General features: G+C 45.1%; 7 protein-coding genes and 1 pseudogene across 9 annotated transcripts; 4 read left to right on the forward strand and 4 right to left on the reverse strand.

Annotated features, from left to right (window-relative positions):
• Positions 1–233: 233 nt before the first annotated feature.
• Positions 234–45232, reverse strand: Zcchc24 (zinc finger CCHC-type containing 24). The gene is made up of 4 exons (XM_051176695.1): positions 44828–45232; positions 34038–34235; positions 4955–5119; positions 234–511 (listed from the first exon to the last, which is right to left on the reverse strand). Exons 1-4 carry the CDS (start codon positions 45071–45073, stop codon positions 398–400), a joined length of 723 nt encoding a protein of 240 aa, XP_051032652.1. The 5' UTR covers positions 45074–45232; the 3' UTR covers positions 234–397.
• A 37311-nt stretch (positions 45233–82543) lies between these two features.
• LOC127216171 (uncharacterized) lies at positions 82544–112184 on the forward strand. The gene is given in 8 exon segments (XM_051176764.1): positions 82544–82624; positions 85780–85875; positions 86662–87137; positions 87139–87884; positions 87887–87912; positions 91202–91394; positions 107284–107350; positions 111914–112184. Coding segments are annotated over 8 exon segments (1956 nt in total).
• A 21944-nt stretch (positions 112185–134128) lies between these two features.
• Anxa11 (annexin A11) lies at positions 134129–177773 on the forward strand. Of its 2 annotated transcripts, none has more exons than XM_051176692.1 (15): positions 134129–134193; positions 161577–161639; positions 162667–162779; positions 164759–165145; positions 165971–166058; positions 166469–166563; positions 167006–167119; positions 168779–168869; positions 169265–169344; positions 169489–169545; positions 171108–171201; positions 174218–174313; positions 175276–175334; positions 175507–175629; positions 177025–177773. In XM_051176692.1, exons 2-15 carry the CDS (start codon positions 161585–161587, stop codon positions 177082–177084), a joined length of 1512 nt encoding a protein of 503 aa, XP_051032649.1. In that variant the 5' UTR covers positions 134129–134193; positions 161577–161584; the 3' UTR covers positions 177085–177773. The 2 variants fall into 2 exon arrangements, with proteins under 2 accessions (XP_051032649.1, XP_051032648.1); XM_051176691.1 differs by lacking the exon at positions 134129–134193 and adding an exon at positions 136356–136413.
• Positions 177774–179255: 1482 nt separating this feature from the next.
• Positions 179256–195710, reverse strand: Plac9 (placenta associated 9). The gene is made up of 4 exons (XM_051176705.1): positions 195592–195710; positions 181982–182079; positions 179716–179839; positions 179256–179377 (listed from the first exon to the last, which is right to left on the reverse strand). The coding sequence occupies exons 1-4, from the start codon at positions 195686–195688 to the stop codon at positions 179367–179369; spliced, it is 330 nt and encodes a 109-aa protein (XP_051032662.1). The 5' UTR covers positions 195689–195710; the 3' UTR covers positions 179256–179366.
• Positions 195711–219082: 23372 nt separating this feature from the next.
• Positions 219083–221838, reverse strand: Tmem254 (transmembrane protein 254). 2 transcript variants are annotated; one of them, XM_051176698.1, is made up of 4 exons: positions 221687–221838; positions 220108–220211; positions 219840–219899; positions 219083–219236 (listed from the first exon to the last, which is right to left on the reverse strand). In XM_051176698.1, the coding sequence occupies exons 1-4, from the start codon at positions 221771–221773 to the stop codon at positions 219116–219118; spliced, it is 372 nt and encodes a 123-aa protein (XP_051032655.1). In that variant the 5' UTR covers positions 221774–221838; the 3' UTR covers positions 219083–219115. The 2 variants fall into 2 exon arrangements, with proteins under 2 accessions (XP_051032655.1, XP_051032654.1); XM_051176697.1 differs by lacking the exon at positions 221687–221838 and adding an exon at positions 221435–221554.
• A 13725-nt stretch (positions 221839–235563) lies between these two features.
• Positions 235564–246519, forward strand: LOC127216172 (uncharacterized). The gene is made up of 5 exons (XM_051176765.1): positions 235564–235693; positions 243052–243236; positions 245226–245342; positions 245388–245765; positions 246394–246519. The coding sequence occupies exons 1-5, from the start codon at positions 235564–235566 to the stop codon at positions 246517–246519; spliced, it is 936 nt and encodes a 311-aa protein (XP_051032722.1).
• Positions 246520–257110: 10591 nt separating this feature from the next.
• On the forward strand, positions 257111–262658 carry LOC127216173 (double homeobox protein B). Its single transcript, XM_051176766.1, has 4 exons — positions 257111–257332; positions 259633–259726; positions 260386–260531; positions 261975–262658. Exons 1-4 carry the CDS (start codon positions 257111–257113, stop codon positions 262656–262658), a joined length of 1146 nt encoding a protein of 381 aa, XP_051032723.1.
• Positions 262659–281018: 18360 nt separating this feature from the next.
• Positions 281019–282308, reverse strand: LOC127216174 (stress-induced-phosphoprotein 1-like; annotated as a pseudogene).
• Positions 282309–288358: the final 6050 nt, after the last annotated feature.

The raw sequence follows: 288358 nt of genomic DNA on the forward strand, positions 1-288358 counted from the left end.
ATTAAGAATGGAACAGGACTTCCCCAGAGTGGCTTTTCATAGGAGGCAAAAGCTGCAAGGTTCTGGGAGGGATAAGACCCCGCTGGTCTTGGAGGGAAGACGTCCCATAGGCCTCAGAATTCACAGTTCATTTAGTGTACTTGTGGCAGATACGAAGCCATTTGGCTCCAAAGAAACTCAGGGAGAGAGCCTACGGGGACACCAAGGCCTCTGGTGGCCTCTGTCCCTGAGCCTCCTGTCTCTGCACCTTGTTGGGAGCATGTCAGCCACACTGTCAGCACATGAGACAAGGACATGGGCCGGCCTGTGAGGGTCTCCTCAAGTATGAGGCCATTCAGCCCTTTGGGCAGCACAGGGAGGTGGCAGCTGAGGGTGGCAGCTGAGGTGGTTGCCAAGGTCACTGCACACGGCGACAGTAGTAACCCAGGACCTTGCACTTTTCGCAGAGGTGCTGCGGGTGCTCCTTGCTCTGGTCAGACACATCCAGGCCATCAGGCTTCTCCAGGGGTCTCTGCAAAGAGAAGAAGGAAGGGGCAGAGGGGAGAGAACCTGCGGTTACAGAGGTAACTCAGCCAATGTTTTGGCACCTTAACCTTTTGTCCATTTGCAGACATATGTGTTCAGAAAGCTCAGCTGAAATTCCTGGGCTGGCTAGAGCCAAGGCAGGGGTCTTAGACCCAGAATCATGGATTATATTGTCGATATTCAGTCCTCTCTGGGCCACTGTCCCCTGAATGAAGCTCAGAGAGCTCCCAAATCCAGCCCAGAATCAGTGCAGGACAGGGATGCAAAGACATCTCTCCCCCTATCACTCCAGTGGTCTCGGGAGTCAAAAGATTATCCTGGAAATAGGTACAACATGTTAGCCTGAGGGGCAACAGTCTGGGGTCTGGGGTCATCCTCAACCTAGCTCCTGGCCCGATGCCTGCCCATTTATTGAGTAACTACATAAACAGAGCCCCATTGTTTTCTAAGGGGAAACTGAGGCCTAGAAAAAGGTGGCAACTTACCAGCCCATTGGGCCATGTGTACACCTCCTCCCCATCTATAAAGCAGATTGTCACAGTGCTCATTTGCAAAGTTTGGAAGGACCCTGACAGAGACTAGCTATTGGTAATCTGGGCTGCATTTAAGCACACACAAGCACCCTTCTAAAAAAAACTACATTTATTTTCTTGTGTATGTGTTAAGCGTGCATGTGTGTGTGTTCACATGTGTGCATGTGTGTCACAGCCTGCGTGTGGAGGTCAGAGGACAACTTGTAGAGGTCTGTTTTCGTCTCCCACCATGTGGGACCTGGGGATTGAACTCAGGTCATCAGTCTTGGTGGCAAGGGTCTTCTCAGCAGTGTTCAAGGCTTTTTGTGTGTGTGCGTGTGTGCGTGCATGCGTGCGTGCGTGCGTGCCTGTGTGTGTGTGTGTGTGTGCTTTAGACAGCCTGGGTTTCCCTGTCTGCTGTCCTTCCTTACCCTACCTACAACAGCCAGCAAAGACCCGTAAACACTGCAGAGATCACTAGGGGTGGCTCCAAAGTGGACAGCATTTCAGTTGGCCACAAAGACTCTATTTTCCTTCCAACCCCAGAATGACAGCTGTCTGTGGAAGGGTCCTCTGCACAGACGTGGGGGCTCAGAGGAAGCTCAGGGCCAGCTGGGAGTCATCTGGCAAGAAGAGGGGAGCAGAAACTATAGGCTCACATGGGGGTATAGGGCAAAGACCCTTGGATACCAGTGACATGCCCAGGATGGTCAGAGGAGGGCAGCTCAGATGAATGCTACCCACTGGGTAGACTGTTAGTCAACCAGCTGTTTTGCCACCCAGTCCAGGCCTTGACCCAGGCTGACACTCAGAGCAGATGGAATATAGGAATTAGGGTTTAGGCTGCAAATGGACAGGATTCTGCGTTTTAGCTGCCTTGGAAGCAGGTGCCATACAACTCAGTTCTTTTCAGCTTTAGCTACAAAGGAAAGAGCTGGAAGGAGGAGAGCCTGGGCTTGGAACTGAGTGCCTTCCAGAGGACTGGCCTCATCCCTCCTATTCTATTCCAGTAGGGGAGAGGAGAAAGTTTCTCTTCCTTGCATACCAGCTCCAAGATGGCCACCAAACACTAGCTGTGTGGCCTTAGCTTGGCCACCTGACCCCTCTGAGATACAATCTTATTCCCTTCAGTCAAGTGAATGGCTGGTTTTTTTCTCAGCAAACCTAGAGAAGACAAAGACTAGATAAAGGAATGGTCCTTCAAGGTATGAGTGTTGTTTATTTTTAATATTGATGGGAGGGTCATTCAGAATAAGAGGTAGGTGAACCTCCTGCTGTTCCAGATGTCCCAAAGAATGTGAGCCAACACTAACCTCTCTTTATAGGCTTGCATGCCCCCAGGGTCTCTGTGGCTGAGCACAGTCCCAGGTCATTGAATGCTCTGTAAGAAGGATCATCTTGAGCTGGAATCTGGGTCCCTATGCCTTCATCTTAGAGGTCCTAGGCACCCAGAGCACTCTGTGCTCTCTGTTCAGTCCCCAAAGAATGGTCTGGCTGTGGAGTCCTGACATGTTACCTACTCCAGATCAAACCCAAGCTTATGTCTAGTCATTTTCTATTGCTCCCCACAGTCCACTACCCATGACCTCCACGAACCAGCCTTTTAGTAGGGAGACAGGGACAGGAGTGATCGAGCCAGCTTCTACTGCCTTGGAACCTGCCGATTTGGGCTTTGTGTGGCCAGGCCACATAACTCAAAGTACTTCAAGGACACAGCTTCCACGGGAGTGGTGGGTTAGTTACCACATTAAGCAATGTAAAAGTCTTGTCCAGTTCAACAGTGGGAGTGCATGCCTTTAATCCCAGCACTAGGGAGGCAGAGGCAGGCAGATCTCTGTAAGTTCTAGGCCAACCTGGCCTACAAAGTGAGTTCCAGGACAGGCTCCAAAACTATCTCAGAAAAAAAAAAAAAAAAAAAAAAAAAAAGTCTTGCCCAGAGGTCTCCAGGGAGAAAATGGTGGTTCTCAAGCCCCACACTGTTGGGAATGCTGCCTGTTCTCATCCTGGGGCTCAGGGCTAGCTCTAGATCTCATGCACTCTTCTAACATGTTCAGATCCCTGGCTTTCTGTCCCCAAGGTAGCATCCTCCTGTGAGGCTGCTCCTACTCCTGTGATCCTGGCCCCTGAGAACTCACCAGGGCCTGCCCTGCTCTGGCTGCCCTGCTGGGCACTGCTGTGTGTGTGTGTGTGTGTGTGTGTGTGTGTGTGTGTGTGTTCGTACCAGGTGTTGACAGAGGTCCCAGGGATAAGGGCAGAGCCAATGAGAAGAGCTGAGAGGCTTGAAGACTATTCTGAGAAACTGTTCTGCCTATATCTCTGCAGTATACCCACTTCTCTGCACTGTGTCAATGGCCCGAGATACCACAAGTCGGCCTTGAACACCACCTCTGCCATCTATCGAGTGACAGCTGCAACCTCAGCTTGCCTTTCATAGCCTGGGCTAGAGGTTAGTGACAGGTGCTGTCTTTGCTTAGTTCTGTGTGTGTGTGTGTGTGTGTGTGTGTGTGTGTGTGTGTGTGTGTGTGTGAGAGAGAGAGAGAGAGAGAGAGAGAGAGAGAGAGAGAGAGAGAGAGAGAGAGAGAATGACTGTCTTAAAAGGACTCTATAACCACAGAGTTCCACAAAGACTTCGTAATATCTGTGTGGACAGTCATCAAGGCATTTAACCTTGCTGCTTGCTTTTCTCCTCCGTGATATGTATTTAACAGTCTGTCTGATAGGGCTGTAGTGAAGAGAGTTGTTAGAATGGCACCTGGCTCACGGGGAGCCTTCCATGCATGGGCCAGTAGTAATGTTGCATGTTACCAGTAATGTTTTGAAGGGGCGGGATCACCAGCTGACTCCTTGGGATACACTCTCACCTGACTGTCCTAGCCAGCCCTAGCTCTGGGTTCCTTTGAACTGCTCTTCTCCTTGGCCTTGGTGCTCAGCCTGCAGCTGCAGGCAGGCTGCCAGTGGGGTGCTTGGGGGAGCTGTCAGGATGACTCCCCTCTGTGGAAGGAAACACCCAACAGCTGGGACTGATCAGTGAGGCCCCTGCCCCCAGCAGGGAGGCAAAGCCCATTAGCGTTTTCTTCTCTTCTGGGGGGGGGGGGGCTGGGTCGTCTGGGGAGACACAGTTGGATCCTGACAGGAAACAAATGTAGTGGGGGCAGGGCTTCTCAGAGGGATGAGATGGCCCAGGTCAGCACTGGGGGAGGGGCAAGAGCTCTTCTCCATCCCCATGCTCCACTGCCTCTTCAGGGGAAGCAGATTCAAGCCAGGGACAGAAGCACAAAAGCCCAGGAATCCAAAACTTGGCCTGGAGCGGGGGTAGGGTTGGGGGGGGGGCGCTACCACAGTCTTCCCAATGCACACAGTAGGTGCTCAACCAACTGGTGAGTGGGGAAAATGAAAACTCAAGGCCTTGCAAGATTCTTTTAGATTGGTCCCCTCTGTGTACAGCCAGACTGGCAGGTCAGCAGGCTACACTTAGGCTATGTTGGTAGGATGTGGGGAGGGGGAAGGCAGGGAGAGCCATCAATGACCAAGGGATATCCTGGAAAGATAGAGGGGACCCAGTAAGTAGTAGCCTGCCCTGCCACCCACTGGGGCACACCAGAACACTAACATCGGATTCCCCTGGCCCTGAGTGTGTGAGTTGGTTCTGCCTCTCCGCCTAGGTCGAAAGGCAGTTATCTGAGCCCTCCAGACCTGCAGCCCAGATCCTCGGGACTCTGATACGGAGCACCTTGTAGAAACTAGGCTGTCCTGATTCCATGTTCTAGCCAGTCACCAAGGCCTACCGGGTTTGCCTACCCCACCCAGAGAATGCCCTGCCCCCTTCCCTGGTCCCAGCCCCACCCACTGCAGGCTGCCCAACCTCATCCTCAGTCCCACACCTAGCTCCGCCCCACCCAGAGGTCCCGCCTACCCACCTGCTTGTGCGGGTACACGTTGATGTGGCACTTGATGCACTCCTGCCCCATGTTGGCCCAGGAGTTCCCGCTCATCCATTTTCTCTTGCACTTGGGACATTTGTACTCTCCAAAGCAGCGTTTCTTCCCTTGGTACGGTGTCAGACCCTCACCTTTGGGGCGTGCCTGCAGGACAGGAAGTAAACACAAGGAGATGGGGCCTCTGCCCTCAGCTCCCATAGCCTGCATCCTTTCCCCACATGCTAGCCCTTTTGTTACCAATCCTAAGAATAGGAGCTCCCAAGTTACCCCAGGACAGAGACAGTGGGGTGCAGAGTTTCTTTCTTTTTCTTTTTTGGGGTGGTTTTCGAGACAGGATCAGGACAGAGACAGTGGGGTGCAGAGTTTCTTTCTTTTTCTTTTTTTGGGGTGGTTTTCGAGACAGGATTTCTCTGTGGCTTTGGAGCCTGTCCTGGAATTGGAACTAGAACTGTAGACCATGCTGGCCTTGAACTCACAGAGATGGGGCTGCCTCTGCCGAGTGCTGGGACTAAAGGTGTACACCACTAATGCCCGATGGGGTACAGGGTTTCTAAAGAGTTACTTCTTCATCTCAGATGTTGCAAGGGCAGCTGGGTGGGTATAGGTGCTTTGTCCCACCAAGGATATGACAGCATAAGAACAGAAACTAGTGCCTGATGGAAGGGATCGCTCCAGCTGCCACTGTTCCCCTACCTGGAGGAAATATTTTTCTAAGCTGGCTTTGCACTCAAACCTCCTGTCTCAGCTCCCAGGGTTTGGGGAAGATAGAAAAACAACTTCTTGTAGAGTCCCTGAGGCATCTCTACATCCTCTATGTCAGCCCAAAGGCAGTTCCACATTGATGAACACATCAGTGTATATGTCTAGAATCCCCATCACTCACCAGACAGAAACAGATGACACAAGCCTCATCCCCTTGCTTTTTCTTTTGAAATACAATGTCTCACTATGTAGACAAAGGTAATCTTGGATTTCTAATACTCCAGCCCTGCTTTGCAATGCTGGGATTTCAGGCATGTACCACCATGCCTGCTTTATGGTATGCTGGGACTCCAATCCAGGGCTTTGTGCATGCTGGACAAGCCCTCTACCAACAGAGCTACATCTCCAACCCAAATAACCTTGGTGTGTCCTTCATGTCGGTATCAGTAACTACCACATTCTGCTTCATGGCTGAATGGTAGCAGATTTCATGAGAGCTCATATGTGCCTCCATGAATGTTTGCCACACGTGTCAACTTACGTGCCTTTGTAGAGTGAATTTCCAGAAGTAAAAATTCTGGAGCAAAGGGTATGGGCACTATTTTGCTGCTTCCTCCCCTCCCACAATGCTTCAGCAGCTTCATATTCCAGATCCCTAGGAGCAGAGTTGTAGCTAATGCTCCCATTTGTTTGAAGCTCCACTTTTCACATACTTGTCCTCCTCAGTGTAGTTGTCTGTGCTCAATCTATCTGAAAGGATTCCAACGGAGACTCTCAGAAATAATCAGCTCGCAGCTTTTAAACTGTGCAGTTCTGAGGAACAAGATGAGAGCTCTCTCCATGTGCCAGGGATATCAGGTATCATTGGCACATGTATCCACACTATATATGCTACTAGTTACTCAGTACTAAGGCTTCTCAGATAAGGTCTCACAAACATCTTTCATAATGAGCAAGACACATTTATGATGTACTTACCAATGGTTTGTTTATATTTTATGGATTGTTTTCTTTAGGAGGTTAACTTAAAAAGTGTGTGTGAATGTATATGTGTGTATATGTGTGCATATGTGTGTATATGTGTGTGTGTGTGTGTGTGTGTGTGTGTTGTGTACTCATGTGGGCACCTCCCATAGTGAGCCACACATTATGGGTGATAGGAGCTGTAGTCCAGTCCAATGCTCTGCAACAGCAGCAGACACTCTGACCATTGAGCAATCCTTTCAACCCTGACCCTTTTTCTTGTTGATTTGCAACAAGAAAATTGATTTGTGTTTTATATATGAAAGAAGCTGGTGCTCTCCTGCACAGCTTGATACCTTTATTGAAATATTGATAATGCACACCGCACTTGTTGAAGATGGTCAGTGCAATGTTCTTAGTATATTCAGGGTTGTACAGCCATCAGCACAACCTAACTTACGGACATACTTGCCCCCTGCACTCATTCATGCTCACCCCTTTTCCTCCTCATTTGCTCCTGTGGGTTTCCCTAGCTTATAGTCTTCCTTTTTGTGTGGCTTTTTTTTCTTTATGTAATGTTTCTGAGGCTCAGCCACACTGAAGCTCCCATCTGTACTACACCCTCTCTTGCTGCCAAATAATACCCACTGCATGCCAGTGCCATGGCACAGGGCACACTGGGCTACTACTTCTTAGTCGGGTATTCATGAATAAAGCTGCCATGAGCCTACACGTGCACACAGAGGATGGTTTTTAAAAGTTAGATTTGTTTTATTTTTTTAAGATTTATTTATTTTATGTATGTGAGTGTTCTATCTGCATGTACACCTTTATGCCAGAAAAGGGCATCAGTCAGACTATTACAGATAGTTGTGAGCTGCTGGGAATTGAACTCAGGACCTCTGGAAAAGCAGCCATTGATCTTAACCACAGAGCCATTTCACCAGCCCTAAAAGCTGGGTTTGTTACCACAGGATTTTAAGCTGGGAGACTGACTACCCATAGCTATGGACCCACACTAGCCTTGCGGTCTCCATAGCTGAGGCATGGCCAGCCAGTAGAGCCAGTGTTCATTCTCTCCAAGTCATCTCTTCTTGCCCTAGCTCTCCCCATATATCTCACTTGCTTGGCTCATGTGGGCCTTGGGTTTGAGGGTGCCTTGAACCTGACTCTGAGTGTCATCATTAAAATGTGGTGCCCTGCCTGGCAGTGACAGGGTTGTCTGGCAACATGCTAGAGAGGAAGGATCTTGAGCCCCACCTTAGATTCAGCAAATCAGAACCTGTGTTCGTGTGTGTCAGGGGTGGGGTGTGCAGGCATCTCTGTACACATGCACGTGGAGGTTAAAGGTCAAACAAGAGGGTCTTCCTTAATTGTGCTCCTTTTTTTTTTTTTTTTTAAGATAGTTCCTTGATGAACCTGGAGCTGTCCAATTTGGATTGGTTGGCTATCCAGAAAACTCCAGGAGTCCTCCTGTCTCCATCTGCCCGATGCTAGGTTACAGACAGCTGCCACCATACCCCGCTTTTTCTGTGGGTACTGGAAATTAAACTCAGGTCCTTATGCTTGAGCAGCAAGCATTTTCCCCATTGAGCCATCTCCCCATTCCAGAACCTGCATTCTGATAAGATCCCCCTAAGAATTCCTCCTCTACCAGATTCAGGGAACTATGGTACCCACATAGGAAAAGGGGTATAGACCCACATGATAAAGAGAACTGATTACCACAAGTTGTCTTTGACCCCCACATGCATGCCATGGCATGCATGCACATAGACATAAACAATTAATATCTGCAATAAAAACCTTTAAAAGAGTATTCTGAGCATTAAGTGAGATGATACAGGTAAACCTGGAGGACAATAGGGTTATTGGTACTACTATTATTTACTGATCTGAAGTGATATTAGTCATTACATAATAGTTTCTGTTAATTATGTATGTATGTTTGTTGTTGTTGTTTTCCAGAAGACATTCATATCACTAAGTGATAAGAACTAGAGTTCTGGGCAAAACAATAAAAAGAGAGAGATGTGCCGAGAGTAAAAATAAAACTTGAAAAGCAAACACAACACAGTTCTGAATTTTGGGTCTCCAGCTTGGTATCACTAGACTTGCTAGTAATGGTGATGTCTCAGGAGCAGGTTCGGTATGAGCCCTGGCAAGGCCTGAGAGAGGGCAGTGTTGTGAGAGATGCATCCCACACAGTCATGACCTGGCTACTCACTTGGGACAAGAGGCTGCCTGAGGCTGAGCTCTTTGGGTATCCAGTTTGTAGGTTTTCTGAGCCCTCCTGAAGCCAGTTTTCCCATTGCCACCCAGCACCTAGAACCATGGCTCTGAGCAGCCTGTATCCATATCCCTCTTGGTTCTGTCATCCCGAAGTAAGGCACCATACACATGTGCCCGCCCTCCTGCCTCCATTTCCAAAGGTGTCTGCCTATGCTGACAGCGGTGATGAGTGAAATGCTTGCTCTGTAAACATGCAGACCTGAGGACATGTAAATTAGTCCAGTGTGGTAGTGTATATTTGTAATCCCAGGGATGGTGAGATGACAGGCAAAGCCTGGAGAGTCTCAAAAGAAAGGTACATGACACCTGGGCTATTCTCTGACTTCCACATGCATATGCTCACCACATATGCATGCATAGTCACACATACATGCATGCATGCAAGCACACACACATACATACAAATAGGTGGGTATCTTGCCATAGAGGTTCTGTTTAGCTGATGGAGGGATTTAGGGCCTGTTCTCAGAAGGCTGACTCTGGAATCTGGTTCTGCAGACCTTTTCTTGCTCAATTCATCCTAGCAGATTTGGAGCAAAACATGGGTCCTAGTCAGGATTAGAAATAAACTGAATTTATGTCCTGGAGTGTCTGACTCAGGATTATGGGAGATGGAAGCTCATATGTAATGAGGTATAGATTGTAACAAAAGAGAAACTCAAGCAGTTGGATAAGAAGTGAGGAGCAGAGCCGTTATCAGAATTAGAATATGGCCCTTTTTGGAGTTGTATGCCAGATACCCTGGGCTGGGGCGTCTGACTTCCTATAGGCCCAGATGTCCCAGCATGCCAATGCCACAGTGACAGGCAAGATGGACTGTCAGCTCCCTGACAAGCTCAGACTCTGGACTCCAGGGTCAGGTTCCCAAGTCACAAGACAGCGCTGCCTGCTGCTATCCAGGACCCTCAACAAGTTCGTCAGTATCTCTGTTTGTTTCCGCATCTGGACACCAGATGCTGATCAAGGGCCTGAGCTGCGGACCTAATACCCTCGCAGGTGCTTTAGCCCAGTCTGGGCACAAGCAGCATTCCTCACTGGGTGAACACTGATATTCGGGGCATAGCTCTTCCCTTGCTGAGAGGGCAACCAAGGTGCTGCAGATAACATAGAAGGAGGGGCTGAGGCCCAGGCAAAACCTGAAGCAGAGTGTTTTTAGAGATGAGATGGACATGCAGCAGCACTGTAGTTTGCTACCTCAAGCTGTGTGTGTGCTGGAAGACTAGCAAGCCTAAGAAGAAAGGGCATTAGGTGTCTTCACCTAACAGGTGGTGAAACTGAGGATGGGGGAGGGGTAGGATGCCTGAGAGCATCCATGTTTGAGGGGCTGAAAGTGAGGCTCAGCAGGCTGTTCTGCTTGCTCTACAGAGGAGACAGACCCCCCTCAGCAGAGACTCCATGAGAAAATTCTTTGGGCCTCCTGGTGGCAGTGGTATACAGGACAAATTTAAGTCTTAGCAGAGAGAAGAAGGGACATGGGCCAGCAGGCGGGCAGCTTCAAGGAGCCACTTCCTGGAAGGCTCTGTCCTGACATTGTTTATACTGACCAGCAAGGGAGGGCCCAGAGCCCATAGAGAAGGCGGATTAGCAGAACTCCTTCCTCTTGTCTCCTCCCTGCAAAGACCTGAACTCTTCTCATAAAAGTCAACAGACAGCTCAGCGGGGGTTACCACTCAGCCAAGCAGGCTGCCAGGCCCCAGCAGGTTTTCCTGACCCAGGCTACCTATCCTTTCCACCCCACACTTACAGGGGAATGGCATCTACCAGGAGACCAGACATGGCTTAGTGGGTGATAGAAGCTACTCCTGGTAGCACAGACAGGCTCTCCAAGTACCACAGAAGCCAGAGATTTGATAGGTAACACAGAGGGCATCCAGGACAGAGCTGGGGAAGGAAGGGCTCTCAGACTTGAAGGCTGTCGTTAGAACAGTAGTAGGAAGGTAGCCTGAGAAGTGGGAGGCTTCACTGATGTGGGCTGGGAAGGAGAAGGCAAAGCTGGAGGGGAGAGGAGCTTCCACCTCTGGATATGCTTCAGAAGAAGGTTGCATTGGCTCTCCATCAGTTCATGAGATCTCTTGAGGTTGGCCGGGAGTAGTGAATCCCCTGTCACTAAGGCTATGTAAGCAGAGGCTGTGTAAAACAACCACCAGGAAACCTGCCACAGGGATCTTTGCCCTGGTCAGGAAGTTGAGCCTGGGGACGATGAGAGTACTTCCAGCTTTATAGTCCTCTGGACCCTGAGAGCTAGTGAAGGCCGCTGAGGCAGGTGTGAAGAGAAACCCTGTATCAGTTGCTGCCAGGAGCAGGGACTGGACAGGTATCTCTTACTACATTCCTACAGGTCTTCCTGCAGTAAGTCGTCAGACTCTTTTAAAAAATGGCCTTACAATGGCCTTAAGAAAATAATCAGAAATATGAACCAAAAGCATTTGCAAGGATCTTACTGCCACATTATTTAGGAGAATGAAAAACTGGAAACGGGACAATCCACTGAAACAGTTATTATGACAGTTACAATGTCTCAGGAGACAGCTCTGTGCAGCCTGGGGAGTTTGACCCCTGGAGCAGGACAGAACTGATTCCTCAAAGTAGTCCTCTGGCCTCCACACACGCAGCACATGCACACACACATAAATAAATGTAATTTTTTAAAACTTACAATGAGTTTTGTTAGACATTTGGGAAAGTGCTCAAGAGAAGGGAGGATGTGAGATGGAATACTGTGTAAAGGAAATCATATGAAAAACATCTCAAGGGAGTAGGCTAGGTTTCAGAATGTGCCTGTAGGGGATGGGTCTGTGTATGGATTTATTTCTGTTCAGGCTCAGTCTTAATGAATGCATGTTCTACCTGAGCAAGCTTGGAAAGCAACAGCCACTAGCTCACTTCCCGACTTGCAGGGCTCTTCCTGTCCACCAGGAGGCGCCTGGGCTTTGAAACCAAAGGCAGCTTCCTCTTTCGTCCCTGTTACTGTCTCTGCAGGTATGAACAATGGAGAGGGCACTGGGAAGCTCTGGGTGCTGGTTCTGTTGGCTCATGATCTGCTCCACTTCATCAGGCAGGATATCATCTTTACATTATTACCCGAGACTCCATGGGTCCCCTATCTTAAGAGGCCAGGAGTAAGCCTTCACTTGTCACAGCCCCAGCTGGTCACCTTGTCCTGGTACCCGAGTGAGGCATTCTTTGAGTGAAGCTTGGGCCCCTCACGGCCCTGTCTTTGCAGACATGTCAGTCATAGTAGCCACTGGCAGCTTCAGGTGGAACACAGCAAAGATGTTGATGGCAGGAGGGAGCAGCAGGGTAGAATGTCTATTCTGACTCCAGGCTGGATTCTTGTCTGAATAAAGGATTCTCTAGCTGATGGTCTCATTTCCTCCTAGAAGGACAGATCCAGCCCTGCCAAGCCTGGGGTAGGGATGCAGCCTTTACTCTTGTGTCCTTGCAGCTCCCAAACCACTGTGAGCAAGATATGATAAATCCAGGGTTTCAAATGGGAATGGTGTCTGAGACCACATTGACCAAGTGGTTGTCTAGCTGTCTGTCAGGATGCACTTTCTGAACCTCATTGAAATGGGCCAGAACAGCACAAAGAACACATCATGTCAGGATGATGAGAGACAGGAAATGACTACCACTGTCACAGGTATCTCTGGGCCTCACTTTCCCTGTTTCCAGAGTGGAGGGTGTAACCAGACAGAGTCACTCACCTCCCTGGAGACCCATCATTACACTCAGTGTGTGCTTGGCGGCCCCTGAGAACCCTCCTCATGAAACCCTGGGTTGGCCCCATGCAACCAGCTGAGAAGCTCTGGCCAGAGCCAGAGGGGCAGGGAGAGGAAATGAAGAGCAGATGGGCTTCTAGCTGGCTCCATCCTGCCCTGTCTGTGTGCTCTCCTGCAACCTGGCCACTGAGGCGACCCTGGTCTTTGGGGAACCAGCCCTAGATCTCAGGATCTGACATGGGCTTCCCATGGTCATGTCGAAGAGGCATGGGGATGACCAAGGACTCACCCTGCTGGGGGTCCTGTGAGGGTTGATGGCTCTCCCAGGAGGAGGACAGAACTCCCATAAGTTCTTCCTCTCCCTCTCCCTGTCCCTGTCACCTCTCCTGAGCCCTTCAGCTTCAAGTAAACAAGCTTTGGGAAGCAGATGTGATGTTAGGCCCTAGCTCTTCCAGGCCCTTCTTAGAAACCAGTTCTTTGTCTGCTAAGTGTGTGTGTGTGTGTAAGGGGTGGTGGTGACTCTAGAAGAGCTAGGGACCCTAACTTTCAATGCATTACTATGTGCCAGAAATTCCTAACTTGCCTCTCCAAAGCCCCTTCCCGTAGGAAGAGAGCAGACAGATGCCAGGGGCAGCCCAGGCACCTGCACAGAGCCCCACTGCTGTGAAACGCAGACTTGAATCCTACTGGTTGACTCCAGTGTGACACTTTCCACCCAGTGCCTGGCCTTTTCCTGAAATGGCTGTGAGAAAACAAGAGAACAATCCTGCTCTGAGGAACATAACCCCTCTGACCTGTGACCCGAGACTGACATATCAACATTCATTCATTCAACTAACATCTATCGTACATTCACTCTGATCATGCTTTGTGGAAAATTCCAGGAACGTGGAAATAAACAAGACAGGGTATGCTATGCCTTCACAGAGCTCACAGTCTAGGGTCTTCTAAAGAGGGCCCTTTCTGGGGTCAAGGCCCACACCTGGCCACAGTCCCCAGGGTAAAGCCCAAGTAAGATTCATCTCTGTGGGACAGCTGAACCTCTAAGCCTGCAGGCAGAGGCCACCCTGGCTTCCTAGTTCACAATCTCTAACTGATGCAACAGCCCCCTCAAAATCAACATTTGACCCTGGTGGCAGAGAAAGAAACTGAGGCTTAGGGCAGGGTAAAGCGCCATCTATTTTCGCAGGGTCACACCTGAGGTCAATCTCTGTCCAGTGCTCAGGCCTGTATTTTCCTTCCTCTGTACCTCAAGAACCCTCCAACTCTTGGCCCCCAACTCATATGTCCACATAGCACACCCAGCAGACAGGAGGTCCTGAGGCTCTGCAGCCCACTCCTGCTTGGCAGCTGCAGGCTTCCAGGAGCCCTAGAGGAAGCAGTCTGTGGAGGAACAGGTGGGCTGGGCACATGCAGCCTGCAGGATGCTGGGACAGAGGCTACTGAGAGAAGCCAGCCTGGCTTCCTCTGAGCCTCAAGGGCCTCCTTGTCTGAGTTCAATGTCTGTCCATGTCCCCTTGCCAGCCCCCTCCCTTTTCTGGGTTCCTGCCACAGCCCCACATGGGCCCAGAAGGCCTAGCCCCGGGGGCACCCTTCCCACCCCACAAAAATGCCATCCCTAGCCCACAACACTAGGGTCTCTAAGAGTCCAGGGAACAATGGAAGCTTTCACAGAGACAGGAAAAGGCCTCAGGAAAACCCTGGGGAGGGGGTTGGGAAGTAAGATAGAGAGGAGAAGACAGGGAGGAGCAGGAGTCCCAGGAGAACCCAGGGAGAAAAGGTTATGCCTCTGCAGGGTGACAAGGAAGGGTGGGACATGGAGAAGGAAGAAGATACACTTGGAAATGATAAAGCCCAAGAAAGACCACAAAGCTCCCCGGGGCCCAGTGGTTCAGAGACACCCCTGCACCTCAAATGCCTTCAGGCTGCACGTCATGTACCATGGAAGCAGATCTCTCTCTTTCTGCAAATCCCCACACCAGGGGGAAGTAATCTTGGGCAAAGCTCTCTGGAAAGCCATGAGCACAGCCACTCCCTGGCTATCTGTTTCCTGCCTCTGGCTTCCCTCCACTGGCCTCAGGGATGAGATTGGGGCTGAGGGTAGGGAGGGGAAGAGGAGCCTGTGCAGAGGGCAGAATCCCAGGCATTGCAAAAGCTTCCTCCCTGCTGTGACTTCAGACTTTAGGCTGCCTGCAGTAGTGCCAGGAGGGGTGGGTGAGAGACTTGCAGTCACTCTGTGGTTTGCTGGTGACTGCAGGCCAGTCCCAGTGAGAGTCCAGGTCCCTGTGTACACCTCTGTGTCCTTTCTCTTAATGATTCCCTTCCCTCCTGCTGTAACAATGAACCCAGTTCTGCTAGGCAGTCCCCTACTCTTGATGGGCACTTCAATCTTGAAGTGCCCGATAATATTACAGCTCAGAAATGATGTGCACAAGACAATCAGGCCCCTCCCACCTTGCCCCAGATGACCTAGCCCCAGCTTTTACTAACTTAAAATTTAAAAACAAAATCAATGTCTTGCCAGTTTGGTGTCCTAGAGAGCTAATGCTTTTCCACTATCCTTCAAGAGCAAGGCTCAAAGGCCACCCTCCCAGTCACCCTGGGGCTAAGTGGCCCTCAAGTATTCTCACTCCATTCTTCCATGTTAGTGGCTAGCTGAGAACCTTCTAGAGAAGGCTGGACTCCAAGGGACCCAGTGGTCTGGGTCATGCCCTTCCCTAACCCCTCTCTAGCATGCCAGACTCAGAGTTAGTCTAGAATTTAAAGGTAGTTTGCAAACTTCCCTGGCTCACCTGTGTGTGTGTGTGTGTGTGTGTGTGTGTGTGTGTGTGTGTGTATGCACCCATGCAAGGGCCCTTCTGCTTCTCCCATGAATGGCTGGAGGGACCGTAGGCATGAACAGAGTTTTAAAAGGCACACAGATCTCTCAGACAGGAGACCTGGAGCGAGGCTAGCCAGGGCCTGGGCAGGACACTGCCCACTCCTAAGATGTTTCCTTTGTTTATGCTTCTCTTGAAGTCTTCTCTGGAAGGCAAGCTTGAATGTGGCCAGGAAGAGCCTGCCCACCTGACTGGAGGGAGGCCTTACCCAGTCCTGGGGGCAGGCAAGTGTCTGTGTGTAAGAAGTGGAAAGGCCACACACTACAGTGAGACTCTGGGTATGAGGGCTACCACCAGCTGTAGGAGGAGGGGACAATGAGCTCAGCTCAAAATAGCAATGGGGGAAGGGTGTGGAGGTGGCCCAGTGCCAAAAAAGAGATCTGCTCCACCCTGGATGTGGATGGGGAACGCTGAAGTCAGCTGTTTGGGGCAGCTCTGGCTGTCTGCTGCCTGGCTTGCCTTTCCATCTTCATTTCTACTCTCCTGTCAATCACCTCCTCACCTGGACAGCTGGCAGAAACAAGCTTTTTGCCTCACAACTGTGAGCACTGGAGTTCTGGGCCTGCAGGAGATCCAAGAGCCATAGGCAACTGATGGTACTGAATCCAGCCAAGGCTAGCTACACACTAGATTTGTAGCTTCACAGTGACTGTTTCCAGGTATGGAAACAAAGGCCCAGAGAGGTGTCACTTGTGTTGTTAGGTCACTAAGGAAAGGAGAGGATGGCCTTCGACTCTGGACCTTTAACTACTGTTTGACTCCATCACTGGGGTGTGAGGTATACTTGTGGTGATGCAAATGGGCAGAGTAGGAGTTAAGAGGCCCTTGTAGCCAGCCCTTGCAGCTCCAGCTCTTCCCATGATTCCTGGGTATCAGCTGGTGTTGGAAATATGTGCAAGGTGCCACACCTCATTGTGTCCCACCCCTTTGGGGAGAGTGCCCTGCAGGTGAAGAGCTCTGCTCCAGCCTGCTGACCAGGAGGCCTCAGCTGGAAGCAAGGCTGGCTACCCCCACCCACACCCTGCTTCTGTATCTGAGGGCTGGACCATGGCTGTTCTCATGTTCAAAGTGCTTGCTGCAGGTAGCTCTGCAGATCAAAGGATGGAACACCCTACAAATGATCAGCTTTCGGTTCTGGGGCCAGCTCCTCCCCAGCAGCTGGTCCTTACCTCTCATAGATGAGGAACCTGAGGCACACACACACACACACACACACAGAGTGGCAGATCCACTCAAGGTCACACAGCCAAAAGGTAGCAGCAGAGCTGGAATCCAAACCCACGCTGGACTTCTCCCATTGTGTCGCATGTTTCTTGGCACGGTTTCATTTTCCCACTAGTCTCCTAGCCTTTGTCTGTGGGCAGCCTCACCCCACGAGAATCCAGGGGAGGAAGGAGGAGAACCCATCTGCAGAGGTCAGGGCTGGTGGGTGACTGGTCACTCTTACACTCAGCGCTCACCTCAGTCCCATAATCTGGCATGTTTCTCCCAACCAAATCTAGTAGAAGCTGTACTTTCTCCTAGAAGCTTCTATGACTGCTTTGTATGTCCAGAACATGCTGGTCTCTCCCCTCCTATAGAGCCCCTCATGCAGAGCCAGGTGTCCTGCAGGCTGCTGAGTCATAGGGGTGCACACATCTCCTTTGCCCTTCTGTCCAGCAGCAGGCATGCAGGCATAGGCCTGCTCTCATGTAGTGCCTGTCCCAGAAGACCTTTGGAGTTGTCATCTCCCCAGGGCTAGGTGCTGGCCATCACACTGAACCAGCATGGCCATCCTGCCACACACTGAGGTAAGCATTTTAAACCCCCTTTCCTAATCTAAGTCAAGCCTCTTTTCTTCCACTCAGCTCTGAAGTCAGCTCTTGTCTTTCTGGCTCCAGGGGCCATACCTCAGGGTCTGGAGAATGAGCTGTTCTTATTCATGCCCAACCTGCACCCAGGCACCATGGTAACAGTGCAGGCCCCACCCCTACAGACCCTGAATATTCATCTCCAGTTCATCCCTGGGGACTACTGCTGGTCTGTGGTCCCACTCTGGTGAGGGTCCAGACCACAGTGAGAAGAAGTAGGAACATCAATCATCTTCTGTCCTTTTGCTGCCCTAGATGCCCATTCTATAGCCCAGGAAAAAAGGATCAGAGAAGACAAGCAACCTCAAGCCACATGGGAAGTTAAGAGTGAGAGCCAGGAATGGAGCTTGAGCTCCTCAGCCCAAGAGTTGGGCAGGCTGCAGACTTGAAGGTGACAGCCTAGGGCTGGCTGGCTGGCCCAGCTCTGTAGTACCAGACTGGCAGGGGTGGTGAGGGAGGGAGGAGGGAGAGCTGGCTCCCTGGCCAAGGCCCAAACCTGTGAGTCCACAGCATCTGGAAGCAATCATAGGAACAATGATTGCAGTGCAGACCTGGCTGCTAGGCTTTGCAGCGGTCTGTTCAGAAAGCAGAGGAATGGGGGCAGCCGCACCTCCTGCCCCCACCTCCCCACCAGTGTTTGCCTTGGCACCATCGTCTGTGGCTCCTGATGGACTCAGCTGTTGGGAACAGTCAGCCTGAGCAACAGACATGGAGGCTGACAGCCAGAGCGGGTGCTCCAGAGGCTGGACAGAAGCCAGGCCACCCCAGCCCAACTCCTTGTCCTGCCTGCCACCTGTATGGCCTGTGACTTAGTTTCCAGGGACCTCAGTTTCTCTGCAGGGTCTGTCAAAGCTGACCTGGCTTCCTATATAGTGGCATGTGTCTGGCTACCAAATTGTCCCCAGCTTGTCTTCTGAAGGTCAGTGCTGACCAAACAAGCACCCGGAAAGTGCTAGGCTACAGTCACACAGTATCTGGGTGTGTTTTTCCCACCTGCTCCACGACACTGCACTGCATTCATACTCTCAGTCAGAATGTGCAGGGGAGCACTGTACATAGGGGAGCACTGTACATGAGGCCCTGGAGCAGGACATCACCCCAGCCCTGTGAACTTACAGCCAGTGTACAAGGACACAGAGCATATATCTTATTCAAATAACTCTGGCTGCTGGAAAGGAATAGGGTGCTAGAATGAAGCCCCACAGGGGTCTGACTGAGTAGAAGCGTCAATGTAAGGTATTTAGGGACAATTCAGACCCTCCCCTGAATCTGATATTTCACAACTTGGTCTGATTATGTAGATGTCCCTAACCTCCTTTTTGATTCCAACACACTCACCACCATGCTCTGTGGCCCAGGGCTGTTTCCCCATCTCTCAGCAAGTGTAGGGGCTGGAGGTCAGGAAGGTCAATGCTGTGCCTGGGTGCTTACCCCAAGCACTTTCTACCAGGGGTTTACCTAGGATATACAGTTTCTGAGCATGGAAGGGAAGTGTGGCAGGATGCCAGCAGAGATCCTTCTGGAATAAATGACCCACTATAGACAACACTCAGGCTTGAGCAACAGACCATGGCTTCTCTCTACCTCCTCCTCCTGGCCTGTCACTCATACCAGCTAGCTCTGCTGATGCCTCGTGGGTGCTGTGCCTTCAAGGCTGGACCCTGGCTATAGACATGCTTTAGAACCATGATTCTTCCTCCTGGAGGCCCTCCTGTCCAGCCCTCAGGGTGCACACCCACTCCCCAACGGCCCCCTCCAGTCCTTGCACCTGTGCCTATCTGTAGGCAGTATGCCCAGGATCCTGTACTTCTCCCTCTTTGGGGACAGCATGGGTCTGGCACAAAGCAGGCAGTACCAGTGCAAAGTGGCCACTGGCATCCACTATCCCTACACTGAGAAGCCAGAGAGAGGGCTGGGGGGGGTAGGGTGGCACAGAAGGGGGCGGTAGTGGCCTGGCAACTTCCTGGACAAGCGTACTGGCCGATGTTCCTAGTTCTCAGTGTGGCTATTGTCCCTGCTGGCCCAGAGAGCTGGCTCAATAGGGCCTCTGTCCCTTCCCAAGCAGGCCATCCTGGCTCAGTGGCATTCCACCAGGCAGCTGGGAGGCGAGGTCCGACACTTCCTGTCCCCCCAAACATGCCCCCCCGCCCATGTGGGGTGGTGGGGGAAGGGGGCTCTCAGACAAGCACCCATCTGTGTTCCGTAGAGTAGAGCAGCCCAGCTCAAGGCAGAGGGAGTAAGAGGACAGACAGTGGCACTGGGGACATTCTTAATTGTGGGCCTCAGCCTCTCCCAAGCAGCCTGAGCTCCTGCTGAGCTGGAGCCATCAGGCTAAGAGCCTCCTTGCCTGGGTATCCCTAGGGCCTCTGCTTTCATTCTTCCTCTGCCAAGAATGATCTTGCCCCAGGTCACCAACCGTTTTCTCCCTGATTAATTTGTCTCTCCTCAAGTTGTCACATCCCCAGAGAGATGGTCCCTGATAACACTGTTGTTTGAACATGACTTACATCATGGTGTCCCTAACTAGTCCTTTACTGTCACCCCACAGGAATGTGAACCGCTCTCTCCTTGTCCTTGTTTTCTGTGGTTCATGCCAGGCACACAGTAGGAGCTTAATGAATATACAGTGAGTGAACAGAGACGAGAAACCACTCGAGCACTGACTTGCCCATCTAGGGACATGCTGGGGAAGAGCAGGAGCCTGGGTGTTGGGGTGGTGATGAAGGGGGACCCAGAGGAAGTCACAGTGAAAAGGGCTCAATGCAATTGGAGCAGATCTGGGTGTTGGGAAGCATGAGGGTGAAGGCCTTAGAGAGACAAAGGTCAGGCATCAGAGGTTGCAGGAATCCATCACAAGGCTGGATTTTAAGCCCAGGAGCCACAGGTAACTACAGAGGGTTTAAGATTGGCATGGACATAGCTGAGGTGGTGGTGGTGCACACTTTTAATTCCAGCACTCAGGAGACAGAGGCAGGCAGATCTCTGTGAGTTCGAGGCCAGCCTGATCTATAGAGTGAGTTACAGGAGAGCCAGAACTGTTTCACAGAGGAGCAACTATCTCAAAAACAAAAAAAAAAAAAAAGAAAAGATTGGTATGCACATGTCCCTAACTCTCTGGTCATATGTGGCACACAGATGGTGGTAGGCAGGGAGAGACAGTAAAGCTTTTGTGCCAGTGATGGGGGTAGAGCCTGTCCATGGCTATGTCTTCCTCCAATAGAGACGGATGGAAAAGATGGGGCCAAGGGTGGATGAAGAACATCGCATGAGATGGCCATATGGTGACAGGACTGATGGGTCTACCCCAAAGCTGGTTCTACAGACAGTTGGACACTCTGGTGCTGTGCTATAATCACACAGAGGCAGACTCATTGCCCTGAAGGTGAGCCAGAAGAGTGTGTGCAGCACCCTAAGGCAGGCCTCAGAATTCCCCAGGGTGATTTCGCAGGGCCAGGAAGAAGGATGGATGAGGAAGAGGCTGAGCACACAGAAGCAGCCTGCCTCTTGGGGGCAGACTGGGGAGAGGTGGGGGGCGGTGAGAGTCAGAAGGACAGAAAGCTCAGTATTCCAGCACCTAGTGGACACAAGGTACAGATACCCACAGGCAGTATTACTTCCCACTGGCTCTCCATACATCAGAGGTGCTGTGGCCAGAGGCCTGGCTCCCCCAGCAGCTCTGAACCCTGAGAAACAAGATGACACTCAGGCACTCAGTGCTGGGGAGACAGTGAAAGCCAGAGACCGCTGGCTTCCCCTGCATTTCCAAGGGTCATGCTTCAAGGAGGCTTGCTGTACTGGGATTCTGCCACAGCCCCTGAGGCTCCAGCCTCCAGAGGCCTGCTTTCAAACCCCCATGAAGGTTTCCTGAAGTACTTATGCTTTCCTAGGGCTAGGGCTAATGCAGAGACCATGAGTAAGTCCCCAGAAGGTCTTGTGTCCCCAGTTCCTACAACTTGCCCACATGTGCCATGACTGGTCCCCATTTTGGCAGGGTTCTCGGTGGCCCAAAAAGCAAGAATCTCAGGAGTTGATATGCCACCTGGGGATCTTGGTGAGCAGATCAGTTGGGCAGTGTAGGGGTGGGCAGACAGGTGCTTCAGGTATGTTCAGACAGGTCTGAATCTGTGTGCAGGCCAGGCTGGGCAGCACGGAACACAGGGAGCAAAGCATGAGAAAGTTTGTCCCTTACACCTCATAATGACCAGGCTCCTCCTGTTAATGACAGGAAATGAGTGGCTGAGAGTGGCCAAGAAAAGGGCAGTAGCTCAAGCCAACTGCAGGATTGTGAGGCAGCCAGTTAGTGAAGCTTACACCTCACTTCCAGCTCCTGTAGGCAGCAGGCACACAGCACAGCCCTAACCCTGTTGTAATTTGCACAGGCCTGGCATGAGGAGCATGCAACCACTCCCTCTGCACCACCCACCTCAGGAGCTCTGTGCAAAGGTGGGCTAGGGATGGGTCCACAGCCACAGGCAGCTCTGGATTTCTAAAAATGGCAAAAAGACCCCCCTTGGGAAATAAGGAGACTTGTGCAGAAGGAGGAAAGAAACCACAGTTATCCCATCTCTCTTGGAAAAAATAAAATATGCCTTATGTTACCCTGCCATGAGCTGTAAGTGCCCCACAAAGAAGTGGCCACTACTCATCTAGTGGCTTGCAATCTCTCAACCAGGGATGGCAAATGAAAACAGACCTCTTAGTGCACAGCCCCAGAGACCTGGGTTTGAATGTTGATGCCACTGGGCAACAGCAAGAGAGTGTAGAGAAATTTTTGCATCTCTACGAGTCTTAGGTTGCCATCATCCAAGTGGGGAGGCCAATAATTGGATTCATTGAAAGCAAATGCTTGATATATAGTTGGAATTCAGTTATAGTAGCCATCGTCACAGTCACTACCAACACCATCATCTCCATATCACCACCATAATCATCACCACCATCAACATCACCATCCATCACGACAGTCATTATTGTCGTTATTATCATTACTATAACTGGTATCACCACCACTACCATCAGTACCATATACCAACACCATCATTACCACTATGACCTCATCACTATCTTTATCATCATCACCATCACTACCATCATCATCACCATCATAATCATCCTCACCATTACCAATGTGCCTAGTACTTCACATTTCCTTAGACTCTTCTTCCTGTACTTTAATAGACTTAAAAAAATTTTTTTGAAAAGCATAATTTCACTCCTAAAGTGACTATAAAGGTAGCCACCCAGACAGTCTCCTTCCACAAGCACAAGCTCTCACCAAGGCAGGCATATGGGCAACCTCTATCCCTTCTCAATGTGCCAGGTTTGTTCTTATAAGATCTTGCTGAATCTTCATGGTCATTCTGTGAGTCACATTCCACTGTCCCTCAGCAGGGAAGAAACCAGAGAGGTTCAGGGATGTTTTCAATGTCACACAGAGGGTGAGGGACCTGAGTGAGGTATGACTCTTTGCAGCCCACCTTCTATGTCATGGCTCCAGGCTTGATGTTCTACCATAGCAGAGGTAGGGCTAAGGGGTGTGGAGCAGGATACCAGTCCTTATGCAGTGTGGTGTAGCCGATCTGCAAATGGCCTGGGGTTAGGGTCACATGGGGCTAAGAGAGTCCTCCTGGGCTTGGTGCAGTCACCAGACTACAGGTGGTAAGTGTATAACCCTGGGATTCAGGGATAATCTCTGCTACCTTAGAGAGACAACAGGTCATCTGGGTCGTATAGAACCAGGATGGTTCATCTCCTCCTGGATCTCTGCTGGCCATCTGGAGTCAGGTGTGTTTGTCAGGGCAGAGTGAGAGGTTTTGTCTGTTACAGCCCCTCATTTTGCAGCCTGACCTGTTACTCTAGGCACCGAAAGCACATGAAAAGTGCTGATTATCATCAAGAGGCACTGCCACATACCTGTACCACTGTGTCCTTGCTGCATGTTAGAAGGTGCCCTCACATTTGCTCTATCTTTCACTACTCCTCTGTGTTGGGGGTGGAGCCAGAGTACAGGAGTTCTATAGGGTCTCTGCTCTCCCTACTTTCACTGTCCTCCAAGGCAGGATGGAGTGGCCTGTGTCCATGCTCATACAACCACTACCTTGTCTCAAGAAGACAAAGGCCAGACCCTGGGCTCCAGTAGCCATTGGCCCAGATGGACTGGCAGATCATTGCAGAGTCATTGAGTTTAGACTCTGACATGTTAAGGCCACAACAGCACCATATCTCAGATTCTAGAATTTGGGATGTTAATGGACTACATTCAGACAGGAGACTTCTTCCCCAGAAGGAGATCTTATGGGAACCCAGGCACCTATATGAGGGTTAGAATGCTGGCCAAGACCTCAAGAACAACAGCAAAGCTCATGAAAGCGCCTGCACACCAAGTGCTAGAGGAGGCCAAGCAAGGGAGGCAGCGTGGAGCACACATTCCACTGCACCCTGCGAGGTGAGAGAACCCACTCCTCGCCGAGGCTATAAGGTGGGCAAGCACAAGACTGAGGTCTCAGTCCAGTTCAACAGCCCCAAGATAAACATGCCAAGAACCAGGCACTGAGGACCCTCTCATGGTTGAGCTGGGCACTGAGGACCCCCCTCATGGTTTATCCCCCCTTCTAGTGTTTATCAGGCACAGCAGGAGGAATCAGAGGAGGCTGACTGGAGGAGGTGACCCAGCTCAAGAATGCTGCTGTGATTTGGATATAGTTTAAATTTCCCCTGGTGGTCCTCCTGGGTTGGGAATTCAGTCCCAGAGGCTGAGGCAGTAGGAGGTAGTACAAGCCAGGAAGAGGTCTCTAGCTCATTGGGATGTACTTTAGTGAGGCATCACTGTGGTTTTCATGTGACTCCTTGGTGCTTGTAAAAGGCTGTTCTGTATTATATCACTCACATGCTCTCCAGTGTGTTCCTGCCACCAGCCGTGTAGCCAGGCAGCTAACGGGTGGCCACAACCTGAGCCTGAGCCTGAGCTACACCATTCAGTGGAAGCTCCAGGCTCTATTAATAAAGCCCTTTGAAAGTCAGCTTGTGTCAGGATAGTGACAACACGCTGACTGACACCAATGGTCGTGCTCTGCTTTCTGTGTTCTGCTTCCCAGGCCTTGCTAGTTGCTCAAGGCTGGAGGTGAGTCCTCCTTCCAGGCTCTGCCCTCATCCCTATCCCTCGGGATCTAGGACCCCTTCCTGCAGTATATGATGCTTAAAAAGAGAACCAGCATCAGCTCCTTCTTGTCACGTGTCCTGCACCACACCCCCTCTTCCTTCACTCTCATGCCACCTCCATAGCTGCCCTTTTTGTCCTTTTTTGCGGGGTGAGACCTGGCAAATCCATCCCTCCACTGGAGCCAGCAGGAGCTGACAGCCATGCTTCCACCAGCCCTCCTCCTGGACTACCACTCAGGGTAGACCAGATCCTACAGTGTCATCCAGGAATCTCCCCTGCATAGTCCTAATATGTGGAACTGTCCCCCTGCTCTTCCCAAACCCCTGAGGAAACACAGATTTATCTGTCACCTGGCCCCCTACAGACCATCCCAGAAGTAGCCCTTTCTGTTCTGTGGGCAAAGGGTGGGAGGGGAAGCCCAGAGCCCTCTGGGGACCCCATATATCTGAGACACACTCCAGACTTTGGGATGCTTCCCAACCAGTTTAAAAGAGCTGAACTGCAACCTAAAAATAACGACAGCCACTAAGAGACTTAGTGTAAGTGCCCCGAGAATACAGGAGGTGCTTCCAGTAAACAGCAGCCTCCCAGCATGCTCTGAAGCTGGACTTTTCAGTATCCTTACTAGAAATAGGAGGCAACAAGACCTGGGAAGACTGGCTCAGTTTCCCAGAGCTCACAGCTGGTAAGAGGCCACACTGGGGTGGTTATGAGGCAGCATGGGGTCTTGGAAGGAAGGGAGGGAAGGCTGGGATACAACCTGAGTCCTGGCCTTCCAGGACAACCTTCCAACACCAGGGCCCATGAGATCCTGGGCCAAGCGCAGTCACAAGCCCCCAGCAATGTCCCTGAGAACATTTCTGAGCACTCATGGCATTCCAGGTACTGTGCCAGGAGCTACAACATCACAGGCCAGATCCCCACGGGCAGCCACCCTGAGTTCTAGAGGAGTCATTCCTACCCACCCCCAGCCCAGGACTCCTCGGGGGAATCACAAAATGATGCTGTTAGCCTCCCTCCTCCTTTTCTCTCCCCTTCTCCTCCCTTTCCTGCTTCTAGCTCTTGGCCTTTTTCCCTCTGCAGATTTTTCTATGACCTCATTCTAGCTCAGGTTCTTCAGGAGAGCCCTTGGTTTCCCCAGCATCTCAATCTTGAGGTTTTTGTTACTATAATAAAATACCTGAAGCACACACTTCATGAAGAAAATGGGTTTATTTAGCCCACAGTTTTGGCTAAAAGTCCTTTCAAGCTCCCATGGAGAAGGGCACCAATGCTAGAAAGACCAAGCGGTCATCTGACAAAGGGAGAAACCTGCTCTTTCATAATAACCCTGTCCCAAGACATAACCAGGTCCTGGGAGAGTTACCACCTTTCGTTCCCATGATTTAACCACCTCCCACCAGGCCCTGCCTCTTAAAGACCCACCACCTCTTGCTTAGTCCATCAACACAGTAGGAGCCACACTCCTTACTTACCCATGAGCCCTTGAGAGGCACACTCAAACCAAGTCTAAGCCATAGCAGCTCTGGACTGGCCAAAGGCTTTAAACCTTTCAGCCTGAGAACTTTCCCTATCTGTTCCCTCCTATGCAAAGTGCTCACAAGTAGAGGCAGGAGGCTGGGCTCAATGAGAAGGCTAACCTCTTTCTGCTTTCCATGTCACTCAGCTCAGAGGCTCTAAAAAAACTTCTAGTCCCTGGCCTGAGTTCTGCTAGGGAAACCACACAGATCCTCTCGGTCTGTCCCCTGGGCAGCTCCACCCAGACTGACCCTAGGAAATACCCAAACCTGCTTCGAAGTTAGGACTGGAATGAGGGGTTGACAACCCAGGCTGGTGTCAGACATGGCTAGTCAGCCCTGCTTATTGCCTTTGAACACCCAAGCCCTCAGGGACTGGCTCCTCTGTCCTGTGGTGAGGGGCAAGGCTGGGGCCCAAGGGCAGCAGAAGCAGGGGAAGCAGAAAGGCCAACACCCCTCTCCTAGCAAGACCCTGAAACTATTTACATCCTGGGGTTTCAGCTCTGCTGGGATCTGACCATCTCTCTGCTCTATTTTTCTTTTTCTTTTGCAATCTCCAAGAAACCCGAGCTGCCAGCTGGGTGGGGGAGATGGTTTTGCTTGTCTGACATCTGGATAACATTAGCAGTCAGGCGTGCTGACTCAGGGCCATGTTCCCCTGGGCTCCAACCCTTAGTTGGACATGGAGGCACAGGTGACAACACCCCCCTCAAGATACAGACCACAGCTCATCATGGTCTTGGGAGTAGGGGAGAATTTCTGCTTCTAGGGTTAGGGCTTGCAGGGTGGCTGCCAGGCTTGGCACGGCTGGGAGAAGGGGGGAGGGGTCTTAGAGAAAGGCAGTGGGTCTTGAGTATACTGTCCTGACTCCTAAAAGCCTACAAGTCAACAGAAGTGCAAGGCCAAACTGCAGACGTGGAGAAGTATCCCAGAAAGATTGGGCAATACATCCAACATAGAGGGCAACACACAGAATGATGACTTGAACTTGGCCTTTTAGCTCATGAATACAAGCTCTTTCCTGTTTCCTAATGGAACCCCTGACTGGCATCAGAACCTTTACTGACGGCATGCAGACCCTGTTTGCTTTGCTGTAATCAGCAAGACCATCCCCCATTGCCAGCAGCCACCAGTCCCTCTAGGGCTACCTGATGATTTCATGTCCATAGGTACTTGTTCTTTTGTGTGGCCCTTCCTTTATACATTAATACAAATTATTATTTTCTAACTGTGTTAGTGTAGACACCCAGGCTAGACTCTAATTACATACTTATTGTGTATATTATATCTACTTCCATTCATAGTCTTAAAACACAGAAGAGCCATTTCTGTGGACCCTTAAAAAGACCATGGGTCTGTGCTGTGGAGAGGTAGCCAGGAGGGGTACCTCAAGGGTAATGTTTTCCTGATTCGGGCTTTCATTCCCACTATGTTGCAAGTGTATTGAGCATCTGAGTCCCAAATGGGCCTTTCCTCTTTCATTCCCTGTGGTGCTCCAGGCTGCCTCACCTTCCTCCTCTGCTCCCCCTGATTTTTCTCTGATCTCCTCACCTTCTACCCATACTTACAGGCTGTCTTCTGTAGCAGCCAGGCCTCCTCCCACTCAGCCTCCAGAATGATCTTGCATACTGTTAACATGAGCCATTACCTAAACCTACATGGCTTCCTTGCCCTCAACACTAAGCCCAGGGTTACAGCCTGGCATGCAGGCCCTTGCCACTTGCTCTGACCATATCTCCCGCCTCTCCTCTGGGAGTGCCAGCAGTGAACAAGGGCATGCAGTGCCCAGTAAGGCCTGGGATGCCTTCTGTCCCTGGCCTAGCTCCTCTGAAATCTCCTTCAGAGTCGCAGACAGAGCAGGACAAACTTCAGCCATACCACCCTGGGCTGTGCTTATCCCAGAAGTATACATGCACCCAAGAGACACTTAGAAAGGTTGCATTCATAGCCCCCATCACAGACACACAGGCCAAGCTGGAAGGACTGGGGGCTCAGGTCCTCATGGCCCTGCCCCATTAGGCTGCAAATGTCAACACCAGGCACCTGGGGGACCCTGCAGGCAGCTAGCAGGTACTACCTAGGCCTCCCCTGCAGACAACAGGAGTCTACTGCCACCAGAGCTGGCAGTTCAATGCTGCCCTGACCCCTCTGCTTTATGAGGCAGAAGACCCTAAGGCTGGACCCATGAATCATGGAGCACACCAACTTGGTCAGAATGGGTAGACACGGCTTTTTGTCCTCTATTTCCAGCAGCCCCTGACATTGCCAGATGTGGTGGATTCGGGAGGCAGAGGCAGATGGATCTCTTGAGTTACAGGCCAGCCTGATCTACAAAGTGAGTTCTAAGACAGCCCGGGCTACACAGAGAAATCCTGTCTCAAACGAACAAATAAACAAAAATCCAAAACCTCTGATCTTAAAAAGAGTGGATGTAGGGCATAAACAAAATGTCTGGGCCCTAGACCCAGAGGACCTGAGTTCCAGTTCACATAGTTACCAGCTGTGAGACCAGGGGCAAGTCACTGACCTTCCCTGGGCCTCGGTTTTGTGAAATAGAACCGGAGGAGCATTATCCTACCCACCAAGAATGTGTGAGGCTTCCGGCTATTGGACGGTCACCTTACTATTTACCTTCAGACTTCATAACTGTCATATCATGTACACACCCAAACAAGGCTGTTTGTTTTGTTTTCCCAGCACCACTCTTGGCTCCTAAGTTTTCCTGGACACATGCTGACATCTAGTAGAGACCGGCCCTGGCATAGCCTCTCCCACAAGGAGTGATGCTGCCCCTTGAGCAGTTGATCTCCATCACCTTCTATCTGTACTTTGGGGGCTGAAGACTTCTTGTAGTACTCAGTACCCCTCACAATGCACCACAGCCATGTGAACAGGGCCTTGGAAACTGCTATCCTGTTCTTTCCCCTGTGTTTTCTTCTTTGTATTTGTTTTTTTGTTTGTTTGTTTGCTTGCTTGCTTGCTTTTCCAAGACAGAGTTTCTCTATATAATATCTCTGGCTGTCCTGAAACTACATTTGTAGACCAGGCTGGTCTTGAACTCACAGAGATCCACCTGCCTCTGCCTCCCATGTGCTGGGATTAAAGACATGTGCTACCACCACTGCTCTGCTGTGTCCTCTTCTTTAAAATGAGATTTCATATATTCCCAAGCTGTCCTTGAACTTGATATGTAGCAGAGGGAGACACAGAACTTCTGATCCTCCTGCCTCCCTGTCCTGAGTGCTTAGATTACAGATGTGAGCTACTAGCCCTGACCTATGAAGTTCTGGAGACTGGACTCAGAGCTTTGTGCCTTAGGCAAGCATTCTAACATCCGAGCTACATGCCCAGCTCCTCTACACTTTTCTTAAGTTGAAAAATAATCAAGTCATGTGCTACCAGACCAGGGCCACTGTCAGTGAAGGTGTTAGTTGTATACTCCTTGCTGCCTATGTGAAATGCCAAGGCTCATGGGCAACCTTGGGACCTGGCAAGGTATAGTCTACCCCAGTTAAACTATGGAGAATTTTAGACACATTTGGATCATTTAGGAATTCTTCTGTAGAACAAAAGATAAAGAACAGAAAAAAATATAGCCTAAAACTTTCAAGATCTAATGAGAGCTTTATTAATACATCCAACTGGCCAACAGACTCTGTGAAGGATGGACACAGAAACATATCCAGCACAACTGAACATCTGAAGGCCAAACCAGCAGCTCACAGAGCTGTGCAGGAATGGTACTTCCATGCACGGTGCTAGTGAATTAAAACATATGACAGAAACCACAATGAACAAGTAGATTGGTTGTACAAAATAGCATTATAATAATTAGAGAAATTAAAATGTTACATTAAAAAATGAACACAAAGAACAGAAATAAGAATGAAATAGAGAAATAAAAAGACAAGTAATGTTTAAAATAAAAACTTATGGTAGAAATAAATTAAACTACACCAATAATACTAAAGGTGAATGGATTAAAGAACCCAATCAAAAAAAAAATTGCAGGGATTTTTCAGGTTGGGCAGAAGACTCAAGATCCCATCAATCATTGCTATCTTCAGGAGACTCACTTAAGATTCAAATATCTGAATAGATTAAAAGCAACCACTAGAAAGCCAGGTATACCACTGTCAGAAAAAAAAAATGATTTCATGGATTTTGTTTCAAAAATCAGGTATTAAACCCAAGATCTTGCATGGATTTGACAAGTGCCCTATCACTGAACTATATTTCTATCCCTAGCATAGGTCTTAAAACAAAAATGAATGTTACTAGAGGGGAAAAAAACCCCAGTATCTTATAATGGCAAAAGGATCAATTCATCAGAAAGCTATAGCCATTAGAAAGATAGGGCATACCTAATAAGAGAACATCAAAACTCATGAAGAAAAACAGACAACTGAAGACAAAGGAATAATTCAGTCATAATGGTTGGAGACACTGGTATCTGCACTTAACGGATAGAGAACTGGGCAGAACATCAACAAAGCAACAGGAGACATAAACAGCACTGTAAGCCAGCATGCCTAACAGACATCCCCACAACACCCCACCCAACCTTCTCACAGGACAGTCTCCAGGCCAGCCACATGCTAAGCTCCACAACAACCACAATGCATCTGGAAGGAATGGAACAATACAAAGCATGTCCTCTGACCACAGTGGAATAAATTCTGAAATCATCAAAAGCTATTTGGAAAACTCACAAATATGTGGCTATTAAACAACACACTGCTAAATAACCAGTGGGTCCAAAAGGAAAACTCAAGAAAATACTAGGTGGCATATAAAAGACATGACACACTGAAACATGGGATGTGGGTTACAGAAAAAGTCATAACTATAAACATTTACAATAATGAAGGAATATGTATGGGCCTTGGGAGGTAGCCCAGTGGTTCAAGTGCTTGCCATGCAAGAATGAAGACCTTAGTTTGGATCCTTAGAACCCATGTAAAAACCTGCTGTGCCTATATTCTCCACATGGGTAGGCAGAGGTAGGAGGATCCCTAGAGCTTTTTGGCCAGTCAATCAAGCTGAACTGGTTAATTCCAATGAGAGACCCAGCTTAAAAAGTAGTTGGAGAAGTGACTGAGAAAGATACCAGATGTTCCTGGCCTCACATAGGAGCTCACACATACATATACATATCACACACACACACACACACACACACACACACACACACACACACACACACACACACGAAGATGTGCAAGCAGTGCAAGCAGCAGATGTACTGGCACAAGTCCGACATTTGGGAAGTAGAAGAAGGAGGACCAAGAGTTCAAAGCCAGATTAGCAATTTTGGGGCCAGCCTGAGCTACATAAGATCCTGTCTCCAAACCAAGCAAGGACAAAACAAAAATGAAGACTTGGCCAAGTATGGTAGCTTGTACATACTCAGCACAAGGGTGGCTGAGGCACCATGGTCACAAGTTTGAGGCTGACCTGGACTATGGAGAGAGAATATCTCATAACAAAAATAAATAAATGATAACAGTGAAAAGGTGCACAGACAGAAAACAAGGCTTTGCCCCCACACCAAGAATTGAGAATAAAGATAAACTAAGCAAATCCACAGAAGGAAACAATTAATTTCAGAATGCAAAATCGAAATCAAGGATTTTCTGGGATACTTACAAGCCCACACCCCCAGCAGCACTATCCATGGTCGTGGGTGGAAGCAGCCAGCTATCCACTGAAGACTGAAAAGGGTATCAGTTCCGTGGGATGCCACAAAGTCTTAAAAAGAAATTATGACCCATGATATGACATTGATGAGCCATGGTGATCTTCCTGTCTCGGACTCCCCAGTACAGAGGTGGTCATTCAAATCACAGGTTTATAAAAGTTCAATTGCCCCTTTTCTCTCTTCAGGAAGACTTGTGCTAAACACCCAATAACATAAGAATCTCAGCTAGCTTGGGAGTCATAGGGTGAAGGTTCAGGGAGGAATGTGGCCCAGTGGCTGCTCGTGGTCAGCAGAGGGTGGATAGCTCATCCAAATCTCCACCATCTAGCACCCAGCTGAGGGGTGTTCTCTTCATGGTGGTGCCGGAGCTAAGAGAGTACTGCCTGAAAGCCTATAGCAAGCGTGTCCATTGTGTCTCCCCCCTGCCAGGTACTTCCCCTACCTTGTGTCGCTGCACCCATGTGCTAGTTAGGGTTCTCCTTTGCCTTATCCTAACTCTGCCTCCACCACCAAAGCAGGCAGGGAGATTCCCTGGGCCTCCAGCAGTCCTGAATAGAATCAGGTTTGAAAATAACCAAGATAGGACACTCTCAGCCAGCTGGTCTAGGCTGCACAGAGCACAGGTCTCAGGTAAGGGGTGGCCTGGTGAACTCACAGAGCACCAAGTAGCAATGTCGTGTTTTCCCAGCTCTATAGCATTCAGAGACTCATCTGTCCCACTGCCGGTTGGATCCTCCTCCCTCACCTGCCATGGTGCTAAGACAGAATGATCTGTGTGAAGGGAAGCTAGTATTAGCACTGTGCTGGGAAAAGGCCCCTCTAGCCTAGTGTTCAGAAGACTCTCACCTGCCTGGGTTAAAATCCTGGCTCCTCCCCTGACCAGCTCAACTTCTGCATGAGTTCCTTCCTTGCTCAAGTACTAAACCTGGCCTCTCAGAATGAGGCTCATTCAAGCCTGAAAGACAGGCAGTCACCAGCACTGCATGACAGCCTATCAGGGTACATTTGGCATAGGGTCTGACTTCTCCTCAATGTGAGTAGATCTTACTCACCCATTCCCAAGCTGGCCACAGTGAGTGGTTCTTAGGGTGTCCTGAATGGCTTGCATGTGGGAGCATTTAGATGGGAAGGAGTTGCCAGGTAGTAGGTGGTGGGCAGACTTTAAATCCTTATCAATTGCCTGATCAGAGTTCTACCCAGAGCCCTGGAGGAATGGAGCTCAGTCTCCAGTGAAGTTACATGATCCCATGGAAGGATGGGGTGTGGAGTGTGGGGCACACTATCAGTGTCCTGTGGGACAAATGAGTCTAGGGTGGGTGTGGTGTTCTGCTTTTCTACCAAGTTACCCAGAACCGTTAACAGCTGTGTTGGAGCTATACCTGAAGCATCAAGGGTCCGAAGCCTGGCACAGCCCTTCCTGAGAACTACCTGGGATGCATGAGTGGCAAGTCCATCCTGGCTCCCCACCCAGCTGCACTCTGGTTTCCAGCATCTGGAGGGTCATATTCTATGGCTTTTCAGAGCTGATTGCATTCCATTTCCATTACATATGTAAAATAAAGCCAGCACCACATTATGAAACAGAAAATGAAAACAAACAAACAACAAAAATAGTAGGGGGAAAGGATCACTGACTAATAAGCTCAATCAAACTGCACTGAAAAAGATGGCTGCTCTCTTTGCTCCTGGGGATCTGTCTCTATCGGGGAGTCTGTCATCCAGAGAATGGGACCAGCCACAGCTGCTTGGCTCCATCACCCAAAGCACAGGGGACAGAGTGGGGCTGCCCCCAACACCCTCCATCTCCCCATCCTGCACACCAAGAGGGATGCCAAATAGGCCAGGACCCCAATCCTTCCTTGCTCTAGGCAGAGGAGTCTGTGCTGGATCTAAGGGAGGGGGTACACATCTGGATTCCTGGCCAGGAGCCCACATTCCTTCCTGGTGAATGTGAGCAGATGGGGCCTCTGGAGAGTTATGAAGAGGTTGTTGGCTGCCTCCTGCCCCACTATAATGGGACCCACCCTGCAGGAACACTCGTGGGACCCGAAGGGTCAGAGCCTTATGGGGGGTTCTGGTTTGGGTCCAGAATTCCCCATGCAGATTGCTGAGCAAGCAAATGGACCCAAGTAGGGTCTGTATCCCTCCACCCCAGACAGCTTATCTCACTCAATGGTATCAGGGAAACAGAGGGCCAGGGGAAACCATGGCACCCACTTGCCCATAGACCCAGGCAGGAACGAAGCTCAGAGAGTCCAGCTGGCAAAGCTAGCTTACCTGAGGGCAATCCTTAATGTAGTGTCCTTTGTTGAAACACAGGTGGCATAGGTAGTTTGGTGGAGGTCTCTTGCTGGGCTTGCGGGCCTCAGAGGTAAGGGTCAGATCTGAGAAGTGCTCAGTGAGGGAGCTGAGGCCATCAGCGATGTTGTTGAGGGAGCCATAGGGGGAAGTATTCCTGTATACACCACTCAGCGCCTGTGGGAACAGAGGCTGTTCAGGGCTGTGGTGAAGGAGGATTTCACTCACCACCCACATCAGTTCACACAGAATCTTCAGCTAGCCTCAAAGCCTAAGCTCAAATCCTAACTCTAGTGGTGGGTTTGGCCTCAGGGGCCCTGCCTATACTGTGGGAACATGGGAGTGACCTCCTAAGGCTTCCATAGGGTAAAGTGAGGTCACAAGTGCTTTGTCACATGTCTAGGCCCTAGGACCCCTGGGTACATGGTGATGATGTTAACAGCTGTGACTGTTGTTATTATCAGTTCTTGACACACTGCACCAGATGTGGGGGTTAATACCATCAACTTGACTGGATCTAGAATCATTAGGAGATAAATCTCTCAGCATGTCTTGTGAGGGAGTTTCCAGATTGGGTTAAGCAATTTGGGAAGACCCACCCTAAATGTGGGAGGCATTATTCCATGGGCTGGGAGTCCTGGACTCAATAAAAAGGCAGGTGAATCAGGTCTGCATCAATGTGACCATCAGCCCCAGGCCCCTGATGGCATGACTTGCCTGTCATGATGGACAGTACCTTAAGCTGCTCTTGCCTGCTATTTTGACACAGAAACAAGAAAAGTGACTAATACATATGGCATCATGGGCAGCCACTTGTCAGGTATGGAGGGACTTCAGACCCATCTCTGTTTACTAAATTTCCTATCAAGTAAGGAAGAGACTTGGGAGCTTGCAGTAATGGCTACCATTTTGAAGAACCGGAGGCCAATGCACAGAGATGCCTGGCCAGCCTGAGCCACCTAGTGAGGGAAGTGGCTACCTCTCCTACCTCCACATGACAGGAACCAGACACCCCATTGAGCTCCCAAGCATACATGGCTCAGGCCCTCCTGGTATATACAGCCTCTATTTACAGGCATCATGGGCTCCATGGCATAGAATTTAGTGAAGGTGGGGCCTGTGGTGGGGCCCCTTTCCTCATGAAGGGCCAAGGCTAGAAAGCAGCAGCTTCCCCAAGGAAGTCATTATGAACCTAGGCACAATGGCTGCAGTCCTCTGAGCCCACTACAGATGCCCCAAGTGGCAGAGATGAGCTCTGGCCTTGGGCTGATATGGATGAGACCCTGTTTTTAGGAGTCCTTAGACTTGTCCTTAGACAAGGTCTCTGAAACGAAAAACTTAGACTCCTTTACAAAGCAGGGAGGGGGCAGGCAGTGGCCTAGGGTACTCCTCTGTCTCCCCAGTATGGAAAGACAGATGAGAACTAACAGTAGTCTAGAGCATGGGAGACACCCTGCCATAACCTAATCTCATGTTTCCATCTTCAGAAACTGGTCACTCAGCCTCATCTTCCAAGTAAGATGGCATCTGGAGCCCCTGCTGGGTGGCTCTGAACTGGCCTTTTCTGTTTCTGGGTCTTTACTCCCTCTTACATTATTTACACCAGAGTCTGGCCATAGAAGAACACAAATATGCCATCCTGGAGCTGCCCAAGGCTAGCACCCAGCTTTCCTGCATAGAAGGAATCACATGGGACCTGATGACCCTCTACTTAGCCACCTGGCACATCAAGAAACCCAGGACAGAGTACTCCAGCACCAGCCAACATGTGGTCTGGGTCAACTCTTTAGCTCTTGGGTAAGCCCAGAATGGAGTGGCTCCCTAAAAGGCAACAGCCCCAATCCTGGAGGCAGTGGGCCTACAGGCTCACTTTCTAAAGTATAGGAGAACAGCTCTGGTAGAAATCAGATGAGGGGGCCATAGTGACAGCACTATGCACTAATGGAGTTAGCTGGTTCTCATCATACCCGGGTGAGTCACCCCCCCTTTCACATATGAAACGAGTATTCCAAACTTGTATTGAATGACTTGGAAACTAGTAACAAAAACAGTTTTCTGGGCCCTACCTCAGAGTCACCACAGCTGTGGCATGGGACCAACGGCATATTTTGGGGTGTGATCAGATATCCATAATGAGTTACCAGTTTAACAATTTTAAAGTATTCAGTTCCATGGCCCTAAGCATATTTTCACTAAAATACAACCACCACCACCATTCACTCCCAGACTCCCCCACCTCCCTAAGCCAAAACTCTAAACCCATTGGACAGTAATTCCTGACCTCCTTCCTGAACTGAATCTGCTTTCCAAGCCCCCCTTGAAAACTTGGGCAGTGGCAGTCACTTCTCTGTCCTTAGAGCATCAACTCCCGGGTTACTTTATATCTTGACTGGGAGATCTGTCCCATGCCAGGAGGCTATTGGCTCTATCATCCCAAAGTGGCCTGAGTTGGAGCAACATAGCCCCAGCCGCTTGGAGAAAAGTTCATCCAAACAAGAAATTTGAAGCTTCAAACCCTGTGACTCACACTCACAGCTGGGAAATGCAATTTCACAAAATAGCAACCCTCTTCTCTTTCCTCCTTTTCTTTCTTTCATTTTTGCTGGATAGGATCTTAACAAGTCCACAGTCTTCAAAACTGTTTTAAGAGGAAGGGGAAGTTTGGTGGATGCCAAAAGCAAACTAATTACACCCTAACTAGTCCTTTCCCAGGCTTGTGGCCACACTCTTAGACTCACAACAGCCCCTAGGGTATCCCCAAACAGCCAAAGACCTCTGGCAATCCACCCCTTTCCCTGGCAGCTCAATAGTCCCAGATGCCACCAGGGGTCACAGATATGCCTTCCCTAGAAGCATCATGGACAGAGCAAGAATAGAATCCCCCTCCCAGAATCCTGGCCTTCACTCCCACACACCCACCCACAGCCTGTCTATGTAACTGCTGCAGCTCTCTTCCCCAAGCCCCAACCCAAGATAAGTACCACTTGGGACTAAGAATCCAGAGAGTAGTCAATTGGTTCAACCACATTCCCATGTTATTAGTAGAGAAAACAGAGGTTCTGAGTGCTATAGGGACTCAGACCCATTTGGAACCAAGAGCCAACAGTCCAACTTTGTCTGGTCAGAACAGGATTGGCATGTCAGAAAGTGGTCTCCTCTGCAAAGCCCTATTTGAGCTCTGGCCAGAGGTGAGGCCTAGCTGTTTTTCTGGTCTGCAGGGACTGGGCAGAGCATAACATTGGGCCTGCCCTCTGGGAACAAAAGGGAGGGAGGGCAAACCTGACTGTCTCACAGGTGCACCATCGACACTGAAAAGTACACAGCACCCAGCATGTAAAAGGTGATCAGCCATTCACCTATGCTGCAGGGCCAGCAAGCAGAGCACGGATGCATGAGTTCCCAAGGCCCTGCTGTTCAAGGAGGGCAGGCCCACTTACGTGATAGATGTAAGCTTCTGGACTACATCATCCTGAGTCAGTGGCTGCAGAAGCTGGCAGGAAGCATGGGCCCCTTCCATCATACGTGGGGATTCACGGCATCAGACTCATGGTCATTGCTAGAACCTTCAAGGTTCTTGATGGGCTAATAGGGAAAAGTATAATCTGGTATAATCTACAGAATCTTTTCTTTTTCTTAGTTCCCCTTGACTGCTATGACACTATTCATCTGACCATTGATCTCATTTTTTGTAGACCTGGAAAATGAGACTCAAAGAGACTTAGTAACTTGCCTGTGGCCCCACAGGCAAAATGTGTTGGCTAGTTAAGATTCTAGCCACACACAGCCTCCATGCCTCCACCTATAAAAAGGTAGTCAGAGGATGATGTCAGGTGTGATGTACAGCCCCTTGGTGCTGAGCAAGATGTGGTACCTGATTATTTGGGATCTGTGAGAGGGCTGAAAGCTGGAGAAGGTAGTTCTGTTTGTAAACTATGGAGGACAGAGGCAGAGGGGAGGGGAACACTGTGTTCCCCTCTCCCCAGAGAAGCCTGCCCAGCTGGACTCTCCTGCAGGGAGGAACTGGCAGGCACTGCATAGGTAGACAGAGACTTCTAAGAGTGGAATGCTCTCAGATGGGGTGGGAGATGGAGGGCCTCTGCCAGGAAAGACACAGCCATGGGCAAGGCCAATGGTGAAAGCAATGTTCATGGCTGGGCCATAGGCAGGCTACCCTGAGGAGATCAGTCAAACACAGATGCTCTATGTCCCACTCTCACCCAAGACAAGCCCAAAGGAGCCTGATTCTAGCCCCCTAATTCTATGGGGTTCCTTTAATCAGTCAGACAGCTATATTCTCATCTCCTAAAGTCACCAACCCCTCACCTCTGCACCCAAAGCCACTCAGCCCTCCCTTGCCTGTTGTGAAATATTAGTTTAACTATGTAAAGGTGTGTTGCATTTGTTTGAGGCACCTGATTGGCCCAATTAAAAGCTAAATGGCCAATAGCTAGGCAGGAGGTATAGGCAGGACTTCTGGGCAGAAAGAGTAAGTAGGAGGAGGGATCTAGTCTTGAGAGAGACAGAGAGAGAGAGGGAGATGCCAGGGGCCAGACAGGCAGACAGACACGGAGGAAGCAGGAAAGCAGAATGAAAGTTAAAAAGCCCGAGGCAAAATGTAGATGAATAGAAACAGGTTAAATTAAGTTAAAAGAGCTAGTGGGACAAGCCTAAGCTAAGGCTGAGCATTCATAATAATAAGTTTCCAAGTCATGATTTGGGAGCTAGTTGGCAACACACACACACACACACACACACACACACACACACACACTGCAATAAGAAACAATCCACACCAACAATGACTGTACCTTCTTCCAAGAGATCTGTACTTTTGTTCCTAGGTCCTACCTGGAATGGTGCATGTATCCGTCCTCTACACAGACAGGTGGGCATGTCTGGGGTCGGGTGTGGGAGACAGTACACAGGTGAGAAGTGAGCCATAGGAAAATGAAGTACACCATAACTGAGGGCTTTCCTACCACACTTGGCTCTGCCCACATTCTTGTTTCCAAGGCCAGGCACATAATGAACTGGACAAGAGATCACGACCCTTTACCTATATGGGCATTGGCTCACACTTCACCTGTAAAATAGTTCTCTCCTACACTGCAGGTGCTCAATCAAAGATCCTAGATTAAGGTCAAGCATAATTCTTTTAGATGATGGAAATGGGCAGAGAGAAATGGAGACCTGTGCTTGGGGAATAGACAGTGGATGGAGAACAGAGCCTAGCAGACCTAAGACAAAGTGAAGACTTTCTCCTACTCACTGGATGATACTCACAGGCCATGGCTCCTTTCCCTCTGCCCAGCTAGCACACAAGCACTGGGCACTTGTGAAGCACACTTGTCAAGCAAGAGCAGAAAGCATGAGTCTGAAAAACCAAGGACTGGGGAGGGTATAACTGAGGCTATGTCCTCTATAGCAGAGGTGTGGGCCTGGAGTCACTGTGAAGTGAGGTTGTCCATGAACTGTGAAGTCATGGGCAGACCAAGGAAGATATGTTAACTCTCTCTTTGTCTCTCTCTCTCTCTCTCTCTCTCTCTCTCTCTCTCTCTCTCTCTCTCTCTCTCTCTCACACACACACACACACACACACACACACACACCAGGGTTGAGAAACAGATCCAATGACACATGCTTGATTCTGTCCCTAGCTCTCTAGATGCAACCTCTTCCTCTGGACAATAGGGTTATTGCCCCAGACAGAGACGTGGGAAGAAAATAGAATTTTTCTCCTCTGTGTCCCCTAAACCAGAACAATCAGAGTAGGAACACATCAGGAAACCTAGTACCTACACAAGTGCCCATGACTCTTCAAAAGGGTTGGGACCAAGGGTTGAGGATGTGGCTGTGGGAGAGTGCTTTCCTAGCATGCATAAAGCCCTGAATTTGGTCACCAGCACTACCTAAACTGGACATGATGGCATACCCCGGTAATCCAAGTACTTGTGGAATGGACACAAAGAGATCAGAACTCCATGGTCACCCTTAGCTACATAGAAAGCCTGAGGCCAGCCTGGTCTATGTAAAACAAACAAACAAACAAACAAACAAAAAACAAAAACATAGACCAAACGTCATAGGTACTGTTCAGACAAAACATGAGAGGTACTGTGGCTTGATAGGAAATCTCAGGTGAGGAGCTTGACATGCACAGAGCCTGGAGGAGGGTGCAGGTAGGAGCTAACCCAGCCTATAGAGATAGCTCCAGGCTGGGATACAGATTTGACCTACTCTACTGATGTCTCAAGTCACACAGGCTTCTGTTTTGTTCTCTATACAATAGAAGTGATGAGTTGATAGCTCAAGCCCTAAGCACTTGTGAGACTAAAGCAGGAGAACTGTCCTGTCCTGGGTTCAAGGCCAGCCTAGGCTAAGGTGAAGCCTTGTCTCAAAATTACAAACAGGGCTGCTTGCTGCTTGCTGCTTGCACTAGACTTCATGTATGTATGCCACCTTGGGTCCTGATGGCACTAGTCACTCAAGACTAGTCCCTTGCCCTCACACCATTTGACTTACCTGGCTCTTCCTCTTATATGATCTCCCTCTGAGCCTAGTATGTAGTCAATTTAGCTTGACAGAGGAGAGCCAGGCTGCTTGTGCCAACCCCTCTCAAGGGGCAGTATCCTTGCCTGAGTCACCATTCAGCATCCTGACAGGAGCGGCCAGACATTTGGGAACTCCTCCCTAGTCATACCTCTAGGACATTCTTCCCATATCAGGGCTGCCTACCTCCCATCTCCACCAAACCACACAGTTTGTGGGAGTCAAGTTCAGCCCTTGCTAGGGGGGAGAGTGGTTTTGCCCCAAACTGGGAGCCTCTGGGCACCCTACAGGCACATATGGTGTTTCAACCAAACTCCCAACAGCTGTCTAGGCTGGGGACTTTTGTTTGTTTGGTTTTAATGTCTACACTTAGTTATTTATCTGTGTGTTTGTGGGCACACACCACAGCATGCACATAGAGGTCAGAAGACAACCTTCAAGAGTTGGTTCCCTCATTCTAACATTGGGACACAGGGATTAAACTCAGGTGTCAGGCTTGGTGGCAGGAACCTTCACCACAGATCCCTCTCACCAGCCCTACTTTGTTTTCTGAGACAGGGTTTTACTCTAGACCAGGCTAGCCTTGTACTCATGGCAGTCCTCCTGTGCTAGGAATATAGATATGAGCCACCTCCTCCAGCTGGAACCCTGTACAAGACCCTATATTTGTTCCGCTGTTTGTTCTCACTGCCATCTCTGTGCAGAAGGGCTGAAGACCCTTGGTGACACTAACAAATCTGCAATAGGTGGGCCACAGAGGAAAAGAATAGGCTCTGCAGCACCGTGGAAAGTGATGTGAGGACTCAGGGGTCTCCCCACCTTAGGTCACCAAGAAGAGCTTCCTGCAGTTTAGAGCTATGCAGCCCAGGAGACTGTATAGCTGATTCAGGGGAATTCCCTGTCTGACTCGGTGAAGCATCACCAGACCTGAAGATGGCTGGAAGAACACTGGCAGGTGTCCTGAGTCAAAACCATTCTCTGGTTGAATTAGCTATAAGAAATGTTGGGATGAGGAACTGTTAACACATCTTGAATTGCAGAACTTCTCCGAGCCTATTACTGTGTTAGCAGGCACTGTGTGAACAGTAAGCACGCTATGCTTCCCAAGCCTATTTGAGCCCTCACCCCCCCCCCCCCAAGCTCACAAAGGAGGTGGTCATCTGGCAGTGGGGCTGCACTTTCTGGCTACTTCTATTCTCAGAGAAAAGGGAAAAGCTGTCCTAAGAATATGAATTAAATGACATGAGGCAGAATTGTCTCCCTGGTGTGCAGGGAGTGGGGTACAAAGACTGCCAGGACTGGCTCTGAGAAAACCCCGCCAAGGATCCAAGAGGTAATGCTTAACTCTACTTTTCCAGAAATGGAATTTGTGATGGTTAGACTGCTGGGAATTTAAATTCCAAGCAGAATTTGGCAAGGAAGATCCATGCAGTTCAACCCCCTCCTGAGCCCTGCCTCCTCCTGCAGCACCTGGACAGAGGGGTTCAGCCAAGGAGTCTCTCTCTCTGAAGACCACAGATGCCATTTCTGAAAGTCAGATTTATCAGGTCTCATTTCAGAACCCAGAAGTGTTTTAAGACACTACAAAGTGTTCATGTCCCACCTGAAAGCCACCTCCTGGAATGTGTCCTGCCCTTGTATGTAAATCCTTCTACCTTCCTCTCTGCTCCCAGAGCCAGAGGGCCACTCAGGACCCTTGGCTTATCTTCAGCTCCCAGGGCTGAGGTTTCAGGGCCACAATAGGGTTCTGTGCCCCTGTATCCTCACCTCCCCCAATGCCAGCTGCATTCATGGTGTTTTGCTATTGTGGAGGCAGCAGCCTGGGGGCGGTACAGGAGGGGGTGGGCTCTTGGCACAGGGGCTGGTGCAGGCAGGCTACGGTCAGCAGTCAGCATGCAAGTCACATCCGCAGGCACTGCCACCGGGCCTGCCAGGCCTCGAACAGAATGGCAATGCTTGTGGACCAGGGGTCCCTTCCTAAAGTCCCCTTTGTGGCATGGAACTTTTGCACCCAGCCTCTTGGTGGTGGCATTGACTTGGGGAGAAGGTCCTCACCTTCTCAGCTACATAACAAATCACCAACTAAGCCCAGAGCTCAGGAAAGGCCCATGCCCGAGAATAGAGCTTTGAAAGGGTTTAAGAGGTCAAGGACTGGAAGGTGAGAACGAGGAAGGCAGAACCCAGGAGCACACAGCTCTTCAGCCCCCAAGGAAAACATAAGTCTTCAAGTGTGAAAATTCTCCCTGATCTCCTTGGTCCAGGCTGTCTGCTGGCAGGTATTCTCTTGTTTATGTATGCCTCCAACCTGGAACACACCACCTTGGGTGACCACAGAGATTAAATCTATCAATGGGAAAGCTGAGGCAGGAGAGATGGGAACTCTCTGGACTCAGATTACAAGACACTTCCCCCACCATGGCTTCAGCTCCTCCCACACCAGGCCCCTTCTTAAGGGAAACTGAGGAACACAACAACAAAGTGGCAGGGGACAGGTCTGACTGCACCAGAGCTGGGATCCTGGAGGCTAAAATTTCCCAAGAGGATCATTGACTGATGGGCAGCAGAGAAGGGACCACATGTGAGAGACAAGGCAGGAGGGTTGGAGGACAGGGAGTCTACTAAAAGCTCATTGTGTCTCTGTGGACCCCTGGGTCAAGTCATCTTCTGCCTGGATGAAGAACCATCACTTGAGTACATTTCCATGCATCCACGATCACTGACAGAGAACCCTGTCCACTCTCCTGCCTTTCCTACAAGTATTATCTGTGTCACTCCTTACCTAGATATGATTATTAGAGAACTAATAATGGAAAAGACCCAGGTCCTAAAGAAACACTCCACAAACAGTTCTCCAAAGTCATTGATCACCTGAAGCCAGCTCCTCATGAGACAACAAATTGTCATAAGGAAGGAAGACCCCAGCCAGGAACCATTCATTCCTCGGGGCAGAGAACATGTGTTGGGATTTATGAAGAGCTTGGCGTATGAATGCTACTCCCCTGGCTCTGCTTGCCACCACATCCAGCCCCCTTGCACCACTTCTACCCACACAGGTCAGCAGGGCAGCATGGGAGGTGCTGGCCTTGACCACAGTTTTACATGTCCCTGAGTCCCCCAGTAAACCTGAGGCCAGAAAGGATGATTTTCTGGCTCCACAACTCACCCCCGACACACCCGGAATACACAGGTCCTATTCCCAGACCACCTCTAGGCCAGAAGATGAGGGAAAGTGTGTGCCCCTCTACCTCTGGCACTTTAGCAGAGGAAAACCATGAAGGGGCAAGTGAGCAAGGCACAGAAGGTATCAGCAATCCCCAAACTGGAGTAAATGGGGGGGATTATGGTAGAGTCTGGTCAGACTCTGGATAAGACCCCACAAAAGGGGCTGAGGAGGTCATGGCTACCTGTGTGTTTATCTATCTGGGAGCAAGCATTGGACAGTAGACTTTGTAACCGAATCCATTGAACAGGCAGGATTTGCAACACATCCAGGGTTTTGGGAGAAGGCAATAGGCAGCTGGAGCTCTCTCTCCCATCGCCACAGCCTCACCCCCCCCCCCCCAAAGGATTTCCCTTTCATTTCCTTCCAGCCTGGGAAGGCAGGGGACAGAGCAGTCTTCTAGGTCAAGCCCTCAAAAACCACTTCCTATGTGGTCAGGGGAGAGCAAGCAGCTGCAGGGTGGATTTAGGGGTCCTTGAGTGTTGGGAACAGGAGGAAAAGGACCCGAGTCACTGCTTTCCAAGGACCCCTCCAAGCGAAGAACCATGGAGGTCGGGGGACAATGCTTTTAGGCCCTTCCAGAAGAGTTCAGAGCCGGCTCTGCAACCATTGGTCCCAGCTGCCGGCAGCTAAAAAAGTTGATAGCGTTGGGCAAAGGAAAGACTAGGAAGGGGCTCCCTGCCCTAGCCGCACCCGGGCAGTCTGACGAGAATCCGGAGACACCCCTAAGCCTGCTTACTAGGAGTAGACCTACTGGCTGGGAGAGGGGGCGGGAGGGCCCTGCCCAGGCCTGAGCTGCTCCGAGCAGTTCTGCCGGGAGGTGACGCGCTCCGGGCGCCCCAGGGACTTCAGGCGGCAAGTTTGGCAAAGCTGATCTAAGCTGATCCAAGCCGAACTGGGCAATGTGGGGCCAACCCGGGCCAGGCCAGGCCAGGAAGAGCGGAACAGACGGGAAAGGGGTCTGGAGCAGCGGCCGCGGGGCTGGCGCTGGGGCACCCACCTCTCCGCGCTGCAGCTGGAAGACGCTGTTAAGATAGCTGGAGTGCAGGGGAGAGCCCAGCTGCTCCGGGCGACCCTTGCCGAAGGCCAGCTCCGGGGGCGCTGCGCCGGCAGGCGGCTCGGGCCGGAAGGCATCGAAGGCACTAGCTTGGTGTGTGTCCTGAAGCGACAGGTAGACCCAGTTGAGCAGCTGGGCCGGCTGGTACACCGAGGCGGCGCTCGTGTCGATGGCAGACAGCAGGCTCATTTTGCTGTGGCGGTGCCGGCCCCTCCCCGGCCGCCCGCTCGCGCCCCCCTCCCGGCGGAGGGGCGGGCACCGGGGAGCTTGTGCCCACTGCCAGCCGCCCCGGCCCCGACGACTATCGCCCAGCGCCCCGTGCCCCGCGCGCTGCCCGCCGCCGCCACCGCCGCCGCCGCCTCCTCGGACTGCAGCAGTGGGCGCGCGCGGGCTGAGGAAGGAGGCAGAGAAAGTTGGGCAGGAAACTTTTGGCCCCGCCCGCTGCCCGCTGCTCGCCCCGCCCCGCCCCGCCCCACCCCACCCCACCCCGACCGGGGATCCGCTATCTGCCTCTGCGCTGACCCCTCGGGAGACCGCTTCTAGGGAGGGGTCTTCTGAGACCCCGCCCCACCCCGTCTGCCCCCGCCCTCACCCCCATTGGCTGAATATGGATTAGGGGAGGGGCAAGAAAGAAGGCGGGGCCGCACATGCAGCATTCCGCCGGCCCCCATACCAGGAGTGGCCCCTTCCGAGCCTCTTCCCGCTCCCATCCAGCTTCTTAGCCTGAGCTCAGAACCAACTGGGCCCAAACACGCAGCTAGCCCCCCAGTAAGCTGGCTCCCATCACTTCCCAGGCACTCTCCAGTTAAGTCGTTTTCACACCTTCCCCCCCCCACTCTTCCCTCTTCTTGCTGTGTTAGTCTGATTGCATTTCTGTGACTGTCTTGGTGTTCTCCAACACCTCTTTAAGTGTCTGTTTTGAAGTTTTTCTTCTCTCTCTCTCTCCTTTCCTTCCTCCCTTCCTCCCTCCCTCCCTCTCTCTCTTTCTCCTCTCGCTATCACTGTGGGAACCTCCTCCTCCCGCTTAATTCCTTCCATCTGCAGAACCGCTTTGCTGCCGGCCTGAGCTGAGGGGGGGGGCGGGTTTCTGCTTAAGGAAGGGCTCCCCTTTTCCCGTCACCCCTTGCACTTCTGTTCCTGTTCCAGGCTGGCCTAGGCTTTTCTCCTCTCTTCTGTTCCCTGGCTCCATCCTCAGCCCTCCCTGGTCTCTTGTAGGGGTTCCAACCTGTCCTAGAAGATCTCAGAAACCCCTGTCTGACAGGAGAAGCCTGCACTAGCCTCTGGCTTCTCAGATCCGGATGCCTTAACCTCAGGGTTCCAGAATGGTGTGTGCTGCCCTGTACCCTGGCATCTAATAGCCAAGGCCCAGCCTCTCAGTGCCCACTCAAAGGAACTGACTGCCCTGTGGTGACTCAAGTCACCTCTATCTCCAGTTTGACCCTGTAGCCATTCAGCCTGGAGTTAAAGTGACAGAAAAGGGACTTCTGAATAGACACCTCACCTCTACCAACTAGCCCGTGTTCTTGGTATTTGTTGGGTGGGAGCTTGGATTTGGTAAGTATAAGCTGTTTCAGGAAAGCCACTTCTCTCCCACCATGCACCATGCCCGGGCACCTCAGCACATTTGTAGGTGCTTGGACCAGGCAGTGATGACCAAGACCTGTCAAAGACATACCTGTAAGATGGATGTAGAGGTGCACATCTGTAATCCCAGCATCAGGGAGGTAGAGGCAGGAGGATCAGAAGTTCAAGGTCGTCCTTGCTACACAGTCAAGTTTGAGGCCAGCTTGGGCTACTTGAGATCCTGCCACAAGGAGATCAAAACAAAACACCTCAGCATTTCTACAATTTTGTGAGAGACTTTGAGCTTCTAAAAATATGAATTAGGATTTGATAAACCCTATCTGGAAAAATTAAAAAGAAAAAATGAATTAAGATTTGAAATCACCTTCCACAGACTTTACAAAAAATAAGTGATAAGGGCTGGAGAGAGAAGGGTTTAGCAAATAAGAGCAAGTACTGCCTTGCAGAGGACCGGAGCCTAATTCCCAATGTCCCTGTCTGGTGGTTCACAACCACCAGTAACTCTAGCTCCAAGGACTCTGGCACCCTCTTCTGATCTCTTTGAGCACCTGCACTCAACATGCCCATACGCCAGATCCCCACCCCACCCCACATTTTTTTTTTTTTTTTTTTTTTTTTTTTTACAAAGGTGGGTGACATTATCCAGCCACACATTGGGGAGTTGGGAAGCCCAGAGGAGAGCCTGAAATACCCAGCAACTCAGCTCTACTAATCTCCCTAGCTTTCTGGGAAGTATCCTTATGTTGACATTTCCCCCCAGTAATTAATTGCAGACCCAGACTCCTTTAAAGGCCAGACAGGTAACCACCATACAGAAGTAGAAAGGTGGTGCTAGCCAAACAGGACACTTCTGTCCTGTTCCCACCTTGAGACTTGTCTGACACTTGCTTAGAAAGAGACACTGGTCTCTTCCTGACCTCCAGAATGATTTGAGGTCAAGAGGGTGCTTGTCTAACTGGTAACCTCTGCTTCTTTCTCCCCTCCCTCTCCTTGCAGTTCCTACCCAGAGCCTGGTGCATGACTAGGGAGGGGTTGATAGGGAAATATTTGATGGGTTAAGAGACAAGCACATGAAAGGGTGGCAAGATTGGGCTCCTTGGAATCCTGGGTGGCCTCTGTGGGGTTGCATGTCTCTCCTTCCTTCCGTTCTTAGCATATTTGCTCAACATGTGGGCTCTATACCCAATAAGTGAACAATAAATGTGAACGGCCTATGGGTAGTTTGTTTGGCTAGCAGCCAGCTGGCCTGAGGCCAGTCCCCAGATAGCTGCTGGAGACCAATACTACAAATTTCCTGAGATAACATGGACTGTGGGTGGGGTTGTGGATAGAAATGACAGGTAGACATCAGAGGACTGGTACTAAGTAATAGGCTGGGACAGACCCATCCCCGTGCCTTCCTGCCCAGACACACACTTTAACAAGAGGTGGTAGCACTGTGGCCCAGGCAAGGAAAGGGACTTTCCAGGGTCACATAGTAATCCTGATATCACAGTTATCTGTTCCTAGCAATACTCTGAGTTCCCTTACTGGTCCCAGGCAGCTTTGTCCCTGCTGGTAATCTTGGAACTGGAGGTAGAAGAGAGAATGCTCATGTGAGGCTCCTGGGGATCCTATCTAGTCTATGGTCCACATGATGGGACAAAAGAAAGAAATCAGGGTTTACAGAACCTTGAGCAGTTTCCTACTTTCTCTTTAAACCATGAGGGTGGCTAGTCCATCCCTATCCACTTCTCCAGGGACTGCTGAAGCTAAAAAAGGGTGTGACTGGAACATGCTTTGCTAGCTGTTAGCAGCCATGTGGCAGAGAAGGGTGGCACTGGCCATCTCGATAACAATAATACTCATGCTGTTTAGGAAGACGACAGAAGGACATCTCTGTCCTGAAGTCACCCAGGAAATGGGTCTTAGAAGTCCTAATGGAGTTTTAGACAAGAACTCTGATGTCAAAGGAATAGGAGAAATGGAGGAAGGAGAGGGAGTTGGGCCCTGGGGAGGGACTAGGTCTTTACTTGGGGCCAGTAAGGCAAAGGAAATGCTTGGGGAAGATGGACTTTACTATTCTGTACAAACCATACTGCTTATCTCTCTGCAAAACAGTGTGGTGATTTATCACACAGAGGAATTCAGGAGTCTACAGATCTGTTGGTGTTCCCAAACAGTATCAGGATTACAATGAAGTGCCCACTGGACAGGCCTGAGGTTCTTCTCCCCAGGGCCAGGGCACTTGGGTGCTTTTAGACTGTGTTGACACAGAAGGTGTCAGTTTACAGCAGAGAGGGAAAAATGACAAATGCTTTCCTTACTCCTGTTCCTATCCCATCCCCCAGCAGGATAGTTCTCTCCAGGGCAGACAGAACTTCCCAGACCTGACTTCAGGTCCCCTTTAATGCAACACTCCACATCCCCATTCATAATAAGCTGGCACTGACCCACAAAACAAAAATTCCTTTGCACCCAGCTTTCTGTTCTTCTTCCTTGCATATGTACACTGAAGGACATAGCCCCTTGTCATTAAGGCACACAGCTTACTAGACACCGCCTAGATTTTGCCCCTCCTGACCCCAGATGTCCTGCTGCAGTGAGCAGATGGTTAAGTCATTAGAGCAGCCCGGCCACACTAGAGCCCTCACACAGGCTCTTGACCAGCTTTTAAGAGAGCAGCAAGAGACTAGGGATGGAGTTCAGTTGAAGACGGTTTGTCTATCATGTGTGAGGCCTTGTATTCCATAACCAACCCTGAGGGGGGTGGAGTAGAAGAAGAGGGGTAAGAGAGAGGGGCAAAGGGTGAACACATTCACCAACCTTGGGCTCAGTTTTCTTTAGGCGCAGGTTCTGAGTGGTGGGAAGAGCTTGCTCCCTTAAACATCAAATTCTTCCCAGCTGAGTGTCCCACCTGAACAGTATCCTGATTGGAAAAACAAAAACAAAAACAAAAAACCTCCTGCTGTAATCCCAGGACCACACAGGGAGGAATGGGTGGTCTGGGGGCTTGCTACTGAAAGGCCTCAGTTAGTTGGTGCCTGCTTACACTCAGGGCTGCAGGACAGTGAGAGATGAACTTGAGAGGGGCAACCTGTGGGCAAGAGGCCTGGACAACTTGCTACACCGTCCAGGCAACATGGCAGGCAGAGTTCCCTAAATTTCTGGTACCTGGAAGTCACAGAGACAGGCCGAGGGGCTTCCGCCAAAAAGGAGTGGGAGGGCAGCAGCCACTCAGCTCCCACCTTCTGATTTCACATCTACTTTCATGAAAAGAAAAAGAGGTAAGGTGATGTGCATTTCATTAACCGTCTGTCAGCAAGTTCCACCTCTGGAGGGACCCCAGGTCTACAGTGGGTACTGGTCACTCCAGAGATGCCTGGTCACGCATGGTCAGTGATCCAAACAAGAATATAGGCTTCTGCACAACACAGCGGTTGGGAAGCAGTCTGGAATCCTTCCATGTTTTGACTAATGGGACATCTGTTTGGAAGATGGGATTAAGATACCCACCCTGAAGCTCAGTGAGCAGAACTCTTCATGCTACTTTGAGAAAATCCTTGTCTGTATCAAAGGGCAAAGGTACAGCTGATGTTAATTTGAGAAGCCCCTCTCTAGTCACCTAATATCCTTTTTTCATACACAGATTCTTTTTGTAGTAGTTATCTGCATAAAAATCCAAATACTTGGGCTGGAGAGATGGTTCAGTGGTTAAGAGCATTGACTGCTCTTCCAAAGGACCTGTTCAATTCCCAGCACTCACATAACAGCTAACAACTGTCTGTAACTACAAGAATGATACCCTCACATAGATATACATGCCTGAAAAACACCAATGCAAATAAAATAAAAACAAATTATATTCAGTGGGCATGGCATTCAGGAACTTCAGGGACTTGTCCATATCTGATTCCTGACCTCACCCCCTTCTACCTAAATTGTTTTCCAGCTCTAACATATGCAGATGCCATCCTCCAGATGAGCGAGCCAGACAACTGGCCTTTCCCATGCCTCTAGAACAGCCTCCTAAGGGAGTCTTTCTGCAGTATTTCACTCTTCAAGCTTAGCTGAAAACCGGCTTTGTGTGATCATAGCCCCCACCCTCACTCCAGCCACTAAACAGCTCCCCTCTATTCCTGACTCTTTTGTGTTCCCATGGCATGACAGGTGTAAAACCCACCCTCCTCTTGTTTCCCACCCAGCCCACTGGACTATGAGCACTTGGCAGCTACGCGTTCCTGTACTCACTCAGTTCTGCCCCAGAGCCAGCCCTCTATTTACTTAAGGGATAACTTAACAAACTCAGTGCATCCTTCTGGTTTACAGGCTCAGAAATGGAAACTATTGGGCATGCTGTGGAACAGCTCAGAGACACAAAGAAATTGAACAATGGCAAGGAGCTACAGCAGAGACTGCCAGCATGTGCTGGCCATCTGTATCCTCTGTTACATTTGAATGTACCCCAAGGATCCTGTCCTGGACATGCAGTCCTTGTAGTGTCAGTGTGGAGAGGTGGGGCCTTCAAGAGGTGATTGGATGCTGGGCATGTGGCTCAAGAGTAGAGTGTCTGCCTAGCATGTGTGAGGTCCTGGGTTCGATCCCCCACATCTCAAGAAAGGATGGTTAGGTCATGAGGGCTCTGCTTCATGAGTGCATTAATACTGTGAAGGGATGGGGCTTATCACAAATGCCAACTGTCCTAGTTAGTGATAGTGCACTATGACCAAAAGCAAGTTGGAGAGGAAAGGGTTTACTTGACTTACACTTCTACATCATAGCCCATCACTGAAGGAAGTCAAGACAGGAACTCAAACAGGACTGGAACTCAGAATCAAAAGTTGATGCAGAGGCCATGGAGGAGAGCTACTTAATGGCTTGCTCCTCATGGCCTATTCAATCTGCTTTTTTAGAGAACCCAGGAACACCAGCCTAGGGATGGCATCACCCACAATGGGCTGGGCCAGCCTCCATCAATCATTAATTAAGAAAATGCACTACAGTCAGATCTTATGGAGACATTTTCTCAATTGAAGTTTCTTCCTTTCAGGCACCTCTAGCTTATGTAGTTAGCTAGCCAGCATACCAGTTTTCTGCCTCCCTTTTGTACAAGTGTGTGTGTGTGTGTGTGTGTGTGTGTGTGTGAATGCATATGTAATTATATGTGGCTGTGTATGCATGTGGGTATACTTGCATGTGAAGTGTGTGTCTCACTCAGTCACACTCTACCTTATTTTTTTGAGACAAGGGCTCTTACTGGACATGGAAATCATGGAAATGGAGGCAGAGGGAAATTGAGGACAACCTCTGCTTCACAAGGAGTTTCAGGCTGGGCTAAGAGTAAGACCCTGCTTCAATGTCCCCTCAAAAAACAAAACAAAACAAAAACCTACTTAGAGGTGGAGTCTGCCATTTGAGTCCCCAGTACCCCAGGGTCAAGTTCAGACATGAGCCCATCTCCTCTCAAGATGTTAGCTGTCTCATCATAAATGTCCATAAACAGTAATCTCCCCAACCCCCAGCACTAGACTTTCTGCAATTCTAGTTCTCACATCAGCATTGCTGGAGATCCAACTCTGAGGTAACACTCCTAGGGAGACACATTGAAAGCAGAATGGAAGGCTACGAAGGAAGAACCTCACTCTCTATAGCAGAAGGGGATGCATCTGTGGGTCTTGGGATGAAGATGGCTAAGGAGCAGTCTTTCTGGTGATGGAGGATTCCTTCAGCCTTGGGGCTCCATATAGAGGATAGTTTGTTCATGTCCCAAATCTCAAGGAGAGATCTTGTCTGTGTTGTTCTTCATTGCATGTGTACAGATATGTGCATGTATGTCTCTATGTGTGCATGCATACATGCACACATACATGTGCTTTTGTCTTCATAGAGTTAGATGGAGTAGACAGACATGACCTGATGACAGATGGCCAGAGCCAGGGTTGTGGAAAGTCCCTAAAGGAGGAAGTGTGATCCATGTACTCCTGTCAGGGCACTGGATGCTGTGTGAGCTTGGTCTAGAAAGAAGAGGAGTTACTCATTCATCCAAATTCATGGAGTCTCTGCTTTGTATGATAAATGGCATGTTAAAGGATACTGGTGAGGTCCATTGCTGAACACAACATACTTTGGTTGCAAGACAGAAATCAAGCTCGAACTGACTGAGAACAGCCTTCCTGCTGGCTAAATGTCATAGTCCTGAAATGTGCTATGCACATCATTGGGGAAAAAAGACATCAATGATATCACCCAGTAGCAAACCCGGCATGCTCTAATATGAACCCATCAGGAAAGATGTACCCATTGGTGCAATAGTCACATGAAGGTTACTAGGGTAAACAACTGGTTTTAATTGGATTTGAGCCAGAAAAGGAACTCAAACCTGGTAACATAGATGTTGTCACATGCCTATGACTAGGACAGTCATAGACCCAAGGCAGTACCTACAATTGTTATCTTGCTAAGTGTATATGTTGTTAAACATTTATGTTTAGATAGATAGATAGATAGATAGACAGACAGACAGACAGACAGACAGACATGTAGATGGAGGTTTCTGTCCCACCTGGTCCCACAGTCAATTAGCCCCAAATAAACACACATAGACTTATAATAATTTATAAAGTGTTGGCTGATGGCTAGGGCTTCTTTCTGGCTATCTCTGTCTTAATTATTAACCCATTCCTATTAATGTATTATTGCCATGAAACTGTGGCCTACCTGTAATCTGTCATGTTACTCCTCTGGCTGCATGACATCTCTTAGAGGCCTCTCTCTGCCTTCTCTCCTTAGTTTTCTCCTGGTCTGGTAGCCCCACCTATTCTTTCTGCCTGTCTATTAGCCAATCAGTGTTTTATTCATCAATCAGTAAGAGAAACATATATACAGAAGAGCATTCCCCCATCATAGATAGACAGACAGATAGATAGAATGCTGGCCTCAACCTCAAACCAAAAAAGTTTCTTTCTTCTTTCTTCAGTGGCTATCACTTAATGCAAAGACCCATTAAGTTGCGAAAGTGCTAAGAACAATGAATATTGAGTGCTAAATGGGGCTCTCTATCAGTCCTTCCCCTAAAGCTCAGGAAACATTAGGGAAGAGAGGGTGGAAAGAATGTAAGAGCTGGAGAGTGAGGAGGAGGGCCATGAAATGCTGTCTCCTGGACATGACATGGCCATCACACACAGGAATTCATTGCAGCTATGGCTACCTGTCAAGATCAACTCAACAGGATTAGTCAAAATCCCAACAGGCAGCACTGATTCACCTCAGTGTGTCACAAGAAAGAAAGAAAGAAAGAAAGAAAGAAAGAAAGAAAGAAAGAAAGAGAAGAAAGAAAGAAGAAAAAAGAGAGAAACAAACTTACTGTCTTATTTAAAAACAAAAAGAAAAAGCATGAAATGGGGAGGGAATCATGTACCTGGGTGGGGGAGAGAGTTGGGATGGATAAGATGGAGATACATTATTACATTGTTTACATGTATGAAAGTGTCAAAGAACAAATAAAAGATACTAGATTAAGAAGAACTAAAAGAAAACAGAGTAACAAAGCAAGAATATGGTAAAGAAAAGCCCAAGTTTGTGAATTGAATTTGTGAATTGAAAGGCAGTTAGTGGAATACCTGCCCAGCATCCCTAAGGCCCTAGATACAATCCCTAGAAATCAAGCATGGAGACAGAGGTCTATAATCCTTTTATTATTATTATTATTATTATTATTATTATTATTATTATTATGTACACAGAATTCTGCCTATATGTATGCCTGCAGGCCAGAAGAGGGTATTAGATCTCATTACAGATGGTTGTGAGCCACCATGTGGTGCTGGGAATTGAACTCAAGACCTCAGGAAGAGCAGCCAGTGCTCTTAACCTCTGAGCCATTTTTCCAGCCCATCAGGTCTGTAATCCTAACACTTGATGAAGGCAGAAGGATAAGAAGTTCAAGGTCAACTGGGTGGTGGTGGCACATGCCTTCAATCCCAGCACTTGGGAAGCAGAGGCAGGAGGATCTCTGCAAGTTTGAGGCCAGCCTAGTCTATAGATCAAGTTCCAAGACAGCCTCCAAAGCTACACACACAAAAAACCCTGTCTCAAAGAAGAAGGAGAAGGAGAAGGAGGAGGAGGAGAAGAAATTCAAGGTCATCTTTAGCCACATAGTGAGTTTGAGGAAAGACTGTGGTGCCTGAAATCGTGCCTCTAAAAGAAGAGGAGGAGAAAAAAGAGAATGAGAAAGAAAAAGAAAAATCCACCTGAACAAGATGACCCTTACCTTAATCCTAGTTTCTTGGAAGGCTGAGATAAGAGGATCACAAAACCAAAGCCAAACCAGGCATAGTGGTGCATGCCTTTAAGCCTACCACTCAGGAGGCAGAGGCAGACAGGTTTCTTGTTTTTTTGTTTGTTTGTTTGTTTGTTTTTGTTCGTAGTCTGTCCTGGAACTCACCCTGTAGACCAGGCTGACCTCAGACTCACAGAGATCTGCCTGCCTCTGCCTCTGGCAGACAGGTTTCTAAGTTTGAGGCCAGCCAGATCTATAGACAGAGTTCCAGAACAGCCAGGGGAGTCATATAGAGAAACCCTATCTCAAAAAACAAAACACACACACACAAATAAAAAAGTTCAAGGCTGGCCTGCCTGAGCTAAATAGGGAATCACTGTCTCAGAAAAAAAAAAAAAAAAAAGTCAAATCAAGAATTGTTTTGATAAAGCCACTGGGAAGAAGAACCACTCTGAGAATCAGCTAATGGAGAGCTGAACAAGGGGATGAAACAAAGCCTGGAAACAACAGGAGAAAGGTGTTCCATGGCCAGAGACTGGGAAGTTAGGGGTTGCAAGGTAGAACTGTGTTTAGTATCCAGGGGACATAAAGCAGAACAGAGGAGCCCAGGGGAGGGCAGAAGGTGGCAGAGGAGACTGAAAACAACGCAGAGAGAGCTTCATGAGTCACTTACCAGGAGTGTGGTGGAGAGATTCCCCAGGGTTCTGAGTGCAGTGGCATGATCTGAGCTAGACTAGAAGCCGGCAAGGAAGGTGAGCTGCTGCAGAAATCCAGGTGAGGGATGTGGGACCTGCTGAGAAGAACTGCTGAGAGATTGCATGGTAAACTGAGGCAATTCTGGCTATGGTCTTGAATCAGAGAAGATAAGACTAAGACAAGTAGAGCTTTGGATTCTCAGGCCTTGGACTGAGGCTGAGGGTGGCATCTTGGGCTGCTGGTATGCCATGTGAATCCTTAGCCTCCAGAATCATGAGCTCTAAACTCCCCTCCTCCATCTGCATTTGTTTTCTACCCAGTCAGCTGTTTCTGTGGAGCATCTGGCTGGCTGCTGCATGTCTTACCTCATGAGCTCATACCACCATCGGTGATGCTGCTGTCACCTCATTTTATCCGTTGCATAAGATTTTTTTTTCTCTCTGTATCACCTTAGTTAAGTGGCAATCCAGCATGGCAGGCTTCGACTCTTCCCATGGCCTCACAGTCAAACAGGTATGGTGGCCTGGACAGAAGCAAGGGCAGAACTTACCATGAAATACTGTCCAGACACACAGTGAGCCTCTTAGGGTAGAAGACCCGAAAGCTGAGGCTGGCATGCTGTGGGCCCCTGTGCTCTGGCAAAGGCTCTTTACTGATCTGGGAATATCCCTATAGGGACAGGCTCCAATTTCCAGCAGGCAGAGGAACATCTGAGACCAGGAGCTAAGCAGTGCCTTCCTGAGTCCCCCACCTCTCAAGCCTGGGTTCAGAGTACTGGGCCCTGATCCTGCACAGGCACCACATTTTTTTTTTCTTGGAGCAGGAGCCCACACTATTATCCCAGCAAAAGCGTTGTTCTGAGCTTGACAGGAATCCAGGATGGATGGTAGTCTTGTTTCAAGTAGGATAGTATCTTTGGATTCCCCTCTACTGTATGCCAGGGTGTCCTCTATCTCAGGGTCGGCTTCTGTGAAAATAAAATGGATTTATTCTGCAGGGGAGACCTTGGTGACCCTTGGTCATCATCAACAGTCATCATTAAAAGCTTTAATTAATTGCATACTGTTTGGTTGTTTTTTCAGGACTGGTCACTACCCCTGGGGAATTTGTTATCTGAGACAGATAAACTTGTTCAAGATGCATGCATTAGAAGCAAGGCTTGCAAACTCGAGGAAGGATTTAGAACTCAGCAGATGGAAAGGATCTGAACAGAGGAGAAAAGACTTATGTCCTGGACATGACACCAAAGGCTCATGTGGCCACCCAGTCGATAAGTGAGACTATGAGAATGAGAATATTTTGTGTTCCTAGGCATGCTATCAAGGCAGTGAGAGGGCAGCCCACAGGACAAGGGAGACATTTTGCAGTTCGTGGACTTCCAGAGGCACTTGCATCCACCATAGAAAAAAGAACAATTTCAGCTCTTTAATAAAAGGCAAGGTAGGTGCTGAAGAGATGGCTCCATGGAGAAAGTGCTGGCTGTGCAAGCGTGAGGACATAAATGTGGACCCCTACACTCAATGCTGGGTGTGCTGGCTGTGGCAGAGGAAATAGGAAAGCTGGGGACTCCATAGCCAGCCAGGCTAGCTGAGAAGGTTCATTGAGAAACCTTGTCTCAGGAAATAAAGCGAGGGGCTGGAGAGAATGTTCGGCAGGTCAAGGTACCTGCTGCCAACCTGACATTGACTTCTGGGCCTCTATGTGTCCACAGGTGAATATAGCAGCATACATATGTACACATAGAAGTAGACCACACCCCTCAACACACACACACACACACACACACACACAATGTAGCTTAGTTTTTAGAATGCTTGCCTGATATCTAACTACAGAACCTCATAAACCAAATATGGTGGCATGCACTTATAACCCCAACCCTCAGGAGGATTAGAAGTTCCAGGTCATCCTTAGCTACAACATGAGGAGTTTGAGGCAAACTTAGGCAAGGCATGTGACACCCTGTCTCCTCCCCCAAAAAGAACACTAATTCTGTTTTTAATGAGCAAATAATCCAATTAGACATTTTTCCCAAGAAGATGGATGAACCACCCCAAAGCACCCAAAACATACTGAACCTCATTAGTTATCAGAGAAATAAAAATCAAAACCACGGTGATATGCCTCATTATATCTATGAGGACTAGAGAGGATTTTGAAAAGATGGAGCCTGCACACTGTCCTTGGAAATGATGCAACCATTACACACATTTTGGAGGTTGCTTAGCAAATGAGACAGAAGCTGGGCAGTGATGACGCACACCTTTAATACCAGTGCTCAGGAGTCAGAAGAAGGCCAGTCTCTGGACTACAGAATGGGTTCCAGGATGATCTGTACTACACAGAGAAACCCTGTCTCAAACACAAAACAAACAAACAAAAAGAGTGAGGCAGAATTATGACATGACCCAGGAATAAGGATCTACCCAGAAGCACCAAAATCGGGACTTGGATGTACACAGATGCTCATGATACAAAAGGCAGTGACCACAAACTCCATGACCTGGTGGATGTATAGAGTGTTTATCCCGGAAAAGGAAGAAATTGCTGGTAATGGTACAGCACGGACAAGCCTTGAAAACATTAGGGTGAGTGCAAAAGCCATACGGAAGTTTTTGTTTTTTGATTGTTTGTTTGTTTTGTTTTGTTTTTCAAGACAGGGTTTCTCTTTATTGTTTTGGAGTCTGTCCTGGAACTTGCTCTATAGACCAGACTGGCCTCGAACTCACAGAGATCTGCCTGCCTCTGCCTCCCGAGTGTTGGGATTAAAGGCATGTGCCACCAGTGCTGGGTTGGTCAATATTTGTTTTAGGATTTTACTTAAATGAATGTCTGAAATTGGCAAGTTCACCAACCCAGAGGGCAACCCTTGAATTCAAGAGTGGAGAGCTGTGGGGCAATGGCAACTGACTGCTTAACGGGCATGGATTTTCATTTGGAGCTGAAAATGATCTGGAATTTAATAGTTCTAATGGTTGCCCAACTCAGGACTACACACTTTAAAGGGCCACTCTTCTGCATGGGAATCCTATACCAAAAAAGAAAGAAAGAAAGAAAGAAAGAAAGAAAGAAAGAAAGAAAGGAAAAAGAAAGCCAAGGAACCCCCAGGGTCACACAGGAAGTGTCTCTATTGGTTGGTATGGGCTTTTTTTTTTTTTTTTTTTTTTTTTTTTTTCATCTTGGGTGGGTGTTTAACCATCCCCGGGTGGTTGCACTAGAGCAACCTGCCACAGCATCTTGAGCAAAAGAGAACAACTGCTACAAGTCTGGGTACAATGGTGCCCATGGAGGCATGACATTCAAGGGAGAGGAAGATGAAGGGGAAGCCGCTTGGAGGCATAGCACCCTTTTCCATTCAAATTTCCCTCAGTGTGGCTGCTGCTGTCCTTCAACTGTGTCACGTTCTCAAGCCAGCCTGTAATCTTTTCTTTGCTCACCTACAAGCTGAGCATCACCAGACAACTAAATTTGACTTAATTTCAATGCTAGGAGTCCCTAAACCAACTAGGCTTCTGAAATTATTCCCCTTGGTCAACCATCCACCCCAAACAGCTGGACCTCTAAAGGGGTGGAGAAGGGCTTCTCTTTTGGTTGTACCATCAGGCTGTGGGAAAGCCAAAGCTTAACATAAGTTGAATCTGTTTTCTGCTTCCCCGGAGGTCTTGATGCAAACTGAAGAATGTGAAAAGAGAACTCTGTCCTAATCAGTTTAGGCGGTGAGATCTATGGAGACCCACAGGACAGAGAAAGAGAGTTAACTATTGACAATTTCCAGTATAGCCTCCAACTGTATGCTAAATATTTACCCTTATACCCTTAGGTAGTTTAGCTTTCACCCTTCATTAGTTTCTTTTTTGCAGCAAATCTACAACTGGTCAGGAGGCAGAGAATAAGTGAACAAACATTGGGTGACCTAACCCAATCTCAACATCTACACAGAACAACCCCTATTTCCAAAGGCTTGGGGAACATCTTAGAAAAGGGGACAGAAAGACTGTAAAAAGCCAGAGGACCAGGGTGATTGCTTCCAGATGGTATCTTCTAGAAATGGCAGGGATTCTCATACAAGATCATACCAGTTGACGTGCCAACATAGATGGGGAAAATTTATCAAACTACACACTTAAATGAAGAGGTCCAGTATAATCCTAGCAGTTGGGAGGCAGAGGCAGGGCTATCTCTGTGAGGTCAAAGCCATTCTGGTCTATAAAGTAAGTTCCAGGACAGGCTCCAAAGCTACAGAGAGACAGTCTCAAGAAAACAAAAACAAATGAAGAGCTACAGGCAATCAGTGACTACTGAGGGAGAGATAACCAGTTGTCTGTATAAATGGACTTCTGATGAATTTCCCAATCCTAAGTGATCAGTTCTAAATACATGTATATATGATAATGAATTTGAGAGGGGATGAGAGGGCATGGAAAGAAATGAAGTGGGGAAGGAAGAATAAAAATGATGTAAATACAGTATGCTTGTGTATGAAATTCTCAAAAAAAATTTTTAAAAGAGAAAGATGAAGAGAGGGCCCGAAGGGAGGGCACGATGCTGAGAGAGTTACAAGTGGTGGCATGGAGTTTCAGAATTGGAAGAATCAATCAATGGATTCCAACTTCAGAAGAGCATCAGGGACACCTTCCTGGGGAAGCTCTGCAGCCCCCTCAGACTGCTGCAGGCTTGTGTTTCCAGTGCACCCTACAGTGCATGCGGCCAGATTGGGGCAACTTCAATTCAGCAAGGGATGCCACAGAACACATGGCCACCCCAAGCACTGGAGGTCCTGTAGGAGTTGGTGTAGGAGGTGACTTAGAGGTCACACTCTCCAAATCAGCACAGACATGAGAGAACTGGGGCGCCTCCCCGTGACGGAGGCCATTTGTCTGAGTAGTAAACTGCAACTGACCTGGAGCGTGGCCAGTGCCTGAGAGGTTGAAACTCGCCCATTAGCCCTCTAGGTCCTTGTAGACTAGGCAACAGCAGCTCCGGAGCTGCGGAAGAGAACAGCTGGACCCCAGAGGAAGGCTGTTCCAGGAAGTGAGGCAGGAAGGATGCAACTAACCTCAGCGGATCCCAGACTGCTCTGCATGTGTCCGATTGAACTCCCCCAAACTCCATGAATCAGGCACTCTGACTGTTGCCTCCCATCCACTTTACAGGAATGGAAACTGAGGCACAGAGTAAAGTTGCTTGTGTGACATCTCAGAATAACTGCATGGTAGACTCTGACTATGACCCAGCCACAATCCCCACTCCTAAACTCATTTCATAGACTCTTTGCAGCCAGAGAAAAGATTAATGTGCAAATTGTGGGTAGCTGTTATCCCAGGAGGAGGCCTGTGTGCTATGAGCTGAGAATTTGCTGCCACAGGCTTGAGGATAGTGGAAATATTGTCTAAACCCCAGTAATTGGTTAAATAACTATGGAGTCATCCTAGGGACCAGATTTTCATCCCATCCTTCCCATGGGAACAAAATCCCTAGCATGTTTTCCAGAGAAGGAAATAAAACAACTGAGAGACTGTTGACCCCAGCAGAAAACAATGGTTAAATAAACCCCAAGAATCCATGGAGCCCTCAACTAATGCCTGTTGGAAACAGGAACAAACACCCATACATACATAAACACTGAGTCAAACTAGAACCCAGATGCAGATGGAGAGGACAAGACCAGGCAGCAGAAACACCTAGAGATAGCTTACCTGAACAAGGAGGAGCTAACGGGCCACCAGACTGATAGCTGGGAAGCCAGCATGGGACTGACTCAGGCCCCCCTGAATATGGGTCTCAGCCAGAAGGCCTGAGCAGTCTAAGAGACCTCAGACAGTGGAGCCAGGAGTATCCCTAGTGCACAAAAGGACCTTGCGAACACATCCCCCATGGAGGGATAACTGCCTTAATCTAGAGACAGGAGAGAAGCCCTAGTCTCTACTTCACATGACTTGTCAGATCTACATGACCCCAACTGGATGGCATTCCCCTACATATGGAATTGGGGTGGGGGGATGGGAAGGGAGGGTGGTTAGGGTGCATGTGAGAGGGCAGAGAGGGTAAAAGGGATGGAGGGAGAGGGAACTGGGATCGACATGTAAAATAATAAATTAAATAAAAAAGATGCTTTGACTCCAAAATTTAAGTTCAAGGACAAGTTACTGGGGAAAAGGATTTCTATTTTTGTTTCCACAGAAAATGAAAAGCTGTGGATTCCTTCCAGACTAATGTGGTTTGATCAAGCCAGACTGCCTGAAACAGAGTACCAGGTGATCCTACATTCAAAACAGCTGGACAAAGCAGCCTTAACAGATTACAGCCAGGATTTCTGCATCTTCTTAGAATCCCCCATGGCAGCGCCCTTACCAGCAGGAATTAGTTTGGAAAGAACAACACCCAAATTCCCAAATATTGTCTATAAATGTTTGTTTTCATTTAAATGGACTTGGTTATATAAAATAAATAAATAAATAAAGAAAGAAAGAAAGAAATAAAGAAAGAAAGAAAGAAAAAAAGAAACCCCAAGAAAAGCATTTACAGGCTGAAAGAACCCAATTGCACTCTGAAGAGCAGTTAGCAATCATTTTTTCCCTATAGAAGATAGTACTGGACTTGTTCAAAAGGTGTTTCAATTGGAAATCTCAGCATTCAAAAGGCTGAGGCAGGAGGATCACTGCAAGTCTGAGGCCAATTTGGTCTGCATAGTCAGTTCTAAACCAGCCAGGGATACATACTGAGTTTCTGACTTTTGCTTGTTTGTTTTGGTTTTCTTTTTTGTTTGTTTGTTTTTTGAGTCAGGGTTTCTTTGTGTAACAGGCCTGGCTGTCCTGGAACTCACTTTGTGGACCAAGCTGGCCTTGAACTCACAGAGATTCACCTGTCTATGCCTCCCAAGTGCTAGGATTAAAGGTGTGTGCCACCAGTATAAGGTGAGTTTCTGTTTTAAAAACAAAACACCAAGCCACACATGGTGGCACATAGTTTTAGTCCCAGCATTCAGAAGGCAGAGGCAGGTGGATTTATGCGAGTTCAAGGACAGTCTGGTCTGCATAATGAAACTACCTTAAAAACAACCAAAACACCAAAAAGGATTTGGGCTGAAGGGAAGTCACAGGGCCCTTCAAGTCTGAATCCTAGGATCAAGGCATGTTGGCTCATAACAGTAATCCCAGTCCTAGAGAATCAGAGTCAGGAAGATTTTCAAGAGGTCAAAGTCAGCCTAGGCTACAGATCTTATGTCAAAAGGGAGGTAGTAGGGGGAGGAGGAGGACTAGTAAGAGGAGGGGAGCTAGGAGAGGAAGAGAAAGAGGAAGTGGATAGGGAAGAGGAGAGGGAAGAGGAGGAGGAGGAAGACGATGAAGATGAAGAAGAGGAACAGCACCAGTCCTGGAAAGGAGAGATGCCTCTTTCTTACAGCCCTGAGTTGTCCACCTGTCTTGCCTTCACACAAATTTTCTAAAATATTCTAACAAAGATGTTTGAATGCTACCAAAACAAATACATAACAGTTCTAAGGAACAAGAGTAGATGTATAAGTGAACTAAATGTGCCAAGGGACCCTCAAGAAACCCTAAACAGACAGAAATAAATTAAAGAGGGGCTAGCCTGAAATATACATTACTGGGACTACCGTGGTACACCGTCTTCACCAGCAAGTCCTTAGGAAAGGAATTGTGGCTGGAGATGTCACTAAGACCATCTGAAGGATGAGACTGCAGGTGAAGATGCTGTGTGGCTGGCACCCTCCAGGGGAAGCTGTCATGGTGGAGAGAAGATGCAAGAGAAAAGAGCAGAGATTAGAATAAATGTGAGCAGGGAGGTGGCTCCTCTCAATGGTTGATTCTTCATTAGCTACTTGACTCTACCCCACACCAAAAAAAAAAAAAAAATCTCTGTTGCTTCCCCAGAAGACTGGCCATACATAGTGTACATAGTGTATCAAACAGAGAGGTTGAGTGCCATTGGTCTATTGATCTATCCATGGGTTCTTTTTTTTTTTTTTTTTTTTTTTTTGATTGGTTGGTTGCTTTTTGTTGTTTTGTTTTGTGTGTGTATGTGTGCTTAGGATGGAACCCTAGGACTTAGGATGCTCCCAAATCCATTCAAGGCGCTCCTGCTGCATGCATCATCCCTTCCTACATCCTCATTTGCACCCATTCCCTAGGCTGAGCCTTATCCAGGCAAGACCACACCCTGAGACCTCCAGCTCAGAATGCTGAGGCATGCTCCCTCCAGAGGTCTGGGCCAACAAAGCCCTAAGTTTGGGCAAAGGTTTGGACCTTGAACCCGGCAGGGACAAGGGGTGGAGACAGGTAGGCATAAAGTATTCTAATATGCCTGGGGTCAAAGAAGACATGACCTCACTAATATACTGTCTGCTAGCTATGGTTAGGATGGGTGACCACTTGCCTCCAAAGGATTTGCATGCTTGAAGCACGATCCCCAGTGTGGCAGTCCCCAGTGTGGTGGCACTGAGGGAGTGTGGAACCTTTAAGACATGGGGCATGATTACAAGCGAGGTACATTCTGGAAAGGGATTAGTGCTGGCTCCTTGGCACTGGTTTATTTACTTTTTTTTAGGATTCAAAGTATTTTATTTTTAAACTTCTAAAGTTTGAACACAAGAGAACCTAGTTTAGATGAGTTTCCAAGATGAATGTGCTTGCACGGAGCTCAGTTTCTAGCTGACAAATAGTTCCTAACACCGCAGGTGGGATCTGTGAATGGTAAGCTGACCAGTGTCTGTTGGTAACGTCCCTTTTTTACCCTGATAACAGCTTAACATACATTAGGCATTGTTCTAGTCTTACACAGCCAATGCTGTTCCGAATGTCTCCTGGGAGGCATACACCATGTAAAGAAAGCCATCTTCATCCTTCTGGCTCTTGTACACTTCAGAGATTGGCGTGAACACGTTCACCATGCTGCATGGAGCAAGAAAGCTTGACTGGCATTAAGCTGTAAGAGCCTTCTAATTATCCTGATGAGCTCACTCATGTTCACATGATTTGGTACAAGGAACCTGGTTTTGTCCAGGACAGGCAATTGCTTCTCACCCTTGTATCACTCTGTTATCACTGGGATCTTTGTGGGGTGCTGCTCCCGATGAGCCAGACATCTGCCGCTCTTTGTTCGAAGCTGTGGAGCTGCTGGAAGGTCTTTTTGGATGGCATGGCATAGGAGTCTGGAGTCGGAGGCTCTAGCTCCCAAAACGGCCACTTCCCTCGTCGGTGTTAGTTTATTATTAAGACGCCCTATGCAACTGGCCTCTTACGCGTGTAAGTGACCCCTCTCTATTTTCAAACAGGTTGCAACCCAGCCAAAGAGGCCCTTTCCCATGGGCTGGACAGATAGGGCTGCCCAATCTTGAACTCTTAACCTTCAAAGCACTCAGCTAAGGAAGTTTTCCTTTTCTTTTATAATTAAACTTTTAGGTTACCATACAAAGTGGTAGGTTTTATCGTAGTGTCTTTGTAACATATTGTGCCTTAGTTATTTTGTTGTAGCTACAGTGTGTGTGTGTGGGGGGGTGGTTAGAGACTTCTTTATGCCTGGGGAACTCAAATGTGAGCCTTAGGGGCTATCACTAACTGAGGTTAGTTCTTTGGAAGCTGATACTTACTTCCACTCCATCACTCTGTCCCATCTAAAATGACAGTAAGAGGCATGAAAACACGGAAAACTCAATGGAATAGTGAGAATGTGGGGGGGGGGGTTGATGCTAAACTGATGGAAGATTATAACTGAACTAGTGAACTAAAGGAAACTAGCTGGTGATAAGCAGGCTTTGAAGCTGTAAAGCGGACTGACTTACGTTACAGACTCAGCAACAGGCTTTCTTTCTGATAGCGATAAACATGTAGAGGTGGGACCAGAAAGAGAAGTGATAGGCCAACTGTCTGCTTCGTTTCCCAAATGCTTGTACGCACACAAAATCTGGTCCACAAATTGCCCATAACTGCCCATAACTGAAATCCACCAATGCTTCCTGCATTATGTGAAGGACAGGAGGACTGCAATACCTCCATATGTTTGAACAGACCCAACACACCTGAAGGCACACAAATCTTTAACACATATTGCTAAAAAAAAAAAAAAAAAAGCCAAATTTGAAAAGGCTGTGAACTATATGACCCCTGACTTATAACATTCTGAAAAAAGCAAAACTGCAGAGAAAGAAACAAGGTCAGTGATTACAAGTAGGGAGGCAAAGATGGGTAAACACAGGGACATCTTAGAGCTTGGAACTATTTTGCATGATAATTTTATGATGCATTTGTCAAAATCCATAGGCCTTTACTACACAAAAAAATGAACCTAAATGTATGCAATTTTTTTAATCATTTAGGATATTAGCAGATCTCAGGGTGTAAATGAAAATGTGACAAAATAATAATCTATTTCAATACTGGAAACTTACAGGCCAGGCAGAGATACATAGTGAGACTCGGTTTCAAAATTAAACCAAACAGGGTCTGGTGGGATGACTCAGTTGGTGAGGGAGCTTACCATGCCACTAAGCATGATGACCTGAGTTTGATCCCTGGAATCCACCTGGTAGAAGAGAACAAACTACTGTGGCATGTACACATACACAAACACACACACACATACACACACACACACACACACACACACATACACACAGCACACACACACACACACACTCACTCAATACACACACAGTACACAAACACATAAATAAAAGCAGTAGGCTGGTGAGATGGCTTAGCAGTTTGTAACCAAGCCTGAAAACTTGAGTTCAATATCAGGCTTCCCTCAATAATGAACAGAAACCCATAAGACAAACAAACCCTTTCTTCCCCTAAGGTGATCTTGGCTAGTATTTTATCACAGTAACAGAAAACAAACTAGAATCTCAGTCTTCCAAGGACCTGGGTTTGGTTCCCAGCACTCACGTGGCTGTTTACAACCATCTGAAACCATCAGTTCCAGAGGATCTGATGACCTCTTCTGGCTTCCATAGGCACTAAGCACATATGTGGCACACACACACACACACACACACACACACACACACACACACACACGTACACAAAACACTCATATATATAAAAATAAATATGTGGGAACAATAAATGCTCAAGAATGCTATCTTCAATTTGAACTTTCCTGATATCTTAATCAAAAGCTATTAGGTGGACATGCTGGTGCATGCCTTTATTGGCAGTACTTGGGAGAACAGAGGAAGGGAGGTCTCTGTGAGTTTAAAGCCATCCTGGTTTATATAGCAAGCTCCAGGACAACCAGGGCTACATAGAGAGACCCTGTCTCAGAAAGCAAAACAGAAGCTACTGAAATAGCTACTGGTAGTAATATTCCTTCAAAATCACTCATTGATTGAACAGACTTCAAGTTAAAAGGCTGGATCTCCAATGACAAAGAAGTGCAGGGTTTTTTTTTTTTTTTTTTTTTTTTCTTCTTTTTTTTATATTTGCTTTTTCTTTAAGACAGAGTCTTGCTATATAGCCCAGGTTGGCCTAGAATTCATGATCCTCTTCCCTCTGCTTCCCCAGTGCTAGGATTAAAAGCTTCGAGCTAACATACAAGACTTTGAAGGTCTTTTTTTAGTAGAATCTTATTTTAAGGTAACAAAAATATATACCATTGCTTTCAAGACCTATTTTTTTGAGACAGGGTTTCTCTGCATTGCTTTGGAGCCTGTCCTGGAACTAGCTCTGTAGATCAGGCTGGTCTCAAACTCACAGAGATCTGCCTGCCTCTACCTTCTGAGTGCTGGAATTAGAGGTGTGTGTTACCAAGGTCTGGCTATACCATCACATTTTTATTATAAGAGGGTTATTAAGAACAGAGGATGTGCTGGGAAGTGGTAATGCACTTAGGAGGCACTTGGGAGGCAGAGGTAGGCAGATCTCTGAGTTCCGGGCCAACCTTGTCAACATAGGGAGTCCTAGTTCAGCCAGGGCAACACAGAGAAACACTCCCCTCACAAAAAAAAAAAAAAAAAAAAAAAAAAAAAAAGTCCAGGATGTGGTTCAGTTGGGCCCATCCCATCACGCATGAAGCCCTAGGTTTGATCTCTAGCACCAAATAAAGCCAGGATACAGCCAGGAATTGTATCATATGCTTGTAATCCCTATTGATCCTTGATTTTGTTTTCCAAAGTTTGTTGTCTTTCATCAGCCACCCTCTAAATATATTAAATAAAAATTCTAGAATAAATAGTTGAAAATTTTGGAATAACTTGTATTATATATAGTATTCCGCTAAAACTTGTGGGTTGGCTGTGAGTCATTGTTCATCTTATGCAGATCTAATAGAAATTCAACTTTTTCCCAGGTCAGTGAGTGTGATGGGAACTTGCGTCCCATTGAAGCTGCTGAGACTTATTTCCAAAGATATGGTAGGCCAAACTACCAGATAGCAAATAGAGGAGATAAGCAGATACAGAGGTGTTCAGTCCACAAATTAAAATGACAATGGCCCACTACCATAACTCTCCTAGAACAGCAAAAAACCCAAACACCAGAGCACCAAATACTGCTAAGCATGTGTAGGGACAGGAGCCCCCACTCCCTGCAAGTGACAGAGCACAGTGGCACTTTAGAGGATGCACCCACGATTCCACATTAAGTTAAACCAAGTGACTTGAAAATTATGTCAATAGAAAAACCTGCACACAAGTGTTTATAGCTACTTTATTCATGATTGTTCCATGCTGGAGGCAGCCAAGATTCCTTTCACTGGTGACTAGATAAACTGTGGTACATCCCAGACCATGAAATGTTTTACAATAAGTTAAGAACTGTACTGGGCTGGAGAGATGGCTCAGAGGTTAAGAGCATTGACTGTTCTTACAGAGATCCTGAGTTCAATTCTCAGCAACTACATATGACTCATAACCATCCTTGACGAGATATGATGTCCTATTCTGATGTGCAGTCAAACATGCAGATAGAACCCTGTATACGTAATAAATAAATAAATCTTAAAAAATAAACAATGAAAAGAATTGCACTATCAAACTACACAGAAGCATGGAAGAACCCTAAATACCTCTTGAGCCATTGCATCAGTCCCTGTTATGAGTGTTTCCATATTGTCCTGGCTAACCTAAAAATACATGATCTTCCTGCTTCAGTCTCCTGAGCTTGAGCCACCATGCATAGCTTAAAAAAAAAAAAAAGAAAGAAAGAAAGAAAGAGAAATGAAAAGAAGAGAGGAAGGAAGGGAGAGTAGACAGAATAATTATCTAGGAGAAATGAAAACAAAAATACAGATATGGAAATCAGGGTGAAAAATCTGAGGCAGAGGATGCTCACTCAGGGTCCACTATCTGGGTAATCATAGCACCAGAAAACAGAGGTCATAAAGAACAACAGAAAGAAAATCACCCCCAAAATAACTCAAGATCATCTCATAGACCCAAATGCTGTGTGTTCTCGGGTCAACAAGTCTTGGCAAAGGCTGTGCCTAGAAGATGACAGGATGGAATTTTGGGGACACATGGAATGTTGGAAACACGACCCTGGATAGAAACAGAAGCAGCCAGCAGCACAGCTCCAGCACTCAGTAAGCTTGATGAAAGTGCTGGAGTGCAGGGTTTAAAAGGTAATCATTCCCAAGCATTCTAGGATTTTACTCCATGCTCAGCTAAGCCATCAATCAAGTTTGAGTGTAGAAAAATAATCTTTGGATATCTACCTCATTGACTGCTTTTTTTTTTTTTTTAAACACTAGTAAGGAATATGTCCCACTGAAAGTGAGGGTATAAATTGAGAAAGAAGGGATTGAGGTCAAGAAAGCAGGAGCTCAAACAGAAGAGAGAGAGGGGATGAAAACGAAAGAGGAACCCTGCGGCTGACTGGCTGACCAACTGTGCAGAGAGCAGGACAGATGCTGGCTGGAAGGAGGGGAGGGACTACACAGGAGAGGGCTGGATTCCCAGATGCCTCTGAGAGACCACAGATTACACAATGTGTGTGTATGGCGGTGGGGTGGATGACAAACTTCACCAAGCAATCCAAAACCCAATAGGACAAAATCATAGTTACTAATTCAACAAGGAAAAAAACTGCTGCTTAGGGGAGAAGTAACTGTGGTGAAACTTATGTCTAAGCAGTAGATATTGTTTACACAATCATAATAGATGCAAATCCTGAAAGTGATTCTCAGCAGTGTTAGGACACAGTCACAACAGGGGGCAAGCACAGGAAGTATGGTGTGTGTGTGTGTGTGTGTGTGTGTACATGTAAGTGAATGTGTAAGAGACAGACAGAGAGACAGAGGATAAGGATGGAGGATGTATATGAGAGATTAATTCTTCACCTCACATGGAAAAAAAAATAAAGTCAATTGGAAAGTGGAAACTTTAAAAGCATTAATGTAAACAAGTTATTTCAGTAGAGACTCAGAGATAAAACCCAAAAGAATTGTTTTAGAAATGATTGAGAGTGGTTGCCTTCAGTGGAGGTACAGGTGGGGCACAGGGTAGGGAGTTGGGTTTGCTGTCAAAAATAATGGCTTGTCAGTTCAGTCGTCCACACACACCCTCTCATTGGCCTCACCCAATCTCTACCACAAAGCATAAGCCACTATCCATCCATACTGCCCAGGTGAGAACAGAGGCCTCAAGACTCAGAACCTCCAGAGCTAGCAAACACCCCACCATCATTCATTCCCCACATTCCCTGCCCCTTTGGATTGCTCTTGCCAGTTCATTGTTTTTCTTTTGAGTTAGTTCTCTGAGGAGGAAGGTCAGATTTCTTTCTGAAAGTCTTCCTCCAGTCCTGCTGACTCCAGGACATAAGTCTTTAATTCAACCCAGATGAAAGGCTCTTGAGCACGCCTTGGGGAGCGCTGATTTGTAGATAAGCTTTGGGGTGAGGGAGGAAACTGAGGGTGGCAAAGTACATGGGCCAGGGATAGGGGAGCCCCTTAAGGATGAGTCTGAACCTGATGAAGCAGCCTCCTCTGAAGCTGTCAGGCCTATGGTCAGGATTTGGTTCTTAGGCCACCAACCAGCATCCTAGCATCCTCAAAAGAGTGCACACTGTTCACACACTGCCCAATGCCTGCTGGCTGGTGCTAGGGTGACCACATGCAGACTTTCTTCGAGGAGGTCAGTCTGGCAAATGAGTCAGTAAGATGGATAGACAGATGGACAACCAATGTCAGTGATACTGTGGGTGAGACATAGTCATGGAGGACTTGGTTCCAAGCTTTTTCATTAAAAAAAAAAATATGGGTAGCCCAGGCTACCCACTGGACAGAGAAAATAGCAGTTGTCAAGGTACAGTGGTCTGAGTGAGTGACTGGAGTGGGATGGAGTGGGAGAAGGATCCTTAAGGTTGTGTAGGACATCACCTGCCCTTTCTACCTCACGTTTTGTGACCTCAGTCAGGAGAGGTCAGCGTCTTTGACTATTTGATAGGGATGGATAATCAAATCTAAAAACAAACAAAAAGCCATGAAAACAGTATATTACAATGTATTTCGTTTTTGTATATGTATGTATTCAAGTGTGTGTGTGAAGGCCAGTGGTTGACACATTAGTCTCTTCCAGAATCAATTTTCACCTTTATTTGTTGATACAGGATGTCTTATTTGTCTCATCAGAGAGAGATAATTCAGCTAGTCTAGCTAGACAGCTTGTTTTGGAAATTCTGTCTCTGCTTCCTGAGCACAGGGATTAAAGGCAGGCTGCCACATCTTCCTGGCATTTAAATGGGTGCTGGAGGTCTAGATTCCAGTCCCTAGGCTTGCTTGCACAGTTTTACTCACTGTGTGATCATCTCCCCCAGACTCTTTTTTAAATTTTATTATTTTATATAACAAAGTCCAATTAAATGAAAACAAACATTTATACACAATATTTGGGAATTTAGGCATCATTCTTTCCAAACTACTTCCTGCTGGTAAAGGGTGCTGTCATGGGGGATTCGAAGAAGATTCAGAAATCCTGGCTGTAGTCTGTAGGGCTGCTTTGTCCAGCTCTTTTGAATGTAGGATCACCTTGTACTCTGTTTCAGGTGGTCTGGCGTGATCAAACCACATTAGTCTGGAAGGAATCCACATCTTTTCATTTTCTGTGGAAACAAAAATAGAAATCCTTTTCCCCAGTAACTTGTCCTTCGACTTAAATTTTGGAGTCAAAGCATTTTTTTAAATTTAATTTATTATTTTACATGTCGATCCCAGTTCCCTCTCCTTCCCTCCCTCCCTCCATCCATCCATCCTTCCCTCCCTCCTTCCCTCCCTTTTACCCTCTCTGCCCTCTCACATGCACTCTAACCACCCTCCCCTCCCATCCCCCCACCCCAATTCCATATGTAGGGGAATGCCATCCAGTTTCCCCCAGACTCTTCTGATATTAAATGAATTCATTATATTGACATGGATTTTAGTTTATTGATACAAATTTAAGGTCGATTTTGTTATAATGTATATATTTCTACTCTTGTTTATGGTATTGTGTTTATGCAGCTCATTTTTAAAAAGTAGTGTATAGGGCTAGAGAGATGGCTCAGTGGTTAAGAGCATTGGCTGCTCTTCCAGAGGACCTGAGTTCAAATCCTAGCAACCACATGGTGGCTCATAATCATCTATAGTGGGGTCTGATGCCCTCTTCTGGTGTGCAGGCATAAATGCAGATAGAACACTCATTAAAAATGCAATGTATAATTAAGAAAAATAGATTAACAGTCATCTACAATAATCAAACTTATAGTCATGTTAGGTTTTCTAGATATACAGAGATATAGTTCAGATGGATAAGTAATCTTCAAACACTTCAAAGACCTACAGAATATGGCATTTAAAATGTTTAAGAACTTAGACTTTTCTCGACAGCGAGACATGTCTGCTTCTGGCAGCACCAATTACTTCAGAGGGAATGATGGTCATTGCTGAAACTCGTTATGGAGTTTGCCTTCAGTGTGGCAGGGCTAGCCATTTGGGCAAGAAACTGCTCTTTTCCAGACTTCTTGACAGTGTGCTGTATAAAGTGGATATGCAAGACCCACATGAGAGTGACTGCTAACCTTGCCAAGACAAGATGAGATGGTCCTTCAGGGTTCCTTCTTCACAGAGGAAATTGCCAGACATTCTACAGAACACAGAAGAAAGCAATTGACAAGCTTTGCCAGTATAAGGCAGAACAAATCTTCATATTTTCTGCTTCACTGAAAAGCCTACCAGACATTAGGTCAATAGGCTGAAGATGGATGCCCCAACATTGCAGAGAAACTTTGGGTGACTGTCCAGCCAGCCGGATGTTCCTGTCATTTCTAGAATTTTGGAAGTTGCTTACAATCCACTTCCAGTTTATTTAAATAGTATTATATATTCTTGGGGTCTTTGATGGAGTTGAAGACTAGATACTTAATAATTATAGTTTCCCTTAGTTGTGATAAAAGATAAATTAAATATAAAACTCTAGACTCACAAAGATAGGCTAGATGATAGAGTGTTTTAATTTTGCCAAATACCAATAGACTAAATATTGTAACTATAATTCTTGCTTGACAACTGTTTTGTTATATATACTTTTACTATGTTAAAGTTAAAACCTTCCTTTTTAATTATATAGAAAGGGGGAGATGATATGGGGCGTCCTTCTGTATGCTGTGAATATCTGTTGTTTTTATTAGTTGGTGAATAAAGCTGTTTCAGCCAATGGCCAGATAAAATATAGCTAGGCAGGAAATCCAAATAAAGATGCAGAGAGAAGGAAGGTGGAAGTCGGGGAGACACCATGTAGACACCAAAGGAGTAATATGCCGGAGCATTATTGGTAAGCCATAGCCTGATGGCAATACAGATTAATAGTAATGGGTTAATTTAGGGCTCAAAGGTTAAGGGCACTGGCTGCTCTTCCAAAGGTCGTGAGTTCAATTCCCATCACCCACATAGTAGCTCACAACCATCTGTAATGAGATTTGGTGCTCTCTTCTGGTATGCAGGAATACATGCAGACAGGACATTATGTATACATAACAAATAAATAAATAAATAAATCTTTAAAAAAAAAACCCACTTATTGTTCTGATTCTAGCATGCAGGACCTGGTTGTGACTCCAATTCCAAGGTATCCTGATGCCTCCTCTGTAGGTACCTATACACATGTGTGCAAGCACGCACATGTGCACATGCACACTTACAAAAATATCAAATAAAATCTTCATATGACACAGTGTTTAGAGAAGTCTAGAACTAAATAAAATCTTCATATGATACAAAGTGTTTAGAGAAGTCCAGAATGAACCTGTACCACAGCAGGTATGCACATCTCTTCATTCCTAAGTGGCCCAAGGATACAAGCTGGTGTGATAAGGTTTTCACTTTTACACAGAGTACACAGAGTACACAGAGGTTTTTTTGTTTGTTTTTTTCCTCAGAACTTTTGTTTGTTTGTTTGTTTGTTTTGTTTTTCAAGACAGGGTTTCTCTGTATTGCTTTGGAGCCTGTCCTGGAACTTACTCTGTAGACCAGGCTGGCCTCGAACTCAGAGATCTGCCTGCCTCTGCCTCCCAAGTGCTGGGATTAAAGGCTTGTGCTACCAATGCCCAGCTCAGAATTTCTTTTAATGATGACAATATAGTAAACTTTGCACCGCTGAGTTTATTAGAGAGCTTTTCCTTCTTTTCTAAAATTATGTTGTTTTTACATATTTTAGTAATTAAATAAAAACAATTCTCATTACTTTTTGTCTTTAAATGATTTGACACAATTGATAGATGATCCTCATTCAAAGACTCCAAGAGCCACACTTTGGGAGGACTAGAGTGCAAATGAAATAATACATTAAAGAGCAGATTAGCAAACAAAAGTTTTCAACTGTGGGCCACAGATAAGATTCATTGGCTAAAGGTGCTTGCACACAAACACAGACCCTGAATTGGATCCTTAGATCCCACAGTAAAGGAGAGAATCAATGCCTGGAAGTTGAGCATGCTCACGCTCACACACATAGCACACACTAATATACACACACTGTACACACATATTGTACATTCATCCACATACATCACACAGTCATACACATACATCACACATATTATACACACACATAGTAATAATAATGACAAAAGTGTAGCTATTAAAAATTTTTAAAATAAAAAGTTAGGAGCCTTATTGTTCACTTCATACAGGACAGATGTACAATGAGTTTGTAGGCTGATTTGGTATGTTTTTTCTACTATAATGGAACACTGAAGCAGTTACTTTATAGCCTAAGCTTCTATTTGGCTCAGGAGACCAGAGCACAGCACTGGAATCTGGAGAGGGCTTTGTGATGCGCCCCAACATGGCAGAGTACATCATGGTAGGCAGCTCCCACACTGGCTTCAGCTCCCTTTCTCTTGAGATAAACCTGAATGCCATCCTGAGGCCTCACCCTCATGACCTCATATAATCCTAATTACTTGCTAATTGTCCCATCTCCAAACACTGGGTACATGTGACTGAAGGTTGAGTTTCTGACACATGAAGTTCCAACGGACACAGCCCAACCATTGGAACCATTGCACTGGCTGATGGTAAATGGAAGTCCAGGAGACCCCTGACTTCAGGGGCAGCAGCTTTTGGTTCCCTCTGAGCCCCTGCGGTTCATTCTGCTACTCTGGAGATGGTCCCAAGGCAGTGGCAAGCCAGCCAGTGCTCTGCTGTAGACAGGGTTGATGAATGAGATGTCACCAAAAGTGACACTTAGGGGAGGGCTGTCTGAAGCTGGAACCCCAGGAAGACCCAAGTTAGGTGTACTGCTGAGATCTGGGATGCCTTCCTGAGGTAGCTGGGCAGCACTGGAGGATGATAACCCGGGAACCCTGGTGTCAGAGCTGAAGGTGGTCACTAGTGTCTCTCTGGTAACTGAGGTGTGAGGTATTAGTTAACATGTGGAAATAGCCTTGCTTGTCAAATTATGGGAAATGCTAGGTGCAGGCTTCTTTACTGCACAGCTTTTAACCCTGCTGTGAGCCAGAGATTGCTAGGTATCACCTATTTTCTCAAATGGCTGACCTTTAACCTGCCGTACATGTGAGAGAGAGGATGTAGCTGTGCCAAGGGTTGAGACCATGGACTGCCTTGATTCTGAAGTTGTCAGGCTATCCTGTCAGGAGACACATAAGCTCTGGGTGTTAAATATGCAGATTTATTTGCAAGAGCCCTAGAGGCCATTCCCTAGGAGGACGAGGACCAGGACCAGAAGTGGAAGCCAAAGTTCCTACAGCAGTTCCAACTGCCCTTTTGGACAGGAGCCTCCTAAAAGGTGGGAAGAGCTGAGCTTAGAGCCCAGAAGCCTGCCACTCCCTACAGCTCAAATGGACCTAAGAGACGGAACTGAACCTGCCCTCTGCCCAGCCTTGTGGCTCCAGGACGGTCGCTGGTCCTCCCCTACTGTCCAAAGCTGGTACTGCAGACCAAATGCATTGACCTGCAGTGACTGGCAAACTCTGAGCTTGTAGGGAGGAAGTAAACCTCAGACTGCGTCCTCCAAAAACTTCATTAAGTCCCTCTATGCTTCTGTGGCCCTCATTTTGATCTACCACACTACAGCTCTTGATGTCTCCCAAATGGTCATATTCAAGTCTATGGGAAGGGACGGGATGTGTATAGAAAGTGAAGAACGCAGGGACACTGTCCACACTTGCAAGCAGAAAAGTCTGAGGAGTGACAAGCAAAAAGTAGTGACATGGCAGCTAGGGTGAGCAGGGGAGACCTTCCATCAGAATCTGCCACAAATACAGCCGCTGGCTACAGACAGGCTCTTACAGAAAGTCTCTATTTAAATGCACAAGACACTGGGTTGCAAACTGGATCAATTACTGTTGGGGAAGAATGGAAGATAAGCTAAACAAGGTAGCTGTTTTTCAGTTGTCTGGAACACCGGCATGGGGAACACATGGGGGTAAGATGGGTAAGAGAGGAAAGGCTGCTTAGAGAAGATTCCAACCTCATCAGTCCATGTGGTAGTAGTACAGAAAAATTAGTGTCCTTGGCCAGCACTCAGATTTCTCCTTGCCCTGCCCTGCCCTAGCTGCTGACTAATGTCTTAGGGATGTGAGAGGCTGAGGAAGGGATGCTGCCAAGGATTCTGGGAGGGGCAGGTCACAGGACCTAGGGTAGAAATGGGAACAACAAGGACAATGGGCTTGGAGAGGGCTTGCCAGGTATCAGGCAAGGTATAGGCATTTTTATAGTATCTCATTTCATCTCCACAGCAATCTACTGGATTTCTCACCCCCACATTATGGGAAAGAGATAAGAGCCAAGAGCTGGTAAATAATTTGCACAAAACACTGGCTATTGAGAAAGAACAAGGCTCCCCCCACTCCTGTCTCTCTAAGCCTGAGCCAAGAGGGAGAGTTGGCTCTGCACCTTGCCTACACAGCACAATAGAGTCAACCCTGTTGGTAGAGTTGTGGGTGAGCTAGCCCAGAAGTATGTCATTTGTCAATGTGGATGGGACAGAGATCTACCTCTTACCCCCTGCAACAGACAGACAAAGCTGCTGCCCCTCACCAGCGGCAGCACTCAGGAATGCAGGCCCTGCTCCTCAACTGGGCAGCACAGTAGATCTGACCCTGTTGATGGGTATGGGTGAGCATGGGAAATCTGCCATATGGTGTTGTAGGAAGGAAAGAGATGCCTCTTCCACCCCCCCCCTTCCCCATGCCTGCAGCAGGTGGGAGAGCTGGTCCTGAGGTCATGAGAGCAGGAGGGCTGTCCCCACCCCTCACTAGCTGCAGCACTTGGGAGAATGGCCCCTGCACCTCACCTAGGTAACACAATAGAGCTGGCCCTGAAGTATAGGTGGCAGAGAGCCGACCCTGAGGGTGTGAAAGCAGGAGAACTGGCCCCAGCCCTTACTCATCTCTGCAAGGGGTGAACTAGCCAGGGCAATACCTGAGAGCTCACCCTGGTAGTAAAGATAGGAGGAGAGCTGGCTGGCTGACCACACCTGCAACTACCCAGGTCCAGAACCAGGATTACAAGTTGGTCCACCCCAACATCCACCCCATCTGTGATTTGCTGGAGGAAGTGAAGGGACTAGTCCTGAAGACCCAAAGCTGCAGGAGCTCCATGACACAGGGCAACAACAGGATATCCAAGAGGAGCCCCAGCGAGAACCCAGCATCCACAGTGTAGCAGATATCAGAGGCCTCCAACCAGACCAATGACTCTTTGCAATGAACACTTGCAAGTAAAGATATATGGATAAAAGGGTTTCCTGTCTGACTGTGTCACACAACAGGTTCCACGATGAGATTTTCCTTTCTCTCTCTCTCTCTCTTCATTTTTTAAAATTTTATTTTGGGAGGGAGGGATGTTGCAAGAGCAGAAAGCAGATATAAAGGAACGGGAAATGAATGGGATCAAGATGCATGATGTGAAAGAATAAATAAAAAGAAAGTTTAATTAAAGAAAAGAAAGAAAGAAAGAAAACAGGGTCTGAGCATAAGTCCTTCTGACTGTCAAGCCCTCAGTCTAACTGTTGCAGTGACCATGAGAACATTCTAGTACCTCCCTGCAATGCACCCCCATCCCCCCCGCCTTGACTTACATGCTTCTGTTGAGACATACTGCTAGGAAGATCATGATGAAATGTTCCCTCCCCCACATCCTTTCCTGTTGTCCCTTTGACTTTGTGGTAGTCATTGCTGTTGTCCATCAGATGTTCCAGTATGCTCCTGGGCAGTGGCAGAGTGGGGTGTGTGCACTTATGTTCACCATCAAGTTAGATATTTGCCTGGGTGTGATTTTGGTAAGTGACAATGACCTTTGGCACTATTGGGAGATGGTGGGATCTTTAATAGGCGAGGCCTAGTTGAAAGCCCCATGGGCTATGTGGTGGTCTGAATGAAAATGAACCTCATAGACTCATAGGGAGTGGTATTTTTGGCAGTGTGGCCTTGGAGGAAGAGTGTCACTGGGGATGGGCTATGAAGTTTCAGAAGCTCAAGCCAGGCCCAGTGTCACTCTCTCTTCCTGCTGCCTGCAGATACAGATGTCATGATCTTGGCTCCTTCTCTAGCCCCATGTCTGCCTGCACACCACCATGTTTTCTGACATGATGACAATGAACTAAACTTCTGAACTGTAAGCCAGCCCTAATAAAATGCTTTCCTTTATAAGAGTTGTTGTGGTCATGGTGTCTCCTCACAGCAATAAAACCCTAAGACAGGGCATGACCCTGAAGGCCATATTAGGACGCTGGTCTTTCCTCCCAGCTGATGTGAGACTGGTACTATGTTCTTCTTCAACATGCTTCTGCTGTGGTGGGAACTCAACCCAAGCCCAAAAACAATGGTGCCAACCAACCATAAGTCAAAACAAAACTGTTCTCTAAGCTGGTTATATCAGATATCTTTCCTGTGAATGAAAGCTAGACAACAGGCTGTGTGGCTTCCTTTGACCAAAGGAAAATGAATAGAAATTTAAAAAACCAGGGTGCAGTTTTACCTTTGCCGAAGCTTGGGGGCGACTACGTCTGGATGAAGCTTGACTTGGCCTGAATCCATGAGCTAGCAAGATGCACAGCCCTCCACCCCCACCCATCCCATCCCAGCACTAATCTGTGCTGGATGAGTAGCAGGAACAGAAAACAAAGAGTTGCCCGAGTTAATGGGAGTTGTTTGTTATTGCAGCAAAACCTAACCTAGCCTGGCTGAACTGGGTCCCATAGTACATGTCAGTCTGCTTCAGGCCAGCAACAATCCATCTTCCTCAAAGATCTCACTAACCCAAATTTCCTTTATTTATTCTTTTTTTTTTTCATCTGACTTGCTACTTTTTAACTTCTCAGTTGATCTCTTCTCCCAGATCCATCACACTGCAAAAAAACTGGACAGGATCATCCATCCAATCATCCAGCCACCTTTGCAAAGCCTGTCTTCTCAGTGTGCCACCCCAGCAATGCAGCTAGGCTCACCTGAAGCTCTCAGTTAGCAAACAGGGCAACCTGCTACCTCCTTCTGGTTTTTTGAAGGGCTTTAAGATACAGATACTTTTAACCTCTCGACATTCCCACTGCATTATTCTAGGCAAGTTCCTTAACCTCTCTGATCCTGTCTTCTAAGTGAAGGCAACAAATAGTGATGGCCTTGAGAGAGTTTTAAGAATGAGGTAAAGGCTGGGCAGTGGTGGCACACACCTTTAATCCTAGCTCTTGGGAGGCAGAGGCAGGCAGATCTCTGTGAGTTCGAGACCAGTCTGCTGTTCTACAGAGCGAGTTCCAGGACAGGCTCCAAAGCAACACAGAGAAACCCTCTGGGTTGGGGGGTGTGTGTGTGTGTGTGAATGAGGTAAAGTGCTTGTGGTGCCCTTGTGTCTGGTGGGCTACACAAGTGTCATTCCTCTCCCTTTCCTCCCATCCAAACTCCTTCAAGCTCATAAGAAGAGGGAAAGGAGGGCATGTCTGGAATGAGGCCAGACAGCGCCAATGCCATTATTGGACTCATCTCTGAGGCCCAGGCTATAAGACACAGCTGTCACTGCCTCCTCCTTCACCCCATGGATCTGGGAGATAGGGAAGCAGACTCCAGTCTGCAGATGTCCAAGGCTCAGAGCAGGCTGCTGAGCTAACTGGGACTGCTGGGGAGGCTGGGCTAACACTTAGCAGTCGGCTTTCTCCTGCCTGAGGCAGCCTGAAGCAGCCTGCGGTTGGGCTCAAATTTCCCAGGCCCTCAGCCCAGCAACAGCTGCTAACTCCCCACCCCCCACTTTCCTCTGTTCCCCTCCCCCAAAGGAGTATCAGAGAGGGCAGAACAGGCTCAGGCAGGGGTCTGGGACGAATGCACTCAACCCAAGTTGTGAAACCTGGAGTTTCAGATAACTGGAGTTCTGTGGACTTTCATGCTGTGGCCCTCTCCTGATGCTTGTCACTTAGCCAAAAACCTTGGGCTCAGCTTTGATTTGTGGTATTCTGCCAACTCCATGCTCCCTTGGCTGGCTGGGCCTCCCAGGACAGCTACTATCCAACTTGGTAGAGTAAGGCCTGGCTCTGAGATGGGAACCTATTGGTGTAGGCAGAGCCCTGTGTATAAGCTTTCTCTGGCCCACAGATCCCAAAGTGTCCCTCTGGTCTGTCTCCAAAGGGACAGGCATCTGACTGTCCTTCCCTTGTTCCTATCACACTCCCACACCAGAGGGGTGTGTGTGTATGTGTGTTACACACACACCATCAAGTGCTCTTGCACTCACTATGTGTCCTGAATGCCTTTGACAGGAAAACCTTATTTTGTCCTATCCTTAACCACTGTGTTTCCCCATTTGACAACTGAGGACTTGATAACAAAGCAGGAAAAACTTGACTTACACAGGAAGACAGGACAAACTCTAGTCAAAGCTAAGATGGGACACTGCCTGGGTGACCTCTGCATCTATGTTATTTTCTGCTCACCAACCACACAGAAGTAGGTGGGCTTCTGTGTGAGTCCCCACTTGAACATTGAGCCCAGTGTGTAGCAGAATCATGAGCCACTTCAGGAGAGAAAGACAGACAGAGAGATGAACATAGAGAGAGGGACAATATGAACATGACCGCTAAGCACCATGACATCTACGCACTGCTCTAGCGTCCCTCTGCTTCAGATGAACAAGTTTCTATGTACAGCATATGACTGTGGTATCCAGCATCTCCTACTGAGGGGCTGTTTCCAAGTCCACTTAGTTTCATCATGTATCCGTACCTTATCCCTTTTCAGGGCTATAAAATATTCCATTATGCATATTGACCACACCTTTGAAAGAAATCTTTTTTACATGTATTTATTTACTAGGGGCAGGGCACACATACTCAGCTTGTATGTAGAGGTTAAAGGATGTGGGAGTGTGTTCTTTTCTTCCACCACATGGGATCCAGGGATCAAACTCAGGCCATCAGCCTGAGTGGCAAGCAATTTTACCCTCTGAACCAGTTCGCTAGCCCTAGGACATACCTTGCCCCTCTACTCACACTGACGAACATTATTAGGCTTGGCCCTGCTTTGAAGTGGACATCTGAGACTCTAGAATATATTGCTGTTCAGCCCTTGAACAGAATCCCCTAACCTCGACTCATCGGCCCCTAATGGGACCTGTGCAGGCAGCTGCTGTGACTGCCATGGTGTTTACTGAAGCAGCTGCTGGTGGTAGCCTTGAAGAGCCTCTGGGCTGTCTTCTATTCTGCCTCCAAGGCCCAGGATGGAAGCTAAGGAAAGGGGAAGGCAGGGGAAGGCAGAAGAAGAGGAAAGCAACAACCCCCACCCCAGCTTCTCAAAGCTACTGACTGATGGTACACTCTGATGGCGAACAAAACCTAGACATACTCAAGGCTCTGAACGCCATCAGCTGGACAGGCTGGTCTAGACAGGGAAACTGAGTCCCAAGGAACAGGCCTGCTCAATAAATAGCAGGGCCTGGAGTCAGCCCAAAGAGGCTGACTGGCTCCCTGGTGGCCTTGTCAACCCTACTATGGGAAGGAGACTCCCATCTGTCATATGACGGTGTGGGGCCCTGGGCCCCAGCCTCCACCTGGGTGCCAGCAGCCACTCTTGTAGGTCTTTCTTGCTCCCTCACTTCAGCTATAAAATGCTCACCTGTGTTCCCCAACAGGTGACAGTGGCCATCATGAGGTTGTCCATGAAAGGAGCTTGCAGATTGTGACACTGTAGCTGAAGGAAACTTAACACACCAACTGTTTTGGCTCCTTGAGCAGTCACATGACTACAGCTCTTTTCCTCTCCTGAAAAGAAAGTTGCTCAGTCCCAAGGTCTTGTTACCTCCACCCGCTCTGGGCCTGGCCTAGGCCTCTTAGCCCAGCAATACACTTGAGCCAAATATTGGCTCCCGGCTTCTCCTGAGAAAAGGGCTGCACCTGATTTGCATTAATCTACTCTGACCTTGCCAGACTTGGGCTAAATTAAGTGCATCCCTGGCCAGCAGCTCTGTCCCCACAAACTGCACATCCTTCCATGCTCTGCTCCTCCCACCCACAGGGGTGTCTTCCCACGGGGCAGTGGAAACTTGACAGGACTTCCCAGCCTCACTCACCTAAGCTCTCCCTGGCTCTGGGTGGCCTTTGGGCAGTAAGGCAGAGTTCCAGACCTGTGGACATCCAGTGCTTGCATACAGTTTTTGACCCCCTTCTAAATGCTGTAAACTCTTTTAGGCACATGGAGAAACAAAGAGAGACATCTGCCCTCCTGGAGTCTGAGCTCTATCGAGAAGACAGCAAGGTGATGTTTGCAGAGGAGGTAAAGCCTACAGAATGCTCGAGGGTTGATAAGGAAGAAAAGAGAGCCAGTAAGATGGCTCAGTGGGTAAAGGCACTTGCAGCCAAGCCAGACTATCGGTGTTGGGTGCCCAGCCCCCAAAAGGTGGCAGGACAGAACTGACTCCCAGGAGCTGCTCTCTGACCTCCACAGAAACAAACAAATAAATCTTTAACAGGAGGCTGAGGCCATAGCTGGGGGTGGATGCCTGTCTAGCATGTGTGAGGTTTTAGTCTCAATCTCAGTAAAACAACAAATCCTAGCACAACAGTGTGGGGCCCCAGGAGTGTGATGGGCAGAGAGGAGTCACTGAAGCAGGATGCCAGACAGGCATCTCTAAACGACATGGCAGCTCTAAACCTCCAGGGCTCCCTCACCCAAGGACTGATTGATTATATATATATATATATATATATATATATATATATATATATATATATATTATGTGCATTGGTGTCTTGCCTGCATTCATGTCTGTGTGAGGGTATTGGATCCCCTGGAACTGAAATTATAGATAGTTATGAGCTTCCATGTGGGAACTGGCAATTGAACCTGGGTCCTCTGGAAGAGCAGTCTGTATTCTTAATCACTGAGCCATCTCTCTAGCCCCAGCCCCCCCCCCCCCGTTTATAAAATTAATTTGTTTTTTACATTCCAATCCCAGTTCCCCCTCCCTCCTCAGGACTGGTATTCTTAGAGCATATTCCTTTCCACTTTTCCAGAAACTAGGGAAGACACCAAGCTGTTGGCAGGGCTCCCTGGAGGCAGGCAAGGAGATGGTGTACTTCATTCCTCCATGGGAAGACTCTTCTATGAATGGAAATCCTGTCAGGGCTCAGGGATGCTGGTGTGGCCTTGAAGGTTCAGCAGCTAGGGACTGGGCAATGTGGAGTTCAGGTCCATGCCAAGCCCTTGGTTGGTAAGTTGAAACAGCCTCAGCCAGAAATAGAAGCAACCCAAGGGAGGGCTCACAGGTCCCTGTTTACCTCACCTGGGAAATATGATGCATATTTTGTGGAGGAGCTTAGGCCACAAGTGTGGCTAGGGGCATGGATGTCCTGTCCTATCTTCCTCATTCCTAAATCTGTACACACACACACACACACACACACACACACACACACACACACACAAAATCCTACACAGACTCATCAGTCACTCATCCATCTGCCCACATTAGAACACCCCCCTCATGACTCAGAAAGGTCCCTAGACAAATACAGACACAAGTCATATACATTACATACTACACAGACTCACTAGACACCCACATAGACATTCCATCAGGTCACAGAACATACTCAAACACACATAAGCATGTTAAACATATATATCACACACACAGACCCACCTCTGTGGCCCCATGGAGCTGAGTCCTCCTATGAGGTCCTTTCCTAACAGCAACTTTGTTCTCTCTTCCTGGAGAGGGAGAAGAGAGGACATTAGAATTTCCTAATTAAGGAATATTTATTCTCATCCATCCTGCATAACAACCAAGACATCTTCATGTTACATCCAATGAAGAAACTGTGGGTTTGGAGTGTTAGTTCTTCTGGAAGAGGAAGATTTAAAAATGTATTATTATAGATTCATGCATACACATACACCCAAAAATCCTTAATAACAATGAAAACAAATAAAGCATAGAAGACATAGTTCCAACAGAGGTCTTAAAATAACAACGTGAACAAATAGAAGAATGGCTTTGACACAGATATTTTTAATGTATGAAGTGTTTTGCCTGCAATTGAGTCTGTGCACCCCATGCATGCATTGTTCACAGAGACCAGAAGAGGATGCCAGATTCCTCGAACTGGAGTTGCAGGTGGCAAAAACTCCATGCTCACTTAATAGCTGAGCCATTTCTCCAGCCCCTTCCCACATGTTCTGTTTTTTGGAGACAGAGTTTCTCTGTAGCTTTGGAGGCTGTCCTGGAACTTGCTCAGTAGACCAGCCTGGCCTCAGACTCATAGAGATCCACTGCCTCCCAAGTGCTGGGGTGTGTCACCACCACCCAGCCCCACATAAAATTCTTAAATCTTTCTACACAATCCATTTCCCAGAGTAGTTTAGGGTGAGATAGTCATGCAGACCTTGGGAAAAACCAGAACCAGAACAGCATTCATCACTGTGACCAATAACACATCAATGGATACTTCTGACCTGACTGTGTTAAATCTTCCATTCTGAACACACAGGGAGTGTTTCAGTTACTACATGTAACTCTAAGTTAGCTTCTCTTTGGTGTCACTATAAGATACATAAACACACACACTATATATATATATATATATATATATATATATATACACACACTATATATATATATATATATAGTGTGTGTGTTCGTGTGTGTATGTTTGTATGTATGTGTTCATGTGTGTTTGGTTGTTCATGTGTTCGTGTGTGTGTGTGTATGTGTGTGTGTGTGCATGTGTGCATGTGTTCATCTGTGTGTAAAACAGAGAACAAACTTAGGTGTCATCCCTTGGCACTGTCCACTTTGGTTTTCATTTGTTTGAGACCTAGCCTGGAACTTAGCCAAGAAAGCCCCAGGGATCCACCTCTTTCTGTCTTTGAAGCACTGGGATTACAAGTGTGCACCACCATGCCTAGCATTTCACATGGGTTCTGGAGACTGAACTCAAATCCTCATGTTTAAAAAGCAAGTGCATTACCCACTGAGCTATTTCCTCATCCCTTGGAGGGGTGTGTGTGTAGTGGGATATTATTCACTTTGTCTCCTTCTGTGGCACTGACCACACCCATTGGTGGGTGGGGCCAGGGGCGGAAGTGACCTGTGGAAGGAGGTCTGAGGAGGAGCCGGGGAACACTCTTGCTGGTAGGTGGTGGAGAGGAGAGCATCCGGTGGAGCCTGCTGGTGTTAATCTGTCTAGGTTGTAAGTTATTTCTCCCTGAATAAACATCTACTTGGCCTATTTGTTTATCCTCATCCTTATTTAACTGCAATACCTGGTGTCAGAAGTGGGATCAGGATTTTCACGGGACCTGGGTTTCACCCGGGCGGCAGGCAGGAGACGCCATTCCCCAATGGGCAGGGTCCCTTGCCTAACCAGGTGGACTCATCACAGCTTTGGGACATTTGCCTCTGCCCTACAACTCCTTTGCCTCCACAGCGATGTAGGGAGCTATTAGATGTAGGGAGCCGTTACAAGATGGCGCCTCCATCCGGCAGGCACCGAATGGTGAACAAGCTAGTGCGCAGGCGCTGGGTAACTTTCCATCCCTTGGGCTCCGCCTCTCCCGTGGCATCATATGGTCCAAGGAGCTGCAGCCAGTCAGGGGGTGACACGTCCAAGGTGGCGGTTGCCATCCTATATAAGGGATGGGTTTTTGGGAGTTTGGGGTCTTCGTTCTGTAAGCTTATGTTCTCCCTCTCAAGAGGCATTAAAGCTTTACTGCAGAAGGATCCTGAGTGTGCTGCGTCATTCTTGCTGGCAAGACAGTAGCGCGGGACAACTGGTGCCAAAACCCGGGAATCTGAGACCTCGCCATCGTCAGCACCATCGGAGACCCCTTGACTACAAGGAGGATTCAGAACTGCAGGCAGATACGCTCGGAGAGATATGTCTTTTCTGGACCTTGGTTTGGGATTATCTCCACCATGGGAAGGTAGTGTTGAGGCTTTTGTGATTGTACTAGGGACCCTCTTGATCTTTCTTGCCATTATGTTTTGTTATCACCGTTACTGTAAACTAGGCAAAGATCTTGACTGCAAATGGGCAGACGGAGACCTGAGACTAGGGACAAAGGCTATTTGGAAGCTTGTTAAGAATTGCCTCGAAGATGAAGCCTGTAAGGGCGCCATAGCAGAAGGTAGGAGCACCCTTGAAGAGGTTCAGGATAGCATGTCAGAAACCGAGTGTAGTGAGAGGTTGGGCGCGCGCAAGAAAAAATCCGTCCCTAAGAAGGAAAAAGCCCCCCCCCCCCGTAAGTCTGAAGACAAGGGGGTGTATTTGCCAGACCACAGGGATCCTCCCCCTGTTGTTACATCAAAGGGAGGAGCTGGCTTATACCCTGTACTCAAGCTTGAAGCCTTAAATTTAGATAGCTCCGATGACTCCGAGGAGTCAGGAGATGAGGTTTTAGATACTGAGGAAGAGGCCGAATTAGAAGAAGAGGCTGCTAGATATGAGGAAGAAAGATACCACCCGGATGGTTACGGACAAAACAGCAAAAGATCTCAGGGACGGCGGCGTCAACCAGTCCTCTCTCAGGCTGTCCCTTCGGTGCCCCCTGCCTATGAGATTCGTCCGAACTCGTACTCTTTTCTCCCAGATAGGGTAAAAAGAAAGTTGCGCCTCACTTACCCTGTCTTTGAAGGCGCTGAAGGAGGACGGGTTCATGCACCCGTGGAATATAATCAGATAAAAGAGCTGGCAGAATCAGTTAGAACTAACTTTACTCTTGCACAACTAGATAGACTGGCCATGACAGCTATGACGCCAGCCTACTGGCAGACGGTCGTGAAGGCGGTACTTGGAATGGAAAGCACTCTGGCATGAGGCCGCCCAAGAGCAGGCCAGATCTAATGTGATGGCCTTGACTCCTGAACAGCAACAATGGACATTTGACCTACTAACAGGCCAGGGTCATTTTGCAGCTGATCAAACAAACTACCATTGGGGCGCCTATCAACAAATCGCCAGTTCGGCCATTAGGGCCTGGAAGGAGCTCTCCAAGAAAGGAGGGATTGATAAACAGCTCACTAAAATTATTCAAGGGACCCAAGAGCCATTTTCTGACTTCGTGGCCAGAATGACCGAGGCTGCCGGTCGTATTTTTGGTGATTCAGAACAAGCCATGCCTCTAATTGAACAGCTAATTTTTGAACAGGCCACCCAAGAATGCCGTGCAGCTATAGCCCCGAGGAAGAATAAGGGATTACAAGATTGGCTTAGGATCTGTAGAGAACTTGGAGGACCCCTCACTAATGCAGGGTTAGCTGCTGTCATCCTACAGTCTCAGAAGCGCCCCCTTAAGGGGCCTGACAAAAGAACTTGCTTTAGATGTGGAAAAGCAGGACACCTAAGAAAAGACTGTAAAATGTCAAAAAGGGAGAGAGATCCACCAACTCTTTGCACTGGTTGTGGCAAAGGCTATCATAAGGCCACCCAGTGCCGCTCGGTGAGAGATATAAAGGGCAGGATTCTCCCTCCCATGGAAACACCAACAAGCGAGATTCCAAAAAACGGAGCAATGGGCCCTCGGTCCCGGGGCCCATTAAATACGGGAACAGATCCGCCAGGGTGATGGACGAGCCCCCCCCCCCCCCGGAGACGGAACAAGAATGGACCTGCGTGCCGCCTCCGACTTCTTATTAATGCCTCAGATGGGTATACAGCCCGTCCCTGTCCAAACCCCCGAACCATTGCGGAAAGGGAGTATAGGTCTCCTTCTCGGTAGAGGGTCGCTCACATTACGAGGTCTAATTGTTCACCCAGGCATCATTGACAGCCAGCACTCTCCTGAGATCCAGGTGTTATGCTCTAGTCCAAATGGGGTCTTTTCTATCAATCAAGGAGATAGAATAGCTCAATTACTACTCCTCCCAGGCAGCCCCTATCAAGAGTCGGGGAATAGGCGGATGGGCTCTTCAGGACAGGACTCAGCCTACCTCCATGATCGGCCAAAATTGTCTCTATGGGTTAATGGCAAGAAATTTGAAGGTATTTTGGATACAGGGGCAAATAAGAGTATAATTTCCTCTCACTGGTGGCCAAAATCTTGGCCTGTTATAGAATCATCACATTCTTTACAGGGATTGGGCTACCGTTCTCACCCCACTATTAGCTCTTCTACACTCACCTGGAAATCAATGGAGGGACATCAAGGACAGTTTGCCCCATATGTGCTCCCTCTCCCTGTTAACTTATGGGGACGAGACATAATGCAAGGTATGGGGCTTATTTTATCTAATGAATATTCACCACAAACTATTAACATCATGAAGAAAATGGGATATGAGTCAGGAAAAGGATTAGGATGTCTAGAACAAGGGCGGATAGACCCCATTTCCCCAGATCCAAATCAAGGAAGACAAGGCCTGGGTTTTTCCTAGGCGACATTGGGGCAGCACGGCCTATACCATGGAAGACAGAGGATCCGGTATGGGTTCCCCAATGGCCATTAACCTCTGAAAAACTAGAGGCTGTAACCAATCTTGTTGCAGAACAATTGGCCTTAGGAATACTCCCCTTGGAATACTCCAATTTTTGTTATTAAAAAGAAATCAGGGAAATGGCGTTTGCTCCATGATTTAAGAGCCATTAATGAGCAAATGTATCCTCTTGGTACGGTGCAGCGAGGCCTTCCCGTGCTTTCTGCTTTACCCAGGAATTGGAATTTGATAATACTAGATATTAAAGACTGTTTTTTCTCTATTCCCCTGTATCCTCCTGACAGGTCGCGTTTCTCGTTCCCTGTCCCCTCCATTAATCATATGTAACCTGACAGACGGTTCCAATGGAAGGTGTTACCTCAAGGCATGGCAAATAGCCCTACCATATGTCAATTATATGTACAGGAGGCTCTTAGACCTATCAGAGAACAATATCCAAGTTTAATTGTGATTCATTATATGGACGATGTGCTCATGTGCCATAAGGATTTAAGGATTCTTCAAGAGGCTTACCCTTTGCTGCTTAAAACATTACAACTTTGGGGTCTCCAGATTGCCATGGAAAAGGTCCAGATTGCAGATACCGGACATTTCCTAGGTTCTGTGGTTCTCCCAGACAAGATTCTTCCGCAAAAATTAGAGATTTATAGGGAGAACTTGCACACCTTAAATGATTTCCAAAAATTATTGGGAGACATAAATTGGCTGCAGCCGTTTTTAACGATTCCCTCCACATAATTAAAGCCTCTATTTGATGTTTTGGAAGGGGACACCCATATCACCTCCCCTAGATCTTTGACACCCGCAGCGGAGACGGCCCTCCATTTAGTGGAGGAAGCCATTAAAGAAGCACAGTTGAGTCGCATTGATTTACTTCATCCATTCTCCCTTTGTGTGTTTAAAACAAAAAGATTACCTACTGCAGTATTATGGCAAAATGGGCCTTTGTTATGGATCCACCCACATGCCTCTCCTCAGAAGATTATTGACTGGTACCCTGCAGCGATAGCTCAGCTTGCCCTTAGGGGCTTGAAGGCCGCTGTCAGCCATTTTGGCAGACATCCCGCAGCTTTAATTGTTCCCTACAATTCTTTTCAAGTACAGACATTGGCTGCTACCTCTGATGATTGGGCCATATTAGTTACCACCTTTTTGGGAAAGATTGATAATCATTACCCTAAACACCCTCTGTTGCAATTTGCTGCATCTTACCCTGTTGTGTTTCCCCGGGTAACCTCTCCCATTCCGTTAAAAAATGGGCCAGTGGTATTCACAGATGGCTCCAAGACTGGCCTGGGAGCTTAAGTTGTGGGCTCCCAGGTGGTCTCCCGGCAATATGCCGAGACTTCCCCTCTGGTAGTAGAATGTTTAGTAGTTTTAGATGTTTTTGAAAAATTTCCAGGTCCTCTTAATATTGTTCCTGATTCCTCCTGTGTGGTTAATGCTGTAAACTTATTGGAGACGGCTGGTGTCATTAGATTCACTAGCAGAGTGGCATCTTTATTCCAGAAATTACAAGATTGCTTGCTAACCAGACAGGCTCCCATGTATATTACACATATTAGGGCTCATTCGGGACTTCCTGGCCCAATGAGCCAAGGCAATGATTTGGCAGATAAAGCCACAAAACTGGCTGCGGCAGTTTTTGTTCCCCCCCCCCCCCCGCTACAGGCCGCTAAAGCTTTCCATGACAACTTTCATGTTACCTCTGAGACCCTACGCAGGCACTTCTCTCTCACCAGGAAAGAGGCACGTGATATTGTTACTCAATGTCACAATTGTTGTCAGTTTCTCCCTGTACGCCATACTGGTGTAAATCCAAGAGGGATTTTGCCATTACAAGTATGGCAGATGGATGTCACTCATGTCTCTTTCTTTGGGAAACTTCAATACGTGCATGTGTCAATAGACACCTGCTCCGGCGTTCTCCATGCAACACCACTCACTGGAGAAAAGACCTCCCATGTAATTCAACATTGTCTTGAGGCATGGAGTGCCTGGGGAAAGCCTAAATGCTTAAAAACTGACAATGGACCTGCTTATACTTCTCAGAAATTTAAACAATTTTGTGCACAAATGCAAGTCACACATATTACAGGCTTGCCATACAACCCTCAAGGGCAGGGCATCATTGAGCGCGCACATCGCACGCTCAAATCATATTTAATTAAACAAAGGGGGAATAATAAAGGATTTGCCCCCCCCCCCCCGTACCACAAGTCGCCATAGCAGTGGTACTCTTCACCATAAATTTTTTGAATTCAGATGAGCATGATCAGACCGCAGCAGAACGGCATTGCTCAGACCCACATCAACCTAAGGAATTAGTGAAATGGAAAGATGTGTTAACCAATGAATGGAAAGGCCCGGATCCTATTCTAATAAGATCCAGGGGAGCTGTTTGTGTTTTCCCACAGAATGAAGAAAATCCCTTCTGGGTTCCTGAAAGACTCACCAGGACAGTCCTGGAGCAGAAGGATACAGCAGACCAGACATATGAAAGGGGGGAGCGAGCTGCTCCTCCTAATGTCACTGATGATGATCGAGATCTCAGCTGTCCAGGGGGAACCACGTTGGGGAATCATGTCAACGTTTCCACTTCCGATGCCGGTGATGTATAATGCACAAGTTTTTCCCCGATTCTTTGCCACCAATAAAGAGCTGGGCTTAGCTTTCCTGCCTAAGGATGAACAAATTCAGGAGCTTTGTGAAGGGCTTGTTCTCTTTCTCCCCCAATATGGGTATGGGAACTAATTTCACATCCTTGGATCCCATGCGATCCAACCTTAACCCTTTTGACCAATGGCTGCTCTGTGGCATTAATGGAAGCTGCACGGATCTTACATCTATGGCAATGCTTAAAGGGGGCAAAAGTGAAAAGGGACAGTTGGAGTTTGACTGGAAAGGGTCTCTTGGGAGCAGCCCTCCAGTTGGGTCACAACTCTGGGTCATTTAGTTGAACTGCCTCTGATATAAAGTATCATTCCTTCAAACATACAGATTATGATGCTACACCAGTGTGTGTCTGGCCTCCTTTTATTTGGATTGTGAGCAATAATACTATTAATAATACTGAGCTTGATTTAGATTGCAAATTAGGGGGCTGTTACTATACTTTGTGCTGGGATGCTGATAAATTTCCTTTAGCTGTAATAACTCGCATGCCACGCTTTGTGCCCGTCCCGGTGGATACACCTAGCAATATGATGCTTTTTAGAGAAAAAAGAGATTTTGGGATCTCTGCAATTATTGTTGGTATAGTGGCTGCCACAGCAGTTACTGCAGCCATTACGGCTTCTGCCCTTGCATTGTTCACCTCGGTACAAACTGCACAGACCATTAATGGTCTGTCGGCCACTGTCTCTGAAGCCTTGGATAGACAGGCCTCGGCAAACACTCAGATATAGGGAGGCCTGATGTTGGTGAACCAACGTATTGACCTCGTACAGGAATAACTAGATACTAGGCTGCGAGCACAAGCTCCCTGGCCTGTGCGTCACCTCCATCCAATATGAGAATTTCACCAAAGCGACTAATTTGTCTAAAAGCCTTTCTCAGTTTATGTTGCAGAATTGGACCTCTGAATTTGAGCAGACGCTACGTGAATTGAGAGCCGCTATTATTCAGATTAATTCCACGCGCCTGGATCTGTCATTGACGGAGGGATTGTCATCATGGATTGCTTCAGCTGTCTCCTATTTTAAGGAATGGGTGGGGGTGGGATTGTTTGGTGCAGCCGTCTGCTGCAGATTGGTGTTGCTTCTCTGGCTGGTCTGTAGGCTCAGGGCTCAAACTAAGAGAGACAAGGTGGTTATCGCCCAGGCACTTGTGGCTTTAGAACAAGGGGCTTCCACTGACATTTGGCTAACTATGCTTAAGCAATAGGCCGCCGGCCAAACAGCTCTTGCACACCCGGAGCCTAGGCTCATTGCACAGGGTAGAGTGTCTGGCTTGAGCAGCCCATGAGGGATGTCGAGCAAGGCATCGCACAGAGAGTTGCCCTGTATGCAGGCTTCTCTGGGAGGCATGTTGTCCTGCATAAGGGTTGCCTGCCCTAGTCTCCCTTTCCCAGAAAAACGGCAGAGGACAGGTCGAGAGCGCTTTGGGTCAAGCTAACAGCCTAATGGCGACTCTCATACACAGTCTTAATGTTTGATTGGGAAGGTACAACCTCTGCCTCTATCCCTCAATATATGGATGACCTATTTGCTTGTAAATTTGAAGCCTTTTCATTAATTAATAAAAAAGGGGGAGATGTAGGGAGCCGTTAGATGTAGGGAGCCGTTACAAGATGGCGCCTCCATCCGGCAGGCACCGAATGGTGAACAAGCTAGTGCGCAGGCGCTGGGTAACTTTCCATCCCTTGGGCTCCGCCTCTCCCGTGGCGTTATATGGTCCAAGGAGCTGCAGCCAGTCAGGGGGTGACACGTCCAAGGTGGCGGTTGCCATCCTATATAAGGGATGGGTTTTTGGGAGTTTGGGGTCTTCGTTCTGTAAGCTTATGCTCTCCCTCTCAAGAGGCATTAAAGCTTTACTGCAGAAGGATTCTGAGTGTGCTGCGTCGTTCTTGCTGGCAAGACGGTAGCGCAGGACACAGCGGGCCTGAGAAGGCACTTACTGCTTCTCATTTTTTGCCCAGTTCCGCACTTTGCATTCGCGCAGAGCAGCTTGGCGCCTGCCCTGCTTGTGCGTTTCCCGTGGTTAGCCCTGTGGTCCCAGCAATTCCACAAGACTCCTTTTACTCATTTGTCTAACAAAATTTAGCTTGCCATAGTTTGTTAAGAGCTATTCTACAGGGACTGGGATCAGAAGGATCGTCTGCCAGACGCTATTTGGCAGTACACATCTGGACACTATTTGGTGGTACACCTCCAGGCATAACTACCACAAGCTGAGATCTACAACTAAAAGCATCAAAGTTTCAGGACAGCAGAATTACACCTAAGGTAATTGTAACAGCCTTTGCAATTTAAGCTGATATAATATCTAAGATCAATTGTTCTATACCTATGGCAGATAATTTTACAATGTAGGACTTTAAGAATTCTTTTACTTCATATATAGAAGGAATTTTAGCAGAAGAAAATTATGATTGGACCAATATGTACATTTATTTTGTAATAGAAATGGGTTTCATCATTAACATGATATTCTTAAAGAGATGGTTTGAGATTACAGCAAACAATAAGGAACTTGTACAAACCATAGGAGACTTAATAACAAGGATTCGAAACATTGAAAATGATAGAATTCAAAACATAGAATGCTTAGAAAAAAAAGGTTCAGAATATTGAAGAAGGCATTGGAGAGCAGACAGGTAGAATACAAAACGTGGAACATAAAAATGACCAAGTAGAAAACAGAATTTGTTCCATGTCTGATGCCTCAATAACCAGAACAGAAACAATGCAATGCATTAATACCCTAGCAGAAAAATCTCCTTCCTGGTCGGAGGAAGCTACTAATAAGTTAAAAAACTGGAACATCAGATAGAAAGACTAGATGATAGAATCTCTTCCATGTCTGAGGATAATGGCAAGCTAGCAGATAGAACATTTTTTTCTGGAAGGCAGTTTATATGCCACTCAGATAATATCTAAGAATGAGAATATTAAAAACATGGAATCATTTATAGTTGGAGAAAGTAAGAAACTGACTGATGCAACGAAGTCTCTAGAAAGTTATTTGATTCAAGAAGTTCAGACACTCAAAAAAACAATGGTGAATAGATTTCAGGCTTTAGACGAATTATACATCAGAAGAAGAACTACAAGTAACAGGGCATGAAAAAGACTTAAAATTTTCCACACCATTTAGGGTCAGGGGAGCTTTCCCTGTATCTATTAATGAAAAAACAGCAACGAAAAAACACCCAAAAGGTGTCATTGCATATCTGTGGGAACCAATACGTATGAAAGATTTAAAAGGTATAAAGGAAGCAATAGTCTCTTATGGTATGCACTCACCATGTGTGAAGCAATTAGTAGAATCATGGGCAAGGAATAACAAGGTAACCCCTAAAGATTGGAATCAATTAATATCAGCTGTCCTTGAAAGCTCCTCTCAATTAGAATGGAGGGCTTTATGGAGAGAGGAAGCAAAAGCTCTTCAACTTCAGGGCTTAAAGAAAGGTTATAAAACTCCCCAAGATAAAATTCTTGGTGAGGGTCTTTATGCTGACCCAGAAACCCAAGCTGCCTATGATGAACATATCTTGTATCTATGCAGTAGAGCAGCTTTGAATGCTTGGGATAAGGTTCATGAATTAGGAGAGAGGATAGAATCCTATATCAAGATAAGGCAAGAACCTAGAGAATGCTTTAGTGTGTTTCTAGAAAGATTATCTAGGGCAGTACAATTAAAGGTAGCAGACATAGATTCTAGGCGAATACTCATAGAATCTTTAGCTTATGAGAATTCGAATCCTCAATGCAAACAGGTGCTTTGGCCTTTAAAAATGTGATCAGCACCCTTGAATGAATGGGTCCTATATGCAGCCAACGTAGAGTATAATGACAATAAGACTGAAGCATGGGTACAAGAAGCCATAGCTAAATGTCTGAGAAGACATCAAGATAACAGAGGTCTTAATTATGGTGACATAGAAGCATGGGTAGGAGAAGCCATCTCCAAAGGTTTGAAGAGATATCAACATGTCAGATGTTATAACTGTGGTAAGACAGGACATCTAAGAAGAAATTGTAGGCAAAGCTTCCCTAGAAATAACACTCCCAGGAATGAATCAAGCAGAAGGCCTCAGCCTCCTGGGTTATGTAGAAGGTGTGGCAAAGGCAGACACTGGACAAATGAGTGTAGATTGACCAGAGACAAGCAAGGAAACCCTTTACCATCGGGAAACTCCTTGGGGGGCCTCTCGAAGGCTCCCACATCACAGGTGGTCCAAACATTCCCAGTCACAGTGGAAGACAATCTCCCACAGGACAATTAGAAAATTCTGTGCCTATTGTAAAAACTCATACCGCTCTGGATGACAAACTAGTGATGGAAGTTGAATCAAATATGACAGAAGGAAATAAAAAAAAAAAAACGTATATTTTGGCAAACCTCTATAAATAGTCAAAGGCCTAGATTGATAGTTAAGATGAATAACAGACTGTTTGATGGGATAATTGACACAGGGGCTGACGTAACTATCATATCTAATAAATCTTGGCATCGAAGATGGCCCCTGAATGAGGTAAATGTTCAATTCATAGGGATTGGAACCCTGTCTCAGGTAAAAGAGAGCACGAGATGGATTGAATGTATAGGACCAGAAGGACAGAGAGAAAGGTTGAGACCATATATGTGCTGATGTAGTGATAAATTTATGGGGTTGTGATCTATTACAGCAATGGAATACACAGATTAACATTCCTCCAGTATTAGACAGGAACCATAAACGACCTCATGATTGTGGAAAAAAATATTATAAAGTACTATACATGACAGATACCAAATATCAAGGCTGTACAAAAACAGAATACAAGTGCTGAACAAACAGAGGAACCAAAATCCCTACCTTTAAAATGGCTAACAGAGGAACCTGTCTGGGTAGGACAATGGCCTATGACCTCTGAGAAGTTAGAAGCTTTAGAAAGCCTGGTTCAAGAACAGCTAAATGCTGGACATATCGAGGAATCAACCAGCCCTTGGAATTCTCCTGTATTTGTTATCAAAAAGAAATCTGGTAAATGGAGACTGCTTACAGACCTGAGAGCCATCAATAAAGTTATCCAGCCAATGGGCTCTCTACAGCCTGGAATGCCCTTGCCTTCTTGATACCCAAAGAATGGCCTATTATAGTTATTGATTTAAAGGATTGCTTCTTCACTATACCTTTACAAGAACAAGACAAAGAGAAATTTGCCTTCACGGTACCTAATTACAATGATTCCCAACCGGTGAAGAGATATTAATGGAAGGTTTTGCCACAGGGAATGCTAAATAGCCCCACCCTGTGCCACTATTTTGTACAAAACCCCCTAGAAATAATTCTTAAACAGTTTCCACAATCCATATTCTATCATTACATGGATGATATATTGTTAGCTGACTCTACAGGAGAAATATTATAAAAAATGTTTGAGAAAGTAAAGGAAGTTTTACCTCGCTAGGGATTACAAATTGCACCTGAAAAAATACAAAAAGGAGAGTCTATCAACTACTTAGGATATAAAATAGGTCTACAGAAAATTAGACCACAAAATGTACAGATCAGGAGAGATCGCTACCAGACTCTTAATGATCTTCAAAAATTACTAGGAGAGATTTCTCAACTGCAAACCATTATTGGAGTAGAAGGGCATGATTTCAAAAACTTGAAAATGGCCCTAAAAGGAGACAAGGACTTGAATAGTCCACGAATACTATCAGCTGAAGCTGAAAAGGAATTAGAATGGGTAGAAAAGAGGATACTAGAAGCACATGTGGACTGTGTGGATCCAAACCTAGACTGTATTCTTGTTATAACCAGAATATTACCATCTAGAGAATATCCTTCAGGGATTTTGATGCAGAGAGAAGATATCATATTAGAATGGATATTCCTACCACATAAACAGAATAAAAAACTAAAAACATATATTTATACTGGAGTTCCTACATTCTACACTGATGCAAACAAATCAGGTAAGGCAGGATATAAATCAGGAAAAATTAGCAAAGTGGTTCAAAGCCCTTACAATTCTGTACAAAAGGCAGAATTGTATGCCATTCTCATGGTACTTATGGATTTTACAGAACCCCTCAATATAGTTACTGACTCTCAATACGCAGAGAGAGTCGTCTTACACATTGAGACTGCAGAATTTATTCCTGAAAATACAGAATTAACTTCATTGTTTATACAGTTACAAGATACTATCAGAAAGAGGACTCATCCTATATATATAACACATATCAGATCCCATACGGGTCTGCCAGGTCCTCTAGCACAAGGCAATGATGAATTGATCATTTATTGATAGGAAGTGTGCTAGAAGCCTCAGAGTTTCATAAGAAACACCACGTGAAAAGCAAAGGTTTAAAAAAGGATTTTTCTATCACTTGGGAACAAGCCAAGGAAATAGTAAGGAAATGCTCATTCTATAACCAAACTCCTTTACCACCAGGCAGTAACCCTAAAGGTATAAATAAAAATGAACTATGGCAAATGGATGTGTTTCATGTTGCAGAATTTGGAAAAGTAAAATATGTACATCACACTATAGATACATTTTCAGGGTTTCAGTGGGCCACTGCTCTGAGCTTTGAAAAGGCTGATTCTGTTATCACACACCTAATGGAGGTAATGGCCATTATGGGCATACCTGCACAAATAAAAACTGACAATGCTCCAGCATGTCTCCAGCAAATTGAAACAGTTTTTTGAGTATTATAATATAAACACATAACTGGTATACAGGACAGGCAGTGGTTGAGAGATCCAATCGTACTTTAAAAGAAATGCTCCATAAACAGGCAGGAGGAATCAAGACACCCAAACACAGATTACATAATGCTTTATTAACATTAAACTTTCTTAATGCCAATGAAAAAGGAAAAACAGCTGCAGAAAGACACTGGACAATAGAAAAAACTTCTAAACTAAATCAGCCAGTGTACTTCAAGGATGTATCGACCTCAGAATGGAAAGCAGGATATGTGTTACGTTGTGGTAGGGGTTTTGCATTTGTATCTACAGGAGAAGAAAAACTATGAATACCATCTAAGTTAATCAAGATCCGAGTTGACAAGAGAAACATCTTAATGAAGAGAAATGACAAGTCATCTGATAAATTAGGTCCCATGAGATGTGCAGAGACCTCTCAAAGGTAGGGGAAGTATTCTGTTCTTGTTCTTACAGGAAAACAGAGAAAACCTATCTTTAAACAGCCAAAAGACACTGAACATATAGGTACCTACAGAAGAGAAGATAACTCTCCAGAAACAATCACTTAATGAAGAGAATCTGATTTATTGTAAAAATATTTAATTCTAGTAAACTATTTCTATACAGAAATCTATTTCTCTTTACCATCCAGTATTCCTGTAGTCCCAATTCATGTAAACCAATTCTGGCTTTGGAGTTGGATTTGGTTTTCCTTCTCTAAATTCAAGCATGTTGTTAAGATTAAATTCATGGTTTCTGCCTTAAATCAAGAAGCCAATTGGTGTAAGGCAGAAGAAAACAAAATCTGGGGACTCATTTCTTATACACAGTTTTCGCTCTGAAATCCTAATTCTCTCACATACATTTTAATGCTTATTGTTTCCTTTCCCTAATGCATACCTTAAAACTTGGAAATTTTACTTTAATATTGATGTTTAAGTTTTCCACAAGGAATAATAATTCCTAACAGCAGTCTTTGAACTCTCCGGAAAGAAGATGGGGCCCCACGTCATCGTTTCCACTTGACTCAACCTGATGCATCTGGACTACAAACATCACCCTAAAACTGGTTTGAGACTGTTTTGCTCAAGACAACTCATGACTAGCTAGCTGTAATAGTGTACCTTCTTATTACACCCTGGCCAGAGTTTCAAATAGAACTACAGTCAAGCATTTTCTGCCACATATTGACTAGCTACATATGTCACGGCCAGTTCTGTTTAGAAATTTGGTTGCTAAAAATTTTCTTCCTACAGGATCCCATGGAGCAATCATTGTCCTATTTCAGCAGGAAGTAATCTTAAGATAACGATGCCCCCTTTCCCTACCCTTGGAATTTGGGGTTGGTTTTAGTTATTCAGGGTATGGAAGGTGATGCTTACACTCGGGTTTATCTTTTAGACAGGAATAGGGTATGGTTGGGGAAGGTATGGTTTAGATGGGATATAGGTAGATTAGCCTATCTTCTTGTGAATTATTGAGTAGGAGTGAGATAATAGTATTTTACAGCTTACATTGTTATATATTCTTATTTGTGGTAAGCTATGTAAAATTAAGTTTATATTTTGTCATATTGTGTGAAATCTTTCCACTTATGATGTTTTATGCACATTATTCTTACCATATTCTATGTATGTATACTTTTACTTATGTTCAAGACATTTCGTATATTGATACAATTTATGCACATTTATTCTTGCCATATTCTATGTATGTATACTTTTCTTGTATTCAAGATATTTTGTATATTGATACAATTTGGGATATTTATCATGCTGCCCTTTATAGTTCTACCTCTTGTCTTGACATTTCTACTCTACCTCTATTTAGGGATTTATATGTATGTATATGTATATAGTTATATTGTTTAGGTATATGTTCCTGCTTTACTCAGGGAAGTTTCAATCAGTCTTTTAGCTAAGTTCCTGAGTATTACAGATTATCTTCAGTCATGTTTCCTTTACCTATGAGATTAGTCAGACATATATGCTTAATCTTCAATCACTTCATAGACATGCAGAACATGGCATTTAAATGTTTTAATATTAGTACTCCATTGACATGAGACTCTGTTGACATGAGACACTGTTGCTCCTGACAGCACCGTGCACTTTCCCGAAAATATGTTGGACACTGTTGTTGCTCCTACTGGAGTTCATTCTTCCTCAGTTAATGGCCTCTTGGGCAAAGAACTGCCCCTATCTCGACCACTGATTTGGACATGCAGGCCTATGTGCTTGCAGGAGGCAAATATAGAAGACTGCTGGACCTTTTCAAGTCAGGGTAAGACAGCCTTTCTACTTCCCTGCTGTTGTTGTGGTCTGTCAAGTACTCTTGGCCTTAGTCAAAACTGGGTGTACCAACGTTGCTGTCAGACCTTGGGTGACTGTCCAGGTAGCTTGCTATTTCTGTCCTCGCTGCACCTTTTGGAAGTTGCCCATCTGCACTTTCTGTCTACCCTAGTATCATTATTTTCCTTCTCAGGTCTTGATGAGGTTGAAGATTAAACTATCACAACTATTATTCTCTCTTCCTAGTTAGATATATTAGGTACTAGACTTATGTTTTCCAGCTTAGGACAACTCTATTGTAAACTCCGTTATGCCTTCACCCTAGGACTAGATATGTAGGTCATTTTATTCTCGATTTTCCTTTTCTTAGAGCACACTTATTATTCACTGTTTTGTATATAGTTTTGTATCAAGCCTAAATCTTTTCTTTAGACTAAAAGGGGAATTGTAGTGGGATATTCACTTTGTCTCCTTCTGTGGCACTGACCACACCCATTGGTGGGTGGAGCCAGGGGCAGAAGTGACCTGTGGAAGGAGGTCTGAGGAGGAGCCGGGGAACACTCTCTTGCTGGTGGGTCATGGAGAGGAGAGCATCCGGTGGAGCCTGCTGGTGTTAATCTGTCTCGGTTGTAAGTTATTTCTCCCTGAATAAACATCTATTTGGCCTATTTGTTTATCCTCATCTTTATTTAACTGCAGTGTGTGTGTGTGTGTGTGTGTGTGTGTGTGTGTGTGTGTATGTATACATGCAGGTGTATGCAACCATACCTGTGCAGACCAGAGGTTGATGCTCTGATGTTTTTTTCCACCACTATCCACCTTATTTTCTTTTTAAAAAAATATTTACTTCATGTGTATACATGTTTGTCTGCATGTTGTCTGTCCATGCATGTGGAGTCCACAGAGGCTACATTAGAATTACAGATGTTTGTGAGCTACCATGTGTGTGCTGAGAATCAAACCAGAGTCACCTAAGAGAGCAACCAATGATCCTAGCCACTTAGCTTTTTCTCTCTGAGACAGGGTCTCTATGTATTTCTGGGTACCCTGCAACTTCCTACTTAGATAGACCAGAATGACCTTGAACTGACAGAGAGCCACCTGCTTCAGTTTCTTAAGTGCTTGAATTAAAGGCAAGATTTATTTATTTTTTAAAGATGTGTCTATGTCTGTATGCATGTGAGTGTAGGTGTCCATGGAGGCCAGAAGAGGGCATCAGGTACCCTGGAACTAGCATTATAGATAGTTGTGAGTCAACTCATGGGTTCTGGGAATCAAACCCTCGTCCTTTAGATAAGCAGTCAGCACCCTTAATCTCTGAGCCATCATTCCAGTCCCTTCACCTTATTTTCTCGAAACAGGATCTTGGCACTGAGCCTGCAGTAGCTAGTTTGACTACTCTGGCTGGCATCCATCGACCCACTGGAACTCCCTGGCAATGCCTGACTTTACTGTAGGCGATAGGTCCTCACACTTGTGCAACAAGTGTTTTTGTATCCCGCCACCCCTACCCTAAGCCATCTCCCTGCCCTGGGATTGTTTTTAAGTTCAGTTTTGTATTGTTGATTGTTAGGGTACAGACATGAAGACAATTATTCAAATACAGGGATAGAGTAACTTCTAAGAACCCAGTTTTGTGCTATGGAGAAGAATAGTTGATGGCAATAAATAAGAAATATGCACACACATACACACACACACACACGCACATACTGCTTGTACCAATGTCATCCTTTCATGGAGTCTGCTGTCAATATGGCAGACTTGAGAAGAAGGGCTGAGATAAGAAGAGCCTTGCAACTGCCAAAGTAGTATTAGCCTGGAAAAACTCAAGGCTCAAATAACTTAGCTGCACAGCCCTGTGTCACAGGGACAACTCCAGCTGTCTCGGATCACAGCTCTGCCTTCCTCCTCAGAGAACTCAATACAAATATCTAGAGGAAGAATAACTTGCCTCATTCACTGACAAGCGAAAATTCAAGAGAAGTGTGGCACCCGTCAATAGATATCCCAGAAGCTGGAAAGAGACTCTGCAGCTGAGTGGGGTATACTGAGGCCAGGCACCCAGGCCTCCTGAGTGAGTGCTGGGATTAAAGTGTGTGCCACCACTGCCCAGCTCCTACATCTTACATACATACATCATACACACATATATGCACAAGGACAATAAAAACATTTCAATGAAGCCGGGCATTGGTGGTGCACACCTTTAATCTCAGCACTCAGGAGGCAGAGGCAGGCAGATCTCTGTGAGTTTGAGACCAGCCTGGTCTACAGAGCTAGCTCCAGGATAGCCTCCAAAGCCACAGAGAAACCCTGTCTTGAAAAACAAAAGAAAACAAACAAAAACATTTAAATGTATTTTAGCATCTTTTTGCTTTTAATTCATCTCTCTGCTGTTAAAATTGACTAAAGTTATCACTGCTGTTCATTTAGATTTTTTAAAATAGTTTTTTTTTTTTTTGGAGTGAGAATACAAAGGGCCTCTTCAGAAACCTGATAAATCTAGCAACATTTTCAAGATGACTTCTTGTGGAGGTTCGGATGACATGTTCCCATTTGAACTTCTGCATTTGAACACTTGGAGATGCTTGGGTAGATTTGGGAGATGTGGCCTTGCTGAAAAACCTATGGCCCCTGGGGCAGGCTCTTTGAGTTTTAAGAGTCACACTATTTTATTTTGCAATCTCTGCTTTATGCTGCAGTTGAAGGTGTGAATCTTCAGCTTCCTGCCACCATGCCTCTGCTCTACCATGATGAACTCTAATTCCTCTGGAACTGTTAGCCCTAAATCAACCATTTCTTCTATAAAACACCTTGGTCATGGTGTTTCATCACAGCAGGAGAAAAGCAACTAATACAATAATGAACTTCCAAAAAAGAAAAGAGACCAGCCTGGGCTATATGAAATCAAAAAAGAAAAAGAACCTGGCACTGAGGGACAGATGGGAGCTTAGTAGTAGAGTAGTTGCCTCATATTCCTGAAATTCTGCATGCACAACCTCCTGAAGCATTTGCTACATCAGCTGTGTGCACACGGAAGGGAGAGCAAAAGGCTAAAGCATGAAAACTAAGAGGCTACAAAAAAAAAAAAAAAAAAAAAAAAAGCAGACACCCTGACAACTGCAGCAGGATCCACCATTATTTACTACTTTTTTCGCTGCTGTGTAACAAAATGCCACGACCAAAAGCAAGTTACGGAAGTTTCCTTTACCTTTTGCTTCTGAGGGCTAGATGTCCATATGGTAGGGGGAGCAGGAAGTGTGCTCAGTCACATCTCAGCCACACACAGGAAGCAGAGGCATTGAGTACTGGAAGTGGGGTGGGGCCATCACCCCTCAAAGCTCATCCTCAGTGAGGGACTTCCTCCAGCAAGATTCCACAGCCTCCCCAAACAGAGCTACCAACTGGAACCAAGTACTCAGACACCCAAGTGTACGGGGGCATTTCTCACTCAACAGTCTACCTATCACCTAATGAGAGACTTCCTGAAAACGACATCAGACAGTGAAGGTAAAATAGGAAGCAGAGATAGGCAGATCCCTGGAAGCTTGGACCAGCCAGCCTGGCCCACATGGTAAAGTTCAAACTCCCCCATCTCAAGCAAAACGTGGAAAGGACCTGAGGACCAACACCCAAGGGTGTCCTCTAACTTCCACCCTCCACACATGATGTGCAAGTACACGCCAGCACTCCTGTCCACACCCCACACACATGAATGTGTGTGAACAAAAATTCTTTTCAAAAAGTGTGATGCAGGACCTATAATTAAAGAGAAATGGGGCTGGAGATATAGCTCAGTTAGTAGAGTACAAAGCTCTGACTCCAACCCCCAGCACTGCATAAACTGGGTATGAAGGTAAGGTGGAGCTCACAGGCCAGCCAGCCTAGCCTAGTCAGCAAGTTCTAGGTGCCAGTAAGAGAGTCTATCTAAAAATAAATAAATTAATAAATAAATAAGGTGGATGGTCCTGGAGAAATAACAGTCCTATACCACACACACACACACACACACACCTAAAACAAACAAACAAATTCAGAAAGTTTATGGGCTGAAAATTAAACCTAACTCTTTCCAGGGATGGGTATTACAGCTCAGGATGGAGTACTTGTCTAGAATGTATGAGACTCATTAAAAACATGCCTGGGTGGTGCATGCCTTTAACCCCAGTACTTGGGATGCAGAGGCAGGCCAGCCTGGGCTACAGAGTGAGTTCCAGGACAGTCAGGGATATACAGAGAAACTCTTGCAGTTCAGGTCGCAGTCTCCCTTGGAGACATGGGTTCCTATCCCACTTCTCACACCAGATATTGAGGTTTAATAAGGATCATGATAAACAAATACGCCGAATAGATGTTTATTCAGGAAGAAATAACTTACAATCTAGACAGATGAACACCAAGTTCCTCTGGATGCTCTGTCTCCTCTCAAGGTCCCACCAGCCAGAGAGCATTCCAGCTCCTCCTCAGACCTAGTTCCACAGGTCACTTCCGCCCATGGCTCCACCCCCAATGGGCGTAGTCAGTGCCACAGAAGCAGACAAAGTGACTATCTCACTACAAAACTCTGTCTCCAAATAAACAAATAATAAAATAAAGATTGGTTTTATTCTTATGTGCATGAGTGTTTTGTCTGCATGTAAGTGCATCACTTGCCTTCAGTGCCTGAGGAGAATAAAAGAGGACCCTATGACTATAGCTCCAGGAAGCTGGGTGCTGCCATGTGTGTACAAAGAACCTAACCTGGGTCCTCTGCAAGAGCTTCAGGCACTCTTAAGCAATTAGCCATCTCCATAGCCATTGCAGATGTATTTTTACTCAGACAGTATTACACCACACTTAACCCGTCTCATGTAGTCCAGTCATACAAGGAGGAGCAGCTGTTTGGGAAATTGAGAAGGCAAGCTACAGAAAAACAAACAAACAAAAAAGCACAATACACAGAAATAATAAAGGTGTATAGAGTCTGGTGTGGGGGCGCATGCCTTTGGTCTCACCATTCAGGAGGCAGAGGCAGGGATATTTCAGTGAGTTAAAGGTCAGCCTAGTTTACAAAATGAGTTCCAGAACAGCTGGGGCTGTTGCATAGACAAACCCAGTTTTGAAAAACTAAAGAAAAAAAAAAGTATGTGTAAAATATATTTTAATATCGCCTGCATTAATAGGAAAGACAAAAACAATAGGAAAACACACCAAAAATAAACATATTTTTAGAGAATAAATTAAAAATACTATAACAAACGAATGAAGACACGTTGGTGAATTTGTTTAAAAAGCTGGAGCGGAGAAATTGCCTATTTAAACAAGATGTGGAACTGGGTAGATGCTGCTACGCGAAAAATGACCAGCAGAGGGCAGAAATTCGCTTTCCCGGCTTCCAACTTCTTCCCGCACTGCAGGCTTTGGCTGTAGGGAAGTAGGGCCTGCTGCAGGGAAAAACCGCTCCCCCTGAAGTCTCTGCTCTGCCTCTGCTGAAGAAACTAAATATGCCTGTGAAGGAGCCCCAGTTTTAGACGGCGGGTCCTAGTGCCCTGTGCCCCATGCCGGATTCTGCCTCCTGTCCTTAATAACCCAATTAAAACAGCACATTAGAGGGTGGCAAGACCACTAAGCTTTAAAAAAATAAAAAATGCACTCTCTTTCAGAGGACTGGAATTTGGTCCCCAGCACCCATATCAGGCAACTCATAACCTCCTCTATCTAAGGAGAATCCAATGCCTGGGACCTCTGTGGACACTGCACACACACATACACACACACACACACACACACACACACACACACACACACACACACACACAGTACTAAAGCAGAAAAAGATTTACTCAGTGTGGCACCAAGAGAAAAAGGGCAAAGAGATCCAGCAACAGCCTACCTCAGTCCATCTTCAAGGCAAGATTGTATGACTCAGCAGCCTGACCAAGGTTTGGTGCAGGCCACCCTTGACCTGTCATGGCTCAGGGTCCAGGCTCATCCCATCAAGTGGACTGAGAAATTGTAATCCCTTTCTGTAAGTATGAGATTCCTGGGAAACTGCCATTTGTTTGGGGTCCACTCTTTCAGTGGTCTGATGGTCAGACTGAGAGTTGCAAGCATCTCTGAAATATCTTCATTCCTGGCAATCCAGTTACATTCATCAGTGTCGAGTCTCATAGCAGCTCTGTGATACAGTGAGCAGAAATCGTACCTTAAATTTCTCCGAAGTTCATGAACCTGAGACTCAACAACAGGAAGGCAAAGTTCAAGTTCACAGAGCAAGGTCAGGTTTTCTGATTGAAATGTAGCACATTTTCTAATCCATGAAAGGTAGCATGTGCCTTTAATCAGAGCATCCCAAAGGCAGAGACAGATGGATCTCTATGAGTTCCAGGCCAGCCTTGTCTACAAATAGAGTTCTAGGACAGGCAAGGTTACACAGAGAAACCCTGTGTTGGGAACAAACAACAACAACAACAACACACACACACACACACACACACACACGTGCACACACACACTAAAAGAGAAAGAAATGTAGTACGGTTTCTGCTTTACAGTAGGAATTAAGACCTCGGCTAAGAATTCACTCCCCCTCCTGCTGCCCTCAGGCAGGCAACTGTAACCCTGGATAATAGGAGAGATGCTTTCTAATGCAAAATGCTAATGCTCTTTTGGCTCCCCCAGCCTTGAAAGTGCCCTAACTGGTCCTTGGAACCTGAGATGACTAACCATCCCCTCTGCTTCCCCCTCCTCCATCTGGTGCTGGGGTTTATAAGCTAGCCCCCGGAGTAAAGTAGGAGATATAATAAAAAGCCTTCTTAACATCAAGAGAGTCCTGTGTGATTAACCTCCGCAGTTTCTCGGGCTTCTACAGCAGCGCAGGTGCCGCAATTGGAGGTCCTCACCGAGATTCTGAAAGCGAGGTAAGTGGACGGGGTTGTCCCTTGTGCCAGCAGGGACATACCGGGGTAAATAAGTAAAGAAAGAAAGAAAGAAAGAAAGAAAAAAGAGAAATGGAGAATTCACCCAGAAAGGTTGAATTAGAATTTCAACTAAAGGAACTTCTAGAGGAACAGGAAACTGCAGTAAAGACAGAAACTCTAGAAGGCTTTTAAAATCCATTCAACAGGCTAGTAAAAGTGAGGAAGATGAGCTTAAGAGTGTATCCAAGAAGCCTCTAGGTGCCCATGCAGATCAGAGAAAGACCATATCTTCAGGGAAAGACAGGGCCTTTCCTAAGGACCCTGGAGCATGGCCCAAGGAGAGGCGCCCTCCCGAAAGCCGCCACCATAGCTGTCTCAGAGCTGCACTGGGGCTTGGAGAAGCAAAGGTGCTGCCCGGTTTATGCACCAGGTCAGCAGGAACTCAGAGTTGTTGCAATGGTGACTGCTTGCTTTTCAAACAGCTGCAGTCACAGATGAGCTGCAGCAGGCCAGCCCAGGCCTAGAGAGCAAAGGCAGGAGGAGACCTAGATGCCTGCTGCTTTAGGAGCTGCTGCCATGGCTAACACCCAGTCAAGAGTTGGAATAACTAATACAGCCTGTCAGAAAGGGTTTTAAGGACTCATAAAAAAAAATAAAAAATAAAAAAAAGACAAAAAGAAAAAAGTGACATATATTGGGATATATTCGGATTTTGGATGTTCATAATTCAAGCTTTAGTTACAACAGCTACATTACAAGAGATTTCAATTAGAGATGTTCTATTTCAACAAACTAATCTTGGTCTAAAGAAAAGGAGAGCTGAAAAATGTATGTATGTTCTGTGTGTATGGTGTGGCCACACATGTGAATGTTTGAGTGTCTGAAGTGTGATTGTGAATATATAAATGTGTGAATCCCAACAATAGGTACTACATGAATTTCTTAGATATAAAAGAGAGAGAAAGACATCAGGGTTGGAGATCTGCATCTCCCATGACTGTCTTGCAGAGTGAAACAGTAGGAAAAGGTCAAAGCCACAATGGCCTGAGAGCCAGAGAAATCTGCATGGATGTCTCAAGAGTTTAGCAGAGGAGAGAATACAGAAATCTTCCTAAATTTTGGTGATTAAAAAAGAAATTGAAAGAATGGAGGTTAATATAAGATTTAAGAAAAGCTATTGAGAAAAAGCCTTAGGAAACTACAGCCATTAGGCCCAACCTAAAAAGGTGTCAGTGAAGATGCAAATGAGACCATGTCAGCTAATGAAAACTTTACAGGTCAGAGTAGAAAAAGTTTTCAAAAGTATTTGGGACTTATGTTACATCCTAAAGAAATTAGGCCTCGAAAATTAGAAATTAGAAAAGATAGTTTATGATCATTGAATGATTTTCAGAAGTTATTAGGAAATATTTCAATGGTTATGTCCTTTTTAAAGTACCTACTGGCGATGTGAAACCTTTAAGCAATATCCTGAAAGGAGATAGTGATCTCCTAGACAGCTAACTGAAGAGAGTAGACAAGTTCTCCTACAATTGGAGAATGCAATCTAGTATCAGCAGATATGCTATATTGACTATGCAAAACCATGGGATACTTATGTGCTTTCCACACAGCATAGTCCAATTCTTTCTGTCTTATGGCAAGGGGGATCATTGTTATGGTTGCATTTACCTGTTTCTCCAGCCAAAGTGTTAAATCCTTATTTTGAAGCAGTAGCTTATGTGGTACAAAAATGCCATATGTAGTCTAGGAGATATTTTGGCAAGGAACCAAATGTATACATGTTCTCTATACCAAACAGCAAGTTGATTGGTTATTTCAAAACAGAGATTCATGGAAATTGCTTTTACTCAGTTTTTGGGAAAAATTGATAATCAGTTTCCAGCTCATAGACTGTTGCAATTTGCATTAACACATCCTTTTGTATTCCCTAAAATTGTACGGAATAATCCTGTTAAAAATGCTATGTTAGTTTTTACTGATGGTTCTTCTAATGGAAAAGCAGCTTATGTTATTGATGGAAAAGAATATGTAGTGCAGACAGATCCAGCTTCAGCTCAGATAGTTGAATTATAAGATGTTGCAATAGTTTTTCAGCTTCTAATGAATGATACATTTAACACATATACTAATAGTCATTATGTTTTCAGAGCTCTTCAAGTTATAGAGACGGTTCCATACATTGGAACTACTAATAATCAGGTTAAATTACTGTTTGAGCAAATTCAAAGTGCCATTCATCAAAGAAAGGCACCTTGCTTTGTGGGTCATATAAGAGCTCATTTAAACCTTCCAAGAAAGAGGTTGAGCATTTACAGACCTCTCATGATGGGTCACATCTAAAGGAGCTAAATTTGATAACCACTACCCAAATAACCTCTTGCTGTCTTTTTTTAGGCAGCACCCTGTAATTTTTCCTAAGATTATAAAGAAGCCCCCCCACCCCCCCTTCTAGGAGCATGCTCAGTGTTTACAGAGGGTTCCTCTAAGGGTTTTGCTATAGTAGTTTCTGGTCAAATGCAAAAGAGGACACCTACAGGGCAAATGTCCACCCAGGCCAGGCTGCTGAATTGGTTGCTTACCTAATGGATTTCAGTTGTTTGATAAAGAACCTTTTACTCTATATACTGATAGCATTTATGTTGCTCATATTGTAAAACCATTAGAGACTTCTCCATATGTCCTTCCCACCTCTCAAGTTCATTCTCTTCTAGTTAAGATTCAACATCTTATCTGGCAGCAGATACACCTGCACTTGTGGGATACATACATGCCCATACAGGCCTCCCAGGACCCCTTGCCCAGGGCAATCAACTTGCTGATTCCTTAACTCGGCCCCCAATAGTCATGTTCACAGAAGAGCAACACACTTGCCAGCTTCATGAGTGGTATCACCAAAATGCACGCTCTCTTGAGTTTCATACTAACTGCTCTTTACCTGTTGCCACTCAAATTACTTCTCAATGCCCTGATTGTGCCCCTTATCATAATTTTCCCAATGAGGGGGTGAATCCCTGGAGACTAAGGGCTAACAATCTTTGGCAGATGAATATCACTCACCTGCCTCAAGCAGGAAAATTAAAATATATACATGTTTCTGTGGATACATATTCTAAGATGGTTTTTTGCATCTCTACACTCTGGAGAAAAGATTAAAGATGTTGAAAGACCTCACGCCCCGACTCAGGAAAGGCGGCCCCCCCAAATCACTCATGAGAAGCGGTCCTGATGCAAAAGCATGAGGTCTTTTATATTCCAGTGCACTGGGGTCCACAGCCATACTCCACGTGGGGGTAGAGGACTGGGGAACCCTGGGTACAGGATTGAGACAGCTTTTATAGGGTTACAACAAAGCCAGCGCATCATAAACCAATCATCTCATAGCATCCAGTGCAGACCAATTTGAACTATCCAAGCCCGAGCTTAGCCCAGGAAATCTGCTTTAGGGCGGGCTTCTGGGTGGGTTGACAAAGCTCATTTTCTGTGTTCACTCACAGGTGCTGTCGTAAACAGTCAAGAATGTGACTTTTTGCCTACTCACTGCTATGGGGCATAGTCTGGGGAGAGTTAGGCCAAATTTTTCCATCCTTACAATGTCATCTCTCATTGTTTACAGGCCTTTGCCTATATGGGTGTTCCTGATACCTTAAAAATAGATAATGGTCCCGCATCTGCTAGGAACATCATATTAATCACTCCTTTGGCATCGCACACAACCCTACAGGATAAGCCATCGTGGAATGCACTCATGCCACTCTTAAACAATATTTTAATAAAATAAAAAAGGGGGAATATAGAACCTCCCCCAATTCCCAATTATCCACTATACTTTATATTTAAAATTTTCTGACTATAGATAAAAATAACTTGTATGCCATTGGAACAAACCCTCTCAAACATTGGGATGGGTCAGACGGAAAGACATAATTACAGGACAATGGCAACCACCCACCCCACTATTAGCTAGGATCCCAGAGGCTGTTTGTGTTTTCCCCCCCAGGAACAGAGAAACCTATTTGGATACCAGAACGACATGTTCGCCCTGTGGATCCTGATCAGGAATCTAGTCCTGCTTTTCTGGAGTCTCTGGCCCATGGAGGGATGGATGGTTTGGGCCTTAGTGAGGAACCCCCACATCCTGATGCCAGTTAGTCAGGAGAGAACATTCCCTGGGACTACTGGCTGCCAATGTGCCCCTGGAAACTTCATTACTGAGTAAATTGACCTTCCTGACACAGGGGAGTCTTTGCTTCCAGAGGGTGCTTAATGTTTTTCAGTTGCCCAATGGGTCATTCTCGGTGTCATGCATAGCTTTGAGTAATGCTTCCATTGCTGATTTTCACTCCAATGCCAGTATGAGCAATTGCTGGGTACTTAGAGAGGTCCTATACCATAAACTTCCAGCGGGAACAGGAAAATGCTGCTATATGGCCCCCTAGATCCAGGACCCTATGCTGGAAGCTCCCCAGAAAATTATGACTTGCATAGGTCCTTGCCTTGGGGACACTGCATCACCTTTAATGGGTCCTTGGGGGAGGGAGAATCTCTCAATTGTTCTTCCAGAACCAGCTTCCTGAGCAACTGCTGGCCCCCGATGGACACCCGTGCCCTGGTATTTCGAGTTCCTGTCCTTGCCCCCATGGTGATGGAAGATAGACATGGGGGAGAAGAGATTATCCTCTACTACCAAGAAGGGACTTTGATATTACTGCTGCCATCATTTCTGCCAATGTTGTGTCAGCAACTGCTGCCGCCATTGCAAGGATTGCTGTCGCTCAGTCCGCCGCCAACGCAGACTGTTAACCAGCTGGCGGACAGAATCAGCGAACTCTAGCTACATAGAATGCCATGAATGTTCCTATTCAGTTTGGAATCCTTAACTTAAATCAGCAGACTGCCTTACTTCAGGAACAAGTTGGTGTAGCAGGACTCCTACTCACACTCTGTCATTCCTCTTGTGTCACCTTATTTGAAATGCAAATGCATCAATGAATACTTGGCAGCACTTTGTCTTTTGTAAACTTTACCAATGTTTTAGCTCACCAGATAGCAGAGGTCAATAAGACCCAAATTACTCCTATTTCAGCAGAGGTCTGGTGGAATACCATGGCCCAGTTTGGAGGTTGGATACAGCTTTGGGGTGGCACATTCTCTCTAAGGAACTTGGGGCTGGAAGTGGCCGGGGCAGGAATTCTTGTGCTATGCAAGATCTGATAGTTCTTTTCACAAAAGGAACTCAGCCTGGCCCATGGCTCTCCTGACAGTCATGAGGTCTGGTTACAGATGCTGCAGAAATGAGGGTTCCCCCATGACAGGCAACTTGTAGGGACCCCCTACCGCCTAAGACATGGGATTACCAGGTAAGATGGGTAAGAGATGGCACACCCTGCACGTCCTAAGCCAGGGGTCTCTCATAGAAAATAAAAAAAGGGGGGGGGTTGTAGGAATTAAGACCTTGGCTAAGAATTCACTTCCCCTTGCTGCTCTCAGGGCAGGCATCTATAACCTCAGGAAAAGAAAAACAGGCTTACTGAGGTAAGGTGTCCCTTTGTTCTCTGCAACCTTGGGTCGGGTCCCCTGCAGGTACCCTAACTGGTCCTTGGAACCTGAGATGACTAACCACCCCCCTCAGCTTCCCCCTCCTCCATCTGGTGCCAGGGTATATAAGCCAGCCCCCAGCGTAAATAAAAAGAAAGAAAGAGCCTTCTTAACATCAAGCAAAAATCCTGTACTATTAATCTTGACACCCTCTGCAGAATTTCACACACACACACATACACACACACACACACACACACACACACACACACACACACGCTGCGCAGGCACAGCACAGGTGTGCGTGGGAGCAGCCCTGTGTTGCAGATGAAGATGAAAATGCAAAGCTTTTACTGGAGAGTCAGAATTTGAGTGCAGCCGTGCCTAGTTCTTGAGAACAAATTAGCAGGTGCTCTGCCAGGAAGCAACACTCCCAGCCATGAGAGCCAGACTCTCAGTCACCACCATCACCACCACCACCACCACCACCACAGATTTCTAATTGGGAACCATCTGTGGCTCTGAAAGCCCTGTAGAGCATGGACCTTTTCGCTCCTATTCAGGAAAAGTGACACCCCAAATCACTCAGGAGAAGCGGTCTTGCGGCAAAAGCATGAGGACTTTTAATTCCAAGTGCATTGGGGTACACAGTCATGAACCATGTAGGGGTAGAGGACTGAGGACCCTGAGTACAGAATTGAGACAGCTTTTATAGGGTTATAACAAAGCCCACACATCTTAAACCAATCATCTCATAGCATCCAGAGTCTGTGCAGTGCGGACCAATCAATTTAAACCATCCAAGCCCGTCCTTTATAGATCAATCAGTTTTCTATATCCCTGGAGGTCTGCATTTGTGCGGGCTCCTAGGTGGGGTAACAAATGGCAGTTAGGTTAGGTCACTGGGGCCGGGGTTTCACAAGCAGTTTACAAAGTCAGGTAAGCTGCAAGGAGTGTGACCTTTTGCCTATTTACTGGCTGAGGGTCTGGAATTTAAGGTATTTAGTATTTTTAAACTTCTAGCTTCCTGGGGTCATTGGAGAGTTAGGCTGTATTTTTCCATCCTTACAACTCCAGCAAGCTCTGCATGAAGGGTTTTTGTGGAACTGTTGTGTTTGGAAAGCAGAGTTTTGTTTCTGTTGTACAAATAACCTTACTAAATATTTTCCCCTCAGTCACTCAGGTGGCAAATGGTGGAGCCAGGGTTTTAACAATCAACCCTCTGACTCCAGAGCCTACTTTAAATTTTCTCTGCTTTAAATACCTTGATTCTCTGTGGTAGTTTGAAAGAAAATGTCCCCCAAAGAGAATGGCACCTTTAGGAGGAGGTGTGGCTTTCCTGGAGTAAATGTGTCACTGTGGAGGCAGGCTTTGAGGTCTCCTATTATGCTCAAGTCACACCAGCATCTCAGACCACTTCCTGTTGCCTGTAAATCAAGATGTAGGAGATGAAGGACTATCTCAACTCCTTGTTTAGCACCATGCTGCCTCACTTCCCACTGTAATGATAATGGATTAAACCTCTGAAATATAAGCCACCAATATGTTTTCCTTTATAATAGTTGCCATGGTGGACGGGCGTTGGTGGAGTGCACCTTTAATCCCAGCACTTGAGAGTCAGAGGTAGGCAGATCTCTGTGAGTTTGAGTCTACACAGCTAGTTCCAGGACAGGCTTCAAAGCCACAGAGAAACACCATCTCAAAAAAACTAAATAAATAAATAAACATTTTTTAAAAGATGCCACGGTCATGGTGTCTCTTCAGCAATGGGAATCCTAGCTAAGACACTCATATAACATAAATGAACTTTGAGGTGAGAATGTTCCCAGACCTTCCCAGGAGTGAAGTGTTTAATTCACCAATGATGTGGTCCAAGTGTGTTAATAAGGAAGCAAACTGTTGAGGGAGAAGGAAGATGGGAGAAGAACAGACTTGACTATGGGATTCTTGTGTCAATCTGGGTTTTTGCTGCTGTAATGAAATGCCTGAGGCTGGGTGCCTCATAAGGAAAGGAGGTTATTCAGCTCACAGCTATAGAGCTGAAAACTCAAACTACGTGGTGCTGTCTGCAGTGAGAAGCCCCTAGCTGCATCACTAGATGGTAAATGGCATCATTAAGGGGGTACAGGAGTGGGAGATTGTACAATAAGACAAGAAGCCAAAGATGGGAGGGTCCTGTCTCTCTCCTTTGTAACAGGTGACTGAGGTCCCCTGAGAATGGCCCCAGTTTCTTTAGGTGGCAGTGTTCACACCACAAGACAGTCACCACACCAGGCTTCTCCTTAATTTCCACCCTTTACATCACCCAACCCCAATTTGGAAGGCTGACCTTCAGTCCCCTGCACAACAGTGGTTTGTAGGACCTGTTTGTGTTTGACTCTGACCTCAGAGAGGATTCCCCAGTACACATCATCTGCCTGCCCATAGCAAGGTAAGTCTTAGAGCAGTGGTTCTTAACCTGTGAGTCAACCCACTTTGGGAGTTGCATAGCAGATGTTCAGAACATCAGAAATTCACATCACAATTCATAACAGTAGCAAAATTACAGTTATGATGAAGCAATGAAAACAATCTTATGGTTTTGGGGGTGGTCACCATAACATGAAGAACTGTATTAAAGGGACACAGTGTTAGGGAGGTTGAGAACCACAGCTCTAAAGAGTCTTGCCAATGATTCATACTTGTGTCCTGTTGCCCTTAACTGTCCAGACCTGAATGAATAGTCCTGTGTCTGTGGTCTCTTGCAATCTCTAGCTTAGCTCTCAGCTGCTGATGAGGAGGGAGAAATAGGACCCATTACAGGGTGCTGAGTATTGGAAGTCACCTGCTCCATCTGCTGAGACCAAAGAACATTTTCTTCTAAAGTCTTGTACAGAGTCCCTGTCCTCCGCAGCACCCTAACCAACGACAGATGACTCAAGTTCAAAAACCACATTTTTGCTTAGTACTCCTCCACTTGGATTGAGGGCTGCCAATCAAAGTGCAAACCAGTTAAAGTAATTCTCAAGGACTCATGGGAGGCAGGCGAACACACAGCTAGGTGTTCTGCTAAACCCACCCTGTATTTGAAAACACAAGCCTGGAGACAGGGAGAACTTTTTCTTACCCAGCTTTTCAAAGGCACAGTGTGGCTGTGAGGCTGAGACTATACTTGGAGTGATACTTTCCCCTGCCAATTAAGGAATGAGTCATGCTTTAAAAATAGGCTAAGTTGGGACTTCACTTAGACACACATGAAAACTCAAGCATCAGGAAAGGCATGTAGCTGTGAGAAGGTCAAGGATGCTCTTACAGGCAGAGCTGGGCTTCTCTGTGGGAGGGATTTGAGAGTGTTTTAACATATGATGAGTGGGTCATGGAGGCCTCATGGTGCCACATCCTAACAGAAAGACTGTTCAGTTTTCTCTGACTGGTCACATGGTTTGTCTCCTTCCTTCACTTCCTCTTCTCTCCTTACCTCTCTTTCCTTCCTTCCTCTCCTCTCCCTCCCTCCTCTCCCCTCCTATCTCCCTCCCTTCCTTCCTTCCTCCCTTCTACTACTGGGGATTGAAGCCAGACAGAGCCTTATATATGCTAAGCCATCATTTTCTCCATTTTCTCACTGAGCTCTTTTTACCAGCTCTTTTTTTTTTTTCTCTCTTTCACCCTTTTGTTTTTGAGACAGGGTCTCTTATATAGTTCAGGTTAGCCTTGAACTCGCTGTGTACCACAGGTTAACTTCAAACTCTCAATCTTCTCCAGTGCTGGGATTAGAGATGTGTGCTACCACATCCTGCAAAAGTTAGCTGTTTTAACTGAAAATACACCCATTCTTTTCTTACGTTTTAAGAAGGATCTATACATAGCTCATGGTGGCCTCAAAGTCTTGATCCTCCTGCCTCACCCTCTTAGTTGTTGGGACTATAAGCATGGGCCACCATTGTAATTTTTAACATGAAAATTTTAATGGTAGCTGTTAATTTTGGAATTATTTCTATACAGTTTCATGCACTAGCTATAATACAATGGGACATTGATATCTTCCTGTTCAGTTTCTAATCTTGTATTTATTGGATCTTCTTACTGGGGTGATGGGTCAAGTCTTTGTTATACTTGTAGACATTATTAAGTTTAATCTTTTTAGTGAATATAAAATGTCAGATAGAGTAGGTCAGATAAACCAAGATTCAGTGGATAGGGGGCTATGGTGTAATTCTTTTCTCTCACTGAAACATTCCTTCCAAAAGGCCAAGTAAGACTCAGGAACTGACTTTAATTTATAAGCTCAGAAAGTAAATGAAACTCAGAAGACTCAGGAACCTCCTGAAATTACAAGGTTGTAATTGGACCTCTTTCCAAGGTTCCATAATCACTAACAATTACAGGGGTAGAGGAGACTCTTCAGCCTGCCCTACTCTAGCTTTTTTTTTTTTTTTAACAACCAAGTCCATTTAAATGAAAACAAACATTTATAGACAATATTTGGGAATTTGGGTGTCGTTCTTTCCAAACTACTTCCTGCTGGTAAGGGGCGCTGTCATGGGGGATTCTATGAAGACGCAGAAATCCTGGCTGTAGTCTGCAAGGCTGCTTTGTCCAGCTGTTTTGAATGTAGGATCACCTGGTACTCTGTTTCAGGCAGTCTGGCTTAATCAAACCACATTAGTCTGGAAGGAATCCACAGCTTTTCATTTTCTGTGGAAACAAAAATAGAAATCCTTTTCCCCAATAACTTGTCCTTGAACTTAAATTTTGGAGTCAGAGCATTTTTTTTTAATTTATTATTTTACATGTCGATCCCAGTTCCCTCTCCATCCTTCCCTCCCTTCCTCTCTCCCTCCCTTCCTTTTACCCTCTCTGCCCTCTCATATGCACCCTAACCACACTCCCCTCCCATCCCCCCACCCCAATTCCATATGTAGGGGAGTGCCATCCAGTTGGGGTCATGTAGATCTGACAGGTCATGTGAAGTAGGGACTAGGGCTTCTCTCCTGTCTCTAGATTAAGGCAGTTATCCCTCCATGGTGGATGTGTTCGCAAAGTCCTTTTGTGCACCAGGGATACATCCTGGCTCCACTGTCTGAGGTCACTTAGACTGTTCAGTCCTTCTGGCTGAGACCCATATTCAGGGGGGCCTGAGTCAGTCCCATGCTAGCTTCCCAGCTATCAGTCTGGGGGCCCGTTAGCTCCTCCTTGCTCAGGTAAGCTGTCTCTATGTGTTTCTGCTGCCTGGTCTTGTCCTCTCCATCTGGGTTCTAGTTTGACTCAGTGTTTATGTATGGGTGATTGTTCCTGTTTCCAACAGGCATTAGATGAGGGCTCCATGGATAAGTTAATTGTTGATCTCACTATCCGGGAAGGGCATTTATGGTAGCCTTTCCACGGAAGCTCAAATTGTTAGTTGGCGGCAGTCTTGTAGTTCTCTAGACTTTTCTTTGTGTTCAATTTTATCTTCAAACCAATATTGGCTCCTCTTTTATGCTCTCTCTCTCTCTCTCTCTCTCTCTCTCTCTCTCTCTCTCTCTCTCTTTCCTGTCTTCTATTCCTAACCAGGCTCAATCTTCCTGGCCACACGTGTTTTCCTTTCTTCTCCCTCGTTTTCTCCTACTTCTCTCTCCATTCGCTGCCCCCCCACGTCCCCTGTGCTCTGGGGGACTTGTCCCTTCCCCCTTCTGTGAGGGACTTTATATGAATCTCTTAGAATACACCTTGTATCCTACTTCCTCTGGTGGTGTGAATTATAGGCTGGTGATCCTTTGATCTAGGTCTAAAATCCATATATGAGTGAGTACATACTATGTTCCCCTTTTTGTGACTGGGTTACCTCATTCAGGATGGTTTCTTCAAGTGCCATCCACTTGCCTGCGAATTTCAATATACCATTATTTTTTTCTGCAGAGTAGTATTCCATTGTGTAGATGTGCCACATCTTCATTATCCATTCTTCAATTGAGGGGCATCTAGGTTGCTTCCAAGTTCTCGCTATTACAAATAGTGCTGCTATGAACATAGTTAAACAGATGTCTTTGTTGCATGGATATGGATCCTTTGGGTATATGCCTAAGAGGGGGATTGCCAGGTCCTGTGGTAAACTGATTCCCATTTTCCTGAGGAACCGCCATACTGATCTCCAAAATGGCTGTATGAGTTTGCACTCCCACCACCAGTGGAGGAGTGTTCCCCTTTCTCCACATTCTCTCCAACATGAGTCATCATTGGTGTTTCTAATTTTAGCCATTCTGGCAGGAGTAAGATGATATCTCAAAGTTGTTTTGATTTGCATTTCCCTGATAGCTAAGGCTGTGGAGCACTTTCTTAAGTGTCTTTCAGCCTTTTTGATTTCCTCTACTGAGAATTCTTTCTTCAGTTCTGTACCCCATTTTTAAATAGGGTTATTTGGTGTTTTGTTGACTAATTTCTTGAGTTCTTTGTATATTTTGGAGAGTAGCCCTTTGTCGGATATAGGATTGGTGAAAATCTTTTCCCAGTCTGTGGGCTGCTGTTTGGTCTTGTCGACTGTGTCCTTTGCCTTACAGAAGCTTCTAAGTTTGAAGAGGTCCCGTTTATTAATTGTTTCTCTCAGTGTCTGTGCTACTGGAGTTATGTTCAGGAAGCGGTCTCCTTTACCAATTTGTTCAAGGGTACCTCCTACTGTCTCTTCTAAGAGGTTCAATGTGGCAGGATTGATGTTGAGGTCTTTGATCCATTTGGACTTGAGTTTTGTGCATGGCAACAGACATGGGTCTATCTGCAATCTTCTACACACCCTCATCCAATTGCACCAGCACCATTTGTTGAAGATGCTGTCCTTGCCCCATTGTATAATTTTAGCTGTTTTGTCGAAAATCAGGTGTTCATAGGTGTGTGGGTTAATATCAGGATTTTCAATTCGATTCCATTGGTCTACCTGTCTATTTTTGTGCCAATACCAGGCTGTTTTCAGAACTATAGCTCTGTAGTAGAGCTTAAAGTCAGGAATGGTGATGCCTCCTGAAGTTCTTTTATTGTACAGGTTTGTTTTGGCTATCCTGGGCCTTTGTTTTTCCATATAAAGTTGATTATTATCCTTTCAAGGTCAGTGAAGAATTGTGGTGGGATTTTAATGTGGATTGCATTGAATCTGTAGATTGCTTTTGGCAAGATTGCCATTTTTACTATGTTTATCCTACCTATCCAAGAGCATGGGAGATCTTTCCATTTTCTGGTATCTTCTTTAATTTCTTTCTTCAGAGCCACAAAGTTCTTATCATATAGGTCTTTTACTTGTTTGGTAAGCCTTACTCTAAGATACTTTATGTTGCTTGTGGCTATTGTAAAGGGTGATGTTTCTCTGATTTCTTTCTCTGTCTCTTTGTCGTCTGAAAAAAGTAGGGCTACTGATTTTTTTGAGTTTATCTTGTATCCTGCTAGTTTGCTGAAGGTGTTTATCAGCTGTAGGAGTTCAATGTTAGAGTTTATTGGGTCGCTTATGTAAACTATCATATCATCTGCAAATAGAGACAGTTTTACTTCTTCCTTTCCAATTTGTATCTCCTTGATCTCCTTTTGTTGTCTTATAGTTTTAGCTAGAACTTCCAGTACGATATTGAAGAGCTATGGAGAGAGAGGGCAGCCTTGTCTTGTTCCTGATTTTAGAGGAATTGGCTTAAGTTTCTCTCCATTCAGTTTGATGTTGGCAGTTGGTTTGCTGTATATTGCTCTTATTATGTTTAGGTATGTTCCTGTTATCCCTGATCTCTCCAAGACCTTTATCATGAAAGGTGTTGAATTTTTTCGAAGGCTTTTTCAGCATCTAGGGAGATAATCATATGGTTTTTCTTTTTCAGTTTGTTTATATGGTGGATCACGTTGATAGATTTTTGTATGTTAAACCATCCCTGCATTCCAGGGATGAAGCCTACTTGGTCATGGTGGGTGATTTCTCTGATGTATTCTTGAATTCGGTGCCAGTATTTTATTTTATTTTATTTTATTTTATTTGCATCAATATTCATCAGGGATATTGGTCTGTAGTTTTCTTTCTTAGTTGTGTCTTTGTGAGGCTTGGGTACCAAGGTTATTGTGGCCACATAAAAAGAGTTTGGCAATGAACCTTCTGTTTCTATTTTGTGGAAGAGTTTGAGGAGTAGTGGTATTAGTTCTTCCTTGAATGTCTGGTAGAATTCTGCACCGAATCCATCTGGCCCTGGACTTTTTTTGGTTTTCGATGACTGCTTCTATTTCATTGCAGGTTATAGGTCTATTTAAGTTGTTTATCTGTTCTTGATTTAATTTTGGTAAGTGATAGTTATCCAGAAATTTGTTCATTTCCTTTGAATTTTCAATTCTTGTGGAATACAGATTTTCAAAGTATGACCTGAAAATTGTCTGGATTTCCTCTGTGTCCATTGTTATGTTTCCCTTTTCATTTCTGATTTTGTTAATTTGCATGTTTTCTCTCTGCTTTTTCGTTAACTTGGATAAAGGTTTGTCTATCTTGTTGATTTTATCAAAAAAACAACTCTTTGTTGCATTGATTTTTTGTATTGTTTTCCTGGTTTCTATTTTTGTTGATTTCAGCCCTTAAGTTGATTATTTCCTGGTGTCTACTCCTACTGGGTGAGTTCGCTTCTCTCTGTTCTAAGGCTATCAGTTGCGCTGTTAATTCTCTTATTTGACTATCCTCTGTTTTCTTCATATGGGCACTTAGCGCAATGAACTTCCCTCACAGCACTGCTTTCAAGGTGTCCCATAAGTTTGGGTATGTTGTGTCTTCATTCTCGTTGAATATTAGAAAGTCCTTAATTTCTTTCTTTATTTCTTCTTCGACCCAGGTGTGGTGCAATTGCACATTGTTCAATTTCCATGAGTTTGCAGGTTTTCTGCTATTTGTGTTGTTGTTGAATTCCAGTTTTAAAGCATGGTGGTCTGATAAGATACAGGGGACTATTCCTATTCTCTTGTATCTGTTGAGGTTTGTTATGCTACCTAGTATGTGGTCGATTTTAGAGAAGGTTCCATGTGGAGCAGAGAAGAAGGTATATTCTTATGTGTTTGGATGGAATGTTCTATTAATCTGTTAGTCCCAGTTGAGACATAACTTCTGTTAGTTCTTTTGTTTCTTTGTTGAGTTTCTGATTTGTGGTCCTGTCTAGTGTTGAGAGTGGTGTATTGAAGTCTCCCACTATAAGTGTGTGAGGTTTTATATGAGCTTTGAGTTTTAGTAGCATTTCTTTTACAAATGTGGGTACCTTTGTATTAGGGGCATAGATGTTCAGAACTGAGACTTTGTGTTGATGGATTTCTCCTGTGATGAATACGAAATGACACTCTTTATCTCTTTTGATTAACTTTGGTTTGAAGTCTAACTTGTTAGATATTAGGATAGCCATACCTGCTTGCTTCTTGGGTCCATTTGATTAGAAGATCTTTTCCCAACCCTTTACCCTGAGGTAATGTCTACCTTTGAAGCTTAGATGTGTTTCTTGTATGCAACAGAAGGATGGATTCTGTCTTCGTATCCATTCTGTTAGCCTGTGTCTTTTTATAGGTGAGTTAAGACCATTAATGTTGAGGGTGAGTAAGGACCATTGATTGTTGATGCTTGTTTGATTTAGGTTTGTTGTTTGCAGTGGTATTTTGAATATATTTGTTCTGCTTTACCCTCGGTTTCTGGTGTAGTTGGATTATCTGTTGCCTACATTTTTGTGGGCATAGTTATCTTCCTTGGGTTGGAGTTTTCCTTCCAATACTTTCTGTAGGGCTGGATTTGTAGATACGTATTGGGAAAATCTGGTTTTGTCATTAAATATCTTGTTTTCTCCATCTATAGTGATTGAGAGTTTTGCTGGATATAGTAGCCTAGGCTGGCATTCATGTTCTCTTAATACTTGTAGAACATGTATCCAGGACCAGTCAGGTGTAATTTTGATAGGTCTGCCTTTATATGTTACCTATCCTTTTTCCTTCGCTGCTTTTAATATTCTATCTTTATTCTGTATGCTAGGTGTTTTGATTATTATGTTAGGGGTCTTTTTTCTTTGGTCCAGCCTATTTGGGGTTTGGTATGCTTCTTATACTTTCATGGGCATGTTCTTCAGATTTGGAAAGTTTTCCTCAATGATTTTGTTGAATATATTTTTGGCATCTTTGAGCTGGGCTTCCTCACCTTCCTCTATGCCTATTATTCTTAGGTTTGGCCTTTTCACATTGTCCCACATTTCCTGGATGTTTTGTGTTAAGGATTTGTTGGATTTATTATTTTCTTTGGTCGATGAATCTATTTTTTCTAGTTTATCTTCTGCACCTGAGATTCTCTCTTCAATCACTTGAATTCTGTTGGTTATGCTTGCGTCTGCAGTTCCCGAGTTTTTGCCCAGTTTTTCTATTTCCAGCATTCCTTCGGTTTGTGTTACCTTTATTTTCTCTATTTCAGTTTTCAAGTCTTGAACCGTTTCCTTCACCTGCTTAATTATTTTTTTCTTGGTTTTCTGTACTTTCTTTACTTTCCTTAAGGAATTTGTTCATTTCTTCCACTTTTTTGTTTGTTTTTTCCTCCATTTCTTTAAGGGATTTCTCACATCTTCTTTAAGGGTTTCTATCATTTTTATGATGGTAATTTTTCCTTCTGCTTCTTCTGCTTTGTTGTTGTGTTCTGTTTTAGTTGGTATAGATTCCCTAGATTCTGGTGGTGTCATGCTTGTCTTTCTGTTGTTAGGTGTTTTCTTGTATTGCCGTCTTCCCATAGCTTCTTCCAGTAGGTGTTGGTGGGGTCTCCCCCTCTCTCTATGGTACTCCCTCAGTGGGCTTATGTCGGTCAGAGATTCAATATCTGTAGCTCTGGGTGGTCGAAGCTCTGTAGGAGATCTCTTCACGATAGGGACCCAGGGATGGGGTCAGGACTGAGGATCCAGTAGAAGATGCCTCTAGCCAATGGCTCCAGCCAATGGCTGGCGGAACAGGACAAAGGCTGAGCTGTAACTTGGGAAGTTTTTGCAGGATAGTTGGATCTCACTGGAATCTGTAAATCTCTAGCTGAGGCCTCTTTCTTTAGCAGAGGCCCTGCTTTGGGGGTCAGGGATCTTGCTGGTGGGAACTCAGAGTCCCTACTCTAGCTTTTATGAGTTCAAATTTTTGTAAATTATACAGTAAGGTAAAACACAGGGAAACCTCTTCGACCATAGCCTTGTAAAGACTTCAGCAAGGGAGGGGCCCTACAGGTTCTAGATGAAATTTACTTCTATTGATAGGACAAGAAAAGTGATTCTGGCAAGGGAAATCCAGTTGCTATTCTAATTTTCTCATATACATTATAATGCTTATTGTTGCCTTTCCCTAATGCATACCTTAAAACTTGAAAATTTTATTTTAATGTTTAATGTTTAAGTTTTCCACAAGGAATAATAGCAATTCCTAACAGCAATCTTTGAACTCTCCGGAAAGAAGATGGGGCCCCACATCATCATTTCCACTTGACTCAACCTGATGCATCTGGACTACAAACATCACCCTAAAACCAGTTTGAGACTGTTTTGCTCAAGACAACTCATGACTAACTAGCTGTAATAGTGCACCTTCTTATTACACCCTGGCCAGAGTTTCAAATAGAACTACAGTCAAGCATTTTCTGCCACACATTGACTAGCTACATATGTCACGGCCAGTTCTGTTGAGAAATTTGGTTGCTAAAAATTTTCTTCCTACAGGATCCCATGGAGCAATCACAGTCCCATTTTAGCAGGAAGCAATCTTAAGATAATGACGTCCCCTTTTCCTACTCTTGGAATTTGGGGATAATATTCATCTTCTTTGGGTTGGTTTTAGTTACTTAGGGTTGGGTATGGAAGGTGATGCTTAAACTTGGGTTTATCTTTTAGACAGGAATAGGGTATGGTTGGGAAAGGTATGGTTTAGATGGGATGTAGGTAGATTAGCCTATCTTCTCATGAATTATTTAGTAAGAGTGAGATAATAGTATTATACAGCTTACATTGTTATATATTCTTATTTGTGGTAAACTATGTAAAATTAATTTTATATTCCCTTTCCGGAAGAATTGTATATTATATTTTGTCATATTGTGTGAAATCTTTCCATTTATGATGTTTTATTCACATTATTCTTACCACATTCTATGTATATATATTTTTTCTTGTATCCAAGACATTTTGTATATTGATACATTTGGGGATATTTATCTTGCTGTCCTTTATAGTTCTACCTCTTGTCTAGACATTTCTACTCTACCTCTATTTTAGGGATTTACATGTATATATATGTACATAGTTATATTGTTTAGGTATTTATCCCTGCTTTACTCAAGGAACTTTTAATCAGTTTTTTTTTAGCTAAGTTCCTGAGTATTACAGATTATCTTCACCCATGTTTCCTTTGACTATGAAATTAGTCAGACATAGATGCTTAATCTTCAATCATTTCATAGACATGCAGAACATGGCATTTAAATGTTTTAATATTAGTACTCCATTGACATGAGACACTGTTGCTCCTGACAGCACCGCACACTTTCCCGAAAATATGTTGAACACTGTTGTTTCTCCTTCTGGAGTTCATTTTCACTTCAGCTAATGGCCTCTTGGGCAAAGAAAAGCCCCCACCTCGACCACTGATTTGGACATGCAGGCCTATGTGCTTGCAGGAGACAAACATAGAAGACTGCTGAACCCTGCCAAGTCAGGGTAAGACAACCCTTCTACCTCCCTGCTTTGTTGTGGTCTGTCAGGTACTCTAGGCCTTAGCCAAAACTGGCTGTACCAACTTTGCTGTGAGACCTTGGACGACTGTCCAGGTAGCCTGCTGTTTCTGTCCTTGCTGCCCCTTTTGGAAGTTGTCCATCCGCACTTCCTGCCTACCCTAGTATTATTATTTTCCTTCTCAGGTCTTTGATGAGGTTGAAGATTAAATTATCACAACTATTATTCTCTCTTCCTAGTTAGATATATTAGGTACTAGACTTAAGCTTTCCAGATTAGGACAACTCTATTGTAAATCCCCATTTCAACTTCACCCTAGGACTAGATAGTTAGGTCTTAAGTTTGTATGTTCTCGATTTTCCTTTCCTTTTCTTTTCTTTTCTTTCTTTTTTTTTTTTTTTAACAGACTTAATTCACTTTATTTTTCTGTATAAAACCCTTATGTGGTGACCACTGCTGGAGCCTGGGTCCTCTGAACAGAGACTCTGGTATGGGCTTTCACAAGATGGTCAGTGAATTCCTGATAAGGAGACTTGGTGAACACAGTCTCTTTTCAGAGGCCAGGGGTCAGGTGGCTGTAGGTCTTAGAGATGGCATCAAAGGTGGCCTTGGCAAAGTTGCCCCTGGCTGATGTGTAGCAGTCATCAATACCAACATCTTGGGCACAGGAGCAGAGACGATGCCAGTGCCTCTGGGGGGCAGGGATTAGATGCACCAACACAGAGCCACAGCGGCCTGTCACTTTGCATGGAACAGTGTGGGGCTTGCCAATCTTGTTCCTCCAGTAGCCTCTCCTCACAGGGACAATGGAAAGCTTGGCCAAGATGATGGCCCCTCGGATAGCTGTGGCTACCTCCTTGGAGCACTTAACACCAAGACCAACATGGCCGTTGTAGTCCCCAATAGCGACAAAAGCCTTGAACCTGGTCTGCTGGCCAGCCCTTGTCTGTTTCTGTACTGGCATGATCTTTAGAACCTCATCCTTAAGAGGTGCCCCCAAGAAAAAGTCAATAATCTCGGATTCCTTAATGGGCAAAGAGAAAAGGTAGATCTCCTCCAGGGACTTGATCTTCGTGTCCTTAACCAGGCGGCCCAGCTTGGTGACAGGGACCCACTCCTTGTCTTCGGCTTTACCTCCACGAGCCCCACGGCCTCGACCACGGCCACGGCCTCGACCACGACCCCTGAGACTGCTGCCTGCTGAAGCCTCCACCGCAGAAGCTGCCATGGCCTCCTAATCCTGGGCCCCTGGGCCCTCCCGCTGCACTCGTCATCTGCCATTTGGTGATTTCCCGAAGTAGAAGAAGCTGATTTTCCTTTTCTTAGAGCACATTTGCTATTCACTGTTTTGTATATAGTTTTGTATCAAGCCCAAATCTTTTCTTTAGACTAAAAGGGGAATTGTAGCACGCCCATGGGTGGTGGAGACAGGGCCGGACATGACCTGGGGGTACTAAGGCTGAGGAGGGGGCTCTGGAGAGCTCTTTTGCTTCCAGCACAGGGACAAGAGCACTTCCAGAGGCATCCTTGGGACCAGGAACCTGCTAGTGTTCATCTGTCTATGTTGTGAGTTATTTCTCCCTGAATAAAATCTATTCGGCCTACTTGTTTCTCCTGATCCTTATTAAACATCAATAAAAGGTGCTTACTACTAAGCCTTATGACTTGAGTTTGATGCCCTAGAAACCACATGGTCTTACAAATGGTCCCAGGGTGGGGGTGGGGGATCTTTGTGTGTCAGGGGAAGCCTGGTAAACAGAATGAAGGGAGCAGAGCTTTGAAGATTGTAGGGCAACAGCTGTCTATCGGTCAAGATGGAAGAATTCCAGCATGTAGTAACTCAAAGAACCATAGCAATGAGTTCTAGGTGAGCATATGGTATCTCTCACACATAGTGCAGAAACCAATCCAAATATTTTTGTGCATCATTATCAATATGAACTGATTAAACACACTACCTAAAGGTTGGTACTCAGATGCATTTTTAAAACCTTGTGAAAAGTGATGTTATTTCCAGGAAGCAATCTGAAACAGCAATACTGAGAGAAGAAATAATATAAACTAGATGAACACTGCTGTTGGGTAGCAGTAAAAGTGGGAAATATTAATCTACCTTTTTAGAAATCAATAGATTAAACAGGAAACAGAAGAAAAAAATAGATGAAATCCTTAAATAGCCTGCTTACCAAGTTCCCAGAAAGATTTGCAAGTGGACCTTTGCATGTATAGTGAGACCACAGTCACAAAAACTGGGACAGACAAAAATGGGGACACCAAGGAAGATGGCCTTCTAAAAGCAGTGCACCAAAGGGAGAAACTAATGGAAAATTATTTGATTTCTTAAAAACAAAAACATAAACTTGTAAATAAAAATTGATAATATGTTTTCAATGCATGGATTAAGGATAAAATCCTTACATTTCCCCAAGTATTCATTTATAACGGAGAGGTGACAAATGGTTAAACTTGGGATGTAGCTAAAGCAGGATCTAGAGGGAGATTTATAATTAGACAGGCTTACTAGAAGACAGTTGAAGACTGTGAATACACTGCACCCTGATGTTGAGCTCTAGAAATCAGAACTAAGAGAAGCAACCACAAAGATAAAAGCAGAAATCAGAGCAAAAAGCTACCTCAAAAAAAAAAAAAATCAACTTGAGCTGGGCATTGGTGGTGAATGCCTTTAATCCAAGCACTCCGGAGGCAGAGACAGGTGGATCTCTGTAAGTTTGAGGCCATCCTGGTCTACAGAACGAGTTCCAGGATAGGCTCCATAGCAATACAGAGAAACTCTGTCTTGTAAAACAAGCAAACAAACAAATTAATGTGACTGAAATAACTAAAAGTTGGTGTGTGTGTGCAATATAGACATGTGATTTGTGTGGATGTTAGAAGTTCACAATGGGAGTCTTCCTCTGTCATTTTCTACCTTACTGTTGGAGACAACGGTGCTCACTGACCCTGGAGCTTACTGATTGGTCAGACTGGCTGGCCAGTCGGCCTCAGGAGTCTTTCTGTCTGTCCCCAGCTGCACTGTGGAAACAGCTATAATTCTATGTCTAGCTTTTTTGCAGGTGCTGGTGCCAGAATCTAGGAAACTTTCTGGATACATCTCACCCACTCCTAGGGTTTCTCCTTGTGGATCTTTATCACAAGTGGCTTTGATGATGTATGTGTTGTATGTATTTTGTTTCTCCATTAGGCTTAGCTGTGCTTAGAATTCAAGAATTCCCCTCCACTGAAAATTACTATGTACTCTAGACTGCCTGCAAGTTGAAGTGGCAGTTTGCCTCCTTCAACTTCCAGAGTGCTGGGTAGCCGCCATGAGCTATCATAATCAGCCATGGGAACTGTTGGGTGATTGCCACGGCTCATGAGAAACTGAGTCAGGATGTTGTGGGTGACAGCCCCCAGCCATATAAAGAATGACTTAGTCCCAGCCTGACCATTTCATTCTACCTGCAGAAACAATATGCCCAGGTATAAAAATATCAAAAACAACCCACCCTGCTTCCAGTCAAACCACAAAGGAATAGTGTAATTTCCTATTAGCTACCTTCGTGTGTGTGTGTGTGTGTGTGTGTATGCTCGTGTGTACATGAATATGTGCGCACATGTCCCCTAGACCCTCTACATATACTCAATCTTCATCCTGCAGTACGATTGAGGCCCTTTGCTATTCCAATAAAGCAGTCTCAGCCTGTTGAGATCCAAACTGCTTCTCTGATCTCTCTCTCTCTCTTTTATGTGTATGGTCATTTTTCCTGCATGCATGCCTGTGAACCACATACATGCAGTACCCTTGAAGCTAGAAGAGAGCATAGAACATTAGATCCCCCATGACTGATGGTACAGATGGTTGTTAACCATCATGTGGGTCCTGAAAATTGAACCCAGGTCCTTCTCTGCAAGAGCAACAAGTACTCTTAAATCCCCAGCCAACTCTCCAGGGCTCTTTTTGTTTATTTGAGACAGGGTTTCTTATGTAACAGCCCTGGCTGTCCTGGAACTCACTCTGTAGACAAGGCTGGCATGGAACTCACAGAGATCCACCTACCTCTGCTTCCTGAGTGCTGGGATTAAAAGTGTGCATCAGCTCTGCCTTGTTTTCCTCATAGGAACTTTCAATGATACATGTGCACTGGGCCCCCAAGCCCTGGGATAGTCAACTCAGCTGTACTCAGCCATTATGTATTGAATAGCTTGATATAAGAAAGCAGATGGATAATACCATGTTGACCCTGAGCTCTAGTCAGGGACCTTTCTTTGTAAGACATCTTACTTTCTCTTGTGTCTGTATCATCCCTGAACACACTGAAGCTGGTCATTCTATGGAAAAAAGAAAGCCAAATCTGGCAGTATACATCTGTGGTGGCTTGAATAAGAATGGCCACCATAGACTCATATTTGAATGCTTAGGGAGTGGCATTAGGAGGTGTGACCTTGTTGGAGGAAGCCAAGCCCAGAGGTGTTTTCTCTCTTCCTGCTGCCTGTGGCTCCTGATGTAGAACTCTCAAGCTCCTTCTTAGCACCATGTCTGCCTGCTCACTGCCATGCTTCCTGCCATGATGATAATAGACTAGACCTCTGAGATGGTAAGCCAGCCCCAATTCAATGTTTTCCTTCATAAATTGCTGTGGTCATGCTATTTTTACAACAATGGAACTCTGACTCAGACAGACACATCACTAGCAAAAGCTGGATTAAAACACCATGTTTCAAACCTTTTCTCTTACCCTGTGTCCTCTGAGTGACTCCTGCTACTGCCCTTCAGAATGGGACTGTGTCCCCAAGCCAGCTGTTCCAACAGGTTTGTTGAAAAATTAAAATTGAGGCTGGGAATATAGCTCAGTTGGTAGAGTGCTCATTTAGCATTTAGGAAGGTCCAGGCATGATTCTTACACCTGTAACCTCTGGGCTTGGGAGGTGGAAACAGGAGGATCAGGAATTGGATACTCACCTGCACTGATGTAAAACTACAGCTCTCATGCTAAGGAATAAGAAATAGCTTATTCTGGAGCCATTTTGAGTGGCCAAGGCTCAGGAATAAAGATTTAGGTGCCACCAAGCTCCATGTTCCCCTGGGGAAGCAGTTTCATGAAGTCTTTATAGCCTTATAGAACCAGGAAAGTCATAAACCAAGGCAAGTTTAAAATATATTGGTAGGTATACCAGAGAGGCAGTGATGAACCAGCCTGTGTCCATCTTATGTTTGAAAGCCATCTTAAAGTAAAGACAAACTAGACTCATCCTTTTTATAATTACATCTCAATTTCTCAAGGATTGGGCTATGCCCCACATGTAACTATCTGTAAATGGTTCTATAGTGTCTGTTTTGGGAAAGGGAAACCATGGTTTGGTTTCAAAAACTTATTATGACCACCTTGTTCTGACTGCCTTATGACTACCTTACACTCTGTTTCAGGAGGTTGTTGTGACTAACTTGTTATATTTACATTCTGCTCCTGTACCCAACCACGCCTAGTTGCCTGCTGAGTTCCCCACTTGGAAACTTCCTACTTCTAAACTATAAAAGTCCTTATTTTTCCCCTGTTCAAGGCTGACCTCTTGACTCTGCCTTAGGAGGGTGAAGCCTGTGCATATAAATTTAAAAACACCACCACCAACAACTTGCTTTAATTTGGCCATGATGATTTGGCTCAGTGGTCTTTCTTTCTTCTCACATCTTTGGGGTCAACAGACTGATAATGGGATAGGGAGCTAGTCATGGGTCCAAGTTGCTATTGGATGGTGGTCTTAGCTTTTGGATTGTGGAAGATAAGGTGATAGATTCTAAAGTTTTTATTTGTTGTCACAAGATGTTAATTCTAAGTTAATAGCTTCTAAGAGGTTTTTGTTTTGTTTTGTTTTGTTTTTTTTTTTTTTGTCTTGTTTTTTAATTGTCATAAGGTGTTAGTTTACTTACAGAGAGGAAGTTCTGGAAGGTTAAAACTAGCCTAAAATAAAGTAATTAGCCTCAGAACCTGGAATTCTAATCTCTCCACAGTACTGAAATTTCAGTCAGCCATCAGTCTCTGCAAACACAGACACCCTTTCAGGAGATTTTTGTTGTTGTTGTTGTTCATAGTTAGACACAGCTTCTTTTCAGAAGTTTTTGTTCACATGTGTATAACTAGTTATATGCCATCCTGAGACTATCTCTAAACAATTAAATTATAAAAGGTGGCTTGTTCTCCACTCAGGGTTTGAAGAGCTCTGAGGTAGAAAGGCATGTGTCTGTTATAGAAAGGAGTTTCATCCTAAACCAATGGTTCTCAACCTTCTTGATGTTGTGACCCCATTAATATTCCTCATGTTGTGGTGATCCCCAACCATAACGTTGTTTTCATTGCTATTACGTAAGTGTAATTTCACTACTGTTATGAATCGTAATGTAAATCTGATGTAAATGTAACTACCAGATAGGTAGTTTAGGTAACCCCTAAACCCTGTAAAAGGGTCACTGGATTCCCCTAAGGTGCCTCAACCCATAGGTTGAGAACCTCTGTCCCTAAACGATTTCTTTTTACAAGTCATATTCAAGAAGCATTGGCTCTGCTTCAGAGAAAATGGGCCATCAGAAACCCATGTTTGCAGGCTTTATGGGCAGACCAGCACTGAGCAGGAATGGGACAGAGGAGCTGTGTTGTCCAGCTAGGTGACATTCCCTCAAGAATCTCCCTGACCCAGAGAAGGTGTGACAGTAGCCTTCTGGAATCCAGGAAAGCTTGGAGTTGATTTGGTGGTGGACTTCACATGAGTCTGATGTCCCCACAAGTATAATAGGCAGTTCCTGTTCTTTCTGCTCCCCCTGCTCCTGTTTTGTTCAGGGGGTGATTTTGCCTGCCTGTCCAATCTGGAAGGAGTTGTGCCTGTAGGTATAAGTGTTAGAGTGACCATACATGGTGTTGGTAGCCCCAGAGAGCTGGCAGGCTGTGGCAGTAGGCAAGCAGTCCGGATGGGCTCCTGCCTGCACATGGACCCCTCTTCGTGCAGGGCCAACAATGGCAAAGTACCTTCCTTCCAGGCTCCTTCAGGCTGTTACTGTCCTTTGGGCTCCTGAAGGGCAAATGACTAATGCCACGCCTACGCAGCCAGAGTACTGAGCTTGGCAGAGGGTGTTGGGATTGAAACACTTAACAGACCACCATGAGAAGTGAAGAAGAAGCTGCTGCTGTTTATTACAGAGAGTAATGGGCTTATATACCCAAGCCAGGGGATGGGCCAAGCATAGGAGGAAGTCATGCACCACTCACACCTAGGCTCAAGGTATAGGCACCACACACAGGAAAGTTTTGAAAACAACCTTGTTTGCTCAACCTTGTTTGCACACAAGTTCTACAGCTGGGTGGGGAGGAAGAGAGCTGTAAGGGACAAGTACTTAAATTTCCCAACAGACTAATGGCTTATTCACAAGTCAAAAGTGGGTTAGAAAATAAGTGTACACCAGGTGGGAGCTAGATAGTAAAGAGTCGCGATCCCTAAGAGGGTGGGGAGAATACTGTGTGGTCCTTAGCGATAACCTGGCTGATCCAGTGTCGTCAACTGAAAAGACTCCCAGATACAGTGAGGAAAAAATACTGCAATCTGGGTTTATAAACAACACGTTTACTTAAGCATACTAAGCAATGAGCACATAGACAATGTTGGACAGACTTGTGGAAGAAGGTGCCTACATGTGACGTGGGGGGGGTAAATAAAAAGAGGACTCTCTCAATTTTTACTTTTTGAATGTTACACAATCTTGTATGTACTGCATGACCTTTTCCTAAAAACAAACAACAAAGCCAAAAATAACCCCAAACATTATTTCTAGAATAGTTTTAGGTTTATAGAAAAGATTCGGAAGACATGGAGTTACCACAAACATGGGTTTTCTCCTGTCATTAACATACTAGTGGTTTTGCTATAATTAATGCACCAATATCGATGTATTGTTATTAAAAATCTATACAGTGTTCAAACGTCATTAGTTTTTTAACCTAACTGTCCTTTTCCCAGGATCCCATTCGAGATGTCACATTATTCAGTTTTCATTTCTCGATGAGACAACTTTTCAACTTCCCTTGTTTTGATGGCCTTGACAGTTTTGGACAGTCGTGAGTTCCTCAATTGGGGCTTGTCTAATGTTTTTGCACGATTACACTGGATCATGTGTCACTGAGAGGAGGACACCATATGACAGAATATAATTCGTCACTGCTGGTGGTGGCCCTGATCACCCAGCAGAGGCAGTTGGTAATTTTTTCCGTTATGAAGTTTCCTCCTGCCGTACACGTGGTGTGACCTTTTAAAAGTTTTCTTCACTGTCAGATCTCTAAAAACTTACAGTCAGGCGAATGTTCCTCTCTCTATGGGTCTACAGCAGCTCCGCTCTGCGAGCAGGCGCAGGGAAAAACCACGAATGAACGCGGACCTCACCTGTGGGCGTGGTCCCACGCACCCCGCCCCTCCAGAAAGGTCCCACCCCTCCCACGTGGCTCCGCCCCGGGGCGCTTAAGGCGACCACGCCCGTAGAGTTTTCCGCCCGCGGCTTCCTCCTGCGGTACGTAGACGCTCGTGGGTCGAGATCAGGGAGAGTGACCGTGCAGAGGAGTTGCAGGTCGAGCTTAGCGCCGGGGTCCCCAGTGCCAGGTGAGTAAGGATCCCCGTGGGAGGCGTGCGGGCTGGGTGTTCGCGCTCGGCCGAGGGTGCGAGGGTCCCCCGAGGACAGGGCTGGGAGTTGAGCAGGGTCTGAGCAGGTGAGCCTGGGACCTCTGCGGGTGCGAGCTTGGGATTAGTCAGGTCTCCTCAGCTCCGTGCGCTTCCGGGGGAAGCTTGAGCAGAGCCCCGCCGACCAAGAAGGCCGTCTTTGGGAACTTTGCTCCGGAACTGCCCTGCGCGGGTTCCTGGACCTGCCACCCAGGGTTTATATAAGGCAGGCTCCCAGGTGGTTCAGAGAATGCGGGATCGTGCCATGTGTGCTGTGTTGCCTGCCTTTCTTAACGCCAATCCAGCCAGGATCCCCCACCCCCGACCCTGCCTGCGCCCCCCGTTCCAGAGTCCCGAGGAACCCTTGGGCATGGCTCCCCCACTTCCCGTGGGCTCAGGCCGGGGTCCTAAAGACCTAACTAGGTAGGAAACGGATCTGGGGGGGGGGGGCGGATAGCTAAGCTCAAGCTGGGGAGATTTCTCTCCCCGCCCGATGTCTATAGAGATTGTGTTCCTGGGACCCGACCCTCTTAAGTGTCTGCCCAAGTCGTCTGCCCCCTTTCTAGGCCTTCACTAGCTGCTCCCTGCTGCCCTGCCCACACGAGGGAATTTTGAACAGGCGTGCCCTGGGGCTACATTGAAAAAAGCTACGAATACAAACCTACACAAAATCAGTAAATTTAACATTATGAGGGTTTTTTTTTTTTTGGCGGGGGAGGAGGAGGGAGTAATTCAATTGAGCCATTCTCAAGTGTAAACTTTGTAGATGACTGTGTGTCATTGTCAAAAGATTGGACGTGCCTGGGGCCGTGTAGGGCAGGGTCCTCTATCTTGTCCTCTCTCAGCTTGCTCTCATACTTCTTGATTATTTCCTTGCTTCAGTCTGTTACTGAGAATTCCAGAAGGAGTAGCAACAGGGCCATTCCTTCAGTACTTGTCTGTGCTTAGTGTTCTCTAACCAGGCAAGCCAGGTGAGTGAGGGCAGTCTGTTGCTGACATAGAGTGCCCACTTTGGGTTCCTCCATCCCTCCCTGGATCAATCATTAATCTCTGCACCTTGATTTCCTTATCTGTAAAATAAGGATATTTCATGGACTTAATTGTGAGAATTCAGCCAGTTTCAGCTGGTTTGGAACTCCTGAGTGCTGGGATTAAGGGTATGTGCTAACTGGCCCAACAAATTAATGTTTAAAAATTGTTCATCATCATTATTATTACTATTATTATTATTATGTTTTTTGAGCCCTGGCTGTCCTGGAACTCACTCTGTAGAGCAGGCTGGCCTTGATCCACGGACCTCTGTCTCACAAATGCTGGGGTTAAAGGCTGTGCCACCACTGCCCAGCTGACTGTTTATGCTATTTTTAATTAAGTTTCTGTGTGTTTGGATGCTCTGGAGATGGAGTTGTAGGTGGTTGTGAGATGCCTTGCTCTGAACTCTGGTCCTCTAGAAGAGCAGTGTGCTCTTTTCCAAAGAGAACTTTCTCTAGTCTGATGAGTTCTATTCTTACAATTTTTTTTTTTTTTTTTTTTTTTTTTGTGTGTGTAGCCCTGGCTGTTCTGGAACTCTATCTATAGACCAGGCTGGCCTCAGACTCAAAAGTTCTGCCTGCCTCTGCCTCCTGAATCCTGGAATCAAAGATGTGGGTCACCACATCCAGCTTATTTTTACAATTCTTTAAGCATATTATATTTTGTGTGTATATGTGTTTTTGCCTGCATGTATGTCTGTGTACAATGTGGGTGCCTGGTGCCCTTGGTGTCTTTGGAGGTCAGAAGAGGGCATTAGATGCCCTTGAACTAGAGTTGAGACAGTTATGAACTGCTGTGGGTGCAACAAATGCTCTTAAGTGCTGAACCATCACTACAGCCCCCTTGAGGTTTATTTGTGTGTTTGGTTTTTTGGGGGGAAGTGACTCTGTCTGTCTGTCTGTCTGTCTGTCTGTCTATCTATCAATCACCCATCTCTCTTTTTATCTCTCTCCCTCTTTCTTTCTCTCTAATCTATCTTTAAGGACAGGGTCTCTCAGTGTAGTTCTGACTGTCCTGGAACTTGCTGTGGACTCAGGGATCTGTCTGCCTCTGCCTCTTACGTGCTGGGATTAAGGGCATGTGCCACCATGCCCAACAAGTTAATGTTTTTAACAGCTCCACAATTCTCAGGTTCTGACCAGTTAGAACTGGTAGCAACTGGTGTATCACAGTGGGATGCTTGGGTTAGGCATACTAGGTAAGGCCTAGCATGTAAGCGACCAAATGCAGCTGCCAGTGGATAATGCAGTAGTAGCAAGAGCAGAGGGCACAACCAGCTTTTACTGTTCTGTTTTAGCCCACACTGTTCTGCTTTCTTTCTTATTCATGAGACATTCCTATGGCTTTTGCTCCCCTGTAGGAGGGACAAGACATGCCCTCTTCCTCCACCTCATCATTGGCCCAGTTCTCAGGACTAGAAGGATTTGTATATCCAGGTTTCTTGCCCTTGTGACATTCTTGGAGCATGGAGACTGTTTCTGAATAATCTTAGTCTTTCAAAGTGCCCATGAGGATCCTTTCTTTTAAAGTGTAGAGGAAATGTCAGTTGGATGAGAGGCAGGCAAGAGAAGTAATGTCTTTGTGGCTTGAGTATTGGAGCTGTAGGATAAGCAGGGAGTAGTGGAGAAGTGAAGGAGAAATGCATCCAGATTGAGGAGGGGGCAGAGAGGCTGAAAGTGCTGTGTGTGGAGTTTGTAATCCCAGAACTCCCTGAGATGGAGGCAGGAAGATCAGGAGTTCAAAGCCTGTTTCTGATACAGAAAGAATTTGGGGCAGAGAGACGACTCAGTAGGTAGAAAGCTGCTGTTCATAGGTTATCCTCTGGCTTCCACACAGTGACATGCACTACCCCCACCCCAGTATACACATGCACACAGAATTGGTAAATATAATTAACACTGAGCATCCTCCTGGAGGCAGGGGTGGGGCAGGGGCAGTGATGCATAGTGAATTAAGTGCACTCCAGGCTAAGGCACTTGCGGCTGAACCTTCCAATCTGAGTTTGATCTTGAGTTTTCACATAATGGAAAGAGGGAACTGACATCTGTTAAGTTGTGGCTTACCCATGCCTATGTGCAAACACACAGGCACAAAACAGATAAAATTTAGATGTTTAAAACAGAAACATGCAAGTTCAGCTGTTTGAGCTCTTTTTGTAGACATGACAAGGAAAAAAGAAAGGTCCTCAGTTCATTTGTTTTATCTAGAAGGCTTTGATTGATCAGTGATAACTGAGTGTTGTGACCCAGGGGGGTAATGGTAGCTTGGGATGGCAGGAGAGGGAACACTGTGGAAGACAGCAAAGAAACCCAGGGTGGGTGGGATTGCATGCTTTGTTCTCAGAAGACCTAAGACTTTCTCTTCCCTTCCTAGCTGCTTTTCTCTCTCTTGGCCCCAAAGCAGTTCCTGGCACTTGGTCCCATAGAAGTGGGAGAGTCTGGGTGTGGCTGTGTTTCGAAGGCACAGCTGATGGAACATACTCCAGTTTCTGTGACTCTTTCTTCACAAACCCACTGTCCTTCCAGAACATCAGAAATTTGAGTGGTGCTTATATAGGACAGCTCTAAGGCTACAGGAGATCTAGGTTCCCCTGGTGGGAGTTGGCATTTGTAAGAACAATTGTTGAGCTTTGTTTGGGTTGAAACCTTTCAATAACCCTCTAAAACCGGTTAGCCCACATCAGGCATGTTGACCGTGACTCAGGAAATAAAGGTTGCAGGGTCACTCGGTTAGTTACTATGGGGGAGAAGACTGGCTATACAGTGGAGTGGTCAGCTTCTGGTCATCCTGCCCACACCGATGTGAGAAAGAATAGAGTGAGATAAGGGCAGCTGAACAGTTAGGGAATAGGGGCCGGAGAGTTGGTTCAGTGATTGAGAGCACTGGCTGCTTTACCAGAGGACCCAGGTTCAATTCCCAGTACCCACATGACAGCTCATACTGTCTGTTACCCAGCTCATTGGGATTTGACATCCTCATACAGACATAAATGCGGGCAAAACACCAGCTCATGTAAGATAAAAATAAGCAAATCACACACACACACACAAAAAAAAAAAAAAAAAAAAAAAAAAAAAAAGAGCAGGTATTAGTTACTTTTCTATTGCTGTGACAAAACATCATGACTGAGGCGATTTATAAAAGAAGATGTTTAATAGGGCTGGGCTTATGCTTTCAGAGAGTTAGAGTGCATGATAGAGGAGCAAAGTCATATAGCAGCAGAAACAGCTGAGCCCTCACATTTCAACCCACAAGTCAGAGGCAGAGAGAACTAACTCAGAATGGTGTGAGTCTTCTGAACCCTCAACCTGCCCCCTGTGAAATACTTCCTCCAGCTACTCCATGCCTAATGCTTGCAAACAGCCACCAACTATTCAGACATATGAGCCTATGGAGACTAGTCTCTGTTCAAGCCACCATAGAGCACTTAGTGCTCTTTTTGAGGACCCAGGTTTGATTTCCAGTGTCCACTGGCCACTCACAGCTGTCTATAGCATCCAGGGGATCTGACACCCTCTTCTGACCTTGGCGGGCACTAGTCAGTGTAAAGTGTGCACACACATAGATGCAGGCATAGTGTCCTTATATGTAAGGTAATAAAAAAGAATTGAAGGGTTGGAGGACAATTTTCACCTGCAGGCTAACCTGGGATAAACCAGGTAGCCATATAGTTCCAGTTTTCTGACTGACAAATGGTTGTCTCCAATAGAGAATCAGAAGACAAGATGTTTGTGGAAGGGCTTTGAGATTAGTGAGAGCGGTGATGATCTTGTTGATACTGTGGGTGTGTTACTAAGGAACCAGGAAGCTGAAGATGGAGTGGCCATCTCAAGTCTGTCTCTGCATCATCAGTGTTAGCTTTTTGGGACTGAGCTTTTGAAGGCCCCACTGTCTTAGCAGCAAAGACAACAGTTGAAGGGCTCAGAGACCCAGGCCCACCAGTGGAGGTTGGCTTGCATGACAGAAGGCTGAGAATTTAGGGTTGGGGCAGAGAAGAAACTGGGAGCTGTTCACAGGAATATCAGGCAGGCACATGAAACCTGGTGTGGGAAGCATTCTTGGGGGAAAGGGATGTGTAAGGGGGGCAGGGCCAGTGTTAAGGGACGAGAGCTTGCTGTGTCCACCACAAAGGGCATAGTTATTTTTAGGAGCTAGGTGACAAGGCATGTTTCTGTTGAAATCTTTAGTGAGTGCCCACTGCTTGCCCAGCCAGTTCTGTAGACACAGAAGGAGATGTTACATGGGGATATCAAGGTCTCTCTTTGGGTTCTCAATTTTGTTAATAAAAGAATATGGGAAAGGACTTGGAAGGATGTTCAAGGACGTCCTTATTAGTGTTTGAAAGAAAAACAACAGAGCAAGCAAATGCTATCTCAGAACTTGCCAGGAGGAAGGGATGGAGAAAAGGACAAGAGAAGTCATACCTTTAAGAAAGCATGGAGGACCAGGGCATTGGTGCCTCCTGCCTTTAATCCCAGCACTCAGGAGGCAGAGGTGGGTGGATCTCTGTGAGTTCAAGGCCAGCCTGATTTACAAAGGGAGTTCCAGAACAATTTCCAAAGTTACAGAGAAACAAAAAAATAAAAACAACAAAAAAACCCAAACCAACCAACCAACCAAACAAACAAAAGAAACCAAAAGCAAGCAAGCATGGAAGATTCAGTAATAGGGATCACAGCAAATAACCACGAGGCTGGACAGTTAAGCAGCCGCATGGCAGAAGGGGAGGGAGGCTTTGGAGAAAAACGGTGAGAAAGCCTAGAGTGTGGAAGAGCATGGCCAGGCTTTGGCTAGAATCTGAAAGAAAAGGAGAGAAAAAGAGAGGGGGAAGTTGTGCTTTTCTAAGCAATGCAAAATGGTAGGAGGCCGAAGCACCTCGTGAGGGAAGCTCCACGGTGACTGCATAGGCGATAACTACATTATTCCACTAAGGGAACCTCCTATCTCCTAATCATGGCTTTGGCTGAACTAGCATTCCTGAGGCATGGTCTCTTGGCCAGGTGATTGACAGGCCCAGCTGTTTTAACTGGTAAAGAGGAGCCTATAGCCTGCAGTGATCTAATCTTTGGAGTAGATCAAAATGTCATGTGTCAGGGACTAGTGGTAGATTCCATCTTTTTGACCTGGAAGGAAGACTTCCTGTAATGGGCTTCCACGGAGCTCTGAAAGCCATCTTCAGTGGCCTCCCAAGCCTGCTGCAACACTAGGTCTGCCCCCTGGACATCCCAGAGAGACTGGATGAGGACCCAGTTTGGAAGGTGGAGAAGGTCATGAACTCCCATTTCTTGTTGCCTTTTAGGTGTCTTTTGAGATTCCAGGGGGTGGGAGCAGAACTGAGGAAGTATCTAGGCCAGAGAAGCAATTTTGTCTGTGTTATATTTATATTTGAAGTCAAGGGCATGGAGCTGAAACAGCTCCCTGGGATAGCAGACTTGAGGGGTCAGCAGTAGCATCGCTGCGATGAGAAGGAACAGCTGGAGCAGATGAGTACTGGAGCCTCATGAGAGAGCAGAACAGGGTGATTCCTTGGCTCATTTTCTCTACTCCTTTTCCTCCTGAGGAGAGTGGGTGGCGAGTGTCCACAGCCCCTCTACCTCACCCAGCAGCCTCTGTGCATGACTTGTTTATTGCCACAGTATCTGGGTTACTGTTGCTCCAGGTCAGCAGCTGTGGAATGTTCTCAGTACAGAATTACCATAATTTATTCAGGCTTTTCCTCACTAGTGGATAGTGAATTCTTTTCCTGTTTTTATTGACTTGAAGCAAAGTTGGGGCAAGGAACCTATCTACTTTGAATGCTCCAGAGTGTATTTTTTTAGGAAGTGTTTACATTTTTTTAATGCTTTAAAATTCTTTTAAGTCAAGAAATGGGATTTTTAAATACTTTAAATTGGATTTTAATGATTTTTTTTTTTTCTTTCTCTTCAGGAGCCATTTCAACTTTTCTCCACTCAATTTTATTTGTGTTCTCTTGTCACTGAAAGGCCTGCCATGCTCAGCACTCCTTTGGGTATAAAACTAGCAGATGGGTTTCCGTATTGTCTTAATTAGGGTTTCTATTGCTGTGAAGAGACACCATGACCACAACTCTTTTTGTTGTTAATGTATGTGTTTTCTTTTTTTTCACAACTTTTATAGAGGAAAACATTTAATTGGGGCTGGCTTATAGTTCATAGGCTTAGTTCATTATCATCATGGTGGCAGTTTGTGGGAAGACATGGTGCTAGAGTGATAGCTGAGAGTTCTACTTTTGATCTGTAGGCAGCAGGAAGAGAGAGAGAGACACTGGGCTTGGCTTGAGCATTTGAAACCTTAAAATCCACTCCCAGTGGCACACTTCCTCCATTAAGGCCACACCTCCTAACAGTTCATTCCCTATGAGTCTATGGGTACCATTTTCATTCAGACCTCCACACATACAAAGTGCCCACCTTTTCCTTGTCCTCTGGTCACTGTAAGTCAGCTGTGATGTGGAGATTATTTAGAACAACCATCCTGAGTTTCCAAGGTGTGTCAAGGTGAGACTGACTGCTTCGTATTTGGGTCCTAGTCAAAGAATAAACATCTCAGATTGCATTAAATCCTCTGTGGCTGACTACCTGATGTTAAAGTGTGCTTTCAAATTCAGCTCGACTTTTCCTTATCACTGAGCGATGTATCAGGAATTCTCACTGTAAAACTGATCATGGTGGCATGAGCCAGTAATCCCAGCATTTGGGAGACTGAGGCAGGAAGTTCATGAGTTCAAGACCAACCTGGGCTATATATGAGGGTCACATATTTATTAAGGACCATATATTTAAGGACAGCCTAGGTTACATAGTGAGTCCTTATCTTAAAAAAAAAGTAATAGACCAAAATAATTCTCACTGTAATTTTATCTAAGTCAAACCCCATTTGTCCTTGGCAAGAGTTCTGGCTTTTATGAACTTGTCTTTCATTTTTGGAATTAGGAGGTGTTTCAGACCTGCTTCGTGGATCATACTGTGTGGTGTTTGGGTCCCTATTATTTATGTTTTAGGGGAAGAAATAACCAAGAGGTAGGATAATTTCTTTTCTTACAGTCCTAAAATTAATAGAAACACATTTTTACAAAACAGCAAGACTCAGGCAGGCATTTAGAGCTTGTATTCTCTGGCTGACTTCAAGATATGCTTTCATGCTTTCTGTCCAATTGGTAGTTGGGTCTTGTTTCTCAGCCTGCCGATGGCCACGAGTCCCCCTCCCCCAGTGTCCTTGTGGCCTTTGTCCTTAGGACAGTCAGACTTTTAGGAAGAGTAAACTTTAGAGGCCTGGAAGTCTTTTGGTCTGTTTTCTGATGCTACAATACATCTGAAGCTGGATAACAAATAAAGAGAGCTTGATGAACAAATAACAAAAAGTTCAGCACTCTGGCAGCTGTTTGCTACATCATAGACTGTCAGGGCAGGAAGGAGGAGTAAGAACGGAGGAGGCCACCAGTGTTATAATAGCCAGTTTCCACATCCCACTCAGCTCCAGTCTTAGGTTCTCTCACTTCCCAGTGCCGGTACACAAAGGTCACACTTCTACCAGGTGGGACAAACCATGCGGGAACCATAGCATAGCAGAACCAATCACATCAGCACCAGAGCAGAACCTCCCCTCCACCCCTTTGCTGCTGGGTCCAAGGATGTGTGGCCAGCTCTGCTTGACTGGTCACATTTCCTTCCTCATCTAAGGCAACAAGATGAGGCCACAGCCTTCCGTGTCCTTCAAGGGAGATGACAGTGTAGTTAATATACGAAAATATAGAGGGCCAGATGGCAGGAGAAGACTCTGTCCTGTAGTCTTCAAGCTTTTTTCTGTCTCGGTGGACTGCACTAGAATGGCCTGGTTTATTCGCCCTGAACTGATCTTAGAAATTTTCTAAGGTCTGTGTTTCCAGACAAAGACAATGACTAAAAGCTAGCTGGGAATGTCCTTGATTTGATGGGGCAGGATTCTGAAAAAATCCTCAAGACATGTGTGTGCTGTGCTGTGTGCATGTGGAGATTTAAAGGTCGACATCAGGTACTCTGCCACTCTACCTTATGTGTTGAGATAGGGTCTCTCGCTGCCTCTGGGACTTGCCAATTTGGTTAGACTGAGTAGCCAGCAAGCCATCTCCAAGTGCTGGGATTATAGGCTTGTGCCACCACACCTGGAATTTTACGTGGCTTCTGGGTATTTGAACTCAGGTCCTCATATTTACATAGCAAAGCACTTTATCTGTTGAAATGTATCAACCATCAACATATTTTTAATATTCCATATCTCATTTTTGATTACTTTTTTGTCTTTGTCTTGCCCTGAATTTCAAATCATTTTTACTTAGTAATTTGTTTTTCTTATAATCAACACATGTCTGGGCTTGGAGAGAGGGGTGGCAGGAGGCCATGACAGCTACAGTCTTAAAGGCTTTTGTCTTTGATGGAGGAATTCACATTCTTGCTCTTGTAGCTGGCTGTTATTTTATTCTGTGTTGTCTTTGCTGTGTATTTTATTTGGAGGTTGTTTTCTTTCCTTCTTGTTTCTTGCAACCTTGGTTGATTTCTCATCACCCCTTCTCCATCCCTGCTGTTAAGATTCTGGCTTATTTGTTTATCACGGGGTGGGGTGGGAAGGTGTTATCTCTCTCCCTCTCTTCAGACATCTGAGGCTTTACAACTTTCCCATGAGATAGTCCAGGTACCAGGCTCCTAACATTGTTGTTGCTTCAAGCATTTTCTAGGACTGTGATTTTCAAACTTTTGCATGTGTGAGGCAGTTCTAGAACCCAGGTGCAGACTGGGTCGTGTACTGTGTCTTTGTATGTGTATTTATCTGAGTGTTTTAATTCTGGCAGGTTCCTAGGATGTACTGATGTGTCTAGCCTCAGGGTCACCCCTGGGTAATGTGCTTCTTTTACCTGCATCGTCCAGATCAACCTACTCTAATCCTCACTGACAGGCCCTGCCGAGCTGATGCGGTTATAGTCAGGTTATAGTGAGTTCCTAAAGCAAGATAGGGCAGATGGTTGACAGATGACAGACGATTCAGGAACACCACCCACTTCTCTCCTTAATTTGAAACTAATATGTTTATTCTCTTGCCATTGGCTGAGCTGGCACTGTACATGTTGGGAGTAGGAACACAACCATATGTCATAGCAGCCAGAAGCCAGCCAGGTGCACAGCAGGGCAGCTCTGTCCCAGGGATGGAGGAACATGCTGAAGTCTTCAGCCTTCTCCCAGAGGACAGCCCTATTAGTATGCTGTGATCTCCACTGGAACCACTCTCAGATCTTCCAGCCCCATGGGACCAGGTGGCCCTTCTAAGATCCAGCTTTGGAATGGAGAGGGCTTTCTATGCCACCTTCTCCCAGGTTGCTTTCTTCAACCTCAAGTATGACATGTAGGGTACTCTTGTTGTGGCAATAGTCCTGTATGCCCTGGCTGAACTAAGGCTGATGGTTGCAGGGTTCCTCACATTTATGAGAGATGAGATTTATGGCTGCCCACCCCAGTTTCTCTGTGTCACTCATAGTTCCTTGTTTATGACTCAGTTATGTGGGAGTTGTTAGGAGATCACCATCACTTCCTCCCTTTGGTTTTCTCAGGTTAACCTTCATGTCTCCCAACTTGACCTCCAGTCTGGGAGAATGGGATGGAGCCCAGAGTGTAAGTGGGCTAAAATACACTGGACTAGACATCAAGAGATAAAGTTTTAGGCCTTGTCCTGTTGTCCCCAGCCAGACCTGAGGAACTCGGGCAGGTCTCTCCTGCTTCCTGGTCCTTGGCTCCTACCAAATAAAACAAGCCATTGACTCAAATGATCTCAGAGGATCAGAATTCTGGAGCAATCCAAATGCCACTGAAGATGGGCTTTTTATTTCTAAGAAGGTTCTTTCAGATTTGTTCCCTCAGGCTCAACCCCATGGTGAGGCCCTAGTGATTGCTGTGGCCACTCTCCTGCCAGCTTTGCCCAGAATTTCTCTAGGCTGGGCAGCCCAGGAGACAGCCTTGGATAGCAGTGTCTACTGTGCAGCCTGGAGAGTGATTGATGTCAGCTCTGCTATTTTTAATTCCTCCACGTGGGTGGGGAGCTGAATGCCTGTCTCCACCTTCTGTGGGCTTTTTGTGTAGTGCCTGAGAAAATGCAGTCAGGGTTGGTGAATGCTGCCCCAGGGCTCTGGCTTGTGTCAGTCTCTTAATGGCACCTATGACCCACATAGGTGAGGTTAGTGCCCCACTATCACAGGTTGTGGAACTCTATAGACCTGGAAGAGCTAGAATGTCCCTATCTCTTCTCACATCCTGTTTGGGATGGGAGGGAGAAGGGAATCTTCTAGAATGGTACTGCTTGACCCCCAGATTGCTGGAGTCTACCTACAGACTGTCAGGGCAGGTGCCAGCCAGGTGAGGAGAGATGAATCAGGAACTTGTGGTCCTGGCAGGATGCAGCTAGGTTGAAGATCCCAGTGCCAACTCTGTTGGGCAGTGGTGGGAAGTGGCAAGAAGGTACAGCTATCCAGCAGCCTTCAAGAGCCATCATCTCCCTGGGAGGCCAGGAGAAGCAATCCTGGCACTGACCTTGTTCCCTGGTATGTAAAATGGAGTTTGATACACACCCATGAGATTGCTGGGAACGTTATTGAGGTGTCTAGTGAGGAAATGTACATGCCCAAGGAACTAGAAGAAAAGGGTGACTCAAACAGCTGTGGTCATAGAGAACATGCTAGGCCCAGTTCCAGAAAGAGCCATCATTGTGAGTGGGTAGCTTCCTGAAAGAGTTGGGGACCCCATGTGGTCTCAAGAAATGCTAGGAGACAGCAGGGTGGCCAGCCATAGAAGCATCTGACCAATTGTCTAAGAGGGAAATTGCCCAGCTTGGCTGAGTTGAGGGATATACATTTCCTGGCTTCTCCTGGGGGTGTTTCGGAACTCTGTCTTTTTGCTATTCCTCAGTGGTCCAGTGTAACTCCTCAGTGGTCCAGTGTAACTCCTAGTCTTGATGCCAGCCACAGAAGGCCAGGACCTGATAGAGAATCATATACCTGATTAATCTGTGTGTTCTCCAGGAACTTACTTTCAGTTTCTGGCACCATGGCTGTCAATTTGCACCACAGAAGATTTGAACTGCTAAGGAGTGGGAAAACCACAAGGCTTCTTGGCAGGGCCAAACATTCGCATCTTCCAGGCGTGAAGGCACCAAAGCTTGGGCAGTGGGTATCCGACAGCAGTATTGGATCAGGATCCCTGCAGCCTGTAGGCCTTGATTTCAGCCTCTGTCCCTTGCTGCTGCAAGAGGTTGTAGAGGTGCCTTTCAGAAGCAAGAGATAGCCTCTCAGAGGCTTAACCTGGCTTAACAGAGGACTCAGCCCTCTTGTTCCACTCCTAAAAAGGTTTAAGTCAAAAATTCCCTTTGTGTCCCTGCTGTTTCCCCAAGGAAGCAAGTTTGGGCTACAGAACCTTTGTGAAGCCCTAGCTGCCTAGATAGGTAGAGTTGAGGAACCCCAGAGAGTCTGGATCTACCTGCTCAGCTAGCGAGAAGAGGGCTCCGCGCACTCTGGTGTAGCCCTAAGACTACATTCCATCCTCCCATGCTTTACCCTGCCCTGTCCCGCCCTGCCCCACACACCCCCACTAGAGAAAGAAGACTGGCTCTGAAGTATGTGTGTTTTCTGGAAGTGCCTGTGTGTTCAGCCTTCTGTTAAGGGGAGATTAATGGGCCCTCTTCTAGTGCAGGGGAGGGGGCAGAATCAGATGTCACTGATCCCCTCCCCCACACCCAGCTAAGCTTTAGGCTGTCACCTCCACAGCCATACTGGTTGATAACATTGGCATAAAGGAAGGTGTTTTGTATCCTTTCCTTAAGAGGGCCCTTAAAACCCTATAAGCTTTGTGTGCCAACAAACTTCTACCTATGCCTAAGGATGGTGATAAACAAACAAACAAAAACCAGGGACTAGTGTAACAGAGCAACATGGAGCACAAATGGTGTTTCGGCTTTTTTTTTTTTTTTTTAGCTAAAAAGTGTTTTGAGTTTTCAAAGAATGTGAATGTAGTAACTCAGTTGTGCCAGGATAGTCCTTTTTTTTTTTTTTTTTTTTTTTTTTTTTGTAGTTAAGTGTCAAAATCTCCTTCATATGTAGCACTTTATGTTACATTATAAAACATGTAGTTTATGGAATGAGAAAAGTCAACTATATTGATCTGAAGGGCTTAAAATGAAACCAGCTGTCTCTTGACAACCCTCCCCATTGTCTGTCTCCTGACATACCCTCCCCATTGTCTACTTCTGTTCAGGTAACTATCTTTGTTATCATGTAAACAATATCTTTGTTTAAATGATAGGTTTATAGTTCTGTTTGATAGTTTATCAATTTAGTTATTACTCGCTGCTTGGATAGATGTCAGTGTTAATTGCATTATTATGTCTGTAGAATGTATGGCTTGCTACTGTCCCAGGTGACCTGTGTGGGTTACACGTGCAGGGCCACCAAGCTTCCTGTTCCTGCAGTGAGTCATCCCTCCCCTTGGGTTTCCCTGCACAGCATGCATCCATTGCTCTGAGCTGGACAAGTTGCTCCCCAAGTCTGTCACTCAGCTATCATCTTGGGACTTTCTTTTTAAGTTTTCTGTGTTAGATTCCCCTTGCACTGGGGTTTTCTGTTTTCCTTACTTACATTCTCATTTCATCGGAATTCTTTAGGAACTTCTAGTAAAAGTAGGTGGGTGGTGGGGTGCTTTTTGTTTTTGTGTCTTTTTAGAACAGTCTGGCATCCTGTTGATAGGTGGGTCATTAGCTTGGCTGTAGGAATGAACGGAAAGCTGAAGCAGTTTCTCCGCTGGGAAGTTTGGAGGAAGGAGCTATTGTCTTATAGTGCACGGCAGTGGTTGAAGAGCCCAGTGTCGTCCCATTTTCCCTGAAGAACCTTGGCTCCTTTCATTTTCTGAATACTTGTAGTATTGTTTCTCTACCTGAGTTCTGTGTCAGGTTCATGAGCTTTGTTGATGGTCTCTTTTCAGATACTGGATCACTACCAGGTTGGTCCTACTATCTCTTTGGGTGTTAGTCAATGTTCTTATATCATCATTGATGTCATTAATATCTGTGTGTCTGCCTGTGGGGAGTGTGGTGTATAAGCATGTATGTGCCTCTGTGTGTGTGTGTGTGTGTGTGTGTGTGTGTGTGTGTGTGTGTGTGTGTGTGTCCTTTCCAAAGAGAACTCTTGAGTGTCCTGCTCTGTCACTGATTGAATTTGGAGCTAGGCTGACAACCAGTGGGTTCCAGCACTGGGCTTACAGATACATACATGGCCATAAACAGCTTGCTACATAGGGGCTGGGGACTCATGCTTGTGCAGCAAGCATCCGTACCCACTGAGCCATCCCTAACCCTCACAGTGTTCTCGTGCTACAATTGATAAATTTCTTGCCTCAGTTTTCCCAACCCTCCCCCTTGGGACTCATTTTAGATAAGCAGTTCTCAATGTTCTCAAGGTTGTGACTCTTTAGTATATACAATATACAGTTCCATAAAGTTATTTTTGTTGTTATTCCATTACTCTAATTTTGCTACTGTTGCTAATTGTAATGTAAATATCGGACATGCAGGATATCTGATATGTGACTCCATAAAGGGGGTCGTTTATCCCCAGGTGTTGGGACCCACAGCTTGAAAAACACTGTTTTAGATTGGAATATTCCTACATCTTTTTATGTCTGTTTGTGGTTGCTAGTGCTTTTCATTTGTGTGTGTCAGTACATATGTGCACATGTAAGTGGGGTACAGCAGCCAGCCTCAGTTGTTCCTCAGGGTCTCTCAGTGGAATCTGTCCAGTGTCTCTCTCTCCAAGAATCCACTTGCTTCCGGTTCCCTAACACTAGAACTCTAAGCACATGCCACTGTGTCTGGCTTTTCGTGTTAGTGCTGGGGGGATTGAACTCAGGTCCTCATGCTTAATGCAGAAAGCACTTTACTGACTAAAACTTCTCCCAGCTCCTGCTGCTTGCTTGCTTGCTTGCTTATTTTTGAGATAAGAGCTCATATAGCATAGGCTGGCCTCAGACTCTCTATGTACCTAGGCTCCTGTTGGGATTATAGGCATAGCTCACTATAGCCAGCTTTTTGTTGCTCTTTTATCTCTAGATTTTTTTTTCCTGACTTGCTTTTCTAACCTTTCTATTGAATGGTAGGGTTTGTTTGTTTTTATTCCTTTATACACACATTTATTTGCCACTGATTTATTGCATTTTGAATTTGTAATACCTTGGCTTACTAGCTGGGCCGAATGTTCTGTTACCTGTGTGCATAAATCATCTTTCCCTTCCCCCAAAGTTTGCATTGCTGGCTGGGTGTGACTATGCTCTGACTATGGTGACTCACAGTGACCATGGTGACTGTGTTGTCCTATAATACAAGTGAGACAGCCTTATCTGGGCTCCTCCTCCCAGGTAGAAGGGAGCAGTGAGCACCTGGTGGTTTTGTTGTTGAAATGATTTGTTGTGGTCTTAGAGGGTTGATGTTGATGCTTTTCTTGTTAAAGATGCTGACCAGGCTGACCAGGCTGTATGACTGAGACCTTAGACAGGAAGGGATCTGGAGGAGGGGAGAGGTGGCTGCTGTAGATTAGTTTACAATTCCTGATCTTGCAGGTCATGAGAGACTCAAGACGTTCTTTTGTGGCAGAATACATGACATGAAGTTAACTATTTTTAGTTATTTTAGTGGAGTAGTTCAGTGGCACTGACTTTACTTTGTGTGCATCCATCACCATGACCCATTTCCAGAACTTTCTTATCACCCCGAGCTAACTATTCCCACGTAACTGTGCATTTCATCTCCTTCTTGCCCTAGCCCTTGCTGTCTTTGAATGGAATTGGCAATATTTATCCTTCTGTGCCTGGCTTATTTCACTTAGGGTGCTGGGTTTAAGTTCATCCATGCCGTAGCTTATGTCAGGTTGTCCTTTGTTTTCAGAGTAAGTGGCATGTTTTCCTTATTTGTCCATTTGTGACACTGGAATGGTCTCCATTTATATACTTGGACTGTGGATAAGACTTCTAGGTGAGTGTGGTTCCACAAATAACTATAAGGTCTTGCATTTGTTTGCTGGAGCCCATGGTAGTTCTGTGTTTAGTTTTTTGGTTTGCATATATAGTCTTTAGTATTCTCCACAGTAGTTGGCCATTTTGCCTCATGGCTTCTTTGTCTAGTAGTTCGAGCTCACAGTCTTAAAACTGTCATGGAGTGATACTCAAGATGTACACAGGATTGTGCCTTAATTGGGGGTGATCTGTTTGCTTGGTGCCTCTGGCGCTGTTGTCTTCATGATTTTACTTTTCCCTAGAGGGGAAGGAGTGTCCTCTTTCAGGAGCACCTACAGTTGGATTGATCTCACCCAGTTAATCTAGCGGAGTATCACACACATCTGGCTGGTAATCTCAGTCATGCTGGAGGCAACAATTTCAGGTTCTGGGGCATTGGGGTCAAGGACTGTATCTGGGACATTTTTGGAGGACGATGGATGGCCCTGCCTCGGGCTTTGGAATGCCCTTTCCTCTGCTCCTTTGATTAACCAGTGGTGTCTTGTGGCCCTGACGGCCTGTCAGCCCTTCCATCCCTATATGGACCAGTTCCCTGGTAAACAGGTGCATACAAAAATTGGATAAGCTTAAGAGTTGATCCTTAATCCATTGTCTATATGCCAAAGCCTGACTTCTTTGACCACTTGGAGACACCAGTACTAAGGGAGTTGGTCTCAGCCTGCTCAGGTTAACTCCTAGTAGAGCGTGGAGTCAAGAGTTTCCCAAGGTCTGGTCTCTCTTTAGTTGTTGGAAGGATTGCATGGCACAGAAGTGGTAACTGGTCACTGCAGGGCTTGGTGTGCAGACACATCTCAAGCTCAAGGGGACTTGGGAAAAACCAGGTTGGGCCTTGCCAGGGCTGAAGAGACCAGCTACCTTTGGGGGGCTCAAATATTGTCATCAGTTCATAATGCTGAAGCCATGACTAGCTGGTCTCTTTGACTGTGCTCCCTAGACAGTCCTGGTAGACTGTTTCAGACCTGTACCTCCCCTGACCTGAACAGCATTCAGAAACACAGCTCAATTTTGGTGTGGGGGAATATGTATTTCTCTCCCCCCTCCTTCCTTCCTCCCTCCCTCCCTCTGCGTATGTGTGTGTGTGTGCACATGTATGTTCAAGTGCTCATAGTCCCTAAAGGTATGTGTTTGGGTAAGGCAGAAGCAGGTGTTGGATCCGCCCCATGGAACAGCAGTTACAGGTACTTGTGAGCTGTGATGCTGGGGTCTGACTTCTGTCCCTCTTTGCTGCTTGAGCCATCCTTCTGGCCTGTGTATATATATATATATATTTTTTTTTTTTTTTTAAGTTTTGCCTTGAGTTGCTTGGGCCACTGTGATGGGATACTATGAACCAGAGGCTTCAACCACAGAAATGTGTTGCTCACAGTTCTGGAAGCTGGAAAGCTAAGATGAAATGTCAGTGTCTGCTAAAGGACCATTTCTGGATTATAGCTGGCCATTCTCACTGTGTCCTTACATAGTAGTCGTTCTGGCCTTAATCCAGTTTAGGAGAGCTCTACTGTTGAGACCCAACCACCACAGTGCCCTGCTTCCTAAGCCCTGGGTTTCATCTTGGAGACAGGTGCATCCTTTCTGCCACTACCTGAGGCTGTCAGCTAAAAGGACATGGCTTCAGAAGTTCCTGCCTGCTCTGTTGCTTAGTGCCTGTGGTTAGGTTGTACATCACAGTGTACTGTGTGGTTGCAGCATGCTCATTTTATGGCAGCTGAGATAAAAGAGGAAAGCCTCAGATCCTAATGACTCCTTCAAGGACATGTCCCCAGTCATCTAAGACCTACCAGCAGAAATACCCCAACAAGGTTTCACCCCTTACCAGTACTGCCACAGGAACTTGGACTCAGCTTACAACATGTGGGCCTTCGAGGGCCTTTCTTGACCCATGTGTTAGCACTGTCCTTGGCATTCTCTGTCTATCAAACTATCCCAACCTTGCCCCCACCCCTTTGCCCTGCCATGTTAACTCCCCTCTCCTCCAGTCCCCACAATTTTCATTCTTTACCAAATGCCCCAGGGTCCTCTGCCCCCCCCCCAGCCCAGTTGATGTTTTACATTGGGACAACTCAATGAATGAAAGTTAAAATTGTATACTGAGAACAAACAGCATGATGCTGTTAATGTTCCTATTTAATAAAGTTTAGAAACTGAGGCACAGAAAGTTAAATAATCTGCCCAAGACTACGCAGCTAGTAGGAACCCAGCTTGGATTTGAATTTGAGCAGTCTGCCTTCAAAGTTCACGTCCTTCATACACCACCTTTAGGAACATGGGGCTTAGCCAGGTGTAGTGGCCCACACATTTAATCCTAGCATTCGGAGACAGACAGGTGGATCTCTGAGTTTGAGGCCTGCTTGGTCTATAAAGTGAGTTCCAGGACAGCCAAGGCTATACAGAAACCTTGTCTCAAAAAGGGGGGGGGGCAGGGGGAGGGGAGGGGGGATAAGAGCTTGCTTGTTTATCATTAGGTGTTTCTGAAACCATCATTGTGTACTGATTCCTGATTTCATGCTATGCCATCACACCAGTGTTTGTAAAGCTCAGCCTTTGGAATCATATTCTAGGGCCAGTATGCTCTGCCAAAATAAGTTATAGTGGTGAAAGCCCCAGGATTCAAAGCCAGATGGCTAGAGTTCAAGTCCTACCTTTACCATTCACTCCTGCTGTTTGAAGGCTGTTGGTTTTAGGATTGTGTTAGGATTGTTGTAAAGTTAAATTCCATATAAATCTTTTAAAGCTGTATCTGGCACATGGTAAGTGTTTGATACATGGTAACAATTGTCATGGCCTAATAAGTTGAGGCAGTTTGAGGGTAGAGTTAAGCAGGGGCCTCTTTGTGACTGGGCTTTTCCTTGCTTTCATGGTGCTGGCATGAATTGGGAGGCATTAGTTAGAACACGTAACCATATGTACCATTTTGTAAGCTTTTTACACATCCATCTGATCTTTGACTAACTTAACAGTGTGCAGACTGGTGTTGGAGTCGGTAACCACAGTGCATGCAACACTAAACTGTGTGTACACCACACTCCTTGCTTCTGTCTAGCAACCCTAGCTGTGCTGGGGTCCAGGTTAGGCCTGATCAGGACTGCTAGGTATAGTGGATGGTAGACACCCAAGAGTACAGAGACAACAGTGAAATGGGACAAACTGGTGGTACCTGCAAAGAACATTTGGATCTTGTGTTTTCTATTTCTCTGTGGCTGTGTATGGCTGCCACCAGAGTTGACAGTCACATGCATGCCCTGGTTGTCCTGCTTTACAGAATTGTATGCAAAAATACATAGTTGGGGCCTTATCCTGCCAGGAGCCAGGATGTCGGTGCCATTTGTGTTGACCTTTTCCCACTGTATGTAGGCCAAACATTTACATGATCCTATAAATCATCCATTCTCAACCTGTGGGTCCCTACCATCAGAAAACACATTTCTATTTCTAATGGTTTTAGGAACTGAGATACAGCAGCAAAATTACAGTTATGAAGTAGCAACGAAAATAAAGTTATGTATGGTGGGGGGGGGGTCCTAAGACTATCAGAAATAATGTGTTTTTGTGATGGTTGAGAACCGCTGCTATAAATCATTGTCAGAGCAAGTGAGGGGTGAGGGTTAAAAGGAAAATGAGAAGTGACGTGGCCAGCCTCACTTAGCTACTGGCCAGGCCTCAAGCTTTCTTTCTTTTCCCCACTCAAGCTGTGTTTGCTGACTGTTGGATGATCATGGGGACAAGGCTTCTGGCCTTTGTGTCAGACCAAAGCCCTGGAAGAGAGTCCAAATAGCAAATAGCAGGGAGCATGGAGGCTTGCTCAGGGCTACCTGATCTAGGGACTGGAAAGGCCTGGGTAGGTTGGCTCTCTGGTCCCCTTGCCTGGACCAGTGCCTTGAAATCTTACATATTCTCACTTCACCTAAGATGATCCAGTTTCTGAGGCCTGTGTGTTGTCACAGAAACCCAGGGTTAACATGTAGTATTATAGTGAGAGAGAGGGTGTGTGTATGTGTTGTGTGTGTACACATATATTTAAAGTTGATAGTATTTAAAGGTTACACAGGAAATATTTACAATGCCTGGGGTTTTCTTATACAAACAAGCAAACAGGAAGTGGATAGGGTCTAGAGCAGTGATTCTCAACCTTCCTAATGTTAGTTCCTCATGTCATGGTAACCCCAACCATAAAATTATTTGCTACTTCATAACCATAATTTTGACACTTTTATGAATTGTAATGTAAATATCTGATATGTAGGACATATTTTCATTGCTACAAATTGACCCAAAGGGGTCATGCCCCACAGGTTAAGAACTGCAAGATTGACCTTGAAGCAATGCTTTGTTGAAGCCAAGGGTTGAAGATTTATGGCCCTGTCCTGCTTATATAAACTCTCTATGTCAATCATTGCTCATTGGCGCCTCCATCCTGAGTCATTCCTTGGAATTGCAAAGCCATTGTTGCCGACATGGTGTGCCTGGCCAGCTCAGCTGACTTTGGATGCCTGTGTGGTAGGGCTTGAGCTCGTCTGATTTCCCTTCTCTTTTTCCTTCCCTCAAAGCCAACAACAGCCTTGATCTAAAAGCTGGATTCAGTAGGGGAAAGGAAGTTCTGTGGGTAACTCCAGTTTAAAACCTTTTCCCTGTGCTGTCTTCTCCTGTCTGTTGGAAAGAAGTGTTTAAAGCAAGTCACCAATGGCAAATCCATCTGGTCTGGGGAAGGAGGGCGGGCTTTGCTGTCTGCTTCCCCATCATGTTCTACTACATCCTGGTTCTGATGTGCTCTAGTGACAAAACCAAGGGCAGTGGGAGCTAGATGAGTATTCAAACTGTCACCTCTACCCAGTGACCTGGGACAAATAAGTGCCAGGGTACTCACACATACACATGAATAAATAATAAAATTAATAAATAATAAATAATAAAATAGGATTTCTTAAAATGGGGGGGGGTTTGAGGCCAGCCTGGGCTACATTACAAGAGAGAGTGTGTGTGTGTGTGTGTGTGTGTGTGTGTGTGTGTGCGCGTGCACGCGTGCACCTAAGAGAGAGAATGAATAAGAAAGGAAAAACATTTACCTATTTGTGTGTACACGTGTGTATGTGTGTTTTCAAGACAGGGTTTCTCTGTATAGCTTTGACTGCCCTGGAACTTGCTCTGTAGACCTCAAACTCAAGAGATCTGCCTACCTCTGCCTCCCAAGTGCCAAATGCTAGGCATGTGCCACCACCACCTAGTCGTTTATTTTCAAACATTTGTATATGTGGATCAAATACATGTATATATTGATATATGTATTTATAGATATATGCATCCGTGTGTGTGTGTGTGTGTGTGTGTGTGTGTGTGTGTGTGTGTGTGTCTTAGGTTATATGTTAGAATGCTTGGGGGTTGCCATTAAGGGAGGGGATATCAGTCCTTTATGCTTGTTCTTTCTACAGCCTGCTTGTATTCCTTTATTTTTTAAAATAAAATTATTGCAATTTTGGTTTTTCTGATACTGTTTCTTCCTGTTTAGCCTAGGTTAGCCTTAAACTCCTGACTCCCCCCCCCCACACACACACACCCCAGCTTCTCCCAAGTGGTAGGAGTACAAGAAGACACCAGCATGCCTAGCTCATTACAGTGCTGGGGAGCAAGCCCAGGGCCTCATCCAGTTTCAGAAGCAAACACCTGACCAGCTGAGCTACTGGTCACTGCGGTTTGAATCAAATCATACTTAGTTTTCTTGATGTCCTGAAGTGGTGTTTTGTTCCTGTGAAGGTGGACAGTCAGGAGTGACATGGCTACATTTAGATTCCCCAAGGCTTGTTTACAGGAAGTGGGTGAGGTCTACATTGTGGGGAGCCCTTGAAGAGTGCATTGGGATTCTAACTCCCCCCCCCCACACACTGAAACTTTCCATATGGCCATGTTAAAATCAACCTCGCTTCCTTCTAAGTTGTTTGTCTCAGGCATTTTGTTACAGTGATAAAAGGCTGGCTAACACAACCATCCTGTAAGTTTTCATCTCACTTGGGCCAATGCCAAGATCATAGTGGTTGCTGATTTCATAAAATATGTTTAGTTGCTCTCGGAAGGCACAGGCCTATGAGTTTGAGGCCAACCTGGTCTACAGAGTTCGAAAAACCAAGAGGGAGAGGGAGAGGGAGAGGGAGAGAGAGAGGTTTTGTAAGAAATTGCTAAACTCTCTTTCATAGTTGAACCACTTAGTGTTCCCCACAGCAGTTTGGAAGCTGTTATTGATATCTCCAGGGTTTGGCGGTCACTGTTCTGGATCTGGCCATTCTAATAGCTGTGCAAGTTTGTTGTTTCCATATATAATGGCATATTGAAGACCTTTCCACGTACTGTCATCTCTACATACCTTCTGGCAAGCTGCTGGCTCAGGTCTGTTTTCTTTATTTTTATAAGTCCCTTTATCAGATATATCTTTTAGGAATACATTCAGCCATTCTGTACATTGTTTTATTTATTTATTTAATTTTCCTTTATCTGAATCAGGCTCTTGTTACTTTGCTCAGGCTGGCCCCAAATCCTTGGCCATTCTCCTGCCTCAGACTCCTGAGAGTTCAGATTACAGGGTGCATCACCATGTCTGGCTTTCTTTTACTTGGGAAAAAAAGTCAGCAAAGGTTTTCAGAGCTGTGTAGTTTCAACATATATTTATGTGTTGTGGAGAGCAAGTAGCTTTTCAGCTAACAGTCTGGGAAAGTACAGTGGCAGACCCTCCCATGAAGACATCAGGCCTGATTTGTCTGCTTCTGAGTGCCAAGGGGCTTCCCAGTGAGTACGATATCTGAGAGAAAATTTGAGAGCGGGAATGTTTAGGCTGCTATGGCAGAGGAGGTTTGGCAGTATTGAGGTGCAGGGGCTCCTCACATCACTGTGGACTAGGAAGTAAGCAGGACAGAAATCTTGCGTGGAGCTAACCTAAGAGCTGCCCCTCTCAGCCTATTACCTTCAGCTAGCTCCGCCTCCTGAGTTTCTAAAGCCTTCTGAAATACCACACTGTCTTAAGAACAGTTGTTCAAATCATGAGCCTTAGGGGACACTTCAGATTCAAGCTGTAATAGCATGGGAGCAGGTATTTGCATGTGGTAGGGATGTGGGCACAGATCAAAAGCCTGTGACAGCAGGGGTACATCAGCAGGGAATTCAGTGTGACAGGTCAAGACTGTTTCTGCCATTGGTCCATTTGTATCCCTTACTTAAAGGGACATAATGCCATGTACACCAAATCAGTGGTTATAAAACAGCTGAGAGACAGTTAAGACGGTCAGTGTGTCACCATAGCCAGAGATTGATGAGGGATGGAAAAATGGGCAGACTCTGGAGAGAAATTTCATAGGAATCCCTGCAATGGCTCCATCACCCATACAACCCCCATGTTCCCATCCAGCGAAGCAGGGAGGAGAAAGTGACCATCCTACCCTGTGATCTCTGGCCTAGCCTGTGGCTTTAAGTCATGCTAGACCTCAGAGGGAAAGAGAAGAAGCATGCTCAAACAATTCCAGGTGAAAAATGAATCTCTGGAAAGGGAAAAGCTGGAATCAGAGTCTTGTGGAGGAGATGGGGAGTCAGGGTCACCATGGGACTGAATTCGGCCGAGGAATTAGCCATAGCCTTGGGGCAGGGCTCTTTCCAGGAAGCAGATGCTACTCTTGCCAGGAAACTCCCACAGCAGCTATTCCAGGAGAGAGGGCTACTCTCCTATGTCCTGGATGTCTCAGCTGAATGAGCCCTGTGTGAGCTATTTTTATTTTGGAAGAGCCACCAAGGCCATGTGGAATGGAAGGGACAGCTTCATGTGTGATTAGAAGTGCCTGTTTGAATTGGACTTTATCTTTTCCTTTTTTTTTTTTTTTTTCAAGCCAAACCTTATCCAGCTTTATTAAAGATACTTCCCATAAATAATCATGGTATTTCAGGCAGGATATCGGCAGACAGTCATTAACAGTTTACAAGAACTTCCAAACTCCCTTCTTGTATGGACTACCAAAATCAGAAAGCCACTATAAAACCCAGTGAAGTCTTCATTCAGTGCTTTGAAAAGGGGAAGAGCTTAGAGTGAGGGTTGACATTTCACTTTAAGGATGTTGTTTAACAACTTTTCACAAGCCAACCCTGACTTTCAGAAAATGAAATGAAAACGGCAGAATTATCATTCTGAAGATCCACAATCTTGTCTATAAAAGGAACCGATGCTCTTTTGAGGATAATTATCACTGCAAAGTCCAGATTGCCCAATAGACCAGCAAAACCAATTTTAGGGGGTCAGGTTCTAACATATCTCTGGTTTTGTTTTGGTTTGGTTTTTTTTTTTTTTTTTTTTTTTTGCCTAGAAACGTGAATGCTTATTAAGGAACCGGTAAAACTTCAGAATGGCTGAACCGTGAGTACTGCGGTGTTTTTAAAGAGCCTGGCTTGCAAAGATGTTTTCAAAAACGTGCACAGAAACTGTGCTGTGGATTGGGAGATGCAGGGACCTCGGGGTTTTGCAAGTTCTGATTTCTTCATACTCCAAAGCCTAGGAAGGGATGGGGCCCCAACTTGGGTGCGCGACAAGGCTCCTCAGTGACTCAGGGACTTGCGGCCCTGCAGCGGAGGATGACCTGCACGCCTGTTGGGGTGCTCAGCCGATGGATCCAGCCATGCTTGTGCTTGCCTTGATATTGCTAGGCTGGTACTCGTTCCCGTGCATGCGGCCACGGGCTTGCTGAAGGGAGGGGAGGCCCCAGGCATCCTGGAGTCCCATCCAGATCCTAGGTTGGAGCCACCTGCCACCCAGCTGGGCCACTGATCTGCAGGCAAAGAAACCCAAAACTTAAGGTTAGGAAAGCCATGTCTGGAGTCAGTGTGTCCTGGCCGCCATCAGTTCCTAGCCAGATCTTTGGTTTTAAGGGAGTTAAGTCTATGTTGATGGTACAAGGGGAAGAGAATATAAAAAATGAATTTAGAGTTTTCCCACAGAAGGCATTCTGTGCCATGGTGGCTACATATGTCAACACTAGGTATGTCTCTCCTGAGCCAAGAGGAGACTCTAAATTGTCAAGGAGAGATGTTTTCCATCAACCATCATCAGTCCAGCTTAGGAGACATTTTGCTAGTGACACATGTTCCTCACCCCCCAACAATGAAGTGTTCTGTGTGCTAACAACCTAGCTTAAAAAAAAAAAAAAGTAAAGCAAGATTCTGCATTTTTATAAAACTTGATTTAAAAAATAGTATTTCAGACAGTGCAGTCACCAGAAGTACACAGTTTTCAAAATGCACACATCTCACTTGGCATCTCCAGCACCTTCAGCTTTCTGTGCCTGATCTGTTTCGGCATCTCCATTTTCTGTAGGATTATTTGCATCCTTGCCAGCATCCGCTTTCCCCTTCTTCCCCCTTCCCCTTGGGTACCTTCTCTCCCTTCTTTGCAAGGGCCTTTTTAGGCTTTGGAGGAGCAGGTTTAGCAGACAGCCTTGTGGATCTTCTCTGTGACTCGTCCTTCACCTTGGCTTTATCTCCTTTAGTATCCCTTTCGGCCTTTCTTTTGGGTGTAGCAGTGGTGGGGGATGATGTCAGCTCTGAATGCGGGGATGCAGCAGTGCATGTATGGGTTTGGTCCAGCAGGGGGTCATTCTCGCTGCTTCTTCACACTGCTCCTCAGCTTTTTCTTAAAGTTGCTTTTATTAGGCAATCATTGATATGTAGGATCTGTACATGGAAGTCAGCTTTACCTTCAGCCAGCTTTTCTTCCTGAGGCAACTAGCGGTACCCAGTGCTTTGTGTACAGTGCCGAGGGTTGTCTGTGCATGTATACACCCACACCTCTTAGTCTGCCTTCTTTCTTTAAAAATGAAAAAGATTGGTCTGTGTTTGCATCTGCATTTGTGCACATGCATATTCCTGTGCAGGTATCCATGGACCCAAAAGGTGTCAGGGTTCCTCTGGAGGCAGTTGTGAGTGGCCCTGCATACATGTTAGGAGCCACACATGCATAGGAGTTTAGAAAGACAAGGCTGTGTAAAGGGCAAGGGTCTGCAGGCTCCATCCATGGCCATGAAGGCATCACCTCGTTTCCTATTGTATTGTCTACTCTCCCCTTTGGACACAGTGGCCAGAGTAAGTGGGCTGAAAGCCATGTCCCTTTTTTGGGGGGGCCAGTGGTACCCTAAAGGAATTCTGCAACTTTCTTGGGACAGCATATTTAGTTCTTCAAGGTAGACATGATGGGTGACTAGAGTACTTTAAGTGGATAGTCTCTGGACAGTTTTTAAAGTGGGACCTCGGATCCAGTCCATCACCTGGGAACTTACTCAGAACAGGGACTGATGGTGGAGCCCATGATGTTCTACAGTCCCTTGGCATAATTCAGGAGCCAGTGTAAGAAACAGGGTGGACATGACTGTGGAGGCCATGAATTTCCTCTCACACCCTTGGCCTGGACCTTTGCACTTAACTGCAGCAGCAGCAGCAGCTGTTGTGTGCCAAGAGCAAGCAGGTTGAAGGGCAATGGTTGATCTCTGTTCTTCCTGGTCATTATAATTGGCAGGGGCGTCACCAAAGACCTGTGTACAGAGGACTGTGAGAGCAGGTGTTCCCTCTGCTTCCCTTCCTGACTCTTTCCCATGTAACACTCTTACTTTTCTTTGGGCTTTGATACCTGGCTGGTTCAGGGCTCTGCAGAAGACAGGCTCTTCTGAGGGCATCTCTTGGCTGTAAGAATGACGACTCCCATACAACCATGTTATTTTGTGTTAGAGAATGCAGGTCTAAACTCGAGGCTTGGATCTGATTCCTGGGGTGGGGGGTAGCTGTGGCAGGCTTGAGAGTTGTAGATGGGGTGCAGGGAAACAGGGTCCTCTTTTGTGGGAGGAATAGTGATAAGGACAAGGAAGATGAGACAAGTAGATGCGGAGTCTGAGGCAATGCTCTATCTAGAATATGATGTCAGAGCAGATTGGACGGCAAACACTTTGTACCCTTGTTGGTGGAGGCAGAAACCAGGCCTGGGTGAACAGCTGTCAGGGAACCAGTAGCTGGTTTGTGGGGTTGTAGCCTTGGGGTGGGCCCAGCAGGGAGTTGTGGCCTGGATTGTACTGGAGCCCAGGGAGCTAATCCCTCAGGTAGTGGCCTGGCAGTGGGTTGTGTTCTTAAGAAGGAGATCCCAGGGGACCTGGTGAGGAGCATCCTCAGCATGATCTCAGTGCACTTTCCTTTCTTTTCCAGTGTCAACCATGAGCTACCCAGGCTACCCCCCACCTGCTGGTGGCTACCCTCCAGCTGCTCCAGGTAAGAAGACCTGGGGTGGATCCTGTACAAAAAGGTGGAGTCTATTCTTTCATACCCCTCTGGGGCCTGGCTTTTGCTGGTTCTGGGGAGGTCTTATTAGCTGACAAATGGACAAAGACCTGCTACACTCCTGTACAAAGTGGCTTCAAGGTTCTTTCCCTCCCCTGGCTGTCCCCACTACTAACAAGACAGGCAGTGGCAGCCTGTAGGAGTGTCCTTCAAAATGCTGCTTCCAGACATCCTATCTTGTTTCAAGGAGTATGATTTTGGATTCTCTCCCAATGAGGCCCATGCCAAGGGTCGCTTCACTGTCCCTCCCTGTCTGCCCCTCCCTCTGGCTCACAAGAGCCTTGGTGGTGAGGTGAGATCACCCACATGGCCAGCAGCAGCAGCACAGCTGATCTTCCTTCTGAAACAGTCCCTTTCCCAGCAGAAACTTTACTACCTGTGACAGCATCCAGGTATTACAAAGCCCAGGAGCTGCAGAGCAGACTTGGACTTCCCTGGGTGAGAATGCATCTGGCAAGCACAGGTTATGTTGCTGGCTCAGCCCCACACAGGTGGCTACTCAGCCCTTACCTCAGCAGCCTGAGGTCACATTTGTCATCATCTCCAGTTGTCTGAAAACAAGAATGAGAGTGGCTGAGAGCCTTGCCCCAGGACTCACAGCCAATCAGCTTCTTGCTGCTGTCCTTTACAGTGTCCATGTCCATTTCCCTCCATCTGAGAATCCTTAGCATGCATGGAACTCACTGATGTCACACACTCAGGACAGAGCCCAAGGGTGTATCTGTTCCCTCAACCCATGATGCTGGGTTTGAGAGGATGCCTGGATCCCCACAGAGAGCCCAACCTGCCTTCTTCCCTGGAGTAAGAGAAAGCTCTTCTCCTTCCCCTGACCTTGCTCCGGTCTTTCTGGGTATTCATAACATTGGCTTGAGTACTGCTGCATGTTCCTCTGCAGCCCTCCTTCCTGCCCTTTCACTGGGCTAGGGATGCGAGCTGATGAGGTTGGTGTTGCTTTCAGGTGGTGGTCCCTGGGGAGGTGCTGGCTACCCTCCTCCCAGCATGCCCCCCATTGGGCTGGATAATGTGGCCAACTATGCAGGGCAGTTCAACCAGGACTACCTCTCAGGCATGGTGAGTCAGGCCCCTGACAAGGTGCCCTGGGCTAGTGGCTGCAGGGCTCTAGTGATGAAGGCTGCTGACCCCAAGGCTCCAGAGATACCTCATGCCTGTCTGTGTGAGCATGAAGTGCTGATTACAGAATATGAGGGTCTTTCCCCATCTATGTGTGGGGAAGCAATTCTTGGATCTGGTGGTCTTCTCACTCAGATCCTTTAGGCCCTGGGAGGTTGGGTAAGGCTGGTACCTGCAGGGAAATTATAAGCTGAGCACAAATTCTGTAGGGAAGGGAGGGTGTGGGTGGAGAGTATGGGGATATACACATACAGATGCCATTCTGGTTGGTACTTGGCAGTAATGTAGCAGGTAGGTTAGGTAGGTTAGGCTGGTTTAGGCTGTTTCTATTTGTTGTTTTGCTTTTAGAAGAGTTTATCTTATAATCAGAAAACAAATGTGCCCTTAGTAGGAACAGTGCAACTAGTAGACACCCAAATTTTATGCCAGGCTGTCCTAGGAACTAAGAATATGTGAACACAACAAACAAAAATCTCTGGACTGGGGAGATAGTCCAGGGGAGATAGCCTCAGGCCCAGAGTTCAAATCCCAGGACCCATGTGAAAAAAGCCAGGTGTGGTCCTTGTAATCTCAGTGTCAGAGAGGTGGAGGCAAGCAGATCCATTGGGCTTGCTGACTAGCCAGTGTTTCCAGGGCCAATAACAGACGCCATCTCAAACAAGGTAGACATGTGACCTTTACTTCCACGTGCACCTGTACAAATAGAAATCTCAATCCATATACACTCCACATTATAGAGAGGAGACAGAAAATAAATTACCAGATGGCAATATTGAAAGGTGACAGGTGTTTCTGGGCATTGTGACATGCACTTAGCTGAGCCTGGGCAACATAGACCCTGTCTCAAAACAGAAGAATCAAAGAAAGGGTGGGTGAGAGGAAGAAAAGAGTAAGGAAGCTAGGGAAGTAGATACATGACCCTGGTGGCATAGGCATATGATCATAGATTATTGGAAGGCCGAAGCAGGAGGATCCCAAGTTCATGGCCCATTTCAGCTACAGGTGAGTTCAAGGCCAGCCTAGGCAACTTAGAGAGTCATTGTCTCAAAATAAAAAGTAAAGGAGAGGTGGGGATATAATGGTCAGTGGTAGAGTGCCTGTAATGTCTGAGGCCTTAGGTTCAATCCCTAGCACAGGGCAGAGGGGGTAGAGTAGGTAATAGTAGTATGATAAAGGGTCAGAGATGCTGGTGGGGTAATGGAGACCAAAGGCCTTAAGGTGGGACGTGAAAAGGGACCTTGAACAAAGATCTGACATGGTACAGAAATGTGCTATGCAAATATCTAGGGACGGCCAGTTCTTGAGGTGCCCATTGACCTGATGAGCTTGGGGACAGTGAAGAGTAGGTCTGGTGGTTGAAGAGGGGAAGTGAGGGATGAAGATGGTGGGACCCATTTCACATTGGGCATCAGAAGGTAAAGTGAGGAGTCAGTCTTTTGTTCTGGGCATGTGCAGACCCACCTGCCTCAGTTGACTGAGCAGGCTTGTGTGACAGGACTACCCCATGCCTGTAGAAGGGGCCCCTGTACTTTCTGGGTCCTTGAATGATTAGCTCTGCGTAGTTAGTCTTGGTTGGAAGAAGCAACCTCATCTTGCATGTTTCCATCTCCAGAAGGGATGGAGGTTCTGGTTTGTATACAGAGTGATCCATATCAGAGTTCAGCTGTCCTGCTCACTGAGCAGGTGTACCCATCATCCATGGGGGGAATGCCCTTCATGTCCTATTGGGAGTGGGGCACGGCTGAGCCTAGCATAGTGGTGCATGCATCCATTGCTAAGTATACCCAGTACTGGGGCATGGTCTGATAGAGGGTTCCTTACTCAGAGCAATTGTAGAACACCATAGGGGAGGGTAGAGAGACAGGGTGCCAGCCTTTCTGGGCCTGTGAGTCTCAGGCTCTGTTTTATGTACTTGGCAGGCAACCAACATGTCTGGGACATTTGGAGGAGCCAACATGCCAAATCTGTATCCTGGAGCTCCTGGGGGTGCCTATCCTCCAGTCCCTCCTGGTGGCTTTGGGCAGCCTCCTCCTGCCCAGCAGCCTGTCCCTCCTTATGGAATGTATCCACCCCCAGGGGGAAACCCACCTTCTGGGATGCCCTCATATCCAACATACCCAGGGGCTCCTATGCCAGGCCAGCCCATGCCACCCTCTGGGCAGCAGCCTCCAGGGGCCTACCCTGGACAGCCTCCAATGACCTATCCTGGACAGTCACCAATGCCACCCCCTGGGCAGCAGCCAGTGCCAAGTTACCCAGGATACTCAGGATCCAGTACCGTCACCCCTGCTGTGCCTCCAGCCCAGGTGAGTGCTAACTAAACTAAGTTCAAAGGAGTCTGGAAGCCCTGCCCTGATGGTGGCCCCTTGTGTGAGATTGCTCCTGAGGCCTCTGGTCTCACAGCCTCACACCCAGTAGGCCCCTTCTAGACAAATGTGAAGGGCTCTCAGAATCCTTTCTGAGTAGGAAAGATTGGCTGTTCTTCCAGGTTTATCTTGGCTCCTTCTGGAGATCAGTTCATGTTTCCAATGCCTAAAATTCACTGTCATGGTTACATGGCCAAACCAGCCAAGCACAGGGCTAGTGGTATGTGCTGGCTGAGTACTTTTAGACAGAGGGTCCATCACCTCTTCTTGCTCCCATTCCCACCCCCACACTGTGCCCACTTTTCCCACTCTGCACTGGGTCCCACTCTCCCTTATCTCTTCTGAGCATAACTCCTTACTGCCTTGATAACCAGTACACACTAGCCACTAGGAAGATCACCTGCTAGGCAACAGTAAGCCTGTGTATAAATACCCAAGGGAAACACGCCTTAAAAGGACAAAGGTTGACTTTGGCTTACGGTTTCTATCAATGGCTGCTTGGCCTTGTTGTCACTGTAGACCTTTGGTGGGCCCCAGTATCCTTTCAAGGACTCATATCCTTCTAGTAGCTGTTTTCTAAACAGTATCGACACATGAGCCTTGGGACTGTTTATGTCTAGTAGCTCTAGTGTTGACTTCAGGTTTCCTTTAAATGCCTCAGGGCCTAGAGAAGTGGGTATTTGGGGCATGGGAGGAGGTGAAGAGTCATGCACACTTAGGTGGCATGTGTGGGTCATCTTACTTGAGCCTTATTTGTCTAAGCAGTTTGGAAACCGAGGCACCATCACAGATGCTTCTGGATTTGACCCCTTGCGAGATGCTGAGGTCCTTCGGAAGGCCATGAAGGGCTTTGGTAAGAGACTAGACTGAGTAAATGGACTTGGTTATAATAAGTAAATAAATAAATAAATATAGAGAGAGAGACTAGACTGAGGCAGAGGTAGGCTGTTCCTGTGAGTTTGGGGCCAACCTGGTCTACAGAGCGAGTTCCGTGACAGCCAGGACTACACAGAGAAACCTGTCTTGGAGAGAGACAGAGAGACAGAGACACACACCCGACTGACTCCAATCCTACCTGTGCCCTCCCAGTTCCCTGGGAAGTTTACTGTATGGGAGGGGGAGGCAAGCCTGGCCAGAGAGATGGAAGAAGACTGTCTTAGATGCTCAGGAGAAAGAATAGGAGGCCCTGGGCTGGGAGAGCCCATGTCACAGAGAGTACCCTCATACATAATCCATAGCATTCTACACCTTCCTCTTTCCTAGGAACGGATGAACAGGCCATCATCGACTGTCTAGGGAGCCGTTCTAACAAGCAGAGGCAGCAGATCCTCCTGTCCTTCAAGACAGCCTATGGCAAGGTGAGGAGCAGAGGCGAATGCAGGAAGACCATTGAGGCCTGGTCCTCCCAAGCCTAGCTCCAGGGCCCACAACCAGCATAGCTGCAAGCCCACTCACTCTGCTTTTCCAGGAACTGGAGCCTCATAGGACTAGGTCTCCAAGATGGACAGTGAGCTTAGTTAGGGTTGCTGCAGACTCTAGCTTTGGTTCTGCCAAGACAAGCCTTATAGATGGGTCACTTCTCCCCACCGTTGCTTGCAGGGGATCCTGGGAGGTTGAGTTAATGGAACAGCTTTGATGGAAAAGGCTTCCCAGTTTTGAGTTTTAGGTAAAGTTATATAAATACTGAATATGTTAGTGCTGTAGCTCAGGCTTCTCGTCATGGGGGGGCCTGATACTGTCAGTCCTGCTGTCTGCAGTGCTCTTCACCTGTGGATTTTGTCTGTTTGACTGTCCAATCAGGATTTGATCAAAGACCTAAAATCAGAACTGTCAGGAAACTTTGAGAAGACTATCCTGGCCCTGATGAAGACCCCAGTCCTGTTTGATGTCTATGAGATAAAGGAAGCCATCAAGGTGTGTCCTTGTACTTACGGGTGACTGCCTTCACATGTATGCATAGGCACAGACCAGGCAGAAGAGGAGTGAGCAATGTGTCACCCACTTACCACTTGCTGCCTCGCCTGACTTCCAGGCATTCCTGGTTATAGCCCATGAGCTTTAGAAGGAGTGTATGGTAGTATTTCAAGGTGGCAGGTAGCATGCCATTCCTCACAGGGAGTGTCTGTGTCTCCATCTCAGGAGGTGAAAAGGCTGAGGTTGTGGAGGACACTGATGACAGAAGGGGTGTGAAGCTGTTGTTGGTCATTCTCATTCAGTAGAACCATGGCTAGGAAATAGCAGCAACACATCTGAGGAGCTGAAGCAGCTGGGGAAGACTCAGTTGGTGGGGAGTAGTGTGGGTGGAGGGTTGGGCTGCTACTAGGACGCAGAAGGACAGAGACTTTTGTCTCCATCTCCACTCTTTGCTGAGCACCGCCTCGCTCTCCTGGCTGCTGTGTCTGCCCTCTGCTGTATTCAGGGATACCTGTTCCCACATCTGTGTTAATCACCCAGACATCTAGCTCTAGAAGAACCCAAGTTCCACATGGGGTCCTTTTCCTGCAGCTTAGCTTGGGCTCTCTGGTAGATTTTGACCATGGGGCAGGTTCTGTGCGGGCTATAGCACCCTGACAGTGCTGGGCACAGATTCTACCTCTACTAGAAGCTTTGTGCATGGTCTGGAAGGGAGAGAAGGCTGCCTGAAACCCAATACCTGTTACAGTCTAGAAGGTGCTAAGGGCAGACAGGATGGCAATGGCCTGGGCCTGGGAGTGGTCAGAGCCCACCTCCAGCAGCTTTATGAGAAGTTAGTGGAATGCTTGAACATCGCAGGCAAGGGATCTAGTTGTGCTGAATTGCTGTTGTGTCCTTGAGCACCCATGAGTAGAGATGGCGGATATTCTTTTTGGACGTGCAGGGAGCTTTGGCTAAGGTATGAACATGCACACCTTTTGTAAGATGGTAGCATGCCAGCAGTGGTAATGATAAAAACACCATGTCAGCTAGATGTTCTAAACAGATTAGCCCATTTAGTCCCATTAGAGACTCCTAGGGAGGTAGACACACATTTATTCCCTTTGTAAACAAGAAGCTTGGCATAAAGCGTTAAGCATCTTGCCTGAGGTCATACAGTAAGCTGCTGAGCCAAGATTCAGACTGATATAAAAGCCAGGCTCTCTGACCCTGTTTTCTGCCTTCCTGCTGTTCTGGGCATGGCCATTCCTTTTGTCCCTTCTGGTTTCTTTTCCTAGACAGTTAGTTCACTATGACTCTACCCTTTTCACATGTTATAATCTTACTTTTGGACTTTCCCTCATCTGTTCCTCATCTCATTTAGAACCTGGAGGTGGAAGAAACAGTTATCTCCAGTACCCCAGCCTGACCCAGCAGGGTGAGGCATGGGATAATCATGGCATGCTCGCCCTTCTTTGATTCAGTTCCTGGTCCATGGTCTCTCATTTGATGCCTGCTCATTACCCTTGTCCTTATATCATTGTCTAGGGCTGAGAGGGGAGCTAGCTTCTCAGGCACGAGTGGGGTGTATGTGTTTTGGGGCCTCTGTTGCCAATGTCCTTCCTAGATGCCAATGAGGGTCACCAGCATGATATCTGTTATGTTTCTCTGCTGCTATAGGGGGCGGGTACTGATGAGGCCTGCCTGATTGAAATCCTTGCTTCCCGAAGTAACGAACACATCCGGGAACTAAACAGAGCCTACAAAACAGGTAAGAAGCTCCCTGGCCTCTACTCTTTATGGATGGTTTTGCTTCCTGGGTGCTGGGCACTCCCTCTTCCGGGACCTCTTAGTCCTTGGCCTCCTTTTATCCTGTTTCCTCTCACACCCATCTCCCTGGGCTTTGACCCAGAGCCCAGCCCTGCATGCTGTTTACACACAGGCAGGTGCCTCTAGTCAGGAAGGGTGGGAAAAATCGTAAGTGGGATTTGGGCCAGGCCTGACCAGAGGTCAGATCAGCCCAGAGTCAGAAGTTTATATGAGCCTGGAAGATTAGATGAGGGCATCCGTCATCTCCAGCCCAAGATCCAAGTATCTTGTCATGCCATTGCCCCCTGACTTTAGAGATAGTGGCCTGTTGGGTAGACCCTGGTGTGTGTCTTTCAGAATTCAAAAAGACTCTGGAGGAAGCCATTCGAAGTGACACATCAGGACATTTCCAGCGGCTCCTCATCTCTCTCTCTCAGGTACCTTCCTTACAACAGGTTGTTAGAGAGGGAATTGGAAGACGGGAGATGGGAGGGGAGCACATCAAAGCACTGGCAATTGAGTGAGGAGAGGGATATGGTCTTCCAAAAAGTGGCTTGACCTTACAGCCTCCTTTCTTTCAGGGAAACCGTGATGAGAGCACAAATGTGGATATGTCCCTTGTCCAGAGAGATGTCCAGGTGAGTGTGGTGGCTGGCAAGGTGCCACTGTGGGATTGATAAACATGAGCTGGGTCACACTTCCTGCTCTGTGGCTTAGGTTCCCTGGGATGGAAAGAGCGATAGACACTGGTGGGTGGGTTCCATGTGCTGTGGTTTTCTGGGGTGCTTAGATACTTCACACTGAACAGGGCACCCAGCCTTCTGTGTTTCCCACCTGTGAGAGCACTAAATGTTGCAGCAGTTGAAGATCACAGGGGTGTGGGACTTCCCGTGCTTGGGTACTCCCATGCAAGTGCTGTTCTGTGTGCGAAGGTACCTGACTTATCCACCTTCTGAGTTTGTGGGCCTGAAAATGAGCTCCTTTCTCCCTTCCTGACATGTTCAGACTCATCTTGACCTGAGGGATCTCAACCCCAGAGTGTCTTGGGGCATCAGTGCTGTTAACTTCCATGACTGTTTGAGGCCTGGAAGGCATCTTAGAGGTCTGGGGAAAAGTTGCAGATTGGCAAATAGACCCTCATAGGTTTTAAAAGCTATGATGCCCTTCAGCAAACATGATATATATTGTGAAGTGTGGGGAAAGGACAGGATGAAGCCCCACATTTGGAAGTTTTATAAAGATTAATTAATTTATTGGTTTTTTTTTTTTTTTTTTTTTTAGACCAGGTTTCTCTGTTTTGCTTTGGAGCCTATCCTGGAACTAGCTCTGTAGGCCAGGCTGGACTCGAACTGATAGAGATTAAGATTTATTTTTATGTTGAGTGTTTTGCCTACATGCATATCTGTTAACCATGTGTCTGTCTGATGCCTGTGGATGTCAGGAGAGGGTACTGGATTTACTGCTGAGCCATTCTTTCCAGTCCTATAACTGGGTTTTTGGTTTTTCTGAGAGGTTTCTCTGTAGCCCTGGCTGTCCTGGAACTCACTCTGTAGACCATGCTGACCTCAAGCTCACAGAGATCTACCTGCCTCTGTCCTTTGAGTACTGAGATTAAAGGTGTACACCAACATTGCCTGGCTTGTAACTGGGTTTTAAGTCATCATCATCCTACATATTTATATATAGAGGGAAGGTACTTTCCATGATTGGGAAATGTCACACAGAACTCTGGTAGCTGACTTTTGAGATGTAGGACCTGTGTTCCTCCCTACTGCTGAGAAGTACTGTTCCTGAGGAGTTGATTAGGATCCTTCTAGCTTTCCCACTCAACCCTTTTCTCTATGTGACCCCCTGGGCTTCAAGGTCATGACCTCAAGTCAGATTTAATGATTACATTTTCTGTATGAGGAGATTGAGGCTCAGGAGCCAGAGCCTTGCCTAGCATCCCATTGCAGGCTGCTTCCGAGCTAGGACCTGAGTCCAGGTTTCTCTCTCCTCCTCTGTGATGCTAAGCTCTGGACTCAGAATCCTTTATGCTACACATGGACAGATGAGAGAATATGGTTGCTTAGGCCTTGTCTGCAGGGAGCATAGCCTACAGGGTTCATTCAGCAAACCTGTACTCTCACTGCCCTTCCTCTCTGGGCTTTATGGAGCTAGATGATGCTTGCCATACACGTGCATCTTCCTCCTCATCTAGGAGCTGTACGCAGCCGGAGAGAACCGCCTAGGAACAGATGAGTCTAAGTTCAACGCGATTCTGTGCTCCCGGAGCCGTGCCCACCTGGTGGCAGGTAAGATAGTCCCAGGTCAGTTAAGATGAGGGCAGACAGGACATTATGTGGAGAAGACGCATACAGGATATTTGGCTGATATCCTCTGCATGAACATTCACTAAAAGACACTATGGGAAGTTTCCTGAAAGCTTTTCTTGTAGGACAAAGGAAAAGGTGGGGAAGTAGGTTGTCATGCACTGAAATAAGGGATGTCAGATGGGGAAACCAATGGTCCAACAGGCAAAAGCATAGTTGTCCTCTGCCCTCCATACACACAAGTCATATGCCTTTCCCCACAGTGACAACAAATGAAACGAAAGGAAAAAAACTTCATTCCAGCAGAGCTGGGTAGCACTTACTTAGCTTATTGAATCCATAAAAGTGGGTTTCTGTCTATAGGGTGATGGAGAGGTGTAGTCTGTCTTTAAGGGTTCAGCCTCATATCAGAAGACAAATACTCAATACAGCCCAGATCTGGTAGCAAATATGTAGAGGAAAAGAATGGACTGGAAACAGGTAAAAGGTAAAGGGATAGAGTTGGGGGAGGGGCTATGAGATTGAAACCCGGAGGGAGACAGGTGTGTCTGGAACAGATAGTGAGGATAGCAGAAGGTTGGGGCAGTGGTGGTAGGCAACTCTGCAATATTCCAGGGAGTTAGGTATGCATCCTGAGAGAGATCAGAAGTCACAGCAAGGCCCTCAGTGTAGTTCATCTCCTTCCCTCAGCTTGCAAACAGCATGCTGCCAGATTTCCTAGGTGACTTGGGCCTCCAGTGTGATGCAAGGAGGGTGTAGGATTCACAGCTGAGCAGGAGATCTGGTAGAAAGCCATACAGTGGCTTAGGGGAGGTTAGGGTGGAAGGGGCCAGAGTTCAGCCTGCTTGTTGGTAAGCTGGACACGGAGTGTCAGAATGAGGCAGTCTAAGAGAACAGAGGGACTCTTACCAGCTAAGTGAGCAGGAAACAGTGACCCTCAATGGAGATTAGGTGGGATAGACACGAGGCAAAGGACATCAGAAAGATAGTTGTATTGATGAGCCTGGATGTCAGTAGAGGTCTTGGGCTTGGAAGGTTGGGGGCTGTGAGGGGCCAAGTGTCTGAAGCCTTGGGATTGTGAAAGGCCTTGGGTGGACCAGAGAGAGCAGCAGTTTGAAGATGGTGCCTGAACCACAGCAGGAGTCTAAGGAGCCGCCATTCGGATGGGAAGCCATGGTGAGTTGTCCAAGGCCCCTGTGGGCAGACACATGAGGAATCAGAATGGAGTGTAGGGCAGCTTGGGAAGGCTGTAGGAGCTGCAGGGAGGGTTGAGGTAAGGGTCCTGGCATTGGCTGCTCCTGCCCCAGGACCTCTAACCCAGGCCCAAAGGACCAGAGAGGTATCCCCTCAGTCTCAAGCTTGGCATGAGGCCAATGTGTAGGTTGTCTGAGTTTGGGCTTGATCCCTGTACCCAGGACATGCTTTCTAACCTGACTGCTGTGGCAGAGTGTGCGGGAACACGGACTCACCAACATGTATTCATTGCCTATTTTAATGTTTGAGAATTTCATATATGTATATGATATGTTTTGATCATATTGACTCCCACGCTCTCCCCTATCCACACTCCACTTTTTATTCCCAACTTTATGTGCTCTGTTTTGTTTGTTTTTGGTTTGTGAGACAGAATCTCTCTAGGTAATCCTGGCTGGTCTGAAACTGGCTATGTAGACCAGGCTGGCCGCCTCTGCTTTCTGAGAACTGGGATTAAAGGCATGTACCATCATGCACAACTATGTTATATAGGCGCTCTCTCTCTCTCTCTCTCTCTCCCTCTCTCTCTTTCTCTCTGTCTCTGTCTCTCTCTCTGTCTGTCTCCTGTATCACTGAGTCCACTCATTGTTACCAGTACACTAGTATGTATATTGATATAGTACCAGCTACTGAAGCATGGGTAGCTCAGAGGCCACATTCTTTAAACTGACTCTCTAGTGCTCATCCAGTGGGGTCTAGCATTGCTCCTTCTCTTAGGAGCCAGCAGAGTCTGGGTTTGTAACTAAAGATTTTCAGCATGACAGAACAGTGTGGGTTGGGTCTGAGTTGGTCATGGTGGCTCACACTGGGGTGGGGCAGGGTGAGCCTGAAACATGAAATAAAAGGGGCGTAGACTGGGAATGTGGAGGTTTGAGGAAGAGAACAGAGTGTGGGTCAAGATGGCTAAGCAAGTCAACTGCCCGATAAAGGAATCCTCTGACTGAAGGGCATCAAGCAGCACACAGGTTGGTGGCTGAGGGTGTGGCTTCCTGTGAGCTGCGATAGAGCAATCAGGCTGTCCAGGGCAGAGTGAAAGGGAGGCAGGGCTCTTCCCGCATGTGTGTCTCCTCAGCTTTACTGTCCTAACAGTACTTAAGCAACAGGAATGTGTTAGTTTTGAACACTACAAAGCTTGTCAGAATTGGTTCTTCCCAGTCTTTCTCTCTCTGGATGAGTCTCCTTGTTCCTATGTCCATGTGTGGTCTCTTCCTACATAGATGTTCCTCAGTTTGATGACATGCTATGCAACAAATCCATGTGAAAATGCATCAATGAAGAAATACACTTGAAACTAGGTAGTGACACACATCTGTAGTTCTAGCTTCTTGAGAGGCTGAGACAGGATATGATATGGTTCCATCACACACAAATAAACAAAAATGCATATATTATGCTTAATGTAGTGAAAACCATAGTTCAACCCAGTGTGACTTAAATAGACTCAAGACACATTGGCATACAGCACAGTACTTGGTAACTTGGTGGGACTTGAAGAGAACTGTGGTTATGTGTGAAAACTAAAGGCAGAAAAACTCTTAAGTCAAGCTATCTCAAGCTGAGATTTGTGAGTTCACATATATACCTGACTTCCTTGTTCGTAGGTGCTACCGGTTATCTTGGCTCAGGGCCTACCATCATGGCATTGTTTTAGTACATATTCTAAGGTGCTGAGATCAGGATCACAGCACGGACATTTGGGAGACTGTGACTCGGGCTGTGACATGTCCCTTCTACTTCCTGCTAGTTTTCAATGATTACCAGAGGATGACAGGCCGAGACATTGAGAAAAGCATCTGCCGGGAGATGTCTGGGGACCTGGAGCAGGGCATGCTGGCTGTGGGTAGGTGTCTGGAGCTTGGCTTGCCTGCCTGCCCACCCATGGGGCAATATGGACTGCAAGCTGGGTGCTCCATGTCCCATGGTTGAAGGTGATGTAGTGAGAGAAGGTACAGAATCTGAGCTTGCTAATCTATGCTATCTGGCTGGTGGGAATCTGTGAGCTCCCAGCCTCTGGGATAGAGGGATCTTGTGTTTTTGGTAAAGCTCTGTAGAACGGAGCTACAGCATGGACATTAGTGGAGGTCTGTCCAGCTGCTCTCCTGGAGGAAGGTGACTCACATCCTGCCAAGTTTCCTCTAAAAATACACCCCTGCAGTCAGTTGTTAGCTGCCTGTGATGGGGAAACACATGGAAAGATTTTTTTTTTTTTTTTTTTAACTTGCAACAGCAAAACAGTATCCATTCTAGGGAATGTTGGCTCAGCTTCCAGCACGGGGAGAGCCTCTAACAGCATATACCCTCCACAGCAGAAACCTCCCCCGAATGTGGAGTTGGGTTTTTGCCCTACAGCCCTCACCACTTTTATTTCTACTCGCCAGGGCATATCAGTTTGTCCGTTTCTTTTAGTATCTATTTCTTGGATCTTTCTAACTAGAACAAGCGGTAGATCCTCATTTCCCTCATGACCTGAGAAAAACACTACATCCCCTTGGCCTCCCTTTCTCCACGAGGGTCTTCTGTTTGATCCCCTCATGCCTTGGCATCCATGAACTTGGTGCCTCTTCTCATTATTTAGCCATCACTTTCTGCACAGCCTGTGTTTTTTGCAAAGTGATGCCAAGAAGGAGGTTAGGTTGATGGTCGGTCCTACTTTGTATGGAGCTACATTCATGGGATCACAGCTGGCAGGAAGAGAAGTAGATGGGTGGTGGCAGGTTTGATGTCCAGGCTTCCTTAGAAGATACTTGGGTAGCGTGTGCCCTCCTGTGTCCTACAGACCCTTGTACTGTGTGTCTCTTGCAGTGAAATGCTTAAAGAACACCCCGGCCTTCTTTGCTGAAAGGCTCAACAAGGCTATGAGGGTATGTAGATCTTGTGTGCAGGGGACCCTAATCCAAGACATCTTAAAGCCTCCTGGGTCTAAGTGGTGGGTCCACAGGGGCTGAGTATGAAAGGCACAGGAGAGGCTGGGGCCTCAGGGAAGGTGGGAGGATGGGGGTCCCATGTGCATACTCTGTCTGGTTGACTCTTCAGGGAGCAGGAACAAAAGACCGGACCCTGATTCGCATCATGGTGTCTCGAAGCGAGCTTGACCTCCTGGATATCCGAGCAGAGTATAAGCGGATGTACGGCAAGTCACTGTACCATGACATCACGGTATGAGCTTAAGGGCCAACCAGGCCCTCCCTGTCTCCTCCCCCTCTCCACTAGAGCCTAGGGCTTCTTCATCCACTCACCTCCAAATAGATCACAGGATCCTGTAGACAGGGCAGGTCACAACCCTGTGACCCTATGTGCCCACCGTCTAGGACTCCAGTACTTAATAACTGAACAGGAGTGTCTGCCAATGGCATAGAGAAATCTCAGGCCCTCCCTTACCGTGTCACTAACCTTGAGAGTCCCCTGCCCACTCTGTGATGGGTGCACTCCACCAAGGAGAGCTCGTGTCCCAAGTGTCTGGAGCTCAGCTCGTTTGCTGGACTCTAGCCTTCTCTCCATTCACTTTATAGTGGAAACCACCTAGGTAGCTCAGCCCTTGGGTCAGCCTGGGTCTGGCATCTGATCCTGGCTCATGACCCTTGAGCATGGTCTGAAAACCTTCCAGGCAATGGCCCAGTATCTCTTAAGGATAATAGTTCCTCCACAGGTGTGGTGGCAATCTCCACAGACACTGGGAAAGAAACCCTGTATGCCCGAGCTGAGTGGCACTAGATCCCCAGCACTACATTGTCTGATTTCAGACTCACATTTGATATTGTTGGGCTCCTCTTTGAAGAAAAGCTAATCTCCATTCCTGTGCTATGAAGATGAGGCTATGGGTAGCAAAGGATTTGTCCTTACTGTCATACTGTGGCCTGGGTACTCGTAAGCTGTGACAGCTAAAGAAGCCACAGAGCTTGTCTTCAGAGAGCTTAAGGTGACAGAAAATGATGTGAAATTCGCCAACCCTGACTAGCACTCGTGGAGAGAGCACAATGGTGTTGGACACTTCTGTGAGAAGTAGGAAGCGGCACAGTAATGGTGTCCTTCATGGGCGGTCACAAAGATTTGTCCAATGACAGCATTGCTTTACAGTAGAATCCCAGTGTACATGCTCTAGGCAAAGAGCAGTGCTGATTAGGCCTGGCTGGTGATTCTTAGGCTGATTAAAATGCTGTTCTAGATGTTTGTTTATTTGACTTTGATCATAGGTAAATGATACTGTACGTGCATGTGGAGGCCAGAGTAAACATTGAATATCATTCTTCAGGAGCCATCTAAATGTTGAGTTTTGAGTCTCACTAGGACCCGAGACCTGCCAGCCAGCCCCAGGGATCTGCCCTCTCCACCTACCCAGTGCAGAGATTATACACACAGGCCATCATGCCTGGCTTTTGGCTTTCATTTTGCATAGAATCTGGGGACAATACTTGTTCAAGCCTGTGATCTCTACACTGTGGGTTCTGAGTGGGGACTCTCACTTAGACAGGCCTGCCTCTCCACAAGGACACTTGGGGCCAGAAAGGAAGTGGCCTTGCCTCCCTTGACCCTCACTCTTGTTTCTGTAACCAGGGAGATACTTCTGGGGACTATCGGAAGATTCTACTGAAGATCTGTGGTGGCAATGACTGAGCGTGTCTCACCTCTGCCCCCTGCTGGCATTGGCCAGGGAAAGGGCCAGAGAGCATCCATCAGTTTTCGTAGTCTATCCAGTATCCCAGGCACACCATATCTCCCCAAGAACCATGACCTTTTCTGTCTGAGCTCCTCATCCCCATACCATACCGAAAGGGCCCAGCTGGGCCCGAGTTCTCAGGCAGCCATCTCCCTGGCCCTCTTAGCCTTTTAGTGTTCAGAATAGATGTTTTTCTTTCCTGGCCTCTGCAATCATTCCTCATTGCTTGTGACTAAGACTCTTAGCTTTGTTGTAGACATGTGATTTTGTATTTTTATTTGAAAACTTTTTTTTTAAACCACCATTGCCAGACAGATAACATATAAGTGTGTTTACTATATACATGTTTCTCAGGAGAGTGGTAAGTGGGTGGGACACCCCATCCTTGTGAGAGTACTGTATCTGGTGAGAGTTGTATCTGGTGAGAATTATCATGAGTTTTGTTTTTGCCAAACTCCTTTTTTAGAAAAAGGTCAAAAAAAATTAATTGTCCCATCTTACATGCAAAACCATGTAAGAATAAAGCCAGTCCCTGGCCATTGGCTGGGATCCTTCTAGTTTGGAATGTGCCTTAAACCTGAATGTCTGTAGCCAAAAGCTGTTTCCAAAATAAAGTCAGCCAGCTCTGGAACATTCTGGAAATGTCTCTCTGGTGCCAGCTTGTTTTCTTCCATTTTATGACTCAGAGATTCCAGCCCTGTCAGCCAGTGAAAACGGATGTATTGAACTAGAAACATACTGTGGAAATCCCAAGCATAAGCTACCTGGCAGGGATTGTGTTAACTTCCAAAAGATGCTCTCTAGATCCACACAGGGCCCAGGTAGTGACAAGCACAGGTACCCGAGCCAGATGGTGGTAGTAGTTCCCTGAGTGAGGTAGGCTGGTCCTGGGAAAGGACAAAGGCACTTACATGGTTTCTGGGGTGGTCTCAGGGAAGCCAGTGATGAGGACAGGAGCAACCCAAGCCTCCAATCAGAAAAGCACTTGGCTCTGGCCCTGCAGGCTCTGCTCCTTGGTGTTCACAGAGGGGAACTATCAGGGACAGTGTCTAGTCATGTCCAGGAACATAGAGTTTGCTTTGCTAGCCAGTGGTCTCCCCTCACTTCCCCCCTGTTAGAAACCTTAGGCTGGTGGCACTCCAGAGAGGCAAAACCTCCTGGGCCCTGGCCAGAACTCTAGAGAGGCCACAGCTGAGTACCTGGCTGCTGGAGTACCAATCCTCATTTCTCCCAGTTTGAGGAGGGATGACTCTCAGTCACAGTGTCTGAGCTCAGCACCAGTGTTGTGAATTACATTAATAGCCCAAATGTGCACACACCCAAAGGCCCATTAACAGATAGATGAACAAGGTGTGGCCTCTTGATATTATTTAGGCATGTGGAGCGATGACACATACTACATCGTGGATGAACTTAGGAACTTGTCTGCTGAAAATATGATTCCATTCTCAAAGCTGCCCACAGTAGGCAAGTCCCGGAAGGCGAATGGTTTCTAGAGTGCTGGGTGTGGGGAAAGATAGGAAGGGAAATGACTGCTGCATGCGCTCAGAGGTCTTTCCTTCCTGGGTGCTGAAATGTCCTGGAATTAATGGCGGTGGTGGCTTTGTAACCCAGGGAACATACAAGAAACCACAGAATTCATGCAGGTTAAAATGGTAATCCCAGCTTGGTCTACATGATGAATCACTCCTCCCCTCCCCCCACAAAGGTGAATTTTTTTTGTCATATGAACTTTGTTTACTGTGTCTAGATTCCCAGCCACAGAACAGGATTCTTTAGGGGCACACAACCTCTCACCCCCAGGAGGTGTGGGGATCACAGGAAGGCAGAGACTCTGATGGGGGGTTTGGCTGAATGGGACCCAGGGGATCGTGTGATTCTGGGTGGCACTGGCTGCTGTTTTGTGGCCATGGTTTGAGTAGCAAAGTTACATAAAGGGCCTTTTGTGTCCCATTACCAGTCTGGGTCTCAGGTGCCTCACTTCGTGTGCCTCAGGCTCTGGGTTTTGTCCCAATAAAGTTGGAAGTGCAGATGTACAGATTACCCAGGTATTCGGGCTAGAACAGCTTGTATGGCAAAAAGAAAGCTGGGGCTGTGGTTACAGAGGTCACCGTTAGCAAGCACAGGAGGCCTGAGTAATGGCTTTTATTTTACACAAAGGTGGGCCAGAAGGCAAGAAGGCCTGGCTTGGTTCTCAGAGGGATGACTTCAGCTGCCAGGCTCCACTGCCCCCTGGTGGTCAGAAGTGATCTGCAAGAAAGGGGGAGCCCTGAGTGAGCAGCAGAGGATGCTGTTGTACCCAACGAGGTCCTCACTCCAGCCTCCCAGTCCTTTGGGACAGCAGTACCAAAACACAACCCAAGACAGGAGCTAGGGATAGTCTGAGCTCTGATAGGATGCCAGGGCCCAGCATGCCAGTGGGTGGTGACAATAGGTGAATACTCAAAGACTGATTAGTACCGCCAACTCTCTTCCCTGGGACTGCTGCATAGCATCCCCTGAGTTCTGGCTCCACCAGTGTGATGGAGTTGCCAGGGGCCCTAGATGACCCGCCCAACAGGTGTTGCTCTGTCATCTGAGCCACTCACCACCTCCTAGCAGGTCTGGTTCAGGGCTGAAGGGCCCTGGGGGTAGATTCGAAGCCAGTTCCTCCAGTAGGCCCAGGAGGCCCATCACTTCTGCCTCCAGGTGCTCAACTGTCTTCTCCACTGTCTGGAGCAGGAGGGCAGGGCAAAGTCAAGCACAGGAATTGGGCCAACTTTAGCTTAGTGATATCCTAGAGAAAATCCACTGTGTCCCAGGCCCCAGCATAATGCAATGAAGAGGGAACTGGGTACTATGGAATCCTAGCCCTCACACAGTCTCTGCTCATTTTACCCAGGTAATACCAGGCTGCTCCCTTCAGCCTCTTAAGGATTCTCCTGTCTGGCACTCCAAGGTGCCAAGCTTAGCACAGGCCACCTAAGCACCTTTCTTTGTTTGGGACTTGGCAGTAATAGTACACATTTCTTTTGTTGTGCTGCACCCTAGTGGCACCTTTGTTATACAACAGGTTTGGGATTTTAAATTTTTGTTCCTAGGGATTGCTTAAAGGGTGTGTGTTGCTACAGATCCTGCTGGCAACCTAATAAAGTTCTTCTATTTTTCAAGACAGGGTTACTCTGTGTAGTCAAGTCTAATCTGTCCTGGAATTCACTCTGTAGACCAGGGTGGTCTTGAACTCACAGTGCTGGGATTAAAGGCCACCACCACCACCACACCTCCTGGCTTCAGAACAGTTCCTTAATGCTTAAAATAACAACTACATTACAATAGCATTCAAATGTTAAAAACTATATATTATGACTTGGAGGTGGTGGCACACACCTTTAATCGCAGGGCTCAGAAGGCAGAGGCAGGTGGATCTCTGTGAGTTCAAGGCCAGTCAGGACTCTCAGACAGAGAAACCCTGTCTAGAAAAACAACAACCAAAAAACAAACAAACAACAAAAACAACCCTAATATTATTTTGATTGCTGCTGTCTGTCTATAAGCTCAAAAGTCAGATGGAAACACAATTAGCACAAATTCCAGGCCAGCTTGGGATATAGAGCATGATTTTTCTCTCCAATAATTATTTAATCATTATCAGAATGAGGGGGTAGAAAGGCCAATGTTAGTCTTAGATGTCTCCCCCCTCTGTGTGTAGGTGTGTGTAGGAAACGCTCAGCATAGTAGTGTGTTCTTTCCTTCCACTGTAAATTCTGGGGATTAGGCCCCCAGTGGTGGCATGCGGATCTCTGAGTTTGGAGACCAGCTTGGTCTACAGAGTGAATTCCAGGACAGCCAGGACCACACAGAGAAACTCTGTCTTAAAAAATCAAAACAGAGAAGAAAAAAAGACCTAAGAATCAGTCTCAGGTCATCAGGCTTGATGGCTGGCACCTAGTGAACCCTCTCACAGGCAGAATCTCTTACCGGCAATAATTAGGTTAGGCTGACTATCGAGCCCCAGAAACTCTCTGGCCTCTTCCTCTCTGGTGCTGTCACGCCACTACACCTAGTTTTTTGTTTTGTGGGTCCTGGAGATGGAACTTGGGTCCTTAAATTTCCATGGCAGGTGCTTTACAGACTGAGCTATTCCCACCATTAGCATTTTGCTATACTAGTCTATGTACTTATGAACTCACTAAATAACATAATCTAATATCAGGCCCAGCAATTGCTACCATCCTTGCAAAATGAGGGAGAGGACATGCTGAATCAGGTTATGTGGGTCCATGCCTGTTGTTGTAGCACTTAAGAGACAGAGACCAGGAGGATTGCCATGAGTTTTAGGCCAGACTGGTTTAATAGTGAGTTCTAAACCAGCCATGGCTATATGATGAGTGAGACCCTGTGTCACCAAAAAATAAAAGAATTAAAACAAACAAACAAACAAAAAAAGAGTTGGCAAGGTAATTCAGCAGGTTAAGGCGCCTGAGTTAAATCCCTGGGACACATATGGTACTTACCATAAACTGTGATAACCTGAGTTAAAACCCTGGGACACACAGGACAGAAGGAAAGAATTTAAAAGTGTCCAGCAATCACCAAGTGGAGGTGTTGCACACTGTTTTACAAAATTTGATGATTGAATTTCCACCTTCCCCCTACTTGAAAAAAATCTTGGTCTGGGTATTAGCAATGCCTCCCGGAAGGTAGGGTGTGTCAGACATTGCTCAGCTGAACATCCCAGTTAGAACAGACAGTATTTTACTGGATGGCTTGGGAACAGCATTGGCCTGGGTTTCCTGACAATTGAACTCCATGAAGCCTCCAGCCTGGCAGAGAGCGGAGAAGCTTCATGACCCTTCCCTCCTGTGCCCTCGTTACCTCTTCCATGATATTTAAACGGCCTTGGACAGCCCCATGTCTGTCACAGCCTTGGCTCCAAGCTACATCTTCTCTGGAGTAACTGGGGGACTCAGCAGCTGTAGGGAAAACAAGTCTTGTCACTATGGGGTCATTGGTTTCCTTGTGGCACTAGAGCATCCTGTACAACACCAGGCTTGAGTGAAGTGGATGATGGGACACCACTGTAAACATGCTTGTCTCCAGACTCAGGAGGCCTTCATCAAGGAGGCGGTATCTAGGCTAGGTAGGTTTGGCTGCTTGCACAGATTTGAGAGAAAGACATCTCCTTGGACAAACCGTTTAGGGAACTGGAACCCCTGTAAAGACCCAGGCATGTGGGAGATTTGACCAGCGAGAGGTCTTGAGATCAAAGCCAAGGGTAACACTTTGACCCAAGGCCTCCGTGAATCTCCATGAATATTTGGAGGGGGTGTTTTGAATTTCAGATGTAGGTGTAAGGTATGTAACTTTGGAGGGAGGCAGTGGGGACAGTGATCCATGTGAGAAGTGATGAGCCAGACAGTAGCAGGCAGAATCCAGGGAGGAAAGTAAGCAGCCTTAGCACTAGGATCCAGTTAGTCTGAGCGGCTGTGCAATGTGAGTCGTGGTCCAGAAACAAAGGCACGGGTGAGAGGTCACGTCAAAGCCACCACTGGTGAGAGGAACAAAGGATTAACCAACTGTGATGGCTGTTTTTGGTGTCTGTAAATCCCACCTGGTAGAATAAGGCCACTACCACAATTCTGAGCCAAATTTGAAGCAAGTTTTATTAAATACTGGCCAGGATGATGGACATTGGCCAGGCCCACACTAGGGATTCCCTGAGTATGTTGCCAAATTATGTTAGGTGCTTATAAAGGCAGAACCCACAAGGCTACATACTTCAAGCCTTTGTAAAGTTGGGACAAGAATATATACTGACATACTTCTGTCTACATACCTCCTTCCTATGTGTGATCAAGCGCATCCTGTGCAGTTGGGGCAATCAACCTTGCTTACAGAAGTGAGAACACGTGGCTTGTTATTGCATGTGAACAACAGCTCCCAGCATTCCAGGAAAGTGGGGCTTACAGCTTAGAGGCATTTTTTTGTTTTGTTTTGTTTTTTTTGTTTTTTTGTTTTATTGATCCCTAGACATCTTGGAATTCACTTTGTAGACCTGGCTGGCCTTAAACTCACACAGATTCACCTGCCTCCTGAGTGCTGGGATTAATGGCATGTACCTCCATGCCCAGTTTTTATAGATCTCTTAAGCACAATAATTTAAACTTAAAACATAACTTTAACCCTCACATTCAACTTGACTACACCTGGAATTATTTAAACTCCAAGCACCTGGACACACCTATGAGGGATTTTTCTTAATTATTTGAATTAATTAATTTGAGGGAGGGGGTCCAGACAGGGTTTCTCTATAGTCCTGGCTGTCCTGCACTCACTCTGTAGATCAGGCTGGCCTCAAACTGAGAGATCTGCCTGCCTCTGCTGCTCAAATGCTGGGATTAAAGGCATTGGCCATCAGCCACCACTGCCCAGCTTAATCATTATTAATCAGGATCTTTTGAGGTGCAAAGATCCATCTGAGCCCCACCCACCTTCTGGCAGCCTATATAAAGGACATGGAAGACAGCTTGCTGCTGTCTTTGCCTTCTTGCTCTCACTAGCAAGTCCAATCCTTTACTGGCATTAGAGACTAAGTCTTCAGGATTCCAGTGTATACTGAAGACCAGCCAAAATATTCAGCCTCATAGACCAAACTCCTGTATTTTTGAACCTTCCATTGGTAGTCAGTCATTGTTGAACTAGCTGGACTACAGCCTATAAGCCAGTCGAATAAATACACTTCCTATATATCCATAGGTTCATTTTTAGTCTGGGTTCTCTAGAGGGACAGTCATTTGATTAGTTCTGTCCCTCTAGAGAACCCTGACTAATATACCTACTCAACTCTTGACTCATCATTCTCCTCCCTAATTGAGGTTGTTCCTGGCATTACCAACACTGACATAAGAAGTCAAGCTCTAGTCCTGAGCTTGAGCTGCAGTGGATGGCTCTGAGACATTAGACTTGGCCTAGTCTTTGGAAAATGTCTGGCCCCAAGAAGCCAGTACCCTCCAGGAGTGTAGCGCTGGGATGAGCCTAAAGTGGCAGGAAGGGCTAGCTGGGCTGCAAAAGAGAGCCAGGGAATGTTCCTGTCCTGTGCCCTCCCATTCTCCTATGGGATGTACATAGTGTTGAGTCGTAATGGGAGGGGAAGGCAAGATCAGAGATGGGAAACTTGGATTCTGGGAAATTTTTTCAGGAATCCTGACCTGGAAGGGAAGAAGAGAAGGAGAGAGGAAGGAAGGAAGGAAGGGAGGGAAGAAGGGAGGGAGAGAGGGAGACCAGTTGGCCATGGCCAGAGAATGGTGTACTGTTGTCCTGGGTGTTTTCTTAGGTTTTGGAGAAACACAGCCCTGCTTAGAGGGACAGGAAGGGAACAGAACTGAAGAAGAGTACTTTCTGCAGACACAGGAAGCTCTAGAATCAAGGATCAGAGGAACAACAAAGAAGAGAGAGAAAATATAAGTGAGCCAGTGACAGTGACCACTGCTCTATTTCAGGTCTCAAATGTTCTCTGAAGGCCTACGTGGACCTTCCATGGGCAGCCAGACACTGTTGGACTAGCACAGCCTGTAAGCTAATCTAATAAATCCACTTTCTATAAATCTATAGATACATTTTCAGTTAGGGTTGTCTAGAGGGATATTCAATCAAGTTCTATCTTTGGACAGAACTCTGGGGATTTAAAGGCTTAGTACCCGGAGCAGGGCATGGGAGGGCAGGAGGAGGGGGGGTCTGTGACTATAAGATGATGTGGACTTTTGGGAGGTGGGGTCTGGGGGGGTGTTACGTTGGTGGGGTATGCCCTCTGAGGGAGGACATTGTGGAACCTCATTCTCTTACTCCCTTTTTGTTTGTTTCCTGTCTGATAAGGTGAGTGGTTTTGCACCCTCATGATGTACTCCATCAGCAGCCCAAAGCAATGGGGCCAGTTGACCATGGACTGAAACTTTGACCGCCAGCCAAAGTAAACTTTCTCTCTTTTTTTTTTAGTAGATTGCTTCAGATATTTTCTTATAGTGATGGTACGCTAATAGAGAACCTTCTGTGAAAGACATGATTTCACTGTACTGAACTTAGAAACCCCTGCTCAAAAGACAATGATGCTGCTATGGATTTGAAGGAGGGAAAAGCATGTTACAGTGGTGTTGTGACTTGAATATGAAATGTCCCCCATGGGCTTCTGGATTTGAATACTTGGTCCCCTGCTAGGGGTGCTATTTTGGAAGGTTTTGGGACCTTTAGGAGGTAGAACCTTGCTAGAGAAAGTACATCACTAGGGGTGGTCCTTAAGGTTAACATATATGTATATATACATTTGTAGGGCCCTGCATGAACCCCCGAGGCAGCTTGAGCAAGCCTGAGCTGTTGGCTGGAACATCTTGCACCAGAGTAATTCTTGGTACTCTTCTTGATTTGCTAACACACATCTGCTGGGGAGGAACTGAGCCTGAGAACTTGCACACTTGACCCTTGATTGTTTTCCACTGTGTTGTGAGTCAGTATATAAATCTGCACCTTCCTCTCAATAAATGGCATTTGGCATTCTAGCATTCCTGTTGCACATATGACCTGCTGTCTTTTATTTAAATCTCTAGACCTTTGCCCGATTAGTGGAACAGATTGTAGTGCGAGTGCTACAATACATATATATGTATACATACATTTATTTATACACACATACATGTATACACACATACACACATATACATACACACACACATACATAGATACATATATATCCTATTTCCCCTCTCTGCTTCTGAACCGCCCATATGATTGAGTGGGATGCCCTCATGCTCCTACCACCATGCCTTCTCCACCTTGGTGGACTGTCACCCTCTGGAACTGTGAGCCAAAATAGACCTTTTCTCAAAAGCTGTTTTGTCAGAATATTTTATCATAGCAACAGGAAAGCAACCAGGACGAGTGGCGTGCTGGGTATGTTTGTACAAATGGGTCTATTAGAATATTCCCTGCTAAAATGTTACTCTTAGATTTATTCGGAATCACCCAGGCCTGGTGGAGGGACAGCAAGAAGCATGAGTGGGCAAACGTAGCAAAGATCCTAAGAGTGCACTCAGCTCTCCCCTCTACTTTTGTGTATATAGTTTTTGTTTTATATGAGTGTTTTTGCCTGCATGTGTGTAAGTGCACTGTGTGCATACAGTGTCCAAGAAGGTCAGTTGGAACAGGGCATCAAATCCTCTGGAACTGGAGTTACAGATAAGACCATTGTGGGCCTCCTTGAGGGAGCTAGGAGTTGAACCTAGGTCATCTGTAAGAGAAGCAAATGCTTTTAACTGCTGAACCATCTCAGCCCGGTGTTGGTGGCAACACACCTTTAGTCCCAGCACTTAGGAGGCAGAGGCAGGCAGATCTCTGTGAGTTTGAGGCCAGCCTGGTCTACTCACTGAGATCTGTGTGCCTCCTGAGTGCTGAAGTTTTTTATAATATAACTCTAGTTGCCTGGTGGGATTATTAGCTAAAAGCAGAAGCCATGATGGGCTGGATGGGCAGATATAAAATGGTGAGGACGAGGAAGAGGTCTTCAGTCTAGACCTCTCTGCTGGAAGGCTGCGCTCCATGATCTGAAATGGCCTTTGAGGGACAGAAGAGGTTCAGACTTGCCTCAGTGAAGGGACTCCAGCCTAGAGTTAGGAAAGGCAGGAAGTGGTGGGCTGTTCTGGGAAGATGAGCCTACACACATATCCTCCCTATACTCTTTCTGCCTCGGGGCCTTCAGCCAGCCTACTCTGGGAGCCTCACTTAGGTTTGCTGAGATCCTTTACCCAGTGGAAGTTGGCAGCCTGGGGTATTTTGTGCAGCCTGTATCTACTTTTCTGCCCTGGCTCAGACCCTGTTCTCCAGAATCTGTGATGAGGTCTGACTTGGCTCCAGAATTCCTCTGGGGAAAAGACAGGGGGGGGGGGTCCACTCCTCAGCACTAATCCCTCACATCTGGATGAGGCTGTGCTCTGAGCTCATCCAGGCCTGCTGGGGACTCATCTGACAGAAAGGTTGGAGCACAGCCCTAACAACTGTCCTGCCTGACGAACACCCTCCCTGCAGAGAATCTCAGCATAGCTTTTTGGAAACACCCTGAAGACCCTTCTCAGCCTACACCCTCAGCCATTAACTTTCTGGCCTCCACAGCCTCCTCTATCACGATGGGTGGGGTTGGCCTGAAGCTCTGCGTCCCAGACATAGCTCTAGTGGGAGTTTGTCTGTCTTTCAGAATTTGCCTGTCCTCAGAGGACAGAGCTAGGCTGAGTAAGTGGGGGAGTCTTCTTTGGTGAAAAAACAAAAACAAAACAACAAAAAAAAATTAGGCAAGTCAAAAACTGAGCATTCTCTCCCTCCCTCGCTCCCTCCCTCCCTCTCTTTCTCCTGGGAAGCTCATCCACTATGGGTGGAAAGGCTGGAGGACTGTTTTATTATCTCACTGAACCCTGAACCAGGGCAGTGGACCCTCCCTCCCTCCCTCCCTACTCTGTCAGTTGGAAATGGATTTCCTGGGCTATGGGGTTGTTTTCTTTGGCCCGACTCCTGCTTGAAGCTGTGTTTGTACCCTGGATGGTAGCCATGGGTGAAGTGGCATCCTGTGATGTGGGGAGCCCAGAGACATGAGATTTGCTGGGCTGGCTGACCTAACTAAAGAGGCTAGGCCACCAGTCTTGTCCTCTATATGGCCCCGCCCAGTCACAGCCCTTCCAAGGCAAACTAATGTACCCGGGACTCACATAGTGAGAAAGTACCGCACTTATCATCAAAGCCATATTCTATTTTTACCAGCAACACTGGCCATTTGGGGTTAATGATATTTGACCACATTCCGTATAATAGAATAATAAACTTTACCACAAGCAGGACTTGTATAAATATTTGTGGTGTGTTCAAAACCATCAGTGGATTTTGATTCTTCTTAAAGAGAAGCAGAGTGGCATTTTAAAAGATTTCATGAGAACTCTGCATGATCTGACTGAAACAGGCCAAGGATCCTGGAGCCCTTTAAGAGAGAGCAAGATTCCAAAAAACTTGTTTGTTTTTGCCTAGGGAATGACTGGCTCCCCCCCCCCCCCCCTCCTTTTTGTTCTGAATCTTCTTCTAGAAGATCCTGGGTCACTGGGAAACATACTTCCCTTGATTTCCTTTTGGGGCTGAATTAGTGTTTTCCTTAGGATGCTACTTAAATTAAGCTGTTGCAATGAAGAGTCCCTGTTAATCACCACCTCCTGTCCATTGCCCCCTCCTTTGTCCATTCAAGGCTAGACAGTCACCACCATCAGGCACAGAGGCAGCTGTGCTCCCGAGGCTACACATGATCCCAGATTCTGCCTTGTTACCTCGTGTGTGTGTGTGTGTGTGTGTGTGTGTGTGTGTGTGTGTGTTTGTTTTTCGAGACAGGGTTTCTCTGTATTGCTTTGGAGCCTGTCCTGGAACTAGCTCTGTAGACCAGGCTGGCCTGAAACTCACAGAGATCCACCTGCCTCTGCCTCCCGAGTGCGGAGATTAAAGTCATGCGCCACCAACACCCGGCCCCATATTTTTTAAACCACTAATTATGATAAACTAATCCTCCCCTCCTCAAACCCCAGCATGCTGAGGCCTCAACCCACTGGAGATAAACCTCACCAACATACACCTGGGATCAGAGGCACAGTCCTTGGGATGTGATTTGCCTCTCCACTCAACTTCCTCATGTTGCAAGAGTGGTCTGTCCTGCCATGTCTCCTTGGCAGGGTTGCCATGGTGCCACACCCAAAGATGCCTACGAACCACAGGGCAGATGCCACAGACTGGCTAAGGTTAGTCTTCGTCACCTTGATACAAATTATAGTCAGCTGGGGAGAAGGACCCTTACTCAACTGGGGAACTGACCCTTTCAGATTAGCCTGTGGGCAAGTCTGATTGACATTTTCTTGATTAATAATGATGTGGGAGGGTTTGGTCTTCTATGGGCAGGGCCACCCCTGGGCAGGTGGTCATTGTTGTGTAAGAATGCAGGCTGAGCAAGCCACAGAGAACAAGCCACTGAACAGTGTCCCTTCACAGCCTATGGTAGGTTCCTGCCTCCAGGTTCCTGCCTTGAATTCCTGCCTTGGCTTCCCATAATGGACTGTAAGATGAAATAAACCTTTTCCCTCCCCAAAATTGCTTTCGGTCACAGCGTTTATAACAGCAACAGAAGGCAAAAAACTAGGCTGGAGCATTGACCAGATGAGTAAATATAGGCTCAGAAAGATGGAACAGGCATGTCAGGGAGCCTTGCTCTCTGCCAGTCACAAGGAGTCTAGAGAGTTCTTGGATCACTTGGATCAGATCTCAGGATAGGGGCCATCTCTCTAGGGATAAATCTATACAGGAAGGCAGAGGTACCATGTTCCAGAGGGGTTTCTCCAACAAGGATGCAGAGGCAGCCCTGACCTGATTGGACTAACAGTTGTTGGATCCTGGCTTTTGCTACTAGAACAGGCATAGCCACACTCCGTCTTCTAAGTTGCTGTTGTTTCATGGTCCTTTATCATGCCAAGGTTTTTGCTGAACGTATATGTGAGTCTGTATCAATCATTTAATTTGAGCTCTTTTCTTTCTTAGTTTCGGGATTATAATATAATTATAACATTTCTCCCTCCCCCTTCCTTCCTCCAGATCCTCTAAGGTACCCCTCTTTGCTCTTTTTCAAATTCATAGCCTTTACCCCATTAATTTTTATTATATGCATGTATGCATATACTTATATATTCCTAAATATAACCTGCTAAGTCTGTTTGATGTTAGGTTTATGTATGTTGTCAGGTCTGACCATTTAATATTAAATAAAGACATTCCTTTTCTTTTGTTTCTTAGTCCTCTGGTACTTTACCCTTCTCTGTGCTGGATTATATACTCTTCCATCTTAAAAAAATTTTTTTTGTTTTGTTTTATTTTTCTACATGGAGTATGGTGGCATGCCTGTAATCCCAGCATCTGAGAGACTGAAGCAGGAGAATTGCAAGTATGAGGCCAGCCTGAGCTACACAGCAGGAATTTGTCTCAAAAAATAAAACCCCAAATTATTATTATTATTTTACAAAATCAAAAGTTTAAGTGAGCCAGGGGTTGGTGGCCCATGCCTTTAAGCCCAGCACTCGGGAGGAACTCTGAGTTTCAGGCCATCCTGGTCTACAGAGCCAGTTCCAGGACAGGCTCCAAAGCAATACAGAGAAACCCTGTCTCGAAAAACCAAAAGTTTAAGTGACACAGGAAAGATTACACAGCCATAATGAAGATAGTGGCAGCCTGACACTGTCCGTCCCTGTTGGTGCCGTGGAGGTATAAAGTAAGTTCGTCTACCTTGGGGCTCCCCACAGTCTCCCCTTGTAAGAAATAAATATGTTTTATTTTCAGGGCATTTAGAATTCATTCCTAGCACTCGGCACTTGTGCGGATCTCTATGAGTTTGAGGCCAGCTTAGTCTACATAGTGGGTTTTAGACTAGCTAGGGCTACACAGTGAGTCAGTGATTATCTCTCTCCCTGTCTCTGTCTCTCCTAGATGCACACACAGGCCCCTCCCTGTCTTCCCTAGCTAGCAGCTGGTGCCTGCTTCCTGGGAGCTTTTTAGTTTATCTTAGACTTGAAAAGTTACAGAGAGTAGGCTATGAAACTGAACCCCTGTATTAGAAACAAATAAACTGGGGAACCTGGAGAGATGTCAATACTAAACACCAAGAAGATTGTACTTCCCTAAAGAACTTAACTGATGAAGACTTCATGGGGCAGTGAAAATGTGTTTACGAGCATAAGAATCATAATTTTGTGCCAAATTGGTGTGCCAGTCATTTTTGTCTTTTCTGGAGGCTGACACCCAACTTTGAAGGTCAAAAAATAGTCTACCTTGACGTTGATGCTCTGAGTTGACAGTGCTTATTTACTTGTTTGTTTGTTTTTAATATGTATGGGTGTTTTGCTTGTGTGTTAGTCTGTTCATTACATGTATGTCTGGTGCTCTTGGAGGTAAGAAGAAGGCATCAGATCCACTGGAACTGGAGTTACAGGTGGTTGTCACGGTGGGTGATGGGGATCGAACCTGGGGCTTCATGAATGTCAGACAAGCACTCTATAAATTGAGCTACACCCTCCCAGTGCTCTTATTATGAAGTAAGAGTCATTTTTTCTTACACTATCTGTAAAATGGGGGAAACTGCAAAGGTATGAGGCACAGAATAATCTCTGTCCTCTCATGTTGGTTTGGGTGAGGGCAGTGATACTTGCTTACAAGAGGAGATTGAGGGGCTGGAGAGATGACTCAGCAGTTGGGTGGTGGTGTAGCCTTTGATCCCAGCAATCAGGAGGCAAAAGCAGATCTCTGTGAGTTTGAGGCCAGTCTGGTCTATAGAGCGAGTTCCAGGACAGCCTCCAAAGCAATACAGAGAAACCCTGTCTCAAACAAACAAACAAACAAACAAGAGTGCTGGCTACTCTTTCAGAGGTCCTGAGTTCAATTCCCAGCACCTACATGGGCAGCTCACAACCATCTGTAACTCCAGTTCTAGAGTATCCTTTTATGGCCTCTGTGGGTTTCAGGCATGTGCATGCACAGATGCACGTTCAGGCAATATACCTATATACATCAAAATAATTAAAAAATAAAAGAGGAGACAGGGCTGAAGAGAAGGCTCAGCAGTTTATTGCTCTTCTGGAGGGCTCACCAATGTCTTGAAACTCCAGTCCCAGGAGATACTATGCTCTCTGGAGTCCCAGGACATGTGCCTGAACATGGTGCACATAAACTCACACAGGCACACATACATACATATACTTTTTTAATAATAAAAAGTAAAAGAGCTCATTACTGGTGGTGCTCCCCTTTAATCCCAGCACTTGGGAGGTAGAGACAGTTGTATCTCTGTGAGTTTGAGGCCAACCTTGTCTACAAAGTGAGTTCCAGGACAGCCAAGGCTGTTACACAAAGAAACCCTGTCTTGAAAAACCCAAACAAACAAATAAATAAATGAAAATACACTGAGGATTCTCTGACACTGCAAACTCAGCTGAGGTTGGAACCCAAACAAACAAATAAATAAATGAAAATACACTAAGGGTTCTCTGACACTGCAAACTCAGCTGAGATTGGCCTCTGAAAAGGTCTCCATACGGGAGTTGGTAAGATAATTCATTGGATAACAATTACACAACAGCACAATCCTAGAGACCTGAATTCTATCCAGAACCCATGTAAAGGTGGAAAGAGTCAGCTCCTTAGAGTTGTCTTCTGACTTCCTCACTTGCACTGTATCATGCAACCTCACGTGTGTAATAATAACTTTCTCTGTGATAACACAAACCATTTTCTAAAGAATTTTATAGAATAATATGAGAAAATCCCAACACAACAATGAGAAAGTCTTAAATGGTTTACAAGAATCATAAATGACTACCATGCATTTGAAGAAAAAAGTCTATCCTTAGCAGAAATCAGACATTCAATTAAAATAATAAAAATGGGCTAGAGATGTGGCTCAGTTGGTGGGGCCCCAGGAAGATGGAGGCTGGAGCACCAGAAGTTCAAAGTCATCCTGTCTACACTGGAAGTCCAACACCAGCTTGAGCTACAAGAGATCTTGTCTCTTAAAAAAAAAAAATATTAAGAGCCGGGTGTTGGTGGCTCACACCTTGTCCCAGCACTCAGGAGGCAGAAGCAGGCAGATATCTGTGAGTTCCAGGCCAGTCTGGTCTACAGATCGAGTTTCAGGACAGCCTCCAAAGCAATATAGAAAAACCCTGTCTCCAAAAAAAAAAAAAAAAAAAAAAAAAAAAAAATTAGGCCTGGAGAGATGGCTCAGCAGTTAAGAGCACTGGCTATTCTTCCAGAGGTCCTGAGTTCAATTCTCAACAACCACATGGTGGCTCACAGCCATCTATGATGAAGTCTGGTGCCCTCCTCTGGCCTGCAGGCATACATGCTGGCAGAAAACTGTACACATAATAAATAAATAAATCTTTAAAAAATATTAAAAATAGCTGGGTATGGAAATGTATACTTTTAGTGATGGCATTTGGGAAGCAGAGGCAGGAAGATCTCTGAATTTGAGGCCAGCCTGGTCTATAGAGCAAGTTCCTGGACAGCCAGGGCTACACAGAGAAACCCTGTCTCCATAAACATATATATATATATGAAAGTATTTTTTGTAAAGAAAAATCTAACTGGAATTAGATTAACCTTCTGTCTATAGCCATTAACCTTATAGATAATACAGGAGGAGAGAAACACTGAGTCGCTGAATGACAGCCAGGGAATTCCATCAACAAAATCTAAATGAGCCAAACTTTTCTCAACAACTGATTTCAACAACAATAACAACAAAAAAATGGATGGCAGGATGGAGAGAGAGATGACACAGTTAAAGAGACAGCAGACATGTTAATCAGACATGCAACCTTTGCTTGTAGCAAACAAACTAAATGTAAAAACAAAACAAAAAGCAAATTACAGTTAAGATACTTGAACTTCATGAATGTTTTAAACAAGGAATTATTGTTATTATTATCTATGGCATTGCAGTCCTGTTTATAGATAAAATGTAAGATGCTGAGCTCCACACTCTAATGACAGGAAGGAGAGATGCTTTAAAAGTTAGGAACACCGACTGCTCTTCCAGAGGACCTGAGCTCAGTTCCCAGCACCCACATGGCAGCTCTCAACTGTCTGTAACTCCAAGATTTGACACCCTTACACAAACATACATTCAGGCGAAACAACCGATTCACGTAAAATAAAAATAAAGTTAAAAATTAAAAGAAGTAAATGTTTTACAAGGAAGAGCTACCTAAACTCACACAAAAAGAAAACATGCCAGTGGGAGAGAGGCTTGCTCAGAAGAAAAGTTTCAGTGAGCAGAGGAAGAGAGAGGAGGGGGTTCAGATACAGGTGTGACAATGACAATTTCATCTTATGTATGAAACTGTGAAACTATTAAAAACTTGAAAAAAGAAATACAGTATTTTGAATTTCCTTGGTTAAGGGATGCCACGCTCACACCTTTAATCCTGGCACTCAGGAGTCAGAGACAGGTGGATCTCTGTGAGTTCCAGGCCAGCCTGGTCTATAGATCGAGTTCCAGGACAGGCTCCAAAGCTACAGAGAATCCATGTCTCAAAAAAATCGAAATAAAATAACCCAGGGATGACAGCGGAGGTGAGATTACAAATGAAACAAAGTTAATTAATTAACAATTATAGTATATATTATAGTAATCTATTTTTTATGCTGTCACTTTGAATCCAATTTTTTTTTTATCCAAACATTTTCATAGTCAAAAGTCATGGAAAAGCTGTGCCCCACAGTATGTACAAGGAAGGCATTGAAAATATCTTCAGAAAGTTAAGAGATGGTGTTGTGTCTGAAGTTTGAAAGGTGATAAGTGACAACTTGGGAAACTACATTGGTACAGCTACACCATCCCTCAAATCTGTTGGAAAGAAAATGCCTGTGGGAAAGGAAAGCAATGTTTAAAACGGGTTGTGGCTCACAGGGGCAGGGAAAGCAATTCATAGCAGGGAAGCTCCTTCCTCTGGGAGGCACCAGCTGAGACCTGGTCCCCACCTCTGCCACCCATGCAGAGCTCACAGGAGGGTCTAAGAGAAAAAGGAGGTCGTGCCTTGTGAGTTGACTTTGAGCTATACAGAATGCCAGTTACACTTCTTAACAGATGGGGAAACTGAGGCTAGAGGGGTTGATGGTCTGAGAGAACTAGTGTTGTGTGTTCACTGGAGGGCACGTCCTTTCTTAGACCCCCTGAAGCCGGCCTGTGAAGTGCGAAGTGATTCCTCCCATAGAAACTCTTTTTACCTTCTGAGTTAGTCTCCCTTCTCTCTGTGGGCCTCAAAAAACAGCCAGAGCCACAGTCTTAGTGACAGGCATTTCTGCCTAGCTGGAGCAAGAGGGCCAGAGGCCTGGCATTTGGTGCTAGGTCTGCCTTGGCACCTTAAGGCCTCACCTAGACACTGAGGGTGAGCCATAGCTTTTGGACAATGGCCTCCTCACCTCACTACAGACCCCTCCGACCTCCTGGCAGGTGAGACCCATCTGTCTCCGGGTGGTGCTGGCCTTGCTCAGATCATTGACCCTTTCAGACTCATCCATCACTATGCCCTTTGCAGCTTTCCCTTGGATGCTCTTGCCCAGGGCGGTCACACCCTGCAACTGGACCCAGGCCTCCAGCGCTCTCCTAGACATTCGGTTGCCACATTCCTTTCCCCAAGTCTTTCTCACTCTGTTTCTTCTTGAATTCCCCGTCTTGTTTGTGCTTTCCTCAAACTCACGTCGCAAAGTCTCCTGGTCCACACACATTTATCTTCACAGCCTCTTCCTCTCTCAGCCTCCCCTCGTCTTCTCCATCTCCCTCCTTCATCTCTTCCCCTTTCTGTCCCAGTGTTTCTGTTTTCTGTCACCATCACCTTCTCCGCTCCCCCCTCCACCTCCGGTTACTCTCTCGTTCCTACCTCGCCATCCCGGGGTGTCCCTGGATCCCCGGCCCCACTCGCCTGCCCCGTCACCGAGCAGGGTCAGCCCAGCCAGCGCGCAGAGCAACAGCTGCATGGTTCAGAGCCACTGAGCACAGCTGTCTGTTGGTAGCAGCCTCCCTGGGATCGCGCCCGCCCGGCCCAAGGAAATGCAGTCCCAGCCAAAATTCCTGGGCGGCTCCAGGCTTCCAGTTCCAGAGGACCCGCCCCCTCCAGAAGCCCCACTGTACCCTGCAAGAAGGCACAGCCGGGAATCCCATCCCCAAGTCTACCTCTCCACCAAGGCATCCCGTCCAGCCCATCTTCCATCTCCACCCCAATCCCCAAACTTGGGACCCCAGCAACTTTGTGGCCAGCATGGGAGAATGGCTTCACTCACGAGACAACAGAGTCTGAGGGTCATGGCAGTCAAAGCCTGTGAATGTGTATGGATGAGTACAGAGGCTGAAGGAGGGTGTTAGATACCCTTGAGCTGGAGTTACAGGCAGTTGTGAGCCCCCCTGGTGTGGGTGCTAAGAAGGAAACCTGGGTGCTCTGAAAGGGCAGTAAGAGGTCTTAACTGCTGAGCCATCTCTAGAGTCACTGCAGCATCACATGCTGTATCAGCCACTGGAGCTGTTGCTGTTTACATCACAGTCCCTCTGTTAACCAGTAGCTCTCCCTTCTCATCTTCCTCTCTCCAGGAGGCAGTGGGCTCTGGCACAGAAATTCAGACCAGGAGTTATCAGGTGTGCCACCAAGACTTGTATCTAATTCATTAAAAACCCTAGCCTCCTGTTGGGGATTAGATGAGCAGGTTTAGGAGGAAGGATTTACCTCAGTTATGCCAAGAATTGTCTATACTTGCATAGGGCATTCCAATTTAGCTTAGACAGGCATGAAACTATAAAACAAACAAACAAACAAAAAACGTAAACCCATAAGGATTTTTGCAGCCAGTGGGGCTTTCTAATTGTTTTAATTTAAGATAAGAAAACACAAAGTCTGGCATGGTGGCATATACATATGTGTAATCCAGAATTTAAAAGTCTTAGGCAGGAGGGTAACAGGTCAAGGCCATACCAAATTACATAGTGAGATCCTGACTCTAAATAAAAAATAAAAAATAAAAATAATGAGTAACATATGAAATAGGTAATACAACACTGTCAAATCACAAAGTATGGGCCTATGTAACAAATCAGTGGGTAAAGATGTCTGTTGATCTGGGTTCAAATCCACATTGGGAAAGACCATGACCTTCACAAGTACCATGTGGTATTGTACACACACACACATACTCACACACAGAGAAAGAGGAATAAAAGGAATTAAATTAAAAACTAAATTAATTTGGTGAGTATGATGGCACACACCCCTTAATGCCAGAGGCAGGTAGATTTCTGTGAGTTTGATTTGAGCCTAGTCTACATAACAAGTTACAAGCCAATTTAGGCTACATAATTAAACCTAGTCCCCCCCAAAAAAGTATTTTGTTTTTTACATTTATATTTACCTCAGTTATGTCATTAGATGTTGGAAAGCCACTGAAGACTTGGAAAAAATCCATAGAAATGAGTACCATGACACTCATTTAGTTCTTTCTAAGAGTAGCAAAAGGAGAGATGGATTAGTGTTAAACACTCCTGGTGCTCTTTCAGAGGATCTGAACTCCCAGCATGCACGTCACGGCAGCTCACAACAGTCTGTAACTCCAGTTCTAGGGGATGCCGTCTTCTAGATTCCAGGGGTATTGCGCATACATGCATACATGTACACACAGGCAAAACACCCATTCACAGAAAATAGCATTAAAAATAAATAAGTAAAATGAAAAAGAAAGCACCCAGGAATGGATGTGTAATTATTTACCTACTTATCTTAACTAATAGACATGTGGTCATTGGTTTCCTACATTATGAAATACTATTTTCAAAATTATAGCCAGGTGGTGATGGTGTAGGCCTTTAATTCTAACTCTTGGAAGGCAAAGGAAGGTGGATCTCTGTGAGTTCAGAGCTAATCTGGGCAGTCAGGACCATGCAAAGAAACCCTGTCTTGAACCCCCCCCCCAAAAAAAAAAAAACCCAAACCCAAAAATAGCAAGAAAAAAAACCCTATAAAAGTGTTCAGTGTATGTTGCATGTGTGAAGTTGATGGCAGAAGTCAGAAGTTGGATTCCCCTCCTCACCAAACTGGAGTGGTCAGCCAGTTGTGAGCAACCTCCTGTGGGTGCTGGGACTAGAGCTCAGGCCCTCTTATCCACTGAGCCTCCTCTCTAGCCCATGACACAAGCTTGATTAATATTCAGTTTCTAGTACCAGATGCTAAAGGGTAATTTGCCAATCAATATTTTAATGTTTATTTTCTGCTGTAAAAGGCCAGCAAGGAGGAGGGCTTTTTCCACCCTATGCTAGAGAGCACGATCTTTCCAGCGTTTCTTTTGTTGTTTGTTTGTTTGTTTGTTTGTTTCTCTGTAGCTTTCGAGCCTGTCCTGGAGTTCACTCTGTAGACCAAATTGGCCTCGAACTCACAGAGATCCTCCTGTCTCTGCCTCCCAAGTGCTGAGATTAAGGGAATGCACCACCACCCGGCTCAATTTTTTTTTTAATTAAAAATTATTATTATTTGCTTCTTTGAGGCAGGGTTTCTCTGTGTAGCCCTGGCTGTCCTGGAACTTACTCTGTAGACCAGGCTGGCCTCGGATTCAGAGATCTGCCTGCCTGTGCCTACTAAGTGCTGGGATTAAAGGCGTGTGCCACAACCTCACAACAAAACTTTTAAAATTATTTTTAATGATGTGTCTTTGTGTGGGTATATGTACATGAGTGCTGGTTCTGTCAGAGGCAGACCTGTCAGATCCCTCTAGAGATAGGGGTTACCGGTGATTGTAAGCCACCTGATGTGTGGGGAACAGAACTTAGCTTCTCTTGAAGAGCAGTGGGTGTTCCTAACTGCTGAACCATCTCTCCAGCCCCAATTTAAAAATTTGTATGTATGTGTGTCTGCAGTGCCCACAGAGGCCAGAGGAGGGTATCCCCTGGAACTAGATATGGATGCTAGGAACTGAACTTAGCTCCTAACCACTGAGCCATCTATTTCCACAGCTCCCCAAGAAGAGGTGAAAGAGACAAAACATTGCTAGTGGTAGAAGATCTGCTTGTTCTCTCACAAAGTGCAGCAGAACTAAAATGACACCAATCACTTCACATACTGGCAACACTGCAGTGCTTGGAAAGTCATTTTACTTCCTCACCCACAGATGACAGCCCAAAGACACAGAGGGACAATAACAAGACAGTAGTACACACTACTAAGGTCCACCTTCAGCATTCTCCAGAAATGAGCAACTGACATTGAAAACAGGTGGGCATCCATGGATGGGATACACTAGGCAGTGGCTGGCTGGGCAGCAGAGCACATGTGCAAGCTGGCTGGTGGTAGTAGTAGGTGCCATCGTTCCTTATTAATTCTATCATTTTCTCACTGTCTTCTCTGAACACAGCTGAGGCTGCACAGCTCTTAGCACCACTGAGGCAATCAGTAGTTATGTTCTCTGCTTCATCGTTTGAACTCTGGGGCCGTAGGAGAATCACCAGTCATTGAGAGGATGTGTAGGAGGGGACAAGCAAGTGGGGTTATTTGGTGGTTGGCAATGGTGAGTGGGTCTTGTACAGTTTGGGTACCCTCGTGGCCAGCCACAGAGGGAAGAGCTCTTTATAGAAGAGCTACCCCATCCTGGAAAGTTCCTGCCAGGTAACACAGAAACCCACATAGAGTGGAATGTGAGGCCCAGAGAACCTAAGTAGTGGCCAAGGTATGCCATTCTTGGGACCCAGTTTTCTCCAATGTCACCTCAAGCCATGCACGATACAGCCTATTTTTGGAACTCCTCAGCCTGGGCTGCTGGGGGACACATGTCTGGCAGGGGCTTATTCTCCTTGCTCATGGCCAAAGGCAAGGAGCCAAGGGAAGCATGAAATAGAGGCTGGCTGGACTTCTGGGCATAGTGGTTGGGCCAGGGGGTCTGTCCAACCAGAAGAACCCTCAGTGGATGGGGGGGTCTGGAACGAACAAAGCCTTCTTGTTTTCTGCTTTTGGCACTAAACAAGGATTTCCAAAGCCACAGGGAGGCCTGGGCTAGGAAAGCCCTTCTTGATGCAAGGAACAAGGCCAGTTTCTCTGTGCACAAGTGGAAGACAGCTGCTGGTCCAGGGCTCACCTAATTAACAGTCAGAAAAGGTGTTACTAGGTTGGCACAGACATTTCTGGTGGGTTGAGAAAAGAAAGCAAAAGACTTGAAATACTGAAATTTAGCACTTTCAAAAATAATTATTTAAACCAGGCATTGGTGGCACTCGGGAGGCAGAAGCAGGCAGATCTCTGACTTTGAGGCCAGATTGGTCTATAGAGCAAGTTCCAGGACAGGCTCCAAAGCTACAGAGAAACCCTGTCTCAAGACTGCCCCCCTCCAAAAAATTATTTGTTATATTATTTTGAGACAGAGTCTCTTGTAGCCCAGGCTAGCTTTCAACTTGTTACGTTGCCAAGAATGACCTTGAACTTCCGGTCCTCCTGCCTTCAGTTCTGGGATTATAGATGTGCTCTACTTTGTTTATGAGGTGCTGGGGATTGAATCCAGGACTTTGTAAATGCTAAACAAGCACTCTACTTACTGAGCTACAGTCCCAGATGTCCCTGTATCCCTAACATTCCCAGGAGGGAGGAGGTAGAGGAAGATGAGGCAACCTCCTTAGTGCAGGGAATCAAGTAATGGAGGGGTGAGGGGAGAGGTGAATGCTAACAGTGGTGTGGTACCTGCAGGCTCAGCTCTGGGGTGCTCACACACAAGGGATGCCACAACAGAGATGCTAATCATCACAAACATGGCATTCCCCAGATGTTCCAGGATCCTCTGTAGAGATTGGAAGCAGCTGGCATTCCTCAGCCCTAACCCTCAGAGAATGTTCTCTGGAGCACTCTTTGGAAAGATGATCTCATTTATGTCACAATTAAAAAAAAAAAAAAAATTAGTGTCTGCAGACAATGTGTGGATGACCATTTGAAGAATCTGAGTTAGTTTCTGTTAGCAATGGATGTGAGGAGTTGGAACTGAATGTGCCCATGTACATAGTACCTGGACCAAATGACAGATCAACAACAGCATCTGAGAAGATCCCATTTCTCTCAGCCACCACCCACCATTCCCACTTGATGGAGTAGATTAATTTTGCTTGGTTTTATATTTCATAGAAATTGAACAACACAAAAGTTTCTCTCTTTGTCTTTTCATGCACACTGTTGTTTATATCAATAGCTGATCCATTTATCTGGGCTGATGTCAGTGAGAACTTAGGCAGATTATGTGCACTTATATAATTTATACATTGTAATAAATTGCATAAACCTCCCTATAATGAAAAGAATAGCACTATGCAAAACACAAATATTGTAAACCAAAGCAGATTTATTTTTATTTTTTTGAGACAGACTTTTTCTGTGTAGCCCTGGCTGTTCTGGAACTCCCTCTGTAAACCAGGCTGGCCTAGAATTTAGATATATGCCTACCTTTACCTCCCTAGTGCTGGGATCAAAGGTATGCACCATCACCAACTGGCACAAACTGACCTCTTTAAAAAAAAAAAAAATAATGATTTCATGGGCCTTTGAGGTCAGAATTAATTTCATAATATGCATTTGTTTCAGTTCATTGACTGTTGCTACCTTCAAGTAAGTCATTGAATAATCACTTAAAATTTTCATTTTGTTTTCAAATATAGCAAATGTCTATCATTGTCATCCACAAAATTGTTTCTTCCTCTCCTTAGTGTTTAGAGTATGTACTAGTTAGGATTACTAGACCTTTCAAACACTGGGAAGTTCTGGCACATACCTTTAATCCCATCACTTGGGAGGCAGAGGCAGGAGGATTTTTGTTGAGTTCGAGGCCAGCCAGGTCTAAAGAGAGTTTCAGGACAGTCAGGCATGTTACACAGAGAAACTCTGTCTTGAAAAACAAACAAACAAATCTATAAAACAAAAATGCCTCTAACCTGTAAACCACACTTGCCCAAGGACAGAAAAGTTCCTGGAATGCTGGGGGCTGTTGTTCTTGTAAGATAACAAGTCACATGTCTTCACTTCAGTAAACAAGCATGGTTGCAACAATTGCACAGGATGTATGCTTGCACCTGAATGGACACAGGTGGGAAGTATATTGTCTTGTGCGTCTTGACTTTATAAGACCCTGTCTGATGTAATTTGGTGCTAGACTCTGGGAATCCAGGGTGTGGACCTAGCCAGTATCCATGGACCTGGCCAGTATTAATAAAACTTCTTCAAATCTGGCTAAAATCCATGGTAGTGATACCCAGTGATGATGCAGAGGCAGGCAGATCACCATGAGTTTGAGACCAGCTTGGTCTGCAAAGTGAGTTTCAAGACAGCCAAGACTACATAGAGAAACCCTGTCTTAAAAAAAAAAACAAACAAGCAAGCAAACAAACAAACAAACAAACCACCACAACAAAAAATAGTGGTAGTGGTCATAATCTCAACAGGTAGGATTAACAACCAACTATTGCTGTGATGAAACACCATGACGAAAACAACGTAGGAGGGTGTAGAATTTATTCAGTTTACACTTCCACATTACCGTTCATCATCAAAGGAAGTGAGGACAGGCACTCAAACAGGGCAGGAACTAAGGCAGAGGCCATGGAGGGGTGCTGCTTACTGGCTTGTTCAGCCTGCTTCTAGAATCCAGGACTACCAGCCTAGGGTGGCCCTAGCAATCACTAATTACGAAAATGCCCTACAGGTTTTCCTGCCTAAAGCTAAATCCCTCACTCCTTTTTTTTTTTTTTTTTTTTTTTTTTTTTTTTTTTTGGTGTGTGTGTGTGTGTTTCTCTGTGCAGCCTTGACTGTCCTGGAACTTGCAATGTAGAGCAGGATGGTCTCGAGCTCAGAGTGCCTGCTTTTGCCTCCTGAGTGCTGGCATTATAGCTGGATTTTATGGAGATATTCTAATTGAGGTTCCCTCCTCTCAGATTAGTGGTTCTCAACTTCTGGGTCACAACCCCTTTGAGAGTCAAACTACCCTTTCACAGGGGTTGCATATCAGATATTTACATTACAAATTACAGTTATGAAGTAGCAACTGAAATAATTTTGTGGTTGGAGATCACCGCAACGTGAAGAACTGTATTAAATGGTCAGGACATTAGGAAGGTTAAGAATCACTGTCTCGTGACTTTAACTTGTGTCAAGTTGGCATAAAACTAGCCAGCACAGAGTGGAAATAAAATGGAACAAATTAACTCCAAACCACAAGAACAAAGTTGCTGACCCACCTAGGAGCCAAGACTGGAAGCTTTTTAAAATTTCTAAAGGCAACTGCTGGGCATTGGTGGTGCACACCTTTAACCCCAGCACTAGGGAAGCAGAGGCAGTCAGATATCTGAGAGTTTGAAGCCAGCCTGGTCTACAGAGCAAGTTCCTGGACAACCTGAGTGCGGTGCCTGCGCTGCTGTAGAAGCCCGAGAAACTGCGGAGGGTGTCGAGGTTAATAACACTGGACTCTTGATATTAAGAAGGCTCTTTATTATATCGCCTACTTTACTCCAGGGGCTAGCTTATATACCCCAGCACCAGATGGAGGAGGGGGAAATAAAAGGGGATGGTTAGTCATATCAGGTCCCAAGGACTGGTTAGGGCTCTTTCAAGGCTGGGGGAGCCAAAAGAGCATTAGCATTTTGCATTAGAAAGCATCTCTCCTGTTATCTAGGGTTACAGTTGCTTGCCCTGAGGGCAGCAAGAGGGGAAATGAGTTCTTAGCCAAGGTCTTAATTCCTACACCTGAGCTGTTACACAGAAGAACCCTATCTTGAAAAATCAAACCAAAACAACAACAACAAAAACCCAAAACCAACTAAACAAACAAACAAACCCCCCATGGTTGCTGCCTGCACTGAACAAGACAACCTCATCCTCATCCCTTCTGTGCAGCAGGACAATTTTGCTTCGATACAGGTCTGAGTTTTGGCCATGCTCCTAAATTTTTCAGTTCCCTCCAATCCCAGAACCCTTTAACAAAAAAGGGATGAAGTGAGATAGCAAGTTGGCTCAGTGGATAAAAGCCAAACCTAAGGACCTGATTTTGATCCCCAGAGCCCACATGGTGGAAGTTGAGTGGAAGTTAGAACTCTCTTTTAGTGTCTTCTTGAGCTCTACATACATGCTTGAGCAATACCAGACAGGCAAGAAGTTGGTTTAGTGGGTAAATGTGCTTGCTGCTAAGCCTGCTGACCAGTGTCTGGTTCCCTGAACCCATGAAGCAGAAGGAAAGAACTGACTCCCTTGAAATGTTTTTGACCTCCATAGGCAAGCTATGGTACTTAGGTACTCACATACAGATACAGTCGAATAAATAAATAAATGCAATAGAATGTAAAATTAACAATACTTTAACATGCAGAGCAACTTCTAAATCTTCTACTCCTGGGTTTTCAGCAAAGACAGAGTGTGTATATAATTGTTCTTTAGCCTATTCAAAGTATGTCTTACCAACAGAAGCCCTACAAGGATCCTGTTATACTGTGTAATTCCAAATCTTCATGCCTTTTGTTCTGTCTTCTGTTCTGTTTGTTTCCCAGGTTTCTAATGTTTCAAATGCTCAACCCTCCTTTCTTATTTAGTCCCATCTTTAGATCCCATGTGTCTGGTTTCTAACCCTCCCAGTGGGGCTGGTGGGCTTGCTCAGCAGTTAAAAGTGCTTATTGTTCTTGCAAAGGACCCAAGTTTGGCTCCTACCATCCACATCCCTTTATCACAACTGCCTGTAACTCCAATTTCAAGGGGTATGATGTTTTCTGGTCTCTGGGGGTATCTGCATGCATGTGATGGATATAAATCCATGCAGGTATACACATAAATAATAAAAGTAATAAATCAATTTTTTAAAAGAAAGAAAGAAACCCAGGGTTTCAGAGACTCTTATCTCACATTGCTCAATGGTGTGCACCATAGCAGTTTCTCCAGCTTTGGGTATTTCTGAAGTACTCAAGTAGATTAATTTTATGCTCTCCTCTCAGGAAGGCTGTGTAGTCTGTAACTTCTGGCAAATAAACTCATCCTTTGCTAGAACTGGTCCTTTTAAATAACAGTTTTCAGACTTGTTCAGAAGTTCTGACTGAGGTCCTATGATTCTGGAAGTAGACTTGGAGTTACATGGTGCCTTGGAACTCCTGTTGGTAGGTGGGTGGGAGAAGGAAAGGAGGGTCCTTGCAAGTCTTATGGCCTGTGGCCAGCAACAGAATAATCCAGGAAGAGGTGAGAATGAAAACTTGGTTCACCAAGGCTGGATTAAACTTTGTGGAACTTTGGGAGTCTGATGCCAGGTATTTTGTTTTGTTGCCAGCATATTTAACCAGAATATTTTTTAATGATTTTATTTATTTTTTATGTATACAGTGTTATGTCTGCATGAATGCCTGCAGGCCAGAACAGGGCACCAGATCTCATTATAGATGGTTGTGGGCCACCAAGTGGTTTCTGGGAATTGAACTCAGGACATCTGGAATGCTCTTAACCTCCTAGCCATCTCTCTAGTCCCCTGCCAGCATATTTAAACATAGTACAATTTTGAAGAAAAGTTTCCTAGTATAATACAATCCCTGGTGCACAAGGAGGCATAATTACATCAAAACTCAATACAAAGCAACATGTGAATTCTTCCAAGAAGGCAGGTTCTAGAGATAGACTACCTATGTTAGCTTAAGGGCTCAGGGAAGGATCTGGTGTGGTCTCCAGCATACAGATAGAACAGAAGTCATTTGGGCTATTAGTCATCTCCAGTCCAGGTTGTGGGAGCTTGGAGGAACCCCTGGCTAGACCAATAATTAATGTAAGGGTCCTTCAGACTACTAGTCACCTCTGTGCAGTGGTAAAAACTTAACAGGGCCAGGCCCAACACATGATGCTGATCACCAGGCTGTTAATCATCCTCAATTCCCAGCCTTCTGAACTGAAATATCGGAGCATTCCTTTGAGAGAACAACCCCCACTGATATGCTTAACATTCCTGGTTTCCCTGGTGATCTGTGTGTCACAGGACCTTTGTGCTCCCAATCCAGCCTGAATACAGTTAAACACTGCTTTAGGCCATTCACACTGTTATCAGCCTCTTGTGCCCTGGAACTCAAACAAGAGGACAAACACAATTTAAACTTCACCTTTGAGGTGTCCATGTCATAGCTGAACCCTATAACTGTGGAAGAAGCCAGATAACTCAGTTTTCTAAAAAAAAAAAAAAAAAAAAAAAAAAAAAGGTCTTCATTACTTTAAATGATGTGTACTTGATTCCCCCCACCCCATGTGTCTGTATGAAAGAGTGTGAGAGAGAGATTTATGCTGGGAACCAGACTTGGATCCTCTGCTGAGCCACTTCCCTCCAGCCAGCCATTAACTGGTCCAGCCTGCCCCACAGTGTACTCTTGACCTTGACCCCAGTTGAGGATGGCTAGTCTTTTGTTGACAGTCTTTGGAGATCAAAGCGCAGTGACTGGTATGTTCCTTCTAATATGGATACTTTCACAGAACACCTGGTATCTAGTTACAGATGAATTGCTTGGGGCTATTCCTCTCACAGTGAGGGCTGGAGGTTCAGACTATTGTGTGCATTTGCTGGTGAGAGGCCTGGCCATCCTCACTCCCCCTCCCAGGGGTCCTCAGAGCTGCAAACATGAACTTGGTCTGGCACTGGGAATCACATCAGCCCGGTCACCCTGAATGTCCGACTTCTCTTCCTAAGGTGAGAATCAGGAGCATCCTTGGAGTCTTTCACCTGCAAGGTCCCAGGCAAACTACACCAGAGGTCACTCAATGTTCACACTGGTACTTCCCTACCGGATATCACTTCAAAGAAGCATCTCCAGTGGTTCTTTGTTCAAATAAATGGATAGCAGAGTCTATTTCACAGGAAAGTGCATTTCACTGTGATTTTGTGGCTACTGGGGGATGGCTATGCCATGGTTAGGTTACTTTTGTTCTGGGCAATCAGCCCTGAACATATTACAGACACAGACTTTGGAGCCACAGGGGTCTAGGGTTGATTCTTGACACTTGCTAGTCCTGGTTGTAAACAAGCTAGTCATTCACTCAGCTCTCACTGTCTTTCTTGCTTTTGTTTTGATTTCTTGAGAAAGAAATGAGCCTGGGCTCATCAGAACTTGCTGTTTAGCCCAGACTGGCATGATTTCACCAGTCTCTTGTTTCTAACTCCCAAATACTGGAGTTGTCTAAGTTGGAAAAACCCAGAGAGCAGCAATGTTTCTTGGTTAATTGCAAAAATATTTATTATTTCTCACAGGCAGCTTGCTGAAATATAAAGAGATTGGGGATCTAGGTGTGCCTAGGGGTTAAAGTAATATTGCATGAAAGGCAAGCATGGCTTTTAGCACAGCACCTGCCACACACATTGAGTATTCACTTGATTTCGCTCTTATTAACATGGAAGCTATTCTGTAGGATCTTGCTGATTCCAAGGGCATGATGGGATTGCATAAGGACCCTCCTGTGGGGGAGGAATGTCTCACTACAGACCCAACAAGATGTCAGAGTAACAGTAGTGACACATCAATCACTGAAACTTAATGATATATTTATTTCAGTTTCCTAGGAAATAGGCTAACACTCCGAGCATGTCTGTGAACCCTGGCTGTGCAGATGTTAAATATTCCTAAATGCTGTAGACACCCTGGGCTGGTAAGAAACCCTAGGACTGAAGAGGGCTTCTATTATTTGTGCATTGCTATGGATACAGCACAAAGGCAGGCGTCAGTAACATGGACAGGATGCAGGGATTTAAGGCAGCCAATGACAGGGAGCATTCTCTTTGAATGTATTATTCTTGGAATACTTGTGCAAAGTATTTGGGACATGAGGCACACACACTACTGAGAACATGACTTTGGATGGTTCACTCCACATTCCTGACAGGCAGCTTGGGAAAATGCTGAGAAATGCACGTGTGTGTGTGTGTGTGTGTGTGTGTGTGTGTGTGTGTGTGTGTGTGTGTCTGTGTGTGTGTGTGTCTGTGTGTGTAAGTGGAGTTGGTTCTCTCCTTCCTCCATGTGCATACTAAGATCAAACCCAGGTCCTTAGGCTTGGTGGCAAGCACCTTTATATGCTGAGCCATCTCACCAACCCCTATACTGTGTGCTTTAAATCCATTCTAGCTAAATTGATCAAAATAAGATAGAATTTGGAGGTGTCTACAATTAATGTGTCAGCCTTTCGTTCTTCCTTCCAGAAGAGGTTTTCTGTGTAGCTCTGGATGTCCTAGAACTCACTATGTAGACTATATAGACCATGCTGGTCTCCAACTCAGAGTTCCATTTGCCTCTGCCTCACAAGCAAGGGCTGGGATTAAAGGTGTGTACCACCATGCCAGGCTGTTGGCTTTTTCTTTTCTTACTTGCCCTTCACAACTGGCTGTCAGTTGGCTCTTGTACTGTCTTCAAGACAGATTTGTCCAGTTTCTAAGGAGCAGCATGGGATGTGAACAGCTTAGGTCTTCTTGGCAAATTGTTAAGAATGAAATAAAAGTCAGACAAACACTTAGAGCCTTTCTTGAGGTGCCAACGTTAAACAGCAGCTGACATGTGGCAACACAACAGGGCATTTTCCATTACAAATACATTACTCTTTGTTTAAATAGATTTAAAAACACACATTAATAATGTATGTCTATATGACATACATATCTAAAACATAGGAATTGTTGCCCAGGATTGAGAACAGCAGGGAATGGGAATAAAAGGAAAAACAAACAAGAGGAGATGTAATTCTCTAGGTGACACAGTTATTAAGTGGAGGGTAACTGAACAGAGTTGTCACTCAAAGGTGGAAACCTCTGCTCACTGCCTTTTGCTCAGAAGAGCAAACAAACACAGCAACAAAAGATTGAACAGGGCTTTGACACATATATGTGGAAACCATTTCTTTGAATGTTAACCTGAAAATGAAAGTGTCCTGTTTGTTACTGACTCTCAGAGGGTTGCTGTGTGCCACCTATTACTTGGGAAGTAAAGATTCCTGAATATCTGTCTTTCCTTGGGGGGGGGGGTTGCCTCTTCTTGACAGGTTCATTTCATTCCCAGTAGCATCAAAGGAAAATAATCATGACTGTCCTGGATAAATAATCCCAGTTCAATGAACAAGTATTGGACTCTCAGGAGTTGAAGCAGAAAGTTCTTGAAGATAAGGTTTTTAAAACAATATTCTTAGAGGGGATCCAAATTGGAAAGGAAGAAGTCAAACTATCTCTATTTGCAGATAATATGATAGTTTACATAAGCGACCCAATAAACTCTACCAGGGAACTCCTACAGCTGATAAACACCTTCAGCAAACTAGCAGGATACAAGATAAACTCAAAAAAATCAGTAGCCCTACTTTTTTCAGACGACAAAGAGACAGAGAAAGAAATCAGAGAAACATCACCCTTTACAATAGCCACAAGCAACATAAAGTATCTTGGGGTAATGCTTACCAAACAAGTAAAAGACCTATATAATAAGAACTTTGTGGCTCTAAAGAAAGAAATTAAAGAAGATACCAGAAAATGGAAAGATCTCCCATGCTCTTGGATAGGTAGGATAAACACAGTAAAAATGGCAATCTTGCCAAAAGCAATCTACAGATTCAATGCAATCCCCATTAAAATCCCAGCACAATTCTTCACTGACCTTGAAAGGTCATATATGGAAAAACAAAAGACCCAGGATAGCCAAAACAACCCTATACAATAAAAGGACTTCAGGAGGCATCACCATTCCTGACTTTAAGCTCTACTACAGAGCTATAGTTCTGAAAACAGCCTGGTATTGGCACAAAAATAGACAGGTAGACCAATGGAATCGAATTGAAAATCCTGATATTAACCCACACACTTATGAACACCTGATTTTCGACAAAACAGCTAAAATTATACAAAGGGGCGAGGACAGCATCTTCAACAAATGGTGCTGGCACAATTGGATGAGGGTGTGTAGAAGACTGCAGATAGACCCATGTCTGTCTCCATGCACAAAACTCAAGTCCAAATGGATCAAAGACCTCAACATCAATCCTGCCACATTGAACCTCTTAGAAGAGAAAGTAGGAGGTACCCTTGAACAAATTGGTATAGGAGATCTTTTCCTGAACATAACTCCAGGGGCACAGACACTGAGAGAAACAATTAATAAATGGGACCTCTTCAAACTTAGAAGCTTCTGTAAAGCAAAGGACACAGTGGACAAGACCAAACGGCAGCCCACAGACTGGGAAAAGATTTTCACCAATCCTATATCCGACAAAGGGCTACTCTCCAAAATATACAAAGAACTCAAGAAACTAGTCAACAAAACACCAAATAACCCTATTAAAAAATGGGGTACAGAACTGAAGAAAGAATTCTCAGTAGAGGAAATCAAAAAAAGGCTAAAAGACACTTAAGAAAGTGCTCCACATCCTTAGCTATCAGGGAAATGCAAATCAAAACAACTCTGAGATACCATCTGACTCCTGCCAGAATGGCTAAAATTAGAAACACCAATGATGACTTATGTTGGAGAGGATGTGGAGAAAGGGGAACACTCCTCTACTGCTGGTGGGAGTGCAAACTCGTACAGCCATTTTGGAGATCAGTATGGCGGTTCCTCAGGAAAATGGGAATTAGTTTACCACAGGACCCGGCAATCCCCCTCTTAGGCATATACCCAAAGGATCCACATCCATGCAACAAAGACATTTGTTCAACTATGTTCATAGAAGCACTATTTGTAATAGCAAGAACCTGGAAGAAACCTAGATGCTCCTCAATTGAAGAATGGTTAATGAAGATGTAGCACAGCTACACAATGAAATACTACTCTGCAGAAAAAAATAATGGTATCTTGAAATTCGCAGGCAAGTGGATGGCACTTGAAGAAACCATCCTCAATAAAGTAACCCAGTCACAAAAAGAGGAACACAGTATGTACTCACTCATATATGGATTTTAGACATAGAACAAAGGATCACCAGCCAATAATTCATACCACCAGAGGAACTAGGATACAAGGTGTATTCTAAGAGAGCCATATGAAGTTCCTCACAGAACCAGGAAGGGACAAGTCCCCCAGAGCACAGGGGAAGTGGGGGGGGGGGCAGCAAATGGAGAAAGAAGTAGGAGAAAACGATGGGGGAGGAAAGAAAACCACGTGCAACCAGGAAGATTGAGCCCGGTTAGGAATAGAAGACAGGAGAGAGAGAGAGAGAGAGAGAGAGAGAGAGAGAGAGAGAGAGAGAGAGAGAGAGAACATAAAAGAGGAGCCAATATTGGTTTGAAGATAAAATTGAACACAAAGAAAGGTCTAGAGAACAAGACTGTTGCCAACTAACAATTAGAGCTTCCGAGGAAGGGCTACCATAAATGCCCTACCCAGAGAGTGAGATCAGCAACTAACTTCTCCATGGAGCCCTCAACTAATGTCTGTTGGAAACAGGAGCAAACACCCATACATAAACACTGAGTCGAAGTAGAACCCAGATACAGATGGAGAGGACAAGACCAGGCAGCAGAAACACATAGAGACAGCTTACCTGAGCAAGGAGGAGCTAACTGGTCCTCAGACTGATAGCTGGGAAGCCAGCATGGGACTGACTCAGGCCCCCCTGAATATGAGTCTCTGCTAGAAGGACTGAGCAGTCTAAGGGACCTCAGATAGTGGAGCCAGGATGTATCCCTGGTGCACAAAAGGACCTTGCGAACACATCCCCCATGGAGGGATAACTGCCTTATTCTAGAGATAGGAGAGAAGCCCTAGTCCCTACTTCACATGACCTGTCAAGAGTTACATGACCCCAACTAGATGGCATTTCCCTACATATGGAATTAGGGTGGGGGAATGGGAGGGTGGTTAGAGTGCATGTGAGAGGGCAGAGAGGGTAAAAGGGAGGGAAGGAGGGAGGGAAGGATGGATGGATGGAGGGAGGGAGGGAGGGAAGGAGAGGAAACTGGGATCGACATGTAAAATAATAAATTAAATTTAAAAAAATGCTTTGACTCCAAAATTTAAGTTCAAGGACAAGTTATTGTGGAAAATGATTTCTATTTTTGTTTCCACAGAAAATGAAAAGCTGTGGATTCCTTCCGGACTAATGTGGTTTGATCAAGCCAGACTGCCTGAAACAGAGTACCAGGTGATCCTACATTCAAAACAGCTGGACAAAGCAGCCTTGCAGACTACAGCCAGGATTTCTGCATCTTCTTTGAATCCCCCATGACAGCACCCCTTACCAGCAGGAAGTAGTTTGGAAAGAACGACGCCCAAATTCCCAAATATTGTCTATAAATGTTTGTTTTCATTTAAATGGACTTGGTTATATAAAATAAATAAATAAATAAATAAATAAATAAATAAAATATTCTTAGAGCCCAGTGGTGGTGGTACATTCCTTTGATCCCAGCACTCAGGAGGCAGAGGCAGGTGGATCTTTGAGTTAGAGGACAGCCTGGTTGGTTTACAGAGCAAGTTTCAGGGTAGTCAGGACTACACAGAGAAACTCTGTCTCAAAAATAAATAAAGTCCAAAAGCTGAGAAAATTACTTAGGCACAAATCATTAATCCCACTACTCTGGAGCCAGAGGCAGGCAGATCTCTGAGTTCCAGGCCAGCTTGGTTTATAGAAGTTTCCAGGATAGACAGGGAGCTATATAGTGAGACCCTGTCTCAAAAGAAAAAAGCAAAACAATCTAAAATTATTCCCAAATGGTCAACACAGATAAAATAAGAGACTTTGGGGTATTCAAGAGCAAAGTGGATTTCATACCACACACCCTCCCACCCAGGTATAGGGATCTTCTAGAAGATATCTTCAGAGGCCTGGATACACACCCATGAACTCACAGTAACTGTGACAGCATGCATAAGACCTGTACAAGCTTGAGCCAGACAGGATATCAGCAGAGGTAAGCATTAAATCCCATCACCAGCTGAGGAGCTATGGGCACTTGATAGCTTCAGGGAGAGGGAGAGGTAGTTTTCTTTACTGGTGTGACACTTGGTGGGCAAAACACACATCAGGGCAAACCAAGCAAGCTGGGCAAAACAAAATAGGTTTGATGGGGGTTGGAGGATTAGAAAATTCAAGGTGGAGTAGAAAGGAATGGGGGGGGCAGTGGGGTGGTGGTGAAGAAGGTGTTTATGGGAAATGTTAGGGGATGGGGAAGAAATATGTTCAAGAAACATTGTAGGAAATTTTCAAAGATTCAGTAAAAGTGGTGTTAAAACATTTGACAATTTCATACAGGGACATAATGGAATTTGGTTGTGTTCAGTCTTCTTCCTCCTCTCACTGGAAACTGTCCTCTAAACAATCTATTTTCATGTCTTTGTAGGTGTGAGACCCATTGAGTATAATCATGGTGGCTCAAATGAGCATCAATGGGGATGTACTTACTAGATACATCTTGTCAGTGGCTACCCTACCAAACAGCACAATACTCCCTCTACTATCGTCTGTTAACTTCCCATAGTCCTGAAAGGATAAAAATATACAGCCTAGCTTTCCCATGACCACTGGAAGATAAAAATCTAAAAAACCCCCACCAGCATGTATTTGAAAACCACCCTAGCCACATGCAAAAGCTCAGAGGAAAGGGAAAACATGAAATGGTCCTGTCATGATGACCATGACCGGTTTCTGGGGATTGTTATTATTATTATAACCACCCAGTTTCTGAGAAATGTTGTTATTCACAACAACAGTCTGGTTTCTGGGAATTGTTATGGGTCATCCTGTCCACAAAGTCATAACCATCCAAGTTTTGAACTGTCCCACTACCTTGCTTACCTTGCTTTTAGGCCTAGTAAAAATAACAGGAACAGCTATTCTATCTTTGAAAAAAAAAAACAAAAACAAAAAAAAAAAAAAAAAACAAAAAACCCTGGCCTTGCTAGCTTTGATGTAAATCCTATAAAAGTTGTCTTGATTCTGCACTTGGGGTCCTCAGTCCTTTACCCCTGTGTGGCATATGGCTGTGGATCTCAGCATGCTGGAATAAAATCCTCTTGCTGTTTGCATCAAGAATGCTTCTGGTGAGTTTTTTGGAGTGTCGCCTGAGTTGCCCATGTCTTTCAGTCCCTTCAAGGGGAATGTGGGGCATCATTTGCCTCTTCCATGTGCATGATGGGTAGGTGACGGGTCCAGTCTTGAGTTGGTCACTACAGCTGCAATGAACCCATTAAAGCAATGTCCTGTCCTGCTCAGAAGATGATGTTTCATGGCCTTCTCTCCATCCCCAGACTGCTCCATTCCAGACAGCTTGTTTGGAGGTTCTAGCAGGGGAACATAGTTGCTCATATACCTTTGACTGAAGAATGTCTTAGTTTCATTTCTATTGATGTTAAGAGACATCATGACCAAGGCAACTTATAAAAGAAAGTATTTAATAATTTGGGGACTTACTGTTCCAGAAGGTCGAAGTCCAAAATCATGAGGCAGGGAATACCAGTAGCTGAGAGCTTACATGTTAAGACAACCATAGGCAGAGAGAACACGATAATTGATAATGGAATGTGTAGAAACCCATCTTTGGGGGGCTTCAGTCAGATCTAGCCATCTTGCTGGGTACCCACCTGAGAGGGGGATGTGGATTGAGAAACAGAAGGTAGAAAAAGTAAAGGTACTAAGGAAAAGACAGACACAGAATAGAGCAAGGAGGGCACTCTAGTGAATACTGAACCTCCCCAAGTTTATTTCTCAAAATTCTTATATACTCCAACCAAAAAGGGGAAAAAGATAAGTCTTCCTTACCATGATACAAGGAACAATCAGCCTTTCTTCCTTAATTGTCCAAACATTTAGTAACCACACCTTAGACCAAATTTCTTGTTATCTGACCTCGAGGATTAAGAGTAACCATAACTTAGAAGAAATCTCTTGTAATCTCGGTAAGACAGCCATACCTTAGACCAAGCATCCTTCAATAGCCACACCTTAGATCTTTAGGTCTTATGACTTTAACCTTGAAAGGATAGTTTTGAACTCTGACCTTAAATCAGGATGAAGCAGGGTCATCTCTATGGGCCTGACAGGCATGGGCTTTTTAAATTTCAAAACAGCAGCACACCTCCTCCAACAAGGCCATACTTCCCAATCCTTCCCAAATAGTTCCGCCAACTAGGAACCAAGCACCCAAATTTAGAAGCCTATGGGAGCCATTTTCATTCAAACTACCACACTGATCTTCCTTTATTCCAGAAAGGTATCCTTCTGTTAAGAGTACAGCTTAGAGAGCTACACATGAGAGCTACAAGGAAGGTGACACTCCTAACCAGACAGATCAGCTGAATATAACCAATGGGCAGATGTCAAAACCAGATGACCCTCACATCCATGGCCTTCCATTCTGCCCCCTTTTCCTTAATTTTCCTTGAGCCTTGGAGAGGGTCATATACATATCCTGTTCAAGGCCAGGTATTCCACTGCCATTTATTCTCAGTACTTTGACCAGTTGTTTCTATTGAAAACATTGTATGGGAGTCTTTATTCTAGGGATGGGCACCCACAACACCACATGGAGTATTTTATTACAGAGCTTCTGTCCATTTTTGTCCATGAAAGATGACATTCCTTTTTGTCTCTTACATCTCATTAGGGGCTGTCTGTTTTGCATATTTAACTTCCTTCTTAACTATAGGGGGTGGGTGGGAATGAGCTAAGAGGATTAGGGAGGGAAGCTGGACTTCTCCAAGTATACTTTCTGGTGTAGCTCTGCTTTTTGGGACTTTTTTTTTTTTTTTTTTTTTTTGCTCCCTCTCTCTCTCTCTCTCTCTCTCTCTCTCTCTCTCTCTCTCTCTCTCTCGACAGGGTTTCTCTGTAGCTTTGGAAGCTGTCCTGGAACTAGCTCTTGTAGACAAGGCTGACCTGGAACTCAGAGATCTGCCTGCCTCTGCCTCCCAAGTGCTGGATCAAAGGCATGTGCCACCACCGCCTTGCCTGCCTTTCGGACTTTATCAGCATTTTGTATATCAAGAATGCACCACAGAGAAAATAAGACCAAGGAAGAAAAAGCCTAAAAGGCAATTATACCAATAGTATATTCAGAAGAAACAAACAGAGCTCAGATATAAGCATAGATGCTGCAAAGGCAGCTGCTGTTTGTAGTAACAAGGGCTGAACATAATGCACTTCCAAAATTGTATGGAGTGAGTCAGTGTAGTGATGCTGAAACCAGGTTTCTCTAGTTGGTGGCAACAGACACAAGCAGAAGAACCCTGTGGCACTGCTTTAGAATTACAGGTCTCTATCAATTCAGAAGTTGTGAAGAACCTGGCTGTGCACCTTTAATCCCAGCACCAGAGAGGCAGACATGAGGATCTCTGTGAATTCAAGGTCAGACCAGTCTACACATGGAATTCCTTGACAGGGCTATACAGACTCTGTCAAGAGAGCAAACAAAACAAATAACCACACCTCCTCAAAACCTTTTCTCATTTCTGTCCACTACATGATTCTGACAGGCACAATATTAGATGCTACTGCTACTGTGTTAAAAGGGCCACCCTGACAACCATCACACCTGGAAGGAATGAGACTGGAAAGTATTTTATAAATTTCTCTGCTTGGGTTTGCCATGAATCAGTCTACATTAATTACTAGCATTCTGCTCCCAGTTCTAGAAGTCTTCAGTGTACGGAGCTAACGAGGAATTCGAATTACTGCCTTTGTTTTAGGAACCCATGCATTTTTCTTGCGCTTACTGTTTCTTTTTGTTCGTTTGTTTGTTTTTTGAGACACAGTCTACTCCATAGTTCTGGCTGTCCTGGAATTCACTCACAGAGACCCCAAGTTCAAGTGCTGAGATTTGAGGTGCGGGACTACCTTTAATTAAAGGCACCATTTCTTTAGGGTTCATCATGGAGAACTGAGCCAACTGCCTGAGCTAGCCAGCCACCTTGGTAGGATGTCCCTTAGCTACTTCAGGGACAAGCTGGGGATAATGTTCCTTTGGGTTGTATAGCTGGATGTGGTGATGCATGCCAGTAGGCTTGGCACTGTGAAGGATGAGGCAGGAAGACAGTTGTGAGTTCAAACCCAGCTTGTGCTACATAGTGAGTACCAGACTAACCATAGTTACAGAGAAAGACTCTATTAAATCCCCCCCAACCCCAACCAGGGGTAGAAGGGAAAAGGCTTTGTGTAGACTTCATCCTCCAGATTGGATCCTGCCCTCCTGATGCTGGGATGTAGTTGCCCATGGACAGACCAAGCCCTGCTCTGCAGAGAGTGGATTCCTTTCTTGGTGAAGGCCCAGACATGGATGCAAAACTTTAGAATTTCAAATTAATTCCCAGTTCTGGAACAAATTTTCTCTTCAGGAAGAGGAAGCAAAATGAAGTGTTGACAACAGTGTGCAACCAAAACCAACTTGGCTACAAATATATTTTACCTAAACACAACCCTCGAATCACAAAACATGAGGTAAGAGATGATATACATTTACAAAAGTTCATCTTCTCTACCAACAGCTTCAGAGTCCACAATATTTTGGGGTGACTCTGGAGCTTTCCTGGGGTGAGGTGTTTCTCATAAATGCTTGCCAACACATACAAGTGGCCTCACCATGTCACTGAAGGGAAATGAGGAATTGCTCTGAGAACAGTTGGTCCTCCATGGAAAGAGCTGTAAGAAACTCCTAAGTTAACAGGGTCATCCGGCCATGGTTAGGGAGCAGAAGAGTTAGTGTGCTCTCCCAACTGGTTAGCATTAATCAGGTTGAAAGGATGAAAATACAGCTTAACTCTCTAATGACCACTAAAAGTTAGAAATTTAGAAAAAGTCCATCAGCATGTATTTAAAAATCATCCTAGCTGCATGCAAAGCTCAGGAAAAAAGAACAACACATGAAATAGCTTGATCACAATGACTGGTTTCTGGATATTATTATTATTATTATTATTCATAATCACCTAGTTTCTGAAGAATGTTGTTATCCACAACAACAGTCTGGGAACTGTTGTGGGTCATCCTGTCCACAAAGAAAATTAATAACTAAAAGATGGAACTCATAGCAAAAAGGGAAAGACAGAGAAAACAAGAGCCTCTGCCAATAGATATGACTGGAAAGTACATTCTCCCAGCCACTCAAGGACAAGGTTACTGAGCCCACTGATCCTAGAGAAAGAAAACCCCCCTAACCTTGCAGGTGTGTTAAATCTCTGTAACCTAGGAAACCTTACTAACCATTCCAAGTTTTGAACTATCCCATGACTTTGCTTTTAGGCCTAGTGAAAATAACAGGCTAGCTTTGAAACTGGCCTTGTTAGCTTTGATGTAAATCCTATAAAAGCTATCTCAATTCTGTCCTCAAGGTCCTTAGTCCTCTACCCTTGCGTGGCGTGGCGTATGACTGTGGACCCCAGTGCACTTGGAATAAAAACTCCTCATGCTATTTGCATCAAGACCATTTCTCGTGAGTGATTTAGGGTGTCGCTTTTCCTGAGTGGGAGCACAAGGTACACACTCTGCAGGTCTTACAAGGTATACACATTGAATGGAGGTAGAAGTGGCTGCCTGGATAACCCTTAGTGAGTGTCACCAGGTTTCCCAGGGAGGACTCACACAGCTGGGGTGCTGCTGATGGGAGCAGTCTTAGGCTCTTCTGCTGCTGAGTACACTAAATGGGCTCCACAGTTTTCACACATGGAGCACAGGGAGATGGTTTGCAACTTCTGTCAGCACCCCTGAAGGGTTATGACTGATGGTATAGAGCTGGATCCCGAGTACCAAGAGGAAAGAAAAGAAGTGGCTTGAAAGGAAGGAGCAAACCAGCAGAGGCATTAGTTCCCCAAATACTCAGCCACAAGCTGGGCAGGGTCATCTCCTCTGGCTTTCAGTATCAGGGAGGGCATCCTTAATGCTCTAACCTTGAGCTCAGAAGGTCCCTCGGGTACTTGCTTTGTTTTTTTATCTTTCTCTGTAGCTAGAGAAATGGAAGTAGAGGCTATGTGAGGATGGGTAAGATCCTGCCTCATGGTACCTAATAAATGATGTACAACCATTGTTATTTGGAAATCTTACTTTATCTTGGTCCTGAATCAGGTGGAAAGCTAAGATATCAGTGGGGAGGGAGTTTTAATCAGAAGGAGAGTAAAGGTGAACCCACATAAATAAATAAATAAATAATTCTACTTTGTGCCTTAGCCAACCAAACAACACAAAAGGAAAGTGCCTTAGCCAAGGCCCTCAGGAAAGGGGCCCAAGGCCTTCTCCAAGTGGGCAGTCTGCAGAGCTGGGAGGGCAGGATCCTTATTTCTATCTTAAGCAACAATTGGTCTATCCAAGGTTGGCCACATCACCCAAGTAAGTGTAACTAGAGGGTCTTAGACAGGTTTCTACAGCAGACACTGTCTAGAACACAGTGGTCATCACAGAAACCAGGACTCACAGAAAGCAGGGCTTGAAGAAGTGGAGAGGAAATTTGATATCTCCTTTAATTGTGTTTTTGGCGCTTTGGTCTGTAAGCAATCAGGATGGAAAGAGAAGCTATGCCAAAGAGGAAAGTCTGTAGGAACCAGAGGAACCTGGCCTGACCATCTGTGATTCCTTTATGCCTGAAAAAGAGCAAATTTAAACAATAGAATTTTAATGTTGGTGCCAGGGGATTAATATATTCTATTTTTAGTTCTATTTAGAATTCCGAGGTGCAATGTATGAGGATCTGGTTTGGGGGCTTTTAATTTATATCAAACCACAGAGTCATCTGAGGAGCTTTCAGAAGGAACATACACCTGTGTCTGAAGCAAGGCCTAGCAGACCACAGTCTCTGGAAACCAGGCCTGTATATTTCAAAACAGCTCCTCATGTGATTCTGTTTTGAAACTGGATAGAAAACCACCAGCCCAAACCAATAACTTGTTTCTTTTGCAAACTAGAAGACAAACTCCTAATCATTTGTTCTAGTCGGTTAGAAACAATTTTTGAAACACAGCAAAAGTATCTCAACTAAATAATTAGCCAACACAAGCAAACTACATTAATTCATCAAACATTTACTGAATACTTCTGTTGCAGGTTCAGTGTTGGGTATAGGGATTCAGGCTGCACTTGATGTCTCAGCTAAGAGTATGAATTATTTAGGCATGGCAGCTTGTGACTAACAAGAGCTACCACGATGTTCTTACTACAAAGGTCCTATTACAAAGACTAAGACTTACTTGCATAACACCATGGCATATAAGGACTCTCCCACATGAATCAGCCAAGCAAGCCAATACCTGAAACAGAAAAAAAAAAAAAAAATTTTTTTTTTTTTTTTAGTTTATGGTTATAGTCATTTGCTAATTAACTCGAACACAGACACTTTAAAAAGAAAGGCATCTCAATACAAACTAGCAGTTCTATTAGACACCTAATGGTAACTGCAGGCCTTCCAGGTACCCAGAGAGCTTGGAGCTGCAGTGTCCATAATGTCCCATTCCTTACCCATTCCTTAGCAGTGTGTGATGGTGGGCCACCAAGTGCTTTGTAAAGGGACCCAGGGGGCCAAGGCTCTGATAAGGGACACTCTGAGGCCAGAAGACAACCCACTGAAAGAAAACCAGAGACACAGAATTGGTCTAGTAAATGGTTCTGTTTGAGAGCAGCCTGAGGAACAATGATTCTACAAAAAACAACTGCAGACCAAAGAAACTGAGCAAATCATCCAGTCCTCCAGTCCCAACTTTTATTCCCAAGTAACAACTTAATTGTGAGATTTGTCCAGAGGAAATATGCTTATCAATGTCCAGAGTGACTGTTATTCTTAGTGGATGTCAGTAAAATGTTTTATAGAGATTATTAGCTATTTTTTTCTTTAAAGAATTTGCATGCCTTGGCTAGGCTGTAGAAGTTAAAGCTGGAGCCTGAACTTCTTTTACCAAAAACCACACACACACACACACACACACACACACACTTCTTGAGAATTATTACATGTCAACATTTGCACTTGCAAATTTTATAGTCCCCTACATTTCTGTCAAGAACATCACTACCTCTTCCTTAGTGTTACTTCACAGACAAGCTCAAATGAAATTTATATTGTAACTGCATCTTTCCAAACCAGGGGAATTAAAAGGGTTGTAGCTGCCCTCTCCACAATATCTGAACTAGCAAAAGCGTCCTCCCTTCTATATCCTAACTCACCAAAGACTGGGGATCTTAGAACAAACATGTATCCTTGAAACTTTTCAATTCATGCCTCTGCATGTGGTGCAATTAGGACAGGGGTAATCACACTTGACACGAACAACACTGAGGGCATGACAATCCTAGGGTCTCCTGCAATATTTAAATAGCATTTCTCCATAATTATACAAATAAAGCACAATGTATTTCCCAGCATCTTTGTCGTTATCCTTTAAACAAAATCTTTCTCAGATGGACAAAAGTTACTCTTCTTCTTTGAAGCTGTCTTCTCCTTCTTACCAGTTAAACCAAGCATTAGGTTGAGTCTCATTTTCCAAGCAATTCAGTTATTCACTTTCCTTCGAGTTTTATCCTAAAGTGTTAGGTCTATGGAAATATACTAACTTCACTCCTCCCTTTACAAAAGGATACAACTCGGTTAAACCTCAATGACCCTGGAGGCCGAGGACGCCGGGACCGGAACACTGTCATCTAGAAATCCCCCAGAGCCCACCGAACTTCCGCGTACAACAGTAACCTAGACAACTGCTGCGTACGTGCGCAGAAGTACATCCCCCCCCACCCACGCGCACGCACTTAGCCCTCCCGGGGCTGGGGGTCCAGAGCAGCCCGCAAGCCTCACCGTGAAGTAGCCCATGCCCAGGGCTGTGACCAGCGAGGGCCAGGGTTTGGCTACACGGAAGAACACAGTGGCGTCCCTACGGGCCTCCGACTTCGCCACCACCATCTCGAGAGCCCTGAGCACTGAGTTGTGGAACAAGAACCGCTTCCCACCCTAGTCCACGCCGGGAAAGCCTGGCGAGCCGGTTCCCCTGGCTTAGCTCTGGCGAGCCAGTGCGCCTGCGCGACCCGTTTCCGCCCTTGCGGGCATTACCGTGTAATAGCTGAAAGAGACGGTGATGACTGTAAACCACAGCAGGCTGCCCCTCTGGAAGTAGTCCGCGCTCGTGGCCGTCCCCATCGCTGCAGCGACTCCGCTGGGCGGTCTCTTGCACTGGGCGAATGGGGCGAGCAGCCAGCTTCCTGTGCGCCGGACCCAGAAGGTTTCGGGTACGGTGATTCCAGAAGCCCGGTGCAGGAGGCACCTCCCTATTTTAGCTAGAGTAGCTGCTATTCGCTGCCCTGATAATGGCGAGTGTAGCTTCTGAGCTATTGCAGCGACCTGTGCGTGCTGAGCAGTATTGTGCCGCCTCTTCCTTTGTTCATGGAGGTGGAGCCGTACACAGGGGCGCCTACGAAATCGGCTGAACCCCTTGTCTCCACTTTTTCTGTAAGCTTAGCACGGTTCCTTAGCCCATGCGTTTTTTCATTCTATCTGTAAAACGGCCATGTGTTAGCCCAGCTCCAGGCTTGGGGTTTATTTAAAAAAGAAAGCATTACATTTCTGCTTAACTCTTATTTACTTCCTGACCAAAAATATTACATTAGACCTTGGCTTAGGTGGTTGGGCAGTGGTGGCGAACGCCTTTAATACCAGCACTCGGGAGGCAGAGGCAATCAGATATCTGTGAGTTCGAGTGGAGCCTGGTCTTCAAAGAGAGTTCCAGGAGAGTCAAGGCTACACAGAGAAACCCTGTTTCGAAAGAAAAAGAAAAAAAGACTTTGGCATAGGCATTGGCCCCCATGTCCCCATGCTTAGTTACACCTTCAGTGTGTGGTAGGAGACATAGGGTACCCAAGTGTTTTGATTGTGCATCTTCAGAGAAAGACAAGTTTTGCTTGAGGCTTAGAAATGAATTAAAATAACCTGATGGTGGCTCCTGTTTGTATCCCAGGACTTGGAAGGCAGAGGAGGAGGGTTGCTATGAGGTTGAGTCCTCAGTGGACAGTTTAGTGAAATCCAGGCCAGTCAAAATAACGGTGTCTTCCACGGAGCTGTGGCTGTGGCAGAAAGCCCTGGTTCAGTCCAGCACCACATGAGCAGGTGTGGGTGAGGCACAAGCCTCTAATTCCAACACTCAGGAAAGTTCATGGTCATCTTAAGACACACAGTGAGTTCTGACCAGGTGGGGCTGCATGAGGCGCTGTCCCAAACCAACAGCCAACTGCAAAATGAACCAAGCAATGAGTGGCAGCACATACCTGTAATTCAAGGAATGGGGAGGTGGGAGGCAACTCCTGTCTCAAGACCCTGTCTCAAAAATACAGTAATAGCTGGCATGGAGAGCGTACAAACTTCAGTACAAGGTCTAGTTTTGTTTAATCCTCAACACATCTTTAGCCAGTACACAGTGTTTTTTGTTTTTGTTCAGTTTAGTTTTGTTTTTCTCTATGTAGCTTTGGAGCTTGTCCTGGAACTCATTCTGTAGATCAGGCTGGTCTCGAGCTCACAGAGATCCACCTACCTCTGCCTCCCACCGAGTGCACCCCCACCACCCAGCCACAGAGAGGTACCCAGTGGATACTGTAATGGATATGGAGTAGGGAATATAAAAGCCAAGTAGTTCAGGCTGTTGAGATGAATATTCTCAACCCAGGCTCCCTTTCCTCATTTTTTTCAACATGTCTTGGGAAGTAGTGTTCTAAGGAAGGAATTCTGGAGGCTGTGTTGCATCCATTCCCCAGATAAACCATAGTGCAGAAACATCAAACTCATCAGTTACAAAAGTGGGTGTGGTGGTGTAATCTCAGCACATGGTGTAGAGGCAAGAGATTTAGGAGTTCAAGGCCAACCTAGTTCAGAAAAACCCAAGCCATGTGTGGGGTGAGTGTTTGTGATCCTAGCCCTTGGGAGTTTCAAAGTGGGAGGTCAGCTTCAGATATGTAGGGAGTTGGAGGGCAACCTAAACTACAATAAACAACCACCTCCTCCAGGCACGAACATTGTGATAATGTTTGTTTGTTTGTTTGTTTGTTTTTGTTTTTCAAGCTGTTCTGGAAATCTGTAGACCAGACTGGCCTCAAACTCACAGAGATCCGCCTGCCTCTGCCTCTGCCTCCAGAATGCTGAGATTAAAGGCCAGTGCTACCACTTCAGGCTAATAGTGAGTTTTTAGTGCTTTTCTTGCTCAAACTACTCTTTTGGTCCTGAGTGTTCTCCTAATTTGCCTTTTACTTCTTATCTCCTAGGTACAGGTTTTTATCTTCTCTTTTTGTGTATTCAGTGATTTTTGAGATTTGATTTTTACCTCCTCCATCTGGATGTCTCTAAGAAGATGATCTCTCTAGTCTTTGTGCTCATTTTCCTCAGTTGATTTCTGGTCATCTTTATCAAACACCCCCACACACCTCAAGAGAAGACATCCACTGTCATTTTGCAGAGTCAGTCTTCATCAATGCTCCTTTGTGATGTTAATGACACTGTCCTTGTGACAGTTCATTTGCTCCCATATCCAGTGAGCTCAAGAACAGGGCTGCTTAAATCCTTTCTACTCGAGACCTCTCTCACCTGAGAAATTTTTGTGTGACCCACATATATACATATGTATGTGTATACACACACATTGCTGATAATAAATCATAAAGAGAAATAGGTTTTCTCTAGCCCAATAAAAGGTTTCTCTGTCTATACAGTAAGCCAAATTGAAAAAGTTTATTTGAGCAAAGCAACTCCCGGGTGAGCCCTCCAGTCCCAGAGATTGAGGCCTGAGAAGTCACATGTCCAAACTAAACAAGGAACTTATATAGAATATAGTCTGCCATAAGCTGGGTTTATGCCCAAGTATGATCAAAAGCTGACTGTTTTAGGAGGGCACTTGGGTGGCTGGCAATTTCAGGGGAGGAGCTGCCTTGACTACAAGGAGTGCCAAACTGGGCTTTTTGGTGCCTTCCCTTTGTTGGAGGTTGTCTGAGAGGGTGGAGTTTAAGGAGAGATTGAGAAATAGAAATGGGGCCTTCCTTCAGGATCATGCAGGAGGGAGCGACCTAACAAAGAGTTATAACTATTTTTCATTAACATTTCCAAATTTACATATCAATGAAATTTTACATACTAATGAAATGAATGTGCATGTTCATTTACATAAAAAAAATCTTGGGCTATCAATTTTCCTCCTCAGGACCCACATGGTGGCTGTGCATCATGGCATGTACCCATGCACAGAATAAATAATCATGGTTACCCAGAATTGGCTTAAATCTTGACTGAATACTTCCTACTGCAGGACATAGACTGTTGTCAATGTTTTTCAGAGTGGATCCATATTTTAATTTTATAACAGTAAATGCTGAAAATGCTGTTTTGCATAAATATGTGATATAAAATGGCAGAAGCATGTTTAGAGCCACTTCAGAAATTGTTAGAAATTTTGTTCTAATCTCAAGCCAAAAGCCATTAAACAATTTTTAGAATGAAAGTCAACTCAGCAACTTGAACAGCAATTTTAAAATTAAATATCCTAGCTGGGTGGTGATGGCACACACTCCCAGCATTTGGGAGGAAGAGGCAGGCAGATTTCTGAGCTCAAGGCCAGACTAGTCTACAGAGGGAGTTTGAGGACAGTCAGGGCCACACACAGAGAAATCCTGTCACAGAAAACCAAACCAAACTTTTTCTAAGGGGTGGAGAGATGGTTCAGTGGTTAAGACTGCTTGCTGTGCAGTCATGAGGCCTGGAGTTCAAATGTGTGTAATTCCCAGATCCAAATGATCTGACACCCTGCCCTGGTCTCATGTGCACAGACTTGTGCACGCACGCACGCATACACAAAATATTTGGGGCTTTTAAGATGCCCTTGTAGCAGGGCATTGCCTTTAATCCCAGCACTCCGGAGGCAGAGGCAGGTGGATCTCTGTGAGTTCCAGGCTAGCAGGCCAGCTTGGTCTACAGATCGAGTTCCAGGACAGGCTCCAAAGCAATACAGAGAAACCCTGTCTTGAAAAACCAAAAAGCTTGACAACCTGAATTTTTTAATGTAGAAAAACATGTATTTTCAACTTCCTCCATTTCATTTCACTGAAACCATTCATTGTCAGAGAAAATGAGCTTTAGCACACCAAGTGTTTGTTATGACTCGAGACCCCCTTCCCACAAACACAACCTAGTGTTTGAGCTTCATACTTCTATCAACTCTGAACCTGGTAAACTGCTTGATGTTTCCCAACTCCACACTCCTTATCATGGCACAGCCCCACAGCCCAAGAACCTGACAGTTAAGTGTGCTGGCTAGTTTTATGTCAACTCAACACAAGGTAAGGTCATCCCCGGAAGAAGAAATCTTAAGAAAATACCTCTATAGGGCTGGCAAGTCTGATGTGGGAAGGCCTGGCCAATTCTGGTCAATGTCATCCCTGGGCAGGTAGTCCTGGGATTGAAAGATTTTAGTTTGCAGAGCAAGGATGTAGGAAAGGGGCAGGAGAATAATTCTTGCAAGCGGAATATAGAAAATCATAAAGAATGGACTTGGACATGGGAGGAAAAAACAGGAATTATGAGAACAAGAAAGGTTACTATGGTGATGGGGCTAGTGGTTATATGCTAGACTGATCTTGTTAAATAGGGCTAGTTACCCTGAAACAAATGATTCCAGATGAACAGCCCTATCTGGGTCACTCCTGGCCAATGGATAGTCTGGGGACTTTCCAAGTCATTCTATGGTTTATCCCTTGAAAAAGAACAGGTCATACCTACCTGGGTGATCTCTCAAACATGAGATCATACTTTGTAATCAATCACCTTGTGCCCCATGCATGTATGCTGATTTGCAGCTTGTCTCTATAAAAAGGAACCTGAACCTGAGTTCACTCGTTCAATAAACACCTCTTGCTTGTTGCATTTCCTGGTTTTGGTGTTTGTGTCGTGGGGCTCTCCCATTGGCCATCAGGACTCCAGAATTAGGGTCAAACAGGATGTGTAAGAAAACAAACTTGAGCAAACTCAGAAAGAATCTGTAAAGGCAATAAGCAGCCCCTGCATCCATTCCTGCCCTGACTTCCCTCACTGATGGAGTGTGACCTGAGAGTTGTAAGCTGAAATACTACCCCCCCCAATTGATTTTGATCTTTATTGAAACAGTTGAAGACTGAACTGAGACAGCCTTCATATATAGGACATTCTGAACTGTGTACCCAGAGAATCCAGTTGACTGAGAAGGGCTTCTCTTTCTGAACCTGCTCATCCTCTGCAGCAGAGGCAATCAGTCCTACTTCCCATCCTCAAGGCACCCTGTCTGCTGTTATCTCTGAGTTAGTAGAGGGTCTCACACCTGCAGACTTTCTCTTTTTTGGCTATGTTAATGACCGGCATATGGAAAACAACCAGGGAAATAGAAGTGAGTAATTTCACCATCCGTGGGAGGGAGAAAGAAAAACACTTAGCAAATATTAAAAAGCAACACAGAGAGATCAAAATGAAGGGAGCAGGGTTAAAACTTTGTACTTAGTGTCAAGTCTCAAAGAATCCCAAGACAAGTCTCACTCAGTACCTGTGGCTCCTCCCAGCACTTCTCACTCTGCCCCCTACCCTAAACCTCTCCAGCCCAGAGGCTGGGCTTTGCTTCCCTTCCCCCAACTTCTCATTCCTTTATCTATCTACCACTTCGGCCATGCAATCTCTTGGTTCTAGACTCCTCTCTTGGTTCACCTGCCCCCACTACTCATGGCCTGATTGGGATCAGTCTAGACTCTTTGAGATGCCTCAGATTGAACTCTCCTTCATATCTACAATAAAATCCTTGCCTCAGTTAAATCTTGGAGTGGTCATGTCCTCATTTCCATTCACTTAGTTAGGTTTGGTGGCACATTGTAATTGAAGGAAGGGCTTGGGAAGTAGAGGTGTGAGGATCAGGAGTTCAAGGTCATTCTTGACCAGATAGCAAATTTGAGGTTAGCATTGGCTACATTACCCTTGTTTCAAAACACCTGGGGGAGGAGCTGGACAAGGACATCCTTTTAATCCCAGGACCTGGAAGTTCAAGGCCAGCCTGGTCTACAGAGTGAGTGAGCTCCAGGGCAGCCAGGGAAACAGGAACTCTGTGTCAAAAAATCAGCCTCTCCCTAAAATAAAACCAAACTTGGGGAAATTACCCAAAGATGGCTGGGTGGGTGAGATGGAAGCAGTGAACGGCTCCCAGAAGTTATTCTACTTTTTGTTTGTTTTATTCTTTGAGACAGGGGATCTTTGTGTGGCTTTGGAGCCTGTCCTGGAATTTGCTCTTGTGGACCAGGTTGGCCTTGAACTTTCAGAGATCTGCTTGCCTCTGCCTCTTGAGTGCTGGGATTAAAGGCGTGTGCCACCACCATCAGGAATACTTTTTTTTTTTATTAAAAATATCTCCCCACACCCGAACAATAAAAAAATTCCCCTTTTTCTTATAAAAGTCACCATAAAGTTGAAAGGCAAGGATATATTCACTATTCACAGTAGATAAAAGAGCAAAGGTCACGTGGCACTGAGAGCATCCTCCAACAACTTGACTGGGATAGAAAAAAGATAACCAAGGGTAATGACTACTTACTATGTAAAACAGAGCAAACAAACAAACAAACAAACAAAAAACTGCTACAGATAGCATATGTCTGTGATTCTAGAACTCTGGAGATGAAGGCAAGAAGATGGAGAATGAGGTCAACCTGGGCTATAGAGTGGACCTTATCTCACAAACCAAATATAATGCCAAAAGGATCCCCTTGGTATTTGACATGCAAAAAGATAAATGGAAAACAGTACTTCCAGACAGATATAATTTGTATCTAAACATTGATTTCATGATGAAGGTGACACTACAAATTAAAGAGAAAATAAAATGAGTGAGTAGTCAAATGATTCTGGAACAATTAGTTACCTATTGGGGTGGGAAAGGAACAAACACATGTTGAACTCTACTCTCAAACCCAAATACTCAAATGGGGCTGCACCAAATAGGGCACAGAGATGAATCATTCCTCTTTACCACCTCCAGGAAGTTTGATGCAGGGTAGGAGAGTGGAATCGATCTGGTGGAGGGGTATCTGGGGAGGTCAGATGTACCTCACTTTTCTATTCAGCAGCCCGAGAAACAGAATGCAGACTTCCCCCCTGCAATAGCCAGAAAAATTGAGGTACCCCCATTCCATCCAGCATCCCACACCCCCAAATAATCTTTTTGGGGGGTTCAAGACAGGGTTTCTCTGTGGCTCTGGAGGCTGTCCTGGAACTAGAGCTTGTAGACCAGTCTGGCCTCCAACTCACAGAGATCTGCCAGCCTCTGCCTCCCGGGTGCTGGGATTAAAGGCGTGGGCCACCACCGCCCGGCTCAAATAATCTTCTTTAAAAGATGTAGCTCCTTAATGCTAGTTTTCATAAATAATGTTCACACTACCCCTAAGGAGCTTGCCATCCATGGCGTGACTGAAAAGGCGAACTTCATTATAACACCAAATCACCCATGGGAGAGCAGAATCCTTCTATAACACAGCAAGTATGAGAGTCTGTAGTCAGGTCGCCTGTGCAGGGTGGTCCCTGCCCACTCAAGTGAGGACGCCTTCTCCCCTCTTGAACAGCTTCCTTACCCAGGTAATCTACACCTTGACCTAGCTTTGGGAGTCTCTTCAGACGTGATTTCCAGCGCTCTTCCGGTTTGTTCCTGTTGGGTGCATGGAAACAAGCCCCTCATTCTGTAGTAAGTTAAAGAGATGGCCAATGAGAAGGCTTTAAACAGGCTGTTCTGCCGAGAGGAACACTAACACAGAGATCAGGCATGAAGTTTTTAAAGCTCGGTGGTTAAGAGCTTTCCCAGAGAACCTGGGTTCAATTCCCAGCGTTTAAGTGATGGAGCATAAGAGGATGCGAAACACTCTTCTAGCCACGGGCAGCAGGCGTGTGATTTGATGCATAGAATTACATGTGGGTAAAAACACCCACATGTGCATAAATAAAACAAGTGCATAAATAAAGTTCCTGATGTCAAGAAATTCGAATTCCTGCCCTCTCTTCCCCACAGACTGGCATACCAGAGAGCATCTACCTTTGAGTTTCAGCATAGCCCTCTCACTAAATTCCCTATCCTATTGATTCAGGACAACCACCCCCCACTCTCTCTCTCACTCTTTTTTTTTTTTTTTTTTTTTTTGTGCAGCCCTGGCTGGCCTGAACTAGCTCCGTAGATCAGGCTGGCCTCCAACTCACAGAGATCCTCCTGCCTCTGCCTCCCGAGTGCTGGGATTAAGGGCGTGTACCAACAACACACGGCTGACATTTTTCATTTATTTTATATACTGACCACAATTTCCCCTCTCTCCTGTCCTCCTGTGTCCCACCATACATCTCACCCCTCCCCCAGCCTCCCATCTACCTCCCTTCCTATCCACTCCTGTCTCTTTTCAGAAAGGGGCAGGCCTCCCATGGGTTTGCACAATGCATGACTATCAAGTTGAAGCAGGACCAAGCTCCTCCCCCTGCATCAAGGCCGGTTGAGGTAATCCAGCATGGTGAACAGGTTCCCAAAAGCCTGCTAAGTGTTAGGGACAGGTCCTGATTTCACTTCCAGGATCCCTACAAAGAGACCAAGCTACACAACTGTCCCACACATGCAGAGAGCCTAGGTCTGTCCCATCTAAGTTCCCTGTTAGTCCAGAGTCTATGATCTCACAGACTCAGGTCAGCTGCCTCTGTGGGTTGTTCCTTGACCTCCCTCTCATGAACCCCCTGGTTTGTACAATCTCTCCTCCCTTTCTTCTGCAGGACTGCTGGAGACTGGCCCACTGCTTGACGGTGGATCTCTGCATCAGTTACTGGACAAAGGCTCTCTGATGACAATTAGGGTAGTCATCAATCTGATTGTGGTAGATGGCCAGTTCCGGCACCAGGGAGAGGTGCAGTTTTATAGTCAAAGAACCAAAGAAACTCAAAAATCCATGTATTTACCCAAATATATGGGTGGGGACATCAGGTAGAGAAATCTTTCCTCTAGGTCTCAGATGTTATAGTATTTAGCTGTAGGGTTGATGGAACCCAGGCATTTGCTAACTTTAACACAACATTGGGGGAAGGCGCTAGAGAAATGGTTCAGTAGTTAAGGGTACTTGCCACTCTTTGGAGGACCCCAGTTCCAGTCCCAGCCTTCACGTGGCTGCTTACAACCATCTGTAATTCCAGTACCAGGAGATTCAATTTCTTGTTCTGATCTTAGAGGGCACCAGGTATGAATATGGCCTGCAGACATACATGTGGGCAAAGTACTAAAACTTAAAAAAAAAAAAATGTATTCTGGAAGTGTTTTAACTAATAATCACAAAGATACCAGGTCAGTTACAGAGGTAAGTAGTAAGTGGCTATTATGTCTTTTTTTTTTTTTTTTTTTTTTTTTGAAGACAGTGTCTTTTTTTTTTTAATACTTTTATTTATGTGTGTGAGCGTGTACCCCATGAATGAAGTTGCTCAAGGAGGCCAGAGAGGGTGTTGAATCCCTTACAAGCTATTGTAAGATCCCAACATTGGTGCTGGGAACTGAACTTGGTCCTCTACAAGCAAGTGCCTTAACCTCTGAGCCATCTCTTCAGCCCTGAAGACAGCATCTTACTTACTACATAGCCTTGTCTGACACTGAATTTACAGACATCCACCTGCCTGCCTCTACTTCTAGGGTTCTGGAATTAAAGGCATGCAACACCATGACTAATATAAATGACTATTAAGGAGAATAAAAATAGCACAAGATAATTTTGGGTCTCCATCTGTAGCAGACCACAGATCCAAAACAAGGAAGTTCAAATGGAGCTGTAGAGGCTTCAGTGCAGTTCTTCAAAGAACATGAGCTCAGGATGTGGGTAACCTGGGTTCTATGTGACAACTGTTCTTTGGAGTTATGTTTTGACTCAGTTTCCACTAAGAGAAATGCTCTTCCACAATGCTCTTCAACCTCTCCTTTTCCCCATTCCAAGATTATAGGATGAGGGAATCTAAACAACTTTTAAAAAGATAAATGGAGTTGACAGAGAGAGGGAGAGAAGGAGGGAGAGCGCATAGCTTGAGGGTTTCTTTAGGCTGGAAGGAGCTTTAATTGAATAATAGGACAGAGCTGGAAGGAACCTGGTCATGAATGGGGGTTGGTACTAAACTGGGGGATTTTGGATCCCTTAGCTAAGGTGAGTTAGTGATGGTGTGCTTGCTTGCATTTGAATTTTTACATTAGGGGATTGAAAATGTGTGATGTAGAGAGGGCTGGAGAGATGACTCAGCAGTTAAGAGCATTCGCTGCTTTTGCAGAGGATCCAGAACCCACTTTGGGCAGCTCACACTGCCTGTAGCTCCAGCTCCAGGGCATCGGAGGCCTCTGGCATCCATGGGCATCTGCACTCAAATGCATAGTCCCCCTCTCAACATATACACACATTTAATAATCACCTTTATAGAACAAAATAGAATAAAATAATAGACCTTAAAGAAAGAAATTGAGTGGTTGCACTGACTGGAGTCAAAGAAAAAGGACAGATTAACATGGCAGTGGGAGGAATGGAGGGGAGGCCGTTGTAGTTCTCAATTATTCTGAATAGAAGGAACCATACAGTGTGAGGTGTAATGCTGGCATCTGTGAACAAGACAAATGTAGTCATCATGTTCTCAAGTTAGTCATACAATTACTAAGAGTGTATTGGAGACAGGATAACTGTTGCCTAACAGACATAGCCACTTTACATTCTTTTATGTTTGAGAAAGAGTGGCATGGAGTTCATGGTGATCCTCCTGCCTCGGGTACACAGGTGCTGGGATTATAGGTGTGACTCACCATGCCTAACCCTATTTTATGCTTTTTATTTTTTGAGGCAGGGTATCATGTTGCCCAGGTTTGCCATAAACTCACAGTGTAGCCTGAGAATGAAGTTGAATTCCTGCTATTTCTGCTTCTTTCTACCTGGCTTCTGGGATTGCAGGCAAGAAACAGCAGCTACACTGAGCTCATTCTGTGGTATTAGGGAACAAGGGCCAAACTGAGGGCATTGTGCAAGTTAGGTGAGCACACTTGGAGCTCCATCTCCAGCCCCACTTTCTGCATTAATAATAGGAGACTTTTTCAGGGATTGCAAACAGAAGTGTCTCCAGGTCACTGAATTAATGAAATGCCAGAGAAATGCATAGGGTGTGGAGCTAGGGACAGGAGGGGGAACTGACTGTGTCATGTACAAAGCCAGCCTTCAAATCTGAATAATGATTACTAATGTTCATTAGGTCTCCTTTCCATTTAAATTTTTGTTTGTTTGTTCAGGAAATTGAACCCAAGGTCTTGTGTAAACTGAGTGCCAATTCTTGTGAAGGATTTTGGCCTAGAGGGCATTCAGACATTTGGGTTTTCAAAACCTGTTTGGGAAGTGCTCACTGTAGGTGGAGAGTGAAAACTCAGTGTGAGCTGTGCCCTTGCTGTTGCTACACTTGTGTGAACTCAATGTCATGTGTGAGAAAGAAGCAAGGGGCTAAAATCTAGTTTGGAGAAATCAAACTCAAAAGACAATTGGCATTAAATGCTCTCCTCAACATTCTGAGTGGGGTGAGCATCATTCTGGGGGCCACAGAGAAAAGCTTCTAATGCAGGGGGACCTGGGTTTGGTTCTCAGCACCCCATGCCAGTAGGCTCACAACCAGCTGCCTGGAACTCCATCCACAGGCTCTGAGGCCTCTGGCTTTTGAGGATACCTGTATTGACATACACACATCCGCCCATAGACATACAGACATAATTACAATACATCTCAGAAAAAAGCCATTCTGCCAAATCACTGAGTTGTATGTGTTGCGTCTTTATTGGACACATTCATGTTTATTTTGTCTTGAGGAAAGAAAATGGCACAGTTTTGAAGTAGATGGAATTGAGGGCTAAGCATAGTTCTGGACATTTAAACTTAACTTTTTTTTTTTTTTTTTTTGATAGATTTTTACTGTATAGTCCTGGAACTCTGTAGGTGTGGAACTCATTACAGATAACTAGGCTGGCCTCTGATTCATAGAGATCCACCTGCCTCTGCCTCCTGAGTGCTGGGATTAAGGGTATGTGCCACCATGTCTAGCCCCATTTAAGGTAAACTTTTACCATCACAAAACTGAGAGACCAAACTAGGGTCATTTTAGAAAAGAGGGCAGGAAACAGAATATGGGAACCTCACCCCATGACCTGTGTAGCTGGTTCAAGGAAAGCAGGCGGTCAGGAAAAACAACCACTAAGAGCCCTGACTCCCGGTTAGCCAATTAGCAGGGTTGCAAAAACAACATTTATGGGCACATATGATGCCAGAGATAAATCAATGGAAACTCCCCAAACTCCCCAAGCTCCTCTAGACACCAATCAGCTTTAAACCGGTAAACCTCACCTATCCTATGGTTTTTGTCTATATAAACCCCTTGCTGGTGAGGCACCAGACCTCCTGCAGCTGCCTAAACTTGAATTCAATAAAGAAACCTTGTAATTAGCTGGGTGGTGGGTGTGCATGCCTAATCCCAGCACTGGGAAGCAGAGATAGGCAGATCTTTGTGAATTGGAGACCAGCCTGGTCTACAAGAGCTAGTTCCAGGATAGGCTCCAAAGACACAAAGAAACCGTGTCTTGAAAAACCAAAAGAAACCTTGCAATTTCATTAGGCTCAGAGTGGGGGTCTTGTGGACTGGGCATAATAAAAACAATGAAACTCATTGATTACATACTTTTTTTTTTTTTTTTTTACTTTGTGTGAGCTCTAAAGGGTGTGGGTGTGTAAATCAGAAGACAGCTTGTGGGAATTTGGCTTCTACTACTACTACTATGTGGGTTCCAGAGACTGAAACCAGGCCACCAGGTTTGGTAGCAGGTACCATTACCTATGAACCATCTTTCCCACTCCATTTAATTTTGTTTTAGTTTAAGAAAAAAAAAAGTGATGATACAAAACAATAGGGGCAATGAGCGTTTTTTGTTTGTTTCTTTTGTTTGCCAGTGATGTCTAAATAATGGGGTGAGAGAGGAGGGACAGACAGAAACTGAAGAAATGATAAGAAACCAGGCACAGAGGGTTTCAGCTCCCGGTATTTCTTGGAAGCAGCTTGAGGGAGGAGGGACAGGGCAAATCACCCCTAAGTGGGGAATCAAGATGATGACAGGAAACAACAGCAAAGAACAGACCTGGGGAAGAAAACAAATGTGAGAAGAAGCATAGTTTTACCCTACTTTTTGTTTTTTGAGTAGAATGACTCAGTAAAATAAAATACTCCATAGCCAGACTTGGCACAGGCCTTTAATCCCAGCATTTGGAAGGCAGAGGCAGGTGGATCTCTGAATTTGAGGCCAGTCTGGCCTAGATTGAGAGTTCCAGGACAGTCAGGGACACACAGTGAGACCCTGTTTCAAAAAAGAAGGAAAAAGATAAAACTTAAAAAAAAAAAAAAATTCTTGTTGTAGGACCTCATTGTTCCATATACACACCAAACAGGTCCTAAAGGGGCTGGGACGCAGTGTCTAGGGCTCACCTGATGCAGGGGCTCTGCCATTCCTGCCATTAACTTGCTCAGTTAAAAACATTTCCAGTCGGACCTGGGCAGTGGTGGTGCACTGCCTGGTTAGGCCTTAAGGTTAAGATGGGAGGAGTCAACAGGAGCATCAGGAGTTCAAGGTTATCTCAGCTACATAGAGAGTAGAGGCTGATCTAGGCTGCAGGAGCTCCAGAGAAACTGAACGGAATAAGTTAGCCAAACAATTTAATGCTTACAGAACATATGGGTCTTATAATGTCCTTTTTAATGTCACAGTGGGCACTCTATTGCCTATATTCTCAGTATTCATTAATCATTTATTGAATTGTGGTCACTCTGTAACCCAGCCAGACTTGTGTTCTCATAGGGCTGTCATCTGTACTATGTTAGTGGCATGTGCAAGCATGCGGCTCAAGGTCCTCAGCTCACTCTGCTTTCTAGGTGGTCTGCCCCCACTGCCTTCCAGTGTAGATGGGGATACAACAATGCAACATTATAAAGATAACAAAAAGAACAAGATGAAGATTCCTTTCGGTGTGTGTTTAATGAATGCATTTGAAAAGAAAAATTTAGAGTGTGGGTTTTTTTTGTTTTTTTGTTTTTTGTTTTTTGCCTAAGGTGGTCCTGGGTGGAGAATAGGGCTGGGTCAAGGGTGTAGCCTTGTTTTGACTGAAGATTGGGTGGGTTCTTTAGGGTGGTTTCTGAGGAGGGGGCAACCTCCGCTTCTTATATATTTAGTTATAACTAGAAAAAGTTCTTCTGCAGAGAGCAAGGTCTGGGATTGGTTGTTCCCCAAATGTCTTCCATTGGTAAGTTCCTTGGACAGGATCGAACTCTGGCTTTTTATCTGATGCTCTACACAGGGATGTCTAACCTCTTTGATCCATTCTGATGTATTTATCTATAGATGTGTTGAGCTGTGTTCACCCTATGACATATTTTGCCTACAAGTTGGGCATGGGTGCATCTGGGTTTTTGTTTGTCTGTTTGTAGAGATGTGAGCTATTTCTCTCTCTCTCTCTCTCTCTCTCTCTCTCTCTCTCTCTCTCTCTCTCTCTCTCTCTCTCTCTCTCTCCCTCTCTCTCAGGATGGGGGCATCTCTCCTAAACAACATAACCAAAACAATGTAACCGTTCCTGGCTGCTGCATGGTGAAATGATTGGTGGTGGAACTTTCCCCAGAGACTCAAGTACCTACAAATAAACATATGGTTACATTAAAGGGTGTTTCTCCTATTTTAGAGGTCTATATGGAAGTATTTGCAGGTAAAATATTATGCTTTGGATTCCACTGAGATCCCATTGGCAGTGATGGATCAAGATGTGGAGGGTAGAGATAAGTAGCATTCCATATTAAAGTGAAGGGTTGCAATGAGCAAGACCTCAGGTTTAATCCCTGATACAAAGGGAAGAGGGCTGGATCAAGACATAGGGTCTTTGGGCTATTCTACTCTTCTGATTTTTTTTTTCTAGTGGGGGTGGGGTGGGAGTTGAGACAGATCTTCTACATAGTCCAGTCTGTCCTGGAGCTCACTATGTAAACTAGGCTGGCCTCGTTAAGAACTGCCTGATGGGATTAAAGGCAAGCATCATACCCAGCCTCCTTCCTGCTTCAAAAAATGGGTGAGATAGGACTTGGTGGCACAGTGCCTTCCTAGCTAGCAAGGCTCTAGACTTGATCCTCAATACTCTAAAAATAATGCTAGGTGTGATGGTATACACCTTTAGTCTTGATTCTGGGAGGAAGAGGCAGACAGATCTCTGACTTCCAGGCCAGCCAGGTCTACCTAGTAAGTTCCTGGTTTGCCAAGGCTACATGGTGAGACCATGCCTGAAAGAAAATAAATCAATAAAAATAAAAATAAATATAGAGGGAAGGGGAAAGGGCAATAGGGTTAAAAAAGAAAAAGTAAAAATCCAAATGCTAATAGAAAGACTTGTAGTGCAGTTAGGAGAGATGGCTCAGTGGTTAAGAGCACTGGCTGTTCTTCCAGAGGTCCTGAGTTCACTTCCCAGCAACCACATGGTGCCTCACAACCATCAGTAATGAGATCTGGCGCCCTCTTCTGTACATGCAGACTGAACACTCATACATAAAATGGACTTGTAGCTTGTAGCGCTTAAACCTGCAGCTTAACATACAAGTAGGGTAAATTCAAACATTATAATTTGGACCTGAGGAGTTGTATTAGTGGTAAGGTGTGCATTTAGCATGTACAAGAGTTCAATCTCCAGAGTCAAGCAGCCTTACTGAGCCATCTTGCTGGGCCTGTATTAGTTACTTTTATGTCATGACAAATTTATTGTTTTAATCTGTTACACAATTGGATGTCTCAAATGTGCACTCTGGATATTTATTGTAGTCATCTGAATGAAGCTGAGTATTGTGGTTACAGACCTGAAGTTAATATGTTGGAAAAAAGCATCTTCAGTGTATTAGTACTAAGAGGTGGGTCCTATAAAAAAAGTAATTAGATCATGGGGGCTTACACCCGCACAGAGTGGGTAATGCCATGAGAATGGGATAGTTAGCTTAAAGGTTGGAGTGAATTTGAATATGTAAAGCCTAATCTAGTTCTAGTTCCTTGGGTTTATTAAGTCAGTTTAGAGAATATTATTATTTTATGTGTATAAGCATTTGCCTGCATATGCACTATGTTCACACTTGGGTGCTCTCAGAGGTCAGAAGAGGGTGCTAGATCGCCTGACGTTGGAGTTACAGGGAGATGTGAGCCACTATTTGGTGCTGGGAGGGCAACCAGTGCTGAGTCATCTCTCCAGCTCCTAATTTAATTTTTTATTGAAAATAGGTTCTTTTCTCATACAATATATTATGATTATAGTTTTATTTTTATTTCATTTTCATTGGTGTTTTTGCTTACATGCTTGTCTGTATGAAGGATCAAATCCTCTGAACCTGGAGTCACAGACAGCTGTGATGTTGGAAATTAAGCCTGGGTCCTCCCAAATGATCACTTAACCACTGAGCCATCTCTTCAGGCCTATAAGGTCTTTCCATTCTGCTATCTTCAATTCCTTTCTTCAAAACCATACAAGCCTTTCATTTGCTTGGTTAAGAGTTACTACGTCAAGATATTTTATATTATTTGAGGCTATTGTGAAAGGTGGTGTTTCCCTGATTTCTTTCTCCATCTGTTTGTTATTTGTATATATAAGAGGGCTACTTAATGATTTTTTTTGAGCTAATCTTTTATCCAGCCATTTTGAAGGTGTTTATTGGCTGTAGGAGTTCCATGGTGGAATTTTTAGTGTTATGATTATGTATACTATCATATCATCTGCAAATTATACTTCTTTCCAGTTTGTATCCCTTTGATCTTCAGATGTCTTCTTGCTGTAGCTAAAACTTCCAAGTACTATATTGAATAGATGTGGAGAAAATGGACAACTTTGTCTTGCTCCTGATTTTAGTGAAGTTACTTCGAGTTTCTCTCGATTTAATTTGACGTTGGATTGCTGTGAATTGCCTTTATTATGCTTAAGTATGTTCCTTGTATCCTAGTTTCTCCAGGACTTTTTTGGTTTTTCAAGATAGGGTTCCTCAGTATTGCTTTGGAGCCTGTCCTGGAACTCGATCTGTAGACCAGGCTGGCCTGGAACTCAGAGATCCACCTGCCTCTGCCTCCCGGAGTGCTGGGATTAAAGGTGTGTGCCACCAATGCCTGCCTGACTTTTTTTTTTTTTTTTTTTTCCAAATCATGAATGGCTATTGGATTTTTTGCATCTAATGAGATCATGTGTTTTTTATTTCTTTCAATGCTTATATGGCCATTACATATATTGAATCATCTTTGCATCTCTGGAATGCAGTCTAGTTGATCATGGTGGGTGATCTTTTTTTGTATTCTTGGATTTGGTTTACAAGTATTTTACTGAGTATTTTTGCATCTATGTTCATGAGGGAGATTGGTCTGTAATTCTCTTTCTGTGTTGAATCTTTGTGGTCTGGGAATCTCAGTAATTGTGGCCTCATAAAATGAACGGGGCAATGCTTCTGTCTCCATTTTGTAGAATAATTTGAGGAATATTGGTACTAAGTAATAACCTTTTCTTTTTTCTTTTCGAGACAGGGCTTCTCTGAGAAGCCCTGGCTGTCATGGAACTCACTTAGTAGTAAACCATGCTGGCTTTGATATCACTGAGAACCTCTGCCTCTGCTTCCCCAGTGCTGTGATTAAAGGTGTACGCCATCACCACCTGATGGTAGTAGCCATTTTTCCTTGCTGTTTTTGTTTTTTGAGACAGGGTTTCTCTGTGTAACTGCCCAGGCTATCCTAAAATTTATTTTGTAGACAAGACCAGGCAGGCCTGGAACTCAAGAGATCCAACTGTCTCTGCCTTCCTAGTGTATACCACCACTGTCCATTTTTGTTTTTGAGGCAAGTTTTCTCAGTAGCTTTGGAACCAGTCCTGGAACTTGTTCTGTAGACCAGGCTGGCCTCAAACTCATAAATATCCACCTGCCTCTGCCTCTTGAGTGACTAAAGGCATGCTCCACCAACGCCTGGCTTGTAGGTTGCATTTTAAACTGCTCATTGTGTTCTGTGATGCACGGTTCTTAGTATTGTTGTGTGTCCTCATGGGCTCACTCCAGCCAGCCACACTGAGAGTGGAGGCCAGAGAACAACTTTCAGGAGTCAGTTCTTTCTTCTGTTCATGACCTGGGGATTGAACTCAGGTCATCATGCTTGGCAGCAGGTGACTTTACCCACCGAGCCATCTTGCCACTTATTTAAATTTCTTCCTTTAAAAATTGTTTTTCAGGGGGGTTGGAGAGACAGGGTTTCTCAGTATTGCTCTACTGTATGTCCTGAGTTCAATTCCCAGCAACCACATGGTGGCTCACAACCATCTGCAATGAAATCTGGTGCCCTCTTCTGGCCTGGAGGCAGACATAGATGTAGAACACTATACTAAATAAATAAATAAATGTCAATTTTTTTTTTTTGATACAGGGTTTCTTTATATAACCTTAGCTATTGTGCAATTCATTGTGTAGACTGGGATGGCTTTGACTTCAGAGATTTATCTGCCCCTGCCTCCCAAATACCTGGCCCTAAATATTTTTTTCTCTTCATGATTTATTTGTGTATGTTTGTGAAGGTATATGGGTCTGAGTAGGGGCATAGTCTGGAAAAGGCATCTGATCCCTTGGAACTGGACTTGCAAGTGTTTGCCTGGTACCCAGCTGGTTACATGGGTTACACAGTCCTTGTGGCTATGTGTCAAATGCTAATTTTCCTTGTGTTTCCTGCTATATGTGTTTCATTGCTATATGAACTTGCTGTCAAATGAATGCCATCCAAGTTTTCCTCCGTGCTTTCTTGTAGCTGGTTATTTAGACTTGAATATTAATGGTATAAATGAGGGTTTCACCATGACTCTTTCATACATGTACCCACTGTTCTGATCATATTTGCTTCTGTCTCCTGCACTGTCTGCCAGGCCTCACTGTCCTTTCCTTTTCTCAAATCTTTCTTAATTCGAATTCTGTGTGTGAGGGAGGACATATGATACCTGTCTTCCCGGATCTTATTTCATTGACTGTAATGCTCTCCACTTCCACTTTTAAAAAATAGCTGAATAATTGAGTTAAGTTTTGTATATGTTATAAGGTAAGGGATCAGCTTGCTTCTGTTGGGTGTGGATGGAATCCTTCCTTGCCTAAGATTCCTGGATTGTGAGTTGGACATGGCAGATCTCTTGAGTTCAGGCCATCCAGGGCTACATAGTGAAGGAGTGTCTCAAATAAAAGAAAACAAAAGCTGTTTGTGGTGATGTTCATATTTAATTTCAGCCCCTGTGGTGATGTACACCTTTAGTCCCAGCCCCTTCTGTGCAGTCTCAGTGAGTTTGAGGCTAGTGAGACCCTGTCTCAAAGAAATAAAATAAAACCAACCAACCAAATAGACAAATGAATAAATAATAAAACCCCTGGATCACTAATGTGAGTTGTTTTTGTTTTTCCTGATTGTGTTTCTCTGCATAGCCCTGGCTGCTGTGGTCTTGCACTCATAGTTCTGCCTGCCTCTGCCTCCTGAGCGCTGGGTTATAAAAGTGTGTGCCACCACTGCCCGAAAGGCTTCTATTCTTTTCCATTGATTGATCTGTAGGTCAGTCTCTGCTAGTTCATTGCTGACTATAGCTTTGTGACACGTTTTGAAATCAAAGCACAAGGCTTCTGTCTTTGCCTCATCAGTACTCTCTGAAGTCCCATAAAGTTTAGAACCAAGTTTCCATTTCTGCAAAATACGGCAATGAGAGTTTTCAGTGCAGACTGTGTCAAAGCCGTTGGCCACTTTGGGTATTGTGGATTTCCCCCCACCCCAGCCCAGTCTATTTATATGAACTTCTGATCCTGTCTCTCCACCCCTAGTATTGAGATGACAGGCAGGTACCATCATACCTTTTCACACAAATGGCCTGGGGGTTGGACCTCTGGCTGTGCCAGCCCTTTGCAAATTGAATGTATCTGTATGTCTAAAGTGAGCCTCTTATAGACAGAATCTATTTAAATCTTCCTCTGGTTTTTAAAAATCCAGCCACTCTTTACATTTGTGCTGGGAAGATTAACTAATTCTTATCTTAAATAATTGTGTGGAGAGGTGCTTGCTATTGGCATTTCAGTTCTATGTCTTTTACATTTTGTTCTTTTGCTGCTTTAATTTGGGTTGATTGGGGTTGTTGAAACAGGGTTTCTCTGTGTAAGAGCTCTGCCTGTCCTGGAACTTGCTTTGTAGACCAGGCTGGCCTCAAACTCACTAACTCACAGAAACCCACCTGCTTCTGCTTCCTGAGTGCTGGCATTTAAGGTGTACCCTACCACTGCCCAGCTTAATATTCTGTTTTTTAAAAATTATTTTTTGTTCTAGTCTCTGTGTGTGTGTTCATCTGTGTTTGTGTGTTTCCTTGTGTATGAGTGCAGGTGCCCAAGGGGGGCAGAGGCACCATATTCCTTTGGATCTGGAACTACGGACAATTGTGAGCCACCTGGCATGAGTGCTGTGAGTTAAACTCTGGTCCTCTGTAAGAGCAGTACATACTCTTAGCAGCTGAGCCATCTCTTTCCAGCCTCACCTACACTATATCACTTAAATTGTTGGTTATCATGTTAATGTGAGCTGGTGCATACTCAATTACTAACAAAAGTGATGTTATTAGAATATACTGTATAATGTATGCGATTTTGTTAGGCAAAAGAAATCCTTTCTGAATTTAGTGACCATAAATAAATTAAATTATTCTCATCAACTTAAAGATGGACCTTTAGCCTTTCATTATGGATAGGACCGAGGCAGAGCTCCATTTTAAGACAAAAATTTGAGCTGGGCATGGTGGCACATCCTTTTAATCCCAGATCTCAGAGAGTTCCAGGACTGTAGTACCCTTGCTACAATCTGTTCCACTAATTGGACAAAAGCCTGGAGATTTAGAGACAAGAAAGCCAGCCATTCATTCAACAGCAATGTCAGATGCCATTTGTTGAGGGGACGGGGTGGGCTTACACACTGACTCACAGCACAGTGGAAAACAGCAGGGTCAAGAGTACAAGTTGTCAGCTTAGCTCCTCCCCAGCAGATGTGTGTTAGCAAAGCAGGAAGAGTACCAGGCAGCAGCTTCAGGCTTGCTCAAGGTGCCTCTGTAGTCCATGCCTGGCCCTACACAGGATAACCAGGGGTGCTACACAGAGAAACTCTGCCTCAAAAAACCAGAAAAAGAAAAGGTTTTTATGAATAAGTCAGTCATTGCATTTCTGTGGGTGATACTCAATGTTCGTTGCATTTCTGTGGGTGCCATTGATGTTCACTACGTTTCTGTGGGTACTATTGATGCTCACTGAATTTCTGTTTCCACCTTTTCCTGGCTTTGCAGATAAAGATGAGAACTGCAGTAAAACGAGAGCAGGGCGGGGAAGAGGAAAGATAAAACCACGACATAAATTTACCCGAAATGACCTGAAGATCCTTCAGCAACTATTTGAGAAGAATCCTTATCCAAATTATGTAATCAAGCATAACCTGGCCCAGAAGTTCGGGTGCCAAGTGTGTGTGATTGAAGTAAGCCAGATCTCTGAAGCTTTCTGAGAGGACGCCCTTTTGTGGGCCATTTGAAAAGCGGCAGCAAAGAATCATAGGAAAGCTCACACATCATGGCGTGGGGCAGTGTTAACATGTATTTTCTTCCTTCTTTAAATTTGACACAGCTTATACAGAAAATAACCCATTATGAGGAAAATTTAGAAGCAGTTTAAGGACTTGAGATTCCCGATACCCTCTTGGCAGCTCATGCCTCTGTAACTCTACTTTTAGGGGCTTTGACACCCTCTTCTGGCCTTTAGAGGCACTTCACATGCTTGTTACATAGATATACATGCAGGCAAAGCAGCCATATAACATATGATAAAAAATGTAGGCCAGGCATGGTGGTGCATGCCTTTAGTCCCCACACTGACTTGGTTGCTGTGAGAGGCAGGTGGATCTCTGAATTGAGGCTAGCTAGCCTGGTCTACAGAGTAAGTTATTGTCATTACCCAGGGCAGGGACTGTGATGGTTTCATGCTGTTGTTTGCTGTGTCAAGGACAAAGTAGGAAGATTTCTTGGTAATGATTTTTAGTATCAAAAATATTGACCATTTTAAAGGTGGAGCAGATGGTCTGCTGAGAAGCGGGTACATGACCAGGGAAGGGGAGAAAGGATTGCCCTGAAAATGAAATAAGTGTAAGATGGAGTTCTTTTCATACAAAGGCCACATGCTGGACAGGTGACTGGCTTGATCTTATGCAAGTCTGCTGTGTGGTTATTATTGATAATCAGATCTACTTTGAAGTGTGAGTTCCTAAGTGCAGTTTGATGACAGCACTCACAGCACACTCTCTCAGGCTTGCTTTTACATTTTTTTTTTTACCCCTTGTTTTTGCAGGGGTTTGTGTTGCTGTAGATGTCTCATGGAAGGCAGATTTTTTTCACTTATAAGCACACTGTACCTTGACTAAGTATAAGTCTCTGCATTAACTACTTACTGTCCAGTGCAAAAAGAAGTATCTTTGACCAAGGTTGAAAGCAGCACAAATATGATTTTAAAGGATAAGTATTTAGAAGGCAGCTTGACAACATGATCGTTTACCAAGCTACTAGTAGCTTTAAACTCGGAATCTTCCTGCCTTCAGCTTTCTAAGTGCTAATATTATGAGTGTATTATCAAGCCCATATTTATTTATTTTGAGACAGGATCTCACTGTGTAACCTTAGTCATCCCAGAACTCACTATGTAGGCCAGGTTGACCTTAAACTCACAGAGAAAGCCTCCTGCATCTGCTTCCCAAGTGCTGGAATTAAAAGTGTGTGCCCTCATGCCTGGCTCCCATCTTTAAAAACATTTCATCATTTCTACAACCCCCCCCCAAAAAAGCTTTGGACCATGATTTTCATATATAGTTACTAATTTAAGGAGGCTAAAAGTGAGACCAGATGTGCTTAGGACCACATAAAATGCCTACCAAAGCATGGTTTTGTGTCACCCATAAGAATATAGATTGTAATATGCTGTATCTTGGTTGGGGGCAGCTTGATGAAGTATATAGGAAGTGTTAAGGGACACTTCCAGTTCTAGCTATATGCAGCGTCTACAACAGGGTTGGCTGGAATAGGCTTCCATTTTTAAACATGGAAATGGGGAGGGGGGAGGGCTATACAATTCACGACCTCCATAATAACATGCAGGCCTAGGAGAGGCTGCCTTCCATTTCCTCTGTCTTTTCAAGGTCAGGAAGCAAGATAATAAGCAAGATAATAACTTTCACATTCTGTGAAAGTTCCAGTGAAAATGACTTCGGCACTTGGCATGGTGGCACACATTACTCCCAGTATTCTGTAGGTGGATCTCTTGAGTTTGAGGCCATCCTGGTCTGCAAAGTGAGTTCAAGGACAGACAAATAGCTATCAAATAGAGAGACCTGTCTCAAAACAAAGGGGGAAAAAAGGAAGGAAAAGAAAATGCACTATGTGTGGGACACAGATTTGGTTAACAGTTTCCTTTTTCTCTTAAGAACTGGTTTCAGAATAGAAGATCCAGACTACCTTCAAAATTGAGAGACAAAAATGATGACACTAGGAGGACATCCAAGAGCCAAGACAAAAGGCTTACGGGCCATCTTGATACCCAGGTTCAGTCTACCTGTTACAGCACTGGGCAAGTCTATTCTGTGGAGACCCAGGAAGCTTCTGGTGAACAGGTTGATTTAGGGGACTCCATGGTCCAATGCATTAGAATGAGATCAAGTGGCACCATGTGCTATCAAGGTGCTGGTGGAAGTGGATCTTCTTTCAACTTGGGACCAGCAATCTTCATTCCTCCGGCTGTGTGGGAGCTGTATGATCTGTGTAACTGGCTTGAGACATCCTCTGCCATTGGCTATGTTCCTAGTGGGCAGGGGCAGATGGATGGCAACCATTCCTGGTTATGCCCACAACAGCAGCAAAATAATTGGGGAGGTCAACAACAACTGCAGCAGCCTCAGAGCTACCAGGAGACGTCCCTTGCCGAATGCCACACGGTACACCAGAGTCATGGAGACTTAGGGCAGCAGGTGCCCTTCCTTCTCTCAAGACATCAGGACCAATTCGGTTCAAGGAGTGGTGATGCAGCAGGCTCTCAGATGCAGCCTGCACCTCTGGAAGGAGCAGTGGGAGCACCAATATCTCTTGGGCTAGATGGGCAGCAAGGGGCTGCCAACAGCTATGTATACTGCTCAGCAGGAAAGGGGTCCTATCAAAACAAAACATACCCACAGGCTCCCCAAGGCTGTGCAGGGACTAGCCTGCAATGCAGGAGTTTTGGGAGCAGCATGTGGGCTAACTTGGGTGGTGTCCAGGAGTCTTAACAAGCTTCTGGGAAATCCTTAACACTTAAGAACAAGGACCCCATGAGTGGGTTTCTACAACTTCCTGTATCCAGGAGAAAAGTTTGTAAATGTGAGTTGTGGTTTGGCCCTAGCTTTAAGATTGTGGCCCCACCCCCTAGACTAGCCGACATATCAATACTTTTAATTTCTATAGACCAGATAGGTCAGTCTTGTAGGTCCTGCCAGGTGGCATACTGCCCCAGGTAAAAAGGAAAGCACAGCCAGCCTGTCAACTGAAAGAGCATCAGGACCTTGTTAGCCATCAACAGCCCCGGTGACTTTATAATGCGGGTACTGTCTTTGATCTTCTTAGAGGCTCCTCATCATGTTCCCCAGAGTGTTGCAGCCTCTGGGTCCCTCAAGCTTTTACACAACTGTACAGAGCCTAGGTATACGATTAGATGGCCACTTATTCCATATCGGCCCGATCAGCTCTTAGATGTAGGGGAGTGACAATCATCCAGAGACCCAGTGCCCCATTTGGCCAAACTTAAGCAAGTAGGAGGTTTAGAAAGAGCTCTCTGGCACACACACACACACACACACACACACACATACATTCCATCCTCCTTCAACCCCCAGATGCTCTCCTTTAATTTATTTTTAAAATTATTTCATTTTTGAGACAGGGTTTCACTGCATATCTCTGGCTGTCCTGGAACTCAATATATAGACTAGGCTGACCTTGAACTCAGATCCATCTGCTTTTACCTCCTGAGTGCTGGGATTAATGGCGAGTACCACCACTGCGTGACAAGTTTATTTTTTTAATCTTAGGATTCTGTTTAGATTAAGTTTTGTTTCTGTAGAATGTAAACAACAGTTGTAGCTGTGAAAAGATGGAAGGGAGGAGTAGGCGTTAGGCTCGAGGGAGGACCCATACACATTATATACAAGTATATAATTGTCAGAGTAAATAAAAAATATGTTAAAAAATAGATAAAAAAAAACACCTATATGTAGATTTTATTCTTTAGGTAAATAAAATTTCAACCTCTTGGACAGTGGGTGTCATTGTCATTCAAATTTTCTTTCCTTTTGCCCACTTAATAGAGGTGGGCACTGTTGATTTCCTCTGGTAGAAGCCAATCATATTCCTGGAGCTCATCCACAGCAAAACATCTTGTAGGGAAGTCTGCTCATTTGCACCCAGGGTTGCTAGTGGCTAAAGGTATGCAGACAACTCTGCACAACACAGTCCAAGCTTCTGAACAAGCAAGCAATGCCACTTGAAAAGGCCTCCTTTCTTGAGAATTCAGTTCTCTTGAGTTTCTTTGTGGCCAGAGAGCTATTAAGATTGTACTACACTCTACAGTTCCTGGAATTGTGAACATGCCTTTATAAGATAACTTATAAGGATTCTGACCTCCATCAGAATAGCCCAAGGTATTTAAATAGGATTATTTTATGTTTCTCATGTTCCTCTTTTGGCAGTTGGCAAAGCTAACCTACCTGGACATGGGATATAAATATCTGTTGGACTAACTGCTTTCAGTCCTTTCAGGTATATACTTAAAACAGGAATTGTGGATCATATAATTTATTTTTAAGTACATTTTTAAACAGGTTAAAAAATGTTTTTACATTTATTATGGAGGGGGCAGGCAGGACAGTGTGCATGCAGTCATAGAGGTCAAAGGACAATTTTCGGGAGCAACTTCTTGTACTGTGGGTTTTGAAGATCAAACCTTGGGTCTTTAGGGCAAGTGGTTATACCAGCTGAGACATCTTTCTGGCCCAAACTGAGGTTTCTGGGTTTGCAAGTATGCACCACTGCATCTGACCTCTGTGATGCTTGGATGTGATCACAGGCCCTTGTGCATACATTCACAAATATTTTTTTTTTATCACTAAAGATTTAGTAAGAGCTTTGGACTATGGCTCAGGTAAGAGCTCTTGTTGCTCCTAAAAGGACCAAGATTCAGTTCCCAGCACCCTCATGATGTCTTACAACTTTGTGTAATTACAAGGAATTCAATTCTCTGTGACTTGAAGGTACAAGGCACACATGTGGTGCACATACATACTTGTAGGCAAAACACAAAATACATAAAATTTAATTTTAAAGTGTTAGTCAGTAAGCAAGGCAGGCATTCATCTTAATGCACCTGCAAACATGGCTTTTCTTCTATTTTCAGGAAAAGTTATACATCCAGCTGAGCTAGGCCAGAGGCATTCCTGCCCCATTACTATAATCTTTTACACATGTGCTCCATGACCTGGAACTAACAGAGCATGCTCAGGAATGCACCAACCCCTGTGAGAGCCTGTGTAGGTTTCCGGATAAAACCTCCAAAGTGCCTTTGTTCCAGGAGGGCATTGCTTTGGAAATAACTCCTGCTCCTTTGCCTGGTGTAGGTAATATGTCTTCCTCCGTTCTTTTAACTCTTGCTTGTTTTTGTCTTTGTACCCACAAAAATGTGAAGTCATTGTATTCAGTTTATAGAATTTCAGCAAATTTCAAATACAGGGGCATATATTATGAGCTCTCATCTTTATGTTGCACCTTGGCCAGTTAGAATAATGTCCTCCAAGTTCATCCATGTTTTGAACAACAGGATTTCTTTGTTGGAACTAGGAGTCCTGTTATGTTGCCTAGGTTGGTGTCAAATTCTTGCAGTACAGTTATGCTAGGCTGGTCCAAGACATTCCCTACATCCATGTTGTATGGAGAAGGAATGTAGTTCCTTGCCTGGAAGCAGAAAAATGTTTGGCAAGGCCAGTAATGGCTGGGGCAGCCGAGACTTCATCCTGAGAATTCAACTCTTCTTGTACTAAGTGCTATGGTTATAAGTCTCAAGGCTTTGGTATCCTCTGTAATGCATTTGAGATAGCTTTGTCCCTTTGTGTAACATTGCTTGATTAGCTTCCTGCTAACTTTGTCCCATCTTCCCTGATGAAAGCCATATATAAGAAGTTGTATCATTTTTTTTTGGGGGGGGGTGTTCAAGACAGGGTTTCTCTGAAACAGTCCTGGCTGTCCTGGAACTCACTCTGAGTTCAAGGCCAGTCTCGTCTACAGAGCCAGTTCTAGGATAGCCAGGGCTACACAGAGAAACCCTGTCTCGAAAAACCAAACAAAAATAACAAAACCCAAAACAAAGAAAACCAATATATTCCAACTGCAGTTTCCCTCCGTGAAAAGTTTCTGCACCTGATAAGCCTTTCTGCTGATGCAGCAATGCAAATCAGACCAAATCAAACCAAATTAGAGGAAAGCCGTTGTTTAATGGATAAAATGGTCTCAGAAGAGTTTCCAGCCCCCTAGAAAGGAGACAGAAAAGAGAGATGGGAAAACCATGTCTGTTTTCTGGGGGGGGGCAGTTTAAATAACCTATGGGAGTGGTCTTGAGCATCTCCGGGGGCAGGGTTATTATTTGATGGGCTTTCTGAGATGTAGCAGGGTTTGGAGATGGGGAAGGGGCCTTGGGATAGAACTTCCACCAGAAAATTTTTTGAGTATATGGATGCCAGGCACTGGGGTGTAGCTTTCTCCAGAAGACCCTACACCTCTCTTTTCCCTTAGATCCACTCCTCTGTTTCCCCTCAGAAAAGAGCAGGCCTTCCAAGGGTATCAATTGAAGAAGGGTATCAATAACAAGAAACAATAAGACTGGGCACAAATCTCTGTCTAACTTTCATTCAGTACTCCTGTTTTTCTAAGTTCCCACCAGAATTGCCCATCATGCTCTGCTACAATCTTCAATAGGTTTTCTGTCTTGAGTTAAAACTTTCACACTTGCAAAAAGGGTTCCCAAGATCTAAGAGCCCATGGTCAGGTTTATTCAGCAATAGCCTGGCTTCTTACTATGCATTTTCTGAATTGGTTATTTGACACAAGCATTGGATACTCTCTACTTCCTCAGTGAGGACACAATGTGCCCAGCCATGTCCTGTGGGCTGTGTACTGTGGAGTTGCAAGAACTTCTAAAGCAGAGGACACACTAGCAAGAGTTAAAAAATGGGAAGTACATTAGTCATTGAGGAAATGCAAGCCAGTTAGGGGTTGGTGGTGAGGCAGAGGCAGAGGGATCTTTGGAGTTTGGAGTTCCAGGACAGCCAAGGTTACACAGAAAAACCCTGTCTCAAAAAAAAAAAAAAAAAAAAAAAAAGAAAGAAAGAAATACAAACCAAAACCACATTGAGATTGCATCTCTTCTCAGTCAGAGGTGATCATTTGGAAAAGAAGAGCAATGTCAGGTAGTGGTGGCACACACCTTTGATCCCAGCACTCAGGAGGCAGAGGCAGGTGGATTTCTGTGAGTTCAAGGCCAGCCTGGTCTACAGAGTGAGTTCCAGGTCTGGCTCCATAGCTACTGAGAAACTCTGTCTGGAAAAAAAAAAACAAACAAACAAAAGTTTTATATTTTATTTTTATTTGTGTGTGTTTGCCATACATGTGCAGTTGTCCATGGAGTCCAGAAGAGGGTACTAGATCCCATGAAGATGGAGTTACAGGCAGTCATGGGTTGCCCTACCTGACCTACCTGAGTGCTAGCAACCAAACTGTGGTCCTCTGCAAGAGCAGTAAGTCAGCATCTAAACTGCTAAGCCAGCTCTTCAGTTCCTGGTGGATTTCTTAGTGAGTAGCCTTCTCAGAACAGCATAAAGGCAAAACAATTCACATATAGAAGTATATTAAAAATCAAGTGTCTAGCCAGCATACCACCCAGTGTCTTCTTCTGGCCTTCATGTGCACACAATTGTTCGGGTACCTGTGTGTGTATACTCATACACACACACACAGATTACACACAAAAATAGTGTAATAAAGCTGTAGAATGCTGAGAGACTCACAGTCTCTGAATCCAGCAGTCTGATTAGTGCTGCCAGTTTTGGCCAGAGAAACATCTTTTTGCAATGGGTGGCAGCTGCTGCAGGAACTCCTAACTGGATTAAGTGCTGAGACTAAGTGACCACTGCTCAGCCCTAATTCATGCCCTTCAAAGGCTCAAAAGAGGGGGCAGGAAAAGACCCCAAGAGCTATGAGAAGGGGTGAGGTGTTTAAAGACACCATCCAGGACCCTCAACAGCTGTGACAAGACCTGCACAGGACCAGGCTTGTCCACCTTCTGCCACAAGGGGAGAGGGACTTAACAGCCTTGCTGCTTCCAGAGGAAGAGTTATTTTCTGCAATGGCACAGCCACTGGTAGGTTAAGAAAACAAGCCAAACACAAGCATTCACGTTTTTTTTCCTGAGTGTGGAACAGCAACGTGCTGTTTTTGCCACTGTACTATTCCTGCTGCCATGCTCTGTACCTCCTGGAACCGTGACTCCAAATAAAACTTTCCTCAAGTTGCTTTCCTCAGGTGTTTTGTCTCAGCTGCAAGACAAGCAACTGGGGTGTATATGATCAAATTAAATTACATGCATGGAAATGACATAATGAAGCCCGTTGCTGTAAAGTTTCTGCACCCAATAAGCCTCTCTACCAGTGCAGCAATCCAAATCAGACCAAATCAAACCAAATAAGAAAAAGCCCATGTTTAAGGGACAAACCATTCCTGGATAGTTTTCTAACCCCCCAGAGAGAAGACAGAAAAACAGAGACCAGAAAACCACATGTCTATTTTCTGGGGGGAGTGGTCATGAGCATCTCCAGGAGATGAGTTATTTGGTGGGCTTTCTGAGATGTGGCAGGGTTTGGAGAGAGATGGGGAGGGGGACTTGGGGTGGAACTTACATCAGAACATTCCAGATTCTTTGAATATATGCATGGATGCCAGGGGCTGGGGTGAAGCTTACATCAGAATAATTGTTATGTATAATTAATACATATCAACAAAAGTCATAAATTAATAAAGATAACAGTAATAATAAAATAATGGAAATAAGGAGGGGCAAAGAAAAGGGAAAGGAGATGAAATGTGATTAAGAGATGAGTTGGGCAGTAGTGCACGCCTTTAATCTCATCACTGGGGAGGCAGAGGCAGGAAGATCTCTATGAGTTTGAGGCCAGCCTGGTTTACTGAGTGAGTTCCAGAACAGGCTCCAAAGCTACAGAGAAACCCTGTCTCGGAAAAACAAACAAACAAAGACAGAGAAAGTAATGTAAGGAAAATGAAAAGGATATAAATACAAATGAAAATCGAAAGTATGGAAGTAAAGTTAAAGAGAAAAGAGGAGAAAAAATTAAATATCAATAAGACAAAGCAGAACCTTATATAGTACAAAAAGAAAAAAAAAAATGAGGGAGAGAAACCAGAAACTTGCTGCAGGTTTTTAAAGAATCTGCCAGGTGTGTGTGTGTGTGGGGGGGGGGACGAGGAGTCAGTGCTGAAAACTGTTGAAAAGCCTCATGCTTATGCGGAGGGGGATGTCTGCCTTAGTCAAGGGTGGGCTTCGAGGTCAGAAATGCATACACTCTTATTTGCTTCCCTTCCCCGACAGTGGCGACTGGCCACAGTAAGCTTCCCAATCCATAGCTGCTTACCCCTGAAATATGTACATCCACAAGTGGCAAATATCTAAACCTGGGCTGGAGAGATGGCTCAGTGGTTAGGAGCACTGCCTGCTCTTCCAAAGGCCCTGAGTTCAATTCCCAGCAACCTCAAGGTGGCTCACAACCATCTGTAATGAGATCTGGTGCCCTCTTCTGGCCTGCAGGCAGAATACAGTAAATATACATAAAAATAAACAGTATACATAATAAACTAATAGCTAAACTAATAGCCCAGAGGAGAGCAGGGAATCCGAGTGGGGAGTCAAGGAATGCTGATTTCTGCACGGGGTTGGGTGTGACAAGCTGTTTGTCGTAGTCTGGCACGCAGTCCCAGCCCAACAGCAAACCTCTGGCAGCTTCGGCTCTTGGCTCTCTTGGCGCTTTGTTTCCTTGACTGGAGGAAACTCCAGAGGCCGAGGAATCCGCCAGCCAGGACTTGGATCTCTCTGTGTGTTTGCCGTGTGCTGGGATCCGCCTGTTGTGGGGCCTGCTCAGCTCCTGCTCAGCTCTCACTGAGGGGGCACCCCCGCTGAGCTCCGACCCTCCCTCTTCACTTCTGCGTCTGGAAGCGGTCAGCCACTCTAGCTCTGTGGCAGAGTGGCCCCGTGCTCGCTGACTGTTCCCTTGTTTTCGGAGTCTCAGGATAGCCTGGTCTCAAACAATAGGTCCTTTCTCGTCCAGGCACTCCTGAAACACCGGGTTGGGTAGGGGTTTGGATGGTGGGACTGGATGCAGGTTTTCTTCTCCGCAGCTAGCGGGCCCCACAGGCGGAGGCATTATCTCCCCTCCCCCAACTGGATTAAGGTTTATGAGAACCGTGGGTTTATGCTGCAGCTGGGACTGCCAGTCTTTTGTCACCAGGGCTGACAGGCTTACGCGCGTGGTTGGGGCTCCTGATTGGGACTTCAGATTGCTTCCGCCTGTCCTTGCCATAGTCTTTCTTTTTTCCTATCCCTTTTCATCTGTCTTGCCACCTTTTTCTGGTGCTTTTCCTTTTTTTCTGTCCTGGGAATGTGCTCTGTCCTTTGTTATCCTGACTCTTCTATCCCGGAGTTGCATCGAGGAAGCGTCCAACCCGCCATCTTACCCCAGAAAGCAAACATTTTTTTTTTTTTTTCTCTTCTGATGCAGTGGGGAAGGGGGTCTGTGGAGAGGGGAGAGGAGGAGACTACGAAGAGGACGAAGTAGTATCTGTGGGACACCAAGTTGCTGCTGGAGAGATGTTTTCCACATCCTTCAGTTTCAGATGCGATTCCCCTAATTAGGTAATTTCTGCTGCTTGACTAAAATACCCAGTCTACATCCCCATCTCTACTTAATTTGCAAATACATAGGGGGATCAGGGGCTCTACTGGGTTTTCCCTTACTTTACCATATGGGTAGGATGCTGTGGGTCTAGATAGTATTTTTCCACACACATATTTTTTCACTAGTTTAGTCACGTGGCTTTTTTGGAACTAACACTGGTATTATCTGTAACACACTCCATAAAGGTTAGTTAATGCAACTGATTTCACTTAGCTCTAGAGGCTCCCCTCTTTCCCTTTGTTATTGTAAATATTTTTAAGTGAAAACAACAATGTATTTTATGCCAAGCCACAAGAATATATCTTGTCAACAAAACATATTTTTAACAATACATGCATATTGAAATGTGATTTTTTTGGCTACAGTCAGTAGGAAATTGGCAATGTTAAGTGTTCAGCAAACAATTTTTGAAAATTAACATCTGATAAAACAAACTAGAAAACTTGGTGTTGTGGTGGATACCTAGCTTTGATAGGATTAGTGGAGGTGTATGTTAAAAATGATCATCATCTCCATAAGATCTAGGCTAACTTAGAGGTAAGCCTTTTGGTCCACCTGTGAGTTAATCTCTATTAGGCTAATTGGGGTGGGAAGACCCACATTCAAAACAGTCTACTCCATTCCTGGGACTCAGGCTTGGGTCCTAGATTGTACTAAAAAGGAGAAAGCTGGCTGAGCAGTGACATCCTTGGCTGTCTTCTTCCTGACTTCGGAAACAATATGACCAGCTGCTACAGGCTCCTGCTGCCTTGACTACCCTGCATTGTGAACTGTGCCCTGGAACTGTGAGCCTAAATGAACTCTTCCTTTCTTAAGCTGCTTTTTTTTCATCGGGGTATTTGATCACAGCCGGAAAATAACTCGGATCATTTGTTTCTTAGCTGCCCTGAGCCTGTCAGCCTTTCTAAAGCATAGACTGTCTTTTTCTCTTTTAGCAGCAGAGACAGCTAAAGTGGTTTTAATTCCACTGTTACTTTCCACAGAGGCATTACAGCTATATCAACTTGGCATGCCTAAGTCTTGGCTAAGCTATTCTTAGATGCAAATTAAAAAAAAAAAAAAAAGACAACAAGATCATACTTCTTTCTATACCTCCCCCCTGAACACATTTACTCAGAAGGACAAAGTTTTTGGGTGAGGTTCATTCTTTTCTTACCATAACTTGAATGTGGTTATATAAAGTTGTTATTTATTCATTCACTTACTTTTACTTATGTGTGTATAAGGTGGGCACATTCATGCCATGGTATATGTGGAGGTCAGAGGACATCTTGTGGGAATTAGTTCTCTCCTCCTACCATATTGGTGGTGGGGGCGGTCTACGAATTGAACTCAGATTGTCAGGGCTTGGCAACAAGCACACCTACCTACTCAGCCATCTCACTGGCCTCTGAAGTTAATTGTCATTAAATATCGTGTATTAGATGGTAGGTAATGAGATAAAAGATGGAAATGAAAATTATTTTGAGAGTGTGTATATATGCATGCTTATAAGGCATGTGTATATAATCCACACATACACATGTATAGTAGCAGGGCCAGCTAGGGAAGAAGAGGACAGCAAGCTGGACTTCTCATGCCAGAGCTGCGGTCCCAGTTCTCCATTGTTGACTTTCTTCAGGCTGGTGCCAGCTTTGCTATTTTCTCTTCCTTCCTGCTGAGTCAGTCCCGCCCATACTGGATAGTTTGCTTTACTTGAAGTCACCCAGTTTTACTCTTTCATCACATGGGCCAAATATATTCACAGCACACCTACACCAAGGATGAATTAATGTACCAGAGAGGTTAGGCTGGCCAACAGGATGTACAATCAGATAGACCAGCAAGGGCAAAATAAGAAAAATTAAATGTGTTTCAGCAGAAGATGAGAAAAATTTGGAGAACATGAAACAAGGTGAGATTCCTAATACATTAAAGAATATGGTCAAGTCAAGATAATTAGGAAATAAAACAATGTGAAATGAATAGTAAGGGGTTGGGGCTGTGGCTCAGTGATAGGGCCCTTATCAAGCCTGTTTGAGACTGGGTTCCATCGAGCACAGCAAATGCTGAAGAAGATGAAATAACATACAGGTATGATCTAGAGGGCTCAGAAATAAAACCATACATGGAAAATTACCCAGAATTTCTCTAAATTCAACTTCTTTGTGTAAGTACTAAAGATTCCTCTTATGTGGTTGTATTAGTCCAATTTTACATTACTCTTAACTAGTGCCTGAGAGAGAGAGAGAGAGAGAGAGAGAGAGAGAGAGAGAGAGAGAGAGAGAGAGAGAGAGAATGCACCATGGCCAAGGCCTGTCCTTTACAGTCATACAGTCTCAGCAACCCTCCAACTGAGTGCCAGCATCCACAGTTCATCACCTGTCCAGTCTTCTAAGCGTCAGTCCACCAAAGGGTTAAACCTGTGATCTGCTCAACTGGCTTATGATCTAATCTTGTCTGGAAACACCCCAGACACACCCAGAGGCGGGTCCACTAATCTCCCAGGAACCTCTTAATCCAATCAAGTAGACAATCAAGATTTGCCACAGTGCTATTGCATATTTAATGAAGGGATGAAAGCAACAGGTATTTAAGGAATGGGTGGGCCACTCTAGTCTCATAAATCCTGTGTCTCTGTGAGCAGCTTCTTGGGCCACTCGCTTCGTGGGATCCAGGTGACTCCAGTATGGAGCTAAGCCACACTTTTGGTACGTTCCTGTTTATTCCTGTTTCAATGCCCAAGGCCTCCTTTGTTTCTCTAGACCTCAGAACTTAACATCACAATCATTATTTTTACATTGTCTGAGGGAGTATGAGAGAGCTGGGTTTTAGTGACAATTTGGGTGGGTAGATGGATGAGTCTTTTGAAATTCTTGCAACTTTCAATTTACAATGACAGCTAGGGCTCTTACAAAGGATGCATCTACTTAGAGTATTAAATTTGACACTTTGGATGAAAAGAAAATTAAATAATTTTTATGAATTAAATAATGTTTCATTTTATTAAAACATGCCATTTATTCCAAAGTTCAACTTTTGTCTAGCAATCTAATTTAACCTTTCAGTCATTAAAAAATATCTACTTGCTTCATTAATTTGCATGTTTCTAGTCTCCACTGCATTCTGTTTTCATGAGCTGTTGTGGAATTTCTGTCATTTCTTGATTTTAGTCTAACATGATTGTCATTGTTTCTGAAATCCATGTTTATACCTGTGCATGTCCTTATTGGCATGGCTTAAGAAGGCATCTCAAGAGTAAAAATCCACAGTTGTCATTGTGTGTCTGGGCTTTCAGCATGGAGCAGACAAGGCAGGAGCTCAAGCCAGGAAGTATGTCCTCTTGTCTTTGTCTTTCTTTGCTAGGCCTACTGGAAAAAGAAGCCCGGAGAAGGAGAATTATTCTGAACCAGAATCAAAAGAACACTCTTCATGCGTGGTTCAAAAAGAATCCCAATCCAGATTTAGCTACAAGGGGACATCTGGCCAAGGAGCTGGGCATCTCAGAGTCTCAAATTATGGTAGGCATTAGGCCTCTCTCCTCTCTGAGTCAAGTCCTCCTGGAGATTGTCCTGGGCCAAGTAGTCCTGGGAGATTCTCATAGGTGGGCTCTATTTTGCTAAGTTTGTTCCATATGCAATGGGAAGATAAAACAGAAACATTACATGTATTTTATTGGAGGAAATATTGGTTGTGAGACTGAATTGATGGGATAGCCAGCTTATGGTTTCCCCTTAGGAGATAATGAAATCATTATCTTGAGAATTACAGAATATAAGAAGTTATGTCATCAGCATAGTAATATAGAACCTTCCCTTGTGAGAACATAAGGAATAAAATTAAACATCTGTGGAAAAAAATAGGTGAGTTAAGACTTCATGGAAATTTCTGGTTTGTAGGCTAGTACTTTTCTCTCCTTTATTCTTTTCTTATTTCTTTATTAATAGTTCTAAATTAATTTTTTTTTCAAGACAGGGTTTCTCTGTATTGCTTTGGAGCCCATTCTGGAACTAGCCCTGTGGACCAGGCTTACCTCAAACTCACAAAGATCAACTGCCTCTGTCTCCCAAGCGCTGGGATCAAAGGCGTGCGCCACCAACGCCCAGCTAAACTAATTAATTTTTAAATCTGAATCATCCTCCCTGAATTCCTTCTCTTATTCCCCTTCCAGTCCCTCCGGAAATCTTCATTTTCCCTTCCTACTTTTATCTTATTTCTCTTGTTCTTTCTTTCTTTAATTCCTCTGAGATAGGGATTTCTCTGTGTAGCTCTGGCTGTCCTAGAACTCACTGTCCTGGTTGGCCTCCAACTTAAATCTGCCTGCCTCTGCCTCTGAAGTACCAGTGCCAGGATTAAAGGGGTGTACTGTACAGAGTCTCACTAATTAGACCAAGCTAGCCTCGGCCTAGAATGAAGAAAACTGTCTACCTTGGCCTCTGGGCATCTGGGATTAAAGGTGTGCCACCATAAATCTCTCTCCCTTCCTCTTCTTCTCTTCCTCTCTCTTTCTCTTCCTCCTTCTCCTTTTATAATCTCAAGTGTCCTCTACATAAAAGCATTGTGTGAAATTCTGTTTGGTTTATTTTAATAAAATTGTTGATGTGATAGACAAAAGATGAACTAGAGTAGTAAATTGTATAATTTTATCAAGTGAATCGGTATTTAAACCAATGAAGAGAAACCTTTAAACTTTTAGAGGTGAGAAAAATGAGTCAAGTTTTTGTACTTGATGCATAATCATTTGGTATAATGACTTGAATCTGTGGAAATCCTGGAGAGAGGGAAGTTTTCTTATGTCCTGATAAGCTATCCAGGTATGAGAGACAGTTGACACAAATAATGCTAATGAAATTGTTCCGTGTGGGCACATCTGGTGGCTAGATACCCGAGAGATTCAAACTAATGAAATTGTTCTGTGTGGGCACACCTGGTGGCTGGGTACCGGAGAGACTTGAACAGATGGAAAAAGTTCAGAATCTTGTAGGGTGTTGGTAGCTCTGGAGAATGTTTACATCTGCTCATTAGCTGGAAGCTTCCAGCTGTTCATAAGGCTTTAATTTGAAAACTTATTTTGAATACCGAATCCAGAAAATGTGGAGAGCCTTTGAGAAGAGAGCTTGGAATTGGTGTTTTAGGATTGTAAGGCCTATTCCTAGCCATTCACCTAAGAGTGGTTGCCACTAAGGCTATAAATGCTAGAGTGAATTATCAGGTTGTTCAAAGAAAAGCACTTCCCTACACCTCCCCCCAAATAAAATCAAAAGCCCTAGTTTCTGTCCTTGAGTGAACAAGTGCAAATAAATTTAATTGTAGAAGTAAATACAGTTTTTAAAGCTCATCTCTGTTATTTTTAAGTATGTGTATGTGTGTACAAGTATCCAAAGAGGCCAATTGTCAGATACCCTGGAGCTGGAGTTACTCTTGGGGAGTTGTGAGGCACCTGATGTGGGTGCTGGGACTTGAACTCAGGTCCTTGGGAAGAGCATTATGTGCCTGTGTTTTTAACCAAAGGGACATCTTTCCAGCCTGTAGAAATAGTTTTAAACTAGATGTTGGCATCCCTGGGACTCTCCTTATTTCTGGCTTCCCCTGGAGTGAAATGATGTAAGCTATAATCAGAAATTAGCATTAGCTCTACTGTTTTGTTGTTAATTCTGCCTTCCTATTTAGGGGAATTATTTTAAAAGATTAATTCATGTATCTGTCTCTTATGAACATGGTCTCAAGGGCAGATGCCCAGTCAGTTGGTTTAGTTGACATCTGGGGTGATCTAGACTGAGCTGCATCCTGTGGCCTCCTCTCATTTTCTTTCTCCACGTAGACTTGGTTTCAAAAGCACAGGAAAATACAGAAACAAGTGGAATTTGAATGTTGCCTTGAAGAAATCCAAACCCAGGGACAGGATAAACCAAAAGGTAAGACCCAAAAGTTCAAACGGAACCCCTCCATTGATTTCTTTGGAAGTATAAACGAACTGTGTGTTACAGAGAAATATTTTGTACAGAACGCTTTGACAATTTTTTAAAAAATGATTTTTCAAGGCAAGGTTTCTCTGTGTAACAGCTCTGGCTATCTTGGAACTCACTTATAGACCAGGCTGGCCTGAAAGTCACAAAGATCTGCCTGCCTCTGCCTCCCAGCATGAAAGGCTTGCACCCCCCCCCCACGATTATATTCTGGGTGTGCTGGGTCAGAGATATAAACATTATCTCACTGGGTGTGGTATCTGTAATCCCAGCCTTGGGAGGTGAAAAGAGAGGATCAATAAGTCCAAGGTCACTTCTGGTTATGGAGTTTGAGTCTAGTCTGGGCTACAGGAATGGTCTCTTAGCAAGAAAAACTTCCCTTTCCTCATTTCCATGCTGTTTAGTGATGCTGTCTTCTGCCACCTCTGGGATTCCACTTCAGGGACAAGACAGGTTAAAACATTCCTTGGTGGTATGGGTTGGAGCATCTTCTAAGAGTAAAAGTAGTCAGAACAATATTCAAAATGTTGTTTTTTTTTACCCCTCCCCCACAATGTAAATGTGAAAAATGACTTGCAAACCCTCTTGTGTGCCTATGCTTTCATTAGTTAAAGAAGCTGGAAGGAGCAGGACACACTTCACAAAATTTCAGATTGATATTCTAATCGAAGCTTTCGAGAAGAATCGATTCCCAGGGATTGCTACCAGGGAAAAACTGGCTCAACAAACAGGCATCCCAGAATCCAGAATTCATGTACGTTGCACGGGTTCTCTGTCTCTGGCAGCCTACTTGTCCTTACTGCAAGCTGCTTCCCTTCTGAGCAGTTGCTGGACAAACACAGGCTATTTAGGGTTGTTCCCTTGCTCCCTCTGCTCTAGGTATGGGATGTAGACACTCAGTGTTGCAAGCAACATCCTGGAGAAACAATTGAATCAGACATGCAGAAGCATAGGAAATAAACAGCCAGTAGAGTGGTGGTGTTGCACAGCTTTAATCCCAGCACTCGGGAAGTAGAAGCAGGCAGAGCTCTGTGAGCTCGAGGCCAGCCTGGTCTACAAATCAAGTTTGAGGACAGCTATACATAAATACCCTGTATTTATTTATACAGAATATTTATAATATTTATACAGAAATACCCTGTCTTGAAAACCAAGAAGGAAGGAAGGAGGGAGGAAGGGAGAAAGGAAGAAAGGAGGGAGAAAGGAAGGGAGGGAGGGAAGGAAGAGGGAGGGAAAAAGGAGGGAGGGAAAAAAGAGGGAGGGAAGAAGGAGGGAGGGAAAGAAGAGGGAGGGAGGGAGGAGGGAGGGAGGAAGAGATGAGACTGGGAAAGCTGGAAAGTCACACTTGTTTTGAGAACATAGTCTTTGTTAGTGTTTCCAGTCCTCAGAGATAACTGGACACGAAGTACCAGAGGATGAGGGTGTTGTCCTGTGTATTTTTGGATGTTAATTAGCATCCAGATCTAGGCATAGGATGTCTGCATACCTAGCCCTCAGCTCATCTCTGATGTATCCTGAGAAATCTAGAACACTGACCGTTTTGAGAACCCATGTTTTTTTTTTAAAATACATACATACACACACACACACACACACACACACATATATATCTCAAACAGTCATGTTTTGAGAATCCCTGTTTTTGTATATTATGGAGATTGATAAGCATGCTTCTTACACATGCCTTAGATAATCCTTCCATGCCCTCTGCAAGTTCCATGTGCTTCAGAAATTCACCCTGATTTTGAGAACTTGTTTCCTGAATCAGCACTGAGGATCAGAGGGGTGGTTTCTAAATCTTCTACATTTTCAACAATGGTATTCTTTTACCCATGGCCATGTGCCATGTCTTACTTGTCTTGATTGTCAACTTACTTAGATTGAGAAACACTGAAGATTAGTGAAGCCCATATCCGGGTGTGTGGGTGAGTTGGGGTGTTCCCGGAGCTCATTAGATCAGAACTCAGAGCTATTCACAGCAAAGGATCTATTCGAAGTATGAATGGATTGTTGGGAGGTGGTAGAGATGTGAAATGTGGGGTCTGGTTGGAGGAAGTCAGGCACCACAAACCTGCATTTGAAGGGTTTGGTCCTTGTCCCCTTGTTATTCTGCTTAGCAGTAAATGATAAGAAACACGTGGAATCACTTCTACTATTCATGATTCCCCCCCCCTCTCTGTGTGTGTGTGTGTTTTAGATATGGTTTCAGAATCGGAGAGCTCGGCATCCAGACCCCAAACAGGGCACTCAGGCAACTGCTCAGCTGCCCCAGAACAGCCAGTTCCCTGCCCTGAAGGCTTCTGGTCAACCTGCTCCTTCCAAAACTCTCACCAGCAGCTTGCCAGTTACACCAGCTCTTTGTCCACCCCACATACCACCTGGTCCTTTGGATCTCTCTATGGGCTGTCAGAAGCAGTTGTCAAAGACTACAGTGTTCCAATCTTCCCAGGTTGTACAGGGAAGGGGCAATGGTCAGAATTCGTCAGTGTTCACTGGCCACTTATCACCGGTAATAACTCCAGAAGAGGAGGGCTTCCATACTCAGGCTCCTTTAAGGGCCTTCATCCAAGAAAGATGGCAAGATCCCAGGGAGAACAGTGGTTCGACTGTACCACCTTTACATGATTCTACTCAGATTCCAGATGTCAATCAACACTTTTGGGAACTGGACCAGAAAGACTTTGCCTTTCTGCAAAACTGGGATGAATGGTTCCAATCGATGCTTGCTGAATGGATACCTGCCAAAGAATACTGGTCTCCTGGTAAGTCTGAGCTGCACCGGAGGCAGGCACAACATCAGCAGCCTGCCAGTGTCCCTCTGGAAGTTGACAAAACTCCATGGCAGTTTAAGCCTCAAGCCTTTTCTGTTGATTCCCATTGAACACGGGTGTTCAGGAAAGGGCCTCATCTTTGAGCATCCAGGCCCACATGTAGGTGACTGTGCATGGCTTGGAGAGATTCTTGGAAGATTTTTAGGTTCTCTTTCACAGAGGGAGAAGTTTATCCGTGACTCAGATTCTGGAGATTGTCAAGATCCTAATCCAGGACATGTGCCCTTGGGTGTGAAATCAGATAGAGTGAAGAATTAAGTATACTGTATTATGGAACTAGTTCAAGTCAGTAAACAGCTTGAGCCACTTGGACACACAAAGGAAGCAGTTAGTTTCTTTTATTTTTAATTTATTCTTGAGATCTGGTCTCACTTTTATTCAGGCTGGCCTTGAGTTCCTACGTTCAGGTCAGTCTCTTGCCTCTGCCTCCTGAATAGCTGGCACCACAGGTACATTGCCTCCGCGTTCACTGTGGTTTTAATTTTAATTGTGGTTTTAAAAAGTCTGTTAAGAAACTGTTTCATTCATTATCTGCTAAGTTTTTAATCTGAAATGTCCTCCAGGAGCTAATATTTTAGATTCTTGACTCTGCTTATGGTGCTATTTTGAGTCTGTGACATTTTTAGGAGGTGGGTTCTGACCAACAGAAGTAGGCCAGGGGTGGGTCTTTGAAAGTCACATTCACCATGTCAACAACATTCACCAACTGATTTCACCCTGCCTTTCTGTGACAGTGGGCTAAAACATTCTGAAAAGAACCAAATAAATCATTCATCTTGAGTCACTTCTAGTAGATGACTTATTTGGTCACGGTGAGTTAAAAGTCATTAATACTTAACTGGTTACCAGTCATTTACTCAGTGTGTGGTACCGTAGTGCTAACTATGTTATTACTGGCCACTGGCCAGTACACACCAATAACTTTCATCTTGCAACCTGAAACTCTACGCTCATTTGAGTCACTTGAGCAACCATAACAATGCCACAGACTGTATGTCTCAAGCCACAGAAAATTTATATTTTCACAGCTCTAGAGGCCAGAAGTCCCTTTGGCAGGTAGGTGCCTATGATTCAGGGTGGGTGTGGGGGAGATGGGCACTCTTCACTGCTTGGGAATTTCTGAGTTCTCAGTCTTTAGAGCACATAACTAGTGCTGTATATACAATTGCATCTCTTCTCTGCTTTTAAGGGTCCTACACACGTGACCTCTTTTAATGTTGATTACATGCATATTTAAATATCTTATCTGTAGATACATCCTTTTGCAGTTAAGGTTTCATCATATGCTTAGCTCCTGATACTATGGAACACTGCAACCTCCTATTTTCCCCCTTCCCTGGGCCCCTGCAACCACAATTCTACTGTGTGTGTGTGTGTGTATGTGTGTGTGTGTGTGTAGTGAGGCTGGGGTGAGGGGTGGGTGCCTGAGGTTGCTGTTCAGTGTCTTCCTCTTTTTCCATTGTAATCTACATTTTCTTTTCAAAAGACTTTATTTATTCTTTTAATGTGCACATGTATGTGTGTGTGAGAGAGAGAAAGAGAGAGAGCGAGAGAGATGGGGGTTATGGTCCTAAGAGAGCAGATGCTTGTGGAGGCCTGGGGTATTAGATGCTTTGGAACTAGAGTTTCAGGCAGTTGTGGACCATCTAACAGGGGTCCTAGAACCAAACTTGAGTTCTCTGGAAGAGCAGTATTTGCTCTTACCCACTGAGTCATCTCTGCAGCCCATCCACCCTATTTTGTGAGAAGGGTTTCTTGCTGGACTTGGAACTTACTGATAGAGATAGACTGGCCAACAAGTAACATTGTTGATTGAGTTAGACTGGCTAGCTAACCCATTGTTGATTGGGATAGAATGTCTGGGCAGCTAGCCCTATTGTTGATTGAGATAGACTGACTAGTTAGCCCTATTGTTGATTGAGACAGATTGTCTGGCAGACTGCTCCATTGTTGACTGAGATAGACTGTTTGGTCAGCTAGTGCCATAATTGAGATAGACTAGCTAGATCTAGGTATCTTCTCTGGTCTCTAGCACTAGGATTTTAGGTGTGTTTGGCACCTGGCTTTTTCACTGGAGATCCAAACTCAGGTCCTCATGCTTGCACAGCAAGCTTTTTATCAAGGGAACTGTAAGGAGTAAGGTTTTTTCCCCCGCCGCCGGTCTTGTGCCGCTGCTGTGCCAGCCCCAATTAATGCACTGAGACTCTGTATTTGATATAATGCTGTTGGCCGTTACTAGTTTCTTATCGGCTAGCTCTGTCTTAAGTATTAACCCATTTCTATGTATTTCCACGTGGTCTTACTGAGAGCGGAGGAACGGTGGTTCTGTTCTCTCCAGACTCTCCATCTTGACTCCTCCTTACTACTTCTTTCCTCCTGGTCTCCTAGTCCCACCTATCTTGCTTTCCTATTGGCTGACAGTGCTTTATTCATTAAACCAGTATGAGAAACATATACAGAATGACACCTCCCATCAGGGAACCATCTCTTGTGCCCCACTGCTTGCTGTTTCTGTGAGTTTGGCTATTCTAGGTCCCTTAGATAGGAGGATTCATTATACTATTTGCTTTTTGTAGTTGGCTTATTTTTATTGGCATGATATTCTCAAGGTGTATTATTTTGTGACCTGTGTCAGCATTTCTTTTTTTTTCTCATGGAAAACTAATTTACTTTATATGTGTATTCCATATTTTGTCTGCCAGTGAATATTTGGGTTTCTCCTACCTCTTAGACATTGAAAATGATGCTACAATGAATGACAACATGAAGATAACTTTGAGATCCAGTTCTTTTACGTACTGTATACAGACCATCCTTCACTGGCCTTTCTTTCCAGGTGATTCTCAACTCTGTCACCCTGGAAACCAATGCGAATCATAAGAGCTAGATTCTATGATGTCTAGTTAAGCTGGCCTTGAACTCACAGAGATCTGCCTGCCTCTGCCTCCCGAGTGCTGGAATTAAAGGCATGTGCCACCAATGTCCAGCTTGCATCTGTGTTTTAAAAAATTAATTAGTTATTTTGTAGGTTACATATGGGTAGGTATTCATGTGCCACAGATAACTTTTGGGGATTTGTTCTTTCCTTCCACTATGTGTGTCTCAGAGATCAAACTCAGGTCATCAGGTGTGACAGTGAATACATGTATCTGTTGAACAGTCTCCTGGGTCCTCTGTGTATTGTTATGCCAGATCCACACTGGCTGTGTTATTCTGGTTCTGCAGTAACCTGCAGGCATGGATTATAACACCGCCAGCATTGCTCTTTTATTCAAGATTACTTTGGCTACTCATGATCTTCTGTATTTCTAAAGGAATTTAAGTATTATTTTCCATGTTTTTGTGAAGAAACTCACTGGAATTTTGATGTACTTGGTTGCTTTCAGTAATATGTCCACTTAAATAATATTAATTTTGCTGGTTCACGGATGAGGCAGGATTATCCATCTTCTGATATCTTTTTCAACTTAGTTCTTCTGTGCTTCCTAGTTAAGTTTGTAATTAGATATTTTCATTCTATCTATCTATCTACCTATCTATCTACCTACCTACCTACCTACTAGTTTCTCAAGACAGGTGCTCTCGTGTAACAGCCCTGGCTGTCCTAGAACTCATTTGGTAGACCAAGCTGACCTTGAATTCACAGAGGACTTCCTCTAGTCCCAAGTGTTGGGACTAAAGGTGTACACCACCACACCAAACTGTGGGAATCTCTGCAAACACCAGGGCCTGCAGAATAATGATCCACATGAGGCAAGAAGGAAATCCAGTTCAACACAACTTAGCCAATGTTGGTTCAAACTTCTAGAGTCTGACTCTGAACAGTTTATTTTGTCATATTTAAGTACAGTACAACTTTGGAAAAACAGTTTTCTGGTGATAATTATTACAATAATGCTAAGATATGACTACACTGAAACTCTTTTGCAACATACATGTGAACTCTTCCATATGGATGGGTTCTATTAACTGAGAAACAATATGCAAGAATAAGGTTAGGGAGGAAGAGTTTGGCATAGACATTATAGTCTGGGGGATTTGAATGTGGCCTGGATATACAGACAGTACAGATCACCAGGCTATTGATTTCATCCATTCCCAGCTTTTTGGGCAGAAACAGTATTGTTTCCATTGAAGAGACAACTCTACATTATTTAACATTCCTATTTTTCTGAGTGCTGATCTTCGAGCAAAGGGACGTCATACCTCTACATCTCCCCATTTCCAAGTTTTTAAAGAAAACATAGTGGCTGTAATAAAGACCATAATAGAATGCATTGCCTCTATAGTTAATATAATTGAAATAGACAAGCATAAGAGAATTGTAACATTAGCTAACAGGACCAAGGAGTGGGGAAAGCTTTATTAACCATGATGGCCATTTATGGTTACATTCAAGGTCACTTGAGAGATTTCTATCTATCCCTTTATGTAAGTCAGTAATTTGATCATCAATAGTGTGAGAAAAATCTGACACATTAAAACAATACATGTTTTAATTTTTTCACAACCAAGATTATACTTGAACAATAAATAATCCACTGTAGCTCTATTTAATAAAATTGTAGAACACAATTCACCCATCTCTTTGTTAATTTCTGCTAATACTTTTACTGTAACAGTAGCAGTTTTACCAACAGCAGCCTTTGAGACCTCTCTTTGTACTCCAGTAACTAATCTTGGGATAGACTATGAAAGAGCTATTGTGGCTGCAACCATTATAGATTCCTGTAGATGTCAAGAATCATCACAATTTTTATGGAGAGCTTTCTTAAAGCTATTAATTGCTAAGATTTACTGAGCAAAATTCGTGAAATACAGCCTATCCAAATAAACCTTTATACTCTGCAGGAAGGGCAGTATGGCATTTTCACAAAAAAGTTCCCAAAGACAGATTTTAACAGAGGGAAGGGTGTGATTAGAGGTAGGATTGAAGTGTAGAGGGATATAAATCCACTTAAAGCATAAATAATATGATAGAAAAACACCACTGACAGGAATATCAAGGGAAGCCCCGTGAATATTGGTGTGGGTGAATTCTCTGTTGTTCCTTGTTATTTGTGCATAGTGCAGATGAGTAACTCCTATGCAATACAGATTTCTTTTTAAGAGCTCAGGAATAGATTGGACTTGAAGTTGATCTTGTTGACTGCCAGGTGCCAAATGAAGCCAGAAGTTATTTCCTAAACCACTGACAACAGATCACACTATTTTAGCAACTTTAGTAAGTAATACATCAGGTATTTTGTTTTTCATCCTCATACAACTTTAGTTTCCACTGTCAGATATTTATTTTTTTAAAAGATCTAAGTATTTATTATGTATACAGTGTTATGACTGCATGGGTGCCTGCAATGCAGGCCAGAAGAGGGAACCAGAATGCATTACAGATGGTTGTGAGCCATCATGTGGTTGCTGGGAATTGAACTCAGGACCTGTAGGAGAGCAGCTGTTGGGCCTAAAAGGGCCCAGACACAAGGCCTATTAGAACTTGGCTAGAGATTGGTGACCTGTCTTTGGCCTATCACTTCCACATAGGAGTGACTCAGCAAAACCTGCCTCTGCCTAGCTACTGCTGATGTAATGAATCACAATTGGCCCCAATACCTCACCCCATCCTAAAGTTTACTCCCCCGGCCCCCAACCTTATAATGTACCTGCCTGTTGCAAGTACCTGCTTTGACAAGGCTCTCAACTCAATGTGGTTTTCTCCAGTGACTAGGAGAGGGGTCTGGGTCATCCTCAGGAAGAGACCTGCTGGGCCGGCCCTTCCACAGCCCTACCTGCCAGAGGACCCTGGCTCCTCTGAGCCATCTTTCTAGCCCCTAATAATGACTTTTTTGTTGTTGTTGTTTGTTTTTCAAGACATGGTTTCTCTGTGAAGTCCTTGCTTTCCTGGAACTCATTATGCAGACCAGGTTAGCCTTGAATTTGCAGAAATGCCTGCATCTGCTTCCTGAGTGCTGGGATTAAAGGCATGTGTCATCACTGCCTGGCTTATCAGAGATTTTAATAGTTGTGCTAAAATTCATATTATTTCATTTGGATGGGTCAGTTAGATTAGTCCAACCAACATATAACTATCATGTGACTAAATATTTGCATACCATCTTTCATCCAGACAACTGGTCCTAAAGGATAAAAACAATCGTTAGCATGGAAAAACAACATCATACTGTCTCCTATTATAGATGTGCATTGGATTCTGTGTTAACCAGTGAGAATTAATATGTAATACAGTCATTAAACATAACACATCATTTTTGGGTCAGTAGTATATCATCCTTGTTCTTTTCCCATAGTGTCAGCTTGGCAAGTCAGAGTCTTCCTCTTCCTCTTGGGACATCTCCTCTTGATGCCATCTTCTCTTTAGACATTTCATTTGTCTGGCCATCTTCAGGATGCTGTCCTGGTTGGATGCATTAGAGCAGGAGCCTTCTGGGACAATGGATTACACTGTGTGAAACAGTGCCTTTATACCGTGTAAAATAATGCTGTCACTAGAGAATAGGCTTTTAGGAGTCTCTTTTAACTACCTCCCTCCATTGCTAAAGTGATCATTTATTAGGCCAAGGACAAGCATAAAACTAACAAACACAATCCACTTAATTGACAGTGGCCATTAACATTTAAACATTTCAACTTAAAGCTATAAGATTTTGGTCTTTAAAATTCAGGGAAATTTTAACTTTGTGTTTAAGAAGACTTTTTTTTTCTACTAGGTAACAGGATAGTTAGAAGTACCTGGGAAGCTGGGCATTGTAGTGCACACCTTTAGTCCCAGAACGTGAGAGACAGGCAGGCGGTGGATCTCTGTGAGTTTGAGGCTGGCCTGGTCTATGAAGTAAGTTCCAGGACAGCCAGGCCTGTCACATAGAGAAATTCTGTCTCAACACCCCCACCCAATAAAAGAGTACCTGAGAAACAACCAGAGAAAAATCCTGAAGGAGAAAACAATTGAGTTTTCCCACATAAGCATAAAAGTTCATATCCAGCTGATACTATAAGTGAAATAAAAACGTGAAAAACATCAAACTGTTTGAAGGAGGAAGAACCTGCTGGCAGCTTTGGTTCTCACTATATTCTGCAGATGAAACAGATTCTCAGGCTGTACCAAAAATAATCTTAGGTGAAAAAGTCCTAATAATCTAATTTGTATTGATTGCATCTTTGGTTTAACCCCCTTTTGGCCTCCATGAGAATTTGAGAAGCATGCAATTATGTTTGTACTTCTTGGCTACCAAATTATCCAGGAGAAATATTAAAAAAAATTTCTTGATTTCAATTTACTCCTATTTTGCCTGTTTACATTGTCATTTAAATTTTTTGTTATGTTGTACCAAAATACAAAGATAAAAACTGAATTTCTAGTAATTATAAATACAATGCACAATCTACACGGCCTGGGTTCTCAGTACTTAAAAGGCCTGAAATAAGGAAGTCTTCAGTTTGATGCAGAAGACAAGATAAACTTGCTTATTTTGCTAATGCTGTGAGTGCATCCCTGGGTTGATGCACAATTTGACCAGGCTCCAGCAGAAAAAGCATCTACAGTCTCAGTTGCAGACAACTCATTGCACCAATACTTTGGAGCAGTCTCTTGTCAGAAACATGGCCATTCCTGGCTTTTCTCCTAGGCAGGTGCTTTTACCATGCTTTTCCTGGATACAGAGCTGCCAGCAGTTCAGTGTCACTGGAATGCTTCAATAGAATTTGGATTCTTCTTTAACCTTATGTTTTTAAAGCAAGGATACTCAACTGAAGGAACTCACTAAACCTTTTTTCCACATCCCATGTTTGAAAGAAAAATGGTCCCCAAAGGACATGGGACTATTAGGATGTGTGGTTTGTTGGAGTAGGTGTGGCCTTGTTGGAGGAAGTGTGGGCTTTGAGGTCTATGCTCATCTACTCTCAGCATCATAGACCACTTCCTGTTTCCTGCACATGTAGCACCATGTGCCTTCATGTTGCTATTCCCACCATGATGACAATGGACTGATTCTTGGAAATATAAGCCACAACAATTAAATGTTTTCCTTTATAATAGTTGCCGTGGTCAAGATGTCTCTTCAGAACAATAGAAACCTTAATGAAGACATCCCATCCATTCTAATTTTCTTTCTTACTAGACTCCATCACAGAGCCGTCTGTTATACCCATTCTGCATTTACAAACCTTCTGCAACATTTTCTTTTTCTCAAGTCAGGCCAGTTTTCATTCTCAGTGCATCTCTATCCTTTAGGTGCTAATTTATGTAAGAGGTTAGTTAAAATATTCAGTGACTGAGAGACATCTAATAAAAGCAATAAAAGCTGATTGAGTACAGTGAATTTAGTCTGTTGAGCTGTACAAACAGGGGAGGGTATTATCCTTTCTGTGGAGCCTGAGGAATTTGTATATAAAACATAAGCACCTTGCCCTCTGTAAAAGCATTAAAAGCAAGTGCCATAGGATTTTTTAGATGTAATTTTAGACAGTAACTATGGAAAAGCTTCAAAAAAAGTCTTAAAAGGGGATCTTTTGGATAATGATCATCCATAGATCTTGACAACATGCTAATGCAGTTATTATCAGTGTGGAACAAATAATCATTTGCTTTTTATAATTTGCATTTTATAATTTTTGTAGGCTCTTTACCAGTAAGGGATTAATTCTATGAGCTATTATTAATAAACTAATAACCTGCTCTACTCCAGGTGTTATATTTCTCATAGAAGTTAAAAAAAAAAGATTTATATATTTACTATGTATACAGTATTTTGCCTGCAAGTATCCCTGCAGGCCAGAAGAGGGCATCAGATCCCACTACAGATGGTTGTGAGCCATCATGTGGTTGCTGGGAATTAAATTCAGGACCACTAGAAGAGCAGTCAGTGCTCTTAACCACTGATTCATCTCCCCAGCCCATATTTCTTATAGAATTTTAACTGAGCCATCTTTACTAAGGTAAAAATGTACCATGCCATTTACCTTTGCACTATCTTGGTAAAGATGAACACATGGTTTAAACCAACTAAACAGCAATTATAAAACTTCTTAGTTCAGCTGAGCCCTCTGCCTGTCACTGTATCTCCTTTTGGACTAAGCAGGCAATGGCAGGTCTCCAAAATATTTGAATTAGGATAGATTTTGTAGGATAAAAAATTCCTGAGTAATATAGGTGTATTCTGGTTAACAGAAACTGATTTAGAGCTATTTATGTCTTTGCTAACTGTTCAACAACAGGCTTATGGAAAATTTTAAATAAGTAACAAAATATGTCTGACGAATATGGTATATTAGAAAAATGAGGCTTATAAATTCCTAAGATTACAAAGGTTTATTCAGATTGTCATTGCTAACTACTCAAAACCAGGCTTCTAGAAAAATTTAAATAGGCAACAACATACGTTTGATGAATAAGATATGTGTCATAGGGTTACTATTGCTGTGATGATACATCATAACCAGAACACCTTGGGTTTATTTGGCTTACATTTTCCCATCATAATTCATCATTTTAGGAAATCAGGACAAGAACTCAAGCAGAGCAGGAACCTGGAGGCAGGAGCTGATGAAGAGGCCATGGAGGGATGCTGGTTACTGGCTTGTTCCTATAGTTTAGTCAACTAGCTTTATTATTGAACCCAGGACCACCAGCCCAGGGATGGCATTACCCATCATCAATCACTAGTTAAGCAATTGCCCCACAGCTGTATCTTATGGATACATTTTCTCAGTTGAGGTTCCCTCATTTCAGATAACTCTAGCCAGCACAGTATGTTTAATAAATAAGGTTTATAATTTCCTAAGGTCTATTCATGTTAACAGTAACTGACTTAAAGATAGATGTTTAGCTTCTTTGTTTATGCTAACTTTGTTAATATTTGGGTAAACTGAGTCTTACAAGAAACTGTGATAGTCTGTAATAGTGCATTATGAAACAATAAAAAAAGTAAAGTTCCCAGTTTCTCTGTGGACTGTATTCATGATTAAAGTTTTTATTTTGATGATAGAGGAGCTTCAATTAAATCTTCAATTTAAATATTTAGGGCTCACACAACATGGATAAAACTGTAAAAAATGCTAGTCTTACATAAGCTACTAACATGTTGTAATCTGCTGAAGATTTAAGACATGCAAGTTAATTTTCTATAAATGACAACATTCTTTAATGTACTCAGAACTGTGCTCTTAGTCATGCCAAGTACAAATATAATTCATTTATAATGACAAGCTTTACTTAGCCTCCTATATATTGTTTTCAATGTTAAGCCTAAAATGAGTAAACTAAAAAGAAGTAAAGTTTGTTTAAAATCAGTTATACTTGATAATGGTCTTCAAATCTTCAGAGATCTGCTGAACATGACATTTAAAATGTTCAATGAAAAAGCTTCCCATGGTAGACAAAATTACTAGCTCTTAACTGCAACCCTAAGGTCCCCATAGAAAATAATGGGCACAGATGACTCCACCTGGATTGTGGTAATGTTGACCACTGGGCAAAGACCTTGCCTACCACCAGGGCCCTGCCACACTGTGGACACTGTTGGGTTTTGACTGCTCTATTCTGCCTTGCCAAGGTGGGTCAGTTTTCCCATGTACCTCCTCCACAGGGAAATCTCAGAGACTTCTGGGTCTAGCACCCAAAAGCTAATGCTACCCTATGTAGCAGCTAATACCATAATGCTGTGTGTGTGTGACATCCAGTAGATCTATAACTTTTGCCCCACCCCCACGAAGCCCTTGAGACCATGGGAGCCTAGGGTAACAGTCCACCACCAAAGAAAGACAAGGTTAACTGTCCAAGTAGCCAGAGTCATTTTAATTGAAACAGAGACTAGATTATACTTTCTACAATAATTCATCCTTCTCAGATCTCTGATGGTGTTGACAGTTAACTGTAGCTTTGTCAGTTTAACAGTCACACTCAACTCCCTAAGGCCACAGCTACTCACTCAGTTTATTTCAGATGTAAAACCAGGACTCACTTTTCCAGAGTTATTTATTAGATCTGCTAAGAAAGGCAGGCAGGTACAGTTCACCTTGCTGACAGACTTCACAGTGAAAGAAAAACTCACAAATCAAGTTTCAATGTAACTTTTTACTATTTCCTTTCTTTAAAGGAATTTGCTTCGCAATGACAGTTCTCAGTAATCAGCCACCTGTGTCTCATGGTAAGTGACTGGATGAAAAGAACAGGTTTGAAGTTTATGTAACTTTTGAGGGCTCTAAGAAAGAAATGTCAGTTGTAAAGGTCTAAGGAACTGATTTAAGTGTTGTAAAAATGAGAACTGCTTGAGATTCCTGCCCTCTCTATGCTATTGCTATACTGAGACTTCAAAAGTTCAGAGTTTTAACATTAATCAATGCAGTTCTGATAGGTGATTATTCTAGCCTAGGAAAGCACTGTTATTGTTATTCTGTTACAAGTTCAAACACTGAAATTTCCTTTGGTTGTTTTGTAAGTATAGACTTAAAAGTGCTTCTCAATTGTGCTAAAACACCACTGTTCAATCTATGTATTCAACCCTCTGGATACAGAGAAAAAGTGTTCATGCTTTTAACTCAGAACAATAGTTTTAGATCCCCAAGTTTTTTTTTGTTTTTGTTTTTGTTTTTGTTATGACTCAAAGGCACAATTCTACTGCTTTTTCTACAATGAAGATTTCAGTACAGATTATGAACAGTGGTAATGCTAATTAATACATAATACTTTTATCTCTTTTTATGAAGTCAAAAAATATTCTTGCAAACTTCAGGGAGTTGTGAGACTTGAATTCATCTCTAACAGATCAAGCTGACCCCAGATAAGTACTCCTGTCATTCAACAGCCTAAGTTTCCCCACTTGCCTATTCTTGGGGGTGGAGATGGGATCTCTCTCTTTTCCCTGGTATTGCGACTCCTTCTGTCCCTCATCAACTGCCAGGACCAAGGGCCTGGAAGTTTCAAATGTATATCCAACATTAAAAAAAAAAAAAAAAAAAAAAAAAAAACAAACAAACAAAAAAAAAAACTTCCCCATAGGCTCCTTAACTCTACCTTCTGTCCCTAGCTGTCCTAATAGATGTCCAGTCACCAGCAGACTACAAACTGCTCCTAAATTGCCTACAATGTGGCAGCCTCAGGTGTTCCTTCAGAACCTGCACCCCAGATGTCTCCAAAGCAGCCTGTACTTCACTAGCCCCAGGTAAATCTGTACATCCAGTGAAACAGATGTTCCCAGCCTGTGCTCCTCTCTCCCTTCCGGGCTTTGACCAACATTCCAGATTCCTGGGCCCCTGACAAAGATGTCACAGTTTCAGCTCAGAAGAAGTTACAGAAGAGAATATACCCCCCCCCCCCATCATCAACAAAAGGCTGGAATGTCTGATCCCAAGAAAACCCGGGACAAGTCTTACTTCTACCCCAAACCTCTCCAGCCCGGGGGGGGGGGGGGCTTTCCTTTCCCCAGCTTCTGAATTTTAGATAACTCAGCCATTTTGGCCAAGCATCCTCTTTGGTTCCTGATCAGACCAGAAAGTGCCCTTTGCAGGCTCAGTTCCTGGCTGACTCACGCTGGGCCTCTTGATCTGTTTGCCTTCCCTTCCTTTCTTGCTCTCCCCATCTCATGGCCCAGTTATTTTTCTGTCCAAGTCCAGTGTGGACTCTTTAAGATGCCTCTGGATGTCCTCTGCCTCATATCTACATAAAATCTCCTCAACCGTACCTAAGAGGGGCCATGTTCTCATTTTCATTCTAGAGGCAAATTTTTATCCACTGAGCTGTTTGGTTTAATTTTTCCCAAAACTTTTGTTTTGGGACTTTCTTATCCAAGATTTGAACTTACGTATTGATTTTATTCATCTGTCTAGTTGTGTAATCTGTGTGGTGACTGGTCATTAAAAAAATGCAGGCTTTTGAATTCTTTGCCTGCCATTTCAATGATTTCTGGGTGTGGTTGTTGAAAAGTTATAAGCATCTAGGGGAGCTATATCATCTTGCTTGTTTATATTACTTTATTTCTATATCCACAGTTAGTGTTTTGCTGGGATGAGAATTTCTCCCTTTTGCTTAGTGGGTCATCTGTTGTCTTTTGAGTTGTCATTTGTCATGACTCACTCAAAGGACACAAGGCAGACTGCTGCAACAAGAACTCATTGACAAACCAGGTATTTAAGACTGTAGGGAAGAAAAGCCCCAAACAGTTAAAAACATTTTACCACCAATATGGATAGAAAATGGAACTAAGATCATCATAGAACAAACTAGAATTTCCTTTTTAAGAACTGATAAAAATGAAAGTACTGATTTAGCACTTTAAAAAAAGGAGGGGGTGGGGACAAGAAAGTATCTAGAAAGGAAGGGAAAGGTATGGGTTGAAGCAGTATAAACAGGATTAGGCAAACAAAAATGACACAGAGGGGAGGGAAGGAGGGAGAGGGAGGGGTAAGAGGGCAGCAGTAGGGGCAGGACAGGGACAGAGCAGAGAGAGAGAGAGGGAGAGGGAGGGAGGGGAGAGGCAGAGTGAGACAGAGAGAGAGGGAGGGAGAGAGGGGAGGAGAGAGGGAGAGACAGACAGACACAGAGAAGAGAGACTGATCTTACAAAGGAGACACTTGTGCTTCAGGCTTGTTTACTTAGGTTATGGGGTAGTAAGTAATTTTCTCTCTGAGTCCAAACAGGTCAGACCAGAAAGTGCCCTTTGCAGGCTGAGTCCTGCCTATTTCTGCCCTGAAGTTCCTGCCCTGATGTCATGCCTCTAGTTGTCAGGATTCTCTTCCAGTAGGTTCAGCAACGCAGGGAGCATAGGAACACGCCCTTAAGATACTCCTGCCAGTTAAGCCTATGAACTGCCTGCTTGGCCATCCATACACTGGTGGCACTCTGTCAGTGCATGTGTGCGAAATATCAGCATGCTGCCTGTGTCTCCTAGAAAGCCATCAAACCGAAGCCAGATGCTCAGTGTGGAGGGGAAAGCACCATAGGGAAGGAATGCTGACTAAGCTGCACCCATGCCAGTCTCTACTTAATTCTCACACTGCAACCTCATTCCCCTCCTTTCCCCAGATCAGCCAGATAACACCACACTTAATGTAGACCCAGGGTCATTTGCAGCCATAATCAGTTTCCTGTGCTCACACTAATTCTCAGAGTGGTTGCTTTGTTAGCCAATGGAGAGGCTTAGAAATGTTTTTAAACACATATAGGCAATGGCACATGCCTTTATTTGTAGTTTTTATTTTTATTTTACATATCAATCACAATTCTCCCTCTTTCCCCCTCTCCCACCCTCCTATCCCATCCCCCCCTCCACTCTACATGTAGGGTGATGCCTTCTAGGAGGGGTCATCTAAATCTGTCAAGTCATTTGTAGTAGGGACTAGGCCTTCTTTCCTGCCTCTAGGTTAAGGGAGTATCCATATGGGGAATGTGCTCTCAAAGTCCTTTTGTGCACCAGGGATAAATCCTGGTTCCACTGTCCGAGGTCCCTTAGACAGCCCAGGCCTTCTAGCTGAGACCTTTGTTCAGGGGGTCTGAGTCAGTCCCATGCTGGATTCCCAGCATCAGTCTGGGAGCCTGTTAGCTCCTCCTTGTCTGTGTGTTTCTGTAGCCTGATTTTGTCCTCCCTCTCTGCATCTGGATTCCAGTTCGGCTCAGTGTTTAGTTGAGGGTATCTGCTTCTGTTTCCATCAGCTACTAGATGAGTGCTCTATGATGGTGGATAAGTTAGTCTTCAATCTCATTATCAGGGAAGGGCATTTATGGTAGTCTTCCCACTGTTGCTCCAATTGTTAGTTGGGGTAAATCTTGTAGGTCTCTGCACATTTCTCTAGATTCAGTTTTCTCTTCAAACCTATAATGGCTCCCTCTTTTATGGTCTCTCCAACCCCCCCCCCCCCGTCTTCTATTCCTACCCTGATTCAATCTTCTTAGTCACACGTGCTTTCCTCTCCTCCCCTTCTCTTTCTCCTATTTCTCTCTCCATTCATTGCACCCCCCCCCACTTCCCATGTGCTCTGGGGGACTTGTCCCTTCCCCCTTCTGTGAGGGACTTTATATGAATCTCTTAGAATATACCTTGTATCCTAGTTCCTCTGGCAGTGTGAATTATAGACTGGCAATCCTTTGCTCTAGGTCTAAAATTCATATATGAGCGAGTACATATGATGTTCTTCTTTTTGTGACTGGGTTACCTCATTCAGGATGGTTTCTTCAAGTTCCATCCATTTGCCTGGGAATTTCAAGATTACATTGTTTCCCCCCACCCCTGCAGAGTTGTATTCCATTGTGTAAACGTATCCATTCTTCAGTTGAGGGGCATCTAGGTTGCTTCCAGGTTCTTGCTATTACAAGTAATGCTGTTATGAACATAGTTGAACAGATGTCTTTGTTGCATGGATGTGAATCCTTTGGGTATATGCCTAAGAGGGGGATTGCCGGGTCCTGTGGTAGACTGATTCCCATTTTCCTGAGGAACTGCCATACTGATCTCCAAAATGGCTGTATGAGTTTGTACTCCCACCAGCAGTGGAGGAGTGTTCCCCTTTCTCCACATCCTCTCCAGCATGAGTTGTCATTGGTGTTTCTAATTTTAGCCATTCTGGCAGGAGTTAAATGGTATCTCAAAGTTGTTTTGATTTGCATTCCCCTGATAGCTAAGGATGTGGAGCACTTTCTTAAGTGTCTTTCAGCCTTTTTGATTTCCTCTATTGAGAGTTCTCTATTAAGTTCTGTACCCCAGTTTTTAATAGGGTTATTTGGTGTTCTGTACCCCAGTTTTTAATAGGGTTATTTGGTGTTTTGTTGATTAGTTTCTTGAGTTCTTTGTATATTTTGGAGAGCAGCCCTCTGTCAGATGTAGGATTGGTAAAGATCTTTTCCCAGTCTGTGGGCTGCCGTTTGGTCTTGTCCACTGTGTCCTTTGCCTTACAGAAGCTTCTAAGTTTGAGGAGGTCCCATTTATTAATTGTCAATCTCAGTGACTGTGCTACTGGAATTATGTTCAGGAAGTGGTCTCCTGTACCAATTTGTTCAAGGGTATCTCCCACTTTCTCTTCTAAGAGGTTCAGTGTGGTTGGATTTATGTTGAAGTCTTTGGTCCATTTGGACTTGGGTTTTGCACATGGTGATAGACATGGGTCTATCTACAGTCTTCTACATACCATCATCCAGTTGTGCCAGCACCATTTGTTGAAGATGCTTTCCTCCTCCTATTGTATACTTTTAGCTGTTTTGTCAAAAATCAGTTGTCGGTAGGTGTGTGGGTTTATATCAGGAGTTTTGATTCGATTCCATTGGTCTACTTGTCTATTTTTGTGCCAATACCAGGCTGTTTTCAGGACTATAGCTCTGTAGTGGAGCTTAAATTCAGGGATGGTGATGCCTCCGAAGTTCCTTTATTGTACAGGGTTGTTTTGGGCATCCTGGGTCTTTTGTTTTTCTATATAAAGTTGATTATTATTTTTTCAAGAATTGTGCTGGGATTTTAATGAATCTGTAGATTGCTTTTGGCAAGATTGTCATTTTTTACTATGTTTATCCTACCTATCCAAGAGCATGGGAGATCTTTCTATTTTCTGGTATCTTCTTTAATTTCTTTCTGTAAAGACACAAAGTTCTTGCTGTATATAGGTCTTTTACTTGTTTGGTAAGCATTACCCCAAGATACTTTATGTTGTTTTTGGTTATTGTAAAGGGTGATGTTTCTTTGATTTCTTTCTCAGCCCCTTTGTCATCTGTATATAGTAGGGCTACTGATTTTTTTTTTTTTTTTAGTTTATCTTGTATCCTGCTAGTGTGCTGAAGATGTTTATCAGCTGTAGGAGTTCCCTGGTAGAGTTTATTGGGTCGCTTATGTAAACTATCATATCATCTGCAAATAGTGACAGTTTGACATCTTCCTTTCTAATTTGTATCCCCTCGATCTCTTTTTTGTTGTCTTATTGCGTTAGCTAGAACTTCAAGTACAATATTGAAGAGATATGGAGAGAGAAGGCAGCCTTGTCTTCTTCCTGATTTTAGAGGAATCAACTTAAGCTTCTCTCCATTCAGTTTGATGTTGGTTGTTGGTTTACTGTATATTGCTTTTATTATGTTTATGTATGTTCCTGTTATCCCTGATCCCTCCAAGACCTTTATCATGAAAGGGTGTTGAATTTTGTCAAAGGCTTTTTCAGCATCTAGTGAGATGCTCATTTGGTTTTTTTTTTTTTTTTCAGTTTGTTTATATGGTGGATCACATTGATAGGTTTTCGTATGTTGAACTTTTCCTGCAACCCAGGGATGAAGCTTATTTGATCACTGTAGATGATTTCTCTGATGTGTTCTTGGATTCGGTTTGCCAGTATTTTATTGAGTATTTTTGCATCGATGTTAATCAGGGATATTGGTCTGTTGTTTTCTTCCTTAGTTGTGTCTTTGTGTGACTTGGGTACCAAGGTGATTGTGGCCTGGTAAAAAGAGTTTGTTAATGAACCTTCTGTTTCTATTGTGTGGAACAATTTGAGGAATATTGGCACTAGCTCTTCCATGAATTTCTGGCAGAATTCTACACTAAAGCCATCTGGCCCTGGGCTTTTTTTTTTTTTTTTTTTTTGGTTGGAAGGCTTTTGATAACTGCTTCTATTTCATTGCGGGTTATAGGTTTATTTAAGTTGTTTGTCTGTTCTTGATTTAATTTTGGTAAGTGGTAGTTATCCAGAAATTTGTCCACTTCCTTTGAATTTTCAAATTTTGTGGAGTACAGGTTTTCAAAGTATGACCTGAAAATTATCTGGATTTGCTCAGTGTCCATTGTTATCTTCCCCTTTTTGTTTCTGATTTTGTTAATTTGCATGTTCTCTCTCTGCTTTTTGGTTAGTTTGTATAAAGGTTTGTCTATCTTGTTGATTTTCTCGAAAAACAATTCTTTGTTGCATTGATTTTTTTTTTGTGTGTGTGTTGTTTTCCTGGTTTATTGATTTCAGCCCTCAAATTGATAATTTCCTGGCATCTATTCCTCAGGGGTGAGTTTGGTTCTTTTCGTACTAAGGCTTTCAGTTGTGCTGTTAATTCTCTAATGTGACTCTGCGTTCTTCTTCTTCTACTACTACTACTACAACTATATATAACCGCGCCTGACTGGCTTGTTTTATTGAAGGACGTGGGGTAACAAGTGAAGACAGTGGGACCCTAGGTAGGGAAGAATACCCTCCCCTCCTTGTATGTACCCACTGCCCCAAATAAAAAATAACCAACTATAGGGGAGCAGCCGAGACAGTGAGGGGGAGGGTTTGCAGAGGGCAGGGAAGGAAACTCGAGGGCAGCAGTGAAGAGACCATGCGTGTGCTGAGAGGGTCCAAGGTGGCGCTGGATGAATCTGTCTTCCTTGCAGGCATGTATAAATATAAAGATAAGTCTTTCTCTCCCCCCCCCACTCCCTCCCCCCTGCCCAGTGCTGCTTGCCACCATCCCAGCTCCCCTTTCCACATTGGCGAAGGGAAGAGGGGAAAAGCAAGTTATCACCGAATTGCAATCAGACCCACAGCCATCAGATTCTGGATATTCTGTGCTATTACAGGGTTCTTTAAGTGTTCGCTTAGAGCCTGGGGATCCTTTTGCATCTGCTCCAGGATGAGCCTCATGGCTGGGTCACTCATAATCTGCTGCACCTCAGGGTCAGCTATGGCCCGTAGCTTCACATCCTCAGGGCTATCATGTCTGTTGTACTGTGCCATCATACAGCGATGGGAACCATCTGCTGCCTCCTTACAGCTGGAGTCCAGGTCAAGCGCCTTCTGGTACACAGCTTTTGTATAGTCCTTCATGGCTTCCAGTATAATCCTTGATAAAGGTTGGCTCCAGCTGGGTGCACTCCTCACAGTCCTTGAGTGCTAGCTGAAATTCCAGGAGCTTGGTGTAGCAGGCAGCTGGGATACTGTACAGTTTGGTATCTCTTGGGTTCTGTTTAATGGCTTCTGTATATTGCTTCATGGCCTGGGGGTAGTCCCCTTTCTGGAAGCATTCATTGCCCTTCTCCTCCTCCAAAGCCAAATCAGAGTTGATATACACCAGTCGCTCTTGCTCCTTCAGGATTTTCTCTGCCTGCTGGCACTTCTTGAGCACATCTGGGGTTCGGAGCTCTGCCAGAGACTTATTGTAGAAATGGATAGCACAGCTCTTGGCATTTGTTGTATTCACCTTCCTCACAGTGCACAGCTGCTTGATTAGTTATGTAAGTCATATTGGTGAGGTCCAGTTCCTTTGCCCTGTCATAATGCTTCAAGGCCATGTCAAAATCTTTCTTCTTGTAGGCACCATTTCCCATCTCTTTTTCTTTTAGTGCCTGTTTTTTATTCTCTGGAAGATCTTCTTCTATTGGTTCTGGCTTGGCCTCCTTTTTGGGAGGAGGTGGGGGTGGGGTTGTTGCTACCTCTTCCTCTTCATCCATACTGCCCAGATCAACCCAAAGGAGGACACTGAAAGTAGTCATGATCCAGGGATTTTGTATTTTCATGCCCAGGTCTGAAGGCTTGTTCTGTAGCTGTTCTATGAGTTCCCGGTAGGTAGGGTCGCTGAGCAGTGTCCTTGTCCTGGGATCATTTTCCAATTTCTGGTACAGATTAGGCAAGTTGAAAGGATTCATGAATTTCCTCTCTGCCAACCTGGCCTCAGAGCCTTATTGCCCTTCTCCTTTAGCTCATTCACCTGCTCCATTGCCGGGCCCAGAACCCGGTTGAATCGAATTCATCTGCTCCATGTTCCCAACTGCACACGCCACCTTCTGGAACCTACTCCTGTTTTCTTCTTATGGGCACTTAGTGCAATGAACTTCCCTTGTAGCACTGCTTTTAAGGTGTCCCATACATTCTGGTATGTTGTGTCCTCATTCTCGTATTTTAGGAAGTCCTTAATTTCTTTCTTTATTCTTTCTTTGACTCAGGTATGTTGCAATTGCGCATTGTTCAGTTTCCATGAGTTTGTAGGGTTTCTGCGATTTGTGTTGTGTGTTGTGTTAAAGCATAGTGGACTATTCAATTTTTTTTTTTTTTTTTTTTTGTATCTGTTGAGGTTTGTTATGTCACCTAGTATGTGGTGGATGTCAGAGAATGTTCATGTGGAGCAGAGAAGAAGGCATATTCTTTTGTGTTTGTATAGAATGTTCTATAGATGTCTGTTAAACCCAATTGAGACATAACTTCTGTTAGTTCTTTTTTTTTTTTTTTTACAGTAATAAAGCAATTTTATTCAGGAGTAATACATGTTCAGAGATGTCCGTAGACACAAGAAGCTGCAGCTTCTTCTACCCCTGGAGGCTTCGTTTCCTCCACAGATGGTGTTGGCTGCACATGACCATCTTTCCTTGAGACATTTTCCAACGAAACATGGCAGACATTTTTCTGCTTCTTTGATTATTTTTCCTTTTTTGAGACAACAATAGCAAACCTGAAAATCTTGGTGGCTGTAGTGACAGCGTGCTTCCTGTTTTCCTCCTGAGAGCCATTTTTTTTTTGGGGGGGGAGGGAGAATTAAGTTGTTTTTTTTTTTATTTTATATAACCAAGTCCATTTTAATGAAAACAAACATTTATAGACAATATTTGGGAATTTGGGCGTTGTTCTTTCCAAACTACTTCCTGCTGGTAAGGGGCGCTGTCGTGGGGGATTCGAAGAAGATTCAGAAATCCTGGCTGTAGTAGGTAAGGCTGCTTTGTCCAGCTGTTTTGAATGTAGGATCACCTGGTACTCTGTTTCAGATGGTCTGGCTTGATCAAACCACATTAGTCTGGAAGGAATCCACATCTTTTCATTTTCTGTGGAAACAAAAATAGAAATCCTTTTCCCTGTTAGTTCTTTTGTTTCTTTGTTAAGTTTCTGTCTGGTGGTCCTGTCTAGCAGTGAGAGTGGGGTGTTGAGGGCTCAACTATGAGTGTGTGAGGTTTTATATGAGCTTTGAGTTCAGTAGTATTTCTTTTAGGAATGTTGGTGTTTTTGTATTTGGAGCATAGATGCTCAGAATTGAGACTTTGTGCTGATGGATTTCTCCTATGATGAATGGGAAATGACCTTCTTGATCTCTTTTGATTGATTTTGGTTTGAAGTCTAACTTGTAGATATTAGGATAGCCACACCTGCTTGCTTCTTGGGTCCATTTGATTGGAAGATCTTTTCCCAACCCTTTACCCTGAGGTAATGTCTATCTTTGAAGCTTAGATGTGTTTCTTGTATGCAGCAGAAGGATGGATTCTGTCTTCGTATCCATTCTGTTAGCCTGTGTCTTTTTATAGGTGAGTTAGGACCATTAATGTTGAGGGAAAGTAAGGATCATTGATTGCTAATGCTTGTTTGTTTTAGATTTGTTGTTGATTGTGGTATTGGGAATATATTTGCCTCACTTAACCCTTGGGTTCTGTTGAAGTGGAATTATCTATTGCCTATGTCTCTGTGAGCGTAGTTAACTTCCTTGGGTTGTAGTTTTCCTTCCATAACTTTCTGTAGGGCTGGATTTGTAGATATGTATTGTGAAAATCTGGCTTTGTCATTAAATATCTTGTCTTCTCAGTCTATAGTGATTGAGAATTTTGCTGGGTATAGTAGCCTGGGCTAGCATCCGTGGACTCTTAGTACTTGTAGAGCATCTATCCAGGACCTTTTGGCCTTGAGACTTTCCATGGAGAAATCAGCTGTAATTTTGATAGGTGTGCCCCTACATGGCCTTTTTCCTTCACTGCTCTTAATATTCTTTCTTTATTCTCTGTGTTAGGTGTTTTACTTATTATGTGTTGAGGGGTGTTTTTTCTTTGGTCCAGTCTATTTGGTGTTCAGTATGCTTTTTGTACTTTCATGGCCATGTCCTTCTTCAGATTGGGAAAGTTTTCTTCAATGATTTTGTTGAATTATGTTTTCTGCATTTTTGAGCTGGGCTTCTTTGCCTTCTTCTATGCCTAGTATTCTTAGATTTGGCCTTTTCATGGTGTCCCACATTTGCTGGATATTTTGTGTTAAGGATTTGTTGGATTAAAGTTTTTCTTTGGTTGATGAGTCTATTTCCTCTAGTTTATCTTCAGCACCTGAGATTATCTCTTCCATCTCTTATATTCTGTTATGCTTGTGTCTGCATTTCCCCATTGTTTGCCTAGTTTTTCTTTTTCCTGTATTCTTTCAGTTTGTGTATTCTTTATTGTCCTTATTTCAGTTTTTAAGTCTTGAACTGTTTCCTTCACCTGTTTGATTGTTTTTTCTTGGCTTTCCTTACTTTAAGAGATTTGTTTATTTCTTCCAATTTTTTGTTTTTTCTTCCATTTCTACAGGATTTTCTCACATCGTCTTTGAAGGCCTCTATCATTTTTATGGAAATATTTTTTAAGTCGTTCTCTTCTGCTTCATCTGCTTTGGGGTGTTCAGTTTGTGGAGTCCCTAGATTCTGGTGGTGTCATGCTTGTCTTTCTATTGTTAGGTGTTTTCTTGTATTGCCATCTTTCCATCACTTTTTCCAGTGCAGGTGGGGTCTCTCTCTTTATGCTACTCCCTCGGTAAGCTTATGTGGGTCAGAAGATTATAGATGCCTGTAGCTCTGGGTTGTCCAAGCTTTCTAGGGGGTCTCTACTCAGGCAGGGGCTTGGTGATGGGGGTCAAAGATCAGGCTCCAGCAATGCTCCCCCCTGGGGGGGTCAAAGATCCAGCAGGCAGGGACTCAGGATGTGGTGGTGGGGATGGGATAGGTGGATCTCTGGCCAGGGCCTGGAGCTCTGGCAGAGGACCAGTGGTGGGGGTCAGAGATCAGGCAGGTGGGGACTCAGGGTGGTCCCTTGTGGATAGGCAGGTCTAGTGTGCTCACAACAACTCTAGGAAGTTCCCTGAAGGTGTAGGGATTGTTGGATCCGCCCTCTGTTCCAGTGCTCAACTTGAGCACTGTGACAGTGGGCTAGGTAGGACACAGGGTTGGGGGAAGGCAGGCTCTTGGGAGGGGGCATTGTGTATCAGATCATCAGGAGAGACAGGACACAAGGGGGAGTGAGATTCGTGACCAATCCAGGGAGTTCCCAGGGAAGGGTATAGAGCAGCTTCAACCGGAACTGGTCCCAGACTCTCCTCTAGCAGAGGACTGGTGGTGGGGTCAGAAATCTGATAGGCAGGGACTCAGGGTGGTCCCGTGTGGATAGGCTGTGATAAGAGGCCTTAAAAGGCCATGTATTGCCTTGCTACAGCCAGGCAAGCCACTGGCACAAGCCTTTAAACCCAGCGTTGAAAGGTAGGCAGAGGGAGGTGGATCTCTGTGAGTTCAAGGCCAGCCTGGTCTATAGTGTGAGTTCCAGGAAGCCAAGCCTACACAGAGAAACCCTGTCTTGAAAAAACTGAGGAGAGAGAGAGAGAGAGAGAGAGAGGAGAGAGAAGAAAAGGAAATAAATGAAAAAATACAAAAATAAAAAGAAAAGAAAAAAAAAGTGAGTTCTTTCTGGGGCTGGAGAGATGCAGAGGTTAAGAGCACTGACTGCTTTTCCAGAGGTCCTGAATTCAATTTCCAGCAATCACGTGGCGGCTCAAACTATCTATAATGAGATTTGGAGCCCTCTTCTGGCCTTCAGGCATACATGCAGGCAGAACATAATAAATGAATAATAATAAAAGCAAAGGCTTTTGCAGCACCAACAAGGTTTGGTGGTAAGAACTCTCTAAATATGTCCCCACATCATCACACCAGTGAGAAAGCTGTGAAGTACAAGGGTCTCCCTCCGGGTCTGTTTGCTGCTCAGATCACAGACTGTCTGCATTTTTGCAGGCTGCATTTATGCTTCTGTGAAAGTGCTCTGAGGTGCCTCTGTGTTCTTGGCTCAAAGCCCCAGGGAGGGGAACTTTTGCCTTCTCTATTGTTGCCTAGAGTCTGGTGTTATAGTCTCTTCCTCCCTCCTGCTTTTTTACGTTGTGTCTCAGTGTAGTTTTGGATGTTCTGGAACTTGCTTGTAGACCAGGCTGGCCTCAGACTCAGAAATCAACCTGCCTCAGCCTCCCTGCAGAGGGCTGGGATTAAAAGCCTGTGCTACCAGCTGTCCTGGTAGTCTTTTGTTTCTTCTACAAACGTGAAGTTCAGTGTCTACTGTTTACAGTTGTTCTCTGTGCCTTTACACACACACGTGTGTGTACACACACACACACACACACACACACGATAGTTGCTCTAGGTGCGGGAAGATATAGGAAAGTTCCAAGGATCTTTAATTCAGCAGCTTACTTTCTTTTCCCTGAGACATGGTTTTCTGTGTAACAGTCCTGGCTGTCTTAGAACTCTGTTGTAGGCCAGGCTGGTCTTGAACTCACTGAGAACTGACTGCCTCTGCCTCTCAGGTGCTGGGATTAAAGGCGTGTGCCACCACTGCAATCTCACTGGGCAGTGTTCTGAGTCTTCCAAAGCTTCATGTTCTATGTGTGTGTGTGTGTGTGTGTGTGTGTTGTGTTGTATGTTCACATGTGGATGTGGCCATGTGTCTGCCTATGAGCCTGTGTGCAGAGGAGGATGTCAGGTATACTTCGCTATCATTCTTTACCATATTCCCTTGAGACAGGGTTATTCAACAAAATGTAGGGCCAGGCTGGCTGTAAGGAAGCCCCAGTAACTCTCCTGTCCCTGCTCCACAGTGCTGGGCCTTGCTACTGGTATGTTTTTTGTACTTGTGCTGGGGATTTGAATTCAAGTCATCAGCTTACACTGCAAGCCCTCTTACCCATTGAGCCATCAATCATACAGCCTCCTGCTATGATTTGTGGTATGTTGCATTAACATTTTTTACTTCCCTAAAGATCCTTTGTTCACCTTTCCTGTGGTTATGAGGGCTTCTGCTTATTAGTAGTTAGTGATTAGTGTTTGACTAAGGAGGCACACCTTTAGCCCTCAAGATGCTTTAAAGTTTCTATCACAGGAGAGATGGCTCAGCCTTAAGGAGTACTCGCTGCTCTTGCAGAGGACAGTGGTTCAGTTAGCACACTGACTTCACTCACGGACATTTTTGAAATATTTGTGGGAACTTGCCCAGCTCAGGACTACCTGTAGATGAGTTTCTCACTCAAAAAAGCAAAATTGGGAGTGAAGAAAAGCAGCATTCTTTGGATGATCAGTGGAGGGCCAGTCAGATTTCTCAATGTGGGTTATTTGTTCAGGCACCAAAGGCATTGCAGTATTGCCAACAGACCAGGTGGCAGTGTGGGTGGCACTATAATATAGTATATATTATATATAATATAATATAGCAAAGCTCAAATGCATGGGAGGGAGGGAGAGGGAACTTGGATTAATAAGAAGGAGAAGAAGGAGGAGGAGAAGAAAGAGGAGGAGGAGAAGAAGAAGAATCTACATACACAAACCAGATCAGGCTTAAGGGACCCACAGTCTTTATCCAGGTTGACAGATAATCTCCCCCGAAAGAAAGCCATGCTGTTGAGACTGGGAGAAGCTGTTATATTGTTGTTGCTGCCCTTTGTCAAGTGCTCAAATTTCTACAAAAGAATGTGAGGCATGAAAACACCAGAGAATGGCTCAGGCATGTTCCCACTTTTTCTCCTCCACACAGAGGAGATTGGCGAGCTCAGAGTGTGTTCAGACAGGACATTTCCTCCCAATGAGTTTCCAGGCTGGGGAGGAGGTTTGCGTGTATTCTCTGGCATGCTGTGACATTTTACTAATTCCTGGAAGTCTCACAAAGGCAAGCTCTCACTATTGTTGAGTTCATACCTCTACCAATGAACAAGGAAAGGCATGGGAATTCCTGTTTCACCTCCATACTGACAGTCCAGGGTCTAAGCCTAAACTTTGGTCTCT

The sequence above is a fragment of the Phodopus roborovskii genome, unplaced genomic scaffold (genome assembly GCF_943737965.1).
Source record: "Phodopus roborovskii unplaced genomic scaffold, PHOROB, whole genome shotgun sequence".
NCBI lineage: Eukaryota > Metazoa > Chordata > Mammalia > Rodentia > Cricetidae > Phodopus > Phodopus roborovskii.

Coding starts and splice junctions, on each gene's coding strand:
- Zcchc24 (XM_051176695.1), bottom strand. CDS start 45,073: ATGAGCCTGCTGTCTGCCATCGACACGAGCGCCGCCTCGGTGTACCAG. Junction 34,236..44,827: donor TCCAGCTGCAGCGCGGAGAG/GTGGGTGCCCCA, acceptor CTGTTCCCACAG/GCGCTGAGTGGTGTATACAG. Junction 5,120..34,037: donor ACATTAAGGATTGCCCTCAG/GTAAGCTAGCTT, acceptor CCTGTCCTGCAG/GCACGCCCCAAAGGTGAGGG.
- Anxa11 (XM_051176691.1), top strand. CDS start 136,371: ATGCCCAACAAGTTAATGTTTTTAACAGCTCCACAATTCTCAG. Junction 136,414..161,576: donor AACAGCTCCACAATTCTCAG/GTTCTGACCAGT, acceptor TTTCTTTTCCAG/TGTCAACCATGAGCTACCCA. Junction 169,546..171,107: donor TTGTCCAGAGAGATGTCCAG/GTGAGTGTGGTG, acceptor CTCCTCATCTAG/GAGCTGTACGCAGCCGGAGA.
- Plac9 (XM_051176705.1), bottom strand. CDS start 195,688: ATGCAGCTGTTGCTCTGCGCGCTGGCTGGGCTGACCCTGCTCGGTGAC. Junction 182,080..195,591: donor GGACACCCCGGGATGGCGAG/GTAGGAACGAGA, acceptor TTTTCCCTACAG/CTGCTGAGTCCCCCAGTTAC. Junction 179,840..181,981: donor GTTTAAATATCATGGAAGAG/GTAACGAGGGCA, acceptor CTCCTGCTCCAG/ACAGTGGAGAAGACAGTTGA.
- Tmem254 (XM_051176697.1), bottom strand. CDS start 221,539: ATGGTGGTGGCGAAGTCGGAGGCCCGTAGGGACGCCACTGTGTTCTTC. Junction 220,212..221,434: donor TGGGCATGGGCTACTTCACG/GTGAGGCTTGCG, acceptor GTTTTCTTTCAG/TGGGTTGTCTTCTGGCCTCA. Junction 219,900..220,107: donor CACACACTGCTAAGGAATGG/GTAAGGAATGGG, acceptor TTTCTGTTTCAG/GTATTGGCTTGCTTGGCTGA.
- LOC127216172 (XM_051176765.1), top strand. CDS start 235,564: ATGCGGCTCAAGGTCCTCAGCTCACTCTGCTTTCTAGGTGGTCTGCCC. Junction 243,237..245,225: donor GCCAAGTGTGTGTGATTGAA/GTAAGCCAGATC, acceptor TTTTCTCTTAAG/AACTGGTTTCAGAATAGAAG. Junction 245,766..246,393: donor ATGGAGACTTAGGGCAGCAG/GTGCCCTTCCTT, acceptor TGATCTTCTTAG/AGGCTCCTCATCATGTTCCC.
- LOC127216173 (XM_051176766.1), top strand. CDS start 257,111: ATGGAGCAGACAAGGCAGGAGCTCAAGCCAGGAAGTATGTCCTCTTGT. Junction 257,333..259,632: donor TCTCAGAGTCTCAAATTATG/GTAGGCATTAGG, acceptor TTCTCCACGTAG/ACTTGGTTTCAAAAGCACAG. Junction 260,532..261,974: donor TCCCAGAATCCAGAATTCAT/GTACGTTGCACG, acceptor TGTGTGTTTTAG/ATATGGTTTCAGAATCGGAG.